The sequence below is a fragment of the Gopherus flavomarginatus genome, chromosome 7 (assembly GCF_025201925.1).
Source record: "Gopherus flavomarginatus isolate rGopFla2 chromosome 7, rGopFla2.mat.asm, whole genome shotgun sequence".
NCBI classification, from domain to species: Eukaryota; Metazoa; Chordata; order Testudines; family Testudinidae; genus Gopherus; species Gopherus flavomarginatus.
In genome coordinates this window covers 34,626,529-34,914,886 of record NC_066623.1, presented here as the reverse complement: position 1 = coordinate 34,914,886, position 288,358 = coordinate 34,626,529, and the positions used below count along the sequence as shown (strand labels likewise).

Genomic DNA, 288,358 nt, shown 5'->3' with positions numbered 1-288,358 from the left:
GGGGATGGGTTCTGAAAGCAGCCACCAGGCCCTTGTCCCCATCCCCTGGCTCCCTGACTGGCCCAGGGCAGGTGGACATCGAGGGTCCATGTTGGCTCTCCACAAGCTGGTTCTGGCTGGGGGCCTCAGAGCCACAGCCTGGCCATAAGAGTCATGCTGTGGGCAGCTGTGGGGAGCCAGGGACCTTCCACCTGCCCTGGGCAGGGGACACGGGGGTCACGGGCAGGGCGCTGCTTTCAGCTCACCCCACCCTGGGCAGAGGGGCATTCCGGCTTCCAGCTTGGCCGGGGGTAGGGCCTCCGGGGGAGAGGAGGGGCAGGTGAGAAGCCTCAGGGGGTGGGACCCCCGTCCCTCCCTTTAGGAAAGGCTTTGGTGCCCCTTACTCTCCAAAGGACTGAACTTCTGCCCCGCCACAGAACCTGCTACCATACTAACATGGGGAGAGCGAGAAGAATTCTTCTGCTGATTCCACCTCCAAGAATTCTCTTACATCGACATCACTCACAACTGCCATGTCCCCACCGACTGTCATCAGAAAAAAGAATCATCTGATTGAACAAACCACTGTGGATGAAACTTGAACATTACATTGATTGTTGCCTTCAGGAAAAAAAATTGATTGAAATCTGTAGGAAACATCACACCCACCACACTCTCTCCACTGCCAAGAGGACAGCTATACAGTTCCTGATATCCAATTGCTAGACAGTGATCAAATCAGCAGACAAAAGGGATGCCATGGTAATTCTCAAGCATGATGACTATGTTAATGAGGCCAACCAACGACTCTCCAGCACCACCTACTATAAAGCACTCAAAGGAGACCCCACCCCATGATTTAAGGATATCATCAATTCCCTCTCCAAACAACTCCAAGAAAAACTCTACAAACTCATTCCCCATGAACCCACCCAGGAACCTTCTCCATTCTTTCCAAGATACACAAGCAAGAGAAACCAGGCAGACCCATCCTATTTGGCCATGCCACACTTACTGAAGGAATATTGGGACTCATAGAAAATAACCTCAAATGACTCACACCACAAAGGACCAACTTTCTCCAGCATGCAACTGAATTCCTCCACAAACTCCGCCACATTACAAGCTCCCTAAGACCACTGTCACGGCCACCATGGATATAATCTCCTTATACACCTACATTCCTCACAGTGATGGCACTGCTGCCCGCCTCAAATATCTCCAAGACAATGGACAACCCTCATATATCCAACCCAAAGACATCGCCAAACTCATCCATTTCATCCTCACTCATAACCATTTTACATTCAACAACAACGCTTTGTCCAAAACATGAGAACAGCCATGAGTACTAGGATGGCTTCCCAATATGCCAACCTCTTCATGGGCCACATTGAGGAAGAATTTCTGGATAAATGCACCACAAAACCAATGCTATACCTGAGATACATTGATGATATTTTTATCCTCTGGACAGATGACCTAAACAACCTCAAAATTTCTACCACAACTTCAACAACCACCATCCGTCTATCAAACTCTCTATAGACTACTCCCACACCAGCATCAGCTTCCTGGATACGACTATCAGCTTCAACAATTGAACCCTACAGACAACTGTTGTCAAGGTATTCCGCCCCCGCACCACTGTACACAATGTCAAGGTATTTTTCCCCCAGTTTGAACTTTAGCATCCAAAAGTGGGGACCTGCATGGACCCTTCTAAGCTTAATTCTTAGCTTAGATCTGATAGCGCTGCCACCAGCCAAAATATAGTGTTTGGCACACTTTCTGTTCCCCCAAAACCTTCCTTGGGGAACCCAAGACCCAAACCCCTTGGGTCTTAAAACCAGGAGAAATAAACCATCCCCTCTCCTTTCCCCCTCCCAGACTTTCCCCTCCCTGGGTTACCCTGAGAGACTACACTGATCCAAACTCCTTGGATCTTAAAACAGAGAGGAATTAACCTTCCCCCCACTTTCCGCCCACCAATCCCTGGTGAGTTCAGACCCAATCCCTTTGGGTCTTAAACAAGGGAAAAAATAAATCAGGTTCTTAAAAAGAAAGCTTTTAATTAAAGAAAAAGTAAAAATTATCAAGATGGAAAATATTTACAGGGTATTCAGCCCATATAGACTAGAGGGACTCCCCCCCCCACCCCAGACTGAGATTCAAGTTACAGCAAACAGAGGTAAAAATCGTTCCAGCAAAATACACATTCACAAGTTAAGAAAACAAACATAAGACTAATCCGCCTTTTCTAGCTAGTACTTACTATTTTGAACATGAGAGACAGTTTCAGAAAGATTGGAGAAACCTGGGGTGCACGTCTGGTGCCTCTTAGCCCCAAGAGCAAACAACGAACAAAACAAACAGCACAAACAAAGACTTCTCTCCACAGACATTTGAAAGTATCTTGTCCCCACATTGGTCCTCTGGTCAGGTGTCAGTTCACTGAGCTTCTTAACCCTTTACAGGTAAAAGAGACATTAACCCTTAACCATCTGTTTATGACACCCCCGCCCAAATCTCAGACAGTGTGGAACCACACTGGCTGTGATTTCTTCCTAAAACTTTAGAATAAACAGATTAATAAAACATGCACCTTTACATATATTCTTAATTATGTAAAACTACAAGATTTTCCACATTTCGAGGACAATTTTTAACCAGCTGATTCTGGGAAACTTTCACGGGAGAGTGCATCAGCTACTTTGTTAGAAGCTCCTGAAATGTGTTGAATTTCAAAATCAAAATCTTGGAGAGCTAAACTCCATCAAAGAAGATTTTGTTGTTTCCCTTGGCAGTATGAAGCCATTTTAGTGCAGCATGGTTGGTTTGTAGCTGGAACCACCGTCCCCAAACGTATGGGCGTAGCTTTTCCAGGGCATACACAATGGCGTAGCATTCCTTTTCACTGATTGACCAGTGGCTTTCCCTCTCAGACAGTTTTTTTGCTGAGAAACATGACAGGATGGAAGTTGTGATCCGGTCCTTCCTGCATTAAAACTGCTCCCACACCACGCTCAGATGCATCTGTAGTTACTAGGAATGGTTTGTCAAAGTCTGGAGCCCTTAGCACAGGGTCAGACATGAGTGTTGCCTTAAGCTGGGTAAAGGCCTTCTGACACTCATCAGTCCACTTAACTGCATTCGGCTGGGTCTTTTTGGTCAGGTCTGTTAGTGGGGGCAGCGATTTGGCTGTAGTGTGGTACAAATCGCCTGTAATATCTGGCCAAGCCTAAGAAGGATTGGACCTGTTTCTTTGACCTTGGGACAGGCCACTTTTGGATAGCATCCACCTTGGCCTGTAGGGGGTTTATGGTTCCTTGACCCACCTGGTGCCCCTGGTAAGTCACTCTGTTTTGGCCTATTTGACACTTTTTAGCCTTAACAGTTAGTCCTGCCTGCCTGATGCTCTCAAAGACTTTTTCCAGGTGTTCCAGGTGTTCTGCCCATGAATCAGAAAAAATGGCCACATCATCGAGGCAGGCAACTGCGTATTCTCCCAATCCTGCTAGGAGACCATCTACCAGCCTCTGGAAGGTGGCGGTGCATTTCGCAGCCCGAAAGGAAGCACATTAAATTCATACACCCCCGCATGAGTGACGAATGCTGACCTCTCTTTGGCGGGTTCATCTAGCGGTACTGCCAATACCCCTTGGTTAAGTCCATTGTAGAGATGAACTGGGCATGTCCCAACTTCTCCAATAGCTCATCGGTGCGTGGCATTGGATAGTTGTCTGGACGAGTTACCGCATTTAGCTTACAGTAGTCCACACAAAAGCGTATTTCCCCATCTGGTTTGGGTACCAGAACCCCTGGAGATGCCCATGCACTGGTAGAGGAGTGGATTATACCAATCTTTAGCATGTTTTGGATCTCCCGTTCTATAACAGCTTGGGCATGAGGAGACACCCGGTAGGGTGGGGTTCTAATTGGGTGAGCATTACCTGTGTCAATGGAGTGGTATGCCCATTCGGTCCCTCCTGGGGTGGCTGAGAACATTGGGTCGAAGCTATTACACAGCTTCTTGATCTGTTGCCGCTGCAGACGTTCCAGGGTGGTGGAGAGGTTCACCTCTTCCACGCCACCGTCACTTTTTCCTTCGTGGTAGACACCTTCAGGCACTCAGCGTCATCTTCTCCCTGGGCTTTAAACTGACAAACCTTTAAGTCTCTAGAATAAAAGGACTTGAGAGAATTAACATGGCACACTTTAGGGTGGAGGTGGGAAATGATATGAGATAGTTAACAGCTCCCAGGCGCTCTTGGACCGTGAATGGCCCTTCCCATGACGCCTCCATCTTAGGGCCTGTTGCGCTTTCAAGACCATAACCTGGTCTCCTACCTTGAAGGAACGCTCTCTGGTACGTTTATCATACCAGGCCTTTTGCTCTTCCTGAGCATCCTTTAGGTTTTCTTTAGCAAGGGCTAAAGAGTGTCGGAGCGTGCTTTGTAGATTGCTTACCAAGTCTAGAATGTCAGTTCCTGGAGTAGGCGTAAGCCTCTCCCATTGCTGCTTCACCAACTGTAGTGGCCCCTTAATCTCATGGCCATACAAAAGTTCAAATGGTGAAAACCCTAAACTGGGATGTGGTACAGCCCTGTAGGCAAAAAGCAACTGCTGCAACACTAGGTCCCACTTACTGGAGTGTTCATTTACGAATTTATGTATCATAGCCCCCAAAGTTCCATTAAACCTCTCCACCAGGCCATTGGTTTGATGGTGGTAAGGGGTGGCAACCAAGTGATTCACCCCATGAGCTTCCCACAGATCTTTCATGGTCTCTGCCAGGAAATTAGTTCCTGAATCTGTAAGGATGTCAGAGGGCCAACCTACCCTGGCAAAAATGTCTGTTAGGGCCTGGCACACAGCTTTAGCCCTGGTGTTGCTTAGAGCTACTGCTTCCGGCCATTGGGTAGCAAAATCCACAAAAGTCAGTATGTACTGCTTTCCTCTGGGGGTCTTTTTTGGGAAAGGACCAGAATATCCACAGCTACTCGCTGAAATGGGACCTCAATTATGGGTAGTGGCTGGAGAGGGGCCTTGATCTGGTCTTGGGGCTTTACCACTCTTTGGCACACCTCACGAGACCAGACATAATTAGCAACGTCCTTGCCCATCCCCTCCCAGTGGAAGGACTTCCCCAACCTGTCTTTGGTTCTGTTCACCCCAGAATGGCCACTGGGATGATCATGGGCTAAGCTTAAGAGCTTTACCCGGTATTTAGTTGGAACCACCAACTGTTTTTGCGGATGCCAGTTTTCCTGGTGTCCACCAGAAAGTCTCCTTGTGTAAAAGTCCTTGTTCTACAACAAACCGGGATCGGTTAGAAGAGCTAAGAGGTGGTGGGGTGCTTCGTGCTGCCGCCCAAGCTTTCTGAAGGCTATCATCTGCTTTCTGCTCCATCTGGAACTGTTCCCTTGATGCTGAAGACACCAATTCCTCCTTAGACTGTGGACTTGGGCTTGGTCTCTCTGGAAGCAATGTAGGCGATGGGGTTGTTTTCGTTGCTGGTGAACCGCTCTCCGCTGGTGCACTATGCGATATATCAGGCTCTGGCTGAGCCTCTTGGGTAGGGTTGTCTGCTGCTTCTGCCAGTTCAGGCTCGCTGGCGCCCTCTGGTGTTGGGGTTGGAGATGGGTTTGCAAGTGTTGGCGTCAGTGCTGGCAATGGTTCTGGTGTTGGTTGCTTTTCCAGTTCCAGTTCTGGGACTGGATGCACTGTGGCTGTTGCCGTCATTGGCAGGGGATCCGGGTCCACCACCTCTGTCTGGCTCTCTGGTAACACAGACGGGGCCCTTGTGGACAGCTCAGGAACAGGGATGGGTGGGGAAGCTTGCCTGGCTTGGCCGCGTGTAACCATTCCCACCCTCTTGGTCCACTTTACCTGGTTGGCCAAGTCTTCCTCCAGTAGCATGGGGATGAGATAATTGTCATAAACTGCAAAAGTCCACATTCCTGACTAGCCTCTGTACTGGACAGGCAGTTCAGCTGCAGGCAAGTCTACAGATTTTGACATGAATGGGTGAATTGTCACTTGGGCCTCTGGGTTGATGAATTTGGGGTTCACTAAGGATTGGTGGATAGCTTACACTTGTGCCCCCGTCTCTCTCCACGCGATAACCTTCTTTCCGCCCACTCTCAAAGTTTCCCTTTGCTCCAAGGGTATTTGAGAGGCATCTGGGCCTGGGATCTTTGGTGTGATGGTGGAGTAATGAACTGCACTTGGTTGAGGTTCTTGGGGCAGTTGGCCTTTATATGTCCTGGTCACTGGGCTGAGGTGGGTTGCTGCAGACTGATGAGGTGGGACAATAGGGAGTCTGGGGCTTTCCTTGGGTTGTAGGTGAGGTCTTGGGTTGCCCTCGGTGATAGGGTTTATTGTCTGTTTGCCCCCTGCGATATTCGCTCCCCTTGCTAGTAGCTTTTTTCTTTTCTGCCACTTCCCCCCATCTGGCTCCAATCTCCCCCGCCTCGGTTACAGTTTTGGGCTTCCCATCTAGGATGTACCTTTTTATTTCCTCAGAAACAGCCTCTAAGAACTGCTCCATTTGCATTAGGAGGGACAGCTCTGGCAGGGATTTAACATTTGCTCCTGATATCCAGGCATCCCAATTCTTTCCAATGTGGTAGGCGTGTCGGGTAAATGACACATCTGGTTTCCACTTTAGGGCTCTGAACCTCCGACGGGCATGCTCAGGTGTTAGCCCCATTCTGATTCTGGCCTTGGTTTGAAAAAGTTTATAATCGTTCATGTGTTCCTTAGGCATTTCAGCCGCCACCTCTGCTAAGGGTCCACTGAGCTCTGGCCTCAGCTCTATCATGTACTGGTCTGCAGAGATGTTGTATCCATGGCAGGTCCTTTCAAAATTTTCTAAGAAGGCCTCAGTGTCATCACCTGCCTTGTAGGTGGGAAATTTCCTGGGATGGGGAACAGTACCTGGAGAAGGGTTGTTAGGGTTGGCTGTGTCATTCTGCTTAGCCTTTGCTAACTCCATGGCCTGCTGGTGGGCCTCCCTTTGGAGCTCCAAAACCCTCTGGTGGTCCGCCTCTTTCATCTCTCTCTCTCTCTCTCTCTCTTGTGGGCTGCCTCTTTGGCTTTTTCTTCTCTTTCTCTCATCTCCATCTCTTTTTCTCTCATCTCCATAGCTCTCCTGTGGTCAGCTTCTTTGGCTTGTTGTTCTGCATCCAGTCTTGCCCATTCCTGTTTAACTGCTTCCTTGGTGCTTTTTTTTTTTCCCCCTTGTGCTGGCCACGCTACCTCTGCAGCTTACTGACTGCTTGCAGAGATTTTCTAACTAGCTATACCCGAGAGCTAGAAAGAAAAAAAAAAACAATTCACTTGTAAATGCCTTTTGCTGGTTGTTTGCTGGCTCACAGCTTGAGCCTCCTCTTAACAAAGACCCTTGTTAAAAAACTTAACACCTCTGCCCTCAGGCTGCCTTCCAAGCAGCCAGAAAGGAAAGAAAAAAACAACTCACTGGCTTTGGTTTTTAAAACCCAATCCCACCACTGTACACAATGTCAAGGTATTTTTCCCCCAGTTTGAACTTTAGCATCCAAAAGTGGGGACCTGCATGGACCCTTCTAAGCTTAATTCTTAGCTTAGATCTGATAGCGCTGCCACCAGCCAAAATATAGTGTTTGGCACACTTTCTGTTCCCCCAAAACCTTCCCTGGGGAACCCAAGACCCAAACCCCTTGAGTCTTAAAACCAGGAGAAATAAACCATCCCCCCTCCTTTCCCCCTCCCAGACTTTCTCCTCCCTGGGTTACCCTGAGAGACTGCAATGATCCAAACTCCTTGGATCTTAAAACAGAGAGGAATTAACCTTCCCTCCCTTTCCCCCCACCAATCCCTGGTGAGTTCAGACCCAATCCCCTTGGGTCTTTGTCAAGTATAATTCCCAATTCTGGACCTTAGTGTCCAAAATATGGCTATTAGCATGAATTCCCCTAAGCTTAATTACCATCTTAGATCTGATAGCGCTGCCACCAATCAGGAATTTTTAGGGCCTGATACCCTCTGGTCTCCCCAAAACCTTCCCAGGGGACCCCAAGACCCAGATTCCTTGAGTCTCACAACAAGGGGAAATAAACCATTCCCTTCCCCCTCCCTTCTTCCTCCCAGCTTCTTCCCGCCCTGGGAACACTAGGAGATTGCCTGATATCAATTCCTTGAAACACAACACAGAGAGATCAACTTTCTCTCTCCCCCTCACCCAGAGGCAATACAAATTTACCTTTCCCTCCTTCCTTTCCTTTCTCCCACCAATTCCCTGGTGAGTATACAGACTCAAGTCCTTTGAGCCTTAACTAGGAGAAAACTCAAACAGGTCTTAAAGCAAAGCTTTCAATAAAAAAGAAAGAAAAAAAGTAAAAGGTTTATCTCTGCAATTTAGATGGTAAACAGTTACAGGGTCTTTCAACTTATAAACAATAGAAAGGAACTTTCTCCAGCAGAAACACAATTTAAGCTACTTCCAGCAAGTACACATATGTAAATGAAAAAAAAAATTAAAGGACTATGACCGCCTTTTCTTACTCACAATTCTGAATAGATAAGAGACTGTAGCAGGGAGATTGGCAGAAACCTGGTTGAACCTCTAGCCCCATCCAGGACCCAGAGAGAACAAAGCCAAAGCCAAACCCAAAGCCACAAACAAAGGCTTCCCTCCACGAGATTTGAAAGCATCTTGTCTCCTGATTGGTCCTCTGGTCAGGTGTTTGCAGGTCACTGTCTGTTAACGCTTTATAGGTGAAAGAGACATTAACCCTTAGCTATCTGTTTATGACAGTCTTAAACAAGGGAAAAAATCAATCAGGTTCTTAAAAAGAAAGCTTTTAATTAAAGAAAAAGTAAAAATTATCTCTGTAAAATCAGGATAGAAAATGTTTACAGGGTATTCAGCTCATATAGACTAGAGGGACTCCCCCACTCCCTGCCTGAGATTCAAGTTACAGCAAACAGAGGTAAAAATTGTTCCAGCAAAATACACATTCACAAGTTAAGAAAACAAACATAAGACTAATCCGCCTTTTCTAGCTAGTACTTACTATTTTGAACATGAGACACTGTTTTAGAAAGATTGGAGAAACCTGGGGTGCACGTCTGGTCCCTCTTAGCCCCAAGAGCGAACAATGAACAAAACAAACAACACAAACAAAGACTTCCCTCCACAGAGATTTGAAAGTATCTTGTCCCCCCATTGGTCCTCTGGTCAGGTGTCAGCCAGGTTCACTGAGCTTCTTAATCCTTTACAGGTAAAAGAGACATTAACCCTTAACCATCTGTTTATGACAACTGTACACAAGAAACCCACAGATCACCACACCTACCTTCCCAGATCCAGTAACCACCCCAAACACAGCAGGAAATCTGTTTTCAACAGCCAGGCGCTCTGATACCATAGAATATGTTCTGAGGAGAAAGTCTGGAATATACACCTTAACATACTTAAAACCGCTTTTACCAAACAAGGATGCTCCACCAGAGAAGTAGATCACCTTATGGAACAGGTCACTCAATTACCCTGAGAGAACCTGCTTCAATACAGGAAAAAAAACCCGCCAACTGCACACCCAAGTTCTCACCTTGCACCCCACATTGGAACCCATATGCGGTATCATTAAACAATTACAACCCAGATTTGATGTGGACCACATCCTGAAATAAATATTTCCTGAACCCCCTCTTCTAGCCTTCAAACAACCCCCCGACCTCACTAAGCTCATCATCAGATGCAAGGTCCCCATAAACCAGGACACACCAACTCAAAGTGACACCAGCCCCTCCCAGAACAACAGATGCAAAACCCGCAGACATATCGCCACTGCTGCAATGATCAACACCCCCACAATACACCTTTCAAGACCCACTGGTCCTACACATGCCAATCACAAAGTGCTATACCTCATCCAGTGCCCTAAATGCTCCAATAACAATTAGGTGGGTGAAACCAGACAATCACTATGGTCTCTAATGAGCTCACAGAGAAAAATGATAAATGACAAACTTGTGGGCGAATAACTGTCACAAAATAAATCACTCCATATCTGACCTCTCAGTCCTCATTTTCAAAGGAAACCTGCACAACACGTTCAAAAGACGAGCCTCAGAGCTTAAATTACTAACTTTGCTAGACGCTAAAAATTATCGTCTTAATAAAGATGCTGGATTTATGGCTTATTGCAATAATCTGTAACCCATCAACCTCCCTTTTTTGTCTTATGACTGCAGAGGTGTTAAAGAGCCACTTCACTTTGAATGGCCTTTCATAATGTGTGTTAAGTATTTATGCTAAACAATCTGTTCCACCTTGTATTTAGCTGTAACACTGCATGAGTACCTTTCCCAGGGCTTGTCTTCACTACCGGGGTAAATTGACCTAAGTTACCGTACTCCGGCTATGTGAATAATGTATCTGGAGTCGATGTAGCTAGGTCGACTTACCCCGATGTCTTCACTGTGCTGTGTCGATGAGAGATGCTCTGCAATCAACTAACCTTACTCTTCTCGAGGAGCTGGGGTACTGGAGTCGACCAATTGCTCTGCCATCAATTTAGCAGGTTTTCACTAGACCCGCTAAATTGCGGCAGCGGCCATCTCCCCATAGTGAAGACCAGCCCCCAGACCTGAAGAAGAAACTCTGTGTAGCTCAAAAGCTTGTGTCTCTCACCAACAGAAGCTGGCCTAATAAAAGCTATTACCTCCCCCACCTTGTCTTTCTGATATCTTGGGACCAACAAAGCTACAACACTGTAAACACGATTATCCCTTTACAGTTGTACATCCCTTTACCTGTTCTAAGTGCTTCACAAATATTAACTAATTGAACTAGGCTAATCTTGTGCCCTCATTTAACAAGCAAATTCCAATCACGGGGGTATTTGGGGAGTCATTTCAAACTGGTTTACTGAGGCAAACTGCTTAACATGGAGGAGAAAATGAGCTGGATTAACAAAGCATAACATTCAAGAGAATTAAGTATAATAGCTTCTGCAGCCTCCATCAGCTCCCACATTCTGTATGGCCCAGCCAGCTCCTCATCATCTCACTGTACTTACAATCCACTTCCTCAAACACATGGCTTTTTTCATATTTCCATGAAGGTTTTGGTTTTTTTTTAAATTTATCTTATGCACTGTCCATAAAACTCCAGATACAGGAACAATCAATATCACAGCACACAACATGAAATAAATTTGAGCCAATGCAACATCAGCATGAACATTGCCATCCTCCCCAGCCTTCACACACCAAGGACAAAGCTGCCCTTGACTCCAGTGGTGGCAGGACCAAACCCTCGCCATTCAGCTCACCTCCTACAATATAGTCTGGGGTTTGCAATACGTCCTGAAGGTCGGTGCATGTGGCCTCCATAGGACAAAAGGGGATAATGTCTTGGGTTCAGTGCCCTGCACTAGGGGCACCCTATCAGCACCCCCAGATGTATAAATCCAGGGCCAGATTTTCTAGGAGCTGCACCCACTCCCATTTAGCCACCAAATGAAGCAATCAGGTTTTCAAGCATGCTCTTATCCAGGAAATCCTATGGAGAACAATGGATCTCCCCCTCCATGGAGTAGAGTAGGAGCTGAGCAATTCTGACAATCTGCTCCTCTAGGGATCACACATGTGAGCATGCCAGCTGTGACAGGACACAGCGAGATGGGAAGATCTCTAAGATACACAGTCCAACCCATAAAGAGGTATGTGGTTACAATTAACCCCTTGGGTTGCACCAAGAAAAGAGACCAGGGCCTGATGCAAATAGCACAGGTGCAGTGTACTCCATGCAAGACATGCTGCCAGGCATTTCGACAGCTGCATTCTGCACAGGCTGAAGCTTCCATGCGATCTCCTATTGGGCATCCCCAGGCAGAGTGCGGCCCACTAGAAATCCTGTCCGCCACTCACCCACTTCCCACGCACAACAGCTAAGCACTTCCACTGCAAGCCCCATAGCCAAAGTTCCTGAGGCTACATCCAGACTACCCGCCGTATCTGCGGGTTAAAATCGATTGCTCAGGGATTGATATATCGTGTCTCATCTAGATGCGATATATCAATCCCCGAGCGCGCTTATATCGATTCCGGAACTCCATCAACCCCAACGGAGTTGCGGAATCGACAGAGAGAACCACGAACATCGATCCCGCGCAGTGAGGACGGGTGAGTAATCCGATCTTAGATATTCAACTTCAGCTACATTATTCACGTAGCTGAAGTTGCGTATCTAAGATCGATTTCCCCCCGTAGTGTGGACTAGCCCTGAGGCTGTCTAGTGACAGGGTGACTGACAACAGCACCTTTGCCAGGTAGCTGTGAGTGAGGATTCCTGAAAGACAAGCCCAGCCTGCCAGGAAGCCCTGGCTCTGCATCAGCAGGTCACAGTCTGACCTCCACACCAGGATACACCTGCCTGCTCCATGCCACACCTGTTTCTCCATCACCACCACACACCTGCTGTCTCCTGCCACCTACTATTGGCCAAAATGACACTGACCTCAGCCATTTGGTCACAGAAACCTCATTGGATCTGCCCCTGTGGGGGATCTCCAGTGTTTCCTGGTCCAGGTCAGAGATGACCATCTATACTGGCTCGAGTGCAGGGTGAATGCTTATACTGAGGGATAAGGACGCTGCTGGACGCATTTTGACACTCGCAAAAAAAAGGTCAGGCCAGCCAGGAGAGGGCTTAAAAAAGGGACTCACCCAGCCAAAACAGGCTGTATGGTCACCCTCACTCTGAATCCATTTGCCCACCTCTGTTGCCCTCTGCAGCATTTCCTGTGGGCCAAGCTGAGCAGCAGCATTCAGCAGGTCCCTGGGTGCTCCACTTAGTCATCTCCCTCTGGAGCTTTCCTCATGAGTCTTCAGATGACACATCTTGATGCTGCAGGGTTGGTATCAGAGATGGGCCTGAATCACAGCATCGGACCCACACTCCAATGAGCTTGGGAGTTGGATCCCTGCCCTGGAGCTGGGAGCAGGCTTTAGCTCCCTTCTTTCTCCTCCTACAAGGTGCCTTAGTTTTCCTCTCCAGTAACTTATTTGGACGAAAGGTGGAGTGCCATGCAGCTGTGAGAACGGGGTTTAGCACAGCACACAGGGTCCCCACAAGCGCTGGTAAGGAAATGGTGGGTTTGCTGCAAAAAACTTTGAGAAACAAAATTTAAAAAAAAGTTTTGCAGAAATCATTTTTTTTTTTAAATAAGAAACATTTTCCCCACCCCAAAACCAGAACATTTCAAAGAGGGAACAAATGTCCCATTTTGAAAAAAAAAGACTTTTTTCATTTTTAAAAGTGTTGTCTGGACAATCCTGACCAGGTCTAGCCCTCACTAAGCAATTGTGGAGTCATTCAGCTGAGAAATAAGCTTGAACCTGTCCCTTTGGATTTGAAACAGCACCCAGGGTCTCTATCCCATGTTTTAGATGGAGCCCAGTGCATGATGGGACAGAACACAGGGAGCTAAGCCAGTTGCCATGACCTCCTGCTGTCAATGAAGAGAGGGCAGACATCCATTCTCATCTACCTGGACCTCTTCTGCAGCATTTGACATGGTCAGTTGTGTGATACTGCTGCCTTGTGAGAGAGCGATGGTGAGGGTCCAGAGGAATGCACTAAAATGGTGACTCCACCAACGAGTAGTAGTGGGAAACCAGCCTCCACCACTAGTCCCCTCCATAGGTGCTGGAATTAGAGTGCTGAGAGTGCTGCCACATCCCCTGGCTTGAAGTGGTTTCCATCAAAGACAGGGTTTACAGTTTGGTTCAATGGCTTTTAGCATCCCACAGTACAAATTGTTCCAGGATCCCTGGTCCCTCTTGTGGAGTGCGACAAGGATGAATCCTCTCTCTGATCCTATTCAACATTTACTATGGGAACTGGTCAGATGTCATGAAGTCAGATGCCTGCAATATGCAGATGGACACACAGCTGTTCTTCTCTATACATTCAACCACTCCACTACCACCAAGATGGCCAGTGCTTGGATGAGACCAGCTCAGGAATGAAGAACAGCTGGCTGATGCTGAACCTGGGCAAGAGAGAGGTAATGGCGCTAGGCAGAGGAAAGTATTGTGAGGTGTTTGCAGCCATGGTGAAGTCTCCTTTTATTGAAGGGTCACATCCACAGCTGGTCAATGCAATCTGTAGTTTAGGACAAGGGTGGTAGAGCCTGCCCCAAAGTCAGGGGCCACGGCCCCCTGCTCCTCCTCTACTGCCTGAGGACCCGCCCCCAGCCAAGCCAGAGTAGGCTGGGAGCCATGGACCCTCAACATGTCAAGGGTGAGAGGGGTTGAGAGCAGTCCCCAGCCCATGTCCCTGCCCCCTGGACTCCTGCCCAGGGCAGGTGGAGGGTCCAGAGCACAGATGCACACAGCTGCCTGCACAGCTCTTACTCTGGCTGGGCTGTGGCCCCCCAGCTGGAGCTGTGTCCAGGTAAGAGTCAAGCACAGGCAGCTGTGGGGCACTGCAGACCCTCCTGCCCTGGGGGGAGGGGGGAAGGGCCACGGGGCAGGGGCTGCTCTCTAGCCCCATACCCGAGACAGGTGAAGGGTCCATGGCACAGTGCCTCACAGCTGTCTGGACTCCAGCTGCCAGCCTAGCTGGCGTGGGGAGGCAGGTGGGGAAGAGGCCATGGTCCCCTGCCCCCCCCCATTCTGGTGCTCTTGGTTGAGGAGCACTCATGGATTCCTCACTGCCAAAGAGTTCTCATGTAGCAGCATCTGCAATTAATGCTTTTTATCTCCAGTTGGCTAGGTCTGTGTACAAATCCAGCTCTTGAGTCTGCCCCAGGGCTTCTCATGATATCTCCGTCACATGATGGACAGAGCCCGTCAATCATGCTCAGCAGTTAATGAATAAGTCTCGTTTTGCCAGTGGGTAAGTGGAACAGACAGCGTTATGAGCTGACATCCAGTCCTTCTCTTCTCCTTGCCACCTTCCATAGTGCTGGACCCCCTAGAACTGCTGGGTGGGGCTGGGTTACATTAACTCTGCTTCAGTTAGACCTAGGCTGCGAAGAATTCCCATTTAAAAAAAAAATAAAAAAAGTTAATGAAGAATATCAATATGAATTCCAGGAATATTTTTTTCTATCAAGTTAAAGGTGAACTGGAACATACCAAAATAAACAAACCAAAATAGTGCTTGTTCTGGTCCAGGCACAGTTTCTGTTCCAGCATAACTATGGTGGTTAGGGATGAGGGATTTTTAATGAGTATAGTTAAGCTAGTCTAAGTCGTAGCGTGGATGAATTTACACTGATCTACAGGTGCCTTTTGCTGGCATAGCTTATTTTCCCTTCCCATATAGGAATGAACTGTACTAGTATAAACACATCCTCAGGTGTGGAGATGAATCACCTGAGTCCTATACCTGCATGTGCTTCAGCTGGGACCTGCTATGGGGAAAAGTGACCTTGCCAATAATGCTACTTGAATGTGGAGGCAGCTTGGGCCACATCCTATCCTCAGTCCACGCGCATGCCTTGCCACACGTGCAGCAGGGCAGCTGCAGGTGTTTTGGCACAGTCCAGATTAGTGGGAGGCTGTAATACAGCAGGGATAGCCCAGATCAGAGCCCAAGAGGCGCCCTCTTGTGATCCATGTGGAACAGAGGCCTCCGCATGCTAGCAGGTGCGCACACCTGAGCCTGTTGTAATCAGGACACAGTGATAAGTTTTATGCTTTGTCCATTTTTATGTGAGCAGTTAATATGGCAGAGTTACAGGTGGGGAAAACAGGTGATTTATCAGCCCATTTTCTCATGTGAGGCTGGTGAATTAGGCAGCAGCATACAAATGGGCACAGCTCCAAACTCCTCGACCTGCCTGGGACGTTATGTCCCTTTAAGGCTACCATAAAGCTGTCACCCGAGCACACCAGCAAGGCTGGTGGAATCAGTCAGCCGAGCACCAGCTGCTGCAGTGTGGGAAGCAGCTCCTGGAGCTTTGCCAATAAGAGAGCGTTGGTCCCCTTATGTGTTTGGATTTACGGCCCACAAGACAGCAACGTGACCTCACTTATTACAATGGAACAAAATCCATGCACGTCTCCTACCAAACCTGGCTCAAACTAGCCTCCCAAGTAGTCTGCCACAGCCCTACGCCGAACCCCTCTCCATCATGCCAGAGCAGTAGTTTCATCACAGCTTGGCCTGTACGTTACAGTCAGTGTAAGTGACACGGGAAGAAAAGCAGGCCAACTTATCTTCAGGAAGCTGCATGGGCCAGCAGGCAGGATGCTGGCTTGAGACTCGGAGCAGGGCTCTTCCCCCAGCTCTGCTACTGCCTTGCTGGGTGACCTTGGGCGAGTCACTTCACCCCTTCAGGACCTCCAGGCCCCCTGTAATCCTAACAGTGACAAACTCAGCCTAGGTGGAGCATGTCTGTGATGAACTGTAGGGAGCCATTTTAGGAGGAATTCCTCTCTCCTATGCTGACTCCGAATCTGCTCTGAGCAGCACTTTCTTCTGTGAATTAGAGCTAAATGGCTGATGCTGCGAAGGTACTGAGCTCCCGGGGATAGAAGCAGGGCCGCCCCATCCCAGATTAGGCGCACAGGCTCTGCTAGGGACGATTTTGTTACTGGGGCTTGTTAAACTACATGAGATGTATCATGACAGTTTCCCTTTAATGTAGAAAATAATACACCGCAATACCAAAGTAATAAACAGCGAGTGCCTAATAATAGTGATTATCACCCCGTGCTGTAGATTGAACAGTATGCCTTAATGAGCATTGTCTTGCTTTCTGTATAACAATGCTGATATTTTTGTTAGCAGCATGAACCCTCCCAGCTACAGGAGACTGGGCTAGATGCGATTCTGCCTCACGCACCAGCAGCACAGTCGCTAGCCATGCCTGTTACATTACAGTAGGGCCTAGAGGCCCCGCCTGAGATTTGGGTCCCATTGCGCTGGGTGCTGCCCAGATACATAGTGAGGGGTAATCCTTCCCCCACAGGGCTTACATGCCAGAGTTTCTCAAATGTGGCCACCATGGCTGCATGTGGCCATCAGGGGCTTTTCTTGCAGCCACAGCTTCCTGGTGGAGGTGTGTGTTGGGGGGGCCACAATATAGCAGCCCCTTCTCATCCCCCTCCCCGGTGCTCCTGGATGCACCACCTTCATGTTGATTGCTGAGGCTGCCCCCTCTGGAGACACATGGGGCAACACACTGGAAGAGCAGGCAGCCAGTGAATTCCCCCACTTCCTAGGGGCAGTGGGGCTCAGGCTTTGGGCTTGAGCCCTGGAGTGGTGGGGTGGCAGGTTCTGGCCAAGGGGCTTCTGGCTCTAGCCCCTCACCCACCAACATCCCTGGTCCCTGCTGCCTTTCCCAATTCCCCCATGCAGGGCTTAATTTGTTCCCAGCCTTGGCAGAGCTGAATAAGTCTGCTGTGAAAAGTGGTACTTGTATGTTTGTTAATATCACTTTTGACAAGAGACTTACAAACTAGCAATAAATAAATGACAATGAGTTGGATGTGTGTATTTATGTGTTTTTGCTAAAGCTTATTACGTATTTTAGGAAAAAGTGTGAGAGTGGCCACCAGCAAGAGTTGGAGGCCACATACTGAAGCCACCAACACATTTGTCCTAAGAACACTCAGGGAAGGAGGGTAGTGGTGGCACAGAGAGGTAAACTGACTAGTCCAAGGTCACACAGCAGGTCTGCTCCTGCCTGCTGTGAAGTTTTGCCTGGCTCCACTGCACAGGGACAACTGCCCTGTTCCAGGTGTGTGTTTGATTTGTTCCACCAACAGGGCACTACAGTCAGTGACAGGGTGAGCTCCCCTCAGCATGTCCTGCCAGCGCTCCCTGGCACCAACCACAGCTCCATCAGCCTCCACCTGTCCCAAGCCTCAGCCACCCCCGAGACCCAGCCAGTATACCCATTAGTGCCCCTGGGGGTGATGGGCGGCAGATCACTCCGTGAGTTTGTGACTGGGCCAGAGCTGGGGGGCAGATGCTCAGCTGTCAGGCAGAAGCTGGCCACCAAATGACTCAAGCACAAGCAATGGCATAATTAGCTGCCTGCCCCCTGCTCCCACCACTGGCCTCCACTACTATGCTAAGAACGTGGAGGAGGCGGCGGGGGGGACAGCACTGGTAGGGACAGGCAGCAGCTCAGCCTGAGGATAGCGCACTGGGGGCTCAGTAGGGGAGGCCTGCACTGTGTCCCAGGGCCTGGCCCCAAGGCTCAGAGTCCAGGAGGGGCAGGTAAAGCTGCTCCAAAGGCCAGGGAGGCTGAGAAGGGGCCAGCACAAGCTATTTTTATTGCTTCTGTGAGATGGTGACCGTGTGAGTGACCCACCTCAGCCATGCATCTCATGACACCAACCCCCCACTCCCCACACACACACCAAAAAGGCTTCCCCCCACCCCATCAGACCCAAGGGGAGGGGTAGCATTACTGCAGGCAGGAGGCAGACAGACCTGGCACAATGGGGTTCTAATCAGGATGTTGGAGACTCTCTATTTCTCCTTCCAGCCAAAATTAATGAGAAAACATTTCCATGGTTAGCAATAGATTGTGCATCTGCAGCTGTGTGAGTACTTGGGCTACATGCAGGGGGGCACTAATGGGTGGGGTGGGGGAGCTGTTGGTCAACATCTGCAACTCAGACTTGGAGACATAGAAGGGCAGAATTGTTTATGAGTTAGGAGGAGCCTGGAGGACGGGGCAGGACAGAGTGCTTGCTTACAAAACCACAATAGTTGTTTTTCCTGATTCGACCCTGCCCTGCTGCTCTGTCCATGTCATTTACTCCTTCTCATAACACAAGAACTAGAGGTCACCAAATGAAAATAATAGGCAGCAGGTTTAAAACAAATAAAAGGAAGTATTTTTTCACACAATGCACAGTCAACCTGTGGAACTCCTTGCCAAAGGATGTTGTGAAGGCCAAGACCATAACAGGGGTTCAAAAAAGAACTAGATAAATTCATTGAGGATAGGTCCATCAGTGGCTATTAGCCAGGATGGGCAGGGATGGTGTCCCTAGCCTCTGTTTGCCAGAAGCTGGGAATGGGTGACAGGGGATGGATCACTTGATGGTTACTTGTTCTGTTCATTTCCTCTGGGGCACCTGGCTTTGGCCACTGTTGGAAAACAGGATACTGGGCTAGATGGACTTTTGGTCTCATCCAGTAGGGCCATTCTTATGTTATGTTTGTAGCCTGATTTAGGGTGTACTGATAATATTAATTTGGATAATTATTAATGTTAGTTAGAATAGGTTTAGGCTCGCCAATCTGTTTGATCAGAAGATAAAAGTTCTTGTCCTGAATCAGGCTTCACAGAATTTATAAAGGACTCTCAAGGGTATGACAGGAAGCTCACACTGAGACAGATATAGCCTTAAAGACTTATTAAAATCAATAATAGTAAGTAAATGGTAAAATACTCAAGAGTTACAAAGTTACAATTGCATTACTGCTATTTAAAAAGATGCATATAATACTATGTTCTCATATGTAACAAAGCTTTGGTTAATATACTCACACTCTTCGTTGATAACCTGGTGGTAAGAGACACAGGACCAGCCTTGCAGTTCAGGTTTCTCAATTCTTGAGTGAGGGATGCAGAGCTTAGAAAATGCTAAGAGCTGTTAAAGCTGACTAGGGTTTACTTGACTAACAAACTTAAATCAAAACCTAATAAACTAAGAATAAAACTTAGGGAAACCAAGCTTAGCCTAGTTCCCTTGAAACTTAAAGTTTAAGAAGAACAAGTTTAGCCTACAACTAGTAGCAGTCATCATAGATAGAGTGGAAGAAGTAAGTGAGAAATGGAGATAGAGAGAAGTGGAGAGAATGATGATGAAGCTAGTAAGAAAATGGAGATACTCTATTGAGGTGGTTACTTCTTTTATAGGGCAAATGCCAGACCACCTTCCTCTTATGCCCAAATTTCATTCCTCACCCACAGAAATGTTAGGGTACACTTACCCCATAGGCTAGTATATATGTGCGTATTGATGACAGGTATGTATGCACATCAGTCTCTTGTGGTGTGCTTGTTAAGTCTGTGGGAAAAACCCCTATGCCATTCGTCATTCTCTATCGGTCTAAATAAAAGGGCACAGACACAGGCGTGGGTACTCATCTATTTAGGTAACAAGCTATAGGTCAACTTTGCTTTCTGAGTAAAAGGTCTTAATATAGATACGCTAACTTTGCTTTAGCTTAACATACAGGATATGGCCTGTAGGTCTCTTGCATTACAGCCAAACTTACTTTAATATAAATCTATAGACCTATTACAATAAACCAAATACTTAAACTATACAAAAAGATTTTATATATATATATATATATATATATATATATATATATATATATATATATATATATATATATATATATATATATATATGCAAGCAAGCAGGTTAGTCCTATAGGCTACATGTTCAGACAAGTCTACACACAAAAGTGGTACTGCTTTAACTATACTGGTACAGTCAAAGTGGTAGAACTCTTCTAGCGTAGACGCATTTATACTAGTATAAATGTGTTTATACTAGTACAGTTCATTCCTATATGGGAAGGGAAAATAAGCTATGCCAGCAAAAGGCACCTGTAGATCAGTGTAAATTCATCCACACTGCGACTTAGACTAGCTTAACTATACTCATTAAGTATCAGAGGGTAGCCGTGTTAGTCTGGATCTGGAAAAGCAGCAAAGAATCCTGTGGCACCTTATAGACTAACAGACGTCTGTTAGTCTATAAGGTGCCACAGGATTCTTTGCTGCTTATACTCATTAAAAATCCCTCATCCCTAACCACCATAGTTATGCTGGAACAGAAACTGTGCCTGGACCAGAACAAGCACTATTTTGGTTTGTTTATTTTGGTATGTTCCAGTTCACCTTTAACTTGATAGAAAAAAATATTCCTGGAATTCATATTGATATTCTTCATTAACTTTTTTTATTTTTTTTTAAATGGGAATTCTTCACAGCCTAGGTCTAACTGAAGCAGAGTTAATGTAACCCAGCCCCACCCAGCAGTTCTAGGGGGTCCAGCACTATGGAAGGTGGCAAGGAGAAGAGAAGGACTGGATGTCAGCTCATAACGCTGTCTGTTCCACTTACCCCACTGGCAAAACGAGACTTATTCATTAACTGCTGAGCATGATTGACGGGCTCTGTCCATCATGTGACGGAGATATCATGAGCAGCCCTGGGGCAGACTCAAGAGCTGGGTTTGTACACAGACCTAGCCTCAGATTTTCAAAAGGTTTCCATATCAAAACTAACTAAATGCTCATGAGGGTCAGCCCCAATTCATGCAGGACTCTCTGGCCTTAGAAACAGGATTTTTTATTTTTTTTTAAACAGACTTGAATGGGAAATTCAACATAATTACTAAACCATATAGTTAACAAATTTCCTAGATTTGAAGAAGCCAAATTAGTTTTATTCCCTCTGCAGCATAGATAAGTTAGTGCTGAAAAACAGAACTAGTTCTACATAGAAACCGCAAGAGAAACATGTACAAAGATGTCCTAAGAGCATGTATAGCCTTAGAGTCTGAACACATAGCTATGGGCTGCCCCTCCCTGTTTCTGCAGGGTGAAGCCAAGACTGGCCAGCTACTGGGACTGATAGCTGCTGAACTCCACTAACTTCTGTTCATCCTGCCAAGGAGATAAATGCATGAGTAAATACCCAGGTCTCTAAGTGCCATACAGAGGAGGCAAGGGGCATCCATTACACAGATAGGGAAACTGAGGCACAGGGAGTTGCAAGGTGACCAGCCGGTTAGAAGTAGAACAGGGAACAGAAACCACGTCTCCTGACTCCCAGTCCAGTATCCCCTCCATTAGGCGAGGCTGTTCCACGGAAGAAGGGCAGTATGTATTTATTTCTTCTGTGAAACATTACAGCCCTGAACCTGCACTTCTTACTCAGGCAAAACTCCCACTGAAGTCAATGTAGGTTTTCCCTGAGAGGAGCAGATGTGGACTGGGCCCTGTGTGAAAGTACATGGCAATGAGGCGTGGCCCTCAGGCGCCGGGCAGATAGCCAGCATAGCTCTCCATGTATCAATGTTTGGTCATCGCACAGCCCATTTTGATGCCCTAAGAGACTACAGTACCCAGCTAGACAGAAGAGATGAGTCAGGTTAGACAGGACTGGCCCTCAAAGGCTCACTGGCATGCTGACATCTCCAGGATAAAATACAGCCATCACAAAACACTTATTCCAAGTATGAGTAAGTCAATCAGCTGCCAGACAAGGCAATGCTGCTCAGCTGCACTAGGAGAGGCAAAGGTGTGTATTACTGGCCCTTAGTACATGCCTTGGGCACCGAGTGAGGCAAAGGGATACTGCACATTCTGGAGTCACAGCTCTGACTGTGGGCTTGGTCTCTCACCATTAACTATTCTAGCACTGGAAATCTCGTTCCCTATCTAAACATCCAGTCCCCTCTGACTCTCCAAGTTGTAAGCCTCAGTGACTGCTGCCCCTACCTCTCCTGGCTTATTCAGTGTGGCCAGGCTCAAAAGTTCAAAGATCACAAGATTGGTCCCAAAATTAAGATACAGATTATATAGCGGCTTTGCTCTGCCTTGCCACGTTTGAACTTCCCCTGCTCCCCCAACATGCATACAGCGGCTGGTGTCTAAGTCACCCAAGTGCATGAGCGAGGTGATTCTGGCTCCACTGCAGCTCTCACCAGACCCCAGCTGAGATCACAATACACACGTTAGTATAAGATGCCACCTAACTGTGCTGAGCTTCCAGCCTTTCCCCTAACTTCCAGCCGATGAATTCTGTGCTCCCCATGCGAAGCCTCCATAGTTCATCACTCAGCCCCAGCCCTGCCTCTGCTGCTCCTGCAGTACCAGTGATCCTTCACCTCTCTCTCCCCATGCCCAGCCCAGCTGACAGGAGGAGATGGGCTCCAGCAGGGGCTGGAATCCCAGCACTGGTGTCATAAACAGATAGCTAAGGGTTAATGTCTCTTTCACCTGAAGCACCTGACCAGAGGACCAATCAGGAAACCGGATTTTTTCAACTCTGGGTGGAGGGAAGTTTGTGTCTGAGTCTTTGTTTTCTGTCTGCCTGCTTTCTCTGAGCTTTGGAGAAGTAGTTTCTACTTTCTAGTCTTCTGTTTCTAAGTGTAAGGACAAAGAGATCAGATAGTAAGTTATATGGTTTCTTTTCTTTGGTATTTGCATGAATATAAGTGCTGGAGTGCTTTGATTTGTATTCTTTTTGAATAAGGCTGTTTATTCAATATTCTTTTAAGCAATCGACCCTGTATCTTGTCACCTTAATACAGAGAGACCATTTGTATGTATTTTTCCTTTCTTTTTTATATAAAGCTTTCTTTTAAGACCTGTTGGAGTTTTTCTTTACTTCAGGGAAATTGAGTCTGTACTCACCAGGGAATTGGTGGGAGGAAGAAATTAGGGGGAGATCTGTGTGTGTTGGATTTGTTAGCCTGATTTTGCATTCCCTCTGGGTGAAGAGGAAAGTACTTTTTGTTTCCAGGACTGGGAACAGAGAGGGGGAGTCACTCTGTGTAGTTTCACAGAGCTTGTGTCTGTGTATCTCTCCAGGAGCACCTGGAGGGGGGGAAGGGAAAAAGGATTATTTCCCTTTGTTGTGAGACTCAAGGGATTTGGGTCTTGGGGTCCCCAGGGAAGGTTTTTCAGGGGGACCAGAGTGCCCCAAAACACTCTAATTTTTTGGGTGGTGGCAGCAGGTACCAGGTCCAAGCTGGTAACTAAGCTTGGAGGTTTTCATGCTAACCCCCATATTTTGGACGCTAAGGTCCAAATCTGGGACTAAGGTTATGACATGGTGTAGCAGCGGTTGGGATATAGACAGAATCCAGAAGCCAGTAGGAATATTATATTTTTCTTTTCTCTGCTAAGGGCTTTTTAGCAGAGAGAAACAGTTTGGTTTTAAAAGGGAACCAGAGAGAATTTTTTTTTCTGCTCTCTCTGGCAGTTTGTGGCTTGCATCATAAGCAAGAAACCATTAAGGTGCTATTACGAGTCTTTTGTCACACAATAGCACTCCCATTGAGAGTCATTACCAGCACTATATATATGCAAATAAAGTGGTTTTTCAGGTTTACTTAACATTGAAAATTAGCTAAAGGCACTGTTGCTAGGCAGACTTCAGGAGGCAACAGAGAACCTGCAGTTCAAAAGATAAACACCGGAGGGCACCCCAACCCAAGAAAACAGGAACCATGACTTCTAAGGCAAAAATTGAGGCCGAAGAACAAATAAAAGAAGCTGAACACAGGCGACAACTGGAAATAAAACAAAAAGAGATGGAGATGAAAGAAAGAGAAGAACAGATCAGAGAGGCAGCCTACCAAAGAGAACAGGCAGCCTACCAAAGAGAACAGGCAGCCAAAGAGGCAGCACACAAAAGAAAACTAGAAGAGGAAGAGGTGGCCTACCGAAGGAAACAAGCAGAAGAAGAGTTGGCCCACCGCCGAGACATGGAAAAACAACAAAAAGAGAATGAAGAGAAGGAAAAACAGAGAAAACATGAACTGGACTTGGCAAAAGCTGGGCTGCATGTGCCAGCCAACCCTAACAACCCGGCGCCAATTATTGCTCCACAGCACAGGAAATTTCCCACCTACAAGGCAGGTGATGACACCGAGGCCTTCCTGGAAAATTTTGAAAGAGCCTGTCTTGGGTACAACATCCCCGAAGACCAGTACATGGTAGAGTTAAGGTCACAGCTCAGTGGACCTTTAGCAGAGGTGGCAGCTGAAATGCCTAAGCAGCAAATGAATGACTATAAACTTTTCAAACCAAGGCCAGATACAGAATGGGGATAACCCCAGATCATGCCCGTCGGCGCTTCAGAACCCAAAAGTGGAAACCAGAGGTGTCATTTCCCAAACACGCCTACTACATTGCAAAAAACTATGAGGCCTGGATAACAGGAAACAACGTTCAAACCTTGGAAGAACTGCACCTCCTCATACAAATGGAGCAGTTCTTGGATGGTGTTCCTGAAGACATCACATGGTACATACAAGATGGAAAACCCAAAGATCTCGCTGAGGCGGGGGAGATTGGAGCCAAATGGATGGAACTGGCAGAAAACAAGAAAGCTACTGTCAAGGGGAACGATTACCCCAGGGGGCACACAGACCATAAACCCTACAACCGAGGACAGCCAAAGACCCCACATACCACCCAAGTAAAGCCACAGACACCCTACCCTTCCACCTCACCAGTCTCCAGTAACTCACCTCGGCCCAGTGACCCATCAGATGGAAGATGCTTTAAGTGTAATGAACTGGGACATATCAAGGCCAACTGTCCAAAGAACACCATGCGAGTGCAATTCATTACACCACCATCACACCAAAGATCCCCAGGCCCGGATGCCTCTCAAATACCCTTGGAGCGAAGGGAAAATTTGAGAGTGGGCGGAAAGAAGGTTACTGCGTGGAGAGACACGGGGGCACAAGTGTCAGCTATCCACCAATCCTTCGTTGACCCCAAATTCATCAACCCAAAGGCCAAAGTTACAATTTACCCCTTCATGTCACAAGCTGTAGACTTGCCTACAGCTCAACTGCCTGTCCAGTACAAAGGCTGGTCAGGAATGTGGACTTTTGCAGTCTATGACAATTATCCTATTCCCATGCTACTGGGGGAAGACTTGGCCAACCAGGTGAGGCGGGCCAAGAGAGTGGGAATGGTTACACGTAGCCAAACCAGGCAAGCTTCCAGACCCATTCCTGTTCCTGAACCGTCCACAGACGCCCCGTCTGGGTTACCAGAGACCCAGACAGAGGTAGTGGATCCAGATTCCATGCCAACCACTGAAACAGCCACAGCACCTCCAGTCCCAGGCCCGGAACTGGAACAGCAACCAGCACCAGCGATTGCAACCCCATCTTCAAACTCAACGCCAGTGGGCGCCAGCGAGCCACAACTGGCAGAAGCAACAGACAGCCATACCCAAAAGGCTCAGCCAGAGCCTGAAATACCCTCAGGTGCACCAGCGGAGAGCGGTTCACCAGCAACGGAAACAACCCCATCACCTACATCGCTTCCAGAGGGACCAAGCCCAAGTCCACAGTCTGAGGAAGAACTGGTGACCCCAGCCTCAAGGGAACAGTTCCAGACTGAGCAGGAAGCAGATGACAGCCTTCAGAAAGCGTGGGCGGCGGCACGGAGCACCCCACCGCCTCTCAGCTCTTCTAATCGATCCCGGTTTGTTATAGACCAAGGACTTTTATACAAGGAAATTCTTTCTGGTGGACACCGGGAAGAATGGCAGCCGCAAAAACAGTTGGTGGTTCCAACTAAGTACCGGGGGAAGCTCTTAAGCTTAGCCCATGATCATCCCAGTGGCCATGCTGGGGTGAACAGAACCAAGGACCGGGTGGGGAAGTCCTTCCACTGGGAGGGGATGGGCAAGGACGTTGCCAAGTATGTCCGGTCTTGTGAGGTATGCCAAAGAGTGGGAAAGCCTCAAGACCAGGTCAAGGCCCCTCTCCAGCCACTCCCCATAATTGAGGTCCCATTTCAGCGAGTAGCTGTGGATATTCTGGGTCCTTTCCCAAAAAAGACGCCCAGAGGAAAGCAGTACGTACTGACTTTAGTGGACTTTGCTACCCGATGGCCGGAAGCAGTAGCTCTAGGCAACACCAGGGCTAACACTGTGTGCCTGGCCCTAACAGACATTTTTGCCAGGGTAGGTTGGCCCTCTGACATCCTTACAGATTCAGGGTCTAATTTCCTGGCAGGGACCATGGAAAAACTGTGGGAAACTCATGGGGTGAATCACTTGGTTGCCACCCCGTACCACCATCAAACCAATGGCCTGGTGGAAAGGTTCAATGGAACTTTGGGGGCCATGATACGAAAATTCATCAACGAATTCTCCAATAATTGGGACCTAGTGTTGCAGCAGTTGCTGTTTGCCTACAGGGCTGTACCACATCCCAGTTTAGGGTTTTCACCGTTTGAACTTGTGTATGGTCACGAGGTTAAGGGGCCATTACAGTTGGTGAAGCAGCAATGGGAGGGGTTTACGCCTTCTCCAGGAACTAACATTCTGGACTTTGTAAGCAACCTACAAAGCACCCTCCGACACTCTTTAGCCCTTGCTAGAGAGAACCTAAAGGATGCTCAAGAAGAGCAAAAGGCCTGGTATGACAGACATGCCAGAGAACGTTCCTTCAAGGTAGGAGACCAGGTTATGGTCTTGAAGGCGCAACAGGCCCATAAGATGGAAGCATCATGGGAAGGGCCATTCACGGTCCAAGAGCGCCTGGGAGCTGTAAACTACCTCATAGCATTTCCCAGTTCCTCACTAAAGCCTAAAGTGTACCATGTTAATTCTCTCAAGCCTTTCTATTCCAGAGACTTACAGGTTTGTCAGTTTACAGTCCAAGGAGATGATGCGGAGTGGCCTGACGGTGTCTACTACGACGGGAAAAAAGACGGTGGCGTGGAAGAGGTGAACCTCTCAACCACCCTGGAACGTCTGCAGCGGCGACAAATCAAGGAGCTGTGCACTAGCTTCGCTCCATTGTTCTCAGCCACCCCAGGACGGACTGAACGGGCATACCACTCCATTGACACAGGTAATGCTCACCCAATCAGAACCCCACCCTACCGAGTGTCTCCTCATGCCCAAGCTGCTATAGAACGGGAGATCCAGAACATGCTACAGATGGGTATAATCCGCTCATCTACCAGTGCATGGGCATCTCCAGTGGTTCTGGTACCCAAACCAGATGGGGAAATACGCTTTTGCGTGGACTACCGTAAGCTAAATGCTGTAACTCGTCCGGACAACTATCCAATGCCACGTACCGATGAGCTATTGGAGAAGTTGGGACGTGCCCAGTTCATCTCTACAATAGACGTAACCAAGGGGTACTGGCAAGTACCGCTAGATGAACCTGCCAAGGAGAGGTCAGCATTCGTCACCCATGCGGGGGTGTATGAATTCAATGTCCTTCCTTTCGGCCTTCGAAATGCACCCGCCACCTTCCAGAGGCTGGTAGATGGTCTACTAGCTGGACTGGGAGAATTTGCAGTTGCCTACCTCGATGATGTGGCCATTTTTTCAGACTCCTGGCCCGAACACCTACTACACCTGGAAAAGGTCTTTGAGCGCGTCAGGCAGGCAGGACTAACTGTTAAGGCCAAAAAGTGTCAAATAGGCCAAAACAGAGTGACTTACCTGGGGCACCAGGTGGGTCGAGGAACCATAAACCCCCTACAGGCCAAGGTGGATGCTATCCAAAAGTTGCCTGTCCCACGGTCCAAGAAGCAGGTCCAATCCTTCTTAGGCTTGGCCGGATACTACAGGCGATTTGTACCACACTACAGCCAAATCGCTGCCCCATTGACCGACCTGACCAAAAAGACCCAGCCAAATGCCATTAAGTGGACTGATGAGTGTCAAAAGGCCTTTACCCAGCTTAAGGCGATGCTCATGTCTGACCCTGTGCTCAGGGCCCCGGACTTTGACAAGCCATTCCTAGTAACCACAGATGCATCTGAGCGTGGTATAGGAGCAGTGCTCATGCAGGAAGCAACAGATCACAACTTCCATCCTGTCGTGTTTCTCAGTAAGAAACTGTCTGAGAGGGAAAGTCACTGGTCAGTCAGTGAAAAGGAATGCTATGCCATTGTGTACGCCCTGGAAAAGTTACGCCCATATGTTTGGGGACGGCGGTTCCAACTACAAACTGACCATGCTGCACTAAAGTGGCTTCATACTGCCAAGGGGAACAACAAGAAACTTCTTCGTTGGAGTTTAGCTCTCCAAGATTTTGATTCTGAAATTCAGCACATCACAGGAGCTTCTAACAAAGTAGCTGATGCACTCTCCCGTGAGAGTTTCCCAGAATTCAGTAGTTAAAAAGTGTTCTTAAAATGTAGAAGTCTGTTAGTTATATACTTAGGGGTATATGTAACGGTGCATGTGTTGTATTAATCTGTTTATTTTAAAGTTCTAGAAGGAAATCGCCGCCAGTGAGCTTCCCCACTGTCTGCAATTTGGGGGGCGTGTCATAAACAGATAGCTAAGGGTTAATGTCTTTCACCTGAAGCACCTGACCAGAGGACCAATCAGGAAACCGGATTTTTTCAACTCTGGGTGGAGGGAAGTTTGTGTCTGAGTCTTTGTTTTCTGTCTGCCTGCTTTCTCTGAGCTTTGGAGAAGTAGTTTCTACTTTCTAGTCTTCTGTTTCTAAGTGTAAGGACAAAGAGATCAGATAGTAAGTTATATGGTTTCTTTTCTTTGGTATTTGCATGAATATAAGTGCTGGAGTGCTTTGATTTGTATTCTTTTTGAATAAGGCTGTTTATTCAATATTCTTTTAAGCAATCGACCCTGTATCTTGTCACCTTAATACAGAGAGACCATTTGTATGTATTTTTCCTTTCTTTTTTATATAAAGCTTTCTTTTAAGACCTGTTGGAGTTTTTCTTTACTTCAGGGAAATTGAGTCTGTACTCACCAGGGAATTGGTGGGAGGAAGAAATTAGGGGGAGATCTGTGTGTGTTGGATTTGTTAGCCTGATTTTGCATTCCCTCTGGGTGAAGAGGAAAGTACTTTTTGTTTCCAGGACTGGGAACAGAGAGGGGGAGTCACTCTGTGTAGTTTCACAGAGCTTGTGTCTGTGTATCTCTCCAGGAGCACCTGGAGGGGGGAAGTGAAAAAGGATTATTTCCCTTTGTTGTGAGACTCAAAGGATTTGGGTCTTGGGGTCCCCAGGGAAGGTTTTTCAGGGGGACCAGAGTGCCCCAAAACACTAATTTTTTGGGTGGTGGCAGCAGGTACCAGGTCCAAGCTGGTAACTAAGCTTGGAGGTTTTCATGCTAACCCCCATATTTTGGACGCTAAGGTCCAAATCTGGGACTAAGGTTATGACAACTGGGACTAAATGTGAGAGCGGGAATGCCACAATAGCTGCCTCCACATCCACCAACAGGCAATCACATGGACTCAGTGCTTCTGTTAACACGAGAAGCAGTGCTCTGGCGGGCAACAGCCATGCTCTCTTTGCCTGCCCGGGGTGTCAGTGTGAGTGCATTGCACAGCTGAGGGGGGCAGAGCCCACCTCCCCACTGACCCAGGCTGTCTGCAGACTGAGGACTTGGCTATACTGGAGAGTTACAGCACTGGTGGTGGCTTTACAGTGCTGTAACTTACTTCCCGTCCACACTGGCAAGGCACATACAGCGCTGTATCTCCCTGGCTACAGCGCTGGTTGTACTCCACATGGAGGAGAGGAATAAAGAGAACAGCGCTGGTGCTGCAGCACTGGAGTGCCAGTGTAAATGGTGATTAATATTACTACGTTGTAACTGACCTCTGGAATTTTCCCATAATGCTTTTAACTAAAGAACTCTTTGTTTTGTTGTGATGCCTCTGTTTTGTTGTGAACTCAGGGCTCCCAGAGCTGCTTATCTGAAAAACAAACACAGCTACTGTTTGCTTGAACAGAGGCAGGCAGGGGGATGAATATCCACAGCTAGTGTTTGCTTGAGGAGAGAAACAGCATGGGGGAGGAGTCAGTCAGAGCAGCTGCTTATCTGGTCTGAAGGCTATTTGCATTTAAGAGTGAATGAGAGAGGGTTGGGGGAGGGGGTCGGAATTTGCAAGGCAGGGAGCTGACACAGTGTCGGCTCCAAAAATCCACTCACTCTCTCTCCCCCACACTCCCTGTCACACTCCACCCCCCCCTTTTGAAAAGCACATTGCAGCCACTTGAACACTGGGATAGCTGTCCATAATGCACCACTCCCAACACCACTGCAAATACTGCAAATGTGGCCACACTGCAGTGCTGGTAGCTGTCAGTGTGGCCACACTGCAGCGCTTTCCCTACACAACTGTACGAAGACAGCTGTAACTCCAAGTGCTGTACAGGCACTGTATGGAGCCCAGGCGCCATGCACTAAATGGCAACATGAAATGGTCAATGGCTATTTACAGTCAGATTGTAAAACAGTGCCATCTTGCTCCACAGATCCACTCTCTCGGGCTACTCGGACTCCATCTGCTTAGCTGGCCAAGGTTTTCACTCCATTAGCACGAAGCAACCACTTGAGACAGGAGAGCAAGCTGGATTCTGTTCTGGCTCCCTCATCACCAACACAACCATGTCTGCTGTTCATATTCCAGTGACACCCCAATGTGCTAGACTCTAAACATGTCTCTGCCCTGAAGAACTTACCCGCTAAATAAATGAGACAGACTGGGATGGGCAGAGGGAATATTTCCTATTGCACACATGGGGAATGAGGTCCACACAGACTAAGGCTTAGCTCTTAACTTCCACTGAAATCAATGGGAGTTTGGCACCTACATGCCTTTGAGGAAATGTGCCTAAGTGACTGCCCAAGGCCACCCAGGAAGTTGGTAACAGAGCTAGGACTTGAACCCAGCTCTCCTGAGACCCAAACCAGTGTCCTGACACCAAGACCATCATGGCTGCTCAGCTGACCTCACTTCTGTCTGCTGACAGCCTGACCTCCATAGAGGATGCAGTCCTCCATTAAAGGGTACAGGGCTCACAGAGGCAGTTCAGGCTTGCCCCTCCACACTGCTCCACCAGTGAGCCTCATCCAAGTGCCTGAGAGTCATCTAGGGGTAAAGATGTCACCTGTAATCCGTCAATCCTTGACCTCAACAAGGGTGGATTGGGTGTGTGTGGGGAGATCTTACCATTCATGGAGGAGCTAGACTGGCTCCACTGTGAGCTGAGGCTGAACTTCACTCTTTGAGCAGGGATTCCAGCTCTCTGCTATGTACAGATAGGCTGCATTTTCTGCACCACACTCACGGCTCTCATCCACCGAGCACAGAATGGGTTTTCTGAGAATTCACAAGTAAATTGGTGATTCGTTAGAGTTAAAATTAATTTACAAATGGGTCCTTTAAGAAATGGTCAGATGTTTTTGGTGCTCAATGATCTTAACAGAAGGATAGAGTTTTCAACTCCCCACATGGCCACTCCCTGGAAATTTGGCCATAGGGTACATTTGAAGACACTAAGTTTTAATTGTCATTTCTTTTGCCATCATTCCCTCAGCACGGACTGAACAACAATCTTCTTCAGAATTCAATGAAGAGTTGTCCTCTTGTCCCAGTTGTTCTGCTACGCCCACCCTGCCCCACTGGATGGCCTGAAGACACTGGAGTGGCAGAGGCTTAACTGCAAAATTGATTCTATCAGAGGGTTCTATACTGCCGTCCATCAATGTAGTAACTGAGTGCCTAATCAATAGCCAGATTCCTAGAGGCCTCTCTGCAATCACAAGCTCTTCTTTTGGTGATCAAAACTCTGCTTAAGGTTTGTTAGATACATTTCTTGGTTGATTTGTTTCCAATTCCTTTTGTTGGTTGGCTGGAGTTTGTGTGGAAGGGTTGTCACCATTGTGACCAACTTGGACAAAATACATTGGGTGAAATCACAATTGAGATCAATGGCAAAACTGCCACTGATTTAACCTCTGGAACCTCCTATGGCCTTTTGTTAAAGCAGAGCTCTCCTTAGAAACATGGCCCTGGTTTATATAAGATGACTTAGATGTTTCCAGGAGTTAAGATCAGGGATATCTTATAGGCATAGATGTACTGATTGAATGTGTTAGATTGTCTGACTCCCCACAATACTTACCAGGGCCATTCACATGTGCAGTGCAGAAATTTGCACTCAAAGTCATATGTGGGGGGGAGGGATAGCTCAGTGGTTTGAGCATGGGCCTGCTAAACCCAGGGTTGTGAGTGCAATCCTTCAGGGGGCCATTTGGGGATTGGTCCTGCTTTGAGCAGGGGGTTGGACTAGATGATCTCTTGAGGTCCCTTCCAACCTTAATAATCTATGATTCTATAAAGACTGGGGAGCTGCAGCGTAAACAGACATTATGGTGCAGAGATGAGCACTTGCTGCAGTATTTCTACTCTCTCCACCACAGGTGGTTCTGTGGCACCCATCACAGAAGTATCTAGTACACAACTTCACATTGTAGGTCAGGAAAAGGACAGCACGCTGGATCAACTCTGTGCACAGCGGGAAGAGCAGATGAAAGACCAGACTAGCACAACACAGAACCCTGTTCTGAGCTTCCTTTCTGGGCGGCCTCCTGTCAATATCTTGTAGTCCATATGGACATCTTGACTCTACAGGAAGGACTATAAGCATGTCCCAGCTGCCCCTTGTATGCTATGTCTCTGCTTGTTAAGCTAGAAGACCTGACAGGCAATGAATTTCCAGATCATTGCCTGCCCTGGGTGCTCAGCAGACCCAGGGAGGAAGGGCCACAACCCTTCCATCAATGCCCATGTCATGGTGAGTCACTATTACATGGATCTTTTAATCCAAGACAATGCTTTGAAACATACCTTACAACTCGCGCTGGGCCAGCTGTGCTGGCTATTTACAGGGGTGGCAGTAGGAAACCGACCCTACCGAGGCATTCCCCCTTGGATCTGATGCTGGGCTAGCTCGCCCAGTGCTGAGTCATGGTATGTGGCTGTCATAACATTTCTTCCCAGATCTGGACCTTAGCGTCCAAAATATGGGTGTTAGCATGAAAACCTCCAAGCTTAGTTACCAGCTTGGACCTGGTAATTGCTTTCACCAGCTAGGAATTATACAGTGCCTAGTTCACTGTGGTCTCCCCAAAACCTTCCCTGGGGGACCCCCAGACTCAGATGCCTTGAGTCTTACAACAAAGGGAAATAACCCCCTCCCCTTGTTCCCTTGTTACTTCCTCCCAGGCTCCCCTCCCTGGACGACCCTAGGAGATTCCCTGCTTCCAGTCCTGGAAACACAAGTACCGAGAGATCTAATCTCTCTTCCCCCTCACCCAGAGGGTATGCAAAGTCAGGCTTGGTAAATCTAACACAAAGAGATTTTTCCCCCTGACTTCTTCCTCCCACCAATCCCCTGGTGAGCTGCAGACTCAATTCCCTGGAGTCCCCACTAAAGGAAAACTCCAACAGGTCTTAAAAAGAAAGCTTTATATAAAAAGAATGAAAAAGGACATTAAAAATAGTCTCTGTATTAAGGTGACAATGTACAGGGTCAATTGCTTCAAGAAAAAAAATGAACAAACAGCCTTATCCAAAAAGAATACAATTTAACACATTCCAGCAACTACACACATGTAAATACAAAAAAAAACCCAATATAAACCTATTGTCTTACTATCCTTGTACTTACAACTTGGAAACAGAAGATTAGAAAACCTGGAGATAGAAAGATCACTCTCAGAGCCGAGAAAAGGAACAGACCAAGAACAAAGAACTCACATCCAAAACGTCCCTCCACCCAGATTTGAAAAAGTCTTGTTTCCTGATTGGTCCTCTGGTCAGGTGTTTGGTTCCCTGTGTTAACCCTTTACAGGTAAAAGAACATTAACGCTTAGCTATCTGTTTATGACAGTGGCATGCTGGCCTGAGGCACTCTTAGCGGCTCCAGGGAGCCGAGCACAGGCCCAGGGGCAAGGATCGGCTGGGTTCTCATCCCCGCTCTGCCCCCACCTGCTGGGAGGCCATGGGCCAGTCCTTAAGCAGCTATTAACTGGGGATTATTTACCCCCTCCCCCACCTGCATGCTACAGAGATCAGTTAACCCAGCTATATAGCGGTCTCCCTCCCACTAGCCAAGGGTGAGGAACTCTCTGGCTGGATGAGCAGATCGTACCTGTTCTACTGCAGCACCCAGAGGCCTTGCTCTTGGCCACTGGCTCAGGAGGCCCAATTCTATCACCCTTTCCAGCCACCAGGTTCCTGCAGTGCCCTGGGTGACTGGCTGCCAGGACAGGTGCCAGGCTTGGGTCACTGAGGCCCTGGTGACATGGAAAATAGTTCCTGAAAGAGGGGAAACTGCTTCTCTGAGCTCCCTAGAGCAGTTGGGCCTTGGTACAGGCCAGCAGAAGTCAGGGGAGATGGATGGAGCCAGGCCCAGAGCAGTGGAGCAGGGCTGGGGAGAGAAGAGCAACTGGGCTGGAAGAGGGCAAGGAGGGGACAGCAGGAGGGCAAGGAAGTGCCAGCTGGGGCTTGGCACGGTGGAGCCAGAGGAGAGAAGTGGCCTGCTACTGGGTAGGGGCCAGTGAGCATCTGAGCAGATGGGAAGGGAAAGCTCCAGAACAGAGGCAGAGCTATGGGAGTGGGCAGGAAAACCAAGTGTCATTTGGGGAGCAGGGGGAGCGGGAAGCTCAGAGAGTGTGACTGGGCGAGGGAGGCTCCCTGAGCAGAGGGATTGCAGGAGAGCTGGTTCCTGGTGCTTCGGGAGCCTCACTGCTGCTGCCTGACTGGATTTCCTCTGTCACAGGTTGGCTAGGCACACTGGAGCTCCAGGCTGGCAGAGTACATGGGCTGAGGAGGCCACAGCTGTGTGCACGTCGAGGTGGGAAGGAACAGCCCCACAGTCACTGCCCTAGTCCTGAGGGGGTGAGAGCCCAGGTGCAAACACTTGCATGTGAGTGTGAGCATATGGAGTCACAGGAAGCAATCAGTGCTAGAACCCCTGCCCACCTCTTGGCCCCAACCCATACAGGGAGCACCCTGCAGCAGGCTCCAACAAGGGCCGACTCTGAGGTCTGGCACCTGCTTGTTAACAGAACTGTGCCATAGCTCAATTCTCCCCATGCTCCCAACTAACGAGGATGCCTCCAGCCATTCCAAAAATGACTAGCCTTTGAAGACCGCCTCTTCCTTTCCAGAGAGTGTGCTGGGAAGGGAGGTGTGGCTGCACAGCCTACAGGGTGAGAGACTGAGGGTCCCTGTGTAAGAAAGATCATTGACATACACTGGCAGCAGTTAACCCTCCAGCACAGACTCATTCCCTGCAGAAGCCAAAGGAAAAGCCAGTGCAGTGTTTTAGAGCCTGTAGGTCACAGCAGTTTGCTCCAAACCAGCATCCCATTGCCGGCCCCCTAAACAGAGGTACGTGGGGATTATCACACCGATGTTGACAGTAGGGTTCTGGAGGTTAGCTGCCATGTCTCCGAATGCACCGCAGAACAAAGCCCACTATGTGATTAGAGGTGGGGAGAAATTGGGGGAAAAAATTCAAGGTACCAAAACGTTTTCCTGTCCCAAATCAGGACGAAAAGTCAAAATCCTAAAAATGGTGTCAAACTGAAAGTCCAAATGACATTTTGGTTCAGGTTAACGGAAACTTTCAATTTTGACATTTTTCTCCAGCCTTTAAGAGTAAATGTACCAACATTCCAAAAAAAAAAAAAAAAATCATTTTGACTTAGGAACTTGAACGCGTTGTTCTGAAAACATTGAATTAAGACACTGAATTTCAAAACTTTTGTAAGTAATTCTGAGTTGGGAGTTTCACTGAAACCAGTCCTGGTTTGGGGACAGTTTCAGGTTTAATGAAATGGCATTTTTGAGGGAAAAGTTGGTAAAAAAAAATTCCTGATGGTTCTAGCTGTGCTGTAACTAACCATCTACTTTCCCACTGCTGCCACCCATGTATACCTTGGGGGCTGCTGCTGACTTTCGCTCACCCAAAACTGCATCAGCATGGGGCTCACATGTACTCTGGAAATCTGCAACATTAATGCACAACTTCTGCATTGACCAGATCAGACTGGGCTCTTCCTTTTGTTGGACACCTGGACTATGCTTTTGCGGGCTTTTAAGTAGGGCAAAACCAACAGCCACCCCAACCCTGCATTTGTTCCTGTCAGATCTTTCCAGTTAAGCAGGTTCTGATCCATCCTAAGAAAACTCAGAGGCTGCAGCATTTTTTTTTGCTGATTCCTATGATACACCTCCCTGGTGACTTGTCTTCTGAACTCGTGTTCCGAGTGGGTTTTAAATGAGCCCAAACCTGCTCCCCTCACCCCTCCTGCCACAAGAGAGCTCACCACTTTGGACACAGTCTGGTGACATTGGCAAAGCAACCCAGGAACAGCGAGGCATCCTGGCTCACAGCACTCAGATGACAGCAAGTCCATAGCAGCAGCAGTTTTCATGCCGTCAATAAGAGCACAAGCGGCTTCCCACATTCAGCATACAGTCATGTCTAAACCCCAGCTGAGAGGTAGACTATCATTCAGCACTACCCGCTAATTGACAAGGGAAGGAGTAGTTCAATGTTAATTTCACCTGTCCACAGATTTAATAAATGGATCCCAGGCTCGGCTACAGCTAGTACCAAGTGTTAATTACAGGCTTGTTTCAGAAACGACAGGACCCCTTCCATTGGAGAGCAATGCATGATAATTACAGAGCAGTTCACCCCAAGTGCCTGCTAAGTGTGCAATTAACGCCCATCACTTTTGAAATAGTCCTAGCTTATTTCAGTCTCTTGCAGGACACAAACAAGTGCCACATTGTCCTGCCAACACCCCATGATAATTAGTTTGTCCAACCAGAAAACACCTGGACCCACTGTTCTTTCCAGTCAGAGCTTGTGGGACTGTTGCCTTGGCACCTAGGACTGAACATCCAAGTGGGAGAAGCCTGGTCAGTTGGAGAGTGGGAGACCTCTGGTAAAGGGAGGTGTTACAGGCCATGGGGGCGTGTAGCAGCCTTTCCTCAGCCAAGGCCCCAGCAGGATGGGCACACAAGACTGCCCTTCACATCAAACCTAGGTCTTGCTCAGCTGCGATCACTCTGCTAGCATGGTGCTTTTCACAATGGTGGGGCAGGGGTCACAAGGGCACCGGCGCCCTGGACAGGTTCCAGAAGGATGTGCACATTGCTAAATCCCATCCCCAGCTTTATTCCCTGAGGCAGCGTGAGAGGTCGGGAGGAACAATCCCACACCACTAAAAATCACAGCGCTCGGCTCTGGCCCAGAGCCATCAGCAGGGATCTCTGCAGCATGGCCTAATGGAGAGAGCACTGGAGAGGGACTCAGAAATGCTACATTTTAGTCCTGGCTCTGCCACTAGCTGTGGGGTGACCTTGGGCAACTCATTTTCCTGTTCTCTGCCTCAGTTTCCCCATCTGCAAAAAGGGGATAATGATACTGACCTCCTATGTAAAGCACTGAGATCTAGGGATGAAAAGCACTCTGTTTCTCAAATAGTGGGTCCTGTAGAAGTGCCCCTTCACCCCTGCGGTGCCTCTTGATGCTTACTTCCGAGAATTAGCTCGTTCCAGCTCCAGAGCACCCTCTGCAGGCCAGTAATCTGCCTGTCCTCTGGCTCCCGTGTCCCTCCCTGGATCCAGTGCCCTTTTTACATGGGGTGCTGCCCCCTGGCAGTAACCCTTTTCTCTCAGGATCACCCCCACCCACTATCCCCACCTTGCCTCAGTATATGGCTACTGCCAGTCATCGTCTAGCCCCACACCCTGGGGCAGACTGCAGTATCAGCCTACTCATCACTGGCAAGGAGGATTTGGACCTGCTGCCTTGGCCTACCCCTGGGCTGCCCTCTGCAACTCCCAGTACCTTTTAGCCCAATGCTAGACCGCAGCCTGGGGATTTCCAGGCTGGAGCTCCCCAGCTCCTCAGCCTGTCCCCAGCCCTCCTTCACTTAGGTACTCTGCTCAGGTCCCTGCAGCCAGGCCCTTCTCCTTCAACAGGCAGAGAGAGACGTCTGTCCGCTCCTGGCTTCTCTGCCTTTATAGGGCCAGGTGAGTCTGTTTGGCACCTAGCCCCACTGCAGCCACTTCCCCCAATCAGCCCAACCTAAAAGCTGCTTTCTCCACCTACAGCCCCTCCCAGAGATGTTTTTATTCCTTCAGGGCAGGAGCGGGGGTTCACCCTGCTACAGTCCCCACAAAGAAGCGGGGCATGGGAAGGGACCAGATGGATTCTGCATGCCCCAAAGCACTCCTCCCCTTCTCCACAACACTCACTTCCACAAAGAGCAGACAATGGCAGAGGAGAGGGATCTGGGCAGGAGCAGCAGAGGATGCGGCTGGAACCAGTGAGCAGACAGTCAACAGCCTGGTAGTGATCAAGGCATGGCTGCGGGAAGGGAGGAGCTGCAGGAAGAGGGGGACTAGCTAGGTGGAGGCGGGGAGTGGGCATGGGCTGAGGAGGGGAGGGCAGCAGGGGACTGAAAGGCTGAGAAGTGGGGAGCAGGTGCTCCAGAAAGACAAATGGAGCTGGTGGGTGACCTTAATAAAAAACATATGGGAACTCCTCTATTCGCTGAGCTCAGCAATTTTTCTTATTTATTCCTCTCTGCAGTTGAGATTTCCAAGCTGCCTATGGGGCTCAGGCCCCCAGCTCCAGCTAGTGCTACAGTAAGTCTAGCTCTCACTAGTGGGAAACTGGCAGCTTTGAGATGAGGCGATATTATTATTATATTTATATTGCCATGGGGCCTAGAAGCCCCAGTCACTGACCAGCCCCCCCATTTGTGCTAGGTGCTGTACACACAAAACAAACATGCTTGATTACCATGGCGCTTGCTCAGCGTTTGCTCCCACGTTACTTACAGAAGCCATTGGCGTCTCTGAGCTTCCATCCCCCTTCCCACAGTGCCCTGTGCTGAAGGCACTGGAGGTCGAGCTACTCCATAGGGCCAACAACCCTTAGTTCATTGCTATCCAATGCTTTATGTTCTCTGAAATCTCAACTGCAGAGAGGAATAAATATCCAATGCAATCTATGGTTCTGGCCACCACCACCAGTCAAACATCCAAAGGCCAGACCCCACTCTCTGAACAGCTGCCTACCTCCTGTAGTAAGAGAAGGCCCTGAGATATAAACCTTGGTATCAGAGGCCCGGCATGAGGCCTAAGGCCTGAACTAAAGTAATGGTCAAGACTTTGCTAACATAAAGCAAAGTTAAGCTGTGAGCCGGAGGCAGGCCCTGCTCACAGAAGCTGGCAAGGAAAGGGCTGATGCTGCAAAAAGAGACATACGTAAAAAGTACTGGACACCAGATATCAGAACATTCACATACTTGTACACTCCACACAGATAACAAGGAACAGGCTGACCCATCCTAATGACAGGGGCAAAAGGGTAATATGATGGATTGAGTTGTTTTGTTCAAACCAGCATGTATAAGGTGAGAGGTGGCACCTTACTACGCAGAGGGGTTGTACCTTGCTACGTAGAGGGGTTGCACCCCAATACGTCAGGAGTGATGTTTAACTTGTTTGTACCTGTGTATAAGAATGCAACCCTGGGGCGGTGTCTTTGTCCGGCCGAGGGGGCAGTGGAAAGTCCTGCCACTGACTGAGCCGAGTCCATTGCCAAGAGGCACTTTCTCGTAGTATGCCCTGTAGAGTAATAATCTAGAGGGAACTACTATTGTGTCCAATATGGCAATAAACCTGGCTGACATGCCTTCATACCTTACTAGACTCTGTGGTCATTGGGGGTTCTCTTCAGGTCTGCTGTGTTAGCTATCTTCGAAGAGCTGGGACAGCACAGAGAGGGAACACATGCACGCAGCCGAGTGCTATCAACATTGAACAGAGCAGAGCACCACACCAGTAGGCATCTGACAACACTGGTGACCCCGACCGCTGATCTGGTGAGTAAGCGAGCTGTCCACTTTAAGAATCGCAATCTAACATGGCAAAAAACCTTGTGCTAGGGAACCCCCGATCCCCTCCCTTATGATCCCCATGTAGTTTGATAACTCATGGACCTGCTGGATTGCCAGTAAGGGGGGTCCATATGAATTGAAGAATGGGGAAACATGTCCAAGCATCAAGAAAAGAAAAATGAAGTGCTTATAAACAACAGACTGGTCAAATACACTTCTATCTACCATATATGGACAATTAAGTTAACAATCCGCTAAAAACCTCTAGCTGGACCAGGAAAACTGTCATTTAATTTCAACTTGGTTACTGTGTAAAAACAACTGTATTATTGCTGTACTACTGTATTATCATTGTACTGCTGTATTATTGCTGTATTGTATTATTGCTGTACAACATGTACATTATGTATAACCTTGCTAAATTGTTTAACCAACACACAGGTAAAAATCAACGAACAAATGGAAGCCAACAACATAAAGGCAAGGAAAAAACAAATTGGTAAAAAAATTAAGTTACATAGTAACTACAAATTGGGTAAACAAATTCCTTTTAGTACCAGTCATAATTTGGGTCAGTGACACTGCATCCAAACTGAGGCACATGTTATTCAAAACAATCTTGTTCAGTGTCTGGGTACCAATATTAAATCCTGGCACAGCAGGATTAAATCCAGAACACACGCACGCAGCCGAGTGATATCAACATTGAACAGAGCAGAGCACCACATAGGTAGCATCTGACAACACCTCCCATGGCACAAACACCTGCCATGCCACTTCTTCCCCCCACAGGTGGTATAAAGCCACCTTTGTCCCCCACCAGTTTGCTCCTGCCCCAAGCGTTGCTCAGGAGGAATGGAGGATCTGGACCAGCCCATAGCCCCTCTGACAATGGCTGGAGCTAAATAAGACATGGTTTGGAAAATGCCTCCCTCTATCTATCGGCTATTCCCCCAAGTTCCCATCTTTCATGCATCCCCTTCTGCATCTGCTCCAGAGTTTTCACATTCTGGAAGACATATCCTTTCAGGAGTCATGGTATGTACATTCCAGATGCCACCATGTTGTATGAGGCATCCAGCACAAGAGGAACGTGCCAGGAACATCTGTTTTATAAGGACATTACAAACTCTCCTGTATCATAGCAGGAGAGCCTGCTCTGCATTTCATGTGGAGTTTCTCTTCACAAAAAGAGCTTTGTGGATGCGCTGCAGTGAAAACAGTTAAAATTGTAGGCTGTCATTTCACATTTCAGGGGTATTTCTTGGTTCTGCTTGCAAGCAGGGGGCTAAGTAGGGAAGACTGATGTGACATGGAGCTAGCAGCAGAGTTTAAAGACAACCTAGACTAAGGTGGGGTGAGTGGTGCCTTTCCACTTTAGGGAGCAGCCTGCTTTGTCGCTCTGTTTTGGGGTTCCTGGGTGTTATTTTGAATTCTAAGAAAGTGTTACACCGCAACCTTCCAGAAAGTGTTCTATATTTATATTTAACTTCTCTGTGCGTATGTAATGAACTTAACCGTGGAATCACCAGGAGCTCCTGTACCAAGTGCTGGGCTTTGTATCAGGTGGAGAAGCTGATCTCTCCAGCATCAAGGTTAAAGTGAACATTCCATTATAGCACCAAAGCAGAGCCCCTTCTGAACTCTCACATCCAGAGCAACGCACCTGGCATGTCACAGGCACAAACGCAGGCTGGGTTTGAAGTTTCTAGCTAGTGAGAGATGAGAGTTTAACAAAAAAAAAAAAAAAAGGACCTGGGGAAATTTTCCTGGTTTCTCTCTAAGTTTGTGATATCTCAAGCACAGGTTAGTCTAGAAATGGCAAATTGGTTTAAATGGTGCTGGCTTCGGCAAAGACAGGGGCTTTAGCTAATTTGTCGGAAGACGTGTGTGGTTATTAAATACAATTGATTCATGCATTAGGAATGCTGGCGAGTTTCCGATGGTAGCATAGCATACCCATCACATAAGCTGTCATGGCTCTGCCCACACAAAGCTCCAGATCCACAAGGGGACTCAGACTCCTGAAGTCCAGATATAGGCTTCTCTGCGAATCCCTATTCAGCTGCCACTGGTAGGTGCCTAAATGTCTGCTGTAAAAGTACCCTAGCTACCCAAGTTCCTGCCTCAGGCAGAATGAGGCTGCAATGTGCATGCCTCAAGCCCAGTGCAACCCACAGATAGGGATATAGGACAGGGTGTTTCTGAGGGGCCTGATCTGGTACCGGTGCTCAGAGGCTGCCTAACTCCACACAAAATAGTTAGGGGGGGAGGGAGAGGAGGCTTTCCTTGTGACCTTTTACCCAGTAGTTAAGATATTCACTGACATATGGGAGACTGCCATTCAATTCCCCTCTTTGCCTGATGAGAAGGGATCTGAACAGGGACCTGCAACAAGTCAGGTGAAAGCTCTAGCTTCTGGGCTAGAGAGCGATCCTCACTTTCTCTTGTCCAATTAATAGTTACAATTTTTAATTAAAGTGGAACAGTTTAACAGGAAAGACTGAGACCACATCAGAGCATGCCACAGCCCACTGGTGGGCACTCTTCTGAATCCCTTTGTGGGTCCAGGCAAAGAGCGAAACTGACTATCCACAAAGCAAACACTGAAAACCCAGAGCTTAGAGGGAAGACATGTTTCCCTCAGTCATTCAGAGCCAACATGGGTATTGCTTATAAGCACAGTAGCTAAAGAGAGACAGAGGGGTGATTTCTCAGTTCACCGTCTCCTTAAGCAGCCACTCAAGGGATGGACCATAATCATAGCTGTGGTGAGCTGTCGAATAAAGAAGGTCCAGAATTGTGTTCAGTACAGCTGGGGCTACTGGAGTCAGTCTCTTAAGGCAGGGGTTGCCTGTCACCAGACTCATGGCTTTTGTTTTCCTTAAAGCTCCAGCTTCTGGAGTCCAGTGATTACTGGAGACTCAGCTTCCAGTTAAAAAAGGATGTTTCTAGCCCACCTCACTGCAGAGAAGTGCTGGAAAACCCAACCCCTACAGGCTCAAGAACCGGTCGGCAAATAAAAACCCAACATTTGTTATTTTTAGAATCTCGGGTTTTGGGGGCCTGACCCGTGATTTTTGAATGCTTGGATTGGCACTCCCATTGGAGCTGGCGCCTATCTACCTTTGGGAATCTGAGCCACGCCTCCCACAAATCAATGACAAAAAGCCACTGAGACACTCCTGTACCAATGAGACAGCTGTGCTCTGCGTTTGGTACGTCCATGTGGCACACCAACCCTTGGGTGGCAAAATTGCCCAAGTCTTGTCTATGCTACTGATTCCACTGATGCAGCCGAAGTATTACAGTGATGACTTTTGCTCTCATAGACAAGGTCCTCTGTTAGGAGAGCTCTGCAGGATGGCTTCTGCTCCTAATTTAATCAGACTTCTCTCTCAGGGACACCCTTGTAATCCTTTGGCACCTAGAATGAGATTCTGCCCAGCAATCATGTTGGCACAAATGTGGGAGTATGAACACACCTCTAAACAAATAAGCCCCATTGCCAATAATTCAGTTAGCGCCAGGCATAGCCACCAGAGCCCTGGGGCTGTGAAGTGCTGCTCCATTTCAGAGGATTCACATTTAAAGGGTTCCTTTTCACTCTACTACTGCCTGATCTGGGGCTGGTATTCGACTTAACAGCATTCTCAGCAGCACGGATGAAGTGTCAACATTTATCTTTTGTAAAATCAAATATTCCACTTTGCCTATAGTCAGCCTCCCTCATTAGCAGCTGCATCCCTGACTGCACACAATGTATCCTGAAAGAGATGCAGGAAAAGCACATCAAAGGGGGATCAAACCACAGGTGTGACTCACGCATATATGGGAACGCTCCTTGGTCTGCAATAGCATTTGTGAGTTAAAAAAACCTCCCATCCTCTACAGATTCCTTCCCATTTAGTAAACATTTTGCTATATTTTTAGTGCTGGCTAAGGCACAAATACATTTTGCTTTGGTTGATTTCCCTCTGCTTGAGCACCAACCTCATCAGTATCAGAAGAAACATTCACAGAACAGGAGTTTCATATGCCTATAATGCAAAGTGAGAGGGTCACCAGTACTTTAGTGAGAGGAGGGCGCAAACCAGTTTATTTTATAACAAATTCACTGGTCAAGGAAATAGGTTACTTACCTTATAGGAATGAGTTCAAGATGGTGCACCTGGGCACACTCAACCAAAGAATGCAAAACAGTGTCTATGGGCCTGCCCCTGCTAAAAGCGTCACCTCGCACCTCTAGACAAGGGCATACAGAGGCACAGGCGCACCGACACTCAGTTCCTTCTGGACAGCGAAGCAGAGTCTCCACTCCTGAGGGGCAGAAAGGTGGAGCATTTATATGAACAAAACACCTTGAAGAAGGGCCGCATCGCCAAAGGTGGCAGCATCTTTGGAAGCAGGGTAAATGGTGTAATGCTGGGCAAAGGTGCTAATGGAAGACCAAGTTGCAGTCCTACAGACTTCTATTATGGGAACATCACTCAGTAGGGCTATAGATGTGGACTGAACACTAGTGGAATGTGCTATCACTCTGAGGGGGCTGCATCCCACTGAATTCATAGCAAGTTAAAATGCACCTTGACAGTCTGAGAGGAAATAGGTTGTCCTTTCACTCTCTGCAAATGATATGAATCATCTGGGAGAGGCCCAGAAAGGCTTTGTCCTGTCAAAGTAGAAAGAAAAAACCCTTTTCACATCTCATGTATGTAGCCTGGCCTCCTCTCGGGAGCCATTAGGCTTTGGGTAGGACACTGGTAGATAGCTCTTGATTAGTATGGAATTACAGAGACCTTAGGGAGGAAACAAGGATGGGGACACTATGCAACCTTATCTCTACAGAAAGTAGAGAATGGTGGGTCTGAAATGAAAGCACCAAGCTCTCCCATTTGTCTAGCTATAAGAAACAAAATCTTGAGGGAGAGGAGAAAATAGGTGGCCATGTGTTGAAAAGAGGGTTTCCTCAGGGCACCAAGAACCAAATTAAGGTCCTGTTGTGGAGGAAAAATGTGCAAGACCTTGAGAAATCTGGCCATAGCAGGGTGGGTAAAAACTGAGAAGCCTTCAAGTGAGTGGAAGGTTGCAACAGAGGCCAAATGTACTCTGAAGTTAGTGACGGACCTTGTGTCTTCAAATCCAACAGGTAGTCCACTATTTTAGAGAGTGGAACCTCCGATACTTAAAAGTGATGAGAACACCAGGACTGGAAGAGTTCCCACTATTGAAAATAAGTTTTGTGAGTACTAGGTTTCCGGATAGGAGAACTGACTGGACCTTATCTGAACAGGTAGGTTCCTTGCCCAAGAACCATCTAGGAACCATGCTCTCAGGTTCAGGGTGGAGAGGCTGGGGTGGAGCAGGGTCCCAGAATTCTGTGACAGGAGAGACTTCCTGAGATGAAGTGGGAGAGGCATTGCCACAGAGAGGTAGAGGAGGTTCAAAATCCACACATTTTGGCCAGGATAACCCTTGCTCTTTGTTGTAGTCTGAGCAAGGTCTGAAGGATCAAATACAGGGCCACAGTCTATTCCTCCATATAGCAGGAGCTGCATGGCAGCGGGTCCCTGCTCTTGTGCAGGTGCTGCTCTGCACAAGTACAGACACCAGACTCTGCTTTGCATTCTCCAGGCAAGAGCACAGTGGAGCACCCGTAGGGACATGCAACTTCAGGTTCTTCTTGAAGTACATTAGCTCACCAGAAAAACTGACTCAAGGGAATAAAAAAAAAACCAACATTTCTTTCAGTAGATAACAGCTGCCTCAGAGAAGTGCAGAATGTTACAGAGCTCGATTTAGAATGCTTCTCATGTACACAGGTTCGAATGCTATTTTAACCAAACCAGGTTGCTTTAACTGTGATTTGTTAGAAACAACTGTGCCAAAACAAAGTGATTTGTTAACCAGCTATCAATAACAAATGCTAATCACTGAGGAAGGTCTTAAAGGGGCAGTCCATTTGAATTCGAGTGAATTAAAAACAGCCGTTTCAGATCCTGCACTTGCTCACAGAAGCCCCAGCTAATTTCTATGGTTCTGTGATCATTTTTCCATCTTTAAAAGTATTGGTTTCTCCCCTGGTGCTGAAGACCCACAGGAAAAACTGACCGAGCAATTTGAAAGGGGAAAAGGAGTAGTTTTTGTAATCTCTCAGTCATCTTGGATGCTTCTGGAACCAGTTAAAAAGAGACACAGAGGGGTGATGTTTACCTAAGTCCTAGCACTTTTATATCATACTTCCCTTTACCTGTCAGTCCCAAAGCACTTTACGAAGGGGAGCAATGTTATTGCTCCCATTTTACAGATGCTGTAATATGGAGGCGAGGGCAAAACATTTGTAACAAGTGGTCACTGGGTGTAGGTGGCCAACTTGAGACTCCTTGGGACAGGTCTTCAGCGGTGCTGAGCACCCACAGCTCCCATTATCTTGTGTGCTCAGCATTTCTTGAACAGCAAGCATTAAAGTAGCTAGCAATCCTGAAGGGGGCACTCCCCAACTGGTGGACATTTTTTTTTAAATGTGGAGTTGTAGTGATTTCCCTGCAGTCACCTACACTGACTCAGTGTAAGTCTGGAACAGGAACTAAGACAGCCCCTCGGCCTGTGTTCGGTCCACTAGGTCTAGCTGGCCCTTGCTTGCTGTACTTGTACAGAAAATAAATTTCACTTAAAATTCCCTTCACATCAAAAGATCTTTAAATGTCAGGCTGGCAGGAAAACAAGAATTCCATTTTGCAAAAAAATGTTTGGAGCCAGAAGGAACCACTAGATCACCTTGCCTGACTTTCTGAATAGCACCAGTTCTGAAGTTTTCTTGTTCTGTACCAGCATGAAAACCAAACCTGAAAATTTTCATGGAAAAAAAAAAGACAGACACCCCCCACCCCAAATATCCAATTGCCCAGTGGTTCGGGCACTCACCTGGGACATAGGAGATCCAGATTCAAGTCCCTTCTCTGCCTGATTCAGAGCAAGCAAAAACCCACCCCAGCATAGCGTGGTGGTTAGGTGTGTCCATCCAGGGGTGAAAGTAACTTAAGGGACTTACCAGTACGCAGGGCGGCTGGGGTTCTGATTGGATGGGGTGGGAGAGGGTGGGGAAGAAAGCTCAACCTGGCGGGGAAGGGCTTCAGGCAGAAGGGCCGGGGCCAGACTCCCCCAATCAGCCCTTCAGTGTGGCCCTGTGGTGATTTAAAGGGCCCGGGGCTCCCGCTGTGGTAGCGTTGGCCGGGAGCCCCGGGGCTCTGGTGGCGATTTAAAGGACCAAGGCCTCCGGCCACTGCCAGGAGCCCTGGCCCTTTTAAATTGCCGGGGCCTGGTGAAGCAGCCCCTTGCTGGTATGGTCAGCTGTGTACCAGCTCTTGCCACTATGCTGTACTGGACCATAGCAGCTTATTTTCAACTTCTGGGTCTGTCTCAACTCCATTTTAGAACTGAGAAATCTTCCAGATGAAAGTTTTGTTGAAATGTTTCAATTTTGAAAAAATTTGGTGTTTTCCAACAAAAAATGTTTTGTCAAGAGATTTCTGATCTGGGCTACATAAAAAGCTACCAGATGTCTGTGCAAGCCAATTTGGAAACAGAAGTTCAACAGGCAATGGTTTAAATACCACACATGCTTCCTTCTTGTGGGGAATAAAGTCTAGCAAGCACCCATAATAGGAACAAAGCTGACTGGCTGGGAATTAAATGAAGAGAGGTGAAAGAACAAGATAATTTCAGCCATAACCCAAACCTATTGAGTGAAGCCAGCACTACTTCAAGAAAGGAGTAATATATTACCTCTTGTTAGGATGTCAAGATGCAAGCCCATACATTTAACACAGAAGTCTAGCTATAACTTTATTAGAGAGCCAATTGAAAAGAATTACAGTAATTACTGCTTGATGTAATTAAGTGTCGGGGTAAGGATTTCAGCAATTTGTCTCATTCAGTCCTGCCAAACTTGAGGAATATTCCTCTAACAAGCTAAACAAATCAGCAGAAAAGATGCAAGCTAAAGAACCAGTATGCAAGTATAAGGCTTCCAATTGTCTTCCCACATGGTGCTGAATGAAATAGAGGCGGTGTTGGATACTATGGTATCAGGTTTATTGGTGTACATCTAACTGCCTTAGCATAGCCAGCTTGATACTTACTCGAAAAATTTCACTCTCATCCAGGACTTAAAAGATATGAGAAAGATGGCACCGAAACAGCAACTATGTGAAGGAAAGAATCATTCTGTCATTGATGCAATGCGGAAATTTGGGCTACACTATACCTTCTACCTGCACATCGAAGTACGTAGTGGCATGGGTGGCTCTAAACATGGTATGTGTTCAAACACACCGTAACTACGGCCTCTAATCATGACACCATCACAATGGTGATAAGAGCTTGGCTCTTCTCCTGTAACCAACTCCCAACACTTATTGATGTGTAGAGATGGCCTGCTTCCTCCCTTCTCTGACTGCATTCCCCCCCACCCTTCAAAATAGCGCTGAGGCAGCCCTATAGCTCCAATTTGGTACTTATGCAGTACTATCAATCCCAAGTGTAGCAACACTCCGCAAGGAATGTGGACGGAGGAGCATGGGTTGCAAGAAGCAACAGCGTGGAGGAGGCACATGTCTAGAATATTAACTGCTGCTGAATTGGCTCTGTAAACAAAGCTTGCTTTAATAATGAGAACATTTACTTTAATATGACTGGACTCTATGTTATTACTTAGCAGGGGAATATACCACGCATTCGGAAATCACGAAATGAGTCTCCAGGGCTTACATTTTTAAGCTTTTCTTCACAATCATAAGGGATAGAAAAGAACAAATAAGACATCTCGATGCATGTAAGATGTTTAAGAACAGCATGAGACGCATGCGCAGCAGAAGTGAGATCCACATGGACAAATATTCAGCACTTAATTTTTAAAAAAACTGAAGCTGAGATAATCATGTAATCCTCTGACTCCAGGAGCTGGAACTCTTAAGAAAGACATCAAATATCAGAAGAGTTAGCAACATTCCTTTCTGAAGTCAATGGGAGTACTTATGTGCTTAAGCACCTTGCTGAACTGGAGCCTATCTGCTCATCCTGCAGATTCTCTATTGACATCTCAGTATGTGCAGCTGGTAGAGGGAGCATGTTTTTGTCATTCACTAAATGCATTTGATTTTCTAGACCAGGATATCCTCATTTGCTGCCTGCGTTTCGTTCATTGCTTCTGTACTGGATCTCTCCCACCAACTGCATCCCAAAACTCTTTACAAAGCCAATTGCAACACCATGGAGTGGGGAATGCAGAGGCATAGGCAAGCAAGCTGAGAGGCTTCGAGTAAGATCTGAAGTGAGATGGAGTGTCGATGTGGCAGATCCTTCCAGGAAACCTGTCTTATCACAGAAGCTACCCATGAGAAGGCACTCAGACCTACTGAGAACCAACTATGAGGAAGCAAGAGGATGGCAATTTAAGGAGCTGAAGCAAAGAGGGGAGGAGAGAGCACCAAAATACTTGAAACGAACTCGAGGAATTTTAAAAACAAGGACACTTGAGAAAGCAGAATTCTGGAATCTAAGGAGCTGGTTGAGGAGCTCACAGCAAAGTTGGTTGGAGTAGTCAAGAGATAAAAGCACACAGAGAAATTAAGGCAATGAGCTATTACAAGGAGCCGTGACTGGGATGGCTGAATTTCAGTTCACTTACCAGTGAATAGTTTGTAATGTGCTTTGGAATCCTTCAGCAGAAAACTTGATTTAGCCATCGATTTGATTAATTCCCAGGGCATGTAGTAGCATAGCCAGTTTTGATTTCAATACAAAGCTATTCTGATATGCTGAGTTCTCAGCAGCTGAATTCTAACTTTGTACCTTAAAATACAGGGGGCAGCATCAACTCAACATTACCTCTCAGGGTCCATGGTAAGGGCAGCTGGCTGTAATCCCATCTGTGCCTTCCCTCTAGAGGTTTTGAGATTTAAGTTTGATCTGTGTATAAAAGTTGTACCAATTTAAATGGATTTAAGAACTGTTTTTAGTTACGTGTGTCCCAGAGGTTTTGCACCAGTTTACAACTGGCCAATATCAATTGAAGTGAATTAACCTAAGCTAAGCTGATGTAAATCAACTTGTGACTACACAGAAGTTTGCCCTGGCTTAACTAAATAGATTAAAAACCACAGATCTTAGAGAAGCCGGTGGCCATTTATGTTTAGACGAGGCTCATTAGGGTGAACAGTGACTGTATGACAGCAAAGTCTTTGTAAACAAAACATTTAGCTGTTTATCCCATAACAAAAATTGAAAACCAGATTAAATGCAATATTAAATGAAGTCATCTCATTACTTCCACATGTTTTTTTCTCTCACAACCAGTGAGAATACTTCAATTTAATTGACCTGTTCTTTAGAAAAGTCGTGTCTATTTAAGCATGTAGCCTTATGTAGTGAAGGGATCATTATCTCCATTTTAAATTTGGGGACAGAGGTACTAAGATAAAGTGGCTTACCAAAGGTCATGCAGCCATTCAATAGCACAGCTGAGACCAGGACCTCACAAAACTCCCACTCACGTGCACCATTCACTGAGACAATGTTGCCTGTGTCAAAATTCAGTGATGACTCCAGGTTACATGCCACCTGAAGCACGCTGTGCATACGCTAAGAAGAGTCATCAGCCCTGCCTTAGATAACATGGTTGAATAGACTACAGCATATGAAGCAGCTCTCTCGGAAAGAAGATATGCATCAGATTTTAACAGCAGGCCACTGGTTATGCAGTTGGCTAGTTCCACACTGTAAATCCTGCAACCAGGAATGAATGTGCTCATGAGGCACCACATCACCATGCTGTCTGAGCCCTTTAAAAGAACAGAACAGACTATACTACTTGAATAGGGCTCACCTCCATTCTTGTCCCATGAGGTATGTGAAGAGCTTGCATTCAAGATCAGCCAAAACCGGGACATTGCTAGAGGATTATGCTACTGCAGAGCTAAGCCACTGATCCATTACAGGCCACAATTCTCAGACAGATATTAATACTCACCATGGCAATGCCCAGCCAGAATCATATACATAGGGTCTAGGCCTCAGAGTACAGGAAACTAACCTTATAGGGGCTGTGTCTCTCCTCCCATCAATGTCTGGAGCTCCACAGTAATATAAAGAGGTTAGGGCAGACCAAGACTGCTGGAATTGTTAATGCTGAACCTGGGTTTGTAAAACCTGGGACAGTTCTGATGGAAATGGGACTAGTGGAATCCAAACCTGTCCACACTAGCACTTGCTCAATTCCTATCCCCATTCAATTCTAAATTGTCCTCCAAACAGAAAGCTCCAGTAAGCCCCATTATAATCCTTCAGCTGGTCTCCACTGGCTTCTAATGGAGGATGAATCCCCACATTGATCTACTCCTCTGTTCCAAAGAGCTGTTGGCCAACTGGAAAAGCCTTGCTGACATCTGGCACTTCATGGACTCACAGCTACTGCAGAGGCAGGTGATAGGTGTAGGTACTCACAATCTCAAAAGCAAACAGCTTTAGAAACTAGAAAAGTTGATTCTTCCATTTTATCATATACCTCCACTTTGTGTCTTTCTGGACTTCAAAGTTTTCCCTTTCTCCCTCATCTTCTACCTCTAGGAAGAAGGCCGAGGAAAGTTTCACTTTACTCCAGGTCTGCTAAAATCCTTTTCCTTGCCTCAGCCTCTTACCTTGACTATTAGAGCTTTATATGATCCAGATCTCTTTGGTGGGCCTCCAGATTGCTACAGGTCCTCAACACACATTGCAGGAAGCCATTCGGCCCCCTCAGATTTCTCTACTTTAGGGAGTGAGGAAAATTTCCAAGAACGATCCTTCAAACGAGCCAGGATCGTGAAAGCTACTAGTTCCCAAGGAATCAGAAGTATGTGCTTATGATGGAGAATCGTAGATTCTAGACTAACTTGGGACTTCAAGAGGTTTGGAAGTTCTGAGGTTTGTATAAAATCCTGTAATCCACCATGCCCCTCCTGCAAAAGACACCTCCCCACCTGCCCTCACCTTTGTTTTTTTAGGAGGGAGTTGGACGGGGCAAATGGTAGAGACTGTGATCTACTACATTCCTCTACCATGTTCCATGGGGAGGACGGAAAGCCCCACTTCTTGGAGGCAACTCACCTTCTTGTGAAGTGGAGCACACAGGGCATATCCTGTTTCTTCGTAGGCCTCACTCCATCATTGTACAGATGGTAATGGCTGGCTCCCTCCTCTGCTCTCTAGCAGCTGGGGATGCAGCTGAGGCACGGAGAGAGGCAGTTCCGAACCTGCTTCGACAACTGCTCAATGTAACAGCTTCTACTGGCTAGAGGCCCACACTGCTTCTGCAGAAGCCCTCAGGCAGCAGATGGCACAGTCCCCATGATACTGCTGGGATTGTCAGTGCTGAGTATGGATTTGTAAAAACAGGCCTGGAAGTCATGCCTAGCCACAAAAGCATTCAGATTCCAATCCCTATTCAGTTCTAAATTGTCCTCCAGTTTTCATATTCTCTTCCCCTCCCCCCCAGAAGTCACCCCTACACTAACTTCAACAACAGTTGAGTGCTCTCTTCCATCCTCTGCCTGAGAAATCCCTGCCTTTCTGCAAGGTGTAACCCTTAAACTATTCTAGCTTGTTTTGATCCTCCCCACGAAGGCTCTTGCTAAATTTGGCTTCATGGCATTTGATTTGGATTTTCAAATTATATTTAAATCAATTGTGGCTATATTGTAATTTGTTGCTACCTTAATGACTTCTAAGTTCTGCATACAAAATACAATAGCTAGCCAACTCTTAAATAAAAATAAAGATTACTACTTTAATTTTGCTGCTCATCTAAATATATAGGTTTTTTTAGCTAATCAGATTTTTTTAAAACTAACGTGCGTATTTTGGTGAGAGTCACCAAACAGCCTAGGGCAGATAACCTTTAAAATAATGTTATTTTAACCCTAGGAACAAAAATGACTTTCAACATTGTGTGCAAAGAAACTAGCTCATTAACCCTTGAATGCCAGTGCCTCTGGCATACTTTGAGTCATCTTTTAAAAACGGATCCATTTTGCCTATAGTATCTATAAATGCAGAGCACATGTAGGGTAGCATAAAAGCTCTTATATAATACAGATAGTACACTTATACTGATGAGGACAAGATATAATTTGCTTGGAAAACAGAATAAATTCAGCAAAAATATCCTTACAGAAACTTTATATGAGTGATGTAAATGTTTATTCTGATCAGCATATTTGTACTGTAGTAGCAATACCGTGAATATATTTTAAGTCTGATTTATTTTAAAAAGCGTAGTAAATTGCTAAGTTGATCAAGGTAAATCAAGTCATACCTTCTTAACACAGCAATGACTGGCTCTGTAAAATTTAATTACCATCAAAATGATTAAATCCAGAACAGGTCATTTTCCCTTTTTAAAAGTGTGCTTTTAAATACAGCAAACTTTGACCTGCACAATTCACTAATTTTTTTTAAAAAATATTCATAAAATTTAAATAAGACAGCAAAATTATACCTTGTAGCTAAAGTTATCACAAATAATGTAAAGTCTAAATTGTAGCCTGAATAAACACCATTTGCTGGATTTCTTTGCAAGCCCAAGGCAGGATGCATTGCAATTATCAGAAATGAGTACAATGATGAATTTGCATTTGAATGCTGGAAGGAAAAAATGCTAAATTTACAGCACGACAACACACCAGCTGATAAAGCAACTTTATTAGTGTCCTGTGGCAAAGTACATTAGTAATTTGTAACCAACCATTAAAATTCTCATTTTGTGTCATAAAAAAAGTAATCAGTTTCCTCCATGATGCATTATATGTTTCACTGAATTTCTTATGGGTTCTCCTCCTGGAGAGACATACATGAAACAAAAAGGCCTATTGCAAAGTAACCACAAAATACTTTACCCTCAAGATGCTTTAATAGGCATGACTCACCATTTTCTGTCAAATAGCTCTAATACCCACAGCTCAAGTAGTGTCTTGGAAAACAGCAATTTTAAAACAAATGCAACAAAAAGCTCTATTCCAATTTAAAAAAGAAAAATCAAACCCACTCAGGTTAGAAAAGTGTGCGACAGCGTATTACTTTCCCAGATGTTTGTTCACTGCTGCCTTATTGTATAAGAAGCACAGCTAGCACCTGCTATCCTCACACTCTAAACACAAAGTTTATCCCCTACACATACCATGTGTGAATACACTAGTGCATCCATTAGTAATTTAATTCTCTCTTTTGAGTGTTTTCTTCTTGATCACAATGTAAAACTGCAGTCATTGAAAGGCATAACATGATCCAACTACTAAGGTTAATGATTAGTGTAAGATTCTTTGGTTATAGGATATATTTTAGTTTAGCAGAGTTATAAAAAATAATTGTCACCTAGAAATATGCCCCTGAAGTCTAAAAGCAACCTAACATTAAAACATTTGCAGGCTGAGGTTGTATTGATAGGATTTATAAATTTGAGTATTTCCCCATGTAATCTAAACAAAGTTATCCAAATTATATTAAGTAAATACATTTTAATGAATAGTAAACTTTTGAAATCCATAGAATATTAAAAGTAAAGTTCTGGAAGTAGCAGTAGTGGTCTGAAGGAAAAACTTCTCTTTAAATACTCTCCATTGCCTTGAACTCGCTGAGAGCCTGCACAGGATTAACATGCTTCTTCTGAGATGCTCTTTTGATTTTGGTTTGAGTTTCATCCTGCTTCTCTCTCTTGACCAGAGGTTTCTTCTCTGGAGCCTTCATTTTCCAAGACACAGCAGGAAGGTTCAGGGAAGCCATTCCTTGAGACTTTTGATATTTAGTAGATGCCACATAGGAAGCCTTCACAGTTTGCACCACAGCATTCATCAGGTTCTTTGCAGCTTGGATCAGAGACATAGCACTGTCCACCTACAATAGACATAATCATCTGTTTTTAGCAATGCCCATGCCCTGCTACTCACTGCAAGAACTAAGCAAACGCAAGATGTTTCAGAAGCTTTGTGACCCTAGAATTTTTAGAATATTTTAAGGTAGTTCATTCTCTTATTAAAGGGACCCTCAGCAGGATTTCCAATAATGATGCTATGTTTTCTGACTCATACCATCAAACGAATGAGCAGTATTTCTGTGCACTCAGTGGTGCCTCTTTCATATTTATGACTATTGAAAATATTTGTACTGGGCTGTCTGCTGTCAGTCTTGAGCTGCCCTATCACAGCAGCTTCCACTTCACTTAAGTGTATTATAGCTATGATGATATCTTAAATCGCTGACTGAAATATTTAAGTCACACTGGCATATTAAAATCACATTAAGAGGAAGGTACTATTAAGCAGTTTCAGCCAGTGATGAAGTCCATGCAAGCAGGATTAAAGTGAGGAAAGCTGCATTAGAGAAAACAGTTCTTTCAGAGTAAGGAAAAGATGAAGAGTAAAATTATACTCTGGGAGACCAAACTTTAGCTCCTGCCAAATTACCAGTGTATAGATGAACCCAGTGGAGTAGAGGGCCACAACTAATTTGCACAAAATTGAGCAGATTATATCAGCTGTTCTCCTCTTTCATATGGGGTTGTGGTTTACAGAGACCAGAGACGCCCACAAGCAATGCTGCAGTTCAGACAGGTATGGCATGAAGGGATTACATACCAGGATCTCAGGTTTCTGCTGGATGTATCTTCATATTAATGGTAATAGATAGAAGCTGCCTTTGGGCTGTAATTTGGGCACCCAGATGTAGTTTATTTACCTAGCAATTTTTATTATGAAAAAAAGGAGAACTTAAGGGGAGGAATGGAACTCAGCTCCTCTGTTGCTCATGCCAAGGTCCTTTAGAGAAGTTGAAAGGAAGAGGCAGTCTGAAGGAACTGCATTTATGGCAAGCAGGGACAGAATGAAGAACATGCAATGGAGAAAGCAGACAGTAGGGCAGATGAGAGCTGAACTAGGGGAGGAAGCTGGGCAAATGTCTGAGCATGATCTAGGGCATGAAGGCTCTGTGCATCAAGACAGACCAATACCACACAGTCTTGCTGAAATAATGGTTTATCCTCTCCAATTCTAGGAGTCTACTTTGAGCCCAACACTATGCAGCGTATGCTTGCACTATTATAACAATTCACTGTCATTTTAAAACAATATATTTAAATCTACTTTATTGCCACGAGTGCCCATACATATAACAAGAGGAATAGCTACATACACTTGAGAGTTCACATGCATAAACCCCATGGCAAACTAACAGTCAGATTGATTGGGACACTCAGAACCGGCTGTAGACCACATTACTGATCTTTAGTGACCCTTGATTTTGTTAAAATTTCTGTTTTAACTGAAAGCCTGGATATTAAGCAGGTATCATACCACTTGTTGCCTTTTGGCAGCCTACTGCACTACTAAACTGAAGCTGACGTTTTCACCTCTTGGTAAACTACTATATTTTTAAAGAACTGGTTGGCACAGCCAGTCTTGGGGTTGCGCAGTTGCACTGTGTGCTTCCTTTTCATTCTAGTTAAACTGCTTATTGGCTGCTTTGCCAACAAACTGGTGCACCCACTAAGCAATTCTTGGAGTCTCTGGAAAAAAGATTGTGTCCTGGCTTTGAAAGTCAATGGTTAGGTCTCTAATGTGACCCATCACATCTGCATAGACTGGTCAGCTGCATCAAGCACATGTAAGGGGCACTCCAAGTGCACAGATCAAGTATTTCCTCCCTAGAACTCAAGACATTTTAGGATAATAAATTGCATAGGAAGCAGGTTTCAGCACTTGGGTTCTAAGCCGAGCTGCAGATTCACTGAGTGGATTGTTTCAGAAAGCTGCTAACTGCAAAATGGCCATTTCTTTTTCAGAGGGTCTGCTGTTCCCAGGGTCTATGTCCTTTTTTTTAAAATAAAAATTCAAAAAACTACTTGTTGTAGGTCCTAGAATGATCTGAAGCAGTTTTTAGCCTGCATGATCCAGAAGCGGTATACGTACTTCAGGCTCCCCCTATGATTTATATAGCTCCAATGTGCTTGAGGATTTACAGATTAAGAGCCCTTTCCCCAGGGTGCTCGCAATTTGGTAGCTAGTGACCAGATCTGAATGACCTGGTGTGCTCACTTCCGTTCAATCAATCTAACCTTCTTTCCTTAACTTAACCATCAATTTGGAAAATATATTTTTATCTTCACTGTTCTTTACAGAATTTTTCCAACTGTGAAGAAATCTGCAAAAGTATGCAAAACATGTGGGAGGGAAACTGCTAAATTCCTGAATTTTCCTGCCTGGATTCTCTTTGCCATAGTTCATTCTAGTTGCTCAGTGATGCTTTGCCAAATTCTTGCTATGGAATTGTGTGCATATATTTAGTTCAGGATACAAATTGTTAATATTTATTTTTAAAGACAGAGCGCCCAATTCAATGGGAAGTAGTGGACTTTCTTTTACAGCACAGATTTTCATCCAATAATCTGCTAGGGGCCAAAAAGTGTTGGGAACATTTAGCCATGTTCTTATTCAATGAAAAGAGATAAAAATAAGCAGACTGTAGTAAAGATACTAGCCTACTGATATGGACTAATTTATGTCTGAAGGATGTAAACTAAAAAGGAATTTTATAATCACCAGTAAAACCCTAGAGCACATTCTTGTATAATGACATATCTAGTATTTTGACACCACAATGCCTTCAGTCTCACAGATGACAGCCATGCACCAGAGATACATAGCAACACATGTTCTGCTGCATCTTATCGCTTAGTTCCTCACTTCTGGCGGTTTGAGCATGTCCTGCTGCCAGTAGTGAGAGGGTGGCAGAGAAATCTCTCTGGCATAAAGGAGCTAACATTATGTAAAAGTATGTTATGTTGCCAGAACTGTTTCAATTACATTTGGTTTCCAATTTTTCTCAGCTATTATGCAACACTCACTATTCCTATACTCCTTAGAGCAGCCACTTGTCAGTGCAAAAAGCAGTAAAGTGAGAAATTGTACGAGATACTTGCACAAATGAGAAACTGTACAAAGGTTTCGAGTATATGAAACACCTTAGGAAAGATCAGATTTTAAATTGATTTCTAATGACTCAACTGCTAGTACTGTGTTACCAATCCCTTTTGTCCCTCCATAGACTAAATCCTGTATTAACTCTCCAGCATCATGGTTGACTTCACTCAATTAGAACATAAGTGACTATTATAAACAAGTTAGAATGTGGCAGAAGATTTCATAAATGTAGCTGTTTCTCTCCTACGTAACCTAGAGCATGTAGATTCATCTCAGTGAGAAAAAAAATCTGAAGTACAATGAAGACAAGAATGCATTTGCTAAATTGATGTCCAGAGTAAGGAATGAGGTTGGCCTTACAGCAGCTTTCAGCTGTCATCAAATAGTGGAGCAACTAAAAAAAGTTTAACTTCAGGGCATAGTTATTTTGAAATAAATACTCCTAGATAATTACATGTCCATCTTGTTCAAAGTCTCTATGAAAACATGGGGTAGATTAAGAAATATACATAAAATTACGCTGATTAAAATGATTTAATCCCACTATATGTAAAATCAACAGCCTGTGGAAAAAGTGGTAGAACATTACAAATTTTTAGTGAAACATCTTGCTGAGGGTATTGGCTAGTAATGAAAGCTGAAAGGTAGTTTGAAGATTATTAAGATGCTGATTCTGCCTTCAAGTAGAGGCAGTTACAATATTTACAAGGATTTAAAGTTTGGACATAAACCCTCGTGCCTTTCACTTTATCTATAGGTCTTTAACACAAAAGCTTAAACTGGGAAAACTATTCAACCTAGAAAGAAAAAAATGAAATGGAAATATCAGATCTTACATACCCCAGAGACCACCAGTTCTCCTCCAAGGTTTTGAACTTCTGCCTTAACTTTGCTACAGATATTCAACTGATGGCAGTATAAAGCAATACGCTGTAGATAGGCTAGAAGGTCTTGTTTGCAGGCAGAATCTGGGCACTGAAAATAGAAAATTGTTATTTCAGAATTTTGAAAAGCAGGAATACTATTTTTTAGAACTAACTATCCTGACACCAGTAAATCCAAAAGAAGCTTAACTTGTTCAGCTATGTATCTATCATGATGAATACACTCAATTTATGTATTTATAGGCATCCAGTCATCTACTTTCACTGACAAATGGTATGAAAAAAGTGAATAAAGAAACAGTGCAGTAATGAGTGACAATATTAAGAATGGAATACACATTTGTAATAGCTGTACAACAGTTCTGACATACCACTAACTCCACACAACATTTCTAGTGATGAAAGGCAAATGATAATTCTGAAGAATTTCTTGCATTTGAGTTCAAACCCCTTATTTAAGCCTAAGTTAAGTAGCAGCAAAATTTTCATTTAGAAGTTATTAAACATTAGTATCTGCTAAATGTTGGGATTGTGGGATGAGAAGTCATTGACTTGCAATAGATGGTAACTGTGCAATCAAAATGTATTCTCAAACATTGGCATTGGGAGACAAGACTTTCATGTTCTCATCTGCTCTTCCACTAGTCTTGCTGTGTGATCTTGGGCAAATCTCCTAGCCTTTTTTGCTAACAGGTAGTATCTGCACACCACATGGATACTGAAGCTGTATTTGTGAAGCACTGATACAGCACTTTGCATCCTACGATCTCAAGTTAGCATTTATAAATCCTACTTGTAACTCTTAAATCAAGAGTAGCGTCTTTGTGCCTCGGATGCTGATCTTTCATTTTAAATGAAATGTTTGCATTAGTGAATAATGACCCCTGTAATTCCTCTTACCTAGTATCTCCAAAAGAACAGATATGTAGTCCTGACTACCTCAAACCTCTTATCAGTGTGGTAACAATTCCTGAGAAGGTGTGAAAGTGCTTCAGCAAATGCTATTGCATTAAATCACACAGATATACATTTTTTAGCTGTGTAATAAATTGACTACTGGGCACAGTACTGCAGTAGAGAAGCCATTTGTTCAGCTCTTGTGGCGTACTGTGGAAGGAGAACATGCTCCCCTGATAGAATAAGGTGGTAATATGCTGAATGACCTTAAAGATTCAAGTGCTCTGGTGTTTCTCAGCCTCATTCCCATATCAAAAACAGAGGAGCCCATCCAAGTGGCAGCCACAGTCCACAATATGCTCTGCACATTTGAGATGAAGAGGGTATATGCACAATCACCTAGTGTATAGGAAGACTGGTGTTTAGCATGTATTGTAGTTATCTTTAAAAATGGTAGTAGCACAGCTAATTAGCATAGCTTCTGCAAAAAAAAGTGTCTCTCTCCAACCTATTAAGAGTTCTTTGTGTGTGTCAATAAAATAGTGGATAAAGGAGAACCAGCTGACAATCTGGAACATCAAAAAGTTTTAACAAAGTCCCTCAAGAGAGGCTGGTAAGAAAACCATGTCACAGGGTGAGAATTAACATCCTGTCATGTTAGCAACTAGATAAAGGAACACAGAACGAAGAAAGAATGGTCAGTTTTCAACATGGCAAAAGGTTAGCAGGAAAGGGTCACAAAGTTTAGTACCAGTACTGGAGTATTGGTACTGAAAGGACATTAAGGTTGAAGGATTGAGCACTCAAGAGTTATCAAATGACAAAATTAAAATGATTTGTATACTGAGGCCAAGAGAGAGTAAGCCCAACAACAGGTGTCTCCACTATTTCTGGGTGCTAAGTGACTCAAGTTTGGCTACAGTCAGTCACCTAAAGACCTGCATCTTCCAGAGCATTTAGCATTTTTATAGCACTCAACATATAAAGCACGCTACAGACAATTAATCCTCCACTTCCTGGAAGGTAGGCAGCTACGCACTGTAGTAGAAAGAGAGTTTGAAGCATGGGGCCTGGTATGAGGCCTGGGGCCTGAATTAAAGTGACCAAAAGTCAGGCCTTGCTGATATTAAGCAAAGTTAGCAAGAGTCAGGCCCTGTTACAAGGCAGATGCCTGCTTTCAGGTTCACTATCCGATACATGAACTTGGCAAGAACAGGGCTGGCATTTCAAAAACACAAGCTCTCCTAAGCACTACGTATTCACATAAATACATTCTAGAAGGATCGTGCCAGAACACCCTACTACAAGGTTATGGTGTAAACTCATTCAACTAACATGATATAGGACACACTGACCCTTCCTAAGGATAAGGTTAGGATGACAGGGTAACGGCTACAGATGTTTTGATCGAACCAACATGTACAAAGTAAAGGGTGGTAACTAGCACCACCAGAGGGGCAATAGGTAACTTGCCTGTAACAGTGTATAAAAGAGAGGTCACTGAGTGGGTCTCTCTCTCTGGTTGAGGGGTGGAGCTGAAAATCCTGCCACTCACTGAGCCAAGTTCATTGTGATGGGCATACATGTATTAAGTGTACCTGTAGCATGTATAGGGCACTAATACCATGCTTTTTGGGCAATAAACCTGGCCAAGTGCCTTTGCCACTGAACAGAGTCTATGGTCTTCCCTGGCAGTTCGATCGAAGTCTGCTGTATGGGCTATCTGGCCAGAGCCAGTGCAGCATGCAAAGAGAATGCATGCAGCCAACAACCGACAACAGATGGAGAAAGAGGAAGACTAAATGACTTGCCCAGTGTCAGACTGAATCAGTGCTTGAGCCTAGATTAGAAATCAGGATTTCTTGACTCCTACCACTGAACATTCCTTCAGATTACACTGCCTTGCTATCGGAGCTGCTGAGTAGCCATAGGTTCCACTGACTTCAGTTGTAGCTGTGAGTGTCAGCTTTTAAGACACCTTGAGCATGATTTTCAGGATAGGCACCAAGAAAATGAGGAACACATAACTAGTGGCCACCTGTGAAACGGTTGGTTTAAGTGATTTGTCCAGTGGCACATACAAAGTCTCTGACAGAAGCAGAAACAGAACTCGATTCTTCTAGGTGGCATTCACCTGCCCGACAACTACAAAACATTGCATATTGGAAGGAATAATTTGAACTCCTTGGGTATTTTATTGAGTTCTAAATTAAGGAAATAGACATTGGCCTCACTATGGATAGTTCAATGAATGAGGGCTGCTGCATGTTGTGCAATGGTAAAGAAAGAAAATATTGTTCAGCTGCATAAGGAATGGGATAGAAAATAATGTATTATGGTGTTATTCCACCATACAGACCAATAGATCATCACCAACTGGAAAACTGTGTTCAGTTCCGGTCATTCTACTACTAAAAGCTAATTGCAGATCTGGGGGTGGGGATGGGAAGTTTGTTCCAAGAGTGTTTAGTTCACAGAGTACGATGAATGAAAGGGAACATGATGAAGGTATACAAGATAAGGAATAGTATCAAGAAGATTAAATAGGAGCACCCAATGTATCGCTGCCCCTTCATGTTATGACAACAAGGATGTTTAATTAAACTAAAAGGCAACATTTAAAACTGCTAAAAAATAAACACTTCTTTATCAGTCAATTAATTTGGGAAAGAAAGACAATTAAGTAATGTTTCACTGCATAAATTAGTCATTAACTGATTGGGGGGTCAGGAAGAAATGGCCGCTATGAGCAAGTTATTCTTAACTCCCTGACATTTTCTGCAGCTCCCTCCAAAGGATCTTGTACTGGCCATTGTCCAGTATCCTGTCTCTGACTAGATAGAGCATTAATCTGCTGTGGTATGGCTCCCAACAAGGAGGTAACCATCTCTGTGACTGTTAGAGGAAGTCAATGTCATTCACATTCACCAGTTGGCCTCCAATAGCTCAAAACTGGAAAACTTGCTGAGGCACTTAGAAAAGTACAACAAAATTTGGCTGTTAAAACTCAAAACGCAGGATTGCTAATGATACAGACTGACACCTGACAAAAACCACCACGCAGTAAAAATGTGTTCACATTTTTACAAGATCTCCTAAGAAATGGAACCAAACTTTCTTAAAGAAAACAAGGCTTCTCCATTGGAATTTGCTTACTAACAGAAAGCTATTGATAGGTTCAAGTTGGCAGGCAGAGCCATTTTCCTTTCCAACATAACCCCATTTTAGAATCTGAACATTGTAATTTTTGTCGGTTAAACCTTGACACTGTGCCAGTGGCCCAGAGAGCAAATTCCACTACATGCATAATACATGAGTTTTTCATCATGCAGTTACAAAACCTGTAAGAGGAGGAAAATTTTTTATTGCTACTGGATAATCATTTTGGCCACACACAACAGCAGCAGTCAAATGAGAAAGTACTAATCCTGCATCAGAATACATTTTCCCAAAAGCAGCCTTACGTTGTGTGAGCATTAGACATAATCAAAATCTTGCTTAACATAAGGGTGCTAGGAGAGGCTGCTATTACTTTATTGGAAAGCTGGGGAAATGCATAAGCTTTCCCTACTAGTTCACTGTGATTTCACAAATTGGCAATTGATGTACCTCTTACAACTATCAAAGCCTGGAAGCAATAGAAATATTGTCAGAATGATTTGTAAGTGTTCTTGTAGAGACAGGAGAATGAATTTTATGAGAGCCTCCATTGTGCTGCAATCATTTCAATTTCTTGAGGTATTTGCAACTTACTAATATTTCCGCCATTCAAAAATATCCTGATATTTTGAGTGAAAGATGAAACGCCTTTGGGAAAATCTGAAGCTAGGCACTTTTCAGCTGACTTGAAATACCTTAGATAATAGCACATTTCCTTTGAGGCCATAAAAGTGATAAAACTATCTGAGATCAGGAGTTAGGATTTCCTGACACATTAACATGAGGGGCCCAATTCACCTAGTGCCATGTGGTTAACACAACATGACAGTGCACCCCTTAGTTTAGTTCCTGTTCTTGGCATATTGAAAGCATTAACACTCCATTGAAATTGTATTGCAAGTCTTCTGTGATTGTCAAAATAGTTCTGCATTAACAGATTACTGCACCTGTTTCTATAGATACATTCACAATTATGGTGGCATGTAGAGCAAAGCCAATATACACACACGGGTATAACAGTAGCATAGACGGAGAGGCACGGCCTAGGTGACAAAAACGGAGTGTTCCCGCTGCTGAAGCCTTTCCCTCCTATCCAAGTCTTTCCCTGCCATATGTAGTTAAACATACCCTACATGCAACTGCAAGTGTAGCCAAGGCCTATGAGTATGCAAGCAGACTCAATGAAATATATAAGCTGAAAGTTTAGGGTTTGAAAAAAGTTAGTCTTGTCACTATGACTGTCACCAACTGCTTGCCTCCCCATCTCCTGAAGATACCTGTCAATTTTTTTTAAAAAACAACTTTTCCAATCAAAATAATCCAAAATATGCATTTAAAGAGTTCTGTTGTCTACTTGTTGTGAGAGCAAATGATGGCTTTTCATCATCTGAGTGTGTGCGTGGAACACTACTTTAATTTGTAGCAATAGACGACTTCAGCTAACAGAGGTCACTGTAGATTTCCAAAGGCAAGCTAAGTCTGAAATCTTGCCCTGCTTGTCTGAAGTGGGGCATCTCCCCATTCTTCACCTTAATGCCAGGACTTCACTCACTGCTGATAAGTGGTGGTGGTGGGGGGGACGTTTGAAGCAGCCTTTCCACGCTATTCCACTGAGCTGCTGTCAGTTTATTAATATTAAACATTCAGTAAAACTAATAAATGTATATCAGTCATAACAACAGTCTCTGGAAGCTGGATGAAACAATTAAAACATCTGCACTGGTTTTAAGAGTTAATTCTTCTTTAAATAAAAACAGGTCTCATTTTTTAATCACACGCTGTGTATTTGTATTCAGAGAGAGAGACTAAGGCCATGTCTACATCTAAAGTTTTGCAGCGCTGGTTGTTACAGCTGTATTAGTACAGCTGTATAGGGCCAGCGCTGCAGAGTGGCCACACTTACAGCAACCAGCGCTGCAAGTGGTGTTAGATGTGGCCACACTGCAGCGCTGTTGGGCGGCTTCAAGGGGGGTTCCGGGAACGCGAGAGCAAACCGGGAAAGGAGACCCGCTTCGCCGCGGTTTGCTCTCTCGTTCCCGGAGCCACCCAGCAAACCGCAGGGAAGGAGACCTGCTTGCTCTGGGCTCCGGGAACGCGAGAGCAAACCGGGAAAGGAGACCCGCTTCGCCGCGGTTTGCTCTCTCGTTCCCGGAGCCACCCAGCAAACCGCAGGGAAGGAGACCTGCTTGCTCTGGGCTCCGGGAACGAGAGAGCAAACCGGGAAAGGAGACCCGCTTCGCCGCGGTTTGCTCTCTCGTTCCCGGAGCCACCCAGCAAACCGCAGGGAAGGAGACCTGCTTGCTCTGGGCTCCGGGAACGAGAGAGCAAACCGGGAAAGGAGACCCGCTTCGCCGCGGTTTGCTCTCTCGTTCCCGGAGCCACCCAGCAAACCGCAGGGAAGGAGACCTGCTTGCTCTGGGCTCCGGGAACGAGAGAGCAAACCGGGAAAGGAGACCCGCTTGATTACCAGAGGCTTCCTCCTTCCACGGAGGTCAAGAAAAGCGCTGGTAAGTGTCTACATTGGATTACCAGCGCTGGATCACCAGCGCTGGATCCTCTACACCCGAGACAAAACGGGAGTACGGCCAGCGCTGCAAACAGGGAGTTGCAGCGCTGGTGGTGCCCTGCAGATGTGTACACCTTCAAAGTTGCAGCGCTGTAACTCCCTCACCAGCGCTGCAACTTTCTGATGTAGACAAGCCCTGACAAAACTACCTATAGCTGTGCAAAAGTAAAGCTTGGTTAATCACAAACCTCAAACCTAAGCTATCTGTATTTCAGGACCTCTCAGGAGCATCGACTATCATGAACACCACAGATTTCTTTAGCCTTCGATGTCTGTGCTTGTCAAAAATGTTATGAGATAGAGTAAGATTTTTGTTTTATTATGATTGTCACTGTGGTATGAATACCTTGTGTGATAACATGAGCACTTGGTTCATTGTATCAAGCTAAACTCTGTTAATATTTGCAGTGACAAAGCAAAGCTCCACTGATAGTCCTCTTGCTAATGGGCTTTAAAGCAGGCGAGTTCAAGTACAGAATAAGGAAACAGCTACCTACTCTGCTGACACTGTAGTGCAATAATAGTGGGAATGGTGGCCTTCTTTGGATAAAAGATGAACAATAAACCTATTCTAGATGGATATATAGGAGAGATGGGCAGAAGATAGAGATACTGTGGAGCATTTCAAATACAACTCGCTGATAACTCTACTCTCAAACATCTCCGCAGAAACAGGAAGATTAAAATCAAGGTTGTGCCTGATCTATTGCTGGGAGCATAATGATCTTTACTGTGTTGCCTACAGTCACATTGTTGTTTGTATCTTCAGTACAACAAACCCAAATTCTATTCTTTTCCACTAATATAAAGAAACTAGGTGCTTGATTTAAAACAATGAGCTGTTAAAAGTATTTGTATGCATTCAGTGGTTTATGTTGATGGGGCAGCAAAGCAGTTGGGAGAAAAGGTAGAAGAGCTGTATTCACAAAGTGATTGTGGAAAACTAGATAAGTAGTTAAGCCGCCAATCGTTCTCAAGGATCCACACAGAACAATTACTCAGTTGTGATGGAGGCTTATGAAGATAAATGATGACTTACATGGTCAGCAATAGCCCGTCCCAGCTTGTCCATCCTTGACCCAGCCTCTGCAATTTTCTTGGCTGCACTAATCACATCTGATGTATTTTTTAGTGGTCCTTTACCTCTGCAAAACAAAGCAGATTCTAATTTTTGGCACCAAAACAAGCATGTTGCTTCTCTCTCATATTCTGTTTTCCAGACTCCCTAACTGAACTGTATTCACGTGGGTAAGGTGGACTTGCATAATAAAAATAAACAGCTCACAGGAAAGTTATCACACATGCTATAGTATATCAATAGCTCTCTCATTTGTAAGTCAAGTTTTTCCAATGAGTTCACAAATCTTCTTTGTCAAGTCTACAAAGGGCCCATGTTTTGTGGAAAAAACTTTTTTATTAGGCTATTTATACCAATTGTTTCAAGCAACGTAATATACTATTATATGTGGTAATATTTCAGAAGTTAAATATATTTTAGAATCACAGATTATTAGGGTTGGAAGGGACCTCAGAAGGCCATCTAGTCCAACCCCCTGCTCAAAGCAGGACCAACATCAACTAAATCCCCAAATGGCCCCCCCAAGGATTGAACTCACAACCCTAGGTTTAGCGGGCCAATGCTCAAACCATTGAGCTATCCCTCTCCCTTATATACTGCTCCCCATAATATATGGAGATATACCTAATCTCATAGAACTGGAAAGGCCAAGTACTGATTTTGCCCCAGATCTCTAAGTGGCCCTCCTCAAGGACTGAACTCACAACCCTGGGTTTAGCAGGCCAATGCTCAAATCACTAAGCTATCCCTCCCCCCAGGGGAGTATCTAGTTTTTAATGGAATGTTGAATCAATGCCTGAGAAAAACCTTATCAGCTCAAATAAAAGCTTTACTGTTAAATTTCAAAACTACAAGACAATTTTAAATATGCTCAGGAAAACGACCCTAGTCCAGCCTTGTGAACAGACAAACCAGTTTAATATCTGGTCAATTTATACCAATTTGTAAGTTTTTAAAACTACACATCAGTAAGTGTACTGATGTGTAGTTTAAAAAAAAAAAAAACACACCGACAATACTGTTACATTCAAAGCTAAAGTTGTAAAAAAAACAGGAATTTCAAATATTTACACTTATAAAAGTTAGGGTTATATTGGCCAAGGCATTTTACTGAGAGAAGATGAACATCTGAGAAAGTTAGCACCTGTACAAGTTGAAGTAAATGAAGGAGGCTCACCTGGTGAAGTCTGTCATTTCCATCATAATCATACACATTTGTTTTGCCAATACAATAATATCATTACCGCTGTCATCCCATTTTGATACTTCAGCATCCAATTTACTCTTCTCTTCCTGGAAGCTTGCTACTTGCTCAGCAATTTTAGCTTTTTGCTCTTGAGGGAGTTGAGCCATGATAGCCTGAAATAAAGTGATTTCCATATTTCCTTATTCGGTTATTTGTAAAAAGGACTTTTTAGAATAGTGTCACTAATAACCAATCTAAGTGATGCACATAGAGATAAACTTTAATAGGCTTCTTTTGACCTAAAGGGCTGATAGGCCCATTTCTTCTCATCTTGAACCAAAGTTTATGACTAAATAATTATCTACTAACATTACAGAATAAGGGCTATCTGGACAGAAAGCTGCTGGGTTGATTTTTCAAGAACTGTAACCTTGTCTGTTTAATAAAATTGCTAGACTCCTTCAAAGAAGTTAAAGGCATACAACAGTATTTTTTCTTCCCTTTTCACAAAGGAAAGTTGTGTGAATGAGGACAGAATATATTTTTGTGTGAAATACAATAGTTTTAATGACAAGCTATCAGGGTGGATAAAAAAAAATCAATGTGCTTTTTTGATTTAAATTAAAAATCAGATTTTTCTTTTATTTTAGATTTTTCATTATGAAAATAAACCTGTTTAACATGAAATCTAAGCTAAACGTTTCAAAAGATTATAAAAAATCCATAAGCCTCTATTAAAGATCTTTGAGTTAAAAGCTGCTCTTCTACATAAAGAAAGAATGGAAGAAAACATCTAACTTTGGAGGCCAAGCTCTATAAATAGATAGATCATGTGCTGTGTTAAGGGCTTGATCCTTGGGGAGGGACCAAGGGGCTGTGCTACTGGCTGCAAAAGACTGTTAAAGTCATCAAAAATGTTGGGACCCAGCCTCTGACTCGAGGAGACATCATCATATATCTCATCAGAAATATTCACTGAGCCCACCTGGGTGGTCTCACACTCATATTTTATAGCTTCTCCCTACCTGAGCTGACTGGTCTCTCTCCTTGTGTGTGTACACAAAGAGATAAAAACAAAAAAAACATTAACTTCTCAACTGCCTCCATCTATCTATAAACAAATAAGATACTGCAGTGAAAAAGGCATGTGGGTTACATGAGCAAAAGTCTTGGACTGTTTTGTTTTTCTGAGGATAGGGGTTATGGGAGAGTTAGGGAACAAGAGAAGGAGCAAAGCATGCAACCAGGAAGGAGAAACACTGGTGTCAAAGCAGGACACTGCAGGAAGAAGGGAAAACATTCTTCAGAGTGCAGACTCTAGCGTTGATTTCAACATCAGGGATCTGGAGAAAAAATTACCATGGCTGCAGGTCATAAGAGAGACCCTATTTGGAAATATTTTCAAGAAATGCCTCTATCTCTGTGTAAAAAAGGAACATGCGGCCAAACAAACAATGCAAACAAAGATGCAAGCCCTGGCTGTCAGAATGAAACAACGTTATGAAAAATGCTTCTCAGAAGGCAATGTCTTTCAAGATATCATGGGACTTGTCTGAACAATCTGGATCAACTAGTTAATAAACTTTTTGCACTATTCTTATGGACTACCTAGGCCTTACTATGCTAGTAAATGATAAAATAGACAACATCAGACTAAAGATAAATGTAGAAGATAAACTTGTTATACTGAAATATACTAATTCCATAGCCTAGGACAAATTGCAGAAAAATTGCTGCTGTACTGCTGATGCTGTTGAAACTTGGAAAATATCAAGGAGGTGCTGAAGAAATACTCAATGAAGTTAAATTGCAGGCAGTAAAGCAGATGGTTCAACAACCTTACTCCACTTCATTTTCTTGCTAATATTCTCAACCCAACATACCAGGGTAGATGCCTAAATGCTGAATAAGAAGATGCTGCTATGACATGCATATAACAATCACCCACCAATCATGCCAACCAAAATAAATTTCAAGGCTGGAGATGAAGTATTCAAGCAACACATGTTTGCTGCTGCTGTTTGAGAAAGTCACTCCACTGAACTGGTGGAAGTCACTAGCTAAGCACCTGGAACAGAGTCTACTGGAGTGCTAGGCCAGCTTTTGACAGCAGTAGCCTCTTCTGCAGTAACAGATGGTCTAAATGAAGAAAATATTGTAATTCATTTGAAGTTGAGAAATCAACTAGAAGTTGAAAAAGCAGGAAAACTTGTCTCTCCCTTCCAGACCATGAATAAAATACATGGCAGGAGGGGATGAGATATATTAGTTTTAAAAGTCTGAAGGACAGGTTAAGTAACTTAGGAGACTGTTGTCTCATTTTCAAGAGACTTGGGCAAGCAGGAACTTGAGCTCCAGTCACTTTCACATACACATATTTGAAAATTTACCCAGGCTGAACTGAAATAATCAGTTTAATTCACAAACTATAGTTAACCCTTTTCCTTTAACAAATCATTTAGCTGTAAACATGAAATATGTTTTGCTAAGAGAAGTTTAGTACCCAAAATATTTAAGGTTGTTTTGTTTAATAAAAGATTTATATGCTATCTTATGTGTTTGTTTAAATTCCAGTACCATGCTGATGCAGGACACAAATCATAAGAAAAGAGTTAAGTATCTAGTAAATAAGCAACATATCCTTCACCATTTTCTAATACTAAAAATGTCCATTTAGGAATCTGAAAATATTAAGCTATATAACTGCTTAAATGAAAGTATATAGTTATAGTGTACCCTCCTAGATAGCAAAAAGGTGCACCAAGTCTACCATAAAGGCTGTATTTAGTTGTAAATGAATATGTTTTCATGGATATATCAACCAATGAGAACACAACTTTCTTTAGAAAATAACAAGTACAAAGCGAAAAGTTGATTAAAATTGATTATTTAAATCAAGACTTTCCACTTGGTGATTTAAATCAATCTACCCTGCAAGCTACACATGGGTATTTCCAATTACTACAGAGTTTAGAACGAAGATTACAATGTGAGCCTTCCAACAGATAGCTGAAGTGGTTTATTAGGTTGTATTTACCCCCAACATGCAAGATAGAAACTCAAATCTACCCTTCTTCCAGGAAAAGTAGGAACACTATAGAGCTGGATAGCAGGGCTGCCATTACAATAGCAGGAGAAAAGGAATTCAGTGGTGGCAGATGACAGAACAAGAAGCAATGTTCTCAAGTTGCAGTGGGGGAGGTCTAGGTTGGGTATTAGGAAACACTACTTCACTAGGAAGGTGGTGAAGCACTGGAATGGGTTACCTACAGAGGTGGTGGAATCTCCTTCCTTAGAGGCTTTTTAAGGCCCAGCTTGAGAAAGCCCTGGGTAGGATGATTTAGTTGGTGTTGGTCCTGCTTTGAGCAGGAGGTTGGACTAGATGACCTCCTGAGGTCTCTTCCAACCCTGATATTCTATGATTCTATGAAACAATGACAGACACCTGGTATCAGGCTGTGTCCAAAGTACACTACACATACCCGACAACATTTTTTTAGTTTGGAGTGAGTGGGAGAGGGGAAGTGGAGCAAATTTTTACAGGGAAAGAACACACTTCCTGCAAGTAAGATTCCAAAGCCAAGCGCGCTGAAAATTTGATAAACAAGGACCAACTGTTCTTGTATGGCTTTAGGTGATTTTAAAATAAAAGCACTGAAGTACAATATTGAATAATTAATGGCTGAAAAACTAGAAATGGTATATTAAAGTAATACTGCCTTTACTGTTGCATTTATTTCCACAGTTGAACTTTAGGTCAATAGTGTTCTATGCTCTTGGGATGATGCCACAAAAGATTTCTGGTGTTCGATACCTTTTTTTTTTTTTTTAAAACTGTCATAGGAAAAGAAGTTGGCTGAATAATTTTTTGAGGCTGCTGTCTTTCAGCAGACTCTTTATTAAAAGTCCAGTGGACTTTCTAAAAGGCGTTTTGTAGAAAATGGCTAAGCTTGTGGCAATATCTATTTCTAGTCTGAAGTTCCAACAACCAGGAAAAAAAGATCAATTTGCCACAGATGGACTTGTTTACCAGCCAAAAATTCACATGCCTAAAAAAAAAGGGAGCAACTATTTCAGATTTGTGATGTGAAAGTTTACAATAGTTTATCAATATCAAAAAGATTCTGGTCTTTCAGAATGCCCAAAACAAAGCAGACACTGATGTTTTTAAACTGTAATGTTTCTCTTAGCTGCTTTTTGAGGCAGTGGAAAGGAAGAGATTAATGTCAGTTTTCTGACCTAGCATTTTCAAGAGAGAAATAGAACCAGACCAGGCTTCTTAAGTGACAGATTTAAAAATTTGATTCTTAGAACAAGTTAAACTGTTTCTTGTAGAAAAGATATAATGTTTAAAATGTTTTCCTTACTCTTGCACTTTGCCCAGCAATGAGCTGATCATCTTCAGTTTGAACACTTGTTCTGCTTCTGACATCAAAGTCTTCAGTCTCAAAATCAGAGTCATCCAACTCTTCAGGAGTCTAAGAAAAGAAAAGTAGAATTCATCACAAGTCAGTCAAGATCAACAGAAGAGAATCGATCTCTTCACACCCAATAAAAAATACCTTCTGGTCAGCTGTTTAACATCAGAGGTAGGAGGAGGAGACAGAATAACTATAGTGCATTATTTAGGCTTTCAAGTGAGAGTAAGTCAGAATTCGATCCAGTTTATGTTATTTGTATGACTATATGTCTAACTGCTCAAACCTGAAGTTTACAATTAAGTAATTGCAGAGGGCCCTAAAATGTGTGCTAAACATGGAATAAGGTTAAAGGAGTGTACTCAAGATTTGGACTACATGAAAAGACAGTTACATGGAATCCAAATTACATAAGGTATACCTTGAGTTTAATTGCTTTATTCAGAAAGCCCACATCAAAATTCAAGTCAACACGTCTTTTAAAGCCTATTTCAAAATAGCAGCTGTTCTATTGTTTAGGACAATTAAAAAAATCAAAGCTTCCACAGGGTTAACAGTAGCTATAGTAAACCAAAATTTATTCTTACCATTCTCTAGGCAAAGCTTAAAATTTGTAGTTAATAGGGTCAAATTTTATTCTATAGGTTAAACTCAGCTGACAATTTATTTTTGCTGCTGTCAGTATACAGCTGAAACTGCAACAAAAATTTTTATAAAGCTTAAGTTTAAACAATATCCGCTTATATTAAAATACTACACTTTTACCTAGGCTGCCACATTTTTCTGACAATTTTGCAGGGCTGTAGTAATAAGGAACTTGACTGAATAGTGCAATATTTGCTTTTAATAGGTTTAAAGATGTAAGTAGCTCTTACCTGCTCCTTTCCTACAATTTAATTTGTATAATGTGTTTTCCAATACAGGGCATCTTGCAATACAAAAGAAGATTATGGATGGTTGTGTTAACCATTTAGCCAAAAATGCAGGCTGGTCAAGTAAGCCTGTCCTGAACCTAGTGCCTTTCCCAGGCCCCACTTTACATAAGAGATTTCTTCATTTTCATATATGAATGTGAGAACGCATGTGAATCAGTGTAAAGGCATGTAAGGTACTATTCTCTAAGCAAATGAGGAAATATTCTTGTGTTTGTACTGTTTTTGGTTACCAAAACACCTGAAAATATGACTAAATACTGATGCAATATTAAATGCATTTTATTATCTGAAGGACTATGTATAAAAGGCTTATCACTTAGATAGACTGCTCTGAGTATCAGAGTAGCAGCTGTGTTAGTCTATACCCGTAAAAAGAACAGGAGTGCTTGTGGCACCTTAGAGACTAACAAATTTATTTGAGCACAAGCTTTCGTGGGCTATAGTCCACTTCATCGGATGCTCTGATTATGTTCACTTACTCTGAATACTTAACTTACTTTTTTATTATTTACTCCTGTAAAGCCTCAGACATCATCCAGCTAACTGAATTCTTTTCTAGTTTAGGTACAAATAATGTTAACTATGTGTTAATAGAACCTAGTACTATCAAACCCTGAGCCAGAAAGAATGCAGCCTGACTTTCAGAACCCAGGTTATCTTTCAACTCTAAAATGGAGCAAATCTGATATGAAGACAGAACATTAAAACAATGGCACTGAAAAAATTTGCATCAGTTGTCACAGGTTAACAGTTCAGTGGAGAAATTGGAGCAAAGGCATTTTTGCCCCCCACAAGCTCCTTAATTTTAGTCTTGGAATTGAGGTACAAGGCAAGTACAGCATTTAGCATTTGACATCTCATTCTGTTACCACTGAATAATACTATCAGTCAAAACTAAAGAACTTCTTCCATTGAAACAGTGGAGATAATGCACACTAATACGACAATGACAGCAGTGCAGCTTTATTGTTTCAGATCATAACCTTTTCTCCATGTTCCCACTCTCCACTGAGATACTGGTGATTTCCTGTACTCTAAATTAAATATAACAAATCCAAGTGAATATATGAAAGGTTTCCGATGTTTAGTTTTGTCTTGCAACATGGACTCAAGAAGGGGAGTATTTATGTTTAAAGAAAAAAGGGTCCGGCTCCTGCACAAAGATTTTAGCTTTGAAAAAAATATTACATAAAAGAAACCAAAAAATCCTATTAGGCTTTTCAGTGACTTTTCCTCCTAGGATATGTGAAGCATTGGTCAGATTTCCTCATTTAGACCCTAGTTTCAACTTTAAGTGGTTTGTTTGCACTGACTTTGCTCAGCAGCACTCTTTTTCAGAGCAGGGTTGCTTCTGAATTCCAATTTGAAACAAAAAAGTCTGTAAAAATGGTGCGCCTTCTGTTATCTCAGTTTTGAGGGCTCTATTTTATTTTAAGTAAGTCGTACAACTCAAGCCCTTCAGCAGAAAAACACTTGAGTGTTTTAACATTTTGACTTTTTTTAGGTCACTTATTTGTCACCACTGAACTGCCTTTAGCTACTGGCAGTTGCAATATAGCCATGGAATCCTGACATCATAAATGTGGCTTCTCCACAGCACAGATGAGCAATGTGAGGGAAAATGTCAGGATTCCTGGCACTGCCAGCTCTGCTGATTGCTGCAGGCATAGAATTAGCAGCTGTACCTCCTTGTCCTGAGCAACAAGACTCATAGAAGGGGATGAATAAAATTAATTTGTAGCATGTGAGGGAAACTGGATCCCAACTAATAATGCTGCTCCATGGAAAAGAGGTATATATCAAAGTTTCTTAAAACTGCTTCCTGCAATAGTTTCTCACTTTCTCTGCCCTCCCTTAGGCTTTAGTTTAAGCAAGCAAAGGTAACAAATGAGTATTATGAGGGTTGTTACAGTCAGTGATGTGCTGGGGTTACATCCTGCAAATTTAGTCACCATCAAGACATTTGCAACCAGTGGACAATATGAAACCTCTGCAGGAAAGGCTCATTTCCAACCTTACAAATATTGCCTTGGGTGGAGAGACGTTCACTATTGAGGCAGGGGAAGAAGGGGAGAGGGATAGAAAACCTTACATCCATTTTGCTATCACTAAGCTCTGGTTCATATTAAGGTCTGAAGAGCTCACATGTAAGCCTGATGCTTCCTTCTTGTGTCTTCAAATCACTCCAGGTGCCCTTTTGCTCCTTCAGGTAATACCATTTAGATTACTGCCTCCTTATCAGGTAGAGAGACATCCAAGTTTGTTTAATTGCATTTGCAAACTGCAGGCACAGAAAAGGAAATAAAATTCTAACAAGCTAGCCCCCATTTATCTATGCTGCCTGGTTTCTCAGGTTCTCTAAGAACAAGGCGAGTCTTAACATCCCGATCACCTAAACTCATCTTCAAGAAACTGGTATGAAATTTTTGTAAAGTTTACTTAAGGTTTGAGAAATTAAGTTGGAGGTCTCCTTTCCTTAAATAAAAAATAAAGTCAAACATAGCAAGAGTTAATTTGCTATTGTCTAAACCAAGGGTCACCAGTTTTAGCATATGTATAAGTATTGCATTATGAACAGATGCATCATTAAGGATGTTTAGCACTTCAGCTCTAATTACCAGTGATGCACAGACCTATTTGGTGAAATTCACGTTTTAAGATAAAACATACATACGGCAGACATTTTGAAGTCCTCTATAAAGTGATTAACACCTTTTAGATTCATAATTTTAATAAGCTGTCAGTGAAAAATCTTATATTTTCCACTCTGTGTAGGAACGATATATTTTCTTAAGTTCAATAAATGCTGAGTAAAGTAAATTAAAGTAGAATGCTGTAAAAATAAGTTAAATACAAAGTCACTCACTCTGATCATCAATACAGCTTTTCTGATATCCCGAATTCCATCATACACCAATCGAGAAGCATCAATAAATTCGTTTTCATCCATTGGCTGAGCAGGGTCAGAACTAAGTGCTTCCACTGCAGCTTCCACTTGCTCAGTAAAACGGGGCATAACTGAATTAAGACAAGAAATAAGTCAAGCACGTTCAGCAATGTTGCCCCTACTCCCCGGCCCCAATGTACTCCAATGAAAGATGGGCAAATTCTGTGGTACTCAGGTTGGCACTAGAAATTCTGCAGCAGCTTCAGTTAATTTAAAAACTGAGGTTACTAAAGATAGAAAAGCTAACAATAATCAGTTAATAGCTCAGGTTTTCTTTTGATATTAATTGCAGTTTACTTTATGATGTCACCACATTTTTAGTTTCAAATATGCTCCACAGCTGCATGGCAGAGGATGTTGGGGGAAAAACCAGGAGATTTATAGTATTATACCTGGATAGTATGGGAGGCACTTGAGGATTGTGGGATAAGAAGGAAATATTTGCTAAAAATGATCAGCAGGGAAATATTTAAGAGCTAACTTAAACCTAAACCTAAAAATGACAGTTTAATACTCTACTGAAACGAAGGGCATTCATAACCTTCAACAGCTTTCAGTTTCAGGCTCTGTATGGACTCAGGAATAGAACATTGGATTGGTTTCCATCTGTTTTTTTCAGCGTCCTCTTTGGTTTTTGGGCTTTGTTTTGTTTTTAGTTCTCATGATTGCAATTTTAAAGACACACAAGCTCAAATTCTGATGCATCATTCTGTGAAGAAGTATGGAGCGATGCAAGTCACTGGACCCTACAAGTCCATATCATAAGCCCAATTTCAGAAGTGGCACAAACACGGCATATATTTTTCTACAATGATTATATTATATTTATTCTTGATTACAAATATTTGCAAATGTATGCATCTATTGCATAATAGTATTTTTCAATTCACCTCATACAAGTACAGTAGTGTAATCTCTTTATCATGAAAGTTGAACTTACAAATGTAGAATTATGTACAAAAATAACTGCATTAAAAATAAAAAAAAGTTAAACTTTGACTGGACTTGTAGGTTCTAGTCCTACTTCAGCCAATCACGCAGACAAACAAACTTGGTTACAATTTTCAGGAGATAGTGCTGCCCGCTTCTTGTTTACGTCACTTGAAAGTGAGAACATGTTTGCATGGCACTGTTGCAGCTAGCCTTGCAAGATGTTTACATGCCAGATGAGCTAAAAAAAGATTCATATGCCCCTTTATCTTCAACTACCATTCCATAGGACGTGCGTCCATGCTGATAATGGATTCTGCTCGATAACGATACATAGCAGAACAAACCGATGCATGTTCATTTTCATCATCTGAATCAGATATCACCAGCAGAAGGTTGATTTTCTTTTTCGGTGGTTTGGGTTTTGTAGTTTCCGTATCTGAGTGTTGCTCTTTTAAGACTTCTGAAAGCATGCGCTACACCTTGTCTCCCTCAGATTTTGGAAGGCATTTCTGATTCTTAGACTTTGGAGTTGAGAGTTGTAGCTATTTTTAGAAATCTCACATTGGTATCTTTGCATTTTGTCAAATCTGCTGTGAAAGTATTCTTAAAAACAAACGTGCTGAGTCATCATCCGAAACTGCTATAACATGAAATATATGACAGAATGCAGGTAAAACAGAGCCGAAGACACACAGTTCTCCCCTAAAGAGATCAGTCAAAAATTTAATTAAAGCATTATTTTTTAACGAGCATCATCAGCATGGAAGCATATCCTCTGGAATGCTGGCTGAAGCGTGAAGGGGCATATGAATATTTAGCATATCTGGCACATAAATACCTTGCAATGCCAGCTACAAAAGTGCCATATGCACGCCTGCTCTCACTTTCAGGTTACATTGTAAATAAGAAACAGGCAGTAGCATCTCTTGTAAATGTAAACAAACTTGTTTGTCTTAGTGATTGGCTGATCAAGAAGTAGGACTGAGTGGACTTGTAGGTGCTAAAATTTTACATTGTTTTGTTTTTGAGAGTGGTTATATAATAAAAAAAATCTACGTTTGTAAATTGCACTTTCATGATGGAGATTGCACTATAATACTTGTATGAGGTGGACTGAAAAAATACCATTTCTTTTATCATTTTTAAAAGTGCAAATATTTGTAATAAAAATAATATAGTGAGCACTGTACACTTTGTATTCTATGTTGTAATAACAATCACTATATTTGAAATTGTAGAAAAATATCCAAAATATTTAATACATTTCAATTGGTATTCTATTGTTTAACAGTGCGATTAATCACGATTAATTTTTTTGAGTTAATTACATGAGTTATCTTCGATTAATTGACAGCCCTACTTTGAATAGAAATTCTGCACAGACAGGTATTATAAAATTGAACTCTTATTCTTGTAAGTTGCACTAATATGTTTGTATCCATTTACCTTTGTAGTTGTATGCAGTTTGAACCCATACATCAGTATTGAGCACTGTGTTTATTCCTACCTGTATTGGACAACAATTTTGTTGCTTCCAGCACCTTTTCTGTGTAGACTCCAGGTTCATAGTTATCCATTTCGGAAGTTACAACATGAATGACCCTAGCTGCACGTCCACGAATTGCACCAGCTGTTCGGTCTAAACCATCAACATCTTTTTCTTGGAGAGCAATGACACATTTGTTTACATCTTCTAAAATATGATTCTCTGGTGGCAAAAGAAGAAGTATTTAGACATGAACATTTTCCTTTCGCGCGTACGTGTGCGTGTGTGTAAATAACACCTCCCAAAAAGACCGTTTTTCAGCACATGAAGTTTCAATACCTTCTCTTTAAAATAAGCTCCAACCATACTTTCTGAAGCATTAACTATGTTTTAAACCAAGTTTGTTGCCATCAGTGGGCAGATGCCTCTCCAAACTGGCTGTCAAAATCCTAGTTCACATACTATGTGGAATCCAAATGTATCCCAAACCTTGGGCTTGGTTCTATCAACACAAGAGTTGAGAGTTCAGTTCATGTCTATCCAGCCTTGTTTGCTCTGAGATTCCTTCCTCTGGACTGCAGTAGTCCACATCCTTTCCACTTGCCTTGTATGTGGATGGGATAATGAACCACCTTGCCTCTGACTCTCCAACCCTTTTAATTTTCTAACAGGATCAACATCTCTTAACAGGATGAGGCGTTTCTAGTATACGTAAACAGCTTTGGACAATCCTGCTATACAAGTCTAGAAATACAAATCACAACTTTACTACATAAGATCATCAAATAATTAATCCCCATCCTATTTTGAAATTAGACAATCAAATGGAACAGTATCTGGAAGATCTCGCTTTCAGGCTCCTTCATTCTTTCAAAAAACCCTCAGAGTTATGCATACCAGAGTTATGAACTGACCAGTCAACCACACACCTCATTTGGAACCAGAAGTACACAATCAGGCAGCAGCAGAGACAAAAAAAGAACAAATACAGTACAGTACTGTGTTAAACAAACTAAAGGGAAAAAGTTTAAAGAAAGATTTGACAAGTTAAGGAAACAGGTTCTGTGCGGTTTCATTTAAATTAAGATGGTTAAAAGCAGCATTTTTCTTCTGCATAATATAGCTTTGAAACTTTGCTAAGTTAATGTTTAGTTGTAAACTTTTGAAAGAACAACCATAATGTTTTGTTCAGAGTTATGAACAGCCTCCATTCCTGAGGTGTTTGTAACTACCGTAGATGATATTTACTGGTTCATAAGAGACAGAAAATACTCCAGTTTTGTGATTTTTGTATTTGCTTTTACAGTAAGGAATCAGATTAACATTATTGAATGAGAAAGTTACAAAATGCTCAAAGAAAAAAAAATAGTGAAACATGCAGTTACTACTCCTGAGGGAATTCTGCGCCCCAAAAATAAAAATTCTGCACACAATATTTTAAATTTCTGCAAAATGCTGCAAATTTTATTTGTCAATAAATGCGTAGGCTTCAAAGTGGCAATGGGAAGCACAGGACACTGGCTGCATGGAGGTGGGAGATCACGCTGCAGCCCTTCCTGTCTCCCCTCCTCCCCCAAGACAGAGACTCAGCAGTGATGCTGCACCCATGACACAGCACAAGGGCCAGGCCTGCCCCAGAAACACCCTGAGGCCCTGTCCCTCTGTGCTAGCTGCGGCCAGGCAGGCTCAACCCAGCAGGATTCAAGCATGGGGCAATCTTGGTGAATGTGGCTCAGTGAGAGATCTGGATACACTGGAGCTCATTGGGGGATCTGGGTGCAGGGGCAATGGGGCTCTGCATGGGGCCAAGCTAAGGGTGGCTGGGGCTCAGCGGGGGAGTCTGGGTGAGGTGGAGTCCGGGTGCAGCTGGTTGGGGTTTGGTGGGGTTGGGGTTCAGGTACAGGGGGATTGATGGACCTACTTAACAGGGGAGCCTCAGCTGCTGCCAAGGGGCTGCCACTTGCTGGGTTACCGCCTCCCCCCCATCTCCATCACTCCCACATCCCCCTTCCCTATTCCATCCCTCTTACTTTCCCCACCACTTGCTCTGCACCACCACAGGCACTCACCATTGTACAGAAAACAAGGTGCCCAACACACAGACTGGGAAGACAATCAGCAATAGGACTCAGGCAGAGGCAACTCTGTGCCCACAGAAATTTGGGGGTGGGGAGCCACAGTGACACGTGAACCCCTGTAACCTCCCACACCTCACCTCTGGGGGGACAATGCCCCCCCAACTACACCCATGTGCCTCTGCAGTGATCTACCACCACACCACCCCCCCACAGCTGCTCTGGACACCAGAAACAAGGTGCCCGCACTGTTGGGGAGTGGGCATGTGACCACTATTATAGCTTACCTTTGCTTTCCTGTCATTTTCTGTGTAAAATCAAAGAAATCTGTGGGCAACATGAATTCTACGTATGCACAGTGGCTCAGAATTCCTCCCAGGGTAAATTATAGAAGCCTAGGCTGAGATTTTCAAAACTGCCTAAAATTTGGATATCCAGCTCTGAGAGTCTTAGCTCTGATGTTCTGATATTGTTAGATATCAGTTTTGTACACTTATGCCATTTTCACCTAGCATTAACATTTGAACATTGTGCTGCTAGCCAGAAAAATAACTAGCTCTGAAACACCATACTAGTAAGGCATTTCTGCCCTGTTGCTTTCTACAGGTTCAAATGTTTCCTACCACTGTCCTAATCATATTAGACTGCCAACTCACACCAGCAGAGTTCTTTCATTCTTAACACAGATCGTGAAACAGCCATTTTGCAAGAATTTACCAAAGGTGAAAAGGATATTGAGTTAACTGGTAAAAGATCTGTTTAAACTAGTGGAAGAGACTTGTGCCTGGTCTACACTAAAAAGTTACACCGGGGGTTAGATCGGCTTAGAGCAGGTGTCTCAAACTCAAATGACCATGAGGGCCACATGAGGACTAGTACATTGGCCTGAGGGCCGCATTACTGACACCTCCCCCCTGCCGCCCTTGGCCCCGCCCCCACTCCAATCCTTCCATGAAGCCCCATCCCTGCTCCGCCTGTTTCCAACCCTTCCCCCATTCCAGCCCCTTCCCCAAAATCCACACCCCAACTCTGCCCCCTCCCTCCCCAGGGGGTGCAGGAGGGGTGTGGGGTGTGATGGGCTCAGGGCAGGGAGTTGGGGTGTGGGTTGCAGGAGGGATGAAGGGTGCAGCAGGGGATCAGAGCAGAGGATCAGGATGCAGCAGGGGTGCAGTGGGGTCTCAGGGCTGTGGGTTGAGGTGCAGAAAGGGTGCAGGGTGTGGCAGGGGGTCAGGGTGCAGGATACGGCAGGGGCTCAGGGCAGTGGTTTGGGGTGCAGGAGGGATTTGGCAGGGGGTCGGGGTACAGGGTGAAGCAAGGGGCTCAGGGTAGGGGGTTTGACTGCAGGAAGGTCTCGGGGGGGGTGGGCTCTGGCCCGGTGTGCACCAGGGGCAGGGCAGGCTCCCTGCCTGCCTGCCCTGTCCCCACGTCACTCCGGGAAGCAGCTGGAACGTGGGGGAGGAAGGGCACAGGGGTGTGTATTGCTATTGCTTCAAGCACCGCCCCCAGCATCTCCCATTGGCTGGGAACAGGGAACTGCGGCAATGGGAGTTGCTGGAGGCGATGCCTGAAGCAACAGCAACACACACCCCTGTGCCTCTCTTCCCTCACGTTCTTTGCGCTCCCCGGAGCAGCATAGGGGCAGGGCAGGCCGTCAGGGAGCGCCAGGCCAGAGCCACTCTAGGTAAATGCTGGGGGAGGGTGGTGGGACTGCGAGGAGCTCGCGGACTGCAGAAAATAACCTCGCGGGCCGCGTGTTTGAGACTCCTGGCTTAGACATAAGAACAGTTCACTCTGGATGAGGCCAATGGTCCATCTAGCCCAGTATCCTGTCTTCCAACAGTAGTCAATGCCAGAAGCTTCACAGGGAATGAACAGAACAGAGCAATTTATCAAGTGACCATCCCTTGTCATCCAGTCCCAGCTTTTGTCAATCAGAGGCTAGGGACACCCAGAGCTTGGGGCTGTATCCCTGACCATCTTGGCTAACAGCCACTGATGGACCTATCGTCCAGGAAATTATCTTGTTCTTTTACTGAACCCAGTTATAGACTTAGCCTTCAAAACATCTCCTGGCAACTAGTTCCACAGGGTGACTATGCATTGTGTGAAGAAGTATTGCTTTTTGTTTGTTTTAAACCATCTGCCTATTAATTTTATTGGGTGGTCCTTGGTTCTTCTGTTATAAGGGGTAAACTTCCTTATTTACTTTCTTCCCACCTTTATGATTTTATAGACCTCTACCATATTCCCCCTTAGTTGTCTCCTCCCCCCAAGATGAACAATCAGTCTTTCTGTGGAAGTTGTTTCAGACCCCCAATCATTTTTGTTGCCTCTCTGTACTTTTTCCAATTCCATTATATATTTTTTAGTTGGGGCGATTAGAACTGCACACAGTATTCAAGGTGTGGGCACACTTAGATTTATAGAGTGGCACTATGATATTTTCTGTCTTATTATCTATCCCCTTACTAATGGTTCCTAACATTGTTTGCTCTTTTGACTGTCGCTGCACACTGAGTGGATGTTTTCAGAGAACTATTCACAATGACTCCAAGATCTCTTTCTTGAGTGGTAATAGCTAATTTAGAACCCATTATTTTGTATGAGTAGTTGGGATTATGTTTTTCAATGTGCATTACTTTGAAATTCAGTGTTGATAAATGTAGTCATTTTGTTGCCCAGTCACCCAGTTTTGAGAGTTTTGTAACTCTTCCATTGACCTGCCTACCCACCAACCACCTCTAGCGGAGGTGGATTACCTAAACCAATTACCTACCCTTCCTAACATAGACCAGGGGTAGGCAATCTATGGCACGGGTGCCAAAGGCAGCACAGAAGCTGATTTTCAGTGGCACTCACACTGCACGGGTTCTGGCCACCAGTCAGGGGGGCTCTGCATTTTAATTTAATTTTAAATGAAGCTTAATCATTTTAAAAACCTTATTTACTTTACATACAACAAATAGTTTAGTTATATATTATAGACGTATAGAAAGACCTTCTAAAAATGTTAGAATGTATTACTGGCACGCAAAACCTTAAATTAGAGTGAATAAATGAAAACTCGGCACACTGCTTATGAAAGGTTGCCGACCCCTGGCATAGATAATGCCTACAACTGAAGTGCTACAGTGGCGCAGCTTCTACACTTTTCAAGTGGAGGCACTGGAACAATAATTAAACTTATATAAGATTAGCAAAGCCAGGTATCACGTTTCAAGAGGTTCTTGAAGCATCAAGAGCAAAATTCTGCCTCACTTATAATTGGGTATTTCACAAGCAACTGGGGTTGTACAAGTTCAGCGGAGGGCAGAATTTGGCTGGAAGAGCGGAAAGTGTGCTCATTAGTATTTGAAAATTCAATGAACAGATATGTGTTACAGGAGAGCCAGCAAAGAGAAAATGTAATACAAACATTTAAAGAAGTAGAGACAGAGAGCTTGGAAGTGAAAACAGTAGAAAAAGCTGCAATATCAGAACAAAATCTATACTGCTCATTGCTCAAAGTTCCTCAAAGAATAAAATTACACCAGACACCACTTCAAGCCTCTATGGTGACATAAACCTTACTGAACTAAGTGAATGATGCGGACATAATAGGCTGATGACTTCATTGCCCTGTGACCACTTTTACAACAGTTACAGAAATACAAGGTGCTCAGTGGAACCCTGATGCAGAGGGTGTTCCCAGGCATGGGTTGGTATTGATAGCCAAGATAATCTTGAGCTGCTAGTTATTCTTCAGCTGGATAAGAACATAGCATAGTGGCAACAAAATTAGTTGTCTGCAAATAAAGTACTTGGGAGCATTGGTGAGTTAAGTATACACTTGTTTCTGTGAGCCACACTTTCTGAAATGAACACTTGTCAATCTCCTATTTAGTGTGCCAGCTTCACGCTGAGCAGAACAATTAACTGCCCTGCTAGATACACTGTAGAACAGTCCTTTAACATTCAATTTATGTCTATTGCCAGAAGACTTTTTGTAACCATTTAATGGCCCCAAATAAACTATATCTATCACTAATTTATCCAAAAAGGTTTGAAACATTAGCTAGTATGTAAGCTAGAAAGTGTAAACAGATAAAGTAAACTGCTTTTATATGGAAAGTTTGTAAAAGTTAAAATCAAATTTGAAGTCTTATCACTTTGCTGCAAATCAAATCTATCTCCTTAAGAATTCATTGAATACAAATACAAGGTCCATTTGCTGAATGCTCTCAATCATCTCCAATACCCTCAAGTTCCAGTATTTCAAAGACATTCTGTGCTAAGAGCATAATTGAGGTAATCTGTTTCTCTTTGTTCAGACAGTCACTGCTCCTGAGAAAGGTACTTAACATTTCTAGTTACTAGGGTGCCAGATGTCCTGATTTTATAGGGACAGTCCTGATATTTGGGGCTTTTTCTTATATAGGCTCCTATTACCTCCCACCCCCGGTCCTGATTTTTCACACTTGCTGTCTGGTCACCCTATTAGTGACTCACCAAGATCAGCAAAGACCCTGAAATCTTTCAGAATAATTAAATTTAGTGAGCTAACAATATAGTCTACTTCTCCTATAGTTTAATACCAGTCTCTCTCTTGGGGTGAGATGTTGGGAGGGAATAGGCCATAGTCAACTATTTCTGCAATTTGAGAACTTTTCCAAGCATATTTACAATTGAAACATGCTGGGATGCCTTATAAAGAAGGATGTTGCACAGCCCTGACAATTTTTATAATTTGTTTATATTAACTGGCACATTACAAACAGGCCATAAACATGAGACCATCATTACTTATTCTAAAAACAAGTATCCTTACCCAGAACTATGCGCTTCTATTGCTGTGCAATTTCAACTACCAATACTGTAACAACCATGGAGATGTAAGATGTAGAGCCCCATGGTATTCAATTGCCTTGCAAGCGACTATGAGCTCATCCCAAAGACAAAGTTGGTATTAAAAGTATAGGATGTCAGAATGCAAACATTTATTGTAAACTCTCTTTTAAAATTAGAACTTCAAGTTCTCTCCTACAGTTCCTATATAACTTATCTCCATGAACATCTTTTGAATACTGGTACTTTCACAGCATTTGAGATGCTCAGTCTGTTTGTACAAGGAAAATTGGATCCCTAATTCTCCACTGGTAGCAGCAAATTATAATCATCAGGACTCAGGTGTTTACATGGAGGTAAAAATGCCTGCATTGTGTCTATACTGTAACCGCTGGTGGAGCTGCACTGGTGAATTATGGATTTTAGTTCATTATTGCAGACAAATGACTCAGTAAGTATTTGAGACATCTGGTACATAAAGAATACATTTACCAAACTCTTTCAAAAGAAAATTTCAAGTTATCGTAATAGGATAAAGAATTTCATTTTGACAAACAATTTTTTGTGTGTCATTTACTGCACCTATTAGTTTGTGTTTACACACTGAGAACAATTTTTATGAGGCAAATTAAATGGATTTATTTTTTGTTAGTTCATAGCTAATTTGCACTTAATATTTATTTTCTATTTCTTTTATCTGTTCATACACAGGTTAGTCTTTAGTGGCTAAAGTGATGATAATGTGTGTCCAAGCCAAGTCTCTGAACGAGAGTAAAGATTAGGAGACTGGATCATGGAGCAATTCCACATAACCATTTTAGCATCTCTAATGTGCATACCAATTTACAAATATTAAACATCTTTTACCATTTATGAATTGCTGTATCTGCCAAATTATATATCGGAAAAAATATATTTACATGATATGGTACCCATTGAAGTTAATCTGCTTCATATTTTATAACTCAACCATGTCTTGCTCTAGGGCTGGTCTACACTACGGGGGAAAATTGATCTTAGATATGCAACTTCAGCTACGTGAATAATGTAGCTGAAGTCGAAGTATCTAAGATCGAATTACTCACCGTCCTCACGGCGCGGGATCGATGTCTGCGGCTCCCCCTGTCAATTCCACAACTCCGTTCGGGTTGGTGGAGTTACGGAATCGATATAAGTGCGTTCGGGGATCGATATATCGCGTCTAGATGAGATGCGATATATCGATCCCCGAGCAATCAATTGCTACCCGCCGATACGGCGGGTAGTGAAGATGTACCCTCAGTTGCATCAATAGCCCACACTTCACATTTTCACACCTTAACACCGCTGAACTTGCATGCTTACTTGCTTATATATATCACATTGATTCAACATTCCATAAAAAGTAGATAGTCCCCCGGGGGGAGGGATAGCTCAATGGTTCGAGCATTGGCCTGCTAAACCCAGGGTTGTGAGTTCAATCCTTGAAGCCATTTGGGGAACTGGGATAAAAATCTGGGGATTGGTCCTGCTTTGAGCAGGAGGTTGGACTAGATGACCTCCTGAGGTCCCTTCCAACCCTAATATTCTATGATTCTCCAAAAAGGTGGAGAAAAATAATTTCTAGACTATTGGAACAACTGCTGATTTCCTGAAATAAGCCCCAATATACAGCTGATTGCCTCTGTGCAAGTAGGGAACTGTATTGCTACCTGAAACAGCCAGGAAGTCATCGATGGAAGTGATGTCATCTACAGCATCTGTCAATACACGGACTTGCTTTTCCCATAGTTCTTTGAAGAGATCCATGTTTTCTTGTGCTAGTTTACTTTGTGGTTTTGCAGCAAGAGCCAACGCAACATTGATAACCTGTAAAATGTGTTATATGTTCAGAATTTACTCTTTTTATTTCATGCAATTAAATCAGTAAGTTACATTCAGTCTGATAGCCATCAGAGATGGGCTAATAAAATATCTGTTAACTATCTGTTTAGTTCAGCCATAATCATGTCCAGTTTGTGTTCACTTCCATGTATATCATGAGCAGTTAATTTTACATGCATGTATACTTGAAGAAAGTTGAAGCTAGCTTGTTTGATTATTCACACCATATTCCTGAAGAAGTTGTGCTAAAAAAAATTCTGCACACAATATTTTAAAATTCAGCAAAATGCTGCAAATTTTATCTGTCAGTAAATAAATGTGGATGCTCCAGCATGGCAGTAGGGAGCACAGGCCACTGGCTGCACGGAGGTCAGAGATCATCTTGCAGCTCCCATACTCCCCAGGACAGGGACGCAGCGGTGAGGCTGCACCCGACCCTGACACAGACCCAGAAGCCTTGCTCCTCTGTGCCAGGAGCACCAGGTGTGAGCAGGTAGGCTCAACCCCGCAGGATCCAAGTGTGGAGGAGATTAGTGGGGGGGATCCAGGTGTGGGGCAATCTGGATGCAAGCAGTTCAGTGAGGGATCTGGATGCACAGGGGTTCATTGGGGGATTCTGGGTGCAGGGGCAATGGGACTCTGCAGGGGGGTCCAGGTGAAGGTGGTTGGGGCTCAGTGGGGGTCATACGTGGGTTTCAGTGGGGTGGTCCAGGTACTGGGGTAGTAAGGCTTGGAGAGTCAAGGTGCAGCTGTTTGGGGCTCAGTGGGCTGGCGGTCCAGTGGGCCTGCTCAGCAGGAGTGCCCCAGCTGCTGCTGAGGGGACATCTGGGCGCTCACCATTGTACAGAAAACAGGGCATCCAGCACAATGGGGAAGATGACCAGCATTAGGATCCAGGCAGAGTCAGCGAGTTGTGCTCACCTGAATAGGGTAGGGGGAGGCAGTGACATGACCCACATGCCTCCGGGCATCCCCAGGCCCATATGCAGTGACTGATCTCTCTACTGGCTGTTCCAGGTGCTGGAAACAAAGTGTCTGCTGCTGCTGGGGATGGGGCATATGACCACTCTTGCAGCACTTTGCTTCCCCACAGAAAATGATGGGGAAGCAAAGAAATCTGTGGAGGGACGTGAATTCTGCACGCATGCAGTGACGCAGAATTCCCTCAGCTGTAACACCAGAAGTGGTATATTTTAGATGGGATAGGGTATGTTAGACACATCTGAAGGCAGTGTCCCCTAAATACCTTGGCCAGAACACTGACCAAGGGAATGAAATGCTCCAGAAATGGTGACATTTTCCATAATTAGAATTACACATCTGGGAATTTGATGAATTTAAAAAAAAAAATCTACTCTGTATCCAGCCAATAAATCTTACAGCAGCCTAATTGTTCTGGGAATTAACTGTATAAGGCCTTGATAGTCCAAAAATGAAAAGGCAGAAAGTTTGTTCATGCTGTTTTATCTGCTACCTCTCCCAAAACTGCTCCCACTTCTTGAATCAACCACTTACAGGCTTCTTCAAGCCTGCCTTCAAATTGCTTCCATCTACTAAGGAAAAAATACAATGTGACTTCAGCAAATCCCAACAGCTTAAGTTTTGAATATAGAGTATACAGAGACACTACAGAGTACATATTATACAAGCTATTCAGTCAATTTCTAGAGTACTTCAGTAAGAAACATTGATCTCAGAACCTTTCCTTGATTCAGCATTGTCCAAAAAGTTTTATTTCCCATATTTTAGGGAAGCTAGTTGGAAATATTATTCCATCATATTGCCACCAGAAGCCAAGAAGAGAAATGGAAATTACTACATCTGACACTAAAGAAAAAACTTAGTTTAATGCACTGAAATAGGGTGGAGGGGGGATAATTTCCGTCTCACAATACTGAATGAATTGGCACACGAGATTCCTAGCCCAGTAACAAGGTTTTTACTAAGTCTACCTATTCAGGATATCAGTCAGCATCTAGGAATAAGACCATCTCCCTGAGATCCAAACTGAAACTGCTGCATGCATTGGTCATCTCCATTTTTCTGTATGCATGCAACACATGGACCCTTATGGCAGAACTTGAATGGAAAATACAGGTAGTAGAGATGAAATACTTCCATAAAATCCTGGGCTTCTCCTACTTCGACTGTCACTAACGAAGGGGTCCACAACATCATCACACAATGCACTGGGTCACATGAAGACCTCCTGATGACTGTGAGGAAGTGCAAGCTGAACTGGTACAGCCATGTGACAAGATCATCTCACCTATCCAAGATCATCCTCCAAGAGACAGTACAGGAGAAGAGAAGAAAAGGCAGATATAAGAAGAGATGGACTGACAACATAGAAGAGTGGACAGGAATGGACTTCGCGGAGACTCAAGCACTGACACACAATCGTCAGGGGGGAGACAATTGGTTGACTGCTCATCAATGATTGTGCCCCAATGACCAATGCGGTTACAGGAGTAGTGATGATGATGATGATCTATTCAGGGCTGGAGACGTAAGACTAGAGAGTAGCTAACATTGTACCTATATTTAAGAATACCTCTTCTTACTGCAAATCCAGTAAGATCCAAAGCAGAGAGGAAGGAGAAGCAGAATACAGATAGACATCACACAACTCAGAGCTTTTAATTAGATGTAAGGAACTTCCATTTCTTCTTCGAATGCTAGTCCCTATGTGTATTCCATACACGGGCGGCAGAGAAACAGTATTCAGACCAGAGGGGAGGTGCAAATATGAAGTCAAAGAAGACACTTGAACTGTAGACCCCAAACTGGCAGCAGAGGCCCAACTAGCGCATAATGTTTTGTGAATGGACTCCAGGTTGCCAGATTCCTACTGCATTAATAGCTTAAAGCCACTTAAACTAGCCCACAAGTAGCCCAACTAGTCAGATAATGACAACACTGATTACAAATGAAAGAATTTAAAGAAATGTAATGTAGTTGGTAACTACTTATGTGCTTTACTTTCTGCATTTCTCTAAGTGTAGACAATGAAAAAATCCATTCTACTACTTCTAAATTCATTTAACTTTCAGTGTCCTAGTGCTCCAATGTTTGGGTTCAAAAACACTGCACAGGAATCTTTGCCCACAAACTATTTTCAGTCAGATACACAGTCTTTTTAAAAAAAAGTTTTGGCCATCAGCCACGAAGCCTTATCCCGACCTGTTCCCCAGACACTCTCAGAGGGGCAGGAGCTGGGACAAAGGGAGTGCTCTGCCCATCTGGGCACATGATGGGAGGGGGAGGGACACCCTGCCATCAGCCCCTACGTGGCTCTGTGCTAATAAGGAGGTTTGTGGTCCTGAGCAGCTATGGCCAGCAGCGGCTCCATGGAGGAACAGAGACAGTACAGCTGGAAGCAACAGAGGAGGCGAAAAATCTGGGTCTAGGGGTTGATCAGAGGAGGACTATGAGCCACCAGTATGATACAGCTATGAAAAAGTCAAATACAGTCCCAGGAATGTATTCACGAGGCATTTCCAATACAGATAAAGAAGCATTAATGCCATTGAACAAGGCAATGGTAAGACCTTATTTGGAATACTGTGTACAATTCTGGTCACCCATGTTCAAGATCTATTTAAACTAGAATAGGTGCAGACAGGAGCTACTGGGATGATCAGAGGAATGGAGGCTCTGTCTTATGAGAGGAGACTAAGAGCTTAGCTTGTTTAGTCTAGCAAAAAAAGGCTGAGGGGGTATATGTTTGCTCTCTATAAATACATTAGGGGGTAATTTTAGGGATGGTGAAGAGCTATTGAAGCTAGACAACAATGTTGACACAAGAACAAATGGATATAAAATGACCATAAACAAGTTCAGGCTGGAAATTAGGAGGTTTCTAACCTTCAGAAGGGTGTTATTCTTGAACAGCCTCCTAATAGGAGTTGAGGGGGCAAACAACTTAACTGGTTTTGAGAGCATGCTGGACAAATTGAGTGAGACTGTATGACTGGGTTGCCTGTGATGATAGGAGAAAGGGTTCAACAATCCTGCAGCTTACTTTCAATTTATGTCTATGTTCCTTAAGCTCATGCTTCAGGATTTCAGCCAGCCACGGACAGGGGTCAGGAAGGGATTTCCCTCACCCCACCCAATCTATTCTGGCAGTGTTCTGTTTTGGTTTTTTTAAGATCTCCTTTCTGTGAAGAATCAGGGATGGCTACAACTGGAGAAGAAACATTGCGTGGCACACGCCAGGGCTCTGAAGTGGCATCGAGCACATCTGTTCGATGTGTGGCTGGCTTGTTCTTGTTCACACACTCAGGGTCCAACTGATCTCCATATGTGAGGTCAGGAAGGATTTCCCCCCAGGTCTGATTGGCAGTGACCTTGGGTTTGTTTGTTTTGCCACCTTCCTCTGCAGGATGTGGATGTGGGTCACTTGCCAGGATTATCTGGGTGTCTCATTTAATCATTTTCCTGCCGTTGCTGGAACCTCAAGCACTGTCGCACCATGGTCCCTCCTATTCTCTGCCTGGGGCACAGAAGAGTCTAGTCTCCTGAGGACTTAAAATATTTTGGTTTCATTTCAGTTGCTGGGTTTAATGTGCGACTGCTGGGTGGTGTTGGTGTCCTGTGATATCTAAGAGGTCAGACTAGATGATCTACTGGTCTCCTCTGGCCTAAACTCCTGCAGCCATGATAAAAAAACAATACTGATTTTTGTTTTCAAACACAAGCTTTGGAACGAATTAACTTAAAGTTTAGCCTATACCTTTTTTCACTGTGGCTTTTTAAAGCTGTGTATCATTTCCCAAAGCTGTGAGCAAAACAGTGTAAGCAACAGATGCGCCTGCTTTTATAAAATCCATTTTTTTCCACCTATCTGACTCATTCAGAAGTGTCACAACCCATTCTTTAAATATAACTCACTAATTACAGAGTGATGGTGATGTTAAACATGTTATAATGGCACTGAATGAATCAGACAGGAGAAGCAGGCTTACTTACTCAAGGGATCTTGGAAATTAGCAACGATTGGGGAAAAAATGCAGAGAAGTTATATTGGGCTAGGGAGACTAGTATGTTATGTTACTTTTTCAACCCTGAAGATTTGGGCTGAAATCCTGATTTAAGTCACAAGTGAAAATGAGCTTGATAGGTTTTGTAATGTAAACAAATAATGACAATTTAGCAAGAGTGGCAAGCTGCCTAACAGATGAAGGGCTGAAACATGGCACTGAAGGGACTGCTCTCTGTCTGGTGTGCTCAGTCCCTTGCTTTCACAAGCATAAGTTTAACTTTCCCTCCACCCCAGGAAAGTAATGAAGACATATTTACACTTGAGTGTACTGAATACACTCATTTACTAACCTGTTATGAATATGGTTCTCTAGAATTTTGAACGTTTCTGAAGGAAACTTCCTATTGCCTAAGAAAATGGATTTCAAAGATATGTGGTTTTCCAACTATTTTTTTTTTAAACCTCACAAATGTTCAGCAATTGTTTTTAAAAGGAATAAGTTATAATTCATCATCCCACGGTATCATCATCATCCTACAGTATAGACTAAATCAGAGATTCATCACAGCTAGTGATTGTATTGGATGTGCAACAGGAAGATGCAAGGGCAGTATGTCCTGTGTTTAGGATCCTGTTATTCAGTCAAGGCTAAGTCTCAGTTGTGTTTCATCCTGGCAGATAAGATGGAAGCAGAACTTCTCTCTCTCTCTCCAAGTATCAGAGAGGTAGCGGTGTTAGTCTGGATCTGTAAAAGCACCAAAGAGTTCTGTGGCACTTTATAGACTAACAGATATATTGGAGCATGAGCTTTCGTGGGTGAACACCCACTTGGTCGAATCTGACGAAGTGAGTATTCACCCATGAACGCTCATGCTCTAATACGTCTGTTAGTGTATAAGGTGCCACAGGACTCTTTGCTGCTCTCTCTCCAAGACTCTGTACTCACGGTCTGGTACAGGAACTGCTGGACCTGTTCCCCCGAGCCTGGATTATTTAACGAATGATCAGTCTATCAGTCAAAAAAGCAGGATCTAGACACCCACAACTCTCCAGACATGAATCTCAGTAATGAGAACCCTAGAAGGGACGGATAAAATGGGCAACCCTCCAGAAGTTCTCTCAGCCTGTATTTTGCTAGTAACCATGACTACCAAAACAGAGGCTGGTAGTGTAGAGCCTTGGAATCCTGATTTTATCCTTCTCCTAGTTCCCTTCGCAATTGCTAGCATAAAACCATACTTCAGTGAGTATTAAAATCAGTTAACATTAATGCCAGTGACACACATGCTGCTTGTATCTGCATAACGTATGCTCTGAAAAAGGAAACTGTCTTGGTATTTTTTCCTTAGAAAAAAGTATAGCCACTAAATCTTGCACTCTGATCAGCTACCTTTCCCTGCAATGATGGAGGTGATTACGGTTATCAGAGCAGCCCCTATATTTCCTTGGATAAAGCATTTTCTCAAAAGCTACAATTTCTAACATACTAATGCTGACAAAATTGAATACAAAAAATGAACTATACAAAAACCATTCAGAAAAGGCAGAGAGTCTTCCTGGAAGAAAAAGGTGATTTTGGTTTTCCACATATCCCCCACAAAAGGGGAGGGCTAAGTTAGTGAAAGTGCCTCATTAAAAAGTTGAGAGGTAAGATTCTCTTTCCAACAAGCAGGTATGGCTATGAACTCATACTTGGGAAGTAGCCGGCAGCATGAGAGCAATGACAGAAAAAAGACAGATAAAGAAAACTCAAAGGAGGACTATAGGATCAGTGTGAAGTTTATGGGGAAACTTCACCAGGAAGAAGCTCTGTGCCAGACTCTCTCAGCTGAAAAACTCTGGAATCCACCTTGTAACGTTTGACGAACATTAGTGCAGGGCCTGATAGTAGCTTCACAATTGTCTTTTACTGAGGCACATTCTGTCTCCACCCACAATGTGACTGCCAACCTCGAGTGGTATGCACGAATTCCATCTGGGCTATCAGGCCTTTAATTCTGTACATACAGTTTGTGGTCTAAGCAGAACACCGCTCATGGCTTCTTGGTTTTTTCTTTAATACACATTCTCTGGATTGATTGTAGCTGTATCGACAGGCCCTTTTCAAGCATGTGCATTTGCATTTTTAGAACACAGACAAACCTACAGAACAATCAGTCCAAGAAATCAATTGAACTTGCCATCAGCCACCCACCTCAAAGGAGAAGAAAATGGGCACACACAGGAACTGTCTGTCACCTGGGACAAAAACTGTAGATTTATTTTGGAGGTCTCGAAGAGCAAGTTAACCAGCAGGTCATAGGTTCAAGTCTTTAAACCAGGGCCGACCAGAGGATTCAGGGGGCCTGGAGCAGGGCCGGGTCTTCGGCGGGTCCCTCTCAGAGGAAAGGGCCAGCCACCGAATTGCAGCCGAAGAATGAAGAGGCAGCAGTAGAGCTGCCGCCGATCGCAGCTTATTATTATTTTTCCCGCTGCTTGCGGCGGAGCTTGTACTCACTGGGTGGCGCTCTGAGGCTTCGGCAGCACTTCAGTGGCGGGTCCTTCACTCACTCTGAGTCTTCCACTGCACTGAAGGACCTGGCGCTGAAGACCCGGAGCGAGTGAAGGGCCCACCACCGAACTGTTGCCAAAAACCCAGAGCAGCTCGCGGGGCAAATTGCCCCACTTCCCCCCACTCCCTGGACCTGATTTAAACCACGCATGCCATAGGTTGTCTACCCTGCTTTAAACCATGATTTGAGGACTTCAACGGCGCAGACATAGGTTAGGGGTTTGTTGCGAGAGTGGGTTGGTGAGATTCTGTGGCCTGAGTTGTGCAGGAGGTCAGAGCAGACTATCATAATGGTCTCTTCTGACCTTAAAGTCTATGACTCTACAGGTAACTGTTTGCTGAGCATGGGAATTAGAGGATGTGTTAGGGAACACTGCACAGGGCTGAGTAGCAATTGGAGAAGCAGTGATCAGCAGTCCTCTTTTTGGAATAACCTATGTGATAGACTTCACTTTTTTGTGCATACAGCTCTCTTTGCACAGTCTGCTTCCCCGTGGCTGGGGCCCAGCTCAAGGAGTACAGCTTTTTTGTGGCTCTGAGCCAAGTTGGCTGCTGGAAGCTGGAGATACAGTATGAGAGAGAGAACGTCAGTAGACATGGACTGAAAGATTGTGGGGGAGAAAAAATAAGGATGGAATGGAATGCTGGGGGGAGAGAAAAATCTAGTTATGTTAGTATTTGGGGACTGCAGCAATAAGAACTCAGAAGCTGTCAGTCACCGCTCCTGCAGGACGATGACAACTCCTCCCAGGGCTAATGGAGACAGACAGCTGCCTGTTTCTGCAGGGAAAGGGATCAGAGCCAAGTGTACAGGTTAGTGGAAGTGTCTAATTCAAAAAAGCTGTAATAAAGTTGGGAATTGCATTACATCTTCACTCCCTATTTTATTCAATTCAATTTTACTGCTGCTTGACAGGAAAGAGTCAACGGAGAAGTGACTTTCCTGCTTTGCAATCAAAGTGACTGAAAAAGTAGTGTTCAGCTCAAGTCAAAAGAGAAAAAATGGGCTTGGGTGACAGCCAATGGTCAACATACTTACTTCTGTGAAAAAATGTGCAAAGCAAGAACAGCTTAGCCTTCCTTCTCAGATGCTTTTAACATCTGTAAAAGAGTAACTTCAGTGTTAAAATCTCTGCTTTACAGAAAATGTAGGTGGTTTACTTTAGGGTGGCAAAAAGTGTTCAAAATTTAAAACTCTGCATGCTCTAAAAGTGGACAAAGCCATCTACCGTTCTGCCACCACAACCCCTCCCCCCTTCCACAAAGGCATGCTTAACTGGTGCAAGAGATGTGCATTTAATGATAATTAAGTCACCTCCATTTACATCCAACTCCAGTGTCTGAATCTTGTGCAACCTTCAGTGTACTTCACTATGACTATGACTTGAGGCACTGAAATGGAAGTGCCTCACCTGGAAGCCAAATGTAAGAAACAATGAGAGGTTTTGGCTTTTCTAGATGCGCTGGCAGTGACCAGTAGAAAAGTTAAAGCTGTGAGCAAAAAGATTAATTGCTTTCATTTGTAATTCATTATCTGTCCCAATGGGCTTAGAGTAGTCAATATCTTCCCACTCACACAAGAACATTTACTTTGGTAATGTTACAGCAGTTAAAAGGACGCTTAGGGCTTGTTTACATAAAAAAAGAAATTTACTGCTATAATTTCCCATGAAGATATACTTACTTTAGAATTAGAAAGTGCCTTTTTCTGATTTAGTTTATACTTCTTTAAAAGGCATATCCACAGGGGGTGTTATTCTGATATAACTACACCAGTAAATAAACAAGCCCTTAAATTTATGTGTGCCCCATTTAGTATAAAAACTGGAAGAACTTTTAAATAGACATTTATTTTTCAACATTCGTGCTGTTCCCACTTTGCATTTCACCGAGTTAGAACAATGAAGATAAACAAAACTCCCAAAGCACACCAGTCTGTTTTTAACTAGCAGCTGTTCTCATATTACAATCTACAGAGCAAGTTCTGCCCGCGATAAAACATTCAGGCTTCAAACAGTAACACCTACTGCTACTTGCCACCTTGCTTTTCAGCCCCTCCTTCCCCACCCTCTTCTAGGCCCAGGATATCAAAATGGATATCAGCTCAGGATTCTTGTGCTGTCTTCTTGACTTCATCCCATTTGTCTCTTGCTGGTTCCCTTCTAAAACGAGTCTGCGTACGACCCCTGACCTGATCGTGGGAGGGTCGTACCTGGGATCAAACTATAAGCTCTATGTTAGGAAACGCTAAGGTGCTTAAGGAAGTGATAATAAAAACAATTAAAGCTACAATGAACAGGAACAGAAGATGTAAAAGTATTTGAAATAGGCTTTGCAATAAGCTTGAGGCCTAACAGGGCCCAGCAGTTAGCAGAGTTAGCTATGTCTAGTTAGCCTTGGGGCTCATCTACACTTAAAACGCTACAGCAGTCTCACTGCAGCTGCACTGTTGTAGCACTTCAGTGTAGACACTGGCAGTGCAGGTAATCTACCTTCCTAAGAGGCGGTAGCTAGGTCAACAAATGAATTCTTCCATTGACCTAGTGCTGTCTACATGGGGACTTGGGTTAATTTAACAACGCAGCTCAGCGATGTAGATTTTTCACATCCCTAACTGAGAGGATTTAACCAACCTAATTTTCTTGTGTAGACCAGGCCTAAGTGTTTGATCTAGGGCTATAAGAGTTAGCAATAGGTTTCTTCGGAGAAAATACAAAACAACAAACTGATCTTAAATTAACAGATTTTAGGGGCTTTTTGACACACAACCATGAAGTGAAACCACATTTATATAGAGAGATGTACTGATGTAAATAACTTCCACAACCAGTCAGAACCCTCATTACTCTTCCCCGATGTAACATGTGGGCAGGAGGCTGAGACCCAATCAAATATGGTCCCAGATGTGTGGGGATTTGAAGTAAAAAGCATTGTAAAAAATTGTCAGACCAACCCCTAGCTGGGACATAGGATGACAGCATCAATCCAACTTATGTGCTTCTGCCAATTCTTTCCATCCTCACACCCCGATGGTTTCCATAAGGCTGTGATATGCACAATGCATAAGGCCATTCTGCTATATTTATCTTACTTAATTATGGTTGCAATTGTAGTTACTTGTATTTGGATACTAAACAAAGTTTTCATGTATCTAGATGTGACTCAATCTCATTTCCTATAACAAATTTCAAGGAGCTACTGAGTAAAAAACCTATTAGCAAGACTTGTGCATTTTGTACCCTGAATTAATCAAATGCTACATTATCAGTTTCTATACTGTCTAGGTACATTTATTTTTGTATTTAGCTTTTATTTCAGATTTTCTATTTCGACAGAAGTGCCACCTGAATACTTCAAGACTCCTGAATTAGGCACTGGAAGGGTTAGGTCAAGTATTTGGCTGCTGCATCTGGAGGAGATGCACTAGCCTTTCAAAGGGGAGGAGAAAAGAGCACACACTGCTTGGGTAACAGTCTCTGGCACAAAGGAGGGAGGAAGCCTTCTTCCCCAAAAAGGACTAGCTGTGGGCTGGGAGATGTAACCATGGGCACAATGACAGCTGAAAAACCTGCCGCAGGGTGCATGTGATTTCTTTTTTAAAGCCATTAAATTTTTAAAGCTTTGTTTAGGATTTGCCAGTCTCTGCATGGGATTTTTCACACTAATATACTTTATATGCTGTGTCACTAGGTGTGACCAGCATATGTTACCATCTGTTTCATCAGATATCTATAAGCAATTAGTTGCTTTTCAAGCATTTCAAAATTATGAATGTAAGGATGTGGAACAGTTATTAAAAACAAGATGTTTATCTGATAAAAGGGCCAATTTATTTTAAAAGTGTCACTTTACCCAGGAATTAGCTAACATCTGTTTATTAGGCCTAACTCGCTCAACTCTGTGCAGGGAGATGCAAGGTAGGCCAGGCAGGCCCGCTTGCACCATTAAAGGGCTGGCACTGACCCCACGGAAGGGCAGGTGATATCACCACCTGTCCTTTCAGGGTTTCCTTAGAGGTAGGGAAGTTTTAATACCACCAGGGGTCCTTAGGATCCCTGTCTGCAGAGGCTATAAGGAGATGTGCTGAATCAGCTCCCAGGACCCCCAACTTTTGGGTTAAGCCAGTCACCTATGACTCTCAGCAGAGTAGAGATCACAAGTGTTTTTTGTTCCTAGTGAATTTTCTGGCAGAGGGCTTTCTCCAGCAGGCTCTTTGCTGGGAAAAACTGACAACCTGGGGGAAATTTAGCCTAGTCTATATAACTAACATTCAGATAACCGTCTGCAACTGAGCTTTACTTGGGTTTATTCAAGCCTCTTTCCAAAGATTAAGTGATGTGAGAATAGTCAATGTCCAGCCGCTAAATAACAGCATCACATTACAACATTGAAAAGTATCTGTAAAACTCTATTTCCTTTCAAGAGCCATACAACGTCAAGTTTCCCTATTAACTTTCTGCGCACCTACCACGTGTGCTATGCATGTTATTCTTATCAACATTTGACCACTATTAAAATCTTTTACTCAAATATCCCTAACTCAAAATGCATTTTAAAATCTCCAGAAACAGGTTTTCACGTTTCTAAACAGAATTAAATTCCAGGGGGGGATCGAGTCTCTTATTGAAAGAAAGATCTAACCAACTTCCACGAATTACATTTTAGTTTTATCTTAACCAATAGATGCTACCCAGTATCTGAGTCAGGTAGATGAGATGGAAACTGGTGTTCAGGGCTGAGAAAGGCTCAGGTGAAGGACATATTTCCAGGGTTTAGGGGAAGGCAGCAGAAGCTGGATGTCAGAAGGTGGGCTGTGGGAGTTTCCAGAAAGTGAGAATATTAGATTGCAGCAAATTAAGAGTGTGCGCGCGCACGCGCGCGTGTGTGTGTAAGGACTTGCACAGGGGTGTGTGTGTGAAAGAGTTAAGTTTGCCAACCCAAGGATCAGTATAACTGTTTAAGAGCTAAGTCATTAAAAAACAAGCTAAACAAAGTTTTTTAAGCTTCAAATCACCAAAGCAACTCTTGTGTGAGGACGTGCTTGCCATTCTACCCAATAGTAAGTTTACAACCAATTTAAAGGCTTGGAGAAAGCACAAAACATTTACCCCAGAACGTGTGGGTCGAGTTAGTGACATTACAAAAAAAATCTCTGTTCCTCAAAGTCTCCAAGTTTTAAAAACTTTTATGTACTGGAGTTCCAAGATACAGCACTCTGCTGATTCAGCCCTTAGCCAGGTTCCCTCCTATCGCCTCTCCCCAAAGCCCTGGAGATTAGTTCTACAGAATGTGTAAATTATTTTCTTGTTGCCTCAAAGTCTTCACTAACATTGTAATTTTACCACCTTTAAATCAAAAGTATCTTTAAAATGCACACCAGTTCTGAGGCCTGAAGTTTGAGATGTAAACACAGTGGAAATTAAGAAAAGCTTTAAATTTGTTTACCCCAGATCATCTACATTTAAAGAATTCCCATTTTTGCAGCAAGTTGTCCTTTCTTATGTTCATTTTGGTCTCATCCATTTCAAATGCAAATGGATAGAAACATAACTTTATAACCAGCACTGATTATGCACAGGAGTATTTAGAATATTCCACGATGTGCTGCTTCCTCTCCCAACATCTTTATGAAGAATGTATTATACATTTGGTTTTTAGTGCAATATGTAATTTCTGTGACTAAGGCTTTGGTTCTTTCCCCAACTTTACACCTGTCATGAACTTGTCTTTATTTTCACTATAATATAAAAGCTTGTTTGAACATGGTAGAGTACATGGATGTTTTGTGATGCTGGTCTTGAGAAGTCAGAATTGTGTTAACACATTAGCAGAAGACTCATTAATACACATCCTCACATTATGAAGAACAAATTTAGATGAGTTCAAAAGGTAATTTTTCAGGAAGAAAGATCACACTGTTCACCAGGTCTTCCACCTCCTTGGTGTGCTTAGGAATGCTCCATTCTTTATATATAAACTACCTCTTAACCTAAGTTTTAAAGTAGTTTATAAAGACATAATATACTCTAAATATAGTGCAGGGGAATTCAGCTGACCCAATATATGGTTGTCCTAATGTTTTTTCCTGAACCAATAAAGAGTTATCAATATTGCAACTGGTCTCCACTGGCTTTAAATCTGGCACTGATTAACTGGAGACTCATACACTGGAAAGGAACATGTTAATCTACATCTGTGACTGAAATGTCATTAGGAAGACCTGATTTTTGCCAATTTGTCCAGATTTAGCAAAATTTAAATTTTCCTGTTTGTAAGAAGCTTTTAAGTGAACTATCTTCTTGCTTTTAATGTAGTCAAACTGCAGGACTGAGTGCCTCTGAGCCCATATATTAAGCCAGTGGTCCCTCAACTTTTTCCATCTCCCCACCCCATAATGGAACCTGTCCACACCAATAACCCACCCCTGAAAAGTGCAGTCAGGAGCACAGCCATGATTGGGGCTGAGAGCCGAGGCCAGGAATGGAGCTGAGACTCTTGCTGGGGCCAGGAGCGGAGCTGGGACCAGGTCTAGAAGTAGAGCAATGGTAGGGGGCTGAATGGGGCTTGTGGCAGACAGGGGTTGGGTGGCTCTCCCTCCTTGCCCCCTGTGGGGCCTGGCCTGGGCCCCATCTGACATTCCTTCACGCCCCTCTAGGGGGGGCGTACTCCACAGTTTGGAGATCACTGTATTAAGTTGACAGACCATTCTTTATCCATATGCAATTTTTCCCACGTTTGTCATAATCAAATACTATAGGGGGTGGGGGGCGTCTTTGCACTGTGTGACTTGTATTTCCTCATTTCTATTGCATTGTTTTAGAACAGCAAGTCTGTAACAGGGGATTGACAAGTTTCAACTAATTAAGATGAAGCTATTATGATTAACCAATTGTTTGTATGGATCTGACAGGATCCCGCTGGAATTCTGTAAGAAGCAGCTGTTTAAACAGGAACGCCCTATGCTCAAAATGGTCACTACATTATCTTACAATAGCTTGGCAATGTTAGCCAATACCTTAAACTTACTGTACACTCTTAGATTTCAGCCTTCCAGCCATACCACTGCCTTTAAAGATTCACTCTTTCCTACAACAATCATCAATGAGGTATTGATATTCCCCCCCACCCTCCCGCCCCCATCCTTTATGGTGCAGGACATTTTATAAATTATTTTGTAAACACTGATTGATCTGACCTTTGAACCCAGAGGCATAATTTGTCCAAAGAAACTAGATTTTAGTTTTACTATTTAAATAATGTTGTACAGTGATATTTATAGGTCTAAGCTCACACTGCATCTATTTGCTAAGCCAGCAGTCTGAAAGTTCTGAGGTAAAAAGCATGTCTTCCCAAGAATAAGTCTTGCCTTTAAGTCTATTGGTGTTTGCAACCTTTGCCGGGTAACTTGAGGTTCCAAACTCTAACATTTCAAAACACTGTATTTGAGGATGCTAGTATTGTGAGGTCTATTCTTGTTTAAAACAGAAGATCTGTAATCCAAAAAGACTACATTTTGCTACTGTTAGAGCAAGGGGAGGTGCTACCAGGGCCCTAAAACAGCACCATGCACAACAAAACAGTTCAAAACAACCTTCCTCAATTACTCTATAGGGATCCCCAAGTTGGGTCATCCTCGCCTGGTATTAAGAAATCAATCATGGCACATGCAGCATGGCCCTAGAGAGAGCACACTGCTACCACTAATTTCTTGAAAACTGCTTTGTAATTGATGGGAAATTGCATGTTGAAACGTCAATTTTGTGGTTTAGGCTTCCAGATAAGATATTTCAAGGGCAAAATAAGTGCCCATTTATGTTCTATTATCTTATAGGTAAGATCAATTCAATGTTTCTAATACACGTAAGTTGTATAATACATTTCTCCTGTCCTTTACAAACAAGATTAAAATTGTCTTGTTTAAGCAATTTTCGACCTGTGACTACTGTGTTGAACTGGTTATTGGATGTTTACCGTATGAATATATTGGTGCAGCTTAACAGGAGGCTAACAGGAAGGTAAAGAATGGCTTAAGATAAGCCACTTTATGCAAACATTTGAAAGTTAAGACTAGAGACAGTGCTAGTACAGGCAAAGGTCCCAGAACACAGGAGAGCAAAAGAAACAGTCAGGTTTTAAAAAGAAACTCAGAAGAGGGGGATAGTTGCTCAGGAGAACCAGGTTGAAATGCAGGCACCTGTGGGAGTTTCTGAAGTAGCTAGGCCTGCTTAGGTTACTATCATGGGATGGTAAACCATGAGATAATATAGACATGTACCTAGAGTATATTTTAAACAGTAGGAAGAAAGCATTTAGAGAAAAAGGACTTAGACAGTAACTTTGGGTTTAAGAATGCTGTCTGATCACGGTACTTTACTAGTCAGATTTCCAAAGATTCCTGAATTCAGTCAGACCTGCTGGGCAAACACAATTGATATATAGGCTGCTGCTGCCCAGGGTCTAGTCTTAGGGTCTGTTTGAGCGTACGCGTCGCCCCTTCCCTCCCCACACCATTTCCTTCTCAACCATTCTGAGGCTGAAGAGGGGACTCGGGGCAGTGCTGAACATCTTCAGCTGAGGACAGCGGAGAAGGAACTGAGGGGAGTGCGGGATGCACGCGCGCTCAGACAAACCCAAACGACGCCATGAGACAGCAGCTGAGCGTGTGCGTCCTGACCAGGCACTGCTACCGAAGATCTCTGATCAATGGCACCAGGACGCACCATCATCTGGAGTGCAGCACCACAAGGACAGCACTCAAAGAAGAACTGCAGAGTTTAACTCCAGGACAGGTAAAAGGCATGAGGTCTGCCATCTGACGGGTAGATTCAGACAAGTAAGGGGACAGAAGTGCAGCTAGTCCTGTAATAGTGACATTACCTATTTAATGCATCAGGCTCAAAAGAATTACATGCAGAGCTCTGTATACATATAAAGTAAAATGAATTGAACCAGTTTTATAGAGCATCTATACCTAGTCTAGTTGTATCTATTATCAATTAGAGATACAAAATTAGAGGCTGTTCTAGGAGTCTGACTTAGTATGCCCATTTTTACAAATAACCAAATAAACAGAACTGATGATTTTCAAAATCAACATCTGAAACATGGGCACTTGGTGATGGATCAATACCTAGCAATTAGGAGGTTTATCAAAAAACATGATCTTGTTGATTAAGACTTATTGAAAAGAAAGACTGATCCATGTACCTGTATTTTTAATGTGGGTATATACCAGAGCTGGACAAACTTCCTACAATTGCCAAAATCATTTCATTCTTGAACTGCATGAACTTATTTTCCCTGTACAAGATAATAATGTACATTCTCCAATAGGGAAATGTGTGAGAATGGTCAAAGTAATTTTAGTGTTGGATGAAATCTGATTTTTCTTCTCTTCTTATACTCTCAGATAATATAGTCATATAAGGCACAACGTTCCTTCTGGTGGGAGAAGGAAACAGGGTTGCCTGTCTCTCCGAGACTTAACTATGTGTTTGGCGTTCAAGTGCATGTATTTGCTTATTTAAATAAATGTTGCTGGTTTTCTAAGAATGATACAAAAAAAATAAATATTACTACCAGTCATATCCCATTCACTCACACTCATCCCATACAAAACAAAGAAACCCAGAGCAGCAGTGACCTGAATTCCTAAAGGGAAGGAGGATAGAGGGGAAACCTATATAAAAACACAAAGCAGCTAAAGGAGGCAGATCGCCTTGTCACAAAAGGTGAAGTTTGACAATGGATGAACAGGACATTATATTTTTTAAATATATATTTCCTATTCATGCATATCCTCTTGCAATGGCTTATTTCTGTACTTCAGAGCTCTGAATGTCACTGCCCTTCCTTTAAGCCACCATAAGCACTGATGAGCACTAATATCTTCAATTCACTCCTACCACCTTGTCAGAAGTATTTATGACATCAAGACTTAGATGATTAAATAGGACAGTCTAGAGCTTTATTGCTTTCCTGGTTGCATCTGAATAAAAAAAAAACGTGATCTTAACCGAAAGTTTGATTGGTTTTAAGCTTATCTATCTTTTTTTCTCCCTATCAAAGAGGATCTTTTTTAACAAGTTCATGCATTCTGCTACTTGGACAAGATCATTTTATAACAACTTAGCAAAGAGCATGTAAAGTATTTAGCATTTCATATCATGGTCATATCTTAAACCTACTAATTTTGATAGATGCATTGGTACTTTCTTCATACCACATTCTTTTGCAACATGAGCATGCATATATACTGCATAGCTTCACTATTTACTGTCTAGCAGTTTGTCTAAACATAACTGTTTGAATCTAGTGGGCTACACATTATGACTAGTAAATGTAGTAGTAAGCTAATCAGGTAGCCTAAAATCACAGGCCAACTTTCCTGGCATATGTTTTTAGGGAAGTTCCTATCCCAGTTGTTCATCCTTCAATACTCAGTCCACTTCCACTGCTTTAGATATTCCCTCCTCCCATGTACACCTATGAAATACTCAAGCTTGCAAATTACCTGAGGACAGAGATTTTCAAGCTGACTTGCTGACATGCGAACTAGTTTCACGCCTTCTTCATTGTTTGAGATGGAACAGGCCAAGTTGGCAACCTATATTGGAGAGAGGGGAAAAAAACAAACAAACTTTTTTTTAAAAAAAGTAGTTTTTATTTCTGTTGTAACATACAAAAATTACAACCTCTTTGTTCTGTGATCAGGAAGCCTTCTAGAAATGCTCTCCTAGTTCTTACAACACAATCTAATACAGCTTTCGAATCACCAGCAACATCTGTTTTGTCACAAGCCAGCAGATCATAAAATAGTCATTCAAATAAGAAAGGCTGTTATCAGTGTTCCCATTTACTCAATTGAGAGGTTGCCACAAGGACACTATTAGTGATACCTGAAGTCACAGCTAAATGCCCATTCCTACTTATAAACTACATAAGAATGGAAAAACTGCAAGCCATCTATTTTATTTTTAAAATGTAGGGATAAACAAATTGCTGACCATCTGAGGGTTAAGTCTTATAGAACTTATTACTGTACCTCAGCCCTCTTCCCTGAACAATCACCACATGAAAATGCTGGAGCATACAAAGTCAAAATGTTTGAAGATCCAACATACACATATAGTGCATAACTGCAGGAGGACCATGAAGCTTAATCTACTTTTTAAAAAGAGTACTGTTGCACAGAAAGTGCCTTAGTTCCTGTATATGGAAACAATTAGCTATTATTGCATAAAAATATCTCAGTTTAGGCTAACAATTTGACTTCCCTTAAAACTACAATATTCTGGGAAACGTCCCCCACCACCACAATGCAGAGAAAAACACTGACAGAAGTTATGGGATCTATGCGAGACAGTATTTATAGGTGCAGGCAGAGCTCAAGAGCACTGACTATTCCCCAAGATGCTAAAAACAGTAGATCAAATTTTTAGCCTAAAACCGGACAGTTTCTCTTTAAGTGGGCCATCATGAAACAAAGACCTTTTGTTTCCAACCACTTTTTGGGTGGAGGGTGGGGAAGGGGACGGCATAGAATATTTTTGTTTTGTTTTGTTTTTTAGCAACTGAAGATATTTGCATATTGGAGCTGCTCTCGGGGGAGGAAAATCTAAAGTTGAATTATGTTCCTTATTTGACGGGTGAATGACAAGCTTATTTTGAGCTCCAATACAATTACATGTGAGCCCAGAAAGATGTAAAAAATAGCACAAAGACAACCGAACCAAGATGAACATCCTAATAGAAATGTTAAAAGGCACCTGCCCAAAGTAGTGACAATCTCAAAGGAGATAGTTATGCTCAGTAAAGCCAACAAATGCACCAGATATCTAACCAAACACATTTTTAGAGAAAATTTGGGGTAGTTATCTTATTTAATTGAAGTATACTACCTATTCATACATAAAATTTTAGATAAAAGTTAACATGAAGCTACAGCCAGATTTTACAATTTTTTCAATGCCTTTCATTCACTTCCTTTACCATAGTCTTTCCTGCATCTAGAAAACACTCCTGGGGCAGTGACAACAGATACAGTACTAATCACATATCAATAAACCAAAGTGAAGAGTCTTGCCACTTCCATTAGTAATACCACAGCTCAAAGTAAATTCATGAGGCAGAAACTTCTCACTCTACACCCTCAGTTCCTAATTGAGTTATGAATGATGTAAGATCAAACACTCGCCAGATCAGAGGTACATTTCAAACTCTAAATGGCTGAGTACACAATAGTGGTGGAATAATCTTAGATTATTATTCATCCAAGTGCATAAATGGACAAGAGAAACGATAATATAATAGAGTTGCTCTTTCCAATATTACAGTTTAGGCTCTATTAGCTTTTAGGAATATCACTGGTATGGTAGCCTTATAGCTTTTATTTAGTTTAATTAGTTTTCATAGAAAAAAATTAACATCTTAAAATTGAGCTAAGAGTGACAGAGTAAATCTTCAGTGGACTGCCAGATGGGACAGCGGTTTTTATGGACTGTATGGGCTCAAAGGGGCATAAAGAGTTCCTGACTTAGCAAAAGCTCATTTTTATTGGGCTGCACTGAGTGTGAAAACGGCACACTGAAAAATCCCTTAAACTGCAGTTCTGCTCTGAAAAATGACTTTGTATGGTTCAATGTTTTTCCTCTCCATATCAAATTATGCTCAGTTTTGTACATAAGGATTTTCTCTCTAAACTATCATGCCTGCATACTGAGAATCTGAGAATCAACCTAAGCTCTTTTCTATCTTGCATATCCCCAGCAAAAGATTCTAGTGGCCATTTACACTCCTATGTATTCTATTATAACGATCAAAACCCTATGAAGACAAGACAACTGCTGAACAATTCTGTTGATGCATAAGATTGAACAGAATCACTCAGTTAGCCGTGTTGGTAGCAAGCTAATGATAGTAAAAAAGTACACAGTAAAATTTCTACTTTTGTCACTAAAATGCGTGGCTGTGACTTCGAATGCTCACAGTTGGCAAATTTAAGTAGAGTCATTTTTACACAGTCAATTTCTAGAGTTGCTAGGGAGTCTATTATCCCTAACACATGCTGAAATTAGTGACCACTGGTCAATGTAATCAAATTTTTTTAAATTAATCCCATGACTTTTAGGACTTTCACTGGATTGGCAATATTGCCTGCGGGCTACATTTTAAAGTGATTCAGCTTCTAAATCTGTACCTAATTAAATGAACAGATTATCAGTAGTGTTCAGGACCCCAGAGCCCTCATGGCACACTAGCACCACACACACGTGAATACTGAATGGAAGCTGTATAGAACTGCCTAGAGAGCGGCATACAACAGCCAAATGTGGGAGACTCTGGCTTCTCCAAGCACAACTTGCTGAATTAAGAACAGTGTATCCACCTTGAATGCAAAAAAGGAAATCAAAATTAAAAATCTGATGTTTAGTGATATTTTAAGGAATTTATTTTGTATTGTATATTCATTTCTTCCCCTTAGCTCTTGATGCGGGTAATCCTTCCTTGGTAGCTATCCTGCCGGGACTGCCAGTAACTACAGGTGAATATATGAAATTTCATTGCAACATGTAACCTAAATATGTTTCAAATGATTTACACAATGGTTGACAAAAACCTCAATTTTGTAAATGATGTACTAAGCTGCTAATCAAAAAGAAAACTGCATTATAATGTGCATTTAAAATTGTTCCTCAATATTTCTTTAGGTGTATTGTGGCAGATATTCTAAAAGAGCACGTAGCAGTTGAGGGGAAGTACAGTCTTGTAGTTATAGCAATGGAGTGATTCTCCAAAGAATGAGATTTTGTTCCTGGTTCTGCCAAAGTTCCTATGTTACCTTGGACAAGTCACTGTCTCTATGCCTTAGTCCCCCATCTGTAACAGGAGGAGAATACCTCAAAACTATTGTGTGAGGATAAATTAATATGTAAGGTGTGACAGGGTCAGGCCAGATGGCTACAGAAGAGTGACAGAAGGCAGATATATTAGTCCCAGATTAAGCAGGTCCCTTTTCCTTGGGTAAGGTAACAGCGACAGTTCCAGAACAAGTAGGAACTTGCTGGAACCAATTAAGGTATGCAGGCAAGCTAATTAGGACACCCGGAGCCAACTAAGAAGCTCCTAGAATCACTTAGGACAGGCTGGGTAATCAGGGCACCTGTGTTTAAAAAGGACCTCACCTCAGTTAGTTAGGCACGCATGTGAGGAGCAGGAAGCAAGAGGCACAAGAAGCTGAGAGTGAGTAGGCATATTGCTGGAGGATTGTGAAGTACAAGCATTACCAAACATTAGGAGGAAGGTCCTGTGGTGAGGACAAAGAAGAAGGAGTTGGGAGGAGGCCATGGGAAAGTAGCCCAGGGAGTTGTAGCTGTCACACAGCTGTTACAAGAGACACTGTAGACAGTGGTAATCCACAGGGCCCTGTGCTGGAACCCGGAGTAGAGCGTGGGCCTGGGTTCCCCCCATTCGCCTCAATTCCCTATTTGAGACCAGAGGTGGTGACCTGGACTGTCAGTCCCACCAGAGGGGAGGGTCCCTGGCCTAACCCCTGACCCATTAGGTGGGTCAGGAGATTGCAGGGATTGTTCTCCTCCCTTTCCCCATGCTGGCCAGTGACGAAGTTAGCTGGGTGAACAGCAGATTTGAGCCACTAGCAAAAGTGGCCAAACTGAGGGTTGCCGTGAATCTCTGAGGTGAGCAAATCCACCAATAAGCGCAGAACTCACCAAGGCAGAGGAGGAACTTTGTCAAAGGATAAAGTAGATGAGTCATAAAAGTGTAGAAATAGAGCTAATTACTAAGTCTCCTTTAACACAAAATCAAATTGGTAAAGCACATAAGACAGTTCCCTTTTCTGTAACTGGTGTTCGAGAGGTGTTGCTCATGTCCATTCCACATTAGGTGTGTGTGCTTGCCACATGCACCGGTGCCAGAAGTTTTTCCCTCAGCAGTATCCGTAGGCTCTGGCTCCCTCTGGAGAGGCCCCCGCATGGCTCCTTCCACCCTCAGTTCCTTCTTGCCAGAAACTCTGACAGTGGAGAAGGAGGGTGGGTCATGGAACGGACATGAGCATCTTGAAGAACACCCAGTTACAGAAAAGGTAACTGTCTTTTCTTCAAGTGCTTGCTCATGTCCATTCCATATTAGATGACTCCAAAGCACGTACCCCTGGAGGTGGGTAGGAGTTTACAGACGTGTAGATTGCAACACAGCTCTGCCGAACACAGCATCATCTCTGGCCTGCTGAGTGATGGCATAATGAGCAGTAAACGTGTGACTAGAGAACCATGTTGCACCTCTACAGGTGTCCTGGATAGGGATGTGTGACAGGAAGGCTGCCGAAGATGACTGCGCTGTTGAGTGAGCTCTGACAATCAGTGGTGGCGGAACCCCTGCCTGGTCATAATAGCTCCTTATGCACGGAGGTAATCCAACTGGAGATGCTCTGTGAGGACACCGAGTGACCCTTCCTCCTCTCTGCTATAGCGATGAAGAAGTTGAGTCAATTTTCGGAAAGGCTTGGTACATTCTAAGTAGAAAGCCAAGGTCCTCTGGGAATCCAGGGCATGAAGACACCTCTCCTCACCTGGTCTTGAGCAGTTTGGGACAGAACACGGGGAGAAAGATATCCTGGTTCACATGTAGACCACCTTTGGCAGGAAGGACAGGTGGGGCCACAACTGAACCTTATCTTCGTAGAAGACCGTGTATGGAGCTTCTGAGGTCAATACTTTAAATTTCAGAGATCCATTTAGAAACCCCTTCATCAAGGGGTAGAGCCACCCTGGCAGGAGCTGAAGAGCAGAGGACATCAGACAGAGTCCGCGGGCTCTCCCAATTCCTCTCCCTGAAGCCCCAGCTTAAAAGTGACCCTCTTCAAAAGTTCCTGGTGTGCCTTGGCATCATCCTGAGGAACTGGGTGAGGGGCCCCCGTCTTTGCTGGGCTCTTGGGGACCGACAGCGTTCAGTGGATCTGCATCAGATACCTGGCAATCCACGCCTCATGCTACTCAACCGGTACCGAGATGTCAAATGGGACTGGGAGCTACTATGAGCTGGCTGCTGGGAGGATCGGCCTGAGTGGGGCAACCTTCCTTTTGGAGATGGGAAATGACGGCCCAGCAATTGGCCGTCTCTGGTGCCTGATCAGTCCTGGACCATTGAAGATGGTCTGTGCCGGTCCTGGAGTTCTTTCTGGTGGCATGTGCCTCAGAGGGTCTGCATCAATCTATCAGCAAGGTACGCCTCAAGTCCTTCGATTGGTGCCCCCAGTGCAGGGACTGAAGAGGGCTCTGCTGAGCCTGCCTCTCCGATCCTGAGGCAGGACAGCTGCAGGCAGGCAAACGCTGGTAGGATGTCCCTCTCGATGGGGCATGGTACCACTGAGGCAGGGACACATGCATCGGTCCCAACGTGTGTTCTCCCAGAGACTGGGGTACTGAAGGAGCCGTGAGGGTGGCCCTGAGAGAGTGTCAGGATATTCTGAGCTGCTTGAAGGGCTTCGGGCATCAATGGCACCTGAAGTTGGCCAGGGCCTGCACCTCTATCTGGAGGCGCAGGCAAGGAATGGGATGGGCTGCACTGCTCGACTTGAGCTGGGGCCCGACTTCTCGAGGGAGATGTTGAGCTGTTCGATATGGGTCTTGGCTTGCCCCCTGCCCTCTCCTTTCCCTTTGCAGGAGGTAGGAGATCTTCCCCATACAGTCTTTTTCAGCTTCTTGACTGGAGCCGTGGAGGGAGACCGGTGCTGGCTTGTGGATGGCGCCGGGGGAACACTGCACACAGAGACCACAATGCTTGGTGCGGAGTTGGACCACTGCTCTGGGGCAGGAGTGAGTGCCAACTCTTAAGAGTGCTCTTAGATGGATAGCGTGCTCCTTCTTCATCCTAGGTTTGAAGGACTTGCAGATACAGCTCATCACTTATGTGCCCTTCACCTAAGCGGCTCAGGCAGCTGGTATGGGGATTGCTGATGGGCATACCGCGACCGGGTCCTGCCCAGGACCAATGGAGAGTTTAAGAACTACTATTAAGGGTAAATAAGAAAACTGTGTATAACTATTTTACAGGATTTCAAAGTTTGCAAGAACAGAGAAGGAATCAATGCTAGTCTAAGCAGTAGACATTCCACTTGTCACTGGTGGCAAGAAGGAACTGAGGTGGGGGGAGTCAGCAACACCCCTTATACCACACCAAGTGGCCGCCACTCCAGAAGGCACCAGAGCCAGTCCCCTACGGATACTGCTGAGGGAAAAACTTTTGACACTGGCGCATATGGCAAGTACACAGCCCTAATATGAAATGAACATGAGCAAGCACTCTAAGAACAACGTGTATTTCCAAAATAGATTTAAAGGGTACCTGAAATAATACAGACATCCTGTGCAACAAGATTCAGTTGAATAATTCACCCCACTTTTCCAAAAGACAGGAAGACAGGTGGCACAATGGTTAACTGACACCACAAGAGGGCTAAAAAATTAGATTTAAAATGAACACTTGTGTTTAAGGGCGGGGGAAAAAAAAGCAACTGAATTCTTACAACTCAATACTGTCAAACCTCTACAATTACCAGTGTCACAGAAGTGATGATACAAGAGAGATGTGATGAATGTAACCAAACACTATGACATTGTTAGTTTGTACATTCTGGGAAAAATATGCCCCGAGAACTCAGACCAGAGAAAGAAGTGGCTCACTTCACAAATACCCCTAGTAGTACAGACAGATCAAATTAAAAACCCTTTCTGATGCAATGTCAAAGCACTAATGTTTTGTAGAGTATGTAACCATCTCCAAGAAAGTGCCTTGTATATCCTAAAAGGCAGGACTGACTTGAGGCTGACTACTGTTGCCGCCAACGTTTGGATGAATGAGCTTTAGTTTATCTCCCAGTGACAATTCTGTCTGGATGCAGCAAGTGACAAATGCACAAATACAAACACTTCACATAGTTCTTTGCTACATGCTGAACTAAGCTACTGGTACAAAGTGAAACTAGAAGCTGGATGGAATTTTCTAGAAAGCCGTCTACTCCAAATATGTCTCAGATCTTTACATTTAACTTCTCATACTCCAGTATCATTCATTTGTTAATGAATTTCAAGTTAAGTGAAAAGTTTTTAAACTAAAACCTATTCATTTTTAGGGAAAGATATGCATAATCAGCAATTTGTCAACTCATTACTGAGTAAGGATCTCTTCAACACTACTCCTGTCCATCATTCTAAAGAGAGTTGTTCTCAGTGCTAAAAACAGAATTTCAATCAAAGCTGCATAGAAGCTGATGTACAAGGAACAGTCTGCTTCCATTCATTTCAAGACTGCAAGAACAGAAACCAGATGAGCTTGAGTTGTTATTAAAGAACAGTTGAAGAAAATCAAGGATAGTTGCTAGAAGTTTGTGATTTTTCAATGCAAAGAAAATTTCAGTCATTTAATATTGAGCATAGATACGTACCTTGCTTTTCTACAAGTACTGATTTGATATTAAAAAGACTCCTCAACCAGTCTTTAAAGGAGATCTGTACAGTAACTCCTCACTTAAAGTCATCCCAGTTAACGTTGTTTCGTTGTTACGTTGCTGATCAATTAGGGAACGTGCTCGTTTAAAGTTGTGCAATGCTCCCTTCTAATGTTGTTTGGCAGTCGCCTGCTTTGTCCACTGATTGCAGGAAGAGCAGACCAGTGGAGCTAGCTGGTGGGTGCTTGGAACCACGATGGACAGACTGCCCCATCAGCTCCCCACTCCCTTAAGTTCCCTGTGCAGCAGCTGCCCAGCAGGCTAGCATTGCAGCTGTCCCTCCCTGCACTGCCATGTGCTGCTCCTGCCATCTGCCTTGGAGCTGCTCCCCAAGACTCCTGCTTGCTGGGGGGGCGGGGAGAAGAGGAGGGGGACTAATGTCAGGGTGTCCCCCCCTCCCCTGCACCCCGCTTACCCCATCTTCCATAGAGCAGGGGGAACACACGACAGAGGGAGCTTCCAGACAGAAGCAGCTGCTGGCAGCTGCTGTCTGGTCTCAGCTTGCTGATCTAATTAACAAGGCAGGGTACTTCTGATCCCACTCTTCATACTTAAAGGGGAAATGCGCATCTCTCTCTCTCTCTCACACACACACACACACACACACACACACACACAGTGTCTGTCTGCCCTCCCTCCTTTCCTGCTGCCTTGTGCCTTGAGGGCTTAGCCAATTGCCATTTCATCATTTAGCAGTAAGGCATTCCCTGGAAATATCCCACCCTCTGAGTCCTCCACCTCAGTCAAGTTTCACAAATCATCATCATCACTATGTACCAGTATTAAATTGTCCTGTGGCACCTTATAGACTAACAGAAGTATTGGAGCATCAGCTTTCATGGGTGAATGCCCACTTTGTCAGACGCATGTGGTGGAAATTTCCAGAGGCAGGTATAAATATGTAGGCAAGAATCAGTCTAGAGATAATGAGGTTAGTTCAGTCAGGAAGGACGAGGCCCTCTTCTAGCAGTTGAGGTGTGAATACCTAGGGAGAGAAACTGCTTTTGTAGTTGGCTAGCCATTCACAGTCTTTGTTGAATCCTGAGCTGATGGTGTCAAATTTGCAAATGAACTGAAGTTCAGCAGTTTCTCTTTGGAGTTTGGTCCTGAAGTTTTTTTGCTGCAGGACGGCTACCTTTAAATCTGCTATTGTGTGTCCAGGGAGGTTGAAGTGTTCTCCTACAGGTTTTTGTATATTTCCATTCCTAACATCCGAGTTGTGTCCATTTATCCTTTTATGTAAGGACTGTCCAGCTTGGCCAATGTACATAGCAGAGGGGCATTGCTAGCACATGATGGCGTGTATTACGCTGGTGGATGTGCAAGTTAATGAACACGTGATGATGTGGCTGATCTGGTTAGGTCCTGTGATGGTGTCGCTGGCGTAAATATGTGGGCAGAGTTGGCATCGAGGTTTGTTGCATGGATTGGTTCCTGAGTTAGAGTTACTACGGCATGGTGTATGGTTGCTGGTGAGAATATGCTTAAGGTTGGCAGGTTGTCTGTGGGCGAGGACTGGCCTGCCTCCCAAGGCCTGTGAAAGCAAGGGGATGGTTGTCCAGGATGGGTTGTAGATCACTGATGATGCGTTGAATAGGTTTTAGCTGAGGACTGTAGGTGATGGCCAGTGGAGTTCTGTTGGTTTCTTTCTTGGGGTTGTCTTGCAGCAGGAGGCTTCTGGGTACACATCTGGCTCTGTTGATTTGTTTCCTTATTTCCTCGTGCAGGTATCGTAGTTCTGAGAATGCTCCAGACTAACACGGCTACCCCTCTGATACTTGACAGTATTAAATTGTTTGTTTAAAACTTATATTTTGTGTGTGTGTGTGTGTGTGTGTGTGTGTGTGTGTGTGTGTGTGTGTGTGTGTGTGTGTGTGTGTGTGTGTGTGTGTGTGTGTGTGTGTGTGTGTGTGTGTGTGTGTGCGCAAAATGTTTTCAAGCTTCAAAAGGCTGGAGACAAAGTTTTAAAAGGTTCTTGATTGCCTTTAAGAGAAAGTTAATTGGGCAGGTGACAGAAATGCAAAACAGGGAAACAATGAAATTAGAGCCTTGGGTACTCACTTGCCCCTATCAATGTGATACTCAATCACCTCCTTAGTATTTAAAATTAAAACTCCACCCTTTCTTCCAAGCCTGTAGGAGACAACTTTACTCATTTATAAGTTGAGTTTGTATGTTTAGAATTTATCAAGGGAAAGAAAAGTTGAAGAGTTTTTCATTTAGCTCTGAACATGACCAGGCATGTGGCGATTATTTCTTCAGGTAACGAGTTTCATAGTCTAGGTCCAGCTCCTGTGAAAGCTCAGTGTCTTACACTGATAAGCCTCCCCCATACTGGAAGACAATTTCTTTCTTCAGTGGAGTGTGACTGTCACGTGAGCTCAGCCATGGAGTGAGGAAATTTCCTTAACAAGCCAGGAACAGAGACCTTCCAGCTCCTGGGCTATGATCAATGAATCAAAGGAAAGACCAGTGATCCTGACTGAACCACGAAGAATCATTGATTTCAACAAATTCCAAAGCCTACTAAAAGATAGCAGCACTATACCCACAGGACAAGGAACGGAGGACCTAGAGAATCATTATCATTGTACAGCTAACCTTGGCAATCAGCACACACTGGACTCAAGGGTCCTCTGTTCCTCCCCATTGCCCACACAGATCTTGGTTCTCTGACACCCTGCACCGGTTGAAAACAGAGACAGAAACTCGAACGCTGACAGCAAAAAAAGCTAATATAGACAGGAATTAGATATTTCATCCTCAAAGCCTATGCAGAGACTATTACAGGCCAAGAGAACCTTCCTATTGGCCTCCACTGAAGCCACCAAAACCTGCCCCAAGAAGCTACTTAGGATGGTAAACTGCTTCATTCTCGAGCATCTGAACCTGCATCAGATTGGAGCATCACAAGCAGGAAATAACCTCCTACTTTGCTGAGATCACACGTATTCGGGAAGCCTTCTCAGACAGCATGGATCTGCTCTACCTATACCCACCAACTAACAGCCCACCTGCATTCCCAGAGTTCAGTACATTCACTCATTAAGTAGTTCTGGATACTCTTAAGGAATTTCAGCCTAAAACTTGTGAATCTTACCCTGCCTTTCCTGGGCTCGTGAGAGAAAGTCATGAATTGGTGCTACTTCTGAGCAACAGAGCCAGCACACCATTCAGAAAAGGAATCTTCCCTTCCCCTCTTTTTTCAATATGCAAGAGCCCAACCAGCTAGAAGAAACTGACCAGGGATATATCTGTTCTGGCCAACCATCAAGTATCATCAAGTCTCCCCATTCCTAAGCAAGCTCACAGAGAAACTAGACACGGCCAATTATAAGCTCACCTACTGAAGCTTATATTCGAGACCTAGCACAAGCCAGACTCAATCTAGGACATGGAAATGAAACTATTTAGTGAGGCTCACAGATCTAACTCCTGTCAACTGATAGGACAGACATCTATTCTCATCCTTCTGGACCTCACTGCAGCATTTACCACCACTGATCATGAGATAGTGTTGTCTCAGAGGAGTCCAGGATAATGTGCTAAAATAGTCTGAGTCTGGAGAGGCACACCAAATGAGTGGTGATGGAAACTGCACCACCACTAAACCCCTCTCATGAGTCCCACAAAGATCAATTCTTTCTCTGGTCCGATTCAGCACCTACTAAGTGAAGAGGTCAAATGACATGAACCCAAGGCACCAGCAACATGCAAAGCTCTAATTATCCTTTTCCACATATGAACACACCACTGCCACCAAGGCAGCCCCAATGACTGGACAAGTTCACAGATGAACAGCAGCTGGCTGAAGCTGAACCTGAGCAAAACAGAAATGATACCAGTGGCCAGAGTTTTGAAGAGTTTGCAGTCTCTTTTGATGAACGTATACGTCCACAACTATTTAACTCAGTCCATAGTTTGGCGTCAGCTAGAAATCAGAGACTACTTTCTAAGCTCTCACATAAACATTGTTACTTGCAGATGCTGCTATCATCTCCATTCGCTAGGAGACTCCGTCCCCTCGTGGTAGATGATGACTTGCCCTCGATTATTCACATCTTCCTCATTGCTCAGCTGAGTACAGCAATGTGATATACCTGCACACGAAACTCCAATCAGTACAAAACACTGCAGTGTATTCTTAGCAACATAGGGTATCACAAGCATACTGAACCTATCCTCTGCTCTCTACACAGTTTTCCAATAGAATTTAAAATCAAGTCTCAGTCCTTATCTTCAAGGTGCACCATGGCATGTAAACTACCTAAACTCCAGGATTACGACTGGTCAACGACCACAGCTCTCTGGCACAACAGTGGCACAACAGAACTTTCTACAATAAAGCTTATCTATGCAGGACACAGGACTCTCTTGGTGGCTAGTCCCAGATAGTGGAATCAACACCCCAAGGAAACTAAGCACCATCACAAACCACTACCTTCCATTTGAGGTGCAAGCTGCATTGCTTTGCATGTACTTTTTAACAAATACAGATATTTAAAAACTCCAAACCTAAAACAGCTGTAGCAGCACGGGAACTAGCAAATAGAGCTGTAAACAGGGGAGTTTGAGTGGGAGTTTGCAAGGGGAGTTTTGGGGGGGGGAAGACCAGAAGAGGAAGGCAGAGGAACAGACAGCCTAGTGAAGGGAGTGCATGGTGTTCTGATAGTGTTTTGGTGCTCATTAGGGATTTGTTTTGCTGTGGGTTGTGGTGTTTTGCTTTGGTTTGCGTTTCCTGGACTACTAGGACTTAGGTGGGAAGGCTACAATAGATACCGAAGCAGTAGTGGTAGTGACCCAAGCAGTGGAAGGCACAATGAAGATGACTGGATGTGGAAGCTGCAGTATGTACATGATCCTGGAGGGGGTACCTGAAAAGAGTTTTGTCTGCATGCAGTGCTGCCTGATAGAGCTGATAGATGAAAAGATCCGAGGACTGGAGATGCAGGTGGAAACTCTGGTTAAGTTTAGAAGGAGGTTCAAGCAGATGATGGAGCAGAGATGTGAGGAGGCTGAAGGGAAAAGCTCAGACTTGCAGATGGAAGCAGGACCAAAGAGCTCTGAGGGGAGACAATGGAAGCATGTGATTAAGAGAACCAGGCAGAAGAAAAGACGGGCTAGTGAAGGAGAAACAGAGCTCAAGAATAGGTTTGCAGAGTTGGAAAATGAAGAAGGGGCACAGTAGGTGGTTGCTGAAGGTGAGAGGGCAAGGAAGAAGAGAAGAGCAGCTAGTCCTATAGGAAGAGGGGAAGAGTCAATGGAGATAATACCAAATATGGAGTCCCAAGAGACTACAGGATGGGTTGCAGAGGATTACAAGAGAGAATAGGAATCAAGAGGACTGGCAGCTAGAGGGAACAAGGGATAGACCGGAGAATCACACCATCACCAGGGAAAGGCAAGTCTACATGATTGGGGACTCCTTACTCAGAAGGATAGACAGGCCTGTAACCAGAGCTGATTCAGAGATCAGAAGGGTGTGCTATCTGCTGGGTGCTAAGATATGAGATGTGGCCCTGAGGCTGAAGAGGATCCTAATGTGAGTGGGAAGGAATCCACTGATTGTATCATTTGTTCCCACACGAAGGACAGCTAGATTCTCACTGGAATGAATCAAGGGAGACTATGCCAGGTTGGGGAAGACGCTTAAGGAATTTGAGGCTCAGGTGATCTTCAGTGGGATTCTGCCTGTTCCAAGAGAAGGGCAACAAAGGTGTGACAAGATTATGATGATCAACAGATGGCTCAGGCAGTGGTGCTATAAGGAGGGCTTTGGGACGTATGGCCACTGGGAGGCATTCATGGACAGAGGACTGTTCCTTCGGGATGGACTTCACCTGAGTAAGGCAGCATATAGACTTCTAGAATGGAAGCTGGCACAAGTGATTGAGAGCTTTAAACTAGGAATTTGGGGAAAATGGTTGAGAGATGTCCAGGTAATCTCCATGCTGAATTTTAACATTGAGAGGGAAGAAAACGAAGTAAGAAAGGATACAGCCATGAGTAGAAAAATGGACATAAGAAGGAAGGGTAGTGTAGGTACCAGTCTAATAGGTGATACTGGTGGTAGAATGTCTGTGCCTAAATCGGGTAAAGAATGTCAGTGAAGCCAAACAGCAAAAATTAAGATGCTTATACATTAATGCAAGGAGTCTAGGTAACAAAACGGAGGAACTAGAGCTACTGGTGCAGGAAATGAAACCAGGTATCATAGGGATATCAGAAACATGGTGGAATAGTAGTCATGACTGGAGTACAGGTATTGAAGGCTATGTGCTGTTTAGGAAAGAGAAATAAAAGGCAAAGGTGGTGAAGTAGCACTGTATATCAATGATGAGGTAGACTGTAAAGAAATAAGAAGTGATGGAATGGATAAGTGAGTCTGTGTGGGCAAAAATCACACTGGGGAAGAAAGCTACTAGAGCCTCCCCTGGAAGAGTGCTTGGGGTGTGCTATAGACCACTGGGATCTGATTTGGATATGGATAGAAACCTCTTTAATATTTTTAATGAAGTAAATACTAACGGGAATTGTGCGAACATGGGAGACTAACTTTCCAGATATAGACTGGAGGACAAGTGCTAGTAATAATAATAGGGCTCAGATTTTCCTGGATGTGATAGTGGATGGATTCCTTCACCAAGCAGTTGCTGAACCAAGAAGAGGGGATGCCATTTTAGATTTGGTTTTGGTGAGTAGTGAGGACCTCATAGAACAAATGGTTGTAGGGGACAACCTTGGTTCAAGGAATCATGAGCTAATTCAGTTCAAACTAAATGGAAGGATAAACAAAAATAGATCTGTGACTAGGACTTATTTCAAAAGGACTAACTTTAAAAAATTAAGGAAATCAATCCAATCCACTTTCCTAACTAAAGAACTTGTGGATCTAAAAGCAGAGGAGGTCTAGAATTACTTCAAGTCAAAGTTGTAGAAACTAACAGAAGCCTGCATCCCAGGAAAGGGGGAAAAATTCATAGGCAGGAGTTGTAGACCAAGCTGGATGAGCAAGCATCTCAGAGAGGTGATTAAGAAAAAGCAGAAAGTCTACAAGGAGTGGAAGATGGGAATGTTCAGCAAGGAAAGCTACCTTATTGGAGGTCAGAACATGTAGGGATAAAGTGAGAAAGGCCAAAAGCCATGTAGAGTTGGACCTTGCAAAGGGAATTAAAACCAATAGTAAAAGGTTCTATAGCCATATAAATAAGAAGAAAACAAAGAAAGAAGAAGTGGGACAGCTAAACACTGAGGATGGAGTGGAGGTTAAGGGTAATCAAGGCATGGCCCAATATCTCAACAAATACTTTGTCTCAGTATTTAATGAGGCTAATGAGAAACTTAGGGATAATGGTAGGATGACAAATGGGAATGAGGATATGAAGGTAGATATTACCACATCCAAGGTAGAAGCCAAACGCAAACAGGTTAATGGGGCCCAGATAATCTTCATCCAAGAATATTAAAGGAACTGGCACATGAAATTGCAAGCCCATTAGCAAGAATTTTTAATGAATCTGTAAATTCAGGGATTGTACTGTATGACTGGAGAATTGCTAAAATAGCTCCTATTTTTAAGAAAGGGAAAAAAAGTGATCTGGGTAACTACAGGCCTGTTAGTTTGACGATGCAGTAATGCAAGGTCTTGGAAAAAAATTTGAAGGAGAAAGTAGTTAAGGACATTGAGGTCAATGGTAATCGGGACACAATACAACATGGTTTTACAAAAGGTTGATTGTGCCAAACCAACCTGATCTCTTCTTCGAAGAGGTAACAGATTTTTTTAGACAAAGGAAATGCAGTGGATCTAATTTACCTCAATTTCAGTAAGGCATTTGGTATGGTTCCACATGGGGCATTATTAGCTAAATTGAAAAAGATGGGGATCAATATGAAAACTAAAAGGTGGATAAGGAACTGGTTAAAAGGGAGACTACAATGGGTCATACTGAAAGGTAAACTGTTAGGCTGGAGGGAAGTTACTAGTGGAGTTCCTCAGGGATCGGTTTTGGTACCAATCTTATTTTATCTTTTTATTACTGACCTTGGCACAAAAAGTGGGAATGTTCTAAGAAACTTTGACAAAGAGTGTCCTGTGGCACCTTATACACTAACAGAAGTATTGGAGCATAAGTTTTCGTGGGTGAATACCCACTTCAGATGCATTCGTCAGACACATGCGAAGTCACATGCGTCTGAAGAAGTGGGTACTCATTCATCCTCTGTAGCATGGGTCACATGCTGGAGGATTCTCTGTACCTTCAAGTCTTTAAACCATGATTTGAGGATGTCAGTGCCTCAGACACAGGTTAGAGGTTTGTTACAGGAGTGGGTGGGAGAGATTCTGTGGCCTGCGTTCTGCAAGAGGTTGAACTAGACGATCATAATGGTCCCTTCTGACCTTTAATCTATGATTCTATGAAATCCTACCCAAAGGAGACATTTCAAATGCACATGCTTCTCCTGAGGAGAGGATGAGAAAAACACATGAGATGTTTAGTCATGTAGCCTTAATGCACTACTGAAAAACAATCAATCAGATAGTATGGCAGTTAGTGTTGTATATGAACCTTCATAGAATAATAGGTCAATACACTGAAATATTTTGGCTATAATAAAATGAACTGGACTGGGGAGCCAGTGCAGAAAGCAGTATTTCATTTCAGATCACATCTGTGCTCTACAGATTTCCTGTCAAAAGAAAATGATGTCTACTTTCACTTGTTTTGAATTTTTGTCAAAGTGCTTCAATACGCCTGCTTTGGCTTATCTATTTAGAACAGTCTCTATGGCCCTCAACATTTGAGTCTACTTTGGCTATGCCAGGAAATCCCAACTGTTGCAGTCTATACATCTATACATCTCTCCATATGATAGATTCTGACAGGAAATGGGTTAGAAGTGCAGGTAGTCATGAAGATTAAAAATGCTGAGATCTCTTCTGTCTACAGCCAGGTGAGACAGCCAACATTTTATCATGCACCTACCTTACCTAGTCTTAGCTATGAACACACCTTGTGGTCCTAAATTTACATTTTTTAGTAGCTCCTTGTATTGGAACCTTAAGCCAGTTACTTGTACTTGGCTGGGATGTCCATTTTTTCTCTCCACTGCCATTATTTCCTGCTCAACCAATTAACATTTCTATGGTACATGGAGGCTGGTTAACGTAATTTAGGACATTTCATAATGTATGAAAGATAGCAAACAAGAATTCAAAAATCAGTGTGTTTTACTAGAGGCAGTCTTTCAAACATCACTTTCACCAACAAAACCCATCTATGTATTGTGGCTACTATATCAGGTGAATTGGATACCAGAATTCTCTCTCTCCCCACCTATGACTAGCCAGCAAAGATTATTAATTGTATAGACTTTAGCCAAAAATTTCAAATGTGGTGCCTATAGTTATCTAATTGACCCAATTTTCAGTGATGCATAGCACCTCTGGCTTGCATTAAGTTTGATAGCATTTGTAAGTAAATGGCACTTCTGAAAAAAGAGAGAGAAAGTAATACTTACTGGAGGAATTCCTTCTACAAATGAATCTGATGACATTACTTGTCTCAACTCCAATACTGTAAGTGATTAACAAGATTAAAATTTACGAAGGTGCCAATTGCATTAAGCTGTTGTTGGTAACTTATACATGAAGAATTAAAATGCTGTGACACAGGCCAGGTCCACACTACAGCGTTAAATCGATTTAAACAGCGTTAAATCGATTTAACGCTGTACGCGTCCACACTACAAGGCACTTAAAATCGATTTTAAGACCCCTTAAAATCGATTTCTGTACTCCAGCTAAACGAAAGGAGTAACCCTAAAATCGATATTACTAAATCGATTTAGGGTTAGTGTGGACGGAAATCGAAGTTATTGGTCCCATTCTTTTACTGAGCTACCCAGAGTGCACCACTCCGGAAATCGATGGTAGCCTGGGACCATGGACGCACACCACCGAAGTAATGTGCCCTAGTGTGGATGTGTAAAATCGATTTTATAAAATCTGTTTTATAAAATCGATTTTATTAATTTCGATTTTACTCTGTAGTGTGGACGTGGCCACAGATAGCCCTTCCCTTCATATACTAACGTTTTATGGAACCTGCTATCACACACGATTCTGTGTAGCGTTCAGATGCTGTGTAAGATGCTACACAAAGTTTGTACTATAAAAAGAATGGTTTGTTTTCATTTGTGTATGCTGTACTGAGTTTGTACATCTTGTTTTGTTGAGAAATACAAGAGAACAACTCTTTGTTGAGGTTTTTCTATTTTGCTTGCAATTATGAACCTGTGAGAAGATAGTGTTCTAAAGACATTAAATGCATCATATCAATTAATACGCAAGGATTAGCTGATTATAATTAGCTTGCTGAGGGAGGTTAGCTAGGTCTGGAAAATGCATCAGATTTTAGATGGTATATTAAAGAAATGTTGGTCATTTACTACACATTCGTTTTAAACTGTCTTGATTATCCATAGCTAAATCAGTTAAAGGAAAATGGACTTGGCCTCCTGTCTGGTTGAATACAGACTTTATATATTTTGCTCTCTCTCTCTAACATGGGAAACGCACAATTCAATAAATCTTTTTTCATTTGTGTCTCAGCTTTTCCCTCACCCTGAATCTGGGGCCATTTTCTCCTCTAACACAAACTTACCTTTGAACTCAAAATCGCAAATCAAATAAGGATTTTGGTTTTCAGAGATTTCTGATAAAATAGCTTACTGCTCAGAGAAAGTAGGGATTCAGATACCATGGTAAGGACTGTGGCATGAGCCTACATAGATTAAAGCCCAAGAATTCAGAAGTACATAGTTTCACGTCAATATTTGATTCTGATGTCATATTGAGAAGAAGCAAAATATTTAACTTTTCATTTGTGACTTAAACTTCTGATTTTCAGTTACAACGGGAATGAGGGTATGTCTACACTGGAAACTTCAAAGCACTGTTGCAGGAATGCTCCTACGGCAGCGCTTTGAAGTGCGAGTGTGGTCGTGCATGAGCGCTGGGAGAGCGCGCTCCTGGCAATCCACCTTCATGAGGGGATTATGCCAAGCGCTCCCAGTGCTCAGAGCCTGTCTACACTTGTCATGATATAATTCCCCACTCTGAACCTTAGCATCCAAAAGATGAGGTACCAGCATGAATTCCTCTAAGCTTAATTACCAGCTTAGAACCTGTAGCGCTGCCACCAACCAGGAATTCCAGTGCCTGGTACACTCTGGTCCCCCCAAGACCTTGCCCAGGGAACCCCAAGATCCAGACCCTCTGGCTCTTAACACAAGGAAAGTAAACCCTTTCCCTCACGTTGCCTCTCCCAGGCTTCCCCTCCCTGGGTTACCCTGGAAGATCACTGTGATTCAAACTCCTTGAATCTTAAACAGAGAGGAAAATGCACCTTCCCCCCTCCTCCTCTCTCCCCCTGAGAGAGAAAGTAATCCTAACACAGAGAGAAATTAGCCTCTCTCTCCTCCTTCCCTCCCTTCTCCCCACCAATTCTCTGGTGAATCCAGACCCCATCCCCTGGGGTCTCACACCAGAATATAAAAAAAAAAAAAAAAAAACCAATCAGGTTCTTAAACAAGAAACTTTTAATTAAAGAGAGAAAAACAGTAAAAATTATCTTTATAAATTTAAAATGGAATAGGTACAGGGTCTTTCAGCTATAGACACTGGGAATACCCTCCCAGCCTAAGTATACAAGTACAAAGTAAAATCCTTTCAGCAAAATACACATTTGAACTCCTTCCAGCCAAACACACATTTGCAAATAAAGAAAACAAACATAAGCCTAACTCGCTTTATCTACCTAGTACTCACTATTCTGAGCTATTAAAAACCTGTATCGGAGAGATTGGAGAGAAACCTGGTTGCACGTCTGGTCCCTCTGAGCCCCTAGAGTGAACCACCACCAAAAACTAACAGCATACACACAAACTTCCCTCCCTCAAGATTTGAAAGCATCCTGTCCCGACTGGTCTTCTGATCAGGTGACAGCCAGGCTCACTGTTCTTGTTAACCCTTTCCAGGCAAAAGAGATATGAAGCATTTTTGTTCTATTAACTCTTACTTATCTGTTTATGACAACACTAGTGCTTTAAAGCGCTCAGACTTGCTGCGCTCAGGGGGGCGATTTTTCACACCCTTGGGCCAGCAAGTTAGAGTGCTATAAAATGTGTATATAAAGTGTAGACAAGCCCTGATATATATATATATATATATATATTATATATCCATCCCATTTGCTATTAAATGGTCAGAATTTGAACACGAGAAGGATTAAAAACAAAAATATTAATAAGTGGAATGATAGATACTAGAAAGGCAGGATGATTTTGGGAGACCTAAATTCTAGTTGCAGCTCAGTCAAGCTTGCCCAAAGTCAGTCATTTTCCTTCTCTGTATTGTGATAGACCCAGGCCAGTTGGGAACAGCAGAGGAGTAGAAGGGAAATATACTAGCCACTGGATAAGCAGTTTTCTGTTCCCTGAGTGACCAGAGCAGAGGCTTCTCCAGGCTAATGAGAACACCTGACTCCAATTAACCTGCTCAGAGTCAGGTGAAGCAGTTAAAGCACCTGACTCTAATTAAGGCCCCTCTGACGCTATAAAAGGGCTCACTCCAGTCAGGCCAGAGGGAGCCAGAGGAGAGGAAGTACATGCAAAGAACTGGGAACAAGATGCGTGCAAGAAGCTGAGAGTGAGTAGCCATGCTGCTGGAGGACTGAGAAGTACAAGCATTATCAGACACCAGGAGGAAGGTCCTATGGTGAGGATAAAGAAGATGTTGGGAGGAGGCCATGGAGAAGTAGCCCAGGGAATTGTAGCTGTCATGCAACTGTACCGGGAGGCACTCTAGACAGCTGCAGTCTACAGGGCCCTGGGCTGGAACCCGGAATAGAGGGCGGACCCAGGTTCCCCTCAAACCTCCCAACTCCTGATCATACACAGGAGGAATTGATCTGGACTGTGGCTTCTACTAGAGGGGAAGGTCTCTGGGCTGTTTCCTGACCCACAGGTTGAATCTGTGAGGTGAGCAAATCCCCCAATATGTCCAGGATCCACCAAGATAAAGGAGGAACTTTGTCACAGTATATATAAAGTTGTGTAGTCATGTAGTCAGAACCTTTAAATATAGATAATGCCCTGAACCCAAATAAGTTACATATCTAATATGTATGCAATAGGTATGTCTCAATCATTCCTGAAGCCAGGGGGGCTCATTGTGGGGATTGCACCTCCAGTGATTTCTGGTCACATTTGAAACAATTTTCCAGGTGTCTACTTTTTTAAAAAACAGATTCTAAACTTTCATGTTAGAAAAAAGTTATTTTCTAGCTCTTCTGGTTGCAATAACCTTCAACTGCAGCAACTAGATTCAACTTAGATATCGCACTGGCTTATACATAAGTCATGAAGTTTTTAATAAGATGAGTATATACTAGTATATAAATTACCACATTTAAGGCTTTTTGAGGCAGGAATTCTGGGACCAAGTGAAGCTTACTGTAGGATATGGAAAAGAGTGAATGAGTTTGAGATCACAAATGGAAAAATTTCACTAATCCCTGAAATAGATCATTGTTGGAGAAGGAAGCACCAGAATTTCATTCTTACTAAAAACATAATTTGTAATTTGATTCTCACTGAGTAAGTCCTCACTGACCATGGAAAAATAATCTCTACATGTGAGAGACTAATGCCCTAAGAAAACCTGCCTATGTAATCCCTTTCAATAATCAGCATAGTCTCCCCCCCCGCCCCGGCCCCTTCAGCTAAGAAATTGATGCGTGTGAAAGAGCAGGCAGAAAGCTCTGCTCCCTGGTCTTACATGAAGGTTTCTTTGAAGTAAAGGCGTTAAGGTAAAATCTCACCTAAGAGCAGAACACACTGGACACAAGGGTGCTGAAGAAGGTGGGAAAAAATTATTCAATTTTAAAATATTAGAAATATCCCCATCCCAAAATATCCTTCAGCAGACCGTGAGTCAAGTCTATATCATTTTAGGTGACAAATGCCTACTGCAAGCATTCATCAGGGACTTCCTTCTAAAGTATCTTTTTAACTGCATCACTACAATCTCTTTTTTAAAGCTTAAAAAAAGTCTTCCAATTAAATTGCATAGTACAAGACAGTTGGCAAAAGTCAAAAAAATTAAGGTTTTGTTTTTCTGACCTACTAAAAATGTTGTGGACACAAGTTTTCTTTTCTCAACATTTACTGTTGTTTCACTTTTGAAATAGGAACTGAAGCACTCAAGTTGACTTTACAAAGTTGTCTCCTGACATTTAGTGGCGTGTGCCAAATGTTATGCTGGTCAAAGTCCAGCTGCTAAGGTAACACATGCATATAAGAACACTTCTCAAGAAGGGAAAGGAAAACTCAACGAGACAATGACAGACAACTTTGGTTGGAATGGAAGCCATGTTTCAGGATAGTCTAGTGAGGGGACTGGAGAGTCACACAGTAAGCCTGAAGATTCTGCTGTCTCCCCTATGGAGCAAACAGCAGGTTCTGCCTTAGGCACAATGGATAAAAATCAGTTATTTAAATTAATAAAATGGATGTTTTGAGGGTATTAATTGGTAAGTGCTACAAATCACACTAAGGAACAGGATAACTGCCTCCTAATGTGCCTATCTATAAGGTGTAGGAATAAAACTTTGTGATCATGAGGGGACTTCAATTTGAGTGGCATATGCTCAGGTCTCATGCTGCCATTACTAAAGCATCCCTGGAATTTCTAAGCATTATAGATGACAATTTCCTACCTCAAAAAATGTTGCAGCCAACACGGTGGAATTCTTTATTAGACCTTGACTTAACATATAAAGAGGACCTGATCACAGAATAAAAAATTAATGGTAGCTTAGGTACAAGTGATCATAGCTTGATCACATTTATAATGTACAAGCAGAATAAAGTCCAGACCAGTAATATTACACACACAGAGATTAAAAAGGGCCAATTCCACAAAGCTGAAAACAATTATGAACCAAATCAGCTGGGAGAAAATTTAATCAGAAAAATGTGAATGACAATTGGGAATAATTCAAAAACACCTTACTAAAGGCCCCAAAAGCCACAATCAGCAGGCTAGGCAGGTTAAAAAACCTGACCTGGTTTAGAGGAGAAGTGAAGGCTGCTATACAAAAAATAAAAATACATAAACGGATGAAAGGAGAAGTCAATAGTAACTGTGATAAATGAGAGGGGGTAGCTCTTTTGTGGACACCCAGACTGCCAGTTAGCTATAAAATTCCTCTTAGTGGCTGTTCTCTACTTGCTTTACCTGTAAAGGGTTAACAAGCCCACAGGTAAAAGGAAAGGAGTGGGCACCTGACCAGAAGAGCCAATGGGAGGGCTAGAACTTTTTAAAAATGGGGAAAAAAAGAAACCTTCTCCTTGTCTGGGTGTTGTGGTTCTCCAGGAAAGAGGGGAACAGGGAGCAGTTATGCTGTGAGAAGCTGAAGACCAAATATGAAATTCATCAGATCATATCTAGAACTACTTATTAAATAACTCAGATATGTAAGTAAATCAGGAATGTTTAGAAAGATACGATTAGGTTTATTTCTTATTAGCTTGTGGACTCCTATGTGCTAACCTCAAATGCTTTGTTTTGCTTGTAACCTTTAAGCTGGACCTCAAGAAGGTTATTCTTGATGTTTAATTTTTGTAAGTGGGGTTTTTTTTAAAATCGAGCAAAAGCTTAAGTTCTAGATGTATTTTCTTTCTTTTTGTTTCTTTAATAAAGTTTACCCTTTAAGAACAAGATTGGATTTTTGGTGTCCTAAGAGGTTTGTGCATATGTTGTTTAATTAGCTGGGGCAACAGCTACTTTCCTTTGTTTTCTCTCTCAGATATTCCCCGGAAGGGAGTTGAAAGGGCTTGAGGGTATCCCACAGGAAGGAATTCCCAAGTGCGCCTTCCTGGATTTCAAGGAGTTTGCATTTGGGTGGTGGCGGCATCGGCCCATCAAAGGTCAGAGAGAAGCTGTAACCTTGGGAGTTTAATACCAACCTGGAGTGGCCAGTATTAAAATTTTTAGAATCCTTGCAGGCCCCCACCTTCTGCACTCAGAGTGCCAGAGTGGGGAATCAGCCTTGACATGGTGTCAGAGCGGTGGGATCATTTTGAACCAGAAGCACAAACCTCAGGATTTTAAAGAGACATATTTTTCCTTTTGGTAGCCTGCAAAGCCAGGGAGTTCTCCCCCTCCCCCCTCATTCCTTTGCTGCCTGAGGGAGAACAGGCAAGCAAAGGGTTCAACCTGCCAAGCCAGGGAGTCCAACAAGCAGTTTATTTTTTCTCTCTCTCTAGCTTCATGGCAATGCAATAGCTAGGCTAGAGTAGGGCAGCCCTGTGCATGAGGTTGAGGTCAGGCACCGAAACCTTAGAAAAAACAGTCTTCCCAAAGCAGCATGCCACAGAGAAGACAGATCCAAATCAAGCCCAGACGTCCAGCTCCATGATGGAAATGAAACGTCTTTGGAAAACTCAGGGGGTAAACCACTTGATTGCCACCCCTTACCACCACCAAACAAATGGCCCAGTGGAGAAGTTTAATGGAATTTTGAGGGGCCATGGTATGTAAATTTGTTAATGAGCACTCCAATGATTAGGATCTAGTGCTGCAGCAGTTCTTTGCCTCCAGGGTGGCATCATATCCAAGTCTGGGATTTTCACTGTTTGAACTCGTTTATGCACATGAAGTTAAGGGGCCATTACAGTTGATGAAGCAGCAATGGGAGAGGGTTACATCTTCCCCAGGAACTAAAATTTTGGACTTTGTAACCAACCTGAAAAATACCTTCAAGGACTCTCTAGCCCTTGCTCGAGAAAACCTACAGGAAACTCAACAAGAGCAAAAGGCCTGGTATGATAAACATTCCAGAGAGCATTTCTTCAAAGTAGCTGACCAAGTCATGGTCCTGAAAGTGCTCCAGGCCAATAAGATGGAAGCGTGGTGGGAGGGGCTATTTACGGTCCGAGTGTGCCTAGGAGCTGTTAATTACCTCCATGTTAATTCTCTAAAGCCCTTTTATACCTGAGAAATCAAGATTCTTCAGTTTACAGTCCAGGAGAGAGATGATGCCGAGAGGCCTAAAGGACTCTACTATGAAGGAAAAAGCAATGGTGGCGTAGAAGAGGTGAGCCTTTCCAACACCCTTGGGCATAAGCAGCGACAGCAAATCCAGGAGCACCAGCTTTGCACCAATGTTCTCAGCCACCCCAGGACACACAGAATGGGAGTACCACTCCATTGACACAAGTGATGTTCTGGAGAAGCTACACCCATACATTTGGGGACGGCGGTTCCACCTGCAGACTGACCATGCTGCACTGAAGTTAGGAATAATAGAAAATTGATAGGGAAGCAAAGGCACATCAGCAGAAATCTATGGCCAGCAGAGTTAAGGGAAATAAGGAGTTTAAGTATAATAGGCTCAAAAAAAGAACCCTGACAATGATATTGGCCTATTTCTAGATGGAAATGGTAGAATTATCATAATAATGCTATAGTAGGAAGAGCGCCTGAAATAGAAGCCCTTGTATTAGAGGCCTGGCTATGAGGCAAAACCTGCTCACAAAATTTGGCAAAAATAGGGCTAATATTGCAAATACACATTCCTAAGAAGTGTTCATCAAAATGTACTCTGGCAAAAACATCCCAGTATTAAGTACCAGAACATCCTGATATCAAGGATGGTACAAAAACATTACCCAAGGGTAACAGGAATACACTGTACCCTCCTAAAAGTGACAGTTTACCCTCCTAAAAGATAAGGTCAGGATGACTGTACGTAATAATGTTTTAATCAAACCAACATATACAAGATAATGGCTGATAACTAGCGACATCAGGGGCAGTAACTATGTCAAAGGGCAGTACCAACTTGTTTGTATCATGGTATAAAAATGTATCTCAGAGAAAGTATCTTTGTCTGGCCTTAAAGATGAACAAAAAGTCCAGCCATTCACTGAGCTGGTCTGTTACAGGAATACATGTATTTGCGGTACAGTAGAATCTACGGAATACTAGTACCATGCTTTGTCAACGATAAACCTGGCTAGGTGCCTTTGTCCCTTAACAGATCTTGTGGCTGTTGTGTGGTTCGCTTGAGGTCTGCTGTGCCAGCTGTCTGAGCAGGGCTGGGGTGGCACACAAAGAAAACACATATGTGCACACGGCCAAGTATCTGTCAACATCTAACCACAAATGCAAGAAAGGCGGAAGCATTCAGTATTTCTATTCTATATTGGGGAACCACAGATCCTGTCTCATCATATGAGGAGGAGAACGCTATTTCCATTCCACTAGCATCTCTGGAGGATGTTACATTAGCTACTAAAGTTAAACATTTTTAAGTCAGCAGGTCCAGATTTAAAGCTCTTAGACATAAGTTTTATAAGAGTTGGCTGAGGAATTCATTGGACCATAAATGTTGATTTTCAGTAAGTTTTGGAGTACTGGGATAGGTCCAGAAAGCTAATATGCCAATTTCTAAAAAGGATAAACAGAACGACCCAAGTAATTATAGGCCAATGAACCTGGCATTGATCCTGGGCAAGATAATGGTGCAGCCAATATGGGACTAGATTAATAAAGAATTAAAAGAGGATAATTAATGCAAACCAGCACATGTTTGACTTGGTACTGCACAACAGATTAAAAAACTAGAAAGATAAAAAGTAACATGGCACACATTAAATGGATTAAAGTCTGGCTAACTCATGGTCTCAAAATGTAATTGTGAACAATGAATTGTCATCAAGCAGGTATTTTTTCCAGTGGGGTCCCACAGGGATGAGTTATTGGCCGTTGCTATTTAACATATTTATCACGACTTGAAAAAAAAAGAAAAAACCCACCACCATTAATAAAGTTTTCAGGTGACAAAAAATGATGGAAACAGTAAATAATATAAAAGAGGAAAGGTAACTGATTCTGAGCAATCTTAATTGCTTGGTAAGCTGGGCAAACACAAACAAATGTGTTTTAACATGGGCAAATGTAAACGTATACCTCTAGGAACAAAGTATTAGGCTATACTCACAGGATAGTGCCCTATCCTGAGAAGCAGTGACTCAAAGAGATTTGGGGATTATGGTGAATAATCAGCCAACCATGAGCTCCCAGTGTGACATTGTGACCAAAAGAAATAATTCTGCCCAATTTTTAAGTGAGGCAAACCACTGAACAGGTAGAAGTCACTGGCTAAGTCCTGGAACCAGGGTTTGTTGAAATGCTAAACCATCTTTTGACAATAGTGTCTTCTGCACAGCGACTAGTTCAGTTCAATGACTAGTTCAAGTGGAATGAACTAAGTCATTGAACTGAACTAGTCTCTGTGCAGAAGACGCTATTGTCAAAAGAATTAAGAAACCAATAGGAAGTTGAAAAAGCAAGGACGTTTTTCTCCTTCCAATCTATGAATGAAACTTGAATGTGCAGATGAGATACACTAGTTTCAAAAATCTTGAAAGACATAATGACCTGCAAACAATCAGTTCAATTCACCACTACACTTCCTTTGTTTAATAAACCAGTTTTAAATGCAAAAATACTAACCTTTTTTTTTTTAAAAGCAGCAAAGAGTCCAGTGGCACCTTATAGACTAACAGATGTTTTGGAGCATGAGCTTTCGTGGGTGAATACCCACTTCGTCAGATGCATTTAGTGGAAATTTCCAGGGGCAGGTATATATATGCAGGCAAGCTAGAGATAATGAGGTAGTTCAATCAGGGAGGATGAGGCCCCGTTCTAGCAGTTGAGGTGTGAAAACCAAGGGAGGAGAAACTGGTTCTGTAATTGGCAGTACTGTGAACGGCTTGCCAATTACAGAACCAGTTTCTCCTCCCTTGGTTTTCACACCTCAACTGCTAGAACGGGGCCTCATCCTCCCTGATTGAACTACCTCATTATCTCTAGCTTGCCTGCATATATATACCTGCCCCTGGAAATTTCCACTACATGCATCTGACGAAGTGGGTATTCACCCACGAAAGCTCATGCTCCAAAACATCTGTTAGTCTATAAAGGTGCCACTGGACTCTTTGCTGCTTTTACAGATCCAGACTAACACGGCTACCCCTCTGATACTTAACTTTTTTTTGTGTCCAGCACATTTGAGGTAGCTTTATTTAATAAAAAACTCAAGTGTTATTTCTGTACATTCTTAACTTGAATTTTCATCAATGTAGAGTTTTACACAAATAGTAAAAAAACCTAATAAATCATTTTTCCTTTTCTAACAAAAATGGAAAAGTTAAGAATCTGAACAAATGTAAGTTAAGCTATATAATTGCTTAAATGAATATGCATAGATAGTGTATCCTCATAATTAGCAAAAGGAAGCACCAAATTTAGTGTAAAGGCTATATTTAGTCGCAAATCAACATGTTTTATTGGTTACCAAAGAAAATCTACTTTTCTTAAGAAAATAACTAAAAATTACAAATGGAAAACATGGTTAAAATGATTGCTTAAATCAGAGTTTCTTGCTTGCAGATTTAAACTGTGATTAAAATTGGTGATTTAAATCAACCCACTCTGCCTGTATGTTTGACTGTCAAGGCTACTGAAGATGAGTGGGGGAGAAGAATAACCTCTTACATTTTTAGTTAGGGACATTATAATTCAACTAAATTTCTGCAGAACTTCTATATCACCTTAACATATCTGTTCTCAAAATAACTTCTTTTGATATTCAATTTTTCTTTTTTGTATTAATTCCATTATAATGCAGTGTAAAAGATAAACCATTAAATTAGCTAACAGTGATTTTGAAAGCCATCTGAAACATGCTATTCAGTATTGTAGGAGGAAGTGAGGCAATCCACACATAGCCCTCAAATTAATAAAACAGTTAGTTTCCCCCTCTATTAAAGCTGAGTCACCAAACTGAATTGGGCATCCAACTGAAGCTATTCGTGACATGGAAATTTTTGTATATCTGTGATGCACAGGCCTCTCAAGTGTGCCAGATTTTTGTAGGATGTTCCACATTTTGGTTGCACCACAGGGCAGGTGACATTCTGCCAGGACAGAAGAGCATACAACAAAGTAAGCTTAGGCTAAAGAGCCAGAAGGCGTAGAGTTCAAATGTCACCTCTACTGATGTGTATTTTGTTACTGTGCACTTCAAAACCCTACTTAATCGAGCAAGCATTTGTACCCCCTGCCACAGAAGGCAGTCAAGTATCTTTCCCCCCCATTATAAAAAGGTTGAGAGAAAGGCTGCAGAGTCACTTCAGGAAGAGCTGAGACTAGAACCAGGTTTCCAATATGAGAGATTCAAGTTTCATCCATATTGCTTTTCAAAATGAACTTGCCAAACTAGTGTGCTCACTTAGATGAAACTACTGCTTTAGCTCCTAAACAATACTTCCATCCTGAAGCCAAGAACCTGGGATTCCTGATCCGCAGTGTTCTATTGTTCTCTAGAAAATAGCTGTGTAAATCACTGGCAGAACATGTATTGCATATATTCTGTGTGTCTGGTCCACAAAGAAGATAGCTGTTACTCCTGTAGATCAAATGGTAGAGATCCGTGCCGGGGTTCTGAAAGTCCAGGTGTAAAAAGTCTACTGGTTTCCATGTGGGGATTTCTTAGGGTGGAATATATTGGAATTTGTTTTCCAGTTTTTTGAAAAAAGAGTGCTCTAGTTAAGTCACATTAAGAAAAGCCGTCCTTAATAATGAGCTTTACATTTAAAAACTATTATAATCTGTCAATTATAGCATGAGGAACATCACAACTCAGGTGTTCCACCTCTCTATTATGATAAAGTACCATGCACACTTATACTGCAACATACAGACAGAAGTAGTCACATCTAGTACCACTAAGTAGGATGTCTTCTACTAAAACATTTTAAGTAACCTCCTGTAGTACTACAGTTTCTGAAGATGTAGGTAGATTTTTTTTTCCTCTGCGCAACAGTAGATTCCTAAAATAGCCTTATGTAGCAATTATCAGATCAGACAAACAGCTCATTCTGTTCCAGAGTTCTTCAAAAGGGGTCTTAATTCAAATGCAGTGCTAAAAAAGTTAAGTTTTTCCTTCACAGGCAAACTGACACTATGCATGATCCTGCAAAGGCACTCTATTCATTCTAAGAAAAAGGAGACTGATGGTTGGAAGCTAACGTTTTTAGTATAATGCACATACGCTCCTGTAAGAGCTTTGTAAACATCTAGGCTATGCCTACACTGCACTGCAGTGTAGACTACAGGGGTGTTAACTGAAGAGTGCATCCAAATGTTGCTCTCTCAATGCCCTGTATGGACTATGCTGGAGCAAACTAAAAGGTACCTACTAGGGTTCCTGTTAACATGGTCCTCCTTCACACAGGACTATGTTAACACGAGCAAAGTACCTTTTAATTCATGCCTGTTGCATGTTCAGTGGCACAGTTCGAGCACAACATTTTGGTGTGCTCCGCAATTCACACCCCTGTAGTTTGCACTGCAGTGCACTGTAAACAAGCCCAAAAGATCATGTTACTCTATAGGCATAGTTACACTTCTGAAAGTAAGTGATTACCAAAGATCTCTGAAGAGTTGTTGTATGTAGCATTTCATATTAGTAGTGTCTGTTTCTAGTCAGAAGTGTTCTGTTTAATGCATACTTGCACAAGAGCGTTTTCTTGAAGAACAGAATGTATGATTACACAGACTCTCCAAAAAATTTAATTTGCAGCTTTGTGTTTAAACACAAGCAAGATCAATAATGCCTCGTGCTGAAAATGACAGCTGCTCAGTGCTAGAACTAGTAGAAGCAGAGGGCTCATCTACATGGGGAAACTGACTGGCATAACTACAGTGGTATAACTGTACCTTTATAGCTATGTGATATGAATGCTATTCTGGAACAGAAGTGACTTTATTCCAGCACTAGACTAGCTAAATAGTGAAGGCAAAGTTTGAATTATTTCATCTTTTTAAGAAAATGCCATTAAAACTACATTAAAGCTACTACGCTGAGCATATAAAAGTCAAAAGCCAAATTTAAAAGTTGCATAACAGTAACTGCTTTTGGTTTCTCAGTGTTTCAGCCATAACAGTCCCTATTTCAGCTTCTTTGTTGGTGCCCATTGCCTTAGACCTTGAGCGTCCCTAATAGTTTGCATTTGACTTCGGGCTGGTCCAGACTGGGGGGGGGGGGGGGGGAAGAAATCGATCTTAGGGTATGGCTACATTTGGAATTTCAAAGCGCTGCCCCGGCAGCGCCGCGGCAGCGCTTTGAAGAGTGAGTGTAGTCAGAGCAGCAGCGCTGGGAGAGCTCTCCCAGCGCTGCATGTAAACCACATCCCTTACGGGTGTAGCGTGCAGCGCTGGGAGCCGTGCTCCCAGCGCTGCTGCCCTGATTACACTGACGCTTTACAGCGCTGTATCTTGCAGCGCTCAGGGGGGTGTTTTTTCACACCCCAGTTGCAGCGCTGTAAAGTGTGAGTGTAGCCAGGGCCTCTGATACACAACTTCAGCTACGTGAATAACATAGCTGAAGTCGAATATCTAAGATCGGAGTACTCACCCGTCCAGACGGTGCGGGATTGATGTTCGCGGCTCTCCGTGTCGATTCTGGAACTCCGTTGGGGTTGACGGAGTTCCGGAATCGATATAAGCGTGCTCGGGGATCGATATATCGCGTCTAGATTAGACACGATATATCGATCCCTGAGCAATCGATTTTAACCCGCCGATACGGCGGGTAGTCTGGACGTACCCTTCATATCCAAATGGATGAATATATTGTGGTAAATCTGAATTATCTGTAAGGTGTACTTTAGAGAGCTACAATGTAGCTTGTTTTTACCTTTGACATGCACAATTTGGGGACATTTTGGAAAGCTCCTCCAGTTTCTGAACAGCCCTATACCACTATTTAGATACATGTGTCTACAATTAGCTCCGGCCCCAGAGAAGTATCACAGCATATTTATCAAAAGCTTATCAATTTCATTTGACATACATCACAAGGTGATTTCCAGATTCCAAAATTGCATAAAGAAGTTCCACACTTCAGGAGAAATGCGATTTTATACAGGATATTTCCAAACAATTACAGTTAATTTTTCCACACTTCCCATATAATCAAATAAGCAGAATGTATGGAGAAACCAAAAGGCAGAACAGCTTTACACCAAGTACCAACCAAAACCAAAAGAGGTTTTTGGGGGCAAGGAGGTCACTGAATAAGCCAATTAAATCAAAAAGTATTAGGAGGTTGTCAGGGAATTCAGGTTGTCCTGGCAACCTAAATTAATTCCCTTTGCTTTATTTATGAATAGTACCTCCAAACTGTTTAATTATTTCAAGGAAAACATTACCTAGCCTTATGTGATTCCTGTGCTGAAAGACCTTACAGTCTCTCTTATGTGTACGTGCAATGGTGCCAAGAGTCTCTTAAACTAGTGAGAAAATGGCTTGCAGAATTAATGCAAGAGTCAGATCAATGAAAGAGTGACAATTGCCTTGTTCCTGAAGAAAAAATAAATAAGAGTTGTGTGAAAGACCCAAGATTATTCTAAAAGTCAAATGGACTAATTTGTAGTTCAACAGCAGAACAGCATTATTATACAGTACATTTTGATCAGCATTTGACTTTCTTTTTTATTGCAATTGGGGTTAGTGGTGAGAATTAATCATTCAACCGACCAATTGACAGTATTAATAGAACAGAACATTTAAAGGTTTGGCAAAAACTAACTATGCACAAGCAGTAAACAATTACAACTGTAGATTTATATTCCTTTACAATTTTTGCAACACTGCACAAAACTAAGTGTGAATAATAAGACAGCAGGCACTATTACTAAGACATATGCAGTAAGACCAGGAATGAACTTGAATTTTTTTCTTGACTGCAATACCAGTTGCCAAAAACATTAACTTTTATGGTGGATTGACTTGTTTTATGTATTTTAATTAAAACTGGTAAGTTTCCCATTTAAGTTCGTGTTCTTAGAAAACAGTCTTACAGACAGGAAAACTTTCCATTTGATGACTTGTTTTCAAATAATATTCTTATGTTGACCTTATCTAAGGTGTTTGTATCCAAATTCTTATTTTTGTACAGAAGTTTGTAGCATTCATTCCATAAACCTTTGCATAAAGACCAATTTCACCTAGCAATAATAGATGTTTCAAATGATATTTACATATATTTTGGACTCAATACACCAGCATGAAGGAGGCAGTGATTACTTATGTTTCTGCTTAGAATAATCTGAGTCAGTGTACTATAACCAGACAAAACAACAAATTCACATGTTGAAACTACAACTTTACAAAACATTCAAAGTATGGTTTGAAAATATGATGCATCTCTTTATGCCGTATGTGATCACTAAAAAACACAAGCTATGGCAAAAGAAACTGTTGGATCACCACTTACATAAGTGAGTTAGTCTATAGAAAACCATCAGCATGCAGGTTTATACCTAGGCTTGACAAGATTCGATCTAAAAATCGATAGATGTCAATAAACATCAATTTCCAGTGACATGCTGAAATTGATGAAAAAATATTGACCGGTAGGTAACAGTGGGCAGGAACACAGCCTCCTCCATTTGTGCCTGCAGGGACTGGGTGTCACTGGCACTGTGGTAGCACAGAGTGTACACTGCAGCCCCACTGTCATGCGAGTGAGGGAGTGGGTCTATGACAGACCTTCTGCAACTCTGCTGTCAGGGCCCCACTCCCTCACTCACCAGCCATGAGTGTAGATGAGTCATCCCCAGACAGGCACTGTTCAACAGCAGCACTCTGTGCCCAGGGCTCATTGTCCTCCTCACAGTCCTGGCTGGGAGTTATCTGCTCTGCCAGGCCAGGACTGCAGCCTCCCCTGCAACTTGAGCCCGAGTGTCTTGGCCCTCTCAGATTGGCAGGAAGCCCCTGCAACACCACTTCCCACACTGCGCTAACTCTAACACCAATTCTCTTTCCCTTGATATCTAACAATTGAAAAAAGGGTACAAAACAAAATAAATATTAATAGTTGAAGTTAGAAAAAATTAATTGAATTTGCCAAGCCTATTAATACTATAAAAAGTGTTAACAGCTAGAATACAGTTTGAAAACAAATTAGAAATTAAGCTAAAATTTGTAAAACTGGCAACTTCAGTTGGTTTGTATGACCTTACCTCAATCAACTTATTGGCATGTTCACGGAAAACCTGTGCATACTCCTTAACTTCTTTTTCATTCCCATTCTTGGCAGCTTCAATCAATACTAAAAGTGGAACGTTGGTTTCCAGAAAAGAATCGGACACATGATCCATAACAGCTTTGCGGAGCTAAGAATTAAAATGAAAATTAGTTGGTTTTTTTTTGGCACACAGTTCAACTGCTGTTTTCTTGCATCTTATTAACAGGAAAATGTTTGCCACAATAAGGATCTTGATTATTTGTTTAGTAATTGCTCCCTCTGTTGCTGTGTGAGACCAGGGCTCTCTCTATTGGGGTTGGCCATTCAGTTTTTGCACCAATTTAATCAAACTGGTTAAGTCAGTGCAACAACTCATTTGGGCACATTAATATTTATTTAAAATGTAGAGATATTGGCTTAGCTTCAGTGACTAAATCTGCGCTTTTTCTGCTGAATATTAAAATTAACACACCATTTAATTCAATGTAAGGATTTTGAAAAAAGTTAAAAAACTCAACTCTCCTATATATTTTGCTACTTCCACATTTGGTTTTAAAGTGAACTTTTTCTCCTTTAACAGTGAACTGTCCTTAAGTGTTACCATTATACACACTGTTGCTGTAGGTGTACGTGTTTGTAATTTGAGTCCAAAATGTTTTATTTTAATTCAACATCCAAAATCTCTTCTCTGTATGGTTATCTATAGAGGATTACAATTCAGACCCTAATACTGTCACCCAAACAAAGCGCTGCAAGCTTCTAGCTTTCAATGAACTAGGCAAGAAAAAAAGAGCAAAACGACTGCCATGCCGGAACACAGAGTGCTCAAACAAACCAAACGTTTCCAATAGGGAACATTCAGAATTGCATTATTTCTATAAACACTTACTACATTACATTAACATTTTATTTATTCTGTACCTGTCTACGCAGGTCCCTGGTCTTTTTAGTCATTTTGTCGATTGCAGAATTCAGTGCATCACTTCTTTCTTTGCGTCCAGCCTATATAAAAAGAGAGGCTACGGTAAGTACAATATTTTATGTTGGACAGGAGACAGTATTCACCTCTTTAAATAGTAAGAAAAATAGCAGGTTATACCAATGCAAAGCTGAAAATGACCTTTGGATTCAACCCCTTATTCAACAAGGCTATTGGTGTTTCTTCCCATCTCATGTTTTCCTTCCACTACATTTTCTCCTTAGAGGAACTACGGGAAAAGTTAAAGGAGTTTTCAGAAGTTTAAGCTAGAGACTGATCCAAAAAGTCTTCAAATACAGTGTCTTGGATCCCTTCTTGATCGATCTGACAACTCCACAGTTTCTTGTGCTAGAGCCACTCTGATTCAGACTTGCAGCACGTCCTGTATGAGAGCTCTGATTAAGTCCTGAAACTCTTAAGACCTCCATCAGAAAGCATGAAAGCTAATGGCTCTGACTCTCACCTTGATATAAAAAGATGTAGACAGTACACACCCATTTGATGGCTGACCTTCACCCAAATATTTTAAATATTAAAATGGTTAATCCAAAGTGGTCACTCATGGGACAAGAAGCATTCCCTAAAGAGTTGTGCATTTCAGATCAACCATAGTGGACAATTCACATGTAGCCAAAACCGTAAGCCACAATTTAAGTACTTTTAAATACAGAAAGCTTAAAAAAAAGCATTTAAGTTCAACACAATCATCAAGTGTAAAAATCCAACACCAATCTCAAAACCAAAACCCACGTAAGGAGGAGCAGTGGATTCCATAAGTAGGGGATCTAGGCAGTGTTGTAACCTTATTTCTTCTTTGCAATTTCGCTTTGATTAAAGCAGACATGAGGCTGAGAGAATACTGAGCTCAAATGTAATTATGTATATTAAGGAATTCTAACAATGATTTTAACACATATGGTTAGATTCTAGTTCTGAATATACAGTATATAGCTTTAAACTAGCCTTTAAGCAATCACAAAGCAATTTTACGAAGTTCTGCACTATGCTCTCGTAATTATACTGCTGAGAGAAGACGAGATTAGCCGCCATTAATGTGTGTGTACGCTGAGAAAAGAACACATTAACCACCATTAATGTAAGTGTAGGCTAATTATCAAATGATAGGTTGATTTGGAAGACTTGGATCAGCAACTTTGAAATCTTAATCAAAGATCTGGAGTTCTGCATAAACCAGATTTTATGGGATTAACCCCAACTGGGAACAGCAAGGCTGGGTTTATTTTGATCACTGTTAGGCTCATGTCCACACTACAAACTAAAGGTGACCGACACTAGGTTGTCTTACATGTCCACACTGCCCTCCTTCTGTCAGCGCTGCATGTCCTCACTAGAAGCACTTCCACCAACTTAACAGTGGCCGGCTCTCAGCTCCCCACTCCCTGCCAGGAGCCTGGGAGCAGGGCACTGGGAGCCCAGGCAGCAGCCAGGCTCTAGTGGGAACCCTCCCCCGACTCTGGGGTGACAGCTCGAGCTGAGAGTGGCCTTCTTGTCAACTTCACAGCTCCAGTGCAGAGCCATGAAATTGACAAGAATGACAGCCAACAGCCAAAGTAAGTAATCCATAGTGTCTCCACCTACAGTGCATTGCCTAACTACAATGACAGAAGCCCTTCGTCGCTCGTGGAGGTGGATTTACATTGGTGTAGTAAGGCACTTACACTGGCGGGAACAAGGCTGTAGTGTGTACACTGACACAATTAGGTTGATGTTAGGGTGACCAGATATCCTGATTTTATAGGGACAGTCCTGATTTTGGAATCTCTTATATAGGCTCCTATTACCCACACCCCCGTCCCGATTTTTCACATTTGCTGTCTGGTCACCCTAATTGATGTAAGCTGCCTTATGTCGACTTAACTGTGTAGTATAAACCAGCCTTAGTTACCAGCCATGATATCCAAGGTCAACTAAACTGATTCGCTGTCACAGAAAGTGGTTACAAGACAAAAAAGCACTGTAGATTGAAGTTACTATTGGAACAAAAATTAGTTTAGCTATTCCTCTTCCTAGCATCACAATGCAGCCTATTAAAAATCTCACCCCACTCCCTGCCAAAAAAAAAAAAGTATGTTAAATTATACAGAAGAAAAACTAATGATTCTAATTACTATACACTTATGTTTCCTCATGTTTAAAGTTTACATGTAGAGAGAGTTCAACCAGAAAAGCATCAAGTTCAAAGAGCTCTGGTTTACTGCTTATGACATTATCTTTACTTTGTCTAAAGCTTTCAGTTGATATTTATGACAAGTTTAAACAAAACTGAAGTGACTAATAGCATACTCTGTAGAAGCAGATTCGTGTGCTGTGATTCAGTTTAAGATGAAGCCTAAACTCTGAATTTACTAATTTTGTCTTAAGCTAGCCAGCCTAAAAAATAATCCATTTGTTTGTGTTACCTAGGGAACAGATGTTTATGGTTCATTCACCAAAAGCAGATCTCAGTAGCCGTTATTTACTGAAATTTGCATGATTTCTGTGTGTTTTCCAAGTTATAATTGTTGTCAGTTGTTGGCTGCATGTGGGTTCTCTCTGCATGCTGCACTGGCTCTGGCCAGTTAGCCCGTACAGCTGACTTCGATTGAACTTCTCAGGAAGACCACAGACTCTGTGTGGTGGCTAAGGCGCTTGACCAGGTTTATTGCTGACAAAATATGGTATTAGTGCCCTATACATGTTACAAGTACACTTAATACATGTATGCCCATGACAATGAACAGCTGAGTGAGTGGTGGGACTTTCTGCTCCCTCCTCGGCTGGACCTCAGTGACCCCTCTTTGATACACTGATGCAGACAAGATGCATGTTGTGCGTCTGATGCGGCTAGTTGCCACCCCTTGTCTTGTACATGTTGGTTCAATCAAAATGTCTCTAGCCATCAGCCTGTCATCCTGACCTTATCCTTAGGAAGGGTCAGTGTGTCCCTGTATCTTCGGGGAGTGAGTTTACACTCTTAGTATCGGGATGCTCTGGCATGATCCTTCTGGAATATGATTATGCAAGTGTCCAATGCCTAACACTTAGGAGCATTTATATTTTTGCCAAGTTCATGTTCCGGACAGTGAACCTACAAGCAGGCATGTTTTGTAACCAGGCCTGACTTTTGCTCATATGCTGACTCTTGCTAACTCTGCTTTATATCAGCAGGGCCTGATCTGTTTGGGCCTTAGGCCTTACACCAGGTCCTTTATATCAGGCCTCATGTCTCAGGAGCTCTCTCTCTACACTACAGCAATATGATCAATTCAAAAATGTAGTTCAATATCCAGATTTTCGGCTATGTCTCCTTGCTTAATAGAGGACTATATATTCTATACCAGCGGTTCTCAAATTGAGTCACAACCTCATTTTAATGCGGTCACCAGGGCTGCCTTAGATTTGCTGGGGCCCAAGGCAGAAGCCTGAGCCCCACCTCTTTCGCCTGAGGACTCTGGCCCTAGGAAGTGGTGCTCTGATTATAGGGACCCTGCCTGGGGCTGAAGCCCTTTGGCTTTGGCCCTTCCCAACCCAGGGCTCAGGCTTCCGTCTCCCTCCAAGGGTCATGTAGTAATTTTTATTGTCAGAAGGGGCTTGTGATGCAATGAAGTTTGAGAACCCTTGCTCTAAACTACTTTAACTTGAAGATAGAAACCCAAATATTTGGGTATTCCAGGAAGTAAAATTTAACTTATGTATAGCCTCAAGTTGTTCCAAAATTAAAATGAGCAGCTGTAAATTATTTCCAGTGTGTTAGCTTTACAAAGCACTAAGTATACAGGCTCTAGACAATGCTGAATAAGACAGCTTTCACAGGATTTCTCTAATTTCTCTACATTTTGCCCTTCAGAGGGCTGCGTTGGCAATCTGCCAGCAGCCAAAGGGCTGCACCTACTTGGCATAAAATGAAGCATATTTTAGCTACCCATATTAAGTAAGAGGTCCCAGCAACCAATGCATCATTTTACTGCAACCAGTGAAAAATGGAACACGGCAAGTTGGGGCCCATAGTCTTGTTGGGCCATATTTGCGTCAAAGCCACAGGCTGCACTGGCAGAACTCTAGTATAGTTTAGACTACATAAGTCTAGATTCATATATAAGGGACCACGAGGATCATCTAGTCTGACCTCCTGTATCACCCAGGCCATAGAATTTCACTCAGTGATTCCTGCATCCAGCCCAGCAATTTGTGGTTGAACTAAGAGCATGTCTAAGGTTATGTCTACATTGCACTTTTGTGGGTCAGGGATGTTAAAAACAAAATAAACAAAATCACCCCACCCCACCCCCGACCAACAAAAGTTTTAACAAAAAGCACTGGTGTGGACAGTGCTTTGTCAGTAGGAGAAAGCTACTGCCCCTCGTTGGGGGTACTTTTATTTTGCCAGCAGGAGAGTTCTCCCATCAGAAAAAGTAAAAGCAATGTCAGTATCTAGAGGACTTTGAGTTAAGCGTACACCATCATGAACCTATCATCTACTCTGGCTTGAGAACAAGATTTGTGGATGGCTTGACTTTGAGAAATTAACATCCTCAGCTGTGGGTTTGCCAACTTCATTCAAGAGGAGAGTGTTTGTGATCACTTTTTAGCTTTAAATGGAGGAAGGAAAAGTTCATTAAAAACTTGAGATGGATAATCCATTTCACTCAATTACAAAGCTCTATTTGGATAATAATAATAATAATTAATAATAATTAATAATTAATAATAATAATAAAAGCTAATCAAGTTCTCCTAAAGCTGTTACTCTCACAAAAATTTATAACCAGCTTGTAAGCTAAAAGTAGCACAAAAATTAGATGGTTGTGGCCAATGGAGGGATGACCATTTAAAGCAGCAAGGTAACTATATGGTAACTACCCAGAAACCCATTTATTTTCTGACCTGAGTGTAGCTGTGGTTCTTTAATGAGAACTCCAAAGTAAAAGAAGAGTTGGTTACATTACAAAAACCTACAAGTAGTACAGCAGAAACTCACTAGTGTACAAAACAAAGCAGCTTCACTTCATATCTCAGCTACGTAACAGCTCTGTAGCGAGAGCTCATAACTAAGATACCATTGCTTTTAATATCTGAACTAAAGTATTTTGACTGGTAGACTGAAACGTCAATTAATTAAACCGAAATACATTTACTGGAATCTATTCTGAGAGAGAGCTTTTCTGTTTCAGAATAGACAGCTTGTCTTGTGAATTGTAGTGTGTGCAAACTGGGTAATATGCAAAATGTCCTAGTCAAAATTAGCGAAGTTCTTTTTTGAGATTAGTGTTTAGCACACCTTCCTTTTGGCCAGCCAGTACTGAAGGAAGTTTTACATAAAAGCACACCTCTAGGTGCAGCAATTTCACCATGAAATTACTCTGGGAGTGCTCAGGCTATCATGGTTTAGCACATGCTTTTCTAGAAACTTTAACAGTTTTCTTAGCACTTCACTTACATCTGGGTCTAAAAAGGATAACCTTCCACACTCCTTCACTATCCTAGCATACTGACTGTAAACAATTCCAGGTTGTAAAATAGTGCTTTGACCTGACTGAAGTTGTAGGTCAGAAAATAGATGGGTTCAATTTTTGTCATTAAAACTTTTGTTGGTCGGGATTGGGGTGTGTGTGTGTGTGTGTGTGTGTGGTGTTTTTTTTGTTTGGTTGGTTTTTTTTGTTTTTTTACACACATCCCTGACCAACAAAAGTGCAATGTAGACATAACCTTAGACATGCTCCTAGTTCAACCACAAATTGCTAAGCTGGAAGCAGGAATCACTGAGTGAAATTCTATGGCCTGGGTGATACAGGAGGTTAGACTAGATGATCCTCGTGGTCCCTTATGTATGAATCTAGACTTATGTAGTCTAAACTGCACTAGAGTTCTGCCAGTGCAGCCTGTGGCTTTGACCCAAATATGGCCCAACAAGACTATGGGCCCCAACTTGCAGTGTTCCATTTTTCATTGGTTGCTGGGACCTGGAGTCTCTGCAACCCTCACCTCTTACTTAAAAATATGGGTAGCTGAAATATGCTTCATTTTATGCCAAGTAAGTGCAGCCCTTTGGCTGCTGGCAGATTGCCAACGCAGCCCTCTAAAGGGCGAAATGTGGAAAAATTAGAGAAATTCTGGGAAAGCTGTCTTATTCAGCATTGTTGGTGGCTGCACTCTGAGGCCACCAAAAATCTGTTGCGAGAATCCCCTGGAATAGATCATGAGGGTCCCTTCTGACCTTAAAGTCACAGTCTATGTACTTTTCTAGTGGATTCCTTTACCATAGCATCCAGTTCTTCGGGGGGGGGGGGGGGCGGGGAATCAAGGTGTAGCGTGAAACAGAATTCTTGTGAGGCCTTTTGGTACCACTAATGTTACTGGGAGAGAAATGCTGTTATCCCCTTCCCAAATACACACCCTTTCAACTTTGCTGCAAAATACTTGTTATGCGAGAAACCAGTAGATGACATTGCTACTCATAGTCTTAATTTTTTTTTCTGAGTATGCAAGCAAGTTTTCACGCTTACAAGTAGTGCTGTATTGTTAGTTTTGTAAGCAGCAGGAGCTTATTCTCTGCTTTTAACTAGAATCGTTTCTGGAAGCACAGTGGACCCCTGGGATGTGGGCTGAGTTTCCTGAAAGAAGGGACTACTCGCATACCTAGAGACTCCATGCCACTGATTTCTGAAACAGAAAGCCAACCTGCAATGTGCCAAACATCAAGCATTACATGGCAGAAGGGCAACATACTTCACGAAGAAAAAGAAGAAAAAGAAAAAAGGCTTTATTGCATTTGGACAGTAACCCTCCTTAGCATTAGTTTACCACCACATTAGGATTGTGTAATTCTCATCTGTGTTAACCGGTACCACAAGCAAGATGATACCGGTAGGAGAAGCAACACAACTGATCTGAAAGAAATTCTGAAGTTTGGGTAACTGGTAACATTCATAAGAATTACACAGGATATCAATTCTTTGCCATAACTCAACTTCTGAATATAGAATGCCATATTCTTGCAATGGCAGTATGAATTTTACAAAGATTACAGGTAAAAATCTTTCAAAAACAGAATGTTTTTTATCTAGCTAGTTGCTATGTCATACGTAACTTCAGGTATACTTTCATAGTGGTTCCTTAAGGAAAAAGGCAATTCAGTGCTTATGCTGGGTATATTTTTGTTAATCAAAATATTTAAATTTTTAAATTAGCTTGTATGATTTGTTTGCAAGAAATTCCTTCTGCAGGGGTTCTCAACAAAATTTTTGGCGGAGTCAGTGTGGCCACCAACTCTTGCTGGTGGCCACGCTGACCATTTTTCCTAAAACAATTAACTGTAGGAAAAACAAATAAATATGCATATACACATGTCCAAATTCTTGTAATTTATTTATGTAGGGTTTTTTCAGACTTTGTAATAAAACTATTTTACAGTTGTGTCTATTCTTTACTGGACCTAAACAGAACACAAAAATAAATAAGGTGTTTTGCATATTCTTGTCTGTTGTTTTTCTTTTGCTTTTTTTACTCGCGCTTTTTCTTCTTCTAATACTTGCTACCTGGTAAGTCTTCTGCTGTGAAAAGTGATATTTGTATGTTTGTTAATACCACTTTTCACAGCAGAGTTAATTTGTCAAAGGGCTTCCTGGAGCTGAGTAAGTCCTGAATGGGGAAGTGGGTAGGGAGGCAGCAGGGCCAGGGACGCTGGCAGGGGTAGAGAGCCTGGAACCAGAGCCTGTCACCATGTGGACAGAGCCTGATGCCCCATGGCCAAAGCCTACCTCCCCTATCCCTGGGAAAGAGGGGGAATTCACCAGCTGCCTGCACCTCTACAGTTTGTATCTCAGGAGGGGGGCACTGCTCAATCTCTGCTGGTGGCCCTGGGAGAGGGGCCATTGCTTTCTCCTCCCGCACCCAAAGCCCAGATGGCTGTGGCTGCAAGGAAAGGCTCTGGTGGCCGCATGTGAGAAACACTAGACTAGAGCAAACTTGGAAATATTTACAGTGCAATTTAATACACAACCAGCACATTTTCTTTATTATAGTCAATTAGTGTTCATATGTGCCTCTCTCACACCCAAACTTCTAATTAATGCCTCAATGAAGTCATAGCTCTGTTTAAAGCAGAACAGTCCGCCACAAAATGACAACTTCACTACAGGATTGAAGAGAATGAAGAGTTAGGGAAAGAAGGCACAAAGCTTTGTTTAAACTCAAAACACTTTATAATCAGGGTTACTGCTTTCTGAAGTGTGGAAAGAATTGTTTTGTTTTTAAGTCCTGTATTTGAGTTTCGCACCTTCCCTATCATTATGAAAGTCCCTTAAGGCCATCTTACATTAACATGAAAGGTATTCCTTCTCTGCAGTCCATGCATTGAAGACATTTCCATGTCACTGTATGGGGCTCAAAATGAATAGCCCGTTGTAACAGTTTAAAATGCACCTCATTACATTATAGCTCCAAGTTACAGGATAAAGGAATTTAAAAAAAAAAAAAAGAAGACGAAGAGCATACTCAAGGAAACAGAAGAGGAAAGTTAGAAACAAAATTATCTGGGTTAAAGCAGCCTTACCAAAAAATAGTCATGAAAATTCACCAACTCATTTACCCTTTATTATTAGTTATCATGGAAAAGGAGTGGTATTTGTGTGTGTCCTAAGTGCGCACAGCTAGTCCAGAGTATAGATCCTCTAAATCTGGTTGAATGTGTGAGCTCTTGATAAGAGATACTGATTGGTCAGCAACAGTGCAGGCAGACAGCTTTACAAGCTTTCCCAAGAACACAGTTCTACCAAGTATCAGAGGGGTATCCGTGTTAGTCTGGATCTGTAAAAGCAGCAAAGAATCCTGTAGCACCTTATAGACTAACATATTTTCACCAGTAACTGCACACCGCCCCATAGTAACTCTAGCTCAGGAACCAATCCAGGCAACAAACTTCAATGCCAACTCTGCCCACACTGCTGAGCTTCAGTTCATCAGCAAATTTGACACTATCAGCTCAGGATTAAACAAAGACTGTGAATGACTTGCCAATTACAAAACCAGTTTCTCCTCCCTTGGTTTTCACACCTCAACTGCTAGAACAGGGCCTCATCCTCCCTGATTGAACTACCTCATTATCTCTAGCTTGCCTGCATATATATACCTGCCCCTGGACATTTCCACCATATGCATCTGACGAAGTGGGTATTCACCCACGAAAGCTCATGCTCCAAAACGTCTGTTAGTCTCTAAGGTGCCACAGGATTCTTTGCTGCTTTTACAGTTCTAGCAGTGCATCTTAATTTTAAAGATGCAACATCACTGCTGTTCAGGCCTGGACGTTCTGTTGCACAGATTCCCAGCAAAACTAATGTGAACTTCTAGTCACAGGAGGGGGAAAAAACGAACACAAAACAAAAAAAGCTAACTACTAGTGACTGAAGTAAACCATCAAGCTCCTCACTTGACCGCAAATGTGATTTGAGCCCCAGCCTGAACTGCAGAGCACATAGCATTACCTCCACCCAATCCCCAGGAACAACAGTCATCTGCAGTTTTGTTAAAATTGAGAAAAATAGGATTTTGAAAGTGGGGAAAATCTAATTTGATTCTAAGGAAAACAAACTTCACACACTTGAAGTTAAAGTTTTATTTTTTCAGAGAATTTGTCACTCTTAATTGTAAGTTTATTATTTTGTTATTTTTGTTCACATCTCCACTTAGTTTCACCTCCCCATATTCCAACAATATCTAAGCAAAATGTTTTCCTTCTTGTTCATTCTAAAGACAAAGAAGGAATGCAATGGCATACAGCTCTAAAATGCCAGATAATTCACATCACTGTACCAGTTGGTGCTAATCAGCATTCCCCTATTACTACTCAAACAGTATGTGCACATTCCCTATTAAAGTTCTTTATGTGCAGGAAAATACAATACAAAATGAGCAAGAGCCAGCATTAAAAGACCCTTCACAATTCTAGCTGTACACTGCTTGAGGCTGTCTGAAGATAGTAAGCAAAATGTACTACAGAAAAAACATTAGAAATCATTCTTACTCCTTGAATTGTATGGATGAAGTGTTCTTACAGTTGATTTTTCCCCTCTGTCAGTAGTTTAACAGGATCACAGTATGCACCATAATGCTTTAAAACAGAAAAGCTTCTGGAAAACCCAAACAAAAGGAACGTCACCAGGTGACGTCAGCCTATATACAGTTCTGTGTGGTCGCGGCGCATAAGCAAATCCATTCTTGTACCGTTTCCCTGAAAAGCTTTTCAGTAAATGCACTCATGCTACTACAGGAGCTTCTCTCAGCAATAAGCCACCCATCTGCCATCAACAAGTTAAGACTAAAAGAACCCACAGCCGTGGAAAAAGACCGTGAGCTTCAATTAAACCACAGAGCAGTCACAGGAGGAGGAAAAAAAACAACTTACATTCAGCATTGATTCCACAATTACAGACCTGTCACACGACATCAAGCCAACGAATTTAAAAGGAGTATTTTGAGAGAGCAGTGTGGATTCAGTCTTACATTAATATCGAAGGACACTAGAAAACAGTAAATTATTCAAAGGCTGTCTTACACTGGAGCCTTTTACAGACTCACTGCGTTGAGTTTAAAACTACGACTGAATGCAACCTCCAATGTACTCAAAAGAATGGGTAAGTTTACACATTTATATATACCTTTTATGATGAAAAACAGCTATGCTTCAGAAAAACAGAGGTACTAAAAATAGATTTTCTGAACTGAAGCCTTTTAATTGCTTGTTCACATTGTCACTTGTAATCTTCAATACTGTAGATAAAGATTTGTATCAAGGACAATATCTACGTACTCTATTTAGTAAGTTAGTTCTTACATTCAGAAGAAGCTTTTTAGAGATGCATGAAAGTAATCTGCAGTGAAATCTTTCACTATAATGTTCTAAGTGTACATGATCTGATAAGAATATCCTATCTTGTTGTTTCCCTAAATTATATTCTGCAGGCTTACATTTCAAGTGGCCATTAGGGGCTCCTATGCTGGCAGCACTATATGCAATGAGTATGATTTTAAAATTGCTGCCTGCCTTGGGCATGGCTTGTCCACCAAAATGTCGCTGTGAGAAGCTGCTCTTTTACTGTGACTCTCAGGTGTTTCACTCAGTGCCAAACACCACTGACAAGGGCTCTCTAGGTTTGTCACTGAGGCACAATTATATTTCTGAACTTGAAAGGGATCAATTTGCAAGCTTCAGTCAACTTACTTGGCTTCACTTAGATCATAATCAAATTGCAACAGTAAGAGAAGATTCTTTTCAAGGACTATATAAACTTAAGGAATTAATCCTAAGTTCAAATAAAATATTTTATTTGCCAAACACAACTTTTAGTCAACTGTTGAACCTGCAAAATTTGGACCTCTCTTTTAATCAGTTATCCTCTCTGCATCCTGAGTTGTTTTATGGACTTCGCAAACTGCAAACCTTGCATTTACGTTCCAACTCCCTGCGGACTATCCCAGTCCGCCTTTTCTGGGACTGTCGTAGTCTGGAATTTCTGGATTTGAGCACAAATCGCTTACGAAGTTTGGCTCGCAATGGATTTGCAGGATTAATCAAATTGAGGGAGCTTCACCTAGAGCACAACCAGCTGACAAAGATTAATTTTGCTCATTTCCTACGGCTAAGCAGTCTGCACACCCTCTTCTTGCAGTGGAACAAAATTAGCAACTTGACATGTGGGATGGAGTGGACCTGGGGTACCCTAGAAAAACTAGATTTGACTGGAAATGAAATCAAAGCCATTGATTTGACGGTTTTTGAAACTATGCCTAATCTTAAAATACTCCTAATGGATAACAACAAGTTAACCACTCTGGATTCCAAGATCTTAAATTCACTCATATCCATAACTACAGTGGGCCTCTCCAGCAATCTGTGGGAATGCAGTCCAAAGATATGTGAATTAGCCACATGGCTGAGTGGTTTTCAAGGTCGGTGGGAGCACTCCATACTGTGCCACAGCCCAGACCACACCCAAGGAGAGGATATTTTAGATGCAGTTTATGGTTTTCAGCTTTGCTGGAATTTATCAACTATTGTTACATCCATGGTTACAAGTTACAGATCTCCAACTACTGAGTATACAAAAAGAATAAGCTCATCGAATTTCCATATGGGAGACAAAGAAATTCCAACTACTGCAGGCATAGTTGTTACTACTGAAGAACATTTCACTGAACCAAACAATGCCATCTTCACTCAACGGGTAATTACAGGAACAATGGCTTTATTATTTTCTTTCTTTTTTATCATTTTTATAGTGTTCATCTCCAGAAAATGCTGCCCTCCCACATTAAGAAGAATTAGGCAGTGTTCAATGATTCAAAATCACAGGCAACTCCGATCCCAAACACGGTTACATATGTCAAACATGTCAGACCAAGGACCATATAACGAATACGAAGCCACCCATGAAGGACCTTTCATCATCATTAATGGCTATGGACAGTGCAAGTGTCAGCAGCTGCCATATAAAGAATGTGAAGTATAATATCTACAAGTCATCATACAAGTCATCAAAAATTAAAGCAGATAAGTAACCTATTTTAAAATTGATGGGGACCTACATATGATTCTAATTTTTACAAATGTTGACATAAACCCTAATTTTCAAAAACTATTTAATGGAAGCATTGTTTTTGAAGTGGTGCAGTATTTTAAAAGTTTTGTTGTTTTTTTAAATAAAACCATATTTTCAGTGTTAAAGCAATGATTACATTAAATTTGCACTCAATGTTTGAAAGTCAAAAAGATGCTCACCTCAAAACATGTAAAATGTTTCATGTTATGTAATTATATGACTGTGTAAACATTTATACTTAAGTCTCCATAGTCTACTTTTTCTAATGAAAATAGTCTGGGTGAAAGGAATCTAGATATGTGTACAGATATCTGTGAGGGAACATGCATTACATTTGTTCCATTGTAGCTATGTGATCACAAACATTCCAGTTGGCTCAGTTCACTTTTCAAGGTAGACTTACAGGAAGATTTTCCTTCTGTGATAATCTGATTCTAAAATCTACAGTCAGAGAAGAGGAGGAAGGGGATTTTTCAAGTGTATTGGAGACTGGTGATTTTAAATACTGTTTTCCTACCTCCGTATGGATAGTCAGCCTTGCCTAGATGTACCTTTGCTAAAGCTCACAGCAAATTTACAACACAGCAGTTTTACACAGTTACAAACTGACTCTGTAAATGCTTACAAAGTACTCAAGTGCTTATGTAGGAAGGCTCGATTCAATGCAATCAATTCTAAGTATTCAATGTGTTTAACTCTTATTAGACCTCTGGTTTGATTTGATAATTGGCATAGCTTTTCAAATAAATTTAGGCAAATTATTTGGGACCATGAAAGAAAGGTATTTCAACAGCTTCTCATGTGTAAATACCCTGCATGCAAATTTTAATTAAAAGTAAATATCAATTTTGGGGGTAAAAAGAGACTAGGGAGGGAAGAAGCCTCTCCTCTCCTCCCCACAGCAGTTTCTTCATCTTGCCTAGAAGCTATTTTCATGCACTAATGCGACTGGTTTCTCTGGAGACAGAATTAGCCCCTGCAATATAAGCTTTCACTTATTCTATTCTTGTGAAACTCCCAATCTTCCCAAAGTCAAGGTAGTTAAATCCAATCTCATATCACTTAAGTATAAAACGAAACATTTTTCAATTAAATACTTTCTAAGCTAATTATAATTTATCAGCTGAACAATTACAAGAAAAAAGTTTAAGGTCATATGCTATCTGCATTTTTTTTAAATAAAATTACTCACCTTGGAAACTTATTTTCTTTTATCCAGAAGTAGCATGTGCTATAAACACTATTATAAAATTACATGTAAATATTTGGAGACCTATGCAGCCACAGTGGTATAAGACACCACAAATAAATATAAAATTACAATATTTTTAAGAAAATTGCTCAAATATTGTAAACTTTAACCAAAGTTACTAGACCGGGGGGGGGGGGGGCTACAGGGAGGAGGGGATTTATATATATAAATATGTATATATATTTAAAATGTGTTCTGGGTCAAATGCTGCAGTGTTTGACAATTAGCAGCAGCACACAACTGGAGAAAACAATTCCTCCGTGTTGACATACTGTAATTGCTGATTCATTCAAGGTATGTTAATTATGTGTTGTACCAAACTTCTAAAAACTTTTCGAACAGATAGTCACTGCACAAGTCTGTTTGCTTATCATTCAGCATTATGTTTACATACACACACACCCCTACGTATTTAGGGTACAGTTATACAACATTGTGATGTTTTATTGTGAAAGGAATAGGTCTCAAATACATGGGGCTTCAGATAATATTTTTCATAAATATTTTTAAATTACTCTTATGCTATCCACATGCTTCCGAATACCTTTGTGTCACATGAAACTGCAGTGTCACAACTTAGCAAGAAAACAATATATACATTTTCTTATTCTCCATGATTTTGTATTCTATTAAGGCAAGTGCATTCAGTAAAGGCTAGTTTCCCATAATTTTTTTAAATGAACCCATCTGCTGTTAGAACCTGAATATAGACTGATTATCTTGCATTACAAGTATCCCAACTACTTTCAGCCATATAGAGTACCTTCTATGCAGACAGAGGAAGTGGTAGGAGGAGGAAGAGAAGGGGATGTTTTGATGATTAAATCCTACGAAAAAATAGATTTACTGGCACTACTGGTGATAAATAAATCTTTTATCTTATTAAAATAAGTGTTCGTGGCCCTTTGTTTACATCTAAGCTTCAGTCTTTCCCTCCGATGTGTGACCAGGCATTTCATATCTTGTTAAAAATTTGTGCATGTCTTTACTAGCTATAGTGGTGTAAATGTTTGGGTATTAGCGGGCAGGATCAAGCCCTTGAAGTGCTAGCTTTCAGAAAAGTCTTTGCAAGTGCACCCTTAGGTGCAAACAGATGTGCTCAGGGATTAGAGTCATTCCAGCAATGGTGGGTAGTCAAATGCTTTTGCTATGGTATCCCCACTTAGGAAGACAGGGCTAATTTCTGCTGCACCCAGCCCCTAACACAAACGTTTGTCCTCTCCTTATCCAATAAGATCCTACTGTTGTAGCATGGTCCAAAAGTAACTTGAAATACTTCACTCCAGTGTGGAGAGGGAAGTAGTGAGTGGGGCTATGGCTGTCATGCTACCCCCAAGAGTATGTGACTGTGTTGCATTTGCAATCCTACACAAGAGCCCTAATTAGCAGTAATTTTTAGCATAGTTTACAGTCATGACTAAGGAAGGCTAGCAGGCTTCCAGCTTACCTTGTCAACAGGGCTATGTCTAAACCCCATTCCCCTTGTTTGCCGTGCTCCAAAAACCAACACAACACTGTTTGCCCTTAACAATTAGTAACCATCCAGGTCCTTATCCTCTAGAATTTCAGCACTCTCCCTTCCCTCCGATCTCCAGGAATCAGCTTTCAGCCAAGGCACCCACCCCCCTTTTGAACCAGTACTCTAGGCTCAGCCTTGCCTAGAGATGGTAAAGTAGTAAGGCACACACAATCTAATGCCACGTAAGCTGTGGAGGCAATGTAAGATTTAACAGCCTCTGCATGACCCATCTTAAACAAAGTCAATCTCCCAACTGCCTCAGAACATAATTCCCACTCCCTAGCAGCATTTAGCCTTTGACCTGAGTCGTCAACACCCAATATTCAGGGAAGGACTGTTGGACATTCACACATTAGACCCCAGCAGTGAATATTACATCCAATGTACTGTGCGTCATATATGGCAATGAAAATTTAACTAGGTTTCTCTAATAAGCAGTAAGTAATGATCTATGCCAGCGTCGTATGCAAGAACTCATTAGAAGGAGCAATTCCAAGTGGCTTTTTAAAATTGTTTTCCATTCTCAATTGTTTGTGGCTCCATCACGACAATAAATTTTCTTTCATTTGGCAAACACTTTTCTTGTGTTTCTTAGTGAGCGCAAGCCAAGGTGGTTGGTTTAACTTGTGTTCCAGTAGTAGGACTAATGACCACAATCTACATTCCATCTTTTGGTTACTGAGTCTGCGTTCAGATGCACTGCACACAGTCACAGCTCCTATCAAGTTTAGTTGGAATTCTGGGCGCATCACACTTTTATACACACAATTAACATGTGTGGACAGTTTAAGAATTGCTTGTCATTCTCCAGAGCATTCTCTTAAGAACTACTCATCCTCTGCTCCATTCTCCACCCAATTTGCTCATTCCTCCCCCACATTCCTCACACCTTAACTCTCAGTGATATCTGAACCCAACACCTGGAACCAGTTTAAATCATAGTGCTTGAGTGGATCAGAAATAAGGAAGAACAAGCTCTCCCATCTCTAGTAATTTCTCTGCAATGATGGATTTTTTCCACTTATTTTTAACTTTGAAGAACTGCCTGATAAGGCATTGGGTGAGTCAAGTCTTGTTCCTGTACTACTTGATAGTATTCAATCAACAGGACGTTAACACTTATCAGATGCAAGGCTACCCGGGCTCATAACCATTGGGGGAACTAAGCTAGTTTTCAGTGACAAACTAGTTTATGTGCAAATCCAAGTGTGTGTGTCTACATCGAGCTACAGCCCTTTGAAGACAGTCACCTATTGCCAACACTTGAGAGCAAAAGTATCAGCTTGCTTTTTAAGACAGAAATCTGCATTAACATTTGTTTCCTAATGTGCCTAAGTTAATTTTTGTACTAGTCATGAAAGTTGATTGAATTTTGTAATGAGTATTTAAAATTGATCTGTTTCGATTAATGTAATCAGTTAGGAAAAACTAGATTTCATCTTCCATAGAAGTGGATTTCCACACAATAATGACGCTTCAGAGAGGGATGGAATCTTCCTTCTCCCATAGATAAAACAAAATCCAGTGAGGTTTATTCGTAGTGCCAATTCATTCATGTCAATTCCCCTTTCCACAACTAGAACTGAGGTTTATCCATAGACTGAGGCTGTCAGTTTTTTCTTTTAAACCATCGTCCACTGATTGCTAGTGGTACAGTTAAAGGCCACTGTGTAGTCAAGTTGGGGATCACACATTTCATATTTTGTATTAAACACTTCTTTTACAGAGAAGTACTAGGATCTAATCAAATCTTATCTATTAAGATAGGCAAACTCATACTACCTAATAAGGTCAAAACAATAAGCTTTCAGATCTGTGAAGCAAGCATATGAAATGTTCCATCTGCTACACTTTCAACTAAACTCTTTCATTATGGTAAAAGAAAACCCAGATTTTAAAACATTAGTGAACTTTTTCTACCGACACTGAGACCAGAGATTAAAAAGCAGAGTCCCAAATGTATTGTATTCAAGACATGTTTAAGAGCCATTTTCTGGTGGGGGTGAAAATATAAAATGGAGTAAAATTGAAGTGCAGTGTACAGAAAAATTTTGTTATTAAAACTGTATATCATAAAACTGAATTTGCCTCTTTTTTCCTGCCTTCTCAAACATAAATATCTAGAAGCGTCCAGTTTTATGGCAATGTAAAATTAGAAGTCATACCAACTGTGTTCAAAAGAGACACATCGCTTCAAAGCAAACTGCTTAGAAATCTCAGTAGTGAAGTTTTGGTCAGTCTGTTCACCAATATGTTGCTTTAAATTACACTTTATGGACTGAAAAAAAGTCTGAGTATCTGAACTCTTCATGCAGACTGATTCTTTGAGTCTAGAAAGTTTCTTGCAGAAGGAATATGAGTTATTGCTCATGAAAGGTAACAGATTAATGGCTCTGGAGACTGAACCCTTTGTACTCATCTATTTAATGTACAGCAATGCCTTCCACACATCATTGACAGTATACCTCAACCACGACCTTGGAGTAGCCATCTACAAGGTTGAGAGAACAGTTCCTTCCCTATTCTTGTTCAGTCCTTGGACTCTCGACTGTCACAATGAACGGTGCCAATTGGGGTGGTGGGTAATTCAGACAGGGCTATCTATGAACTCAATAAGGACAAGCAACCCAAATCATTTAAAGATAGTATGTGTTGGTGGTTTGGGCTCAACTTTGAATCATCACCAAGCAGAACCAGATACGAGCTGCTGACCTCAAAGAAAAAGTTCCATAGCCCATTATCACTGTCTTGAGTTAACCAGTCCAGTTCTCAGTACGTTACTTGTAGTGATATTCTCAAACACTGATTATTAAAATCAACAAAGATGCTTCTTTCATCATTTAAAGAGATTCAGCGTTAGAGGATGTTAACTTACTAAAATTTCTTTAAAAGTACATGTCAATAACTAAAATCAAGCAAACTTAAAATGACAGATAAAGTTTACTTAATTCGCAAACAAAATCTAAATAGTTTAATTTGTAGCTGCATTTACTATAGGAGAACATTTCCTTAAAGAAAGGTTTGTATATGCAAAACAGAGAATAAAATAACTACTTTTTAAAAACGCAGAATATCAAAATGTTTACTATAGCTGGCTAACAACCCCATAAATTCTTTTCAGCCTTCAAAAACCTGCAGAACATTTAATCTAAATCAATACAGCTATATAAATGAGATACTTAGAATTTTCCATTTAAGTGCTCATATATGTGACTAGTAACAATTAAGGAACGTTATGCACAATATGATTAATGCTGTTCATAGTAATTTTGACAAGAATACTGCAGAACACCGAATCTCTGGCCAGAAATTCTTGACTAACACCTTAAAAAGAGAACTGCAAGAGTGATTTGAAAATTGAGGCAAGTCTGATAATGTGCTGAAATACCCCAACGAACAGGAGGTGGGGTACATTCAACACAAATCTTCCTTAACATTAAAAGCTCCTTCCTCAGGCCTTTAACACCAGTTACTTAAAATATGCACAGAATACACTGTTACTGATGCTAGGAGTCATGCTTTTCTATCTGATATACAGAAAATGTATTCTGGGATGTATTTTTCGTAAAGGGCCAAATGACCACACAAGAATTTTTTTTAGATGAATTCAGCACAAAAATAACTTACCTGGGGCATTAACCACATATTTTTACAATTAAAGGCAACCTTCAAATTGTGGAAGGGTAGGAAAAGCTACAAATAACTAATTGTGGCCTCTTCTATTCTTTCTGATGTATAAAAATCTAAAAAGGGAAGATTTCTCCTGCCTTAGCCTTCCAGACAGGACCGGAGTTTTCCATGTAAACAGATATGACTTGAGAACTACTGAAGTGTTATTGCAAGAGAGAGAAAACTGAAAGTTGAGCAAGGCAGTTTTGCAGAGACAAAAAGTGGATGAAATATCTTTTATTGAACCAACTTCTGTTGGTGAGTGAGAGAGGCATTCGGGCTCCAAAGAGCTGTTGTTCTTCTCAACAAAAAGAATAGGATATGACCTCACCTACCACGTGTGTCATGTTCTGGCACCAACATAGCTAAAACCCTGCAAACAAAGGCGTTTTAGTTGGACTATTTCACTTTCATCATTAATTAGCATTTTGGAAAAATGACCCTTCATTCAAGAGGTTTGACACATCTTGAGACTTCCAGTAGGTCTGTCAGCAAAACCAGCTGACATTCCTGAATACCAAACATTTTTTATAAAAGCTTTCAGGCTCTCTTTATGTAGCATACAGAAGTACCAATGAGTACACTCCCATTTAAAAAAATTCTTTGTAGGTCACTTTTAAATCAGTTCAAGTTTGCTTTGACCTTAACTTTTCAGGCATTTTCTTTCACATGTACTTTACTAATTGAGTACTTAGGATTCTTTTTCAAAGCCAACAACTAAAGAAAAACCATTTTCCTTCTCACATTTTCCATCCTGTAAACTAGGATCAACACATTCACTTGGTCATGTAGGACATGTGCAATTGTTTTATACTAATTCAATGCAGCTTGGTTTTCTAAAAGAAGTCAGCAAGTAAGTTCATTCATCAAGAAGGATCATAAACACTGAAAAGGTCATAATTCTTTACAGGCAAGAACTACTAATTCTGTATTATAAATCAAGAATATAAATCTGAGAAGTCCAAGCTAATTGCTCAGAGTCTGAACTTCAATTGTTACAACTGCTACACTATTTTAAAACTAAGTGCATTGAGGATTTTCTCTCAGCTTGAGCACACAGCCTTCTAGTAAAATGTACAGGCCCCTTACATTTGGTAAGTAGCAAAGGTGGGACAATACTTCCCAGATACTTGAGGAGTCTGCAGGTTTTCCTTCATCTCTAAAGTTCTATTTGGACAATTTTAAGACTACCATGCAGATAAGGAATATGCCAGTTCTGAGAACAGAAATAATAAATATAGATAAGATGGAGGAATGTATTTCCTGAGGAAGAAGGCAGGTATAGTTCTAAGGCATACCTTACAATGATTAAAAAAGACCAAGAGTGGACAGAAAAGGGTTGCTAATTCACTCACCCTATGGATAGTCTTTATCATTACGAGCAACATTGTCTTTATATTTCAGAACTCTAAGATGGTAGCCACAATAGGCTTAAAAAGGTGGCAGGTAGAGAAAAGCACACCTAGTTTAAAATTAAAGCTCTGAGGAACATATAGCTCTGGGCCGTTCAGGGTATGTCTACACTACAGTTAAAAACCCACAACTGACCCATGTCAGCTGATACAGGGGAAGGGGTGGTTTAATTGCAGTATAAAAGTTCTCTCCTGCTGGAGCCTGGGCTCTGGGACACTGCAATTAAAACAGCCCCGTGGCGCAAGTCAGCTGCCATGGGTGTTTAATTGCAATGTAGACATACCCGAATTGGCAGTACAGCAGCAGTGAATCCTGGAAATAAGGGGATGGTGACCTTGATAAAATTGTCAGTCTCATTCATCTACGCTTAAAATCAACACCAAGCCCTAGAGCTTCAGGGAGCCTATAGCCAGGTATATGAATAGGCTAGACTGCAGAGAGGATATGCTGAACAAGACGTGGCAGGTCTTTCATCTTTGACCTGACAAGCATAGACATACCATCGTCTGCAACAGCATGACCATGACATTCTCCTTTTATGAGTTACTTTTATACCAACTCAGTCTTTATAACCACCATCTCTTTTTTAACAGGTATTTCCACACAAATGTTCTAGGTCAGAGTTTCTCCCTGAGATACTGAGATGCTAAATAGGAAATGTCCTGCTCCCAAGAATCCCTGTCTGTTTGCATAAGGCTGATACACCAGGTTTGAGAGGACAGTATGAGGTCATTTGGATGATCTCTCACTTTTAAGATGACCTTTAGGTTCATGGAGAAGAGTGAGAACAGCTATGCTGAAGGCACCCATAGTCAAACTGAACTGGATACCAAAGGTAACAACCTTGTCTTTTGTATGGGCGCAGGAAATAAAGATGCTTAAACCCAACTGCCTCCACCTGTTGGGAAGCAAACTAGAATACTCTTAGAAGAAGAAGGGTCCACTTCTCTCAAGTGGATGAATTATTTGCTCAAGTCACCTGCAAAGGTCTATTTCCTTGAAATTTGTGAAGTAATTAGTAATTGAGAGCTTTATTTTCAAGCCTTCAGCTTGAAATTCAGGCTTCTATTGTTTTTGGACACACCTTGCTTAATTTCACTGGAGACAAGTAGATAGCTGCCTTTCACCCTGTCTGGGAGAAAACCAGTTTCTCTTTGTGTTCATTCACAGACTTTAAAGCAGAATACCAGTGAGTATCCACAATTCCTCATACAGTGTTAATACAAGCATTTTAAAATAATACTGATCAGTGTGTGTCAGCTTTCATAAAAGACCTGACTTGATATGCTTTTGTAATACCATAATATTGTATATGATCAGTTGATTCATTTACTTACTTAAGGTTCAGACCCCTGTATTTAAGAAACTCTCCCCCCCAACTCTCCAAGTTAAAGTCTTCATTTACCTTTTATGTAAATGTGCCTTAACTGTCTCTGCCTAACGATCAGGCTAGTCAGACTAACAAGCAGACATTCCTTTGTCTAAGGCCGATTGGGCTTCTGCATGACTTGGAAAACACATTTTAAAGAACATAATTCTAGCATATACTAAAAATTATGGGAATACAGCCTGTGCATACCTCCCACAAAACTATTATGATCAGTGTTAGTTTTCCAAGGACATATTACATACCACTCTTTGGGTATATACACATCATGAAAACAGCATGTTAGGTTTGGTGAATATGTCAGGCCTGACAAAAGTTACTGACACAGTAGTAAACCACCCGCATGCCTCTGAATCACAGCCAGTTGCTTGCTAACATGGAGAACGAAGACAGACTGACCCATGGGGGGAGGGGGAACTATTTATATGCCTGTTTTACAGTTAACCTCTATCTTTAAATTTCAAACTCAAGAAGTCTAGATTAAACAAAGAAATGGTTAGTGAATTCTGAAATATTTCTAGATTCTTATTTCCTCTTTTTCATGACAGCCCAATAGACTGCATAAGGTGATCAAAAAGTTGACAACCTGAAGACAAAAAGACAGTGGAAGCCAACAGATCTCCATGAAAGATGTGAGCTGTTAGAACTAAAACTGCTTAAATCATCCTAACTAGCACAGCACCCAGCCCTGGCACTAAGGTTTTCTGAACTTCTATGTAACAGTTGAAGATAACACATTCATGTTTCCTCATTCATTTGGATGCTTCCTTTCAAAATATCCAGGTAATACCTAATAGATTCTCTAAACATATCAGGCAGTTGTGAGTAAGCAGCTGACTGGAATTTTGTCAGCCATTAGTGATTTCTACTTTACTGGCACATTGCTCTCAGTAAGCACATGTCCAGGTGCACGAGAAACATACTACATGCTAGATTAAAATGAATCAATACTAGCAGATTAGATATTCAGTGTAGAAGGGAAATCTATTCAACTATGTAGAAAGTAAAATCACTATATTACACTTCACTATTTGTCCAAAAATGGCAATGCTGGACAACTATTTCACACAGAACTACTGAATAGCATAAATATTAGTTTACTTGTTGAAGCTAACAAATACTTATCGGACACGGCAATCATATTTCTCTTTCAATATTTGACATCAACTACATTCAGTTAAATTCTTTTTTCAGTAACTCCACTGACTTTTGATTTATGCCATTATAATAGAAAGCAGAGCTTATCTCCTACTTTGTAAGTAGTCACGACAGTGCCTACTTCTTCACACACTACAAAAGAACCTTATTACAAGGCTTTATTTGCAGCTCTTTTCTTCTACTGGTGTAAGTTCATTAATGGTTTCACTGTTAGAGATCTAGAGTAGAGCTGCTGTGCTATTGTTAAAAGTTGTAGATTATGCCTGTCAGTTTAATTTAAGTTAACACAGTTTTAGTTTCTACTTCCTATTTGAAATGGGGGAAAACAGGACATTTTTGTTTAAAATTTCAAATAATTGCTAGAAAGACACAGAAAATAGTGTCAGTTTAATATTTAGTGCATTTATCAGTCTACTCTAGAATTTAAGTCTTTTATTTACAAACCTCTTTCTACAGGTTTATTAGTCATTAATTCACCTGTATCAGATTTCATAGTGCAAACTATTCCACTTACCAAATTTTCATAATTAAAGCAAATTCTCCATCTCTACCAAATCCACTATTCAGGAACCCTGTTCACCACCCTCCCTCTTCTCCTCATACAAGTTTCTATGGGGAGCTCATCTTATCTTATCCCTTCCTCTTTTTCAGGGTCTCTAAATACTAAGGACTCTAGATGAGGCTGCTACAGTACAGACCCGTTTACTCGCGGATGTCAGAAGTCAAGCCATCACGACCGCGTGTTAACAGACCACGGGTTAAGAGGGCCATGATGAAATATCTTAAGATTCTATATTGTGTGTGCGCACACACACACACACTCTCACACTCAATTATCTAGGATTATGTATGTATTCACAGCATCTCAAATACTACAGGCCTATCTGTTAACGGCGCTTTGCAAGAATATAAAGTCAAATGTGTAATTTAAGAAAATTACTACTACTATTACACAGGGGAGAAAGTAACTCAGGACACTTACTAGTATAGAGTGGGGGCGGCTCTGGTGCCCAGAAGGGGGTGGGGGCGTAGGGCAGAAGGGGTAGAGCTAAGGGTCAGCATCCCCCAGCCAGCCCTTCCAAGCCGCCTGGTCTGCACTGCCCAGGATTCCAGTGGCCATTTAAAGGGCCCAGGGCTCTGGACGCCGCTGCTATGGTAGTGGTGTCTGGAGCCCCAGGCCCTTTTAAAAATGTCAACCCCAGGGTAGCTGCTCCCTTTGCATCCCACCCCATCGGCAGCCAAGGGGGGGCAAAAGGGGCAGGGACCTTAAAGCACTGCAGGGGTCCTTGCAGTAAAGTCATACAACACGTTTCCGCACCGCACTTCCTGACGATTTCTGTGTCAGTGAGCAAATCTGTAGCGCTACCCAGCAAGTTCCTGTACTGTGTGTTAGTGAGTTTCACATGTTAAATAGGCAACACTGGGAGGCATAGCACTACCGCGCATTAAGAGGATTCGTGTGTAAACGGGTCTGTACTGTAATTTGATTTGTTTCATGCTTGCTGGAAACCTGTTTTAAATTGGAGTGTCATATATTTTTTTTTTAATTTCTGTTGCAAATTAAAAAAAAAACAACCTTGTTTCTGGCCTTAAATGACCAGTTATTTATTCCACTGTAGCAAAGGGGGGAGGGATAGCTCAGGGGTTTGAGCATTGGCCTACTAAACCCAGGGTTGTGAGTTCAATCCCTGAGGGGGCCATTAAGGGAACTGGGGTAAAAATCTGGGGATTGGTCCTGCTTGGAGCAGGGGGTTGGACTAGATGACCTCCTGAGGTCCCTTCCAACCCTAATAGTCTATGATTCTATGAAAGTGAGAGAAGATTGGTAATGAAACCAAAATTCATAGGAAAATACATCAGAAAACAGTAAGTCCTAGATTTTAACGGCGTAACTTGATACTAGCAGTGAATAAACAGTGAAAGCTCAGCAAAATAGGAGTTTTCATAATTCAAGGAAGGAATTTTCAGAAGAGACTTATTACTCAAACAGTTGCCAAGCTCCACTGTTTCATACTTATGCTTTGTTATAAACATCAGCTAAGATGAGGACAAAATTATGATGAAAGCAAAAAGACTTAAGTACAGCATTTTTACCACTATGGATTTGGAAACTGCATCTTCCCGCCCAACAACTAAACACTTTAGTCTCCCAGCACCAATGTACTAGCTATTTGGTGTCAATAGTTCTGGACTCTACACCATTATATTAAATGGAATATAATCAGCATTTCTTGCTTATTCTTCAATAAGATTGCTTCCACATGCATCTCCCTCAGCAAAAGTGTGCTAACAAAATGAAACTAGGTCTAGGCCAATTTCCAGTTAGAACTCAGTAATCATGGACAGCCTTGTAGAAGCAGTATGTTGTCACTGACAGTGAGTGCTTTAAGTAGCTCAGAATCACTCCTAGTCTAATTAAAGCATTTATATTCCCTCAAGACCCGAATGGGTAACCCACAGAAAACTAGAGTAGAAGAGTGACGCCTCAAAGATATAGAGGCACTGCAGACAAATAACAAAATAAAATAAACCAAAAATCAAAGTTCAAAATCTAGGATTTTTATTTTAAATCAGATTTTCAATTTAAGTTACACACTTTTGCAAAAATAAACCAATTTAAAATTAAGTCTGAAATTATGAGAGCCAAAGTCCTAAATGTACTATGATGTATTAAAATGATGAAAGAAAATCAAATCATGTATGTTTGCTGCTGACATTTTAAAGAAAGTCAAACCCTGAACTGGCAAAACTTATTGGCTAAGCACATGGAACCAGAATCTGACAACAGCAGCAATCTCTTCTGCAGGCAACTCCTAATATTCTCTTAATTTCAGTTTATTCAACTAGTTCAGTTCATTCAAAATTAAGAAATGGATTGGGAGCTGAAAAAGCAGAAAACCTTGTTTTTCTCTTCTAATCTATGACTAAATATGAGGTGGGAGGAAATGAGATCTACTGGATCTAAAATCTTGAAGGATGTCATGGACAGAAATAAGCAGTTCAATTCACCAATAATAGAGCAGATTCAAATACTAAATATATTTTGATAACACTCTTATCCAGCAAGTTTAAAACAATTTTAAAATGTTGGGTTTTACATTTAATTAAATTTCAATTTCAATCCAAACGCAGCTTCATACAGAGAGTAAAAAAATTAAATGATTTAATAGGAAATACATGATCCACCATTTTGTAACAAATGTAAAAATTAAAACACTGAATAAATTATGTTAAGCTATATAATTGCTTAAATAAATGTGTATGGATTAGTGTATCCTCCTGATTATTAAAAAGTAGTACCATATTTAGTGTAAAAGCTAATTTAGTTTCAAAATATGTTTTAATAGTTACCAACCAATGAGAATCTACATCTCTTTAGGAAAAGAAAGTACAAATGCAAAACAAAATTAAATTTTCTGTAAGTCAAGGTTTCCTATCTACTAATTTATCAAAGTAATTTAAATCAATCCATCGTGTACAGAAGTTGAAGTGGAAATGGCAAGATTTTCAGGGATATGGATGCCCCACTTCAGGAAGGCTAGAGTAATTTTCAAAAAGAAAAAACAGCAAGAATGCCAAAGCCTTTTAATGGCAGTTTACCTCAGTAGTTTGGACCCCAGTATGAAATCCCTAACATCAAATGGTTAGAGTCCAGAATTTGCCACCTAACTTCTCAGGAAATACTGGGTCCTATTTGTATTCCAATATGAGTTCTTAGCCTAAAAGCAAAGTGCAAAGTATGATGTGGTAGGTTACAATACAGGTCTGGGCACGAAAACCAACAATATCTGCAGATTTCTCAGATACCTTTCCACCCCCCAGGAATCCCAACAGAAGCAAACATCTCTTGTAAAGAAGACCCTTCAACTTTTAGCATAGAACTGTGGAATGGAAGACCATACTAGGAATGCTCTTGCCAGATCTAATGGCGCAAAAAGCTACTAAAAGCAGTTCAGTTTCTGAGGTTAGTTAGATCCTCTGGAGAGCAATCCAGAAGTCTAACAATATGTCTAAGTTGAAACAGAACAGGCAAATTAGAACCTTTGCTGCAAAACAAAAAAATTACAAACTAGTATAAACATCAACAATGGAACTCTGACAGACATGCTGAAACCACATTACGTGGTTACCAAGGGACAAGGATACAAATTCAAGAGTCCTGAGAGAGTAGAGAAAATTGGAACAGGAATTTCCTGAAGCTATAGGTAGATCTTGCCAGCTTTTACGTTAGTGAACATAAGAGAAAAGCCAATGAGGGGTTATTTTAATTGAAACTGAAATTTAGCTACAAACAAAAAATGACTAAGGTTTTAAACCTTGCTGAGTAGTTTCTGTAATGTCTTCCTCTCCTTTGCTCTCTGAAAAAGAAGCCAAATGAATCAATGACAGAACTTCTCCCCACACTGTGTGGGTAAACTAGGGATTTGATCCTCTCATCTTCACAGAAAACTGTAAAGAGAATTATAATTCAGTTCATTAAGGTGAACCAGATTACCAAGATTACAGAGACTATACTGATAACACCTAAACAGTAAGAGTGAAACAAAATATTGTCAGCACAGGCAAAAAAGCCTTCACACCTATTACCAACCAGGAATTCCGAAAGTACAAACTATATTTCAGAAAACCTGAAGATGCAGCTGCCACTAGATTCTCTGATCACCTTAAGTCATTTCAATATTTAGTTTAGCAAATGAAAAAAGTGTTCTCTTCAACCTTAATTGAATTCTTGGGTAATGGTATGTTAAAGCAAGAATTATTGAATGCTGAAACACCATTCCTATTAGTGAAGAAAAAAGGAATCAGTTATACAATGAAAAGAAACACTAAAGGGGTGCCAGAGCACTGAGAAAAACCTCAAACAATGAGATTCTAAAATGGGCACTGAAGTTTTAGTCAGAAGGCAAATGCTTTTAAAGATTGAAGTTGTCCAATCCAAATTTATATTACAGTCAACATGACTGCATTATGTACCTGTTGCACCTAAATAAAGCCACCTCTTACAAGCAAGGTTTTGACCCTGATTTGCCAAAACAAAATCAGCTTGAAGTCTCACAGGCAAAATGCCCCAGGTTTAATTTTGATTGTTTGAGGCAAGTCAAACAAGACCATTGGAAGAGGTGATCTCATCCGAAGTTTTTCCTAAAATTCTTTGCTCAGAACTCCAGAAAAGCTTGCTCTAGAAACTAAGTTGTCTTAAAACTACTGATAACAGCACACATGCAGGCCTTCAATGACCTTTTAGGGGAGGAAGGAAGAGAGAAGGGATATGGAAATGGCAACAGCTTATAACTAAGGCTATGTTTGTTACGGAAGTCACAGAATCAGTCACTTCCAGATACCTTCGTGACATTCTCTGCTTCAGCCCCAGGGACTGCAGGACTCTGGAGCTGGCAGCCAGTGGGCCCATGGCAGGGTTCTAGCAACAGGGACCCCTTGCAATGTTCTAGCAACAGGTGACAGAATCCTGAGGGGGCCCTCCTCAGGGTTCCAGAGATGGACGAAAGCCTCACGCAGGAGGAGAGGAACGCCTTGGATGAGTGGGTGGGAATGTTCCGTTTTCTCTTTGGGAAATATGGTCACCCTGCAGCTCTCAGCTGCTGTGGGCAGAGGGGGAACTGCACAGCTCCCAACCACCACAAGGGGGGGAGGGGGGAGAAAACAGGACCATGGGACCTCAGCAGCAGGGCACAGACAGGGCACAGCTTCTGTGAATTTTTGTTTATTGCCCATGACCTGTCCATGACTTTTACTAAAAATAACCATGACAAAATCTTCGCCTTACTTATAACTATAAAGGCTGAAAGTTGAGGAAACCTGAATGGCCTGGAGTGAGGGAGAGATGGAATCCTGAGGACAGGTTCTTAAGGGTTCAGTATTACAGAATCAAGGTCAGTGGTTCTATCCTTCAGGTTCTAAATATTTAGAAGATACTAAAACACCCACCCCCTCCCTTCAAGAAATATGCTTCTTTTAAAATCATTCTTTCAGCGAGCTGTTCCTCCAGTTCTCAACTTGCTCCTTTCCAGAATGGAATCAGCAAGAGAGTGCAGTAAACCATCTTGTGTCTGCTGGAGAATAAGTATTTCATGGGGAGCTGAGTGAACTCTCATAGGCAGGCCAGGTGGTAGCCCTGAGAAGGGGCTAGGCACGGAGAATAGAGTCTTCTATAGCTTTAAAAGAATAAAGCTAGACAGGTGGGAGTGGGGGGGAGGGAAGAAAGGACAATAAGTAGACAAGGAGAATTACTCTGCACCTGCTGCTCAAATTAAAACCTTAACAGAGCATGCTTGTTCTAAGGGCTAATTTAGGTAGTAAATACAAGGTTGCAGAAGGAGACTACTCATATTGGATTGTCAAATCAATGGGAAAACAGAGGAAGACACCAATCTATAATTGGAGTTTAAGACAATCCTATCTCTTCCCATACTATAATCAGAATCTGATAGCCATAGAAGAAACCCTATAATTCAAAGGGGTTATTTTTCAACATGTTCAATACCCAATACTTGTTTGCCCCTTTGCCATTTTACAACTCTACTCTTCCTTTTATCTCCCTCCACCGTTTTTCTTGGTCATTCTCCACCTTCGTGCCCCAGTTCAGCCCACTAACTCTGCCCTTCTGCTTTCCATTTCCAGCTGCTAAATTTCATTTAGACAGCTACAAATCACCCAATACTTCCGTAACATTACTTCCCCATTTAAACTGCTGTAATTACCACAGAATTATGATGTTTAGAAGCGAGAAAGGAGATATTCACAACTGTGCAGACTGTAAGATGGTCTACAAGAAACCCCAGTTAGGATGTAGTGATACATGCTATAAAAAAGTTTGACAATCCCTGAATTAGGGCAAGAAGGGTTAATGCCAGCTTCTAAGAGAGACTCACTATAAGCCATTCCAGAGTAGGCTATTTTTATTTTCTGTTTCAAAGCGACAGGAGCCCCATGGTGTGATTTCTATTCTAGTGAGTGACTACATCCTGTAGGTTTAACAGGTAGCCTAGAAATACCTAAAAAGGTCTATGGGGTGAAACCTCAATAGCTTATTTCTGATACTTTGATATATTTTATCTGACAACAAAATCACAGTTTACCAAAGACTTTCACTGAACATCAAAAGTGAACTCCTGGGCAATTAACTGTCTAGACCAGTGGTTTTCAAAACTTTTTTTCTGGGGACCCAGTTGAAGAAAATTGTTGATGCCCGTGTCCCAACGGAGCTGGGGATGAGAGGTGTGGGAGGGGCTCAGGACTGGGGTAGGGGGTTGCGGTGCAGAAGGAGGTCAGGACTCTGGGTGCAGGCTCTGGGGTGGGGCTAGGGCAGGGGTACAGGAGGGACTCTGGTTTGGGGGGCTCAGGACTGGTATAGGGGTGCAGGAGGGGGTCAGCTCTGGGTGCAGGCTCTGGGGTGGGGCTAGGGCAGGGGGCTGAGGCGCAGGAGGGGCTCAGGGCAGGGGGTGCAGCAGGCTCTCAGGTGGGGCTGGTGTTCTAGGTTTGGGGGCACTCAGGGCTGCGTCAGGGTACAGGAGGAAGTCAGAGGTCTGGGCTGGGGGTGCAGGCTCTGCGGTGGGGCCAGGGATGAGAGGCTTGGGGTGCAGGAAGGTGTTTCAGCTTTGCGGGGGCTGGGACAGGAGATTGGGCACAGATTTACCTCTGGCAACTCCCGGTCAGCAGCACAGCTGGGGTGCAGAGGCAGGCTTCTGGTCTTTCCTGGCACTGCGCTGTGCCCCAGAAGCAGCCAGCAACAGGTCTGGCTGAGCCGCAGGTGCACAAGTGGCTTTGCGCGACTCTGGCCAGCAGGCACCGCCCCCCACCCAGGTTTCTAGCCAAAGAGAACGTGGAGCTGGTGCTCGGAGTACTGTGACCCCCCCCCTAGAAGCCAGACCTGCTGCTGGACGCTTCCAGGGTGCAGTGTCAGAAAAGGTAGGCACTAGCCTGCCTTAGCTGGGCAGCACCATCGACGGGATTTTTAACATCCCAGTCAGCAGTGCTGACCAGAGCAAGGTAACCCAATGCTGGCTTGCTGTCACCTGTTTGAACACCACTGGTCTAGACTGACACGTCTGTTCCATGTTCTTTATAAACATGAGAATTGTGTTTATCTACTACTTTAAAAGATGCTAATGTTGGATCTAATCAACTGGATGGCATAGGGGGAGGAAGAGTTAGGGAAGAGTTTAATGACTGAAAATATGAATCAGTACTCTAGAAATAAAGTTGAACCAGGGTTCAAATTATAGGCCTGATTTTTAACATCTGTAACAGAAAGTGAAAGATCACTAAACATTTTAGGGATTACTTGAGATGTAGCAGAAGGAAGTAGGGAAAGCACCATTATTCCATCTTAACAAGTAGTTTTGTAAAATGGCTTTTATAGCTAGTTTAAAAATTAGTTCCTAACTCTCTGGTTCTCCTTTATTTCAAAAACGAAGTGTAAGTATATGATCTGTAGAGAAGCTCATGCAGAGGGCACATTAAAAAGTTTTTCATGGAGACATCCACCCATCCATCTTAGACATAAAATACATCAACCACAGTATTTAAAGAACCAAATACGCATTTTAAAAAAATTGAAATTGACTTGCAACAGATTCTGTTCTTGTCATCATAGAATTAGGATGATTGTCATCCTCTGTACCCAAAATTTCTCCAAAAATATATCATGCATAAACTTGCATTATAGATCCTCACATCTTTCACTCCAAGCAAGAGCCAACTCTCCTCCCAAAGATACATTACCTTCAAAGCCTGTTGTAAGGCTTTGAAGGTAATCAAATTGGGGACCACATCAGACATTCTAGAACAGAGCACCCAACACAAGATACTCTACCAATAGTCCCCTCCCTTTTAAACCAAAGGATTCTTAGTGTTAGCATCTCTGCTAATCTCAATTGCTGCAACATCACTTAGAAACGATGCAGACTGAGGCAGCCGGGTTCCAACCATTTTGGTCTTTATAGGTCAAAATCAGGATCTTGATTTTACCTGGAAGTTAGACAGAAGCCAGTATAGCCTCTGAACTGTTGGTGTAGTTCATTTCCCATGCAATGCACTTAGTAAGCAAACAGCTGCAGTCTTGACTACTGATATTTCTAGAGCACTCAAGAGCAGCTGATGACCCAACAAACCCTAAATTACAAACTTAAGTAACAAGTGGCAAGCACAAGAGGGCCAATACAATATCTGCCAAATCTACAAGCATTTCCTTAATTTCACTGTTAGCCAGCCAAGCCCGTATCCAAATTCTAGTCTAATTCAGCTATGAAGCAAGCCATTCAATTCCAGCAGATGGGAAAATTCAGTATACTAAGTGAGACTGATAACACCCATGAGACAAAGCTGTCTGAGCAAACAAGCAGTTGCTCGGTATTGTCCAGACCTTTCAAAGAATGGAATGACATCCGTCACAAGCAACTCTTTTCATCTCTAACCAGGGACTGCACATATATTCCAACTATATGTCAAAAGCTATACTGAAGATAGGAAAAGACTAAAAATGTGGTTACCTGATCAGTTACTGTCCAAAGGAGATCTACCAATGCAACTAGCAGGGTTTACCATGCTCAGACCTGAAAACAGATTCATTGGAGGAATTAAGTTGAGGACTAAGTGTTACCAGAATTGCTTTGCTAGCATCGTCTCAAAATGCTCTCTCTCAGAAAGTAAGGTTTGAAATAGATTAGTCTTGCTCACTGTCAAATGTTCGGGACCGTTTCTTGGTCAAACACTTAATTGCTTCCTCATATACAGCAATACACTCTTCTCCTGAAAAGAGAAAACAGCCTCTAATAAAGGACCTAGTACTTCTGCTTAGCCTTTACAGTCAGGAGTATAGTTCAGAGTTTGGAAATTAACCAGCAATTCCAAAAGATCGATGTACAACGTTAGCTGAAACTCAAACTGAAGTTTTCACGTTTCCCATCAAGACATTGGTACAAGATTTTTTGTAAGATGCAATCTGCTGTGCTCATTTGGTGACAGTGGGAAGTTGGGACAGAGAGAAAAGAATCTCTGATCAATTAATATAAAATAAGAGGGAAGATGTTGGTATCTTTGGCCCATAATGAACAGGAGAACGAGGATGGTCATGGCAGCATAAATGATGGGAGTACAGTGGTTTGTAGTGTGTATTTCAAATGTGGCATGGGTGGCTGTAAGTATCTGTAGTTTCCATGTTGAGGCTGGGTAGGGAATTCTAGACCACAGTTAAAAGGTGGTTTTTTGAATGGGAAATATATTTAACAATTGTGCTAACTATGAGAATATTTGAATATTACCTTTTGCCTTCTTTTGATTTCCATACTTTTAAATGTGTAGGCATTTTTAACCAGTGTTTCTTCATATAAAGAAGTCTTAACACTAAAAAGGGTTCGGGACCCTCAGGGGGTCGTGAGGTTATTACACAGGGCGGGGTGTGTGTGTGTGTGTGTGTGTGTGTGTGTGTGTGTGTGTGTGTGTGTGTGTGTGTGTGTGTGTGTGTGTGTGTGTGTGTGTGTGTGTGTGTGTGTGTGTGTGTGTGTGTGTGTGTGTGTGTGTGTGTGGAGCTGTCAGCCTCCACCACAAACCCCGCTTTGCATCCAGCATTTATAATGTTGTTGAATATATTTAGAAGTGTTTTTAATTTATAAGAGGGAAGAGGGGGGGTCCACACACAGAGGCTTGCTATTTGAAAGGGGTCACCAGTACAAAAAAGTTTGAGAACCACTGCAGTAAAATCTTCACTTTAAAGTGAATTAGTAGCTTGCACTAAAAAAACCTAAACATTTAAAGGTTTTCTTCTTGATGAGTTATTTGTATCATTAACAAGACATATGAAAAGCAAGTAAAGCACTGAAGCTGTTACAAGAAGAATGCCCCAAAATATATGTTATTGTAGATATTACATGCACATGAGCATCGCCCACCCTGTGAAGCCTAGAGAAAAGTTGTCTGAAGCACTATCATTGGAATATCACAAGACCCCTTTAAGGCAAAACTCTCAGAAGTAAGCCCGGCCCAGGAAGAATTTGCACTTCGCAAACGGAAGAGGGTGCATTATGAATCTGGGAATAAAGCCATCAAATTCCTGGCAAGACAGACCAGACAAATGGATAATAAAACAATCCCAGCAATGCAATTTCACGAAGACAGAGAAAGTTAATATAGCCTTTACTCATTACTATAAGCATGTACACAAATAAACCAAAAAAGCTATTTGAATATATCATTTAAGGGAGGGAGGGGGAAGACCAACAGCTTCAACTCATATCATAGTGAAAAGAAAACTGGAAACTGAAGGGGTCTTCAACAGGAAGCCCAAGCTGCTAAATATTTGGAAGTAGCATCACCGGATGAGTCATCAACTAGGGAGTTTGTTAAGCATTTCAAGATTTCTATCACAAGATAGTGGGGGGGAGGGAATACCCCCTCCTTTCACAAATGAAGTCATAATTTACTCCAAAACCAGATTTTAAATCATGTGAATAATAGAAATCTTTACTATCAATCCAAGAATTAACAACAAAAGATTGATAATATGCACTATCATTTAGAGGAACCAAGCATGAAGGTCCCTCACTCCAAACTTCTTTTACTGTTAAACCTACAACAACAACTAACTCACTGAGGAACTGTATGGGATTAAAAAGGAATTAATATGCGACCTGTATAGCATTTTACTTTGGAGAGACGCTATCATGCCATTATTTACAAAGCCAACTAATGAGACCTCTATTGTTGCAGCTAATGAGAAATTATTAAAATATTTATCTAGTATAAGCTTGACACACCTGAGGTAGTCCCCACTGTTTAAAAATCAGATGAGTAGCAAAGCAACTAACCAATTTAGGAATTAAGTTACACTTGGGATGGAATAGCAGTGTAGTAACAAGTGTACTGTAAGTGTGCCTATGAGGGAAACTAGGAAAGACTTGCTAATTAGGGTGCAGAAGGTTGAATTTATACAGAGGCAAGTGTTTTAATCAGTATTTTCCCTTTTATCAATATAACTTTTTCTTGTCAAAGAAAGCATTCAATAGGCAACATGGATAAGGAGAAAAACAAACAACCTATGTGAAAAAGGCGAATAAAAGATGGCAGATTACAAGTATCTAAAACTTTAACCTGATGAAAATCTTCCTGATGACATCAAGTGTGCTAGATCATGGAACAAAAGAATTTTAACTGAAAATTAATTTCATCTCAGCCTAGTAAGGATGCTAAAGGCACTAAACATGAGCAACATGGCCAGAGCAAGGCTTCAGAATGCACATTTCCTTTTTTCCGGGAGAGAAGTAGGGGTGGGGGAGGACTTCTGATGCGTAGGTATAATATGCTCTTACCCTTTTACAGAATTTCCTAAAATATGGGCTCTGTCATATGACATTTAAAAATAGTCACATCACTTTACAATCAGCAACAGTAGACATTTTTACAATTGTGTGAAAGTTGTTCAAGACAAAACTTTAAATGAACTTGGCCAGTTCAAGGCTTGTAGCCAGAAATGTAATTTTAGACTGTATTGTGAATGCCTCTTCAGGATATGCAAGACCTAGTGCATAATTGCTGCTATTTCTGTGCATGCTTACTTTTAGCATGTTCTTGATTTCCCCATTTATTTCAACAGTACTTTCTAGGAGTTTCACTCTGTGTGTATTGTATATCCAGGAACATGCTTTTTCTTTCATTAAACGTACTCTAGCCTCATATGCAAGGACATGTGCCCTGGGCTGCTATGACACTACAGAAATATTGAAAGGAAGGGAGATTGAGGACATACAGTTCGTCTCCCAATTCAGTGAAGGAATTCTCATCTTAATTCCCCCTCCCCGCCCAAATTTATATCTACTGAATAAAGTTTGCTAAAATTTGTCTGTTGGTATATAGTATCACATCCCATAAACTTTATTTTATTTTTTAAATTGCTGTTGAAGCAGCCTCCCGTCCACCACCTTATCCTTTTAGTCTAAGTAAGTTAAGAGGTCCAACAGGAAGCAGAATGGTTGCATTTTAAAATAAGTGTTGCGGGCCATTAATCCAGAACATCTCACTGCCCTGGGGCAAGTAAGGACAGCTCTCTTGCTTCATTGCAATGATTTCTGTACTAACTTTTTATTTTCTTTGCCCTGTTTATTGATCTCTACAACTGGGGAGACGTCAAAGACCAACCCTGCTTCGGCATGAGACAGAGAACTTGACCAACACAATAAACTGTAGTCATGTTTTTGAATTTCCACCAATTATGTTACCTCTCCCCTCTTGTCCCAAAAGAGCCAAGGCACAATCCACTGAGTCTTCATAAGCGCTCTCCTTTCTCTCAAGGCAAATTTTCCATCACAAAAAGGATGATGGAGGGAAAGAGCACACAAACTTCAAAATACTAAAGGAATCCATGTGGCATGCACTATCCTGCAACGAGACTCATGAAAGTTCGCCCACATATAAAAACAGAAGAGAGTTTCTGAGATGAGGAAGTGTGTGTGTGATGGGTTTTCCTGGGGTGCAGTATGAACTGTGGGACAGCTGAGCCCTCTGTTCCACCAACCTGGGCTTTCTCTCACACTGTGATGCTGTTGTCAAGCTACAAACCTCTGGTAGGTACAGGCGAGTCTCATCTTATGCACATTTAACATGCGCAAATTCAGCTTTGCGCAGTCGGCAAAAAAGAGAGAACAACAACAATTTAAATACTGTTCCTGTAGTGCGGGCGATTCCGCCCGCCATTACAGTCAATGTAATTTTGACTATACGAGTTTTTCGCTTTGCGCGCTGACTACGGAACATAATCCCAGCGTAAGAGGAGACTCGCCTGTACTGCATTTACACAGACATCCACAGGCAGGGACATACCCAACTGAGTTACATGAATGCTTCTCCCAGCCACCCATGAACCAACAACGGAAAGGTTCCAGCCAATTCCCTCCAGCTCCCCGGCCTTGCACCCCAGAACTGTACAGTCTTCCCAGGTCAGAAGCCTGATCAATGTAAGTTTATTACCCAGTCTACCCCACCCTCAATGTAGAGAGAACATACACAAGCCTTAGTAAACTGAGCTGAGATTTCCCGAGCACTTCAACCAAACTACATTGTTTTACGTACTTCTAAAAAAAGTGTAACACTTTAAAAAAAAAAACAAAAAACACTCAACTTCAGACTGAAGTTCAAATATTATGTGATGTGTAGCCATTTGTTCAGGTTATATATCCTGGGAATTGACTCGTGTGGCACACACACTAAAACCTGAATGTCAAGACAAACTGTTTTTGCTGCTGATTAGGTGCTCTGTTTTCATACGCAACCTTTTGCTGCTGATTAGGTGCTCTGTTTTCATACGCAACCAGGAAAAATATTGCCTTGCGTATTCTGAATCTTTTCGTCTATATGGTACACACCTGAGTTCCTGTCATTATGTGCATTATTGAAAATAGCGGCAAAGAGTCCTGTGGCACCTTATAGACTAACAGACGTATTGGAGCATGAGCTATTGTGGGTGAATACTCACTTCGTTGGATGCACTGAAAACAGTAATTTGAGTTGACATTATGTATATCTGTAACACTTACACAATGTGCGGAAAGAATTTACTAAACAAAAACAATATTTAAAGTTTTTTCCACTAGGTAAGCTTATTTTAGGCTTGATCAAATGCTAAGCATTTTTCAGGTTTCTGTGCAGTAAAAGCACTGATCTGTATTTCACAAACCATCTGACATGATAAAACAGTGGATCCAAGTTAACACTTACACATTGGAAAATTTTGTATTTCATGAAGATGTGGTCAAGTAGAATGCTGGATGTCATGGATCATCATGGTGCATGCTATGGCTTGTACCTTTCTGCAATTTTGTGTGAGTGTAACCTCCTAGTGATAGGCACTGAGCCTCCAACTTCATTCAAGAGGGATTCTCGTGACTGATAGCTTCAGACTGGTCTCTTAGGTCTCAGCACCCCATTTTGCACCATGGCCCGTTAAGCAGAGCCAGATTAGTTTGGCTCCCTGGAGGAGTAGTCTCTCTCTCAGGAGCTTTGTAACCAGAAAGCATATTCAGTGACATAATTCAGTCTTTGTTTTTTTTTAATTTAATTGTTAACAGGAACACAGTGGTCAAGGAAGAGTTAAAATAGCAAAACAGGACTATATATAGGACTCTTACCTAGCTTCAGTAGGCAGGCTCTGCTTAGCCCAGGCTGCCTTCCTCCTTGAGTTGGAGAGAACCTGCATGTCTGCTGCTCCTATCTCACTCTCCAGAGCATCTCTACCAGAGGCCTCTTCCAGTTCGTCAGAGCTTGTAGTTAACAGAACCAAGCCCTTTTTGCTTCAGCTGTCCCACCTTAAGGATTGATTGGGAGGATCCTTTTCCGAAGAGGGGGTGCCAGCTGGGCTTTATCACCTCTATGGTTGGTGAAGTATTGGGCAACTGAGTCAATGCAATCATTTTCTCTTCCTGGTCACATTGGTGAAGAGCTCTATGCCGGAGTTAGCACACATTACAAAAGCAGGTGATGTGACAAAGTTCCTCCTCTACCTTGGTGGGTCCTGCGCTTATTGGCAGATTTGTTCACCTCAGTGATCTTCTCCACAGTCTGGGTCAACTTCTCCTGTGTCTGATCAGGAGTGGGGTGGTTTAGGGGGAACCCGGGCCCATCCTCTACTCCGGGTTCCAGCCCAGGGCCCTGTGGATTGCAGCTGTCTATAGTGCCTCCTGTAACAGCTGCATGACAGCTACAACTCGCTGGGCTACTTCCCCATGGCCTCCTCCAAACACCTTCTTTATCCTCACGACAGGACCTTCCTTCTGGTGTCTGATAACACTTGTCCTCCTCAATCCTCCAGCAACACACCCTCTCACTCTCAGCTCCTTGCACCTTTTGCTCCCAGCTCCTCACACACACTTCCTCTCCTCTGGCTCCCCCTCGCCTGACTGGAGTGAGCTCCTTTTTAAACCCAGGTGCTCCAATTAGCCTGCCTTGATTGGCTGCAGGTGATCTCAGCCTGTCTGCCTTAATTGGTTCTAGCAGGTTCCTGATTACTCTAGTGCAGCCCCTGCTCTGGTCACTCAGGGGACAGAAAACTGATCTAGTGACCAGTATATTTGCCCTCTACCAGACTCCTGTACCCCATTAATTTGGGTCTATCACAGTGGGTAAACTGAGTCTTGCATAACATTCATGAAAATAGTGCAATAATGCCCCACGTTTTCCACACTGGGGAAACAAAGGTAAATGTTACTTTGAATTTTTGCTGTCAGTTTCAATCTCTTCTTGCTCTTGCCTCTGCAGCTCCCCAATTTTAGGTCCTTGAGTCTCCTAATGCCTAAGACATTGAACGGAGGGTCCAGCAATAACTGGGCTTCATGGAGTGTAAGCAGGAATGTTCACCCTACTTTTTAATACTTGGTATAAATGGCTGTACTACTACACTTTCAATTCTATTGTCATGTCTATTGTAGGACTAAAAAAAAAGGTGTGTGGGGGGAAATTATCAGTGGATATAGCAAATGGGTTGACTATTTTGTAGTTGAGGTACTATTCCTATGGATACAATCAGACGTTAGATTCTGCATTATTAGTGAAGAAGTCCTGTAAGTAACTCCAGAAGACTGAAGATGCAAGGATTTAAGGTACGGAATTTTTCTGGCTTGTCTGCCTGCGTTTGTCCCCTTCCACTTTCACTTTCAGCTGGCTTGAGGCAGGACATCTGACTTCTGCGTGATGCACAAGTTAATTACTGGATGCCTGTGTTCCTTGGATGATTAACAGAGCTGATTTCAGGTTAGTTTAACACACACTGTTCTGAACGCTGTACTAATAGGCTATCTTGAGCTAGATTTCATTTTGCTTCACTGTGGTGGGCCAATTCTCAAAGTGCAGAGTCCAATCTGAGGCTCTGGAAGGCACTTGTTTTTCCCTGCACTTCGTTAAAGTGAAACTATGTTCTGTGCCCTCTGATTGTGAAAAGCCGCATGAAAATCTTAATGCAGTGCGCACATTTTCCTGAAATACCCATGTTTTACTCTAAAATGAGAAGATTATACTTAAAATCAGCAAGAAACCCAAAGAATTCTAACACACAGCATTCTAGCTCTTATTCAGACCAAAAGGCTTTGAAGCTGACTAAATATCTCTCATCATGATGCGCAGTGTCTCTAGGACTATCAATTAAGCTTTGCTGCTGAAGCAGTTTAGAGAATGAGAAAATGTTTAAATGATTTAAGAGCCCATCTGACAAATCTAGTGACAAATTGTAATTGCCTCAGTCTTTCTTCCAAAAGAGAACAACCAACAATATTCTGTCTTCCTGCTGTTTTAATCTATAGTGAACATGCTTAACTCCATTGGACATGGTACCTATGAGAAAACAATGTATCCATTAGACAGGGAAAAGAAATGTTTAGCTCCCTTAGTAGGGCTCACTTGCATGACTTCTGGTCCAAAACTCTTGTTTGTTTGTTTTTTCGGGGGGGGGGGGGGGGGACGACATATTCATCTCTTCAGTAGCTTCAGAGCATTAAGTTCTGACCGCATAACAGGAGTCTTTCTGCGGAAAATGGTGCAAGTATATTACTCAAAGGGGAAATGTAGAAAAATGTAAATATGTTAATGTTTTAACTCTTAACAGTGGCTTGTTTTGGTATGTGATAGTTCTGACCGGCTATCAGGCTTTGCATACCTATAGTTGTGGTTTAATTAATAATAATAAAAAGCCAACTGCCTTATGTAACTCCTTGCAGTATCATAACCTGGGTGATTGAGTTGGTATTTTCTATTGTTAGTACAGGGAAATGCAAATAAATACTGGCAGTACCACAGTAATTGTGTTGAGTGAAACTTGAAAGTTTTTAAATGGTCCCTGTCTGTTCAAACTTGCAACTTAACTTTTAAATTCTCTGTTTTTATTTGCTCATAATAATTTCCAGCTCTTTTACTTCCATTGACATGGTTTGTTTCAGCTCAAATGTTTCTCAAATGTTGCAATGAAGAATTATAATCTCAGATTGCGGGTGGGTTAGATTTAAGTGAATAAATTTGACATGCATTATATGCCTTAAAGCATTGGGATGGTGATCAGCTGGTGGGGCACAGAACTACCTAGCACAAGTTGTGCTAAATCTGTGTTTTGTGACAAGACCATGGAATTGTGCATCTCACTAGTGACCCAGCAAACTTTTATTCTTTAAAAGTAGAAAAACCTATGTTACTGTAATATGATTGCATACTCAAACAGTTACATTTCTGAAATAGGGGAATCTTTCATAGGATACCTTGTAAGTCACTCTACCCTACTTTATTATTTGGTGCTGTATGATTTGCTAGTCAATAATTCCTTCGCCAAATGAGTTTGCAGCTAAAAGGCAGCTGAGGCAGACTGGACAGTGGCCTTTATAGGTTATAGTTAGCTAGTTCTTATAGTTAGTCTGACCTTCACGCCACTAAAATGAAATGGAAGTTAATCTGAAACTTGAGTGATGTGGTCTTGACTCTGTAGCCATGTTCAAATATGTGGTAGTATTCAATAAATGGGACTACCCTGAGTAGAGTTCATGAGCAACTTTTTTCAAGAGTAAATTATGCAACTAATCCTGTTTACAGCATTGTTCAGAGTCATTGCTGAATGGCTTCTTAAATGTGGTTCTGCCACTGATCAATTATGGTTCTGATAGATTCTTGTTTACTATTGGACATGCGATTTAGATTTAGAACCTGACCATGTGGGGTGCTGAGTGTTTGGTTTTGATGGAAGTTGAGGATATTCAGTACCTTTTTATAGGAGATGCTTGGCACCTGGCAGGATTGGAGCTCTAATTCCATTAAAGGAGGGAAAATAGGGATGTTTACATGTTAGTATGAGGTTGTTTTTTTAAAAAAAGACACATTCATCAAACAGGAGTTTTGTGAAGGAATTACACTTAAACATACTATAAACGTAGGCCAGTAACCACACCAGCTCCACAAAAAAACCTGCAAGAGTCAAAAAGCAGAAGTCCAGCAACAACATGGAGGCTATCCAGTTGATTGTACTGAATGCAGCATGTATGATTACCTGCCTTGTGGGCAGGTGACGTATGTGTGCATATGGTGCAAGCAGCTCATGGCCCTCAGACACAGTGCAGACTCTTGAAGCCAGAGTACCTGAACTGGAGGAGCTAAGAGATCTAGAGCTGGTCTACCGTAGGAAACTTATATCGGCATAGCTATGTCTTTCAGGGATGTGAAAAATTCTCTCACTTGAGAGATGTAGTTATGCTGATCTAATCCCTAGTGAAGACAGTGCTAGGCCAACAGAAGAATTCTCCTGTTGACCTGACTAACTGCTCTGAGGGAGATGGATTACCCATGCTGATGGTACAACCCTGCCTGTTGACTTAGGTAGTGACTACACTGAAGCAGTGCCACTGCAGCTGTGCCGCTGTAGCATTTTCAGCATAGGCATACCCAGAGGTACATAGATGAGACTTTCAGGTACACAATAAAACTGTCCTACTCCTAGTCTGACAGCCTCTGAACTGTTAAGGAGAAAAAATCTGAGAGAGAGAGAACATCAAGCTGGAGCAGAGGGAAACGATCCCATAATTGTGACCTTTCTTCTAAGATGATGTCATGGCATCCTTTTACCTCCTCGGGAGGGAAGCCCAGTTATTAGGAAGAGCTAGCTAATAGAAATGGGAGTCTTGCCTTCAGTAGGCTTTGTTATTCAAGGAGTTGCACTGTGCCAACTATAATAAATGATCCAGTCTGTTCATGTTAGGTAGCTGGACAATTACTTTCATTGGCCTTGGTGCCTTATTTAGCATGCCCTCAATGCCAGGTGACTGCTGTGTGCTTAGATGGCCTCGATTTGTACTCCCTAGGAGCTTTACATACTGTGGCACTCTGTACCTCAAAGCAGCACCTGGAACCCCGTCATATAATTGATACATTTCACACAAAACATGCCATGTAATAGGTCATATGAAAAGTCATGATCAGACAAAGTGGGTATTCACCCACGAAAGCTTATGCTCCAATACGTCTGTTAGTCTATAAGGTGCCACAGGACTGTTGCTTTTTACAGATCCAGACTAACACGGCTACCCTTCTGATACTTGACTCCTGCATCTAAACTCCTTCACAGAGCTTGCACCCCTCACCCCCTCCTGTATCCCAACCCCCTGCCCCAGGCTCAGCCTGGAGCCCCTCCCACACTGTTAACTCCTCAGCCCCAGCCCAAAGCCCACACCCCCTCCCAAACCCCTGCCCAGTGAAAGTGAGTGATGGTGAGGAGAGCGACCAATGGACTGGGGGGGGGGGGGAAATGGAGTGAGCAGGGTGAGGCCTCAGAAAGGGGCGGGATAGATCCTAGGTTGCCCTTAAATTCAAAAAGTGATCTTGGGCATAAAAAGGATAGAGACCATTAGTTTAGAGGGACATATTGGAAAACAGTTTGACTCAGTCTGCTGACTAAGAAACGGGACCTGTGCAATATCAGCATTTGAGGAAATATAACTTCCAGGCAGGGAACACGTCTCTGTATGTATCTGCATGGCATTAGCACAATAGGACCTCATCCCTAATTGGAATTACAGACACTCTGTAGTAAGTAGTAGTTTTGGGGGTTTGTGTGTTCTACCACGAGTGTCAATTCAGTGAGTGTTCTTGATCTTTCAGTAATGCATGTTTTTTTTAAAAGTCAGAAGATAGTAAACGTTTTAAAATAGCCTTGAATTAGACATTCTAGAATCTTAGCAAAATGTTCTCCATTTAACTGAACCCAATAAAGACCACCACCACAAAAAACCACCACGCAAGCACCTTTCTGAAATGCGAACTATAAAATGCCCATTGTATTTCCATGAGCCTAGACACTATTGCTGTTTGGCACATTAGAAATGCAAAGGATGGAGGTACACTGAGCTAAGCTATCACTCAAGCCATTTAACTAGGTTAGAGCACAAAGTTAACACATTCAGTTATTTTCTGGTGTAACAAAGAACTACCTGTGGTTATAGGTATGCTGTTTTCTCTGCTCTTCCTCTCTTGCCCCTGTTGTCTACTTCTCCCCGGCCAAGCTCCTTTTCTTACTCCAAGTCCTCCCTTCTATATTCCTTCCAGTCACTACCTGTTTAAACAGGACAACTAATGCTTTTAATATTCATAAACAGGCGTGACCACAGTTAAACTTGACGAACGAGAGGCCACCCTAGCATGGACTATGGTTCCAAGTATACAAGGAAGCACGTGCACACTAACACTTTGCACCCCTCTATCACCAACAGGCAAAGAATTCTGCCCTGATCCAAACCCTTTTGGAGGTGGCTACTGAAGGGATTATTATTAATTTCCCTCCCCACAAAGAACAGAGTGGGGACAGGAGCCTGTGTTCCATTTGGCTACTCTCCCAAAGATGCTCCACCCTTCACCCTGTCTTCAGGCCATGAAAGGAAAGTGTCCATGATTCCCCTCCCAATCAATATTCCCCCTTAAATAGCCTGTTTCTTTGTTCAAATCCAGCCACTACCAGAAGTAGCCAGAAATGCTTATTATTCCCTACTGGCACTGTGTGAGTTAGGCGAGGAGATGGGATCAGAGTAGGCTTGGAGGCCTGGGGCACAATACCACACTTTGAAGTGAACCCAGAATATTCATGACATATCAGCATCATGGAAACAAGCTACATATGAACATTCAGTCTAAAAAAATTAAAAAATAAAAAAAAGTATAATAAGAACATGTCTAATGGTCAGACATGGCACTGAATCAGGACTTCTGGATCAGGGTTCTACTCTGGACTCTTTCACTGACTGCATGATCTTGTCCAAGTTAAAACTCTGCTTTATTTCCCCCTCATGCCCAGCTGCAATAGGAGTGTATCACTTGCTTACTAGCACTAAACCTCCTCACAACTATAAAGAAATGCAAAGAGTACCTGAACTCTTCCCCTCCCACGGCCCCCCTGCCCAAATCATCTAGTCACCAGTTTGCGAGAAGACACATTAAATCCATAGTCTATCTTTGAAGGGGTAAAAGGAAGAAGGCGAGTTATGGTTTAGATTTAATGTATGTGTTTTTCCATCCAAGAGAGAAATTAAAAAGTCAAGTTGTGTGTGTAATACTTTTCCAGGATGAGAGCATGAGCATGCTGGAGGCTAAAATCCTATTTATCTACAGATCAGTAGTCACTGTGAAAAGTACGTTTTATTCCATCCATGCTCCATTTTGCCTTTGAAAGACCACTCAAGTAGCACTGTTGACGGCTTCATTAATAAGTGCAATTCTATTTGACAGGTATATTTAAGAGGATTGAGGATTTAGAATTTTGTATGAACAAAATTTTTTTCCCAAAAGATTAATTCACAGAATAGAAAATTTTGAAGAAAAAACCAAATATAATTTGTTTTGTTTTTTTTGTAAAAACAATTTACAGCTTTGACAAAAACCAAGTTAATTACTCAGGAAGCTGGGGCATTTGTCACTTCATTATCAGAGACCCGCACTGAGCCTGTTACTTCAGAGAGGTCTTTCTCCCCAGACCCTTAAAGCTTGCTCAACTAGTATGAAGTTATGATCCATGCCAATTTTGTTTGCATTTCGTATTTTGTTTGCATTTCGTATTTTGAGAAAAGCCTCACAAAACTACTATACTGCGTTTTTCCAAAAGACTGTAAAAACTTCAGATAATAAAATCTCTTCCTCATAGCTGAATGGGGGGGAGGAATCGAGGGGGATTGAAGCAGTTTGTGAAAGAAGAGGGACTGAGCAATTTGGCAGCAGATCTCCTCTCCTGGACATGTAGACAACTCTTAGCATTTAAGTCTGATCTCCTTAATGCCATGATCTTTGTGGCCACAGGCATTCCCTCATTGTACAACCGTTCCAAGTGAGGTTACTAGGAGCAGTAACCCTGAGACCCCAGCTATTTCAATTTAATCAGCATGGTTCTATACTAACAAGTAAGGCTAACAATCACAGCTACTGTTAAGTAACTTCTCTCTCACTCATGTACCATCAGCCTTGATTCCCATTCTTTCAAGAATATGCTGTAATAATTTCCAAAGGAAGGGGATCCAAGATCTAGAGTGATTGCTGAAGTGCATTCCTAAATTGGGCTTAAAATATGGAGAATTAATTTTGACTTGCCTTCCATATGCCTGCACTAACTGTTTCTCTGCAATACAATAATTTCTGATATACACTGAAGAGACTGCTTTGGATCTGATGGAATGTGTTCCAAGACTTTCAGGTACTGATACACCTGCATGGTCAAAGATTTGGCTGCAATAAACTGTAATAATTTACAGCCTCCACATGCCACAAATAATCTAAAGGAACAGTCAGGCTGGACAGCACTATACACACTGGTAGTGAACCTTCTATATCACACAGCAGTGCTATTTGTCAGCACCTGAACCACTTGTGGGGGGCAAGGAGAGGGGACAGTTGGAAGTGGAGATCTGAAAAGCTTCAACACCCGAACAAACTGCACAAAGCTCTAATACATTTGTGTACATTCTAGCTTGTCAATTTCCTCAGGGCTCCATGTGTTAAAGAGACATGCTTCCAAACTCTTGTGAAGACATCCCACACTACCATCTCCCTCACACAGCTCAAGGATCGAATGGCACACACACTCTGGCTGAATCCATCCTCAAGTTTTCAGATTTCCTCACATGGTGGGCACTACTGTACTGAGTGTCTAGCTGCAGTAGATTAAACAGTCTTTCCTCAACTAACAGGAATGAGGCTTGATCAGTGATTATGGTAAATAGCTTCCTATATGTTCACTATCTCTAAGTTTAAGAGGCAACAAACTGTTGTGTCAAAAATTTAATTAGTGGCTTGCACCAGCATCAAAATATATACATGTTCCATGGGATATACTCTGTGCCTGTTACTGAACTGATAACTCCTATGAAATCATCCCGCCAGCACCTCCTCGGAATGAGGGTCCTGGGAGGGGGGGTGGGACGGGACCCAAATCCTCCCCACCCCTCAGAGTACTTACATTAAACATTTTGAAAAAGTCTTAATGTATGCTTTAAAGCTTTACATCCTACCCTAGTTTTCTAGTTCAGTAACAAAGTAATTAAGTAACACAGTAAAGCAAAAAATCAGTGCATTGTTCAGTATAGTCAGAAAAGAGAAGACTCATCATATAGAGTGAAAGCCTCTGTGCTTAACATAAGGTTTTCATCTAACGTCCCGTGGCCTATTTTCCAACATAAGAAATGTCATACTGAATCAGAACAATGGTCTACTAGGCCAGTATCCTGTCTGACAGTGGCCAGTGCTAGAACAGGGCAGTTGGAGTGATCCGCCCATCTTTCCCTCTCAGTTTCTTGCAGTCAGAGGTTTAGGATTGCCCCAAGCACGATGTCACAACCCTGACCATCTTGGCTAATAGCCAGTGATGGACCTGTCCTCCATGGACTTGTCTAGTGCTTTTTTTTTTTTTTTTTTTTTAATAAACTCAGTTATATTTTTGGTAACCTCCAATCACAAAGCATAATCCCCAAAATTTATCCTAAATAACAGAGCAAGCTAAATGGATGTCAGCCATGTTTAAGTCTATGGCAAGAACGTCCACACACAAAGCAGTTACCGAGTTACTTAAACTGATGCAAACCCCACACCCCGCTCCCCTTAACTTGAGTGCAATTTCTGCATTTAGTCAAGGCCTATGTGGTGGTGGTGTGGAGTAGCAGCACAAAATCCCATCTGGCCCTTTTCGGTCCATTAGGAAAGTCAGTGAGGAGGCAAAAGCGAGGGTACTTTTGGTATAACAATACCCAGTTTCATATGCCTATTTTACTTTTTCCAGCTAATGCTAGTGCATGCCTGGCCAAAGGTAAGAGACACGGAGATATGGATGAGAGCTACCTGTCTGAAGATCAATCTGGATAAAATTCAGGTGATACTGAAGTATTAGGAAGGTATAGGCAAGAATTCTCTCGGTCTCTGGTATTGTGGGTGTTTTCCCCCACAGTTTGTTACTGGAGTCCAGTCCATGTTACAATCACAGTTGGTTCAGGATGGCTCTATCCTATAGTGTCTGGTTAGGACCCACTGCAGGGCCTCAACTTACTTATTTTTTGTCTCTAGACACCTATGTATTAATTTTGACAATCATGAATAAGTGCTTTTTTTGGTACTTAAATGTGTGTTCTGCATCTTGCTTAGTATGATAAGATTAAACTTGACATTCACTTAAGCATCATTCAAGTGGGTTCTTGGAGGTAGAGGAAAGAACAATATCTAGCACATTGATACGACTATAAGTGGCTGTTGGACAGCCAAACTACATACAAACACTTTAGCCTTTAATAAAATCCTTCCAGGATTCAAATACTTGGAGTATTTGAATGATCTGCCATGGTTAGCTGTTAAGAAACTTATTTAAATCTTGAGAGAGTTGTATGTTATATATGGAGTTGTGGTTGTCAATGGTTTTCCGAGAAACTCGACTTCAGTTTCTCGCATCCAAAAACCACCTGGGCTGTTATGCTCCTCCCCAGTCAGTCAGGACTAAAGCTTTCGGTCCTCTTACTGCAATAGCAGGGTTTTTAGCCCTCTCTTCTTGCTCTTCCACTCAACACTATTACCAAAAACTTTTAGCTAATTAAAAGGAAAATTTCAACGGGGAAAACTACTTCACTATAGAAGGTGAGAGAGGACTCCCATAAAGAAAGATATCAGTATCACAAATTCCAGCCTTGAAGATTAAAAAGAAGAGTTACTTGTAAAGCCCTGCATGGATATAAAATCTGTACCCATCATCTAACCTGCAATCTGCAAACATGCTCCGTGGATATAAATCAGGTATCTGCAGATTTGCAGGGCTCTAATTATTTACCGAATCATAAAAATTGGACTGACAACAGCGTGTGTTGCAATCCCTCTTAAAAATAATAGTTAAAACTTGGAAGAAAATGCCTCAAAAACAAAAGGCCTTAGCCTTAGAGAACTTCTGAGCAAACAGCATGTATATCAAAGAAAAATGCCAACCTATGTCTTCTGTGTACTTCTTTAAAGTCCACATTATCCCTAACCAGGCTCTGCAGACTTCACCACCAAAGAGTACATTCTAAACTGCAAGTGTGAAACAAGCAGCCTGATGGATGATTTTACATCAGGCACTTATCTGTAAATCTGTTATATAAACTAATGAACTATTATCCCCCACCACAGCTGGCATTGAGGTTATAAAGCAGTGGCTACTGGATTGCAATGAAGTGGAGAAACCAAGCTTATAGAAGATCTTGACAGCTTAGAAAACATGTCAGTCAGTGCTGATAAAGGACAGGTGCTCTCAGGGATAAAGAGGGAGAGGAAATATAAATGGAACTAAGTGAAGAGGCCACAGTTCTGAAATCAGCCACAGGAGGCAAGTTTCCCTCCTCAGTTCAGTGCAACAGTCACATTTCATGCCATGAGGATAGGGGTGGGCAAATTTTTTGGCCTGAGAGCCACATCTGGGAACAGAAGTTGTACGGTGGGCCATGAAAACTCACAAAATTGGGGTTGGGGGTGCCAGCTTGGGGGGGGAGGGGGGCTGCACAGAAAAGTTCACGGTGCCTGAGGAGTTTGGCGAGTAGGACAGTGCTCCGGGCTGGGACTGAGGGGTTCAGAGGGAATCAGGACTGGGGCACGGGGTTGGGGTGTGGGAAGGTGCTCAGGCTCCAACTGGGGTGCAGGCTCTGGGGTGGGGGGGCAGGTGAGGGATTTGGGGTGCAAGAGGATGCTCTGGGCTGGGATCGAAGGGTTTGGAGGGTGGGAGGAGGATCAGGGCTGGGGCAAGGGGAGAAGCTCAGGGGTACAGGCTCCGGCAAGGCTCTGGCAAGCTGCTTACCTCAAGCGGCTCCCGGAAGCAGCAGCATGTCCCTCCTCCAGCTCTTATGTGGAGGCAAGGCAAGGCAAGGCAGTTCTGCATGCTGCCCCATTTGCAGGCACTGCCCCTGCAGCTCCCGTCAGCTGCGGTTCCCAGCCAATGGGAGCTGCAGGGGCAGCGCTTGGGGCAGGGGCAGCATGCAAAGCAGAGGCCCCTGGCTGCACTTACGCATAAGAGCCAGGGAAGGGAGGCGTGCAATTGCTTCCAGGAGCCACATGAAGTGGCCCCTGCCAGAGCACTGGAACAGGGCCATGCTGCTGCTTCCAGAAGCCACATGGAGGAGTGGCCCCCAAACCTGCTCTCCGACTGGGGCACTAGAGGGACCAAACCCCAGAACCCGCTCCCCAGTGGGAGTTCAAGGGCCGGATTAAAATGCCTGGTGGCCCGGATCCGGTCCGCAGGCTGTACTTTGCCCATCCCTGCTTTAGGACCAAGCTGGGAACCTTAATGATGATGCTAAGGTGCCAAGGACACTGGAGAAGCCTCAGACAAGTCTGGTGAATGCACCTTTTGCTGCTTAAAACTCTGCACTTCTAGTGGAATCAAATGGAAAATGTCATACCACATCACAGTAAGCTTTATGCCCACAACCTTTTACAGAGCACTTAGGGGTGGAACCCAAGGGATCAGAGAATTAATCTGCTTATCCATTGTCCTCAAAATACTAAAATTTAAGTCAGAGTACACACTATTTAGAAGCAGCTCTAGCATGCCTACAACATCTGAAAGGCATCCCAGAAACTATAGAATTCTTTAGAAATAAAGTCTCTAAGACTGGAAATGTGTCCACTTTAGGACATTTCTATCCCCAAACACACATTTTCAGTATGATCCTACCTCAGTCTTCCATTTCAAAACTTGGCACTTTTCAATACCTTTGCTTCTATCACTCAAATAAGATTTATGCTGCACAATTAGTACTGTGAAATTGAAGGAAAGACTGAATCATGCTCTTATGCCAACTTCGTCTCCTATTTAAAAAAAAAAAAAAATTGTGGGAAAACAAGTCTACATCAACTGGAGAAAGCTGGATTCTGTGGCAGTGCTTTGTTCCTTTTTCGCCATTGAAAATTGTCTATGATTCATTCTTTGACTTAAACATTTAAGATTTTTCTAGCTGTGATATATATTTTTAAACTATGTCCCAAATATTTACAACTTATTGACTGCTTTTTGATTTCACTGAGCTTCTTAATCTTATTTTTCCAAGATAGGCTGCCTATAATCACAGTATGGCAGAGATTAAAAAAAAAATTCATTATGCATCACTAATTTCACAAAGTGTTAAAAATAAAGATAAATAAGAATATATTCTTCCCAGCTCAGAAGGTATACCTTTAACTAGCATACCACACAGGTTAACAGTACATAGCTAAACAAATACGATACACATCTTGGCAGAAAAATCCATAGCTATAAAGTCTGATAGCAGCTGACCAAGTTTCAACATCCTCATCCTTCCCCCATCAAAAAAATCAGGACATTTACCTTTTGCTACAGTTTTAGCTATCAACTGGTAGGCATACATTCTCGAATCTAACTGCCACGCTAGATGATTCACATGAAGGTGTACAACACCCTGTAATATATCTTGCCCACAGGGTGAATTTTTTCCCCCTAAGTGTCGTAAGTTAGTGGTTTGCTTCTGACCTGCAATACAAGGGTTTATATCCCTTTTTTAAAAGTTAGAGCTACTGTAACTGGGATATTTTCATTTTCCATATAAATACTTTATTTTTTAATTCTGTCAAGCATTTAATGTTTCGTAGCAATGAGTTTCACAGTTTAAATGTACATTGTAAAACGTATTCCCTTTTAATGTTTGTTGCCTATCGGTTTTGTTTGACAGTCCTTGTTCTATATTGTAAGACAGCATTTACCCTGATTTACCTTCTCCATTACCCTTACTTATTTTGAAAATCTTCTCTAAACTAAAAACAGTCCTAATCCATCTTTGTTTTTCCACAAACACTTGGAGGTGTTTCCATGCCATTAATCACTTTTGTCATCTGTCCATGGATTCCTTCTACTTCAGCCTTTAGACAAGTCGGTTAGAAATGAACACCACTTCCCACCTCAATACAGTGGTTCTAGTTACTGAATTTTTAACTCAGAAATGCGTACTCCCTTGTCTTTGTCGTTAATAATTAATTTCATCTGCCACCATATAAGTCCCTTTATCTAGTTTTGTAGGGTACTTAACAGTCCCTCAAGAAGTTCACTTGTTCTCATTTATTTAAATAAGTTCTGCCATCTGCAAGTTGCCATCTCAAGTCCAGTACCTTCTCCAGAACATTTTGTTAATAGGTCCAGGGCTTAATATTACAGAACATGGAGTCATTTCATTATTCAACTTTCAGCACAGCAAAAGGCTACCCTCTATTCCTACCTAGTTTGGTTTAAGTACAGAAAAGTTAGACAGTAGAAAAAAAACTGTAAGAGCCATCGTCCCCAAAATACATAGGCTCATCTAAATCTTCAGAGTGATGTGACTGAAATAAGCATATCCAAGTTCTTTACAGAGAAAAAACCAATAGCAGATACTTTAACCATTTTAGACAGTCTAAACTTCAACTCCTTGAGGGCAAACTGCTCTGAATCCAATGCTAACAATGGCTTTTTTTTTTGAGCCAGAAAAATACTGCAATTCTTCTGTGTGAAATTAAAATTAAAGCATCATCATTGAGCAAGTTGAGTGAAAGTAACTCACAATCAATCCTGAAATGCAGATATTTGGTTAAAAATAATTATGCATTGAGAGATACAAGGTTAATTGAAAAGATATTGACAAACACCTTCCTGCTATCATCCCCAAATTATCAAAAGTTCTAATTATGTATTACATTCTAATTCTTCTTTAATGTTTGAGTGAGTTCTTAACCAGTTATTGGTTTAAATTTGTAACAAAGAATTTCTGGAATTAGGATTTTGTGGTGATAAGCAGTTTCTTGGAAGAGTCAGAAAAGAAAGAAAAGTCCCACTGTTTTCATTTTCAGTATTATAATTCCCTTCATGTAAATAAAATGCTTTTTAAGATCTAGGAATACAGTTTCATTGCTAGTTTTGAAGTCCTCATATACAGAAATTAAAACAACCACCTTAAAATTAGGATGTCTAGAATACTTACATTCCCCATGTACTCTGAAAGTAGATCCTGCAAGGCCTGTCGCACTGCATTACACTCTGCAACTATGCGTTCCCGTCGGTCATCACGTGTGCAAGATGAATCAGCCATTAGGGCTGCTCCACTAATGATGCTCTCCAGGCGCTCTTCCAGGGAAGGCCTAAAACGTTCCTCACTGAAGCTCAAAGGATCCACAATAATTTGTTTCTAGTAAAAGGAAAGTTTATAGTAATCAGTAACTGACATCACTTGTTACCATTTTTTCCATCAAAATGAGCCAGTCTTGGAATAGTTACAGCAAATCCACTCTGTCCTGAAACACAACCAAAAAAAAAGTGTGCTTGTGATAGATGAGAACAAACTTTCCTAGGTAGTATAGTAAATTTTGAGAGGCTTCCACAATGGATTACGTTACTGCAAGAAATTACTAGCATTGTATGTTGACAGCTAAACAAAATTTGGCCACAAGAAAGCATGTTACAGGAATTTCAAATTTAAAGACGCCAGGATAAATCAGGTTCATGCTACTGAACTCTAGGTAACTGTTTCAATCTGTACAAGACTGAATTATTTCAGCTGTCAAATTCAATTACTCCCATAATAAACAAGATGATTTTGGAAGTCTATCTAGTGTAGATTAACTATGGTGATACTCTGCATGATTACATAGAGGGGGAGGGGAAGGGACTGGATAAATTGGGACAGACAAGGTAAGCTGTTCTCAAAAGCAAAAGTTTTGATGTGAAATATTTACAGTAAGATTTAAACATCACAGAAGCCAATATCTTCAAGCAAATCACTGGTTTATATTAATTCTTACTGCAGCACAGCTCATACTGAGAGAGAGTTAAGGCTGCACCAGCTGATCTACTTTTAATTTTTTTTGGGGGGGAGGGAAGGTGTCAGTGCCATCACAGAAATTCATTCCATTCTGAAACTGTGTGACTTGTTCAACTAAACTGCAGATACTTATGAAATTGGGGGGGGGGGGGTGGTGAGGCGGGGGTGGAGTGCCATTTTAGCTGCTTTAGAAAGAGTGCTGAAACTTCTGAACTGACATTCAGATAGTCAGTTCATAACATAGACTAAGCTCCAGGAGCACTCACTTTATGTAGCAGCCAGTTTTTCCCTCTACAAAGATACCACAGCTACTGATAAGAATTCTGAAGCGTGTAGGGTCTCTTTAGGGCACACTACAGCATTCTTCCTACACATTTATAGTGTTGGTTACTGTAAATCTGAACCATCAATACAAGCTATTGACATGCTACTCATCCAGTAGGGCACTGGAGCCAGATATAGTTTACCAAAAGATATCTAGAATGTTGATTCTTATTTAAAATTATATCATAGTTCTAATACCACAGTAAGCCAGAAGCACAGTCTATACAACAACAAACAACTCTCTACTACTTGGCTGTTAGCAGGAAATTACCTGGGGAGAGGAAGGTCTGTATAAATCAGGGGTTCTCAAACTGAGGGTCAGGAGGTGGGTTGCGAGCTGTCCGCTACCACCCCAAGCTCTGGTTTGCCTCCTGCATTTATAATGGTATTAAATATATTAAAAAGTCTTTTTAATTTTATTAGGAGGGTCACCCTCAGAGGTTTCCTATGTGAAAGGGGACACCGGTACAAAAGTTTGAAAACCACTGGTATAAATGAACGCCTTTTCTCTTTCTCCCCCTTCTTCTAGTTGGAAATGAAGGGATGCAAAGGCCTCATCACAGCTATTCACACTGACTATACTGCAAGAGAAGACTCCCCAGCTCAGGGGTCCCCCAATATGGTTCTCCTGGGCACCATGGCGCCCGCCGGGGCGTCTAAGTGTGCCCGTGTACTGGCTGGTGGATGAGCATTCGCCGAAATGCCACCAACAAGCTGCATCATCCAGAGGTGTCGCCGCTGAAATGCCGCCAATTTTCGGTGGTATTTCGGTGGTAACGCCTCTGGATGACGCTGCTTGTCAGCAGCATTTCGGTGGCAACGCCTATGGATGTTGCTGCTTGTTGGTGGAATTTTGGCAGATGCTCGTCCGCAGCCACGGTCCTCCGTGGCTCGTTGTCTTGCGCCTGCCAGACAAAAAAGGTTGGGGACCACTCCCCTAGCTGAAGTCTGAGGGCCAGAAAGCCCAACCATGTAACACTTGAGCCACGTCTATTTAAGTTAGTAGAACAAAGTAAGTTAGGTACTTGGTCCTAGTAGAAACATCACACTAAACGATTTGAGCTAAATCGGCAAAGCCAAGGCTGAACTACAGCACAGTTCTACCATTACCATCTCCCCCAAACCTATTCTTATTATATAAAAGCATTCCATATTAAAAGCTTAATCATAAAATTTCATGTTAGTACTCAGAAGAGCCAGTCAAGATTGAGGATTCCATTTGGTTAAGTGTAGAACGGAAGACAGAGTCCAGAAGAGGATACAACCTAAAACATCTGTCTGGAAATTTCTCTGAAGCCTCTTTAACCATTGCTAACCCTGGTTCAGATGCACAAATATTAGCAACATTGGGAACCTTAGTGTAGATGGCTGACTCTGGCAAGCCATTTTCAGGTACTGTCAATTAAACTTACTCAGAACAACTATAATCAATATGGTACCAAAAGCAGCTGCTAGAGCCCGAAGTCTATATTAGGACTTCTAAATGTTGCAGACATTGGTTCAGCTGACCCAGCTACAGGTGGAGTTTTCTGTAAAAATTCCCTAGTGTAGGTAAAGCCTAGAGATTAAGAGATTTAATATACAAGCTAAGTGAGCAAGCTGGCTGCCACATGTCTATTGCATATTTATATATGCATTTGTTTTAGATTATTTTGTTTCCCTTTTTTTGGAGGGGTAGGAGAACAAGTGTTCAGAGAGGAGAGTGGGTTAAAGGAAAAAGAGGCAGGGCCAAAAAGGGAGAGTAACAGTTCCCAAAGTGAGGCAGGCTAGCTGAATAGTGGGAAGTGAGCGAGACTTAAAGACAGCTGTATTAAAATGTTTCCTAACTTAGGTTTTTATGAAGTGTATAACTAAAAACTTCTTTATTATTCAAAGATTATTGTAGCTACAGAAACCAAGACCAAGGCTACCATCAGTAATAGTTTTAAAGCTAATCTTGTAGCCCAAATAATCTCTCCAATAAGCATGCAATAAAGTATGTGATTGAGGTGATCTAGTAATACAAAAACAAGAACCAGTAAAACTACTTAATGAGTTTCCAGTAAAATTTCATCTCAATGCAACCAAATAGCACATCATGAGTCCTATCACTTGGACTTTTGGAACAGTAGTTTTTAACTAGTCTCTCAGAGCATTTGTGGCATACACCCCTCCTCCCTGAATAATCTCCAAACTGAACAATTCTCAAAGGTCGCGATACTTAGATTTTTCAGCAGAATGCTTGTGGCATTGTATTGAGAGCCCATGCTATTAATATACTACAATAATGTATTAGATAGTAGAGAATATTTACTGTCATGCTATACTGTATTAAATCATTAAAGCTATACTAAATTTCTAAATAATGACTAGAAGATATTGTGATTAAGTCTCTTTATTTTGTTTGCACAAGGCTAGCTTGCTCTGAATTTGGCAATTTACAAGTCTCCAGTCAGAATCAGTGTGGGTCTTGTGTGTATTTTACAGTCAACATAAATTCTAATTTTATTAATATCAACGTAATGGTTTTGATGATCACAAAAATAGGAGGCCTTCAATACGAAGTGATCTTTCAGATAGTATTAAAGTACAGTAGTCTCTATATATTGCTAACAGATTATCCTCCCTCAAAATACAATTTCATGGTTGTCAAAGTTACTCCCATGAACTTTTCTTGCCTTTAACTGATTTACAAGCAGATTTAAGCTATAGTTTTTCAAAAGAGGTTCAATACTTACATCAAAATTGTTAAGTGCATAAGCCAGCTCTCCCCCTCCACCCTGCTGTTGGGCAGCATCATCAGACGCTGTAGCTTGAGCTGCGTTTGAGATGCCTGTGACCGCCTGCTGCAGTTGTTTGTAAATCAAGTCCCTGTTGGCTTTGTAAGCTGCTACATCTGGGTGCTGCAGACAGGCCTGGGAAGCAGTGTAAAGTATAGGAATGTTCTTCTGCAGAATTCCTCTAGCTGCAGCCATCTGATCACGATGACCCACATCTTTCAATTCCTGCAAGGAAAACGTAATCAATAGTAAAAGACATTTCTGATACTCAGTATCTACATACTTTCCCCTGAAGAGAGGCACAGGAACAGGATCTTTGCTTAACACCTCAGGTAAGCAACATTACTTCCCACACATGCAATTAATAAAAATGTGGCTACCTTTAGAATAGTTGCAGAAAGACTGATGTTATGCAGCCATTCATAATCCTGCTTTCTAAAATTACAAGCTAAGATATTTATTACTTGACATAAGAGCAGATAATTGTTTTCGATGCTGACTGACAGATATGGCAATTTCCCGAACAAATCTTACTGAATTAATAGTAAGCACCTTATGAATTCACTGTATTAAAAATGCAAGTATGTATTGTATTATTGAAGGGTTGTATTTAACTTGAGGAAGAGAGCAGTAATGTCAACACTGGGAAGCACTGAGTTTCAAAAGACTTAAAATAATGGGTCAGGCAGGTGAGTGAGTTTCCAGGAAAGTTGAGGAGAACACTAACTACCCACTTCTGAAACCACCCTTTATCTGGCCGATTACCCATTCACAGTCTCTGCAGAGCAAAGATGCAAAAATCAGTTGGAGCGAGTCTCTAATTCATAGGAATGCTTGTTCTGAGCCAAGACAGTCATGAACTTGTATCCACAGAAAACCCCTTGCTGGAGCTTCTCTAGTAAACTTGTTAGCACGTGTGTAATTTAAAACAAAAACAAAAAACCTCTTGTTTTCTCTATAATGCTTTTATCTTAAGAATAAAATGTGCTTGCTTAGAGCTGTGTGATAACTGTACCAGTTACACTGTTCGCTTCTCTCCTCAGAGGATATAAAGCAGGCCTGCTTTAGGCAGTCCAGCTTTGCTGGGGAATTCACAGCGTAGTCAGGGATCTGTGCAGCCTCGAAATACTCCTGTCAAAAAGGAGAGAGATGCATCTCCCCACAAAAACAGGTGACTTGCTGAAGAGCTGGAAACTTAGAAGTGGGTGCCTCTGTAGGACCACGAGGGAAAAATACAGGTGCAATTGCCCTGACTTATGATACTGACACTAGACCTGGACATCATCCACCATATTGCATCGATTCCTAATGCTTAGGAAAGCTGATAAACTAACAGCAGGATGTAGTGGTTACATAGGCACTGGTTTTGGATTGTTAAGTGGCAACAGGCTGGAGTGACAAGTTTCATTTTCTTAACCTCACTCTACATTCAAATAATCACAGACTATTTCCTCTTAAAACTTCAAAAAGAGGTAACATTTATTCTTTTAGATTAGTGGTAAGAGCCAAACTAGTTTTTACTGCCAAGTGTGAGGGCCTATTAAATTCCAGCTACTTTCCTTTCCCAAGATGTGGACACATTTACTTATTATCTTTCACACAATAGCAGTGTATAAGCACAGAAGTCAAATTATAAATCTGAATTTTCAGTGTCTCAATCATTTATTCAAAGGCCATAAAGCTCTCACTTTTGGGTTTTTCATTTGTAATTTCAAGATGTTTTAAAGGACATACATTTGGTTCTTGAAACATTTTTGCTGTACATGAGCTTAAAAATCTTTTAAAGCAGTAATAAGTTTTTATAACAGCAACTTACAGAATACAAAGTCTTCCACTCTAAGCCACATTGAGCCAAACACCTTAGCATCGTAGTTAAATATTTCCCTTCTCCCTCCCTTCCCCAGCACTGAAGTTCACTAAAGACTCAAAGGGGGAAAAAAATCAGAGTGAAAAGCCATGTTTTATTTGAATTAATCTAAATTTATGGCCAACTACATTCCAAGAAAATGAGTCTGTACACTAGATATGGGAGTGAATTTTGCATTACATGTAATTGAGGTGAAAGGTCACTGGCGTACTAGTAATTGAAGCATTCTTTTCCAAAGGACAGAAGTAATAGCATTCAAAGAGAAAAACCAATGGAACATGAAAAAGGCATGTTTTCCTTCCATGAAAGAACAAGTAACTCGGGTAATAATGTCTCGCTCTTTCCTCTTGTGCATGTAGATTATGAAAGGTTCCCACTGCCACTGAATAAGCCAATAAATAATCCAGGATACGATCACAACATTTATTTAAAAACACACACGGGCACATAAATATTGGTCAAGTATCCAAAAGGTGCCATGCACATTTGTCAGGGACTATGGTTTAGGATCAGATTCTATTTTTAAATTCTCTGGCTGTACCAAAATCTATCAGATCATCCTTTGGTGTTTTCCTTTTATGCATGCACATAAGAAAGAATGGGAAGACTAGTCAACTCTGAATTGCATGAAGGAGGAATGTATTTGACTACTCAAGAAATGCCCTGTGTTTTCTTCAGTCTCATTTAAGAAGTTGTTTGGAGCATTTAAAATCTTCCCTGGGTGTTCAGATATTGAGTCTTTCCTCTCCCACATCCAGTCAGAGTGAATCCTGTCTGTCTCTCTAATCCAGTGGGTCTCAAAACTTCTTTATTGGCAACCCCTTTCACATAGCAAGCCTCTGAGTGCGACCTCCCTAACAAATTAAAACACTTTTTTATATATTTAACACCATTATAAACGCTGGAGGCAAGCGGGGTTTCGGGTGCAGGTAGACAGCTCGTGACCCCCTGAGGGGTCCTGACCCCCCAGTCTGAGAACCCCTGCTCTAATCTTTGCAGATATTTAGGCCTTGCCTACATTTAAAAGGGGTTGCTGGTATACCTATACTTGCAATGCCTCCCTAATGGAGATAGTTTCTTTGGCTTGTATCGTTTAAGCCAGTTTCCTGAATGAATAAGCTACAAGACTTTTTGCTGGTATAACTGCATCTACACCAGGGCTTTTGTTGACATAGTTATATTTCCTAAAAAAAACGGACCTTCCTCATTTAAGAGAAGTGATGTACAAACAGACTATCACTCCCCTGAAAGCTAAGGCATATCAGGGAAGCTAATAAAGAGATTACTGGCAATGAAAATAGATGTCTGCAGAGTAAGAGTGAAAATTATTACTATTAGAAAGTATTAGACATAGATAGAGCTACAGTGAATGGTAAGACAGATAACATACTACTCTTCCCTAAAAGGACAAATACAATGAAATAATCACTGCACTCCAGCTGTAAATATGACAAAAAAACCTAGTGATTTTAGTAGTAAGGCAGGTAGCTGCCATCAGCAGGCCAATAAGAAATAGTTTTTGTAGAACATTTTCCAGGCATTGGGCTGGAATGCATGCAGTGAGGGTGGGAAGTCTGCAACTGGAGTGATTTTCCTCCTCTTCTCTTTTAATGTTCAGGGAGGTAGCTGCATTCATTTTTTATTTCCTCCCATATATGGCAAAGGCACTCAGGGCATTGGATAGATGCTTTTTTAATGTCTACACACACTTAAATGAAACAGTCAGAGGCAGGAAGCTTTTCAATTTGCTGGAAAAATAAGCAATTATGCCCAATGAACTTTGTTAGCCTCATACAGAATTCATACATCTATTCCCCAAAACAGCTACTAATTTTTTTCTGGAAAGTTTATTAGTTTTACTAACACCTACAATTACAACTTCCCTCTCTACATTTATACTATATCTTTGACTTAAGTAAATGCAGAGTACAAAGCAGTTCCTATCCTGGGCTCTACAGGTACAGGCCTTAAACCAATTTGTAACTCTTTACAAAGTCTCTCCCCAAACTAGAGTAAAAAAAAACATAACAAAAAAAGATTCCCCATTCTTCCGAACACGTGCATTTATGATCCCCCAAGACTAGGTCAATGGACAGACTAGGGATGTAAAAGGTTAATCCTGGGACAGGCCGCCCTGGCTGCCGCAACTAGACAATATTTTTAATTGTTTAAGTGGTTAACTGTTTAACCAGTATTTACATCCCTAAGGCAGACCTTGCAGCATGCCCTGAAGGCCAACCAATTTAGGTTATTTTGGACTACATACAGAGGAAGTGGGGTGGGCTCTAGCTCAAGCACCTTCACTGACTGTGGCGGTGGCAGCAGTATGGCAAAGGAAGGAAAACACCTCAGGTAAATCAGTCCCAAGCCATCATTTATTAGAGTTTCCATGGCTTCTAGGCAGCACCTAGAGCAGAGGGTGCATTTCTATGTTAGAAGCAAAACTTCAAAATTCCACCACCCATAGAAAGCCAGTACAGACCAGCTTCAGTTTCCATGCTGATTTAAAGGGGTTTTCCCATGTAGACAGTGTTGCAGGAATCTGGGTTTGAGGTGATAGCAGCAAGGTCTGCATCTGAAAGAATTTCCAAACCAGAGTGAAGAGGTACTAAAATCTTTACACTGCTACCAAGTGGTTGCTTAACAGCATTTTCTAGATTGCTACCTTTAATACTTGATGGGCACAAAAAACAATGAAAGAGGGCATATAATGCTTGATGTATGCTCTAGCAACCACCTCACCTCAGTTTTATTTAGATTGAGCTTCCACCAGCTAGCTCTCATCCATGCCTTGTTTCATCTACCAGCTAGCTCTCATCCATGCCTTGTTTCATCTAGACACTAAGCCAGTGGCTACAATTTACAGCTAATTTTGATTTAGCTATGCCTGCATGAGTTTTCCCCAAACACTCTTTCTGAAGTATGACCATTATAAATAGGAGGTCCAATATTTGCGAGCATCTTTCATATGAGGGAACTTAATGCAGTTTATGAAAGGCAAAACATACTAAAATCAATGAAGTTAGCTACCAATTAAGCACTACTCTCAGTGGAAGAAATTAAAACAGTGATCAGCCTCGTATCATAGTTTCTATTCCCAGCTCCGCCATTATCTTGTTAAGTTCAGAGTCCCAAAGCTCTAGTCACATCATGCTCAGAGGGACAATAAGCACCTGACAGAGAAATATTAAGTTTAATAGCAATACCTTACAGCAAAGAGGAAGGTGAAGTAAACATGCCAAGCAGAAATTTAAGAGAGATAGGTAATACTGAAGCCAAGTAAGATGTATAACTAAGCGGAGGAGGCATTATGAGCACAAACATTGCTCTTGTGGCAGAAGATAAACCTTTTACATAGCAGATTGTGTAGCAACACAAACCCCCACCTATTTCAACTGCATAATAGATATACACACTGTTTTCAGGCAAATGTCTTGCACTTCACTAATTACTTCTTTAAAACATGCAGTATCCAATTGTCTATTCATATAAAGGAAGCTAGAATAAGAGTGTCAGCGATATGCTACAAGTTTTACTTCATACAAATAGCATGAATACTAATGCAATAGTTAATTTAGAAAGACCACGCCATTTCAAACTAAAAAAAAAAAAAAAAAAAAAAAAAAAAAAGACTATTCACCCATCTTTACTTTTCAATGTAAAAGACGGTTACTCACCTTTGTAACTGTTGTTCTTCGAGATGTGTTGCTTGTATCCATTCCAGTGAGGTGTGCACCCACCACATGCACGTTCGTCGGAAGATTTTTACCTTACCAATACTTGGTGGGTCAGCTGGGTCTCCCCCTAGAGTGGTGCCACCATGGCGCCGGATACATACCCCTGCTGACCCAACCGCTCCTCAGTTCCTTCTTGCCAGCTACTCCGACAGTGGGGAAGGAGGGCGGGTTTGGAATGGATATGAGCAACACATCTCGAAGAACAACAGTTACAAAGGTGAGTAACCACCTTTTCTTCTTCGAGTGCTTGCTCATATCCATTCCAGTAAGGTGATTCCCAAGCCTTACCCAGGCGGTGGGGTCGGAGTGAGATGTCGCAGAGTGTAATACTGCGGAGCCAAAGGCTGCGTCATCTCTGGGACTGCTGAACCAGGGCATAGTGAGAGGCGAAGGTATGGACCGAGGACCAGGTAGCTGTGCGACATATCTCGTGGATGGGCACATGAGCCAGGAAGGCAGCAGATGAAGCGTGAGCCCTGATAGAGCGCACAGTGACGTGGTCGAGGGGATACGAGCCAAGTCGTAACAGGTGCGGATGCACGATGTCACCCAGGATGAAATCTTCTGTGAGGAAACGGGTAGGCCCTTCATACGCTCTGCCACCACGATGAAGAGTTGGGGTGTTCTGTAGAAGGGCTTTGTCCGCTCGATACAAAAAGCGAGTGCTCTACGGACGTCTAGGGAGTGCAATTGTTGCTCCCTGCACGATGAATGTGGCTTCGGGAAGAAGATCGGAAGGAAGATCTCCTGGCTAACATGGAAGGCCGATACCATTTTGGGGAGAAAGGTCGGATGTGGTCACAACTGCACCTTGTCCTTGTGGAACACAGTATATGGAGGGTCCGCTGTGAGAGCCCGAAGCTCAGAAACTCGTCTTGCTGATGTGATGGCTACGAGGAAAGCGGTTTTCCAGGACAGGTACAGAAGGGAGCAAGTTGCTAACGGCTCAAATGGGGCCGACATAAGTCTGATAAGAACCAGGTTGAGGTCCCAGGTTGGGATGGGGCGGCGTACCTGGGAGTATACGCACTCCAAGCCCTTGAGGAATCAAGATACCATAGGATGTGAAAACACTGAGCAGCCATTCTCCCCTGGGTGGAAGGTAGAGATGGCCGCCAAGTGTACCCTCAGTGATGATACCGCTAGGCCCTGCTGTTTAAAAGACCAGAGGTAGTCCAAAATGGTGGGGATCAAGACCTCTGCGGGAAGAATGTTCTGCTCTCTGCACCAGCATGAGAAACGCTTCCACTTGGCCAAATATATGTTGATCTAGTGGAAGGCTTTCTGCTACTCAAGAGTACTTGTTGCACTGGGGCAGAGCAATGCAACTCAGACTGGGTCAACCATTTAGGAGCCATGCCGTGAGATGGAGGGACTACAGATCTGGGTGGTGAAGTTTGCCGTGTTCCTGAGTTATCAGGTCCAGGTGAAGAGGTAGAGGGACGGGGTTGGCTATTGACAGGTCGAGCAACATGGTGTACCAGTGCTGCCTGGGCCATGCTGGAGTGAGCATGATCAAGCGGGCTCTGTCCCTGCGTACTTTCAGAAGGACCCTGTGGACGAGCAGGAATGGTGGAAAAGCGTAGAGCAGGTGAGTCGTCCATGGTATCAGGAAAGCGTCCGCTATCGAACCCTGGGAGAGGCCTTGAAAGGAACAGAATATCTGGCATTTCCTGTTCTCACAGGACGCAAAGAGGTCTACACAGGGAAATCCCCACTTCCGGAAGACCGAAAGAATAACGTCCGTGTGAGGCGACCACTCGCAAGAAAGGAAGATCTGCTGAGGTGATCCGCCAGAGTGTTTTGAACCCGTGGGAGAAAAAAGACGCTATGAGGTCTATAGAGTGGGTTATACAAAAGTCCCAGAGTCGTATGGCTTCCTGACAAAGGGTCGAGGGCCTTGTCCCACCCTGTTTGTTTATATAGTACATGGCTGTTGTGTTGTCTCTGAATATTGACACACAACGGCCTTGCAAGTGCTGCTGAAATGCCTGGCACGCAAGGCGGACTGCTCTCAGCTCCCGGACATTGATGTGCAAGGCCAGCTCCTGAGATGACAAAAGGCTTTGAGTGCGTAGATGCCCGAGATGAGCACCCCAGCCGAGAGATGACGCGTCCGTCGTCAGGGACATAGAGGGCTGGGGCGGATGGAACGGCAGGCCTGCACACACCAGGGACGGGGTCAGCCACCATTCGAAGGAGCCTAGGATGCTCGGGGGAATGGTGACTATCATGTCTATGGCATCTCTGCCTGGTCGGTATGGTGACTTGAGCCACAATTGGAGGGAACAGAGGCGCAGTCTGGCATGTTTTGTCACAAACGTGCAGGCCGCCATATGACCCAGGAGACAGAGGCAAGTGCGAACCGAAGTCAACGGAACAGCTTGCAGGCTCTGGACAATGGCCACCATTGCCTGGAACTGGGGCAGCGGTAAGCAGGCTCTGGCGAGATTGGAGTCCAGGGTGGCGCCAATAAAGTCTATTCTCTGAGTGGGAATCGGAGTGGAATTTTCTGCACTGATCATCAGGCCTAGATGTAGGAAAAGGTCCTTGACAATGCCGACATGATGGGTGACTTTGCCTCGGAGGTCCCTCTGATGAGCCAGTCGTCTAGATACGGAAAAATGTGTATCCGACAGCGGCGGAGGTGGGCGGTGACTACAGCCATGCATTTCGTTAATACTCTTGGGGCTGTAGAGAGGCCGAACGGTAGGACCGCGAACTGAAAATGTTGGCGGTTGGCTACGAACCTGAGGTACCTCCTGTGAGGAGGGTAGATAGCTGTGTGAAAATACGAATCTTTCATGTTGAGGGCAGCATACCAGTCTCCAGGATCCAGGGATAGGATGATGGTCCCCAGGGATACAATGCAGAACTTCAACTTTATCATGAATTTGTTGAGTTCCCGCAGATCCAGGATACATCTGAGACCCCACTTTGCCTTGGGTATTAGGAAGTAATGGTAGTAAAACCCCGTGCCCCTTTCGTGTTTTGGCACCTCCTCTATGGCTCCTTTGGCAATGAATGTCTGCACCTCCTGAAGGAGGAATTGCTCGTGAGAGGGGTCCCTGAAGAGGGACGAGGAAGGTGGGTGGAAAAGGGGGCGTGAAATAAATTGGAGGTGGTACCGAGATTCCAGCGTGCGTAAGACCCAGCGATCTGACATTACCTGGGACCACGCAGGGAGGAAAAGGGAGAGGCAGTTGGATAAAGGAGGGAACAGATCCTTTAACGAAACTGGTACATCGTCCTCGGGCGCACCTTCAAAAAGGTGGGTTTTGGCCTTGTGGGTGGTTTGGAGGGGCCTTGATTCTGGCCCCCTTGGGTGCCTGACTGCCTCCGACAACCGGTTCTACCCCGCCTTCTGGTAAAGTCCTGTCTCTGTCTGGGCTGAGGGTAAGAGCAGTGTGGCTGGGGGCGGAAGGGCCTGTGCTGAGTCACTGGTGTGTGCATGCCTAGTGAGCGCATAATGACCCTGTTATCTTTTAGGCTTTGCAGCCCAGGGTCTGTCTTTTCGGAGAAGAGGCCTTGCCCTTCAAAGGGGAGGTCCTGGATTGTATGCTGGAGGTCCGGTGGAAGGCCTGAGACTTGCAGCCATGAGATACGTCTCACAGTAACTCCGGAGGCTAGGGTCCTGGCTGCAGAGTCCGCTGCATCCAAGGAAGCCTGGAGGGAAGTTCTAGCCACCTTTTTCCCTTCATCCAGAAGGGCCGCAGATTCCTGCCAGGAGTCTTGCAGGAGCAACTCCTTAAACTTGTCTGCCGCCACCCAGGTATTATAGTTATAGCGGCTAAGGAGGGCTTGCTGATTAGCCATGCGGAGTTGGAGCGCCCCTGCAGAGTAGACTTTGTGCCCCAGCAAGTCCATGCGCCTCGCGTCCTTTGATGTCGGGGCTGGGGCCTGCTGGCCATGGCATTCTCTCTCATTGACCGACTGGACAACGAGGGAGCAGGGAGGAGGAGGGACATATAAGTATTCGTAGTCCTTGGAGGGCACCATATATTTACGTTCCACTCCCCTGGCAGCAGGTGGGATAGAGGCCGGAGACTGCCAGATCGTGTTGGCATTGGGCTGGATCATCCGGATAAATGGGAGGGCCACTCTCGTGGGGGCCTCAGATAAAATGTCCACCACTGGGTCCTCTACCTCCGGGACCTCCTCAACTTGCAAGTTCATATTTAGTGCCATACGCCTGAGGAGGTCCTGGTGGGCCCTCAGGTCAATTGGCAGAGGGCTTACAGATGATGTTGCGGCTACCGCCTCGTCAGGGGATGATGATGAGGAGAGACTAGGGACAAGTGGGTCAGTTGAGGCATCTTCTTGGTGGCCAGCCTCTGTGTCCCTTGGGATCTGGGAGTCCTGTGGCTGGACCGGAACTTCCTCCGAAGTAGAAGGAGGGCAGCTTATAGTGGCTTCCAGCATCCGGTGCTCCGATGTGGCAGAGCGAGATGGGCCTGGATGTGCACCTTGGGCCTGATGATATGACCAAGGTGTCCAAAATGCCCACTGGTGAGGGCCATGATCTTGGGCCTGGGGCTCATGGAATATCCTGGCAGGCACATCAGAGTCTCTGTCCTGGGCGTATGAACTGTCTGCCTGCGAAGACACAGACGGGTGCTGGGATGGCCAGGGAGGAGCTGAAAGACCCTGGTAAGAGTCCTTCTCTCTCGCCACTGCTGATCTCCTCGGCACCGGGGATCAGCACCTGGAGCCATACCGGTACCAAGAACGAGATCAGCACCTGCGACCTACACGGTGCCGGGAGGTCGACCTGGATCTCGAAGGTCTGAGTCAGGAACGGCTGAGAGAGTCCCGGTGCCGGGAGCTGAAGCGGTACCGAGAGTACCGAGCCGGAGGCCGAGACGTCAATCTATGCCACTTAGGAAGGAACAATCAGTTTCACACATACAGAATGGGAAGAGACTGTCTAGGAAGGAGTATGGCAGAAAGAGATCTAGAAGGAACAATCAGTTTCACACATACAGAATGGGAAGAGACTGTCTAGGAAGGAGTATGGCAGAAAGAGATCTAGGGGTCATAGTAGACCACAAGCTTAATATGAGTCAACAGTGTGATACTGTTGCAAAAAAAGCAAACGTGATTCTGGGATGCATTAAACAGGTGTGTTGTAAACAAGACAAGAGAAGTCATTATTCCGCTTTACTCTGCGCTGGTTAGGCCTCAACCGGAATATTGTGTCCAGTTCTGGGCACCGCATTTCAAGAAAGATGTGGAAAAATTGGAGAGGGTCCAGAGAAGAGCAACAAGAATGATTAAAGGTCTTGAGAATATGACCTATGAAGGAAGGCTGAAGGAATTGGGTTTATTTAGTTTGGAAAAGAGAAGACTGAGAGGGGACATGATAGCAGTTTTCAGGTATCTAAAAGGGTGTCATCAGGAGGAGGGAGAAAACTTGTTCACCTTAGCCTCCAATGATAGAACAAGAAGCAATGGGCTTAAACTGCAGCAAGGGAGATTCAGGTTGGACATTAGGAAAAGTTCTTAACTGTCAGGGTAGTTAAACACTGGAATAGATTGCCTAGGGAAGTTGTGGAATCTCCATCTCTGGAGATATTTAAGAGTAGGTTAGATAAATATCTATTAGGGATGGTCTAGACAGTATTTGGTCCTGCCATGAGGGCAGGGGACTGGACTCGATGACCTCTCAAGGTCCCTTCCAGTCCTAGAGTCTATGAGTACGACCGGTACCGAAGAGGCGAGCGGTGCCGGGACTGCGAGCGGCGTCGAGAACGTGATCGTCGATGGGACCGTGAACGGCATCGGGACCTGGATCGTGATCGGTGCCGATCTGCAGGGGCCAATGAAGGAGGTCTCATTAGGGCTGGCTTGCCTATCGAGTGTAATACCCGCACTGGCGGTGCCGGAGGTTGAGGCAGGACAGACTCCGTCATAGCTATGAGGTCGCTGGCTGTGGAGAATGTCTCTGGTGTAGAGGGGACCTAAGCTCAACCACAGGCCTCGGCAAGGAGCTCAGGGACCAGACTCGACGGCCCCCGTGGGACCGGAGTCAACGGTACCGCAGCAGTTGGTGCTGTGGCAGGTATAGGAGCTGGGCGGTCCGACGGAGGCTGCGTCTGCGGTGCAGAGGACACAGAGATAGTGGAGGACTTCCATCTCGTCAGTTTCGGGGAGAGAGATCGGTGCCGAGCAGATCCCTGCGCCGGAGATGGCTGGTGCCGCGGCGTGTTAGCGGTGCCGGCATGGTCTGGAGCTGGAGGAGCGCTTCTAGCAGAGTGCTCAGCGCTCGGTGCCGAGGGTGGAGGGTTCAGAGCTGCCTCCATGAGGAGATTCTGTAGGCGAAAGTCTCTCCTCTTTCTTCGTCCTCGGCTTAAATGCCTTGCAAATACGGCACTTATCTGTAATGTGCGATTCCCCGAGGCACTTAAGACAGGAGTCATGGGGATCTCCCGTAGGCATCGGCTTGTGACAGGTCGAGCAAGGTTTGAATCCCGGTGAACCGAGCATGGGCCCCGGCACCGGGTGCGGGGAAGGGGCTAATGCCCAAACCCCGCTTAACTATATATACACTAACTAAAAGAACTATCAAACTAACTGAAATTATATAAATTCCAACTATATACAACAAAGATATCGAAGAAACTATGAGTAGCTAGGGAAGTGGAGGAGAGCTAAGCCGCGCTCCACTGTTCCAACGACCGACATGGGCGATAAGAAGGAACTGAGGAGCGGTTGGGTCTGCAGGGGTATATATCCAGCGCCATGGTGGCACCACTCCAGGGGGCGACCCAGCCGACCTACCGAGTGTTGCTAGGGTAAAAATCTTCCGACGAACGTGCACGCGGTGCGCGCACACCTAACTGGAATGGATATGAGCAAGCATCCGAAGAAGAACTGACATTTACTCATCTATAGGAATGAGTCATGACAGCAAAAGCATTAAGCAAAACAAATCGACACACATTTAAGGGATTAAGCCAGAGTTCACCAAGTTAGTCAGAAGTACAGATACTGACTACTACTACTACTACTACTACTACTACTACTACAACAACAACAACAAAAAGTCCTTTAAAGGAGGCTGCAAAGAAAATAATGGAGAGATTGCTGAAGCGTTTATTTCCTCAAGGTAATAAGACAATCCAAAACAAACACCCTAATTAAATGCAAATACCTTTATTAATGCAATATTGTGGTTTAGACTACACCCTCTCAGAAACTCAGTGTTATCACTTATCAGGAACCATAGTTCTGCTCCCTTACTTACATGTATTGTTTTGTACAGAAGTAGCAAAATGTTAAGGTATTAAGATTGCGCAATGTTGCCAAGTTACAGTTGCTGTGGGAACCATACATTTGCACCTCTCAACTTAAATTTAAAATCAAGTCCCTAACGCCGGGGTGGGGGAAGGGGGGAGAAAGACGGGGACACACACCACAAGCCAGGGTTGCATTAGTGCCTATTCCATTAAAAATAAATGTATTTGTCTATAAATTCATTATAATAAGTACTATACTATATCTGAACAGAGTTATTACTAGAATGCAGATTCAATTTTTGAACACTGTGGGTGCAGTGCATAGCAACGAACAGAACATGCAATGTTTATTAGTAATGCCTTGGGTTTAGAAATCATGCACAGGGCCCCAGGCATGTTTCCAAAAGGTTCTTTTGGTTTCTTGGGGGGAGGAGGGAAGACAGAGAGAAAAGCTAAGACACTGAAGACCAAACAAAAAAGTACTGTTACTGTACCTGCTGTCTTTTGGCTGCCATTATATTAAGCTTATCCACTTCTGGTTTGAGCGCTTTGTATTGTATTCCTAAATCCTGTTCAGTACCAGCATTTTTTAATTTCAGGATACCTTCTTCCACCTACAAGAGAGTAGACATTTTAAACCATCCAGTGTACAATTTGCAGAAAAATCCAAGACATTTTATACCTCACTTTAACAAGCAGTTATTTTTCAAACTTAAGATATACTGCATATACTTGATCATAAGCTGGTTCGTTTATAAGCCGACCCCTCCCGCCACCCCCAGATGGTTAAATAAAAATGGAAAATTTTTATGATCTGTTCACAAGCCAACCCTATAATTCAGGGGTCAAACTTTTGCTCCTGGGCCATCAGGATAAGCCGCTGGTGGGCCAAGACGGTTTGTTTACCTCGAGCGTCCACAGGCACGGAGGTAAACTTAAGTAAACAGAGTGTCCCAGCGTGCCAGCTGCTTACCCTGGCAGGCCGGGACAGCAACTGGTGGGGAAATTTTTTGTGGGAAGGAGCTGGGAGTCAGGGAGTAACCCTTGTGACCACCCCCAACATGACCCCACCCCTAGCCCAGAACCCCCACACTCTTCCCATCCCATCCCTTCCCATCTTATCTGGGGAGGATGTCTCTGGCCTGGCTGGAGCTGCTCTGGCAGGCCAGGCAGCACGGCCGCAGCCTGCTCTGGTGGGCCAGACCGGGTGACACGGCCGCAGCATGTTCCAGCGGGCTGGGCCAGGTGGTACGGCCACAGCGTGCTCTGGCGGAGCAGCCACAGCCTGCTCGGGGGGGCAGAGCCAAGCAGCATGGCCAGAAGCGGAGAGACTCTGGCCCTGCCTCTTCCCTTCTAGCTCTGCTGGCTGTGCTGCCTCTCCTTGCTCCCTCTGTTGGAGGGAGGGGCTGTGTCCCACCTCTCCCTCTCTATACCCATTCATAAGCTGACTCCCTTCTCTAGTGCTTCCTTTTACTAAAAAAATTATGAACAAGTATATATGGTACTTGAAAGCTAGTAGACAAAGTTTGGGCTGCTTTTTCTGATGGGTTTTTCCTCCAAGTAACATGCTTCCAGATATTTTTCTGTATTTAAAAAGGCAATTCCGGAGCCCAGTATGATAAAGCAACATTAACACTATCATGTACGTACGGTATTACGAGTGGGCACACCCATTAAAACACAGACTCAGTTTGCATTGGAAGCAACAGACTTTGGAGCAGAAGAACAGACAGTTTAGGGACAATACACACAAAAAAGACAGCTTGTCAGAATAAGCCTAACATATGTTGGAAAATGGAAAATGAAATACTGAGTTATAGATGAAAAAACTACACTTACAACTTTAAGCTGAACAAGTAGCTTGTAGACATCCGCCATGTCAGCCAAGATAAGCAGCCGGGTAACAGCAGACAGAAGAGCACGGGCTGCTCGTACCATGTTCCCGCGTTTCACTGAAGAGCAGGGGTCATCTGCAAACTCTCCTGAGGCACTCTTCATTGAGTCACCTGCACAAATATTAGCAAGAACGTCTTTTCTCAGGTTTAGAATGTTACATACTTCATTTCAGAATTACACTTTGAAAGATAAGGGATTTATTTGAATGGGTTCAATCAGAAAAAAAGTGTTCACTCCTGGGTTACTATAAAACTGAAGGTACCTACACTTCATTCTTCCCAGTGTGGACAGGAAGCATTAAAAATGTCACTAAAACACTAGATTCACAGATTTTGTACACAAGTTCAGTTTTAGCCTTCATTTCAAATTAGATGAACTAGAACCTTGGGGAGGGGGAAAAAACAAAACAAAAAACCAAAAACAAGAACACCCTACCAAAGTTTCAGCAAGCAGGCTAAAAGCATCAGAAAAGAAGGTATTGCAAGGGTTCATCTTACAAAGTTTGCAAACATCACACAACCTGAAGCCTCTAATCATGTTGTTTAAATATGCTTACAATAACTTGAAGGGTTACAGTGAACTTAAATACACTTGTGGAAATTTTACTCCCTTACAAATTGCTGCAAATTACAGCCAAGATTACTAAGCATCTGAATAAACAAAGTGAAGCAGAGAAGAGACATTTTTCTCTGATCTTTCAAATTCTGTGTGTATAGTCAGAGTCCCATGTTTGCATGAGTCTTTCACACAGCAACAAGGGAGAAAACATTTAAAATCCACACAAAGAAGTGTTTTAAAAAAGTAGAATATAATACTGAAACTAGTTGGCTCGATTTCAAGTTGACTCTCTCTGAAGAAAAACCCGGGGGGGTGGGGGGGGGGGCAGAAAGTGAGTTTACTTTGTATGTTGGGTATCACACCCTATTTCTACATATTACATCACACTGATGTAAAGCTGCTTATAAACTACCTCCGCAGGGACATTAAAACCCCAAAATGTTTTGATATTTAGACCAATTGTGTTACAAAGTGGTTCACAGTATAAAGATGAAAAAAGAATTGATGCAAACAAGTTGTCTTCACTAGACACTGAATTATACTGTGACATTCCTACTGTACTTTTTCCAACTGTAATCCATAGATCTCACTTGTTAAGTAAAACAAATCTGAACTTCAGCTGGTATCTTATTACAATGCAAAAGGCAAGAACCACTTGGGTGATAGACACCCTCTATCAGTTTGACTTCATGACCATTCAGAAGTGTGAAAGTCAGTTCGGCCACATTAAGGGTATGTCTACATCTACAATTTTGCAGCGCTGGTTGTTACAGCTGTATTAGTACAGCTGTATAGGGCCAGCGCTGCAGAGTGGCCACACTTACAGCAACCAGCGCTGCAAGTGGTGTTAGATGTGGCCACACTGCAGCGCTGTTGAGTGGCTTCAAGGGGGGTTCGGGGAACGCGATAGCAAACCGGGGAAGGAGACCTGCTTCCCCGCGGTTTGCTCTCGTGTTCCCCGAACCCCCGAGCAAGCAGGTCTCTTTCCCCGCGGTTTGCTCTCGCGTTCCCCGAACCCCCCTGCAAACCGCAGGGAAGGAGACCTGCTTGCTCGGGGATTCGGGGAACGCGAGAGCAAACCGGGGAAGGAGATCTGCTTGCACGGGGGTTCGGGGAACGCGAGAGCAAACCGGGGAAGGAGACCTGCTTCCCCGCGGTTTGCTCTCGCGTTCCCCGAACCCCCCTGCAAACCGCAGGGAAGGAGACCCGCTTGGGGGGGGTTCGGAGAACACCGGAGCAAACCGCGGGGAAGGAGACCTGCTTGATTACCAGAGAGGCTTCCTCAGGTATGCTGGGATACCTGCTTATTCCACGGAGGTCAAGAAAAGCGCTGGTAAGTGTCTACACTTGATTACCAGCGCTGGATCACCAGCGCTGGATCCTCTACACCCGAGACAATATGGGAGTACGGCCAGCGCTGCAAACAGGGAGTTGCAGCGCTGGTGATGCCCTGCAGATGTGTACACCTCTTAAGTTGCAGCGCTGTAACCCCTTCACCAGCGCTGCAACTTTGTGATGTAGACAAGCCCTAAGAGGAGCAAGTAGAGTCATTTAGATTTCTCTCGCTGTTCTGCACATTACCTGCAGTGCAATAGTTCAGATCACAAAAATACTTTTGGAATCATGAGGGATAAAAGCGATTCTTGGATCTCTTAGTATTTCAAGATCTCAACTGCCCTCCTTTCCTCAAGCCCCTACATTTGCTTCAGTTTAGAGTCTGCCAGAGATTCTCAGACACTGGCCTGTGGATCACTGTGGATCAGCAGAAAATGTGCTAGCCTATTTCCAGGTGATAAATCACAAGACACCTAAAGGTGCTGTGAATTTTCCTAACATCACTCTTCCACATATTCAATTGTTATAGCTGCCACAGAAAGAACATGCAATTGTGAATGTTCAGGGAGGTGTTTCTAAAACGGCCTCTACTTTTCATTACATTTGAGTTAAGAGAACAGTTACTTGGGAATCAAAGAGTATCAAATGTTGCTTCATTTACCACAAGTCATTTACAGAAAGGTATTCAGTACACATGAATGCTTTATGTCTTTATTTTTATTTATATATATATATATATATATATATATATATATATATATATATATATATATATATATATATATATATATATATATATATATAAATATATAAATATAAATATAAATATAAATATAAATATAAATATAAATATAAATAAAAAAAACCTTCATTTTACATCTAGATACAATCCATCAGTTAAATTTTAACAAAGAACTCAGAATCCTCTAGCTGACATTTAGTTAAGACTGAAGATTTTTATTTTCTATATCCACAAAGTTTATGGGAGCTTTTATGAGGTTGACCAAATGTGCTTTCTCCAGTGCACTAGTACTTCATATTGCCATATGTTGGTCCAGTCAGTTGACTTAGAACCACCATGGACATTCTGTTCCCTAGACTTAAAAATCAGTGACAAAGCTAGTCCCAGGGGTTGGATCCCAGAATGTACAATAAATGGTTAAACACTAAGCCAATTGCTAAACTTGGATGTATGAGGTGATAGGTATCCCAAAACTGGCATAAGCAGCTTTATAAACCATGTATAAATTCTGAGGAATGGTAGGAGACAGAAGAGCTTCAGAGATCGATAATCATACCTAAAATATAAAAGTCTGGCTTATTTTTGAAAATTTGAAGGAAAAAAAAGTGTTATAAGTTTAGGGCGGGCAGAAAGGGTGCTCAGTCCTCTTGCAACTGATTGTCTTCCAGAAGAACTTCAAAGTCTGGTGAACTCCTGATCCCACAGAAGTCTGTGACAAGTCTCAGAATTCAGTGGGGCCAGGATATCAGCCCATGAGTCTATGATATAGAACTTGGAATAGTATATTGAGTTTTCACAGTGAAGATGAAGCAATAGTAATCTAAACCAAACATAATTTTCTCAGACAGGAGCTTAATCAGCTATTCCTTGACAAGGCTACTAAAGAAAAAAATTCAGTAACTGATAAAAAGTTTAACTTGTAGGAATGTGTAAAAAAAATCTTGAGACCAAAAAGCTTAGAATTAGTTTAATTCTGAACTCTACAAAGTTCAGTAGTGTTATACCCTGGAAAGGGTCTCCAAATGGTAAGCAGTTCTTTGGAACTGAATCTTTAAAGTTAAAGTTAGATATTTCATTAAATGATGTAAGGTTGGATCTCTCTCTTGAATAAATGGGCTATTGGATCTTACATCAAGGCATTCAACTGCCACCCCTGCTCACATCCACCCAGAATGGTCCCAAGAACAGGATGCTGTTCGATCACTATGGAGAATGAGGTCCCACCAAGTTCTTCACAACCATATTTAAGATGAGCAATATGCTGCTTTCAGTGTTTTGTCACATGAAGCATCTTTGAATTTTTGTAAAACAAAACCATTCCAAATATCAAACTACAGCTGCCCAGTTACAGCACTTCCAACTGGAGATGTTAAGGATAGAAAACAAATCTGAAGTTGAGACACAGGAATTGCAAAACTATATTGGATCACTGGTCCATCTAGTTTGGAATCCTGCAGCTCCAAAAGCAACTAGTACAAAAACTTACTTCAAAAGGTACAAAAACCCCTGCAGTAGGCAGCTATGAAGTTTAAGCAAGATAATTCTCTGTTCGTCTCTGTCAAACACAATTGCTTCATCTAGTGTTTTTGTAAAGCAACAAGGAGATAAAAACTGATATGGGGGGTAGTGGTGGTATATTTCTCAGGGGACTGCCACACATACAAAACTTTAGTTATGTCATCTTGACATAAGGGTTGCAGATTTAGTATTACTAGTTAAATATCTAGGGGTACAAATTTCACCCAATTTGAATCCTGCAGGGGACTTTCAGGGCTGGGAAAAGACAGTTACTCACCTTTGTAATGTTGTTCTTGAGATGTCTTGCTCATATCCATTCCAATTAGGTGTGCGCGCACTGCGTGCACAATAATCAGAAGATTTTTATCCTAGCAACACTCAGTGGGTCAGCTGAGGAGCCCCCTGGAGTGGCGCCCTTACAGCGCCAGATATATACAACAGCCGACCCTGTGCCCTCAATTCCTTCTTGCCAGCTTCTGTGACAGAGGGGAAAGAGGATGGATTTGGAATGGATATGAGCAACACATCTCGAAGAACAGTTACAAAGGTGAGTAACCATCTTTTTTCGAGTGCTTGCTCATATCAATTCCAATTAGGTGACTCCCAAGCCTTACCTAGGAGTGAGATGTCGCGTAATGAAGAACCGCTGAGCCAAATGCCGCATAACCCCTTAACTGCTGCAATAACTATTAAACTACTACACTACTTTTAAAACTATTTACAACTATAAACGAGTGCTACACTAGAAGCTAGGGAAGTGGAGTTCAGCTAAGCCGTGCTCCACAGTTCCAACGACCATCATGGGCGGTAAGAAGGAACTGAGAGGGCGTTGGGTCGGCTGGGGTATATATCTGGTGCTGTAAGGGCACCACTCCAGGGGATACCTCAGCCAACCCACCGAGTGTTGCTAGGGTAAAAATCTTCGATGATCGTGCAAGTGGTGCGCGCACACCTAATTGGTATCAATAAGAGCAAGCACTCGAAGAAGAAATCAGTCTCATTATGTATGCATGAAAGCACTAGCTCTGACTTGAGCATATTTTAGTCTCAACATTACATATTTTCATCTCAAAATTAAGATGTGCAGTTACATTCAAGTTTTCATAGTATGGCCCACTAGAAAGCCTTATTTTGGCCGTTATAGAAAAACTGAACAGCTTAAGTAACATTCTCTTAAATGGAGGAAAAAAAAAAAAGAGCAAGAACTCGTGTATGAGATCTGCCAAATGTTAGGTGGTCTTTTTTGGATGGACGGTATGAGAGGAAGAAATCTAAAAGCATATCTCTCTGATGCAAGTAAATGACAAAATTATTAGTTATCGTAAGTCATAACAGTCAGGATTTATTTCCTTTGTATTCATCCTGTACCTGGTCTTTGAAGAAACACGCACCATTCAGAATGCTCCTTTGGATTTCACTAAGTGTAGGCATGAAGTATGGTAATGTGAATACATTTAAATGTACTTGTCAGAACCAAATGTAGGATCCATACTCCTCCTTTCACCACTTTAAATGGACTGAGTTGCTAAAATTCAATACAAAAAGGCAGTAGTGTCTACTTCACTCACACCTCCCTCAAGACAGTTTTAGAAGTCAACCAACATCTGGAGCCTGGTGCAGTGTTAACTAGAAAGGTTAAGAGCATGGGGAGAAGGGATTTTGTTTTTAAAATAGCAAGCTAACGAGTCAGTTGTGAAGTAAAGAGCCACTCCTCTGACTGTAATAAAAAAAATAGATATCTAAATCTATCTTTCAAAGGGCTTTGTCACCAAAGTTCAAGCAGCTTGTCACGTAAGTATTTAAAAGATAACTGGCTTCTCATAAAAAAGGTGATGCTACAACCTATAGTAATTTTAAAATGTTATTTTGCAAGTTAAAGAAAGCTTCCAACTTCTATTTTACAGAGATAAGAAAAGTAGAGGAGCATTTACATAAAGTGAATGTATGGGTGTGCAGGGAAAGGAGGAACACTTTTTTATATATTAGATCTATATCTAAAGTCCAAAAATTTAGCATTTTAAAAATAAATTTGACTCAGAGGTAGTTAAGATGGTCTAAGACATGGGACTTCAAAAACAAAACATTGTAAATCACCAGACTATAACTTCGGGCTTGTTATGTATTCCTGTATCAATAGTCTTCTTTTGCATTATAATCTTGGGCTTTCACCAGATATTATACAAGGAAGGATAGTAAAATGGAAAGGAAGATAGTGATGACTATATGCACTAATCTTATCAATAAGAAAAAAAATTATGAATTAAGTTATACCTAATGGAACTAACCCCATTTTAAAATACTAAGATTTTGATCTGTCAAACAATGACTATTTTCTAATCTCATTCTCCCCAAGCACACCGGGTATGGAAGCACAATCAGACAGCATGATGAACCCTCCCCAGGGTCATGGTATGGGAAGAACAAAACACAAACATACTTCACATCACTGAATGTCTGAGGGGAGCCTTAACCAATACTCTACTGGAAGGGTGATTACTAAGGCAGGGGTAAAGAGAAAACAGCACATTACAGGACTGCAGTGTTAAGGCTCAACTGCAACTGAGTGGAATAGCTCTTACATAGTACACACTTTAGACACACGATTCCTGCTGAGTACTCCATCTTTTGCCATCCCAACCACTCCACATTCTTCAGCTTTAAGACCCAACACTCTTAAGTCTATGAGTCTGAGACTAGGTGGAAGGTCAGAAGGGACCATTATGGTCATTTAGTCTGACCTCCTGCACAATGCAGATCACAGAATCTCACCCACCCACTCCTGTAACAAAACTCTAATCTATGTTTAAGTTACTGAAGTCCTCAAATGGTGGTTTAAAGACCTCAAGGTGCAGAGAATCCTCCAGCAAGTGACCCATGCACCACACTGCAGAGGAAGGCAAAAAAGACTCCAGGGCCTCTGCCAATCTGCCCTGGAGCAAAATTCCTTCCCAACCCCAAATATGGCCATCAGTTTAACCCTGAGCATGTGGGCAAGACTCACCAGCCACCACCCAGGAAAGAATTCTCTGCGGAGGGTGAAGAGCCCCGGTGGGCCAGCCTATACTCTACCCTGGTCCCGAGGCCCGCCAGGGATATCAGTTGGGGGCTCCTTCATGGGGCCGTGAGCGTGGGCGTGTATTTGGCACGGTTTACCCCTGTCCCAGACACCTGCCCCTTCTGCAGTGCAAGGGAGACCCTGGCGTAAGTTTACTTAGAGTGCGCCAGGTTGCAGCCCCTATACCGGCTCCTCACCAATATACTGTTACGTTTCTGGCTGCACTTTTCCCCTCACCTCCTTCTCTATGCACTCCCTATCCGTGGCCCCACAAAGTCACGGGAACTCCTGGTCAACCTCCTCCTCGCCCTGGCTAAAATGGCTATTTATGCAACCAGGGAGAGGAAGTTGGCCAATGGAGACTCCCGTGACTGTGGGGCTTGTTTCCGGTCCTTAGTCCATTCACGTATCCAGGCAGAGTTCCTCTTGATGCCTTCGAGGAGCAGTGGGCGCTGTCCGGGGTTCTCTGCTCAGTGTCCCCGTCAGGCTCCCTTCTTATGATCCTTTGACTGCAGTCCTGTCCCTGTCCTTTTATTAGCTGTCCCCCGGAATCAGTTGGGTTCTGAGGTCCTGTAGATCCTCCCCTTAGGCTGGGGTGGGGATCCGTTAGCAGTGGGCAGGCTTCTGCCCACCCAGTTCCCAGAAACCCAATAGGTATAACTCAGATCCCACCCCATCTAACATCGCATCATAGACCATTGGGCATATTTACCTGCTAATAGTCAATGATCAATTAATTGCCAAAATTAGGCTATCCCATCATACCATCCCCTCCATAAACTTATCAAGCTTAGTCCTGAAGCCAGATATGTCTTTTGCCCCTACTGCTCCCCTTGGAAGGCTGTTCCAGAACTTCACTCCTCTAATGGTTAGAAACCTTCGTCTAATTTCAAGTCTAAACTTCCTGATGGCCAGTTTATATCCATTTGTTCTTGTGTCCACATTGGTACTAAGCTTAAATAATTCCTCTTCCTCCCTGATATTTACCCCTCTGATATATTTATAAAGAGCAATCATATCTCCCCTCAGCCTTCTTTTGGTTAGGCTAAACAAGCCAAGCTCTTTCAGTCTCCTTTCATAAGACAGATTTTCCATTCCTTGGATCATCCTAGTAGCCCTTCTCTGTACCTGTTCCAGTTTGAAGTCATCCTTCTTAAACATGGAGACCAGAACTGCACACAGTATGAAAGATGAGGCCTCATCAGTGCCTTGTATAATCTTTACTGGAAATCCTAAAACCACATTAGCTTTTTTAACGGCCATATCATATTGGCGGTTCAGTTACCCTGTGATCAACCTGTACACCAAGGTCCTTCTCCTCCTCTGTTACTACCAACTGATGTGTCCCCAATTTATAACCAAAATTCTTGTTATTAATCGCTAAATGCATGACCTTGCACTTTTCACTATTAAATTTCATCCTATTACTATTACTCCAGTTTACAAGGTCATCCAGATCTTCCTGTATGATATCCCACTCCTCCTCTGTGTTAGTCACAGCTGTCCCTCCTTTCCAATGAGCTATGCATGGGACTCCATGAAAAAAATCAATCATATTCCACATGTTGCAGTTTCTTCCTCAACATTTTGAATAGCCATCTCTGCCTCTGACAGCTAAAAAGTCAAACTATGCCCCAATTATCACCCACTCTGATTACTGCAAACCCCAATGCGCCTCCTCTCACACTCCATATTCCTCTTGTCAGAGTGTTCACATCCTTTACACATACACACACACACACACACACACACAAAAATCTGTTCCACTGGCTACCTATTCTCCACCACTCAAAGGCCAGGACAGAAGTTTGATATCAGACACCCCACCTGTATAGCTCCACCCCAACGTACATACTCAACCCCACATCTTGCCAGTGATACCACCCTCAATGCTCAGTTCAACTGAGTGAGAAGAGGCTTTCCATGTTGTTCCCTATATTTGAAAGATCTTCTATTGCAGCTTGCCAAGCCATCACCTTTTGTTCACAATTCCCCTGATTACTCACTTTTCCCATGCCTACAAAATGCAAAAATGATAATTATGGAATTCTGTCCATTCCTCATTGAGCCTTCCTTGACAGGTAGAAGACAGACAATAAGGACTTCATAGTTGGTTCTAAAGAAATTTCCGTTGTCCTGGCTTGATCAGACAGATGTTGACAGGCTCTTTAGAAACAGTCACAGTTCAAAATAGGCCTGAAAAATTTGAGAACTCCCAAACCTGGTTGGCTACAAACAACAGTATTAATCACACTGGTTTATTTCCTGCAAAAAGTGAGCAGAAGTCCTTGCAAATTTGTGATGTCTCAGGAAGTAACTAGAATCTGTTTGCTTAAACCATAAGAGCTCTGGTTGAGCTTTCTGAAACAGTTTAAAGGAGTTAGGCACCTACCTCCCATTAAGTTTCCATGGGATTTGGACACTGTCCCTTTTTGAAATTTTCTACCTTAATCTCCTCCTAAACTGTATCACTCTGATTTACCAAGGGAAATTGAAGATTTATGTTTTATTTTGTTAAATGATCTGTCCCATTGTTCAGTTTCAGAATAGCTTCATTCATAAGTAAAATGTTTAGTTGAATATGCTCTCAAATGGGAATAGTGTTAACCAGTTCCTTTCAGAAGCTAGTTAGTTACAGGGTTGCTTACCATGGTAGCTGTTTTTTCGACTACATTATCTTCACAGAGTCATTTAGAAGGCACATCCATATCCCTTGAGCCCAACGTTTTATTAACAGAAGATATAAAGTTACCATCCCCTCTTCAGTTCCTTTATATCCACCAGCCAAAACAGTCAAAGAACCTACTTCCTTTTTAGAGAAAACGTTGTAGCTTAGATCAGGGTTTCAAGGTCATTTTTACAGTTTTAGAATCACATTAGCTAGATCTAAAGTTACATATCAGAGAAGTGGTTCTCAACTTATTTACCATTGTGGGCTGCATCCAATACTACCCCTATGATCCTGAGGATGTCACATGAGCCGCAGCTATGTGCTGCCTGGGCCGCAGGTTGAGAACCACTGGATCAGAGGGTTTGGTTTTATTTAAAGTTTTTTCTGGTAGATTCGTAAGCACTACTGAAGACAGGTTTATCTATTACATACTACTCAAAGTTATAGGATTACAGAACCAAGTTGACACAACTGATCACATTTTACCTAACAGAAAATGTGTATATCTTCTGTATACTTGAGTAGTCTGAACCTGATTGAACCAACTGACTAATGCTGCACTACTTTAGAGACACTAGCCCAGGAACAGAGAAGTACACCTCTACCCTGCTATAACACAACCCTATACAAACACGAATTTGGATATAACGCGGTAAAGCAGTGCTCCAGGGGGCAAGGCTGCACACTCTGGTGGATCAAAGCAAGTTCAATATAACGCAGTTTCACCAATAACGCGGTAAGATTTTTGGCTCCCCGAGGACAGTGTTATATCGAGGCAGAGGTGTAGTAGTAGTGCAAGTAACTGACAAAGCAGCTATTTCTCATATTTCTGATTAACAAAAACAAGAATAATTTACACAGGCAGTTCAGAAATAACATTTTAGAAACACAGTGATAGTTAAGGAATAGGGATCAAGATGGCAATTTTGATGAAGTAGGTTTATTCACATTACTCTTACGGTCCCAGGGTGCTAGGTTTCTCTACAGAATACGTACACACTTTGATATTCATTGGCATGCAGGCACTTCAGAACAGTCTTAGGACCACAATGAAGCTGACAAGAAGCGGATAGGAACAGCATGGATTGTAGTTGTGAACCAAAATATAGTTCATCCAGGATTAGCTTTACTCTCATGACCCTTCAGAAAGATATACTAAAGTTTTAACATAAACTGGATCCAAGACCTATACCCTTGTAACCCAACTGGATCTGGTGACAAGTGGTGGGTTTGGGTATAAAAAACAAACAAAAAAAAAACTCGACCCTCTAAGGGCTCAGGTTTGGTCATTTTTTTTTTCTGCTGTGAGTATGTAGTTCCAACTTCCTAAAGCCCGCCTCTGACTTTGTCTGTTAATTATTATCCTCTGCTTTTCGTCTCCACTACTCAGCCCTTCCTCCTCTGCCATTATCCCTGCCCCACAGTCCCGTTCTCAACTCTCTCCCCATATTCTTCCCCTTCCCTCAACTCCATCCTCACTCCTCAGCCCTTCTGACCCCTGGGGGACATCACAGCCCTGCCTCTGGTAGCGAGGTACCCTGAGCATGAATGATATTGGCAGTACCACAAAACAGAACTCCCCAAAGAGGAACTGTGGTTGATTCAAAGGGGAGTGGAAGCTGTAGTGGTACCACCACTGCAGTACGTAGGAGCATCCTAGTGCTGCTGACAGGCTGAGCCAACTGGAAGAAAACCAGGGACAGGTGGTCCTCTGTCCCTTTCGTTCCTTTGCATGAGGTGGAAGGTGACAGCCTCCCAGGCCTGCACACAGAGGTCTGAACCCTGGGCTTGCACGGCTGGGCAATTAGGTGGCAAAGCTGCTTGGTCTTATCCCAGAGATACAGCATCTATGCAAACAGCTGCCGATCCACTGGCCCATATGATAAAGGTGGTTTCCCCGCTATGGGGGCCAAGCTCACCAGTTCTCACAGGCTGAAGCTTCTGTGGGGCAAAAACAACTATGCCCAGAGGATCAGTGACCACCCCACCTCTGGCCATAGCTCCCAGAGCAAAAACTAAGTCCCTACAAGTGTTGGGCATGCATTGGGTATGAAAACAATTTGACACTCCTGGGCTTGGTTCCGGTTCAGGTCAGGCTTTAAACTCAGGCCCAAGCAGACCTCTACAAAGAAGCATATAATCTTGACAATCCAGGAGGCTCACACTACAGCTAGTCTTATTTTATTTTATTATTCAATATAAATATTTACGGGCTGATCTACACTACAAAGTTAGGTCAACTTAACTACATCACCCAGCGATGTGAAAAACGTGTGCAAATGTAATTAAACTGATCTAAGCCAGGTGTACGCACTGCTAAGTTGATGGAAGACCTAGCTACCGCCTCTCAGAGAAGTGTATTTACTACAGCAACTGAATAATCTCTTCCATTGCTGCATACAGTGTCTACGCTGCAGTGCTACTACAGTACAGCAGCAGCATTTCTAGAGTAGAAGAAAGACCCATATATTGCATTAATGAAGCACACATTCAGCAATATAGAGAACTAAAGTTCACAAATTCGGCTATTCGGCTACAGAACCAGAGCTATTTTATGCTAATATTCAGCTCTCCATTCTAAATCGGTCTTACCCCACGATTGGGAGGTGATGTGGTTTACTGACCTCAACATAACATTTTGTCCCTAACAAAATCAAAGCACTCATTCAGAAGACATAGGCAAAACACCAACACTGGTAGTTCTGAAATTAAATCAATTATTGTGAACAAGTATCACTTCAGGAGAGTTATATTGTATGTATATTAGCCAGATTCTCAAGAGACAGAGCTCCCTATAATATTCTTAGATATGAAGAGCTAGCAAAGTCAGATGGTAATTTAGATATGAACATTTCAAACAGCACACAGGGATTTGGTCAGACTCTTGTATGTTCTACCTCTGAAGAGACCTCAGCTATTTATGCTTAAAAATATAAATGCAAGCTACGGAAAACCAGCATCTGTTCACTTTGAGAACAAGGATTTCCCAACATGAAGCAAAAATGCAAGATTAACATTAAGCCAGCCCAAGTGTTAGTGCACTATTACAATGTAACCCAGATCACATTAGTGAGGGGTGGGGGTGCAAAATTACCAGGCACCATCAGGCAGAGAGACCTCCCAACTACATTGGACCTTGATGTTTGGGGAAAGTTGGCAGGGGAGAAAGGAAGAGGGCATGAGCATAAGAAAATTGCAGTGAACACCTTCACGGCTCCAGAACAAAGTAAGATTATCTCACATCCTGCTGCAGAAAGGATGCCAGATTAGTTTTAAAAGTTTATCAATCACACACACACACACACACACACACTCTACATCAAGTCATTCAATTGCTCCACAGCCCTAAGCCTACACAATTTCACATACAAATGAGAGCAGATACACCTGTATTTTGTAGGAACAAGAAAGAGCAAGGCAGCACAGGGTTTAGGGAAGAAGAGCCCAACATTTACTGTTATTTGCCTAAAGTTTTCTGAAGGGCTGTTGTTGCTCTGCATATTTACCACAGTGCACATAGGCTAGCCTAACAATCTCCTTCACGCAAATTGTCCCAACAGCTCAGCCCTGTGGCCATGCCAGGGCAATATACAATGCATCACCACAAGGAAGGAGAGCAAAAAACTTCACTGGGATGGGCCAAGAGAATCAGATTCCCAATAAGCACTTGGAAGCAATTAGAAAAGATTGTTTGGATAACCTTTATAAATATTTTTTAAATCTGAGGGTGGCCATAGCCCAATTAGCGCTACTAATACATCAAGTTTAATTTGAGTTGTTGATGGTGTGGAAAAGGAAGGAGAAATGGAGAAACTTTAAAGGGTGAAAGTAGTATTTCACCCTTATAGAATGCTCACAGCTGAAAGAATTTTGTTCCCAAAGAGTCTCTGCCAGACTCAAGTGCACAAAATTTCAGCTATAAGAGTTCTATGTTTTGGAAAGTTAACTGTGGGAGGTAGTCATATTGAAGCAGTTTGACAATCTTCATTACTGCTTTTCACTATAACACAGGGATTGACAACCTCTGGCCCCTGGCTGGTTGCAGCTCCCACTGGCTGTGGCTCGCCGCTCCCAGGCCAATGGGGACTGTGGGAAGTGGTGGCCAGCACAACCCTTGGCCCATGCTGCTTCCCACAGTCTCCATTGGCCTGGAGCAGCAAGCCACGGCCAGTGGGAGCTGCAATGGGCCGAACCTGCGGACGCAGCAGGTAAACAAACCGGCCCAGTCCATCAGGGTGCTTACCCTGGCAGGCTGTGGGCCAAAGGTTGCCAATCCCGTTAACTCCCCAGCTAACATTGTCCCAGTTAATGTTGTTTCGTGGTTATGTTGCTGATCAATTAAGAGAACATGCTCATTTAAAGTTGCAAAATGCTCCCTTATAATATTGTTTGGCAGCCGCCTGCTTTGTCCACTGCTTTCAGGAAGTGCAGCCCATTGGAGCTACCAGGTGGGGGTTTGGAACCAGGGTAGATTGGCAGCCCCCTACCCCCCATCAGCTCCCTTAAGTTCCCTGTGCAGCCACCACCCAGCAGGATATCAATTGCTGGGCAGTTCAGCTGTCCCTCCCACCACTGCCATGTGCTGCTCCTACCCCTCTGCCTTGGAGCCTCCTGCTTGCTGTGCGGGGGGTGGGAGGAGAAGAGAGGTGCTAATGTCAGGGTGTCCTCCTCCCCCCAAATTCTGTATGTCATCTCCACAGAGCTGTTGGGGGGGGGGGGGGGACACGACAGGGCTCAGGACAGAGGGCGCTTGCTGGCAGCAGCTGCTGTCTTAATTTGCCCATCTACTTAAAAAGGCAATGTACTCAGAGGGGGTCAGCATACTGAAAGGGGCAATGCATGTTACACACACAGTCTCTGTCCCCTCCCCGCCGCACACGGTTTGTCTCTGTCTCTCTCTGCCATGCTGTGTCTCCTCCCCCCATTTGTGCTGCCTTGTAGAGTGTCAGGCTACATTAGCAACAATGGTGTTAACCCTTGAGGGCTCAGCTGAGTGCTAGTTCATCATTTAACAGTAAGGAATTCCCTGGGAAATATCCCACCCTCTTCCAACCACCTCAACCAAAACTTACAATCCTCATTGCTGCGTACAGTGAATTGTTTTTATTTATTTATATATATTTACATTCAATCTTATGGGGAAATTGGATTCACTTAAAGTAGCACTTTTCAGGAACATAAGTGCAATGTTAAAGTGAGGAGTTACTATATCTGACTGAGGTCCCAGCTGAAACTAAACTCTGCCTCTCTAGCAGAGATCAAGCAGGCAACAAGAGATGAAAGAACACCTTAAAGCAAGGGTTCCTGCACATTTTTGTTTAAACCACCACCACCACATTAGTCCCTTTTTAAATTTATGGTGCAAATGAGATTCTCAGTCAGCCAGTCTGATCCAAAACTTCAAACCATTTTCAACTGATACTTTGTTATTAGTAAATTTCAGCCACAAACAAGTAAATGAAAATCAAATTCTAACACTAGCCATTAATATCAGTTGACTGGACATCACTGAACTGTAAAATGAAGACTCAGGAGTGAAGTGTAAATCATTACGAGTAACAAATTTACCAACACAAGTTTTATAGTGACTGGTTTCAGAAGCTTTTCTTACACTTCCTTGGAGAACACATGACAACCGAAAGGGACAGATTTTTTTTTTTTTTTTTAAAGTCTTATGTTGTGAACCAACATTTCTTCACTAACTTTTAAAATTCAGCTTGTCACTATTTATGCATCATTTACTTTTAACTAAGTCTCTCAGCTTGGACACTTAGTTTCATTTTCAGATTTTTAGTATGGCAATGTTTTGTTTTAAACATTCCCCATGTTTAAAGAATGGTACTTCTTAAAGCAAAGCTTTTACAGAAAACCTCTTCTAAAGAAAGTTTATTTCGGGAGCAAAACTAAGTTGAAAATGCCCTTTAAAGAATGTAATCTATTTCCGTCTTTTGTAATGTAGAGTATTTACCTGCGGCACCTGTGCTGTTTAAACTACTAAAGCGATATTTAAGCTGAGGGAAATTAAAGGACAAAAGTTTGGAAGATAAATCCACACAGATAAAATTCTGGGCATTAGAAAGAATAGCTAAAAGACAGGACTTAAGAGAAACTCAGATGTAAGTTATCACAAAAATATACCACCTACCTTGCTTGCGAACATCTTCCACAGCTGCCACTAGTTCCTCTTTAAGAAACTGACTCTCTTTTGCAATTTTGTCTCCCTTCTCCAAGAAATTCTCTGTTGCTTGTTCAACCGATGCAGCCAGAACATGGGCCTTCTTAGAGCGTCCTCTTTTTTTGTTGGAAGGACCCTTGTTACTGGTATTAACCAGCGTTGTAACCTGAAAAAAGGGATAATTTACAGTTGAGATGTATACCGAATAAGTATGTGTAACATGAAACAAGATACAAATTTACCAACTTAACAGCTCCGATTTTCTGAATCAATAACATTTGGAATACCCATGCTGACTTCAAGGAGGCAGTACTTAATTGCCAGTAAATTCATTTTTGAGCCGTTTTCATGGTTCTTTAATCAACAAGCATAGCAATATTGTAATTAGACAAGTATGATAAAATTAAAGCTAAAGTGCTTAGTGAGGTGGTTGTTGGTTTTTTTTTGTTTTTTTTTTTTAAAGAAGTAGACAAAAAACTGATCAAAAGTTAGGTGCATCTTTTTCCATGCATCGTGAAGCTGCAATTTCAGCAAGAGGCCAGAGCTATTTTGGATTTGGCTTCACATAAGAATCCAAGTTTGAAACAATTAGTTCAGGACTATTTAAGACTTTAAAACATTTAAAAAGATTAACAGGATTGAAGTGGCACATCTACAGAAAGCTAGCTTCACAGTTTTTCTTCAGTCCAAAACAGGGATGAGGGACTTTGCAAGCAAGGTAGTTTTACAGCCAAATTAGATGACTGCAACCTGTCAGCAATTTCTCATTTAATCACTTTTCTAGGTGCAGTTGGTAACACCACCTGTAACTTTAAGGTTGACTGACAATTCCCAGTTTAAGACCTGTTTTCAGTTGCTTATAAAACTTCACCAAGTTTTAACCACATTGGCTGAATTTTTTCAGAAAATGAGATTAGGTGAAATATTTTCCCTCCACCTTTTAAAAAAAAAAAAAAGCAGTCTTTTTACTTAGAAATTCTAGTGTTTCGTACTGTGGAGCAGAAATCTGAAGTTTGGCAGGAGTTGAATGTGTGCCAGGTGTGTGTCTTTTGCCATGCCATGAGGAAAAAAAAAAAAAAAAAAAAAAACAACTCTGTCCAAATCTGGCCAGTTTATAAGCTTCTAAGCAGTCTCTACCAAGCATGGGTGAACGGAGACTGAGATTTGGTAGCTAAGCTCTCCAATGAGTCTCCATATTCCAGCCCAGAGCAGAGGCTGAAGAGAACTTTTTCTACATTTACTGATTCTGGATGTTCTAGGCACCAGAAATGAGGGTAGGAAGCTGTCTCTTCTGTGCTCTCAATACCTCCACTGCTGACATCCAGGTACTAGGGAGGAGAAGGAAGACACCTGACTGAAATGCAGACGGGACAACAGCTAGACTGGTGGTGGAGGAACCAGATATGAACAAGAAGTTTTGGGGGGAGAATACTGGGACTGACTGGACAAGGAGACTGGAAGGAGCAATCTGGGGAGATGGACGAACAGCAGCAGTTGGGGCAGAGGAGGGTCTATGACCGCCAGAGCACAAGCATCTCCACAACTTTGAACATAAGCCAAGATTCCCAAGTTTCATCTTTCCTCTGCTAGCAGAAAGTATCTGCCAACCCACAGAGAGAGAGAGAGAGAGAGAGAGACGTCATCCCTCTAGTAACTGGTCCACAAAAAGGATGACAACCTACTATTGATATCAGTTCCTCCATTCGTTAAGTGCTGTGGCTCTAAAAGTTCCAACCCTCATAGAATCATGGAACCACAGGGCTAGAAGGGACCACAAGAGTTATCTAGTCTAACCCCCAGGCAAGATGCAGGATTTGTTCAGTCTAAACCATCGACAAATGGTTATCCAGCCTACTTTTTTAAAGCCTCCTGTGAAGGAGCTTCCATGATCTCCCTAGGCAGTCTCCTCCATCGTCCTACTTACAGTTAGGAAGCTTTTCCTGAGATTTAAATCTAAATCTGCTATGCTGTAGTTTGAACCCATTGCCTCTTGTCCTGCATTCTGTGACAAGAGAAAACTTTTCCTTTTTTGTGGTCAGCTCCCTGTGGCCAAGGGGCTCCATGCCTGCTGACGCTCCAGATAAACAAAACATCCCGACCCGCCAGTGGCTTACCCTGATGGGCTGGGAGCCAAAGTTTTCCAACTCCTGAAATATAGGGTCGGCTTATGAAAGGGTCATACGGTTTTTGCTATTTTTACTTATCCATCTGGGGGGGGGGGTCATCTTATAAACGAACGGGCTAATGAACGAGTACATATGGTAGTCACAGACACAGAGCAAAGTTTAGTGGACACAGACTTCTCCCAACTAATTTTGACTATAGACATGTCCAAAAAGGGCTTCTAGTATTTTCAAATAGGAAAATATCTAGTTGCCTTGTACTCCAGGCAACAACCATTTGTGCTCAAAATTTTCACTGTTTGGCTGCTCTCCCCAAAGTGGGCTTTTTGAAAGCTGTTATGCAATCTTAACTATAGCAGTTGCTGCTGTTCCCACTATAAGGGCTTTTAGTCCACCAGAGTTCTAATGCAAGACAGAACCTTCTACAGCATATCAGTTTCTAATGACAATTGTAAAGAACACTATTTAGACAAGAACAATTTAGTAAGTCTTTCACCTAAAGGATTCTTGGGGGAAAAAATTGCATCACAAAGAGAATAAACAGAGCAGGTACAATAAAACTTCAGCAGCAATGTGATATGTGATTTTTGCACTTCTGATTAAAAGAAGGATTGTGTTATATTAAGTATGACAAAAGCAAAAAAAAAAAAAAAGTCTTCTAAGATTAAGACTAGACGCATTAGATTGAGCAAAAACCTTTTATTCTTGATTTCTCCTCCATTCCTCTCCACTTATCTATTTCAGACCAGGTTTTCATTTCTGGAGTTCAAACTTGAAGGTATGAGGATTAATTATCAAATTGAAACTAACCAAAAACTTGAGAGCTTGATATATAGATTTCTTACCTGTGTCACCAGGGGCTCCAATAGTCTTTCAACTGCCAGTGTTCTTATCTCTAAACTTTTGGGGTCCCATTTGAAGTTAACATTGCCTGCATTAACAGTAGTCATTTCTGAGAGAGAGAGAGAGTGTTAACTTCAGACTTACTAGGTCTTATTTGTTATGACGGATCTATTTTGAAATGAAACATAGGGATTATATGAAAGTGCTACATTAAAGCACTTACTGCTTAAAGTCAAATTTGCACTGCCTTTGGGAATACCAGTTTTGAATTAGCTTCCCATTTTATAATTTCAGTGCGAATTTATGGTGTCATAACTGAAAACACGACTGTTACATTTATGTTAAATAAGCCTAGAAAAGCTACCTAAAAATATAGTATTCCAAAACAGAGCACTCCATCAAAAGTATTTTGGTGGTTAGTGTGTCTTATTCTGACTAAGTTCAGTCTCTGGCTAATATTTTAGAGGAGTCAGAAACCAGCTTCCCTCCAACCCCCAGTTACTTCTCAAAGCCAGATTGAGGCGGTTTTCTTTTAACCGTTTGAATACAAAGTCACCTTACATTCAGCTATAGCAATGCCGCTATATACAGCTGAAAAGCTTGAGCGTGGTCAACTACTATATACCTTCCATATTTACCAATATTTCATGGCTAGAACCAACACTTTCCCTTAAAATCTCCCACTACAAGGCTACTTTACAGCTTTATGAATACAGTAGAATAGGGGTGGGCAAACTTTTTGGCCTGAGGGCCACATCTGGATATGGAAATTGTATGGCGGGCCATGAATGATCATGAAATTGCGGCTGGCGTGGACTCTGACTCGGGGTGCAGGCTCTGGGGTGAGGCCAGAAAAGAGGAGTTCAGGGTGTGGGTGGGGGCTTTGGGCTGAGGCAGGGGATTGGGGTGCAGGGAGGGCAAGGGTTCTGGCTGGGGCTGCAGGCTCTGCAGTAGAACCTCAGTTACAAAACTCCTCCATTCCTGAGGTTTGTAACTTCAAAACGTTCTTAACTTTGAACAAAACAATGGTTATTTCAAAAGTTTACAGCTGAACACTGACTGAATACAGTTTTGAAACTTTACTATGAAGAAAAATACTTTTAAAATCATCTTACTTTAGATAAAAACAAGCACAAAAACAGTTTCCTTACCTTGTCAGACTTTTTTTTTTTTAACTCCCCCCCCCACACACACACACACCCTTTTTTTTTTTTAATAGTTTAACAGCACTGTATTTGCTCACACCTGATTGCATACTTCCAGTTCCAAATGAGGTATGTAATTGATTGATCAGTTCATAATTCTGGTGTTTGTAACTCAGGTTCTACTGTACATGCTCGAAGTCATAGCTAAGCCCCTTCTTCCACATAAAGAGGTTTCATGTTTACATCCCCATTGAACAGTCAAGTGGCACTTCACGATTCTCTCTAGTATATTTCCTAAGACACTGAACAGACCTGATATTCTTGGAGAGATGTATCATGGTTCAAGAATATAACTAACATGAAGACACAAAATGAATTAAGGGAATACCCAGTTTTAGCTTTACCTCCAGACAGTACTTAGATTGCTGAAACAATGGTACATCCAGACAAAAAACACAGATAAGCAACAACTTGATCTAGGGAGCCCAGTATTTAAATATTTACACGTGTGCAAAACCAGTTTCAGGTTACTTTTTACACCACAGGTCATAATTTCTGGCTCTCCATGCTTGAAATGATACCTGATGTTTGAAGTTACACCCTTCCATCTCCTACATAGAACAGTTAATTATTTTTAAAAAGTGACCTCCAAATAAAAATGGTTTTGGTTTGTCTCCTTTGTGCTTCTTTATACTACAAGTATGAAAACAATGTATTCCCCTATTTATCTTGGAAGTACCAGAAAAAATGTATCCAGTTTTCATTGGTGGACTTCTTTAAAGACTGAGGCATAGTCTACACTACGCTGTTAGGTTGACAAGAACAAGGAGTCACCAATGAAGGTAACAGGCCTCAGGTTTAAAACAAAAAGGAAGTACTTCTTCACACAATGAATGCACAGTAAACTGTGGAACTCTTTGCCAGGGGACACTGAAGGCCAAAACCATAACAGGGTTCAAGAGAGAATTAGATAAGTTGGAGGATAAGTCCATCAATGGCTATTAACCAAGATGGTCAAGGATACAACCCCATGTGCTGTGTGTCCCTAAGCCTCTTACAGCCAGATGCTCTGATTGGATGACAGGGATAGATCACTTGATAATTGCCCTGTTCTATTTCCTTTGAAGCACTTGGCATTGGCCACTGCCTGAAGACAGGATACTGAACCAGAAGTCATACGGGACATAAGTTGCCTTGCCTCAACTTATCTGTGCATATGTCTATTCAAATTTGTCTCTGACCTACATAAACATCCAGTTACAGCAATGCAGTGACAGTTAATCTACTGAGGTTGACACAACGCAAGTGTAGATATTGCATGACCTGTGGTGACCCTAGCAGTCCTCAAGAAGCTGTCTCATAACGTGCCCATTTCCTGTGACATCATCCACTCTGGTCACAAGTGTAAGCTCCACTGCCGAGGGGTTCCACAAACTAGAAGCCCCTCCATCCCTTTTAAAACTCCTGCATGTTTTTTAAATACCTTTTCATGATTGCCTACCTTAGCAAGCACACCTAGCAGCTCACCCTTGTGCAACTGCCCATGACAGCTTCACCCGCTAGATATACTCCTACCTGGAACAGACAGGAGATACTGGATCTCTTGGGCCTGTGGAGAGAAAAGGCTGTGCAAACAGATATGGGCCTGCCAGATATGAACCAGCCATAGGAAGACGGATGTTATTAATAGATTGTACTAGGGATGCAGGCAAAGGGATTCAACAGATATCAGCAGCGCCACGTGAATCACAAAGGAAATTTGCCAGTCATATCACGAGGCCAAACATATATCTGGTTCTGAGCCACAGACCTGCTGTTTTAACAATGGGCTGCATGCTATATTTGGAGAGACCCCACCAGCACCCTACAGACCACTGTGGATGCCTCAGAAAAAGCCCCGGACAGACCCATGCCATGAACAGAAAACAGAAGGAGAAACACAGGGAGATGCAGCATGGGATTCCAGCCATGTTGTAAGTCAGGACCTGTTTGAGACTCCGTCACAGTCTAATCAGTCCAACCAGGTAAGCATGGATGAGTGTTATGAAGAGGAAGCAATCTCAGGTAAGAGTGCGCATGCATTTTTCGAAACATTTTAAATTAGAGATGGTGCTCATCCCATTCCCAAATTAAGATAAAGGTATTGAATTTTCATTGTTTTTCTTGCATGAAAAAAGGTAGCAGTACAAACAAAGGTAGAGCTGGCATTTGTTTTAATATGCTGAACACCCATACATCAGAAGTTCAGTGATTCAAAAAGCTAAGGCTTTATAACGGTTAAGACAAATTACCAACATCACTTGTCAAAAAATACAAAGTAAATATCCTTAAATCACACACAAAGTTCTCAAGTAACATTTTTCTGCCTACTTGTAAGTTTCAATTATCATTGGGGAAAAAAATTGGTCAGTATGTGCATGTAATGTGAAATCATTTACCAATAAAAATCTTATCCTTCGAAGTTTGAGATATAGACCTTGTCTACACTGGGAAATTTCTAAGCAGAAAAGCAGCTTTCTGCGTTGTCACACCCAAGGTGTGCACACCGCCAAGCCACTTAGCGTGCAGAAAATGCAGTCACAGCACTGTAAAAAAAATACCCAGCCTGATGAAAGGTGTACAGCTTTCTGTGCCAGGGGTACAGCACAACAGTGCCAATGTAGACACTCTGGTCGATTACAGCACTGTGATTAGCCTCCAGGAGGTGTCCCATAATGCCTGTTCTCACCTCTCTGGTCATCGGTTTGAACTCTACCGCCCTGTCCTCAGGTGACCAACCATCATCCCCATCCCATCTCTTAGTGGCAGAAGAGGGAGAGATGCTCTGTGGGATAGCTGCCCAGAGTGCACCACTCCGAATACTACTGCAAGTGCCCCAAGTGTGAACATGCTATTGCGCAGGCAGCTGACAGTGAACACACAACAGCAGTTTCCCTTCAGCACTCTGAGCAGCACTGTACCTGTCGGTCCTGTAACTCTGCCAGTGTAGACATACCCAAACTCCTTGCCTCTTCTTATGCCTGAAATGTCTTATGTTTGGACTAATCATCCTCTAAACTGGGGGTTATAGGAAGCCATTCTGCAACCCTGATATAGTTTTTGCTGCAAACAATAGCATTAGTACACACAGGGCTTCTTGAATTCAAAGGATATCTGCCACAGAAACCACGTGTTTTGGTTCTACCATGTGGAAACCCCCAAACGGTAAAATTATAGTGTGGACAAGACAGTTGGCTGTTCCCATGCGTTATGTGGTTAAAATAAACCCTCTAGTGTTTACCTTGACCAGCTTATGAAAGTGTGGGGGAGATGGATGATAGACCGCCTTGTCCACACTAGGATATTACTAGACGTTAGTTAATTCTTGGTAACTAACGTATGCTGAGACCTTTTTTCCTAGTTAAGATTAGGCTGCACTCTCAGAAGCACGGACTGTAAAGACACCAAAACATGTCACTTGTAAAATAGAATCATGAGTGCTGGTAACTCTTGTGAAACTGACTGAGAACTATTCAAAGATACAGGAAGCTAATGAATCAGAGCATCCAGAATAGCAGCTCAGAGTGAATGCCCCACTGGATGTTGACTCCAAATTCTACAGGTAACAGTTAAGCAAACTATTTCATTACTCATCATTTTACCACAACTTCCAAGCCAATGCAATTGTCCCTTGTTGGATGTAGTTTGGTATGAGAGAGTGGTGGGGAGAAGGAGAAGGAGAGACCCAAGTTCAAAAATCAACTCCAATCAGAAATTTCTGTGCTCACCTGAAATTTCCTTTAGACTAGCACCAAGCACGATTCACAGATTTATTCTTACAGAGAAAACCCATTAAAAACAGAAGAACCTACTCACATGCTAATAAACTTAGAGACCACCACTACCACCCCACGACTCCAGCAAGGGCTCTGGTAGGACTCAATCCTTGTAACCACAAACTCTTGGGGTAAAATTCATGACAGCATCAGCTTAGAACTAGCACACCCTTGAATAGGTTAGTCTTTCCTTTATACAGCTTGGGTCTTTGACAGACTCTGGAACAGGTAATCAGCAGAGAATGGTACTCTCCTCAGGATGCAGCTTCAAAAAGCTAGAGTTTTGCATAACTGGAGGTGGGGAATTTGCATTCATTTCTCCCTCAACATTCCCCAGGTGGCCCCTTGATACAGTTTGTTACAAACGTCCATTCCTGTCCGGCACCTTATTCAATAGTGACACTTTCCAGAGTTCACATCCCATCTCACTCAGAGGTGACATACAATCTTGTCTTGCAATAATACATAACCCACTCACTTAATGCAATGGATTCCAAACATACTTAAACTTAACTCAATAAAGGTCTCCCAGGAATATTGCTGGAAATTGGTACGTGTCATATTCAGCCCCTGGAGAAACCACTGTCCTCTAGGAACATGCTCCAAATGCCAAAAGAGAGACTTTACTCCCATACTTTGTATGCCTCAGACAAACTAGATAATCTATCTGGAAGTCAGTGACAGGTTTTGATCCTTAGGGTATGTCAACACTACGGGATTATTCCGATTTTACATAAACCGGTTTTGTAAAAACAGATTGTATAAAGTCGAGTGCATGCGGCCACACTAAGCACAGTAACTCAGCAGTGTGCGTCCATGTACCGAGGCTAACGTCGATTTCCGGAGCGTTGCACTGTGGGTAGCTATCCCATAGTTCCCGCCGTCTCCCCCGCTCATTGGAATTCTGGGTTGAGATCCCAATGCATGATGGTGCAAAAACAGTGTTGCGGGTGATTATGGGTAAATGTCATCACTCATTCCTTCCTCCGTGAAAGCAACGGCAGACAATCATTTCGCGCCCTTTTTCCCTGGATTGCCCTGGCAGACGCCATAGCATGGCAATCATGGAGCCCGTTTTGCCTTTTGTCACTGTCACCGTATGTGTACTAGATGCCGCTGACAGAGGCGGTACTGCAGCGCTACACAGCATTCATTTGCCATTGCAAGGTAGCAGAGATGGTTACCAGTCGTTCTGTACCATCTGTTGCTGTCATGGGTGCTCCTGGCTGGCCTTAGCTGAGGTCGGCCGGGGCCGCACAAACAAAAATGGGAATGACTCCCCAAGTCAATCCCTCCTTTATGGTTTATCTAAAAATAGAGTCAGTCCTGCCTAGAATATGAGACAAGTGTACTAGAGAACCAGTGTACCAGAGAACCAGAGAGCACAGCCGCTCCATGTCAGATCCCGTAGAAATGATGAGCTGTATGCCATTCACGGGGGGTGCCCCTGCAACAACCCCACCACTTGATTCCCTTCTTCCCCAACCTTTCTGGGCCACCGTGGCAGTGTCCCCCCCATTTGTGTGATGAAGTAATAAAGAATGCAGGAATAAGAAACACTGACTTTTTAGTGAGATAAAATGAGGGGGAGGCAGCCTCCAGCTGCTACGATAGTCCAGGCAGTACAGAATCTTTTCTTTAGACATGAAAGCGGAGGGGGCTGATGGAACTCAGCCCCCAGTTGCTATGAGGAGGACGGTTACCAGCCGTTCTGTACTATCTACCAGGAATGACCGGGAGTCATTCCTATTTTTACCCAGGCGCTCCCGGCCGACCTCACCTGAGGCCAGCCAGCAGCACTCACGGGCTGATGACGACAATGGATAGCAGTCATACTGTACCGTTTGCCACTGGGGAGGGGAGAGGATGCTGCTATTCATTGCTGCAGCACTGCGTCTACCAGCAGCATGCAGTAGACATAGGGCGACACAAAAAAGTCAAGAAATGATTCCCCGCCCCACCTCTCTTTCACGGGGGGGGCGGAGAGGGTGTAAATTAACGACATATACCCTAAAACACCCCAGACAATGTGTTTGACCCTACAGGCATTGGGAGCTCAGCCAAGAAGGCAAATACTTTTCGGAGACTGCGGGGACTGTGGGATAGCTGGAGTCCTCAGTACCCCCTCCCTCCCTCCATAAGCGTCCATTTGATTCTTTGGTTTTCCGTTACGCTTGTCATGCAGCACTGCGCTGTGGCCTCTGTCTATCATAGCCTGGAGATTTTTTCAAATGCTTTCTCATTTCGTCTTCTGTAAACAGACATTCCCCAAAACAACTCCTAGAGCAAAATTTTTAGAAATATATTCACTCTTGATTTAGAAGTTACCAGTGATAAAGAACCACCACAACCCTTGGTAAATTGTTCCTGTGGTTAATTACTCTGTTAAAAATTTACATAATTCCCAGTCTGAATTTGTCTAGTTTCAATTTGCAGTATTTTAAGCCAAAATAGAAGCAGCACTACCTCTTGAGCCCAATAAAAAACTGAATTCATCTTAGGGAAAAACAGTTGGTTCCATTCAGAGAACTACTTTATACATGTGAATAATGGAGTATTGTGGGCAGGGGGGGTGGGAAGGTGTCACTGGATAATGCCCTTAACTCAAACACTTATCTGGCTACAGTTATAGCCATGAGGAAGTGTTGCACCATGAATGGCTTGACTGCCTGTTAGGCAAGGGCAGGGGTGGACAAACTTTGCGGCCCAAGGGCCACATCTGGGTACAGAAATTGTATGGCGAGCCTGAATGCTTATGAAATTGGGGGTTGGGGCGAGGGCTCTAGGGTGGGGCCAGAAATTAGGAGTTCAGGGTGGGGGAAGGGGCTCCAAGCTGGGACCAAGGGACTCAGAGGGCAGGAGGTGGATCAGAGCTAGGGCAGGGGGCTGAGGTGCAGGAGGGGGTCAGGGGTGCAGCTCCCAGAAGCAGCGGCATGTCCCCCCTCTGGGTCTTAAGTGGAGGCGCAGCTAGGCGGCTCTGCATGCTGCCCCATCCGCAGGCGCCACCCCTGCAGCTCCCACTGGCCACGGTTCCTGACCAATGAGAGCTGCGGGGGCAGCACTGGGGACCGGGATCCATGTGCAGAGCCCCCTGGCTGCCCCTACATGTAGGAACCGGAGGAGGGACATGCCGCTGTTTCCGGGAGCCACACAGAGCCACTGCACAGAGCGGGACAAGCCCCCGACTGCACTCCCCAGCGGGAGCTTGGAGGGCCAGATTAAAGTGTATGAAGGGCCCGATATGGCCCCTGGGCCATAGTTTACCCACCCCTGGTCAAGGGTGTTCAGCACAAACCAGGCTCTTAAGGACAAGTTTAAGCTGTTCTGAGTGATTGGAGGCAGAGAGACCTAGCAATGCTACAAGCAGGCTGAAAATCCAATGTTAAGATCTGTGGACCTAGCCTGGTTAAATGTCACCTGTCCAACCCCAAATTCCCTCTACTCATCTGTCAAACCCTTCAGATGTTCCCCTTGCTCCAATCCTATACCGTAGCATAGATACAGAGAAGTTGCTTTCTCATTACAGAAATCCTCAGTAGTAAGATTTAGGGATAGCACGAACTGAAATATATATATAAAAACTCCTAAGGATACTGCACTACCTCTGTATCTTTTAGTAATTGAATATTTACATCAAATTGCTCACAGAGACCACAGCATTCAGGTCCTGCTAGACAACTCTAGTCAATTTCAATGAGTGGTTGAAAGTTTCAAGTATTTCACCAGCTCTTGAATATACCTCCATGCCCTCCCCCACCCCGGTTTGTCTTTACAGTCACAACTTGGCATTTTACATGCTTCTTTCTCTACTGCTGATGTGCCAAAGGCCCATGTGGAATTATGTGAAGTTACTAATTTGGAGTTACAGATAAACTAGAATAGAGAAAAATGTTTCTCTGATCAGTTAGAAGCAAAACCCAAAATTACCTAAGTAATTTTCTAAAACTGATACTACTTTTAAAAAAAGGGAAGCGACTATCACAATTCAGGGCAACTGTGCCTCTATTCCCCCTCTGTGGGCTAGCAAGGGCACCAGCTTTTAGGTTTCTGGTTCTACAGCCATCCCCTCCTGGGCTGAGACCTATGATTTTTCCCCCAAACTGCACAGTTCCTTGCCTAAGTTCCCCAGCAAGTCAGACTGCCTAAACAGGTCTGCTTTGCTTTCTCCTCAGTGGCTATAAACAGCGTAATTGCTAACAGCTATCAGTTACCACACAGCTCATTACCAGCAACTACATTTCCTCTTAAGCATTACAGAGAAAACATTAAAAACAACAAGTCAACCTACATGCATACTAATAAGCTTACCAGAAATCAGGCCCCTTCCCCGAACCAGGGCTCCAGCAGCTGATCAATCCTTCAAACCCTACCAAAGGATTTTTGTATGGTTACAAGCTCATAGCTCAGAACTAGCACCCGCATGAATCTCTCAGTAACCCCTTTATGCAATGTTGTAGCTCTGTCAGTACCAGGGTATTAGACAGAACATGGGTGAGATATAATCTTTTACTGGACCAACTTCTGTAAGACAGAGACAAGTTTTTGAGTTACATAGGTCTGGGAAAGACCCAAGAGTTCTGTGCAGCTCCAAAGCTTATCTCTGACCACAGAAGTGATCTAATAAAAGATATTACCTCACACATCTTGTCTCAGGGCTGGTCTACACTGACAACACTGAAGTGCTGCTGTGGCAGTGCTTTAACATGCCTTGTGTGGTCGCAGCGCAGCACCCTCCCAGTACTGGGGACGGGACGGGGACACTTCCACAAGAGGCATAGCTACCAGGGCTGTCTACGCTGGCACTTCGCAGCAAGTTTCAGCGCTGTACTCAGGGGAGTGCTTTTTCACACCCTTGAACAAGAAAGCTACAGCACTGTAAGTTGCCAGTGTAGACGAGCCCTTAGTCGCTCTTTTATGGAGTTTGGGCCTTTGACATTGTGACCCTAGAAACAGGTAATCAGCAGACAATTGGCCTCTCCTCAGGGCACAGCTTCAAAGGGCTGGATTTTTATATAACCTGAGACGGAGGGGAGGAGATTTGTTTTCACCTCTCCTGTGATATTTCCAATGAAATCAACTTCACATCTTGTCCAAAAAGTTCATTCCTGTCCGCCCCATTCTTCAGTAGTCCTTTTGATCATCCAGGCTCACAATATATTAGCTTTGAGTTTACGACAATGGACTCCAAAAATACTTAATTCAGGCCTTGTCTATACTAACAAGTTTCTGTACAGCAAAGCAGCTTTCTGCACTGTAACTCCAGAGGCGTACACACTGCCAAGCCACTTAGTGTGTTGGGGGAGGGGCAGAACCCACCCCAACACAAGGAGAGGTGCTTTCTGAGCTAGGGCTACAACGCTGAGGTGCCAGTGTAGACATCATGGCGCTTACAGCACTGCGACTGGCCTCCGGGAGGTGTCCCACAATGCCTTTTCTTACCTTTCTGGTCATAAATTTGAACTCTACTACCTGCCCTCAGGTGAGCAGCCGCCATCCCCACCCCGTACATTCCTTTGCAAATTTGAAAATCCTCTTCCTGTTTGCTTGGTGATGCATGCAATGGTCTCAGCATATCTTTGCAGGTGGCCATGTCTGCTCCATGCACCGGGTGATCCCCCGCTTGGAGCAATGCTGAGCTGCTGGACCTCATCAGCATTTGAGAAGATGAGGCTGTCCAGTCCCAGCTGCGCTCCAGCTATAGGAATTATGATACCTATGAACAGACTTCATGATGCAATACAGAAAGGGGCCATGACCAGGACACACTGCAGTGTAGAGTAAAAGTGAAGGAGCTGTGGAATGCCTATCCCAAGCCGCAGGAGGCAAACTGCAGCTCCGGTGCTGTGCCCATGAGCTGCTGGTTCTACAAAGAGCTGGACACGATACTCGGTGGCAACCCCACCTCCACTGCAAAGGCCTCTGTGAATACTTTGTTGGCTCACATGCCAATCAAGAGCGGACCGAGCCAGGAGGGAGAAATCTTGGATGAAGAAGGGGAGGGGGACCCAGAGGCAGAGGATGACTCGGAGGCCAGAGATGCATGCAGTCAGAAGCTCTTTTCTACCCCAGAGGAGCCTAGCCAGTCACAGCAGTCGGATCATGGTGAAGAGCAAACAGAAGAGGCAGCAAGTAAGTGGATCAGATTTTGAGAACTGCTAAGAGAGTTGCTGGGGGCAGGAAGGTTGAAGAAAGAAGGCTTGTCTCCCACCACATGCCTAGTCTGAGCAGCAGAACAGGCTGTTGACAGACTCCCTCACTTCACAGGAATCTCCCTCAGAGATCTCCTGGAAACTCTTGTGGAGATACTGATCAATCCTAGCTGCTGTGGAGAAAACCCTCCCCTGATTCCCTGCTCACCCTCAGCAGCGAGATATCTTCTATAATGAACACAGCCTGTGGAAAATATGGGGACAGGAGTGATAATCAGGCTCCACTACAGTGCTGGGAACACCGATTTACCCTGCTCCTGCAGCTCCTCACCACTCTGGAGGTCTTGTGGCTCATGTGCGCTTGCCTGGGGTCAGCCAGTTAGCAACAGGTGTGAGACTACTGGCTGTGTTTCAAGCACTGAATCAGTGTTGTCTGTATTGCAAACAATACTGTTTCTGTAAAATGTTGCATTTAAACTTCACAGAGATGACCTTGGGAGCCCAGCCTCTTCCTCTTTGTTATTGGAGGCAGAATGGCTGTGCAGAATTAGAAAGTGGCCAAGAAGAACTAAGGATGATTTTCTCCATGAGGTTATGATGCACTCCCCTGCCGAGAAACCAGAATTGATGGACGGGCAGGATAGCGAGAAGAGGGAACGAAAGGAGAACGTGGTACACCAGAAAGCAGCGATGGAGCAGCTCAAATGATATGGAGAGCCAAGTGGACACGCTCCAGGTGATACTAGCTCTTCAAACTGAGCAGCTCCATGCCAGGCCTCCCCATGCGCTACACACACACACACACACACACACACACACACACACACCTGTTGTTATCAGCCTCCTGGTTCCACTCTCTACCTGCAGTATTCCACTTCTCCCTCCTCACAGTCCAGCACTGTGAGCTCCCACTACCCACTGCACTCAACATCCATCTCTCTGCAGCTTGGCCCTGCTGAAATACAGCACCTGCAGCACTGTACTCCAAAAGGAGAAGGTTGGGTATGATCCCTGGACATATACAAATCTTTAGCCATCCCGGGACCCCACCTCCTATCGAGACCTTCCCTTTCCCCACCTCCCCTTCCTGCTGGTGAATTTTCTCTCCTCCAGTTGTTGTCTTTTAATAAGAGAATTGTGTTTGTTTGAAAGTAATCTTTACTCTATTAAGTGAAAGCAAAAAGACCACTGCAAAGCAACATACATTTATGTTAACGCCATGTTCAGCTTCCCATACAGGCATCGCCAGCAGGCTTTAAAATGGCCAAATGCACACAGTCATTCTGCACTTGCTCAGCCAGTTGTTGAACCGCTCCTTGCTGTTGTCAAGGTGCTCTGTGTATGGCTTCATAAGCCACAGCATTAAGTGGTAGGCAGGGTCTCTCAGGATCACAGTGGGCATTTCGACTTCCCCTACGATGATCTTCTGGGAAGAAAGTCCCTGCTTGCAGCTTCCTGAACAGACCAATGTTCCAAGAGAGGCATTTGTCATGCACCTTTCTGGACCAGCCTGCCTTTATGTCTGTGAAACGCCCACGGTGATCTACAACCCTTCTGATTAATATACTCTGTGACTAGGTTGTCTGGTGCCAGAATTGGAATGTGTGTACCATCTATTGCTCCTCCGCAGTTAGGGAAGCTCATTTGTGCAAAGCCATACACGTTGCCCAGAGTCACGGTCTTTCAGAGTAGGATGCAATTAATGGCCCTGCACACTTCCATCAACAACTCCAGTGGTTGGCTTTCCCACTCCCAACTGGTTAGCGACCGATCGGAGTAGCCAGCTGGAGTAGCCTGTTTCTACAGTGCAATTGCCACACGCTTCTCCAGCAACAGGGCAGCTCTCATTCTCATGTCCTTGCACCACAGGGCTAGGGCGAGCTCACCACAGTCCCATGAACGTGGTTTTCCTCATCCGAAAGTTCTACAGCCACCTCTCATCATCCCAGACATACATCATGATGTGATCCCACCACTCAGTGCTTGTTTCCTAAGCCCAAAAGCGGCGTTCCATTGTGGTCAGCACCTCTGTGAATGCCACAAGCCATCTTGTGTTGTAACTACTACACATGGCAAGATCACTGTTGCACTTCTCTTGCCTTTGTAGTTAAGGAATAACTCCACTGCCTCTTGTGACATGTTGCTCAGAGCAAACAGCATACTGATCAGCAGTTCGAAATCCATTCCTGCAGCCCAAAAGAGGTAGGGCACGCAATACACAAACCATTGAAAGATGGTGACAAATGTGGACGGAAGCACAGGGATTGCTGAGATGTGAAGCAATGCATCATAGGACATTGGGACTGGATCCAGGATGCCCCACGACCCACTCTGGACTTCTCACAAGTCTTAGCAGCAAAAAAGAGAAAGAGGTGCTCTGTGGGACAGCTGCCCGCAGTGCACTGCTCCAGATTGTGCTGCAAGTGTGAACACGCTATTGTGCGGGCAGCTGTTAGTGTGAACACACAACAGCTTGTTTTCCTTCCGCGCTCTGAGTGGCACTGTAACTTTGCCAGTATAGACGTGCCCTCAAAATCTCTCAAAGAGTGCAGGAAACTGTCATATCTGTCACAGCAACTTTTTACATTTAATTTCCTTTTAAAAAAATATGTCTTAACCTGACCCCCTCCCAGCTGCCTTATTCCCTCACGAAAGGTAAGGACATCAATTTCTTCCAGCTACAAATCCTCCAATAACCCATGAAAACCCTGTTCTTCCTTTGAGTCAGGTGCGCTCACACAAAGGCATTTTTCAACATGTGATCCTCTCACACATATACCCTTGTGCATATTCTGGTGTGTTATCCCTCCCCTCCAATAGGACAGGGATAAGGCCCAACAGATCTTGGCAGCTTCTCTACTATAATTCCTTTACAGGTCCAAATTACTTAAAAGGAATGCTATTTTTCACCCTCCACTTTAACAGTTAGAAACTTGGCAATTTATTAGGGAAAAATAAGTATATCCACGGTTTTTGAAGTTAGACATCATGGACATGAAATCTAATTATTTCATGAGGGAGGGAGAAGACATGCTCTTCTCCAACATCTAATAGGATATTCTCAAGACCATAATGATGATTTCACAAAAAGCAAGCATTTTCAAAATAGAAATGCTTACTCAATAGCCTGATGCCTTTACTTATATAAAGGTTTTTTCATTCTTGTTTGGCAGAAACATATTGCCTCAAAAGAGTTAAAGGACTGTGTCAAAGTCAAATTACAGCAAATACAGAAGATACTGTAATAAGCCTTAAACTGATAGATGACATCCTCAGATTGAGCACAAGAACTATGCTCATATCCTTTTAATTATTCAAAGTCATCTTGCACTCTTTCAGACTAGCTGTCTGATTTAATCTCTGAGCAGACTATTGGTTGCCAAAAGTTAAACTATTCAAGCAGGATTCTAGACACATGCAGGGAAGCCTGACTTTGTGAAGGCATTTCTTGAGATTTAAAAAACAAAAAAACAACATGCAACAAGATTTTGTTTATTAAAGAGTGCCTAAAGTTAAATATATATTTAGAAGCTTGAGTGAAGATACCCTACCTCTAGAAAGACCTAGTTGCATCACACTGGTTTTAGGAGGAGGGAGAAGAGGAGTGCTTCAATCAAATATTCAAAGTGAACAATTAATAGCTAACAATAAAGCACGCTACACAACAGAAGGAAGAAGCATGCTACTTTTACCTCACAGTTCTACCAGTGCATTTTGATCCCACGCTGCAATCCTAGAACCCACATAAGCCTCAGTGCCACAAGTGCTGTAACACCTGAGACAAAGCCACACACGGCTAATAATTGAAGTAGTTCATTTGGCAGAGATGCCAGAGGATCTGCAAAAAGATCAATTTTCCCAGCAAGTATGTTTTCACTGAAGAGTTAGCCCATGCTCTTGCTCAACTGTTATCCCTAACAACTCCCCACACCTTCTGTTCACACACAAAACCCTCTCATCTGAGTTTAGTGGTGCTTTCAACCCAAAACAAGCTGGCTCAGCTAGTTAAAGCCAAGAATGGTCTTTCACTTGGGCTGGTAACCCTCCCACTTTGCAGTGTGGACAAAGGTCAAGTCACTTGAGTTTGACAGTCCAATGCCTTCTCATAATTCCCCTCTCCACCCCACCCCCACAGATTTGCAGACCAGATCAACAGCTGGGACAAACAATTGGCTGCACCCAGTTCAATGTGTAGCCTTATCTTGGAGGGCCAGCTCTGTTTATTTTTTAAACAAAAGGAAATTGGAACAAAAAGCAACTGTCCTGTTATCCAACTAAGAATGTCTGATAGCTTAATATGCTGGTCTTTCCCCCAACACAGGTCTTTTCTGCCCTCCCTCAGCAAGCACAAGAAAGTGCTCCCAGCCCTCTCCTAAATCCTGCCTCTCAGAGCTGGGGCATTAATTTCTAGCCAGGGGATTTAAATAATCAGTCCCAGTCACTAAGTGCTTCCAACTGGGTCACATGATTCCCAGCACCTGCCAGCTGCTCCCTGACACCCCAGCCCTTAAAAAGGAGTAGGCCATCCTGATACACACATGCCCATGTACAGACAAGCTCTCCCATAATTCACTGGGAAAGAATCAGAGCAGCTCAGCTTACTTCAGCAAAAAACTGTGCAATGTGACTCCAGACAAACACAGGAAAGTGCAGCACTAGCGAGGATACAGTTGGCTTGTTTTTATGTAGAGTCATGCAGCTGCATCACCACATCACTTTAGCGAAGACACTCCTATGCCGAAGGGAGAACTTCTTTCATCAGCACAGTTAATCCACCTCCCCAAAGGTGATAGCTATGTCAGAAGAAGGCACTCTCCCACTGTCATAGTGCTGTCCACACAAGGGGTCAGGTCAGTAAAACTATGTCACTCAGAGGGTATGGATTTCACACACTCGAAGCAACACAGTTATAGTTATAGGCTTGTTGTATAGACCTGACCAGTAACTTGGGGTACAGCTTTGCAATGTGGCGTCTGTAGAATTGGAGCAGGCTGCACAGAGGGGACAGAGGGACGGTGAAGAAATTTGGCAGCATGTGACCTCCAAAAGAAGAAGTGTCCATGTACCAGCAATGGAGATACAGATGAGCAACCGTTTTCATGTTCTTCCACAGGTCCTAATGCGGAAAGTGGACTAGATGCGGAAAGTGGACTAGATGATACATCTGAGGGAAGGGAGCAGAAGGAGACTCCACCGATTGGAAGGCATGAGATGCACTGTCCTAGGGATGGGGGTTCCATGAGCATCACTCCCAGGTGAAGGAGGCGGGTGGTGGTGGTTGGGGACTCCCTCCTCTGGGAGACTGAGTCATCTCTCTGTCGCCCCAACCGAGAAAACCGAGGTCTGCTGCTTGCCAGGAGCTAGGATTCACGATGTGATGAGTCTCGGCAGTCTCTGTCAAGCCCTCGGATTGCTACCCTTTCCTGCTTCTCCACATGGGCACCAATGATACTGCCAAGAATGACCTTGAGCGGATCACTGTAGACTACGTGGCTCTGGGAAGAAGGATAAAGGAGTTTGAGGTGCAAGTAGTGTTCTCGTTCATCCTCTCAGTGCAGGGGAAAGGCCTGGGTAGAGACGGTTGAATTGTGGAAGTCAACGATGGCTACACAGGTGGTGTTGGAGAGAAGGCTTTGGATTCTTCAACCATGAGATGGTGTTTCAAGAAGGAGTGCTAGGCAGAGACGGGCTCCACAGAAACGAAGAGATGGAAGAAGAGCATCTTTGCAAGCAGCCTGGCTAACCTAGTGAGGAGGGCTTTAAACTAGGTTCACTGGGGGAAGGAGACCAAAGCCCTGACGTAAGTGGGGAAATGGGATACTGGGAGGAAGCATGAGCAGGAGAGTGCAAGAGGGGAGGACTCCTGTCTCAGACTGAGAAAGAGGGACAATCTTAAGTGCCTATACACAAATGCTAGAAGCCTGGGAGGAAAACTCGAAGTCCTGGCACAGTCAAGGAACTATGATGTGATTGAAATAACAGAGACTTGGTGGGATAACTCACATGACTGGAGTACTATCATGTATGGATATAAACTGTTCAGGAAGGAAAGGCAGGGCAGAAAAGATGGGGGAGTTGCATTGTATGTAAGAGAGGAGTAAGACTGCTCAGAGCTCCAGTATGAAACTGCAGAAAAACCTGAGAGTCTCTGGATTAAGTTTAGAAGTGTGAGCAACAAAGGTGATGTCATGGTGGGAGTCTGCTATAGACCACCAGACAAGAGGGATGAGGTGGACAAGGTTTTCTTCCAGCAACTAGCAGAAGTTACTGGATCGCAGGCCCTGGTTCTCATGGGAGACTTTAATCACCCTGACAACTGCTTGGAGAGCAATACAGCGGTGCACAGACAATCCAAGAAGTTTTTTGAAAGTGTAGGGGACAATTTCCTGGTGCAAGTGCTGGAGGAACCAAACTAGGGGCAGAGCTCTTCTAGACCTGCTGCTCACAATCCGGGAGGAGTAAGTAAGGGAAGCAAAAAAGTGGATGGGAACCTGGGAGGCAGTGACCATGTGATGGTCGAGTTTAGGATCCTGACACAAGGAAAAAAGGAGAGCAGCAGAATACAGACCCTGGACTTCAAAAAAAGCAGACTTTGACTCCCTCAAGGAACTGATGGGCAGGATCCGCTAGGAGAACATGAGGGGGGAAAGGAGTCCAGGAGAGCTGGCTGTATTTTAAAGAATCCTTATTGAGGTTGCAGGAAAAACACATCCTGATGTGTAGAAAGAACAGTAAATATGGCAGGTTGCTGATCTTAAACGCAAAAAAGAAACTTACAAGAAGTGGAAGATTGGACAAATGACCAGGGAGGAGTTTAAAAATATTGCTCAGGCGTGCAGGAGTGAAATCAGGAAGGCCATATCACACTTGGAGTTGCAGCCAGCTAGAGATGTTGAGAGTAACAAGAAGGGTTTCTTCAGGTATGTTAGCAACAAGAAGTCAGTCAAGGAAAGTGTGGGCCCGTTACTCAGGAGCGGCGCCAGGGTTTCTGGTGCCCTAGGCAGAATTCGGGGGGGGGAGGTGGCATTTTGTGCGCTCCTCATGGGGTGCGCGGGAGCTTCTAGTTCCACTCCCATCGCACCGCCAAAGAAGGACCCTCCGCTGAAATGCTGCAGGCGACAGCGGCAGTCATTGAGCTGCTAAATTGCCTGCCGCCGTTTTCCACGGCACGTCGGCAGAAGGTCCTTCTTTGGCGGCACAACGGGAGCAGAATTGGAAGCTCCTGTGCGCCCTGTGGGGAGCGCACAAAATGCCATCCCCCGAATCCTGGCACCTTAGGCGACCTGCCTAGGGTCACCTAATGGAAGCGCCGGCCTTGCCCTTACTGAATGAAGGAGGCAACCTAGTGACAGAGGATGTGGAAAAAGCTAATGTACTCAATGATTTTTTTGCCTCTGTTTTCACAAAGAAGGTTGGCTCCCAGACTGCTGCACTGAGCAGCACCATATGGGGAGGAGGTGACCAGCCCTCTGTGGAGAAAGAAGTGGTTCGAGACTATTTAGAAAAACTCGATGAGCCACAAGGCCATAGGGCCAGATGCACTGCATCCAAGAGTGCTAAAGGAGTTGGTGGATGTGATTGCAGAGCCATTGGCCATTATCTTTGAAAACTCATCACGGTGATCAGGAAAGGTCCCGGATGACTGTAAAAAAGCTAATGTAGTGCCCAACTTTAAAAAAGGGAAGGAGGAGGATCCAGGGAACTACAGGCCAGTCAGTCTCACCTCAGTCTCTGGAAAAATCATGGAGCAGGTCCTCAAGGAATCAATTTTGAGAGAGGAAAGTGATCAGGAACAGTAAGCATGGATTCACCAAGGGCAAGTCATGTCTGACTAACCTAATTGTCTTCTATGAGGAGATAACTGGGTCTGTGGATGAAGGGAAATCAGTGGATGTGTTATTCCTTGACTTAAGCAAAACTTTTGATACGGTCTCCCAGAGGATTCCTGCCGGCAAGTTAAACAAATATGGGCTGGATGAATGGACTATAAGGTGGACAGAAAGCTGGCTAGATCGTCAGGCTCAGGTAGTGATCAATGTCTCCATGTCTAGTTGGCAGCTGGTTTCAAGTGGAGTGCCCCAAGGGTCGGTCCTGGGGCCAGTTTTGTTCAATATCTTCATAATGACCTGGAGGATGGTGTGGATTGCACTCTCAGCAAGTTTGCAGAGGACACTAAACTGGGAGGAGTGGTAAACACGCTGGAGGGTAGGGATAGTGTACAGAGGGACCTAGCCAAAAGAAACCTGATGAGTTTCAACAAGGACAAGTGCAGAGTCCTGCACTTAGGACGGAAGAATCTCATTCACTCTTACAGACTAGGGACTAAATGGCTACGAAGCAGTTCTACAGAAAAGGACCTGGGGTTACAGTGGACTAGAAGCAGGATATGAGTCAGTGTGCCCAGGCTGCCAACAAGGCTAATGGCATTTTGAGCTGTTAAAGTAGAGAAGGCATTGCCAGCAGATCAAGGGACGTGATCATTCCCCTCTACTCGACATTGGTGAGGCCTCACCTGGAGTACTGTGTCCAGTTTTGGGCCCCACACTACAAGAAAGATGTGGAAAAATTTGAAGGGAGGGCAACAAAAATGATTAGGGGGCTGGAGCACATGACTTATGAGTAGAGGCTGAGGGAACTGGAATTATTTAGTCTGCAGAAGAGAAGAATGAGGGGGATTTGATAGCTGCTTTCAACTAGCTGAAAGGGAGTTCCAAAGAGGATGGATCTAGACTGTTCTCAGTGGTACCAGATGACAGAACAAGGAGTAATGGTCTCAAGTTGCAGTGGGGGAGGTTTAGGTTGGATATTAGGAAAACCTTTTTCACTAGGAGGGTAGTGAAGCAATGGAATGGGTTACCTAGGAAGGTGGTGGAATCTTCTTCCTTAAAAACCTCTAAGGTGAAGCTTGACAAAGCCCTGGCTGGGATAATTTAGTTGGGAATTGGTCCTGCTTTGAGCAGGGGGTTGGACTAGATGACCTCTTAAGGTCCCTTCCAACCCTGATATTCTATGATTCCTCACACCTGAGCTAGGCTAACCTGGGTGCTGATCAGCCAAGTTAATTATGCACTGAACACATATCCTAAAAGAAAAGGGCAACCCTCAAACAAGCAAATTTTTGGGCTATGTCTACATTACCACGTCAGCATAACTTATGTTGCTTGAAATGTGAGTAACAACCACCCAGAGCGACATAATTACACTGACACAAGCACTCATATGCACAGTGCTACATCAGTGGGACAGCTTCTCCCGCAGATCTAACTTCTGCTGTTTGTGAGGTGGTTTTATTATGCCAACAGGAAAGCTCTCTTCCATCAGCATGGAGCATCTTCACCAGACATACTGCAGTAGTATCACTGCATCAATACAGCTATGCCGCTGCAGTGCCGTACATGTACACATCCTTTGATACCCATAGAGTAGCAAGTTTTACCAGCAAATATGCATTCAAGTTTCTACTACAAATTAGCCAACGTTATCAGTTGGTACAAGAATCTGTCAATCCTGCAAGATGAATTTTTGCTTGTCTTTCAAAAAAAAAAAATCACACACACACACACACACACACACCCCCCTGATTATTGGCAATAAGCAGCAAAGAAATCCTGGTCTTTTAGTTTTGATCTGCTTAAGCATTCAGTCTGCAAATCAAGTACAATCTATAAGCCACGCAGTTAGAAATAATGAAGATTGGCCTCACTCATATCCTAAAGCTACATTTTTGTTCCTAAAATTACTATGAATGTGTAGTATACTGCATTCTTTCGCAGAAAAAAGTCTTCTAATCCAGACCGTCATTAGAAGTTTTAAATACACAAAGAGACATACTGAAATTATCTGGTTTGTTAGAGGCCAAGACAGCAAATCTTTAGTTAAGATCACCTCATTCTTCAAAATACTACTGTAATTAAAGACCAACCCCAAAGACTTACTGAGGCAGACATGATTTTAGTTCATACATGAAGGAAAGATCCTTTCTTAAAGTTCTAAATTTGAAGTCAACAACATGTATAGGGAGCCAATTTCATTCCTCCACTGTGATGATGGATTTTGTTAGTCCATGAAAATGGTTCAGCACAGTTGTGAAAAACCCACACTTCAAGGGAAATGAGAAACTGGATGACATTTTGAAAACTACATCTTTCCATTTTTTAAACTTCTGAAGTATGTAAACAAACAGAACATATTTGAAAGTGGACATCAGAAACACTAGATTCCGATTTCAGTCTGTAAATGAAAGCTAACTACTCTGACAAGAACGAAGTGATGAGATTAAGGTTCGTGTTATGTCTATTAGAAGACAATAAGAAAATTAAATAACTGCAGAAGCTGGAAGAGAATAGAGAGTCATTGGTGATTGGAGAAGGGCACTGTTAGTGTGCAGCCAATTGTAATAGACTATTCAGGAGTCAAAGCTGCAAGTCATTGGATGGATTCGGTTTGCTGGAATCTAGACGCTTGCATAAGATACACAGTGCAGTGCACCTAATGTATCCTATGCAAAGATAAATAACTTATATTTCAATCTTAGATTAAGCCCTTGCCTAATGAATTCAATGCTACTTTTTAAATTTGTGAAAGCTGCTGATTTATGTAGCAAATGAGTGATTAGTATTAATGATCACTAATCATCTGACTTGCATACTTAACATGGCAGAGGTCTTTGCAATTTGCTTATACAGTGATAAAACAAGAGAACTTTTCAAGTTTAGTCACCTTGAACTTCTGACATATGGGTGTTCACAATATTAATTTTTTTTTTTTTAAAAGACAAAGTCACCAATACCCCACAGTCTCAGAACTTTTCAACTTCAGCCAGCTTTCTCCCACCCCGTAAGCCTTATGGGATTTTTATTTTTTTTTTTTTAATGACAACTTCCCAACAAAATGAAGAGGAATTTTCAGACTCTATACTTGAATCCAACCACCATTAAATATGTTGACATTTGCTTTAGAGTGGAGGATGACTGAGCAAAATAGCACACATTTTATATGAAGACTCTCTACACAAGCACTGAATTTGCAAAGCAACTGAAGGAGGTTTTTTGGAGTAATTTGATTATAAGGTCAATTACACAACTATAGACTTAATGGAAGTCTAGTTGATCTAATTAAAGAACTCAAACTAAACAAAGATAAAATAGAAAACTACATCAAAATGGAAAACTACATCAAAATGGAAGTAGAGTTATGACAGAAAAGACTGTTCATTCAGCAGACCTGAAATTCCATTCAGCATCAACAGCTTGCACAGATGTGTTACTCCCAAGATTTTGGTAGGACCCCCTTCAACATTAAGTAATAAGTCTTTACAAAGAAGTTAGATCTTACTAACACTGACTTATGCTCCTCACAGGAGGCATACAAAAATGTAGGTACAGGAAAAGCAGATCTTAAATCCATATTAGCAGATTTTATAAAGGAACTAGGACATGCACAATTGTGCTTGTATTCTCAGGAAGATGTGTGATTTGGAGAGCACATCAATTGCCACCATGCATGTTGTACATGATCATAGGGGTTTCTACAGCACCTATCAATGCAGTATCTAAGCTCTTCCCAGTACAGATCTAGCCAAAATCCATCTTCCACGTTTTTACTCCATACCACCACCACATGCACAGACAGCCTTTTAAGCCTCTAAATACTTAATTGTTTTTACAGTAGCTTCTGACATCCTCTACAATACTTTACAAACAATAACTGAGGCCTTGCCTACACCTAAAAAAACCCCTAGACCAACGTAAATGCATCACTCAGGGTTGTGAAAAATTTAACACCCTGTGCAACATAGGACTTGGCTACACTTACAAGTTAGAGCACATTAAACCAGTCCCAGGAGCACTAACTCCTGACATGTTCACTCTGGCAAGGCATGTAGAGTGCTCGGACTCTGCAGCTGGAGCACCGCAGTAATGCATCTCAATGATAAGCATAACACTTGCTATGCCCCAGCTGGAGCACCGAAGCACCAGTGTGGACGCCCTGGTCTATTAATGCACTCTGATCAGCCTCCCACAATGCCTGTTCTAGCCACTCTGGTCATCACTCTGAACAGTACTGCCCTGCCCTCAAGGTGACCAACCATCACACCCACCCTTTAAATTGTCTGGGAATTTTGAAATTCCCCTTCCTGTTTGCTCAACAAGGCATGGAGCGTTCTCAGGGCATCTTTCCAGGAGACCATGCCTCCACCCACCAGGCGAACCCCAGTATGGAGCAATGGCGGGAGAACGAAAGGAGGGTCCTCCAGCAGAATGCGGATCGCCAGCACCAAAGCATGAAGTGGCTGCTAAGCATCACGGAGAGCCAAGCAGACTCAATACAGGCACTCGTAGCAATGCAGGCAGAGCACATTTGTGCCCACCTTCCCCTGCAGCTCGTCCCAAAACTCTTTCCCTTGTCACTGCCAACCCACTTTCTCCAACTTCCAGGTTCTTATTGCCACCAGCTGTCTCCAACATCTATAGCTTCACGACCTAGCCCTGCAAACTACTACCCTTACCCACTGCACTCAACCCCCATCACCATGCATTTTAGCCAGCCTGAAGTGCAGCATGGATTGCACAGCACTCCAGACAGGAAGGTCAAGTATAACAGGACATACATGAATCTCCAATTGTCCTGTTCCCCACCCCACCCCCTTCCCTCATTCCACACAGCACAGATGTGTCATGCCCTGTTTCCCAAGTAGTTGTGTTTCTTTCAGATAAACATATTTTCTTTTAAATAAATGAATTTTTTGGCTTTGAAAACATTATTAATTATTGCATTAAGTAAAAGATACCGTAGCCCAGGAAAGCAACAGGCACTGCAAGTCAGTGCATCATACGTAGCAAACACAGATTCCTACTAATATTGGAACCACTGCACTTCACTCCCATGCAGGGCACCAAACATTACTAGTGGCTTTCAGCATCAAATTGCTCCCTCAAGGCATCCCTAATCCCTGCAGCTCCATGCTGGGCCCCTCTAATAGCCCTGCTCTCTGGCTGTTCAAATTCAGCCTCCAGGTGTTGAACCTCTGAGGTCATGCCTGAGTGAAGCTTTCACCTTCCATAGCATTTGTGAAGGGAAAAGTGCAGAACACAGATATAACCGTGGGGATGTTGTCATCAGCCAGGTCCAGCTTCCCATACAGACAGTGCCAGCGGCCCTTTAAACAGCCAAAAGCACATTCCAGGCAATCTGCACCAACTCTGCCTGTTGTTGAACCTCTCCTTGCTGCTGTCAAGGCTCCTTGTGTAGGGTTTCATGAGCCACAGCATTAAAGGGTAAGTGGGGTCTCCAAGGATCACAATGGGCATTTCGACTTCCCCTATAGCGCTTTTCTGGTCTTGGAAGAAAGTCCTGGCTTGCAGTGTCCTGAACAGGACTGTGTTCCAAAAGATGCATGTGTCAGGCACGTTTCCAGACCAGCCTGCATTAATATCAATGAAACACCCACGGCGATCCACAAGTGCCTGGAGAACCAGAGAGTAACATCCCTTCCGATTTACGTACTCGGAGGCTAGGTGGGCTGATGTCAGAATTGGAATATGCATCCCACCTATTGCCCCTACGCAGTTAGGGAAACCCATTTGTGCAAAGCCAACCACAATGTCATGCATGTTACCCAGAGTCACAGTTGTTCTGAGCAGGATGTGATTAATGGCCCTGCAAACTTGCATCAATATGATTCCAACGGTCAACTTTCCCACTCCAAACTGGTTAGTGACCGATCGGTAGCTGTCTGGAGTTGCCAGCTTCCAGATTGCAGTAGCCAACCACTTGTCCACTGGCAAGGCCACTCTCAATCTCGTGTCCTTATGCCACAGGGTGGGGTGAGTTCAGCACACAGTCCCACGAAAGTGGTTTTTCTCATCTGAAAGTTCTGCAGTCACTGCTCATCATCCAGACTTGCATGACCATGTGATCCCACCACTCAGTGCCTGTTTCCCAGAGCCCAAAAGTGGAGTTGCACAGTGGTGAGCATGTCAGTGAACGCCACAAGCAATCTCGTGTCGTATGCTTTATGTGAGTTGACATCATTGGACTCCTCGCTGTCAGTCTGCAGCTTAAGAAGGAACTCAACTGCAATTCGTGACGTGCTAGTGAGACCGATTAGCATATTCCTCAGCAGTTCAGGATCCATTCCCGCAGACCAAAAGGGAAGACAAAGCATGCAGTACAAAAAACATTGAAAGATGGTGCTAAAAGTGGATAGAAGCACAGGGATTGCTGGGATGCGAAGCGATGCATCACGGGGCGTTGGGACAGGACCCAGAATACCCCGCACCCACCCTTCTCACAAGCCACAGCACCAGAATGCGAAGAGGTGCTCTGTGGGATAGCTGCCCATAATGCACCACTCCCAATGCCACTGCAAGTGTGCAAATGTGGCCATGCCAGTGCACTTGCAGCTGACAGTATGAACACACTGCAGCGCTCTCCCTGCTGCAGTCTCTGAGGGCTGGTTTAATTTGCAAATGTAGAGCGCTTGAGTGTATCCATGCCCTTAGTTAAGTTGATCTTACCCCCAATGTATATGCAGCCAGATAGAAGAAAGGATTCTTCCATTGACCTAGGTACTGCCTTCAGCATGGCTTTACTACAGCAATGGAAAAAGTCTTTCTGTCACTGTAGTGTCTACGCCTCAACTGCTACAGTAGCATAGCCAAAGCTGTGCCACTTGTAGTGTAGACACAGCCTATGCCTTAAGTCAATATCATCATTTTACAGGCACATAGTAAGGACTTCTCTCCATGGGAAAGTTTTCAGTATAGCCAAAGGTGTAATTTAAAAAAAAAAAAAAAAAAAAAAAAACTTATGCTGGTATAACACCCCACCCCACCCCCAACCCCTAGTGTAGACACTATCATTCCAGCTCTTTTTAGTTTGTGTCATATGGAAAGGGATTTAAACTAAGAACACTCATACTGGAATAGTAGGGGTTATGCTGTAAAATGTGAGGCTGTGTCTATATTCGGGAAGATTTAAGTCACTTGATCACTTGGGCCTTGTCTACACTGGGATAGTGTTATCCACCACTGATTCTTATTAAATTTTGGCCTCAATGACAATTAGGCATTCAGTAAAAATGAATTTTTTATCAGTTACAAATTACTCTTTCAATTTCACTGAATGCCCCATTGTTCGTGTGTTGAGATGGGGAGGACACAAACGCTAGATATACATTCTCTGTATCATTCGTCACTTTCATACACACCTAGGCCCCCTCTCTATTCACCTTAAAAAGGAGATGAATAAATTCCAATTTTTTCCAATTACTGTTCATGTGAGTTTTGCTACGCTTCTAATCATTTGTCCCCAGTGTCTGAACACCCTCATATTCTGCAATATCCTTTTTGAAATGGGTTGACCAGTACTGCACACTGTTCTGAAAGACGGTATGCTACTATTTATATAGCGACCTTGTGACATCTGTATTATTCTCCATCCTATTCTTTGTGCATCCTACCACCTTGTTTGCCAGTTTTGACCTCAGCAGCATATTGAATAGAAGTCTGTATCATTGTAGACAGCTTGGTGAAAAGGTCCCTTTCCTCAGTTGCCACAAATAATTTAGAACCCTGTATAGCATATGAGTAGCTCAAATTTTAATACAACATGCATTACTTTGCATTTATCAATACTGAACTTCTATCTGCCATTATGTTGCCCATTCAACAGCTATAAATCCAGCAGAAGAAGTTCAGTTCTCAGTACCTCACTGCTCACCTCCCTTCCAGATTATTAATAAATATTCAGACAGACAGACCTACCGTAGAACCTAGTGGCACTCAGCTGCAGAGTCTGGGATGATGCAGAGAGTTCAGTGCTCTCAGCTGCTCCAGGATATCTGCAGCCATTGGGGATCACATTTAACTTTTTGCTATGATGAACATGAGTCATTCATTCCTACTCTGTTTTCTCTCTCCCAGACAGTTTGATTTATGACAATACTTTTCTTCCCCAGGAGCACTTAGTTTTAGCAGCTTCTTGTAAAAGACCTTGTCAAAAGCCCTTTGAAAATCTAAAATTAGATCAACTGGTTTTCCTTTATCCAGCCCTTTTATCAGAATTCTTTGAACACATCAGTAGATTAGCAAGATGCAATTTCCTTTTCCACAAACCATGCTTGTTAGGTCCTATCATACCTTTCAGGTGTTTAATTCTATTTTTAATCATTATTTCAACCAGTTTACCAGATGCAAGTGTAAGGGTTACTGGTCGGCAATCCTCTGGATTACCACTAGGGTCCTTTTTAAAATATAGGTACAATATTTACTCTCCTCCAGGCTTCTGATATAGAAGTCATTTTTAATGAGACTACATATTTTGCTGAAGTTAATCATGCCTTAAAACGTTAGTTGTCATTTTATACACAACCTGTCCTTGCCTATGCTAAATTACATTAAAAGGTGTGTGTAAGGCATTTAATAGGATGCCTTTTCTTAGTGTAGACAAGACATTGGAGAGTTGCTATCCATTCTTCAACATCCCTCTCACTGAAAGCATAAGCTCTCATGAAAGGCAGGGTGAGACAGTGGTAAAAGCCATGCTATCAGTAGCAAAGGTGCAGAAGACAACCTTCCCAGTAGAAGTGGAAACAAACATTTCTCACACTACCTACTATAAACATTGCCTTAAATTTAGCTGTGTGCCTGGAGAGTGGGCACAGTTACCAACTCAAGTACCCAATCCTGCAGCTGGGCCTGCTGAGCAGCTTACTCTGCTCTCATCCAATATTTTGGGTCACTGACTAAAGAGGAGAACAACTCAAGCTGCTCCTCATTTCTGGACTGCCAGCTGCTAGGCTTATTGACTGGACAACTGAGGGATCCACTCCGAAGGACTGAGAATGCATACCTACACTTTCATTGTTGCATTACCTGCCACATCCTCAACCAAGACCTGGAGTGAGCAGAGTTAAGTCCCTCCCAAACCCATCCATTTATATGGCCCCTCCCTTCCTCCCTCAGAACTGTAGGAGCACAGGAGAGGCCAGCTCTGAAGCCTATCTTCTCTAGATCAGTGGTTCTCCAACTTTTGTACCGGTGACCCCTTTCACACAGCTAACCTCTGAGTGCGACCCCCCTCAAATTAAAAACACACTTTTTTACATTTAACACTATTATAACTGCTGATGGTAAAGCAGAGTTTGGGGGTGGAGGCTGACAGCTTGTGACCTCCACATAATAACCTTGCAACCCACTGAGGGGCACAACCCCACGTTTGAGAACCCCTGCTCTAGATCTTAGCTAGTCACTGTTCAGAACCATTCCATACTAAATGAGTGGCATATTAGATTTGAATAGGTAAGTTAAAAATTCCTTAAGGTAGAAACGTAACAGAGGGTTTCTGCAATGGCCTAGCACAATGGGTCTGAAACTTCTACCCCACAATGCAATACAAATTAATAAGTGTAACAGCAGAAGATATATCAGGGAGAGACAATATGGCCAAGAAATGAAGAGGCAATGTTTTCCCTATGTCTTTAGAATGCTTCAAAGCCCTAGAGGACCTACGTATTTTTACAGTACAAAGCTATACAAAGACCAAAAATAAGGCCTTGTCTACACGAGGAAGTTTCCCCATCATGAATCCTCATCTCGGCCCTCTTACTCTGAAGTAAGAATGCCTTTTTCCAGATCAGCTTATGTCACTTTGAAAGCAGTATAACCTTAACTGGAAAAAAAAAAAAGCACCCATTCCAGAATAAAAGCATCCTCACAGAGACCAATACCAGTAGATTTATACTCATAAGTTCTCCCATGCAGACAAGGCCTTAAAACCCCCATACAATCCATCTGCATAAAACAACCCAGAATTACTGATCTTCTATATCCTACAACCCAATTTCTCACCAGGAGAAAGCTTTGCAGTAGGTCTAGGTCTACAAGCCAAATGATGGCTCCTTTTTTGTCATTTGTCTGATTTCCTACAAACTGCTCTAAATACACCTGGCTCCCACCCACACTTTACCTTGTAATATTAATATAGGTATATCTCCATATATTATCTCATAGAACTGGAAGGTACCTTGAAAGGTCATCAAGTCCAGCCCCCTCCTTTCACTAGCAGGGGCAAGTAACGATTTTTGCCCCAGATCCCTAAATGGTCCCCTCAAGGATTGAGCTCACAACCCTGGGTTGAGCAGGCCAATGCTCAAACCACTGAGCTATCCCTCCCCTTTGGCAAATCAGGGAGTCAAACTTAAATCAAGATGCCCACTTGCTTCTGCTGGAGAATGTCAAGGTCACATGCACACTTAAGTAGGAAAGCTCTTCCTATCTTATCAGTACTGCATGTAATACAGAAAGTCAGTTTACTGTTGACCTCATTCCTTTTTCTTGAGGGCTAGTCAGGGCAGAAAGGACGTCAGTCTTGTCTTCACTATATTCCCTATTTATCCTGGAACAAGGCTGATATAGCCTTATTTTCCAACCAGAAAGACTCCAATATGCAGCTGAATCTGAAATCTTGTTTTTTATTCTTCATCTGTTAAACTCTGTGCTCTACTTATCATTGCTTTACGACATAACAAGTGATTCTCAAAAAATTCCCTGTTTAGTTCCTCCAAAAATAGGTATTGGGATAAATAACCACCCACAGAATTATAATCTCATACAGTGGGTAAGCTAATTACTACTTTTAAAGCTGTACTATCAAACATCTGCAACCTTTCTCCAAAGCTGCAAACAAATTCTTGAGAAACCAAATCTGAATTATAGATCTATTGAGCGGAGCTACTCCAAACTAGCTGTAACTCTAAGGCCTTGTCTACACCACAAAGTTGCAGCGCTGGTGAGGGGGTTACAGCGCTGCAACTTAGGAGGTGTACACATCTGCAGGGCATTACCAGCGCTGCAACTCCCTGTTTGCAGCGCTGGCCGTACACCCGGTCGACCTCGGGTGTAGAGGATCCAGCGCTGCTGGTCATCAGGTGTAGACACTCACCAGCGTTTTTCTTGACCTCCGTGGAATAAGCAGGTATCCCAGCATACCTGAGGAAGCCTCTCTGGTAATCAAGCAGGTCTCCTTCCCCGCAGTGTGCTCTCGCGTTCCCCGAACCCCCCCGCAAGCAGGTCTCCTTCCCCGTGGTGTGCTCTCGCGTTCCCCGAACCCCCCCACAAGCAGGTCTCCTTCCCCACGGTGTGCTCTCGCGTTCCCCGAACCCCCCTGCAAACCGCGGGGAAGGAGACCTGCTTGCAGGGGGGTTTGGGGAACACGAGAGCACACCGCGGGGAAGGAGACCTGCTTGCGGGGGGGGGGGGGGGGGGTGTGCGGAGAACACCGGAGCAAACCGCGGGGAAGGAGACCTGCTTGCGGGGGGGGGGGGGGGTGTTCAGGGAACACCGGAGCAAACCGTGGGGAAGGAGACCTGCTTGCAGGGGGGTTCGGGGAACGCGAGAGCACACCGCGGGGAAGGAGACCTGCTTCCCCGCGGTGTGCTCTCGCGTTCCCCGAACCCTCCTGCAAGCCGCCCAACAGCGCTGCAGTGTGGCCACATCTAACACCACTTGCAGCGCTGGTTGCTGTAAGTGTGGCCACTCTGCAGCGCTGGCCCTATACAGCTGTACTAATACAGCTGTAACAACCAGCGCTGCAAAATTGTAGGTGTAGACATACCCTCTATTAGGGTACACTTCCAATGTAGTGAGTGTTTCAAGGCAAGTATGCAACTTAGTCTTTTAAATCATCTTGGCTGGTATACAACTACACACAGAATTAGCATAAGGTTGTTATAAAGAAACTGGAAGTAATAATCTCCAATCAAACCTCCACATGACAGAAATACATTTTGGAGTCAACTGTCCAGGCATTTAAAAAAAGGATATTCAGAATAATTTTAGGAATTCCAGAATATACCCAATTTCTTAGAATGATTCTTTCCATCACTGCTCAGCCACTTAAGTACTGAAAAACAACAGGGTGAATAAAAATCAATGTTTTTTTAAAATCGGAATTTTTTTTTATTTAAATTGGATTTTTTTGATAAAATGCTTTTTGAGAAAAAAAACCTACCTAAAGATAGTTTGAATTAAGATATATTATAGCTCAAAAGGTATCTCATCATGGAATAGGGATTGTAAATTCTAATTCTACAGTATGAGACAATATATTCATGTAATGGTTAAGAAAGGTTTTATAAATGAGCTCCAATAGTTCATGGATTAGGGACCCAATTTTATGGGGTTCCAGGGGCTTCTGTACAGATTATTTAAGTTAATCTTTCTATCTACCCAATGGGGCTCAGTGCTCAGTCTAGAAGACACCATCAGAGATGCTTAGTTTTGCAGTTCTCAAACTGTGGATTTGTGTCTCCAGAGATAACATGCTTGTCAACAGCAAAAATGTTTTAAAATAAAATATATAGAGATGAGAAATAACAGACCTCAACCCTATTGTCCCTCTGCAAATTTGTGTACACGGAGTCAATCCCTTACCTCTCTCTAAAAGTGCAGCTTCAAAAAGTTCAAAGTATAGAAGATTGTTGGGGGGTGGAACAGATCTGGACAAGGAGAAGAAGTCTGGAGATAAATGGAAGAAGGGAGGGACAGGTAGAAACAAAAGTGAACTGTTTGAGCAGCATATTTCAGAAGTCTTGAGGTCTTTCCGAGTGTAGCCTTCATTGATTTGAGATCTACCATACCATTCTCTCACTAGAAGGGAAAACCTATAATGGCAACAGGCTGTAAAAGAGAGCCAGTTTGAGAATAAGAACCATTCAAGAAATACATGTTTGCTGATAATGTTTTAAAGTAAAATCACACCCGTGAACTCGTGGAAGTCACTTAAGCACTTGAATTCAACTACTGTTGAATTCATAATCTCACTTTTAACAGCGGTGTAGAAAGAATATTTTCTTCCTTTGGACTAATTCATTCTGAACTGAAAAATCGTTTGGAAACTGAAAAAGCAGGAATGCTTGTTTTTCTTCTCCAGATTATGAACAAACAGGAAAATGAAGGTGAAGACAACTGAGTTAGCTGCAGAAGCCAATATTTTAAATTTCTCATGTTGACCTCGCCAACAAAGGCAATTTAATTTTTTTTTAAAAAATATTTTAATTTAAACTATTTTAGTTAAACAATTTTAACAAAAACCTGCTTTAAAAACTTGAATGTTTAACTAAATTCAATAATTCATATGCTTGTTCTGTTATATTATATGTTTGCTTTTGAATATATAACATTGTTTTATTTAACTAAAACAATTTAAATGTCTGTCTAGTGATGTTCTCCTCCTAATACAGCATGGCGAAAATCCTCCAAATATTAATGATTTATGAAGTCATAGGCAGGTGAATTATCAGCTTCATTTACCTTTGGTAAATGAAATAAACAATCATTCATTTTCTTTCTGATATAGCTGTAAAACTAATCTGAAAGGTTTTCAAAATAAGTCACTTTAAAAGTGTATAGTGTGTACCTTCTAAAAACGAAACCTACATCTATCTCTGAATTGTCAAAACTACGTATTAAGGTTATAACAACCAACAAGAATATACTTATGTAGAAATCCATGATTAAATCAAGTCTTCCTGACTAGTGATTTAAATCAAATCCACTCTGAAAAGGGCTCATCTGCACAGAAAAGTTGTATCAGCTAGAGATTAAATCTGTATAACGGGTCTTGTGGACATTTATTCTGAAATAAGAATAGTGTATATTGGTATAACTTTCCTGTGTTGACAAACCCTTAAGGGCACAAACTTTAAAGTTCAGCAGAATAAGCATTTGGGGATTTCCAAGAAAAAGGCATTGTGTTACAAGAGAAAAGAATAGAAACATTCATAGGGCCTATATTCCAGTTTCAGGTTAACACCTCAGCAAGTATTCTACCTGCCATATTCTATTTCCGGGGTCGGCAACCTCTGGCACACAGCTCGCCAGGGTAAACACCCTGGTGGGCTGGGCCAGTTTGTTGACCTGCTGCATCGGCAGGTTCGGACAATCGCAGCTCCCACTGGCCGCGGTTCGCTGTCCCAGGCCAATGGGGGCGGCAGGAAGCTGTGGCCAGCACATCCCTCACCTGCGCCGCTTCCCGCAGCCCCCATTGGCCTGGGACAGTGAACCGCGGCCAGTGGGAGCTGCGATTGGCTGAACCTGCCAACGCGGCAGGTCAACAAACTGGTCCGGCCCACCAGGGTGCTTACCCTGGTGAGCCGCATGACAGAGGTTGCCGACCCCGTTCTATTTGATGTCCAGTTAATTCAAAAGATGGATATTAAATTGAGGTTAGTACAACATTGTTATATCTTCAGTAAAACAGGTGACCACAAAAATGCTGTGAAAATGCTTAAGTCCTCACCCCAGGCTTATCTTAAAATCTATGGATTACTTCAGTTTCATCACAGATAAGTAACATTTCCAATTAATTCCTTGCATGAGAAAGGAGTTTAAGAAGCCACCACTGTTCGACAACAGGATCTAATTTCAATTCATGTTAAAAATCTACTTAAATGTATTTCCAGTTTAAACTTTGTCATTGTTGATTCTTTTGTAAGAAGAATTTCTCAATGAGTTGCAAGAAGGGAGGCACTCAAGTAGTTGATCTATGCAAAAGACCTGCTTAAATTGTTATCCTCCAATTAATTTTATTAGGACTATGGAGCTTCTCTGAAAGAAGAAACATAACTATATGAATTTCTTGCCATTACCCATGTCAAACAGCATCTCAAAATTCACAGTGAGAAGCCAAAGTGAATATACTAATTAACTTCTTTACTTTCTGGGCCTTCATATGCTTACAAACTTTACATTCAATATTAACATAATTTTGCTGAATATTTTAGTTATTAGTCTGAAGATAAGAGTTCTAATCCCAACACCTTGCATAAACATTTACTCCATTTCAGGGTCCTATTAGAATTGGTCGAAAAATAAAATTAGACAAGGTTTTTAAAAGCATAACATAGCTTGTTTTGGTTTTTAGTTTTTGTCTGTATTTTTAAGATAAAGGGCACAACGATTCTTCTTAAGAACACTTATGTAAATTGTTTCATTTTCAGAAGAGCCCTTTTTTAAACAAAAAACTTTGAACAAAGACATAGGCAGCTCATTATTATGTATTTACATCATGCTAACAACTAGCGATCAGCCAAATCACAGTCCTATTGTGCTAGATATTGTACAGACACAGTAAACAGTCTCTGACACCAGAAGCCTACAGTCGAATAATAGACAACAAAACAGGTCAGACACACAAAGGGGGGGACGGACAGGAGGGAGGAAGAGACTGGGGAACAGACAGGATATGTACAGTTCTTAGGCAAGACAAGGACTGCAATTACAAATGTCCACTTGCTTAGTAATTTTCAGACTGTGGTTTACATTACCTACTAGGACACAGGTATGTTTTGAGGAATGACTTGGAGGAAAATATGGTGATTTTACAAGTTCAAACTGGAAGTTTTGCTACCCCTCATGCATGAAGATGGGATAATTCTTGTGGTATTAAGGCTAGCATCACTGGTTGATTAAAGATGAGCAAAACTGAGAAGAACTTTCAGGGAAAGTTTGTATATGGTGTGACTGGAGATGGGGAAGCCAATTAAGAGACTTAGGGTGGAGTGAGGAGGGGAGAATGACAATCAAACTTTTGCTCTTTATCTTGATAGGTCCATCAATGGCTATTAGCCAGGATAGGCAGGGATGGTATCCCTAGCCTGTTTGCTAGAAGCTGGGAATGGACAACAGGGGATGGATCACTTGATGACTATGTGTTCTGTTCATTCCCTGTGGGGCACCTGGCATTGGCTAATGTCAGAAGACAGGATACTGGGCTAGATGGACCTTTGGTCTGACTCAGTATGGACACTTACGTTCTTATCTTTGCACCCACATTTTGAATGGGCTTGAGGAGAGCCAGGCCACAAGCATCAAGGCCAGATACAAGACTAGTGCAGTAGTCAAGTGACAGACAGAGATTTTGGCAGCATGTGATCAGTGAGAGTAACTGACCAGCACTACTGACCAGAAATAGAAGTGTTCAGAGGGATCACCAGGTAGCTGTACAGATATTGTATAAGTAACTTTGGAAGAGAAATACATCTTATATCAGGTTCTACACCCACCCAGAACTTGTGTAACTTTACTATAGTATGTCACTAGAGTTCTCATGTGTTTTACTGCTTTTGCAAGTCAGAGGTAGACTACACAACAAGACAGTCTTAAAATAAAGCTATTTATGCCTGAAGTGAAAACCAATCCAGTGATGTAGCCATTCTTCTTTATAAAACAAAGTGAGTTTCAGGCTCTTCTTATGTACCACTTTCTCTCATTTCTTACAGTGAACCACCTCACAGTTACAAGACCACACAGCAATGTGTCGATTTTGGCAAGAGGCCTACATGACGATTAAGCTACTGCATTAATGGAAGCACTGTACTTGTCTGGCAGACTGCAGGCCTAACATTACTCATTCCAGCCACACATCTCCAACTACAAAACAAAATCCACTAGACAGAGTCCTCCACAGATAATGAAAGAGAATGCCAACACATTCCCCTTACAACTGCTGCCCTTGAGAGCTAAGCATATAGGGCTAAGTTCAGTCCTCTTATTAACTGGCACAACTTCCATCAGTGGGAGTATGGACCAAATACATGATGTAAGTGGTGTGTAAGCTGTGGTGTAAGTGGATGCAGAATACTAGGCCACCTGCCACCCCACTAAAAAGTTGGGGATTACTTGTGTACTAACAGACTTTTCTGTACAAGGAGAGTTTCAAGAAACAATGTGAGCTTAAAAAGCAAGTCAAAGTTATACCTGTCTGAAAACTTTTCCCTACTAATGTTACTGTAATATCTAAAAATCCCTATAATTGAAAGATTAAGGAAAATTATTTTTCTATTTTGTCATCTTGGGCTTTGACAGCCCTTCACAACAGTCAGCTTCCTCCTGTTTGTGCAGGTCTTTCGTGCTCCAACAGGGGAGTTGGACATAGTGAGTAGGGACGTGTTGGTAAAACAAAGAGAAGGTGGGTGGGGTGAATCTGTTTTGGCCCCACTGCTGTTGGTGACAGAGACAAGAGCTGTGGGTGCTCGAAAACGTGGCTCTTTCGCCAACAGCGGGGCCAACAAGAAAGGTTTTCCTCCACCCAACTCGCCCCGCTCACATCTAGGGCCAACGCGGCTACAACTCCCTAGAACCAAGCCCGCGGCTGGAGTTGGGGGCAGCGCTAATGCCCGAGACTCCCGGGAGAAGGGGGCTGGGCGCCCCCGGGCTCTATGGCGGAGGCGTGGGGCGCGGAGCTGGTTCCCCACCGGGGGCCCGACCCTCCCAACAGTGGGAGGCGGCCCCAGGAAGCCGTGCGGGCCGCTTCGGCCAGGCCGGCTGCGGTGCTGGGGCAGTGCGGCTCCAGCGGGGCGACGGGCCCTGCTCAGAGCAGGCGGCCCGGCCGGGGCCGCCGCACCATGAGGCGCCCTGGGGCCTAGCGGGACTGGGGGCTGCCCGGCCCGGGCCCACTGGCGGGGGAGGGGTGACCCGGGGTGGGGCCGCGGGCCAGGCCCCGTTAGCGGCGGGAGGAAAAGTTTCCAACTCAGCGGCAGGGAAGGGGCCCTGGGCCGCGAAGTTACCTGCGAGTCCCGGACGGGAAAAGGCACCGGTGGATCCTGAGCCCGGAGCCGCCTCAGCCGCTTTGTCTCTGCGCCGCGCCCGTCCCGACTGGGGAGGAGGAAATGGGCTCTTCCGGGCACCTCCCCCTACGGCCCAGCCGGCTCTTCCGGGCACCTCCCCCTACGGCTCCGCTGGCTGTTCCCGGGACCGCCCGCCCTGCGCAGGTGAGAGGCTAGAGCGCTGCCCGCGCGGTGGCGGGCGGAGCGGTCGTTGCGGGAACAGCCTGCGGGGCGGGGGGCAGTGAGTGTGACTCAGAGTTTCAGGTGAGAGGAAGGTGCCTGGGCCGCTGGCAGCAGGGGAGGGCCCCGCCTGGGAGGCAGTGAGCTGGGGTGCGTGTGTCAGGCGGGAAGACTGGGGGAGGGGTAGAGAGCTGGGCGGGGCAGTGGGCCGGAGGGTGGGTGAGTTGGGGGGGCAGAGGGCCCGGGGAGTGAGGGGAGGCCTGGCTTGTCAGGTGGGGAGATGGGGGGTAGTGGGCCAGGGACTGGGGTGAGACCTGGAGGGGGCAGAGGGCTAAGGGGGTGGGGTGAGAGAGGGCTCAGGCTGAGGGATGGGGGTACAGGGGGTGTTGCGTGGGGTGAGACTTGGCTGGTCAGAGGGCCTTACCCCAGAGCACAGGGGTTTGGAGCTGCTAATAGGGTCTTCCCAAGGGAAATGGGATCAGGGCCGGCGCTTGCATTTAGGCGGCTTAGGCAATCGTCTGGGGCGCCAGCATTATTAGGAGGCGGCATTTTGCCAGGGGGGCGGCAGGTGGCTCCGGTGGACCTGCCGCAGTCGTGTCTGCAGACGGTCCGCTGGTCCCGCGCGGCTCCGGTGGACCTCCCGTAGGCACAGCTGCAGCAGTTCCACCGGAGCCGCGGACCAACAGACCTTCCGCAGAAAAGGCTGCGGCAGCTCCACCAGAGCGGCCCGCGGGGCGGCGAAATGGCCGTGCGACTCGGGCGCGAGAAACCCTGGCGCCAGTCCTGAATGGGATGCATCCTGGTGTCTGGCTGTAGAGGGATAGGGCAAAGGAGGTAGAGTGAGACTTAAGGGGGACAGGACAGGGGCCTGCCCCAGAAATCAGCGTTCAGGTCTGGATCTCAATTCCCAAGGCAATCAGGCTAGCCACTGGATCTGGTTCAGCCTTTCACAGACTGCTACTCAATCACGAAGTTTGGATCTAATCTGGGTTCAGATTTCAACCTCTCATTCACTGAAGGAGTTTGAGTCTGAAGTTTGGCCCGCTCCAGTGTGAGGCACCAGCGGAGAAATTCAAATCAGGATCCAGGTCCAGATTCCAACCTGCCTCCTAAAGTTTGGAGTGTTTGGTTCAGGCCCAAAACCCACCATCCCAGTACTACAATGATGAGCATTGCTTAGATAGATAAACCTATACATAACACTTGCACTCCTCAAACACCTTCTCTGACCCAGGATCACTGGAGATTAGTCAAACCCAACTACATTCCATTATTGAATGAGTTGGTCATACTCTTTCACTCTCCATCTTCATATGGGCAAAGAAAACTCAAGGGCTTCATTTCATTTTCTCAGCAAAGGCATGTGTGATTTGTTTTGAATGGATTCACCTAAACCTCTGTTCCTGTTTTGGTTGCTGTGGTTTCACAGCACACTCCCTGGAGTTTCACATTTAAATAAAGCTAAACTCAGTCTTACTGTCACTGCTTTCATATGAGCACTGGGTATTTCTCATGTCTGATCTGGGTTTGAGGTTTTTGGTTCAGGCCCATCTCTACATTTGAGTGAACCTGAACCCAGTTTCCAGAAAACTTGGGCCAATTTAAAATTTCACATCAAATACATGGGTAACTTGCCCTTTTGCCCAGTGCTGATACAAAAGCAGGTACAGTAAAACTCAGCCAAAACCAGTTTATCTTTATTTAAATGTAAAATCCAAGGGAGATGGGGTGCAAAACCACAGGAACCAAAACTAGAAAAGAGGTTTAAGTGAATTTTGCAGATGTATAATAGCTTTGGAATGGTTCAGACCAAGTGTTCAAAACCCACACTGGGACTTTTGGATTTGGGCATTTCTCCACTTACATAGTTTCTGAACCTTAGTGAATCATTTGACAAACAGGCAGAGCTTTGAACTTGTCTTGAAGCCTAATACCAGGCATGATTAACGTGTTTCAAATTCCATAATAAAAGTTTGGTGTGTCTTTAGTTCTTACGGTTTAGAACAGGCCTGCACAACATGCAGCCCACGTGGGCTCACTGTGCGGCCCGCAGAGGATGAGTAGGTGGGCTCACTGTGCGGCCCATGGGGGGTGAGTAGGCAAGCAGCGGGTAAGGGTGGGGGGCTGAAGAGATGGGTGGGCAGTGGCAGGGGGTGAGAAGGCAAGCTGGTGGGGGGGGGACTGAGGAGGCAGGCAGTGACAGGGGGGGCAGGTGAGCCGGCAGCAGGGGAGGGGGGGCTGAGAGGGTAGGTGGGCAGTGGCGAGGGCTGAGGAGATGAGCTGCGAGTTGGTGGCTGACCTGTTCTACTGATCTGGTCTGGCTCCCATCCCCTCTCCAAGGATTGCAGCTGTCTGAGGTGCTTGCCTTCCACGCCTTCCTCATTCACACCTCATTCATTCAACAGGGCAATTGATTACAAAGTGGAGGGAAGATCTTACTCTACTTCTAGCAAAAATATATTTTTCTTTTACTTTAATTATACTAGCTTAGGGGCCCGCTATAACATACTACCAAGGTTCAATACTGCTGTTTCGGTGGGGCAGCGCTGGGGAAGGAGGGTGTGTTTCCATCGGGCGGGCGGGCGGTGCTGCGGGGGGAGTATTTCATGGGGGCTGGGCAGCGCCGGGGGTGGGGGTGTCGATGGGGCTGGGGGTGGGGTTCGGCCCTCAGCTGTTTTCTTTAGCGTAATATGGCCCTCGCCGTTTTATGAGTTGTGCAGGCCTGGTTTAGAACAAAGTGGAAAGTAGTGAGTGGTGGTTTTTTATATATATACACATATATACACAAACACTTTTTAAAATCTTTTCACTGAAATTTAAAAAATAAATGTCAAACTCTTCTATTTCTCTCAGGTTTTGTTAATTGCTTTTTTTCCTTTATAAAATCTAAATTATGTTAATATTTTTGACAATGTTGCTTTTACAAAAAGTTCCTGTTTTCATGCAAATATCTTAAATGCAGCAAATACTGGAAATCTGTGTCATAAAAGGGCTGTCAAGCTGTGATAATGCAAACAAGGAAGATTTCAGAAAATGATGCATACCATTTTAAATGTTTAATTGAATCACATAAAGCAGGAGCCTCCATCAGAAGAAAACAGACTTTTAAGAACTGACTTAATCTAGCTGAGGTAAGGCTGGCAGGTTTGCGTATGAGAAGAGTTGTCTTTAAATAGCTTTTTTTCTCCAAAGTTTTTAACAAAGTACCAGTACTGTGTGGGAAATTGACCGTTTCTATGCCGGATTCAATTATTTTTGTATTGCTTTTTGTAGCGCACCTTGAGATGACTTTTGATATGAACGTTTCTGTAGAAATTATGATTGCATTGTAATAGTGACTGAATTAAATTAATTTTTCATATCTCAACCATGTCAGTGACAGTCTCATCTGAATCTACTTGCTATTTCTATTGTCTGGCTGATGTCAATCAAAACAACAGAGAGGTCAAAGAGAGTATAGCTGTGCCCTGTGTGATTTAGCAGGGAGATATAAAGCACTTCTCATCCAGATGTCCAGGGGAGCCATGCTGTGGGGCCTGGAGGCATCACAGGGGAGGCACCTATCCATGCTCTGCAAGGATGAAGGTAGGTTTCCCCTTAGATCATGGACCCCACTCCATGAGCAAGTCACTCGCCCTAGAAGAGATAATGCACCAGGCAGAGTTTTCAGATTTTCCCCCCCTCATGGGTTTAACTAAGAGAGGAGAGCATTTAGTCCCAAGACAGAGACAGGAGCATAGGCCATCATTCCAGAGTCCTCAATGAAAATAGACCCCATGCACCAAGGGACCAATCCTGTTGCTATTTAAGTCACTTTGATTTTTTCCATTGAAGTCAATGGGAAGAAGATCAGGTCCTAATTCCATGACTGTAACCTTGCCTGAGAGACAAATTAAGATAGCATGAACTGTTCATTGTCAGTCTTCTTAACAAACAGGCTCTTTAACAGACAGATTTTTAAGGGTTTTGGGTATTCAGTTTGTACCAAACCATTAATATTTTTAGTGTCACTGGCAGCAAGGAATCCAGTCACTTATTTTTGATCTGTAACATTCTCAATAAAATTTAGTCTATACTTCAATGGTTTGCTCTCTTTCATTAATTCTTTTAATATTATGTCTTGGCCTCCTGCGGTGGCTTCTGCATTCAGCACTTATCTCACATGCTTTTTGGGACAAAATGCTGGATAGAAATCAGCACAATACTGCAGGCAACAATTTCTTTTACCTAACTAAGGGTACGTCTACACTACGGGATAATTCCGATTTTACATAAACCGGTTTTATAAAACAGATTGTGTAAAGTCGAGTGCATGCGACCACAGTAAGCACATTAATTCGGCGGTGTGCATCCATGGTCTGAGGCTAGTGTCGATTTCCGGAGCGTTGCACTGTGGGTACCTATTCCGTAGCTATCCCATAGTTCCCGCAGTCTCCCCCGCCCCTTAGAATTCTGGGTTGAGAGCCCAGTGGCTGATGGGGCAAAAATCATTGTCACGGGTGTTCTGGGTAAATGTCGTCAGTCATTCCTTCCTCCGTGAAAGCAACGGCAGACAATCATTTTGCGCCCTTTTTCCCTGGATTGCCCTGGCAGATGCCATAGCACGGCAACCATGGAGCCCGTTCAGCTTTTTTTTTTTTTTTTTTTTTACAGTCACCGTATGTGTACTGGATGCCGTGGACAGAGGCGATACTCCAGCACTACACAGCAGCATTCATTTGCTTTTGCATGATAGCAGAGATGGTTACCAGTCATTCTGTACCATCTGCTGCCAGTGTAATTTGGCAATGAGATGATGGTTATCTGTCCTTCTGTGCTGTCTGCTGCTATCATGGGTGCCCCTGGCTGAGATCGGCTGGGGGCGCAAAAGCAAAACTGGGAATGACTCCCCGAGTTAATCCCTCCTTTATGGTTTCTAAAAATAGAGTCAGTCCTGCCTAGAATATGGGGCTAGTGTACTAGAGAACTGGTGTATCAGAGAGCACAGCCGCTCCATGTCAGATCCCGCAGAAATGATGAGCTACATGCCATTCACGGGGGGTGCCCCTGCAACAACCCCACCCATTGCTTCCCTCTTCCCCCAACCTTCCTGGGCTACTATGGCAGTGTCCCCCCCATTTGTATCATGAAGTTATAAAGAATGCAGGAATAACAAACAGTGACTTGTTAGTGAGATAAAATGAGGGGAGGCAGCCTTCCGGTACTATGACAGTCCAGGCAGGACATTAAGTGGTGCGGGGGAGAGGAGCCCAGCATGCTGCTGCTATGATAGTCCAGGCAGTACAGAATCTTTTCTTTACACAGGAAAGGGAGGGGGCTGATGGAGCTCAGCCCCCAGTTGCTATGATGAGGACGGTTACCAGCCGTTCTGTCCCATCTACTGGGAATGACCAGGAATCATTCCTATTTTTACCCAGGCGCCCCGGAGGCCAGCCAGGGGTATTCAGCAGTTATCAAGCACGGGCTGATGGTGACGACGGATAGCAGTCATATTGTACCGTCTGCCACCGGGGAGGGGAGAAGAGCGGATACTGCTCTTCACTGCTGCAGCATCGCGTCTATCACCAGCATTCAGTAGACATAGGTGACATTGAAAAAAGTCAAGAAACGATTTCTTTCCCTTTTCTTTCACGTGGTGGGGGGGAAGGAGTAAATTGACGAGCTATACCCTGAACCACGCTGGACAATGTGTTTGAACCTACAGGCATTGGGAGCTCAGCCAAAAATGCAAATACTTTTTGGAGACTGCTGGGGACTGTGGGATAGCTGGAGTCCTCAGTACCCCCTCCCTCCCTCCATGAGCATCCATTTGAGTCTCTGGCTTCCCGTTACGCTTGTCACGCAGCGCTGTATAGCCTGTAGATTTTTTTTTCAAACGCTTTGGCATTTCGTCTTCTGTAACGGAGCTCTGATAGAACAGATTTGTTTCTCCATACAGCGATCAGATCCAGTATCTCCCGTACGGTCCATGCTGGAGCTCTTTTTGGATTTGGGACTGCATTGCCACCCGTGCTGATCAGAGCTCCACGCTGGGCAAACAGGAAATGAAAATCAAAATTTTGCGGGGCTTTTCCTGTTTACCTGGCCACTGCATCCGAGTTGAGATTGCTGTCCAGAGCAGTCACAGTGGTGCACTGTGGGATACCGCCCGGAGGCCAATACCATCGATTTGCGGCCACACTAACCCTAATCTGATACCGTAATGCCGATTTTAGTGCTACTCCTCTCGTCGGGGAGGAGTACAGAAATCGATTTAAAGAGCCCTTTATATCGATATAAAGGGCCTCGTAGTGTGGACGGGTACAGCATTAAATCGGTTTAATGCTGCTAAAATCGGTTTAAACGCGTAGTGTAGACCAGGCCTAAGGATAGAAGATTAAGTGGCAGTTCTGTTGGTTCATGTATCGCACGTTTAAAGATACTGCAATCAAAGCAAAACATATAAAAATAGTCACCTCAGGGACTAGACTGGAGTTTGTCTCCTGATTAATAGCTCTCCCTGGATTACGATAACAGGGAACTCTGTCAATCTGAATAAAACAGAGGGTGTTGATCAAACAAAAGACCCATAACAAAAGCAGAAACTCCAGGAAGAGAAATCATCATTTAGAGTGAAACAACACTAGCAACTTGAATCCAATCAAGGTGTTTTTTTTTTTAAAAATAGTTAGAAGTTGTCTAAGATGGTACATTTGCTCCTGAGTTCCCACTGCTAAGACTTGTGGTTTTGTAATCACATTTTCCTTTTTCCCCTCTCTTCTTTTCGCTATATGAAAAACACCCAGAAACAAGGGAAACTGATTACATAATGGAAGTGAAGTTAATAACATAAGAATGGCCATACTGGGTCAGACCAAGGGTCCATCCAGTCCAGCATCCTGTCTGCCAACAGTGGCCAATGCCAGAGGGAGTGAACCTAACAGACAATGATCTTTTTGAAGTTCTTCATAGTCTACTTTGGTCTTAACTACCTTGAGCTGTTTAATATCATCTGCAAACTTTGCCACTTCACTGTTTACCTCTTTCTCCAGATCCTTTAAATAAATTGAATGGGATTGGGATTTAGCCAGCCTGAATGTTGAATGGGATTGGTCCTAGGAATGACCCTTGGGAACATCATTAGTTACCTCTCCATTCTGAAAATTTACCATTTATTCCTACCCTTTGTTCCCTGTCTTTTAACCAATTCTCAATCCATGAAAGGATCTTCCCTCTTATCCCATAACAACTTAGTTTACGTAAGAGCCTTTGGTGAGGAATCTTGTCAAAGGCTTTCTGGAAATCTAAGTACACTATGTCCACTGGATCCCCCTTGTCCGCATGTTTGTTGACCCCGTCAAAGAACTCTAATAGATTAGTAAGACATGATTTCCTTTTACAGAAACCATGTTGACTTTTGCCAAACAATTTATGTTCTTCTATGTGCCTGACAATTTTATTCTTTACTATTGTTTCAATTAATTTGCCCATTACTGACGTTAGACTTACCGGTCTGTAATTGCCGGGATCACCTCTAGAGCCCTTTTTAAATATTGGTGTTACATTAGCTACACCTCTACCTCAATATAACGCTGTCCTTGGGAGCCAAAAAATCTTACCGTGTTATAGGTGAAACTGCATTATATCAAACTTGATTTGATCCGCCGGAGCGTGCAGCCCCACCCTCCCGGAGCACTGCTTTACCATGTTATATCCAAATTCGTGTTATATCGGGTGGTGTTATAACGAGGTAGAGGTGTATGTTCCAGTCATTGGGTACAGAAGCTGATTTAAAGGACAGGTTACAAACCATAGTTAATAGTTCCACAATTTCACATTTGAGTTCTTTCAGAACTCTTGGGTGAATAGTATCTGGTCCCGGTGACTTGTTACTGTTAAGTTTATCAATTCATTCCAAAACCTCCTCTAACGACACTTCAATCTGTGACAATTCCTCAGATTTGTCACCTACAAAGGACGGCCCATACAAAGAGTGAGGTCAAAAGCATAAACAAATACTTTCATTCTCCAGCCTTTTTCGGGTAAAGTAATTGTAGATGTTTTAACAATAAGTACAATATTTCTAGACCAAAGTTTATGTTTAACTTATATTACAGTAGAATCCCAAATGTGCTGGGCATTTGACTGACATCTTTACCCTGAAGAATTTACAATATTAAAAAAAAAAAAGAGAGAGAGACCATATAGTAGGAAACAGGTCCAACATACAGTTAAAGAGGTCGGGTGCATGGTAAGCGCCCATTAGTTGAATATACATTTGATCTTTTATTTATAGTATAAATGTTTTCATTTTGTTGTTTGGTGAAGGAGCTCAGTGTTGAAGTACAGGAGAGGAAAGGTTGGGTTGAAAAAGGTAGATGGGAAAAGGAAGAAGAAATTAGATGGAAGGAGGCAGAAAGAGAGGGAGTGGAGCGTAGTGGGTAACATGGAGAGTGGGGCTGGGCAGTTGCTGAATTGCAGCAGTGGGGGAGAAGTGGGATGGAGATCAGTTAATGGCAAGACAGCAAATTGAGGGGGGGAATGCAGAGTCCAAGTTTCAGAGGTGAATAAGCGATGGCAAGAGGCACTCCCCTGATCATGCTGCTGCTCTGCACTATGTTAAGAGCATCCTCAGGGTTTCTCTAATGTACCCTGGGCTGCAGGAGCTGCAATGGGACAAAAAATTCAGGCAAGGAGTTGCATCACATAGAGGGATCCTTGCCACCCCTCTCTGCCCAAGTTTTTCCCTGGTATATCAGCAGCAGGGGTGGTGAATAGGGTAAGAATCACTGGGTTGGTTGTGTATTGCTAGGAGAGGGATTACACTAGAATGGGGTGATCCTCCCAAGCTATTATTTTTTTAATAATTTTCACCATAATTTTGGACATCTACATGAAAATACCCTTTATGGTAAGAAAATCCAACACATTACGTTAGATAGATGTGTTTATGTTAATAATCAGTCTAAATGTAAATACCACGGTGTCTGTTAAAGCAAGGCTAAAATGTAGTGGAAAATACAAACCCAACATACATGCAGCATATGTGTATGTTAGTGCTTGAGTCCCAAAAAAAGAAGTGCCAGAACTCCTGGGACTCGGCTTCCTGCTCCAGAAGGAGAGGTGGTGGCTTGGTGACCTGGACAACTTAGTTAACTGCTCTGACTTCCCACCTTCCGAAGCAGGCCCAGAAGTGGATGAGATAGAGGCAGCAGTATGAGGAAATGACACCTTCTCCTCATCCACCTCTTCGACTTTCAGGTCCGCTCTGGAAGGAGAGATGGTGGCTTGGTTACCTAGACCATCCACTGTACTGAGCCACCATCTCACCTTCTGAAGCAAAAGTCTTTCGTCTGATGAAAGAAATTTCCATGGAACCTAACCTCTTCATTTACATTAATTCTTATGGGGAAATTGGATTTGCTTAACAATGTTCTGATTTTTTTCAGGAATATAACTACAACGTTAAGTGAGGAGTTACTGTATAAACTGTAAGAATAATAGGACACATACTTATCTCCTAGAACTGGAAGGGACCCTGAAAGGTCATTGAGTCCAACCCCCTGCCTTCACTAGCAGGACCAAGTATAGATTTTTGCCCCAGATCCCTAAGTGGCCCTCTCAAGGATGGAGCTCACAACCCTGGGATGAGCAGGCCAATGCTCAAACCACTGAGCTATCCCTCCTCCTGTACAATTCAAATGTACAGTTCAGATAATAACTTTAAAACCTTAGAAATAAAACAAACTATACACCACGATTTACATGTATTACAAAGAAATCTTTGATTAAAAAGTATAAAATCCCATTCCACCTGATAATTTAACCATTCAATAATCCCCACCTGTATTTACAGCTGTATATGTTCACTCTGGCCTTCAGGACAGGCCCAGGACTGTTCACTGTCACTTCAGCAGTGTAATTGATCATCTTCGTTAGCATATTCAAGAACTACCACATAGCGACCGACTTGGGGAATGTTCAGTCTCAGATGTAAATCAACCTATTGGAGATTCAACAAGAAAATAAGCTTAGCATCACTGGGGGAAAAAAATCACTCCATTTATATATTACTTTTCACAAACATTAAGCTGCTTTTCAGAAATAAAACTGTATATACAGAGATTACTATGCCTGCCATCAAAATGCAGCCATCTCTGGAAACACCTACCCTTATATTAGTGCCAAGAATATTATATGACAGTTTTGGACAAAAGAAGCTTACTCTATCCAATAGACGTAACAGGAGAAAGAATTTTTATAGGTGGAATGTACTTTCCCAATTTTGCTAGGACATGAGGCTATCATCATTCCTTTCCACATGGAATTTTTAATGCCAAGTCAATATTGTTTTCATGTCTCAACTGAAAGAAAAGCCTCCAGTTCTCCATGAAAAATGCTCGGCTGAGAAGAAGGTTGTTATCTAATAAATTACCACCAGCACTTTCTGAAGCATGAAGTTTTCCTTTGAGTCCTAAACAAACTACTTGAAAAAATTTAAATGTCTATTTATTGAGATACTGGCATGAAAAGTGCAATACAGCTACACACTTTTATTGTTGCTGAATTCAGTATAATTCTCCTGAATGTTAGCATTTTCTTCATTATTCCCTTAGGCCCTGGTCCTGTGAACACTTAAGTATGTATATGCATCTGTTTATGTGATTAGGCATTTTGATTTCAATGGGAGTACTCACATGGGTAAAGCTAGGAACATGTATAAGTGTTAGAAGGATCAGGGCTTTTGGTGTTTGACTGTTCCTATTTCAATACAGATTCTCAGGAATGAGCTGTGCCAGAGGATATTAACAGGAGACAAAAGGAGTCATTATCTTTATGTGTTGTTCCCATGTACAGAATTAGATCATGCAGGTTAGTGTTGTATTTGTTCAATAAGATACTACTACAAAACTTTATATGATAAAGCATGAGACCCTGTTTTCATGGATATACTTTGGCATAATTGTTCTGCTTCTTTGCTTTTTTTTTTAAATGCAGCCATTAATAAAACAAATGTACACAGATGTACATATATATATTTAAGAAATCACAAAATGTTAAATTTTACATTACCTTTGTGTGTTATTGTTACTGCCAAATGATACGATTTGTTTCTAAAACAGACAGTTTGACAGTACTTGTACTACCTTCTAACTGAGGGATTTCAGTGAAGGATTCTTTACAAAACCTTTTGCCTTTGGTAGAATAAAGCAGTGCTTCTCAAAGTCGGGCCGCTGCTTGTTCAGGGAAAGCCCCTGGTGGACCGGGCTGGTTTGTTTATCTGCCGCATCCACAGGTTCAGCTGATCGCGACTCCCACTGGCCATGGTTCGCTGCTCCGGGCCAATGGGGGCTGCGGGAAGGGTGGCCAGCACATCTCTCAGCCCATGCCACTTCCCGCAGCCCCCACTGGCCTGGGATGGCAAACCGCGGCCAGTGGGAGCCACAATCGGCCGAACCTGTGGACATGGCAGGTAAACAAACTGGCCTGGACCACCAGGGGCTTTCCCTGAATAAGCGGTGGACGGCGAGGAAGCACTGGACTAAAGCATTCACTTACATCACAGTTGTATATTATTGGAGCCGTGTGTGAGATTAGTCAATGAACCAGATTCTGATCTAAAGGTAGGTCCACACTGGCCTGCAGTTTAGACTAATGGGGCATAAATAGATAGTGTGCACAAAAGTGCTGTGCTGTAATTTCCCCATATGGATGCTACAGGTGCAAACTTAAAGGTCCCTATAATAAATAATAATAGGAAATATACCAATCTCCTAGAACTGGAAGGGACCTTGAAAGGTCATCAAGTCCAGCCCCCTGCCTTCACTACCAGGACCAAGTACTGATTTTTGCCCTAGATCCCTAAGTGGCCCTCTCAAGGATTGAATTCACAACCCTAGGTTTAGCAGGCCACTGCTCAAACCACTGAGCTATGTCCCTTTAGTTCAAACTACAGACCAGTGTAAACATGCCCTAAATTACACTTCTATATACTCCAAGTAACTTCGTGGAGGCTAATGGTCTTGCTATGAATTTGCAGCGGAATCGATCCCAACAAATTTACAATTAGCTAATTTACAATTGGAAATAGAAATAAAAACATGACTATAATTAGTATCTGTTAGTATGTATACAGGAATCTGACCTCTATTCCACTGATGTGTGACATCACTGGATGCTCTGGGGTTGGCTGTCGGACAGCTATTCTTCTGTACTCTCCACCAAGCAAGAAATGTGTCGCCTCTGAACCGAGGACACAGGAAAATCTGGCTAGTGGTAAATGCTGATAAAGCAAGCAGCTTTAAAACAAAGCAAAAACACAGTGATATCATAATTACCAATTACAACATTAAAGAAAAATCATTAAAGTAGTCCGGAGTAATCAGCTTATTATACAGTGTATATACTAACTTATCTGTCGTAGCACGTCCTGAATAGGTGCAAGGTTCTGTAACTTGTAATTGCAAGATTGGTGCTTCATAGTAATCACTAGGTAACAGCACCATGTAATCCTAAAAACAAAGAAAGTGATTCATACAAAGAGCACACAGAAAATTATAAAATGTACATCTCTAAAACATATGCAAAGGTCTTCCAAAGGGTACATCAATTCATCTAGATATTTGCCTAGTTTTATAACAGTCTACATAAAACAAACTAGCAAAGTCAGTACAAACTAAAATTTCCTACGACCTGTTTATACTGCTCTGTATACTATGCACTGAAATGTAAGTATAATGTTTACATTCCAATTGATTTAATTTATAATTATATAGTAAAATGAGAAAGTAAACAATTTTTCAGTAACAGTGTGGCTGTGACACTTCTGTATTTTTATGTCTGATTTTGTAAGCAAGTAGTTTTTAAGTGAGGTGTCACTTGGGGGTACGCAAGACAAATCAGACTCCTAAAGCAGAACAGTAGTCTGGAAAGGGATGAGAGCCACTGAGGTAAGAAACCCAGGTTTCTCATCTCAGGGCTGCAGCTGACTCTTAAACTTCTGTGCAGTCAAACCACTAGAGGAGGTCAGAGTACCACATGGTGTAAGCATGGGTTACATAAACACTACTTTATGTACACAGTTACTTCTGCACACTACTCACCCGTGCATGCAAGATGTCAAATTTACATGTACAAAAACACTTGTGATTGACTAACATATGCAAAAAGGGTTCTCCTATGTGCACCAAACTGATTGTGCATACAAATTCAGTGAATTAAATAAAGTCAAACAGGCATAAAAAGAAGGCACATTTTAAACTCTGGCTCTACTGGTCTATCAGTTTCAAACTATATACTGATGTTTATTTGATTTTAAATGTTTATGTATTGAAGTTTTTTTATAAAAAAAAATAATATGATTTGTTAGGATAATCAGTAAGTCCCCTTTCAAAATTATGGACAGAACAGACAACAAAAACCTAACAAATATTGCCATTATAGATAAGAAACAAGGTTTAATAGTACGGTTGTCATTATGTCATCTATTCCATATATTTTAGTACAGTCATGGGCTTGATGATTGAAGGTGTTATTTCTGATTCCTGCTAAAAAATGTTAAAAAATACAAATTGATTTTGACATGATTTCATTGTGATTATACATATTTTGGGTGTTTCATAAGTGATCATTTGAAATGTTCTGCCTTTGTTATACTTTGCACTAACTTTTCTGAATCTTTATGATGCATAATTTGCCAGTTTCGTAGGCAGTGGAAGGAGGTCACAGTATTTAGAAAACAACTTATTAAAGGCGGAGTTCTTCTTATATTTTCTCTGAGAGAGCACCCTTTAATAGGATCTTCATCACTAATTAAGGGCTTGATCCATCAAACACATGAAAGCTTGGATTGCTCTCATGAGTGAAGTGACTCTTGCAGGCGTTTTCAGGATTGGGCTCTAACTCTATAGAAAGAGTTTCAAATTATAACTGACCCAGATTTTGAATAAGACATCTGGATAGGGCCAAAATGTGATGATTACAGGTTTGTATAAACACCTGTGAATTTTCTAAAAAGTGCATCCATTGGAGAGGCACAGTCTAGATATATTTAAAAGTCTGATACATACAAAACAAGGGCAGGTGAGATTCAAATAAGAGAAAAAGAAGTGAAATGAGAATTGTAAAATTTCACAATTTTTTATTCCAAAATGACACCGTGCTCTTTTCTGGTATTGAGTTTCATGTCCGTTACAGGGCTCTTCCTGGTACATAACTTTGAGGTGGCCCTTTCATTCTCTCTCAAACTCTCCCAAATAAATTCTACTCTCAAAAACTTTAAAAAAATATTCAGTCATTTTCTACCAGGAGGACTCCCTCTGCCATAATATTGACAATCCATGTTCCTGGAATAAGTGAGAATGGATCTGCAAAGCTGTTTCCTGGGACAGTGGCAAAAGCCGGCTTCTTACTGGGTGGGAAGACAATGTCTTTGCTCTGAGTAGCCCCTGACAGCAAAAAATAAATTAAATAATATTATTGGATTATGTCAAATGACTCCATTTTCTCAAGGCTTAAGACCAATGCTTTCATTCACTAAAATTAGAGTGACAACAACTGATCAATGCTGCTCTTTCAGCACGCATTAGGAATACACTGCAAAATGTACATATTAAGCCACAGATCTATGTGATTATTGTCCTCTTCATTCTCACTAGGCTCAAGTGAAGTGATTTAGAAAAATAGGAAACACCTCTATTTCCCCCTGAACTTTTGCCACACCCTGGGAAGGTTCTGAAACATTTCTTTCCTTTTCCTTAATTTTCATTCCATCTGTCTCACACTGCTTTAATAAAGACAACAAAAGGCCAACATTGTGGAATTTTCAGCTGATCCAAAGCAGCAGGTAATGGAAATCTTAGGAGACAGACTGTTCTCATGTGATTTCCAGCCAATTCTCCAGACTTGAGAGGTTCTGATCTAAAATTTTAGTTACTAATTGTAACATAAGAGGACTTCTGTTCATTTGTACAGAGTGAATATACAGAAATACCGTAGCTGCAGTGTCCCTCAGGGAAGAGAAGAAATGGGAGTCAACTGCAATGACTATATAGAGCATTCTTTATCAAAGCTACAGATTACAGATAAGACCCCCTGTATTTCTTTTTGGCTCTCATCTCCCTGACCAATCAGCACAGCCTGTGCTGCTGTGTCACCACACAGTCTCTAAGGGTACAGCAGCATGGCAAAAACAACCTATGCGGCAGTGAGACTCAGAGCCTGGGTCTACAGATTTGGGCTCACACTATGGCGCTAAAATTAGCCTCTACACCCCCACCCCCAGACACAGAGAATCTGGAATCCTTATCTCCTTAATGGTGTGAACCAAAACCAACCACTCCAAATTCTGCTGACATCTGTAACCAGTCCAACATTTGTGGATCAGGACCCATTGTTAAATATTAGTTACACGGTAAAGACAGGAGCCAAGCAGCTTTTGAATAAAAATATTATTTGTAGCATCGAAAAGTAACTGAGTCCTGTTAAACTCGCTGAAAGCTTCACCTAACTGTCAGTCTGAACCACCTACGTCAGTACTGAAAATATTAAATTTGGTAAACTAGACATCTAAAAAAATTATTAATAATGAAGTCAATAGGTATTATGCAAACGCAGGCAACATTAGTCACAGCAAAGTACACTAGATAAACACATAGCACTTGAAGTTGTTAAAAACAATACATTTAAAATGACATTATTAGTTGAAATTGGCTGAAAGTATGAAAATGCTTCTCTGATCTAACACTGAGTCATCTGCTCTCTTCTGTCATTACACCTACCTGTTTCAGACCGAGATTGGTAAGCAGTTATGCGGCCAGATACCATTTCAATTCCAGGGTTAATAAATCTCAAGATAACATGAAATAAGTAGAGGTTTGATTTCTCCACATTCAGAATTATCCTCACTTCATTCTGTAAAATGGAAGTTAATAAACACAAACAGCCATAAAGTGCTGAATGGATAAACAATTAGAAGCCATGCAAGCAAAACAGTAAATTGCTAGAGAACATAAACACACACACATATAAAGACAAATATGTACAAAAACAGCGATTCTGGTGTATGATGGGTGAAGATAGACAAGCCTAGCAAGAAAATAATTCACTTACAAGTATAATTAGTGTCAAAATGTTTCCCCTCAGCAACTGAGATCCTCCCTTTAGAGCTCTTTGAAACCAGGCTGACATAGCGGAGTACTAGGTGGAAGAGCTTAGAGGAAGTCACAGTGACAGGCACAACCACCTCTGGCTGGGAAAAATAAAAAGAATGAGAAAAAAAAGGAAAAAGGAAAGTATATTATTTAACACACTACCACCCAAAGAGAGAAAAGTTATAGAAACCATTTAGCAAGGACAAACTCTGTAACAGGAAAGAAAAGTTATGGTAGCATACGAAAGAATATAGAACGAAACATTCTGCTGAGGTAAAACACTGATATTGAACAAGTGTCTTACCCGGCTAGTCTTGGAAAAGCAGAATTAAAGGTGCATGTTGATACTACTCTGTGAATGGTGGACAGTACTTTGTTGGAATCCTGCAATTGCTCACACAATGCCTTAAAGCAGACGTATTGTAAAAAGGGTTTCCTGTATTCCTGGATAATAACCCAGAATTCTCCGTCCAAGTCCTGGATCCCACACAAAATTCTAAAAGCATACAGAAGTCTCAGAACGTCATTGCACTTTCTTCTGATCCCCAGCAAACCTCCTAGCCTGTTACATTCATGGTGGCTCTGGTTACATTTTTGCCCTTCAGCTGAACTGACATTTCTGGAACCAAGTGTCTCTTTTCAGTCACTGACTGGCAGTGCTGCCCCCAGAAGACAAATCACATGGCACCTTATCTACTTAAAGTTTCACAGCAGCAGAGTGGGAGACTTATGCCATGGGTTCTCAAACTGGGGGTCGGGACCCCTCAGGGGGTCACGAGGTTATTACATGGGGCATCACAAGCTGTCAGCCTCCACCTCCACCCACCTGCTTTGCCTTCAGTATTTATAATAGTGTTAAATATATAAAAAAGTGTTTTTAATGCATAAGGGGGGGTCACAATCAGAGGCTTGCTGTGTGAAAGGGGTCACCAGTACAAAAGTCTGAGAACCCCTGACTTATTCAGACAGGCAGAGGGGTTCAGTAACTGGTGGTGGAATAGCAAGAACTGACTTAGCATGACCTCAAGGGTTCCCCTTGCCTTGTTCCTCCATTCTGCCTTATGCTTCCTCTCTTCATGGTTCACACCTCCTAACCCTCTCTCTCTCTCTTTCAATATGCCCAGGTGACTGTCCCTTATACTACCACCACCTTCTTGGTCTGTTCTCCCTTTCAGGCACACACACATTCCACTCTCCCTACCTTCTGGAACAAAAGATCACCCATAGGGCTGCCCCTTCAAAAGACCTCACCTTCTCTGATCTCTGAAAGGTAACTAATGGCTAATGCCACCAGGACAGGCCTTACTCATTTTCAGAGCATGTGCTTATCGGTCATTATTAGAGAACAAAAGTATTTGTATACAGCCCTCCCCTTTATTAAAATAAAAAGGAAAGCAGGAGAGCAGAGGGGAATCTAGAAATGGGAGAGCTATAGAGGGCACGTGTACAAATACTTTAAGTATAACAGAGGGTAGAAGAAAATAGGAGAGCAGAAAGGAAAGTTCAACAGAAAATATGGAAAAATAGGAGAAGCTTTTACTATTTTTGAAGGGAGGAGAGTGATAGTTCAGAGGAGTGAGGCTGGGAGAGAAGCAGATGAGGAAATATTGAAAGAATATATATTTGATAGAGAAAAGGCAAAAGGAAAAGAAGCCTGAAGCTTTACTGACAGAATAGTGTTTGAGATATGATGGGAAGTTTTGAGAGTATAGACAGGAAAGCAAGTGTGAAGAGACAGAAGGAGGATACCTGTGGGGAAGGGTGGACAGTCTTGTGTTTAAGGTAAAATTGGGGAGGCGGCGCTAGACCAAGGTCTGGCATAGGCCAGATTGCTTAGGCCAAACATTTTAAAATTTGGGTGTTACACTGAAGTATATTAAAACACATTAGTGGCATGACAGTGCACTCGCAGCTCCTGCTAAGGACACGCACTGACTAATTATTTCATCTGAATGACAACATTGCCACCTTTTAGATTGTCTCCTTCCACAAAAGTTGTAGCATTAGTATATCATGTAACAATGTGTCAGCCCCAAAGAAATTTTGGGATAATTGTTTCATTTCCCTGCAAGACATGGGTAAACTATGTCAAAATCCAGAACGCCCTTTGATATAAGGAGCGTGCAGGTAATTCAGCTGTCCTACAAGGATACAACTATCTAAGGCTCAGATCCTACAAATACTTGCATAAATGTATAGCTTTACTCATATGTATTTACAGGATCAGGGTCTAAATTATTCGTAAGAACAGCCATACTGGGTCAGACCAAAGGTCCATCTAGCCCAGTGTCCTGTCTTCTGACAGTGACCAAGGCCAGGTGCCCCAGAGGGAATGAACAGAACAGGTCATCATCAAGTGATCCATCCCCTGTCACTCATTCCCAGCTTCTGGCAAACAGAGGCTACGGACACTATCCCAGCCCATCCTGGCAATTCTACTACCTCCTTCATAAAATGTCAAGTGGGTATGAAACAAAAGAGGGACCATGTAGAGTGGAAGTTAAGAAATCAGATCTTCGACGAGTAGCTTTTGTGAATGTGGGTTAATTCAAAAAGTTAACAAAAAGAGCCCCCGATTAAAAAAAAGAAGAACAAAGAGGAAAAAGGAAAATAATTACTTGCCCAATGGTTACGTACTTACCCTTCAGTTTATGGTTGCTCCATTGGTCCTCAGATACCCTACTAAAGCTGACATAAATTGTTCTAAGAACTGTAAATCTAAACTGCACCAATTTAATAACAGAACCACACATTCCAGGACGGTGACCAACTAGCCTTTGTTGCTTAAATTTACTGTTTTATAACTGTCAGTTCCTTTGCTTTGAATTCAGTGCAGATCTTCTCATTCCTGCCCTAGACACAGCAGACGATGGGCACTTTCTTCCTCTGATTTACTCACTTGGACTCTGCTCATGATAAACTAACTTGTAAACAATCACAAGACTGTAATATTCATGCACAGTCACATTCTTGCTTGGATGCTGCTGCTTTATTCAACAATCAACAGGCCTATTTGCTATAATGCAAATATGTCAAGCCTACTGAAGTATACTGCTGTCTCTCAACCACTGTAGTAGCAAGGGCATACTTTATTCTGACCTCCTCCATGACTTTACATTCAGGTAGTAATATTAAGTAGACATAAGCCCCAAGGGCTGCATTTTCATTCAGCAGCATTTAATCAATGACGTACTTGTATGGAAGACATCTGTGCATATCCTCTCCAACTAAAGCCAGGAAATTCCTGGGGGTCATAATCAAACCGAATGCCTCTTCCACTGGCAGTGGTACCATCTTCGATCTCAAACTTCATGTGGTGTAAATCAGGGAAAAGTGGTTCTTTTCAGGCCTTTCATAAAGAAAAAAAACAAACACGGAGGAGTTATTTATTTTCTCTGAATGTCTGAATTTCTCCATATAAAGAAATTGTAACACCTTCCTGTCAGCAGTCATACTGTTACCAACAAAGTACAATTACAATGGCTGACTGCACCTCAAATATCATTTGGAAGTAACTGTGTTTGGGTCATTTGACAAATTCATGTGTTACTTCACCACTTGTAAGTAATGAGACCAACCCAAATTCATTACTGTTATCAATTTTCATCATACCTAGGCCAAAGGTGCATGATATTTTTATGGTATCAGTTTACCTGCAATGTATCGCCTGGATATCAGCTTCCCACGTGGATGGGGTGCACATGTTAATACTCGGCATATCAGGAAACCTCCACCCAGCAATGCAATTTGAAGGCACTA

At 43.0% G+C, this 288,358-nt stretch overlaps 3 protein-coding genes and 1 long non-coding RNA gene across 7 annotated transcripts; 2 read left to right on the top strand and 2 right to left on the bottom strand.

Annotated features, from left to right (window-relative positions):
• Window positions 1–54,182: 54,182 nt before the first annotated feature.
• On the bottom strand, window positions 54,183–268,424 carry CTNNA1 (catenin alpha 1). 4 transcript variants are annotated; one of them, XM_050962581.1, is made up of 20 exons: window positions 268,251–268,424; window positions 263,116–263,199; window positions 231,574–231,680; window positions 228,576–228,771; window positions 212,495–212,661; window positions 211,150–211,269; window positions 202,163–202,255; window positions 197,772–198,038; window positions 193,894–194,097; window positions 140,873–140,953; window positions 139,947–140,099; window positions 105,768–105,860; window positions 87,545–87,701; window positions 78,976–79,176; window positions 76,455–76,606; window positions 72,603–72,713; window positions 68,227–68,408; window positions 67,011–67,116; window positions 59,306–59,440; window positions 54,183–55,385 (listed from the first exon to the last, which is right to left on the bottom strand). In XM_050962581.1, the coding sequence occupies exons 3-20, from the start codon at window positions 231,676–231,678 to the stop codon at window positions 55,098–55,100; spliced, it is 2,811 nt and encodes a 936-aa protein (XP_050818538.1). In that variant the 5' UTR covers window positions 231,679–231,680; window positions 263,116–263,199; window positions 268,251–268,424; the 3' UTR covers window positions 54,183–55,097. The 4 variants fall into 4 exon arrangements, with proteins under 4 accessions (XP_050818538.1, XP_050818537.1, XP_050818539.1 ...); XM_050962580.1 differs by lacking the exon at window positions 263,116–263,199 and having other exon boundaries at window positions 268,251–268,422; XM_050962582.1 differs by lacking the exons at window positions 263,116–263,199; window positions 268,251–268,424 and adding an exon at window positions 263,506–263,611.
• Window positions 93,910–98,885, top strand: LOC127055686 (uncharacterized). Its single transcript, XR_007775556.1, has 2 exons — window positions 93,910–96,067; window positions 98,573–98,885. It is a non-coding gene; the product is annotated as an uncharacterized LOC127055686 (long non-coding RNA).
• Window positions 150,973–153,559, top strand: LRRTM2 (leucine rich repeat transmembrane neuronal 2). Its single transcript, XM_050962714.1, has 2 exons — window positions 150,973–151,561; window positions 151,890–153,559. The coding sequence occupies exons 1-2, from the start codon at window positions 151,558–151,560 to the stop codon at window positions 153,434–153,436; spliced, it is 1,551 nt and encodes a 516-aa protein (XP_050818671.1). The 5' UTR covers window positions 150,973–151,557; the 3' UTR covers window positions 153,437–153,559.
• A 9,934-nt stretch (window positions 268,425–278,358) lies between the features above and the next one.
• LOC127055350 (laminin subunit alpha-3-like) lies at window positions 278,359–287,846 on the bottom strand. The gene is made up of 7 exons (XM_050962236.1): window positions 287,793–287,846; window positions 284,559–284,697; window positions 284,228–284,360; window positions 282,753–282,895; window positions 280,860–280,960; window positions 280,594–280,747; window positions 278,359–278,451 (listed from the first exon to the last, which is right to left on the bottom strand). The coding sequence occupies exons 2-7, from the start codon at window positions 284,634–284,636 to the stop codon at window positions 278,359–278,361; spliced, it is 702 nt and encodes a 233-aa protein (XP_050818193.1). The 5' UTR covers window positions 284,637–284,697; window positions 287,793–287,846.
• Between the last annotated feature and the right edge of the window lie 512 nt (window positions 287,847–288,358).

Coding starts and splice junctions, on each gene's coding strand:
- CTNNA1 (XM_050962581.1), bottom strand. CDS start 231,678: ATGACTACTGTTAATGCAGGCAATGTTAACTTCAAATGGGACCCCAAA. Junction 212,662..228,575: donor GGAAGATGTTCGCAAGCAAG/GTAGGTGGTATA, acceptor ATATTTGTGCAG/GTGACTCAATGAAGAGTGCC. Junction 79,177..87,544: donor TGACTTCCTGGCTGTTTCAG/GTAGCAATACAG, acceptor TTTTGCCACCAG/AGAATCATATTTTAGAAGAT.
- LOC127055350 (XM_050962236.1), bottom strand. CDS start 284,636: ATGTCAGCCTGGTTTCAAAGAGCTCTAAAGGGAGGATCTCAGTTGCTG. Junction 280,748..280,859: donor GGACGTGCTACGACAGATAA/GTTAGTATATAC, acceptor TTTGTTTTAAAG/CTGCTTGCTTTATCAGCATT. Junction 278,452..280,593: donor CACACATCAGTGGAATAGAG/GTCAGATTCCTG, acceptor AATCTCCAATAG/GTTGATTTACATCTGAGACT.